General features: G+C 43.8%; 7 protein-coding genes across 9 annotated transcripts in view; 5 read left to right on the top strand and 2 right to left on the bottom strand.

Annotated features, from left to right (window-relative positions):
- The window catches only part of F7 (coagulation factor VII), a 17,310-nt gene extending 8,697 nt beyond the window's left edge, over window positions 1-8,613 (top strand). Inside the window, exons 5-8 of the mRNA XM_006138946.5 lie at window positions 1,488-1,628; window positions 4,478-4,584; window positions 5,929-6,049; window positions 7,624-8,613. Coding sequence (XP_006139008.2) covers window positions 1,488-1,628; window positions 4,478-4,584; window positions 5,929-6,049; window positions 7,624-8,165 — 911 coding nt within the window. The 3' untranslated portion in view covers window positions 8,166-8,613. The remainder of the gene's footprint in view (window positions 1-1,487; window positions 1,629-4,477; window positions 4,585-5,928; window positions 6,050-7,623) is intronic.
- Window positions 8,614-15,166: 6,553 nt separating this feature from the next.
- F10 (coagulation factor X) lies at window positions 15,167-33,775 on the top strand. Its single transcript, XM_006138945.5, has 8 exons — window positions 15,167-15,341; window positions 19,844-20,004; window positions 22,836-22,860; window positions 23,608-23,721; window positions 24,510-24,641; window positions 25,715-26,004; window positions 27,244-27,361; window positions 32,382-33,775. The coding sequence occupies exons 1-8, from the start codon at window positions 15,263-15,265 to the stop codon at window positions 32,927-32,929; spliced, it is 1,467 nt and encodes a 488-aa protein (XP_006139007.3). The 5' UTR covers window positions 15,167-15,262; the 3' UTR covers window positions 32,930-33,775.
- Window positions 33,776-49,412: 15,637 nt separating this feature from the next.
- Window positions 49,413-64,245, top strand: PROZ (protein Z, vitamin K dependent plasma glycoprotein). Its single transcript, XM_006138944.5, has 8 exons — window positions 49,413-49,609; window positions 51,889-52,052; window positions 53,478-53,502; window positions 54,792-54,905; window positions 57,090-57,221; window positions 59,032-59,117; window positions 61,748-61,871; window positions 62,649-64,245. Exons 1-8 carry the CDS (start codon window positions 49,540-49,542, stop codon window positions 63,164-63,166), a joined length of 1,233 nt encoding a protein of 410 aa, XP_006139006.3. The 5' UTR covers window positions 49,413-49,539; the 3' UTR covers window positions 63,167-64,245.
- Window positions 64,246-66,184: 1,939 nt separating this feature from the next.
- On the bottom strand, window positions 66,185-93,556 carry PCID2 (PCI domain containing 2). Its single transcript, XM_075918548.2, has 15 exons — window positions 93,401-93,556; window positions 93,150-93,239; window positions 90,057-90,146; window positions 87,453-87,526; window positions 86,428-86,493; window positions 85,813-85,854; window positions 84,691-84,745; window positions 77,280-77,383; window positions 75,301-75,376; window positions 75,040-75,181; window positions 71,391-71,491; window positions 69,393-69,466; window positions 69,116-69,241; window positions 68,336-68,459; window positions 66,185-67,264 (listed from the first exon to the last, which is right to left on the bottom strand). Exons 2-15 carry the CDS (start codon window positions 93,183-93,185, stop codon window positions 67,175-67,177), a joined length of 1,200 nt encoding a protein of 399 aa, XP_075774663.1. The 5' UTR covers window positions 93,186-93,239; window positions 93,401-93,556; the 3' UTR covers window positions 66,185-67,174.
- Window positions 93,557-98,629: 5,073 nt separating this feature from the next.
- Window positions 98,630-168,623, top strand: CUL4A (cullin 4A). Of its 2 annotated transcripts, XM_075918528.2 has the most exons (20): window positions 98,630-99,351; window positions 102,064-102,179; window positions 115,584-115,687; window positions 117,652-117,721; window positions 120,327-120,400; window positions 120,624-120,786; window positions 128,346-128,435; window positions 129,864-129,946; window positions 133,699-133,766; window positions 135,735-135,853; window positions 141,049-141,241; window positions 142,743-142,847; window positions 149,349-149,459; window positions 150,353-150,438; window positions 151,434-151,541; window positions 158,410-158,523; window positions 160,825-160,930; window positions 166,009-166,181; window positions 166,542-166,694; window positions 167,078-168,623. In XM_075918528.2, exons 1-20 carry the CDS (start codon window positions 99,198-99,200, stop codon window positions 167,171-167,173), a joined length of 2,286 nt encoding a protein of 761 aa, XP_075774643.1. In that variant the 5' UTR covers window positions 98,630-99,197; the 3' UTR covers window positions 167,174-168,623. The 2 variants fall into 2 exon arrangements, 1 of the variants encoding a protein (XP_075774643.1); XR_012900369.2 differs by lacking the exons at window positions 98,630-99,351; window positions 102,064-102,179; window positions 115,584-115,687 and having other exon boundaries at window positions 116,938-117,721; window positions 167,078-167,481; window positions 168,200-168,623.
- An 11,182-nt stretch (window positions 168,624-179,805) lies between these two features.
- Window positions 179,806-214,998, top strand: LAMP1 (lysosome associated membrane protein 1). The gene is made up of 9 exons (XM_075918533.2): window positions 179,806-179,947; window positions 198,494-198,612; window positions 204,016-204,232; window positions 204,376-204,534; window positions 208,904-209,109; window positions 211,640-211,762; window positions 212,821-212,890; window positions 213,062-213,232; window positions 214,054-214,998. Exons 1-9 carry the CDS (start codon window positions 179,902-179,904, stop codon window positions 214,191-214,193), a joined length of 1,251 nt encoding a protein of 416 aa, XP_075774648.1. The 5' UTR covers window positions 179,806-179,901; the 3' UTR covers window positions 214,194-214,998.
- Window positions 214,999-229,705: 14,707 nt separating this feature from the next.
- GRTP1 (growth hormone regulated TBC protein 1) lies at window positions 229,706-282,928 on the bottom strand. Of its 2 annotated transcripts, XM_075918546.2 has the most exons (9): window positions 282,465-282,923; window positions 281,749-281,913; window positions 279,602-279,753; window positions 271,516-271,674; window positions 263,508-263,632; window positions 258,952-259,048; window positions 233,409-233,581; window positions 232,316-232,501; window positions 229,706-230,270 (listed from the first exon to the last, which is right to left on the bottom strand). In XM_075918546.2, exons 2-9 carry the CDS (start codon window positions 281,778-281,780, stop codon window positions 230,166-230,168), a joined length of 1,029 nt encoding a protein of 342 aa, XP_075774661.1. In that variant the 5' UTR covers window positions 281,781-281,913; window positions 282,465-282,923; the 3' UTR covers window positions 229,706-230,165. The 2 variants fall into 2 exon arrangements, with proteins under 2 accessions (XP_075774661.1, XP_075774659.1); XM_075918544.2 differs by lacking the exon at window positions 281,749-281,913 and having other exon boundaries at window positions 282,465-282,928.
- Between the last annotated feature and the right edge of the window lie 5,430 nt (window positions 282,929-288,358).

Below are 288,358 nucleotides of genomic sequence, written 5' to 3'. Positions count from 1 at the left end.
AGACACACTTTGCCCTAGATTTATCATAATATTGTAGAAGGGGTGGCCATGTCTGTATATAAACACATGCAGAAAAGAACAGTCCTTACCTATACCTTCATTAAAAGCACAATGGGACAAATCCAATGTCCAGCGATATCTGTGGGAGTCTTTCCACTGATGACAAGCAGCATTGGTTCTAACTCAATATACTCGGTACATAAGCATAGTGTAGGCCCAAAGGAGGATCAGAAGCTTATCTGGTCTAACATTGTTATCTAACTAGTGGCTCTAACAACAGGTTGAACCTCTCTAGTCCGGCACCCTCAGGATCTGACCTGTGCTGGACCATGGGAAGTCAATGCTGTCTAGCAGCATTACCAACACTTCCACTGCTTATTGGGCTCCTAGAAGAAATGTACAGGTAAATTAGAGCTAAGTAACAGCACTGAACACTGAGAGCCAGGACTGGTGGTTGTAAACAAACTTTATGGGACCATAGGAAACTTTGCCTCACCCATGATAAGTGGACATCCAGCTAACTCAAATCATGCCGGGCCACAGATATTGCCGGACCAGAGAGTGCCAGACTAGAGATGTTCAACCAGTACTGTAACAAGGCTTCTGTGATTTCACAGCTTATATTCCCTCACTTCCTATACCCCTTCCCATTTCCTGTACTCTACTGATGCTTCTTTGCTGATGACTAGCTCTGTCTTCTTTGCACAGACCTATCTTTTTGCCACCTTCTCATGCTGTCCCACACTAGACCAGCCTCTTAGTCAATATTTTCAAATCCCTTCACCACCTCCTTTAAAAATCTTGTGAAAACCTACCTCTTCAGTAGTGTTTCCTATCTGGAGTGTCCACACCATCCCACACGCTTATTCTGTCTCTTGTGTTTTGTCCCACATGTTGCAGTTCATGTTTTCAGGTCAGGTTGAGTTCATAGTATTGGATACGTAATAATGATGATGATAAAGCACCCATACATGCTCGGCTATTCAGATAGCTTGAGTTAATGAACATTCAGACGTGCTTTTTCTCCAGAAGACAGGTCTTCTGCTGCAGTGAATTATCCTCTGGCCTTTCCAGTGAATTACTGCAGGTGAAAGGAATACAATGATTACAGTTGTTAAACAAACATATTGCTAACAGTCTCCATCTGGTTACCGCAAGGATGGTCTATTCCAATTCTTGTAAAGATTGCTATATCTCAAATACCATTTTGTGGTAACTGGAGACAAATGGTCATTATTTTGAATAGCAATCACTGTGTGTGTTTTGGTGCATTTTTTGAACTCTTTAATTTGTGCTGGAGTGTTTAGTTCCCAGCTCTGCCATTAATGTGTGCTTGCATTTGCCCCCCAGGAGCAGCTTTCTTTATCAATATATCAACATTACTGAGTCACAGGTCAAAATGTGGTCAAAATTTCCGAGAATAATTGACTCGAGTTAAACACAAGACACCACATTCTGGAACTGATGTGGTCTTTTCCTGCATTTAGGTCTGAATGACACACTGAAGTGCATTAATGAAAATGGGCACTGTGAACATTATTGCAGAGACAGTCCAACCACAATACGACAGTGCTTTTGTGCAGAGGGTTACATGTTAGCAAGTGATGAAGTGTCCTGTACTCCCCAAGGTAAGGTTCTAAAAACCGAGTTATTACCGTAATGAAACTAATAGGCAGCAGGTTTAAAACAAATAAAAGGAAGCTCTTCACACAGCGCATAGTCAATCTGTGGAATTCCTTGCCTGAGGAGGTTGTGAAGGCTAGGACTATAACAGGGTTTAAAAGAGAACTAGATAAATTCATGGAGGTTAAGTCCATAAATGGCTGTTAGCCAGTATGGGTAAGGAATGGTGTCCCTGGCTTCTGTTTGTCAGATGGTGGAGATGGATGGCAGGAGAGAGATCGCTTGATCATTATCTGTTCAGTTCACTCCCTCTGGGACACCTGGCATTGGACACTGTCGGCAGACAGGGTACTGGGCTGGATGGACCTTTGATCCGACCCAACATGGCCTTTTTATGTTTTTATGTTCTTATAGTAACATATTTTCCTTGGAGGGTGGTGAAGCACTGGAATGGGTTACCTAGGGAGGTGGTGGAATCTCCATCCATGAAGGTTTTTAAGTCCCAGCTTCACAAAGCCCTGGCTGGGATAACTTAGTTGGGGTTGGTCCTGCTTTGGGCAGAAGGTTGGATTTGATGTCCTCCTAAGGTCTCTTCCAACTCTAATCGTCTATGATTCTATGGGTAACATCTTTTTATGGTGCTTCTCTGGGAGCTGTCAATTTGTGTTCAATGAATAGATGCTTCATACCTTTATTTATTTCAATATGAGTTTTCATATACAATAGGCAGTTTATGGTCACAAAAAGACACCACCTCCAGCCTAACCTGGCTTCAAAGATGTTTTGCAAAAGCTGAGAATATGGAGATCAAAAGACACTCATATGTTAAGAGATCCACCCTACAGAAAGGGTTGGTAGAAATGGTTGTCAGCTGCTGCAGCAAGACACAGGCAGCCTGAGATTGAGATCTGTACGGCCATGCTGCAACACGGCCCCCAATATAATGGAGAGCACCATGGCTGGTTCATGCCTAATTATGGGCTGGAGGGGAAGACCGAGTGGAGGTGAGGCAGTTGAGGTGTAGGACTAGTTGTAAATTCACTTCTCTGAATACTATGCACTGATGGGGCAAAATAAAACACTTCCATTGGGAAACTGCTTTTGGGTCCCTACTTACAAGTGCCTAACGGATGTGTGAGGTGTCTGGAGTGGCAGAGGGGTGCCACCTGGAAACCCTGTCAGGGAGTGACTGGATTGTGGTGTCCCACCCCAAAGAGAAGAGTGGGTACAGGCCTGTTATGAAAAAGGGGACCTTGATGGAGCTATTAGCAGAGGGACAGGGGAACAACTGGCTGCCTTAAGGTGTGAGAAGGCACCTTTTCAAGCTTATTACACAGCTGATGAAAAGAAGTGTCTGACCCCACTTTTCATAAGGGGCTGGAGAACAGGCTCATCACACCCTCACCCATTGGCGGCAGCTCCTATGCTGCCAAGTTGAGCCCAGCTCCCTGCTCTGGGCACTACAGTGTGGCACAAAGAGTCACATGGTGTGACCCCATGCAACATGTCACACCGCTGCTCATTCACATTTATCCCGGCCGCCCCATCATCATGACAGAAGGGGGGGTAGGGGCTAAACCTGAATGGCGCTTCGACCCTGTACGCCAGGCTGCAACTCCCATACGGAGGAGCTGAACCCAGCCCTGTGGTTAGGAGCCATCACTGCAGGGTAGGTGCACAGCAGGCTTGCTCTCCTGCTCCCTCCCCCCACGCTCCCTTCTGGCCTCCCTTTTGCTCTAAGCCAAGTTTAGGGTTTCAGTGGAGGGGCAGCGAGAGCAGCAGGCATGCTAACGTGTGACATTAACAACCCATGGGGTATAACTGATGGTGGCACCACCAATGTCCATCACATACACCCCACCTGAGCTGCAAAACCTGGATCTGCCTGTGGAAAGGGGCACATTAAGGGGACTAGAAAAAGGTCTCACCAGGGTCAGCTGACCCAGAGACGGTGACAACATTGATCATTTAGGGCAGGGGTGGGGAACCTTTTTTGGGTCAGGGCCACTTACCTACAGAAAAATCAGTCGGGGGCTGCACACAAGTGAGAAGCAAAAAAAATTCCACCCCTCGCCAACATGGGCTCCCCAATGCTGGGGGGAGCCCCAAGCCTCAGGAGCCGGATCCAGGGGAGCTGGGGGCTGCATCCAGCCCCCGGGCCTTAGGTTTTCCGCCCCTGTTTTAGGAGCAGCACAAATTATATTGAGTTTAATGTCCAAATAAGAGTGTTATTTTTATTCCTCTTCAAATCACTAACAACCTCATTTACCCAGATAAATTACAGAATTTCCTATCTGCTGCTTCAGAGGCTAGAATTTTGCTGCAGAATCCTGCAGATTTTAGATGCCACTTGTCAGAGAGGACATGGGACCTTGCGCCCTCTGTGTGTTCCTCAGACCTGGAGGTTAGCAGTACTGGGAGAACAGGAAGTTTAGAGTAACAGACCTTGGTGTCATAGACGATTCAAAGACAACCCTTTGTCCTGCCTGCTTAAAATGATGATCATGAAAACCCAGAAGGAATTAGAGGCACTAAACACACAGCATCAATGCTTTTCTCAGAGCCTCCAGTGATACCCAAGTGCAACTTCTTATCAAATGGTCTATATTGTAAGGTAACACCACATGTGAGCAGTGTCTACAGAAAAAAAATACATTTACCCACTTGGCAATTAAAAATATTCTGTAATTAGGCACACCACTAGATTACTGGCCAAATTCTCTGCTGATATGACTTCATGGAAGGAATCTTTTTTGGAGTTGCCCTAGCAGAGAATTTGGACCTGTGTGTTTTCCAGTGGATTCATTGTATTTAATCACTCTTCTTACTATGATTTATTGTTTATTTTTCACAGTGGATTACCCATGTGGGCGAATCCCTGTTTTAGCAAAGCAAAGTGCAACTCAGCGGGGGAGAATTGTAGGTGGTTATGTCTGCCCCCCAGGTGAATGTCCATGGCAGGTGAGTTTTCTGTTTCATATTTTGTCGTCTACTGAGTACTTGTTACTACTGAGTAACCAAGCCCTCCATTCAGGCACTGAACAGCTAAAAGCAATGCAAGCTCCCTATGGTCACCGCATCCCTGATATCGTGCCTTGTCCCTCCGCTGGAGTGACTGTGTTGCCAGGCACGAAATGGTAATTCAGCTGTCTCCATGCTCTGCCCATTCAGTCGTTTGCCTTATTGCTGAGGTTGCCCACAAGGGGGTCAGCTGTAGTTAGTGGGATTGTGAACTCTTGGGCAAAACAGGCAAAAACAATAATATATTCTAGCAAAACTGTTCAAGGGAAGACTTTTGTTTGGTTTTATTGTCACATTCGCTTGTGTAAATCCAACATAATGCCTCTCAAGTTACTGGAGCTATTCCACATTTACGTGGGGTGACTCCGCAAACCTTTTTAAAGGTTAAATACAACAAATATCAGTCAATGGATTGACAATACAATGGCCATCTGCTTGCTTATGACAGGAGCAATTAGTGATTACTAAATATCTTTGCATTGTTCCTCAGCCATAGTGTAACAGTCTCACATAACCGATTTCAAGGTTAGGAATGAAGTGACTCATGACTTGATGAATTATCGACGTTGCTAGGGGGAAAGAGAAACTAAAGAGAGGGAGATTAGCGATGCAAAACGCTCCCTAAGCTCTGTATGCAGGGAAGCCAACTTGACAGTTGTCTGCTTTGGGGCCAAATTCAAAGTTTCTTTTTGAGCAAACAGGAAAATAAAACCCTTTATTTCCAACTTGTAATGTTAGTAATTTAGATCCAAATACATTGCTGTGTAAACTTTAAATTCCAAAAAGCACAAGCCATACAATCATTGCCAAGCTCTCAGATGCTGATGGTTTCACTCTTGCTGTCTTACTTTTACTCTCCCTGAGTAGTACATTAAAGTGTTACTTCTGCTTGCAGATGAAGGTGCTACTCAGCATGAGCATTTACAGCCTACTTATCAATGTATTTACATCAAAGGCTGGGATTTTCAAAGGGTCCAAAGTGAGTTAAGTGCTCAACTCTACTGGGTTTCAATGGAAGTTGGATGCCTAGTTCCCATAATCTCCTGAATTACTTATAAATCTGAGTTACTAAAATGATTGGTCTAAAAACCTAGGCCCTGTTGGGTTATGCAGCATAGTCCCTGCCTCAAAGAGTTGATGGTAACTTTACCAATCATCAGTTAGGAAAATGATGAGTAGACATGGTCCTTGCAGGCCAATTACAATGAATTTTTTCTGTAAAGTCTATAGAATTTCACAGCAAATGACTTGGTGTAACATAAAAGTTTCTTGTGCATGTTTCAGGTTCTGCTAATAGAGAATGAGAAACAAAAGTGTGGAGGTTCACTGCTTGCGCCAAGCTGGGTGGTTACTGCTGCTCATTGCTTAGAAAACACACATCCAAAACTGCTCCGAGTAAAACTGGGTATGTCTTTCTCTTGCCTCACTTTTTTAGACTTTGTAGCCTAAAGTTTTTTGGTTACCTTCATCTTGTATAAATCCAGAGTAATACTTCTCAAGTTACAGAAGTTATCCCACTTTTGCCTGCGGTGAACTTGCAGACATTTTTAGGGTTATATCCAAAAAATATCTGTCCAAACTGATTGCAAAGACACAGGCCATCTACTGGACTGGAGCAGTTAGCAGTTCCTAAATGTCCATGCCTTCTTCCTCAGCCATAACGTAATAGTCTTACAAAACAGATGTCAAGGTTGGGATTGAAGAGGCTTAAAACTTGCTGAATTATTGGCCTAGTAACCAGGCTCTGGGACCAGATTTATTACCATGCAGAGGTGTGAATGGTGTCTTGAGAGTTTGGGGGCAGTGGCAGGCAGAGCCAGTTAGCAGCATGACTCCAGCAGGAATGCTGCTGTCAAGAAATGGTAGAAGAGAAGATTTCTCCATGGGTCTGCTGTACAATCTACAAGGTCTCTAAAAGGGTGTCACAAGGAGGAGGGAGAAAACTTGTTCATCTTGGCCTCTGAGGATAGAACAAGAAGCAATGAGCTTAAACTGCAGCAAGGGAGGTTTAGGTTGGACATTAGGAAAAAGTTCCTAACTGTCAGGGTGGTCAAACACTGGAATAAATTGCCCAGAGAGGTTGTGGAATCTCCATCTCTGGGGATATTTAAGAGTGGGTTAGATAAATGTCTAGCATGGATGGTCTAGACAGTATTAGGTCCTGCCATGAGGGCAGGGGACTGGACACGATGACCTCTCGGGGTCCCTTCCAGTCCTATTGTTCTATGATTTAATCAGGGAGAGCATAGTCAGTCCCTCTTGTTCTTGGCCCACTCCCTCCTTGGCCCATGGATCCTCCAGAATGTCTTCCACGTGGGGAGAAAGTGGGGGTGCAAACTATGGAGGTGGCACTCTGACGGGGGGCTGGAACAATTCATAAACTGGGGTGTGCTGAGAGCCACTATATAAACTGTAAATGCTGTCCATGATGGGAGCCACAGGGTGTGGCAGCGCCCCTCGTTCCAGCACCTATGCCCTCTCATTTCTTCTCTCCCGCAGCTGGCAAATGCAGATGCCAGTGGAGTTACACTGGCTCCCAGTGTCTGGTACTTAGCTTCTATATATAACTGTGCCATGGAACCTAGCCTAGTCTTTTCTGTGCTAGAAGTTAGTCAATGAACAGCCAAGCGGGGTAGTTCTAATGCTGTCAAGGGGCCCTACAGAAGCAGTACCTCTGTACTCTGGTTGCTTCTGCTATAAATCTGTTGCTGAGCCCTGTAACACATCTTCTGTCAAGGGAGAAAGCTGGAATGAAGGAAGAGGCTCTAGGAGAGGCCTTTCTGGGGTAACAAATACTGTGTCTGCTGAACCAGAGACAAGAATTAATTGGGCAGGATTCAGTAGTGGCCAAAGAAATGTAGTAATAGTAAGTAAGAAGAGAAGGAATGTCAGTTTAGCGCTTTCCTTCCATAAGAGCTGTGTGGAGTTAAGAAGTTTACTACCAATGTGAACCTGACAAGAATTTATTTCCTTTTTCAGGAGAACACAGAATAGATGAAGATGATGAAGGGGAGCAAGAAAGGAGGGTTTCTGAAATGATCATTCATGAAAATTATATTTTAGGAAAAACTGACCATGATATTGCCCTGCTGCGCCTAGAGGCACCTGTTAATTTCACTGATTACGTGGTACCCATATGTTTGCCTGAGAAACAGTTTGCAATGTATGAGCTGTCCTCCATTAAGTTCTCCACTGTGAGCGGATGGGGGCGTCTAATAGAAGGAGGTGCTACTTCTGCGGTTCTGATGAGAGTTGATCTGCCACGTGTCAAGACACAAGAGTGTGTCCAGGAGACCAAATTAAATATCACAGAGAACATGTTCTGTGCAGGAGACCTTAGTGGGACCAAAGACTCCTGCAGTGGGGACAGCGGTGGGCCTCATGCCACAAAGTACAAGAAAACCTGGTTTCTGACAGGGATTGTCAGCTGGGGGAAGGGGTGTGCTACCGAAGGCACTTACGGAGTTTACACGCGGGTGTCTAAATATATTGAATGGTTAAACAGGCACATGGATTCATAAACTGCCAGGCTACCTCTTGTCAGAACATTTCCACATTGCAGAGGAAATCTTTGAATCCCACCTGGGACATTTCCCTGTTTATTATTCTTTCAGGATCTTAAAAAAGTTACTCACACCTTTACCTAAGGATTAGAAAGCAAGCCCTTTGCAGTTCAGTCACAGTAAACTCATTGTTTGTACATTATGATCTAAGAGGAAATATTTTGCAGCAATGTTTTCAAAGTGGGTAACACTTGTAAATTATATTTCCACAACTTTACCTTACATCACAGTTGCAAATACTAAAGGCAAACCTTGCTACATGTGATCTGTCCTAAGACTCCAGAACCAAGGAAATGGGAAAAAAATTTCATTCCAGGTTTTGTTACTGAAGTCTTAGTTTCATCTTTTCCTACATTAAATACTAATGTAATATTGTGAACAATGATAAAATTGATCCATATTTGTGTCTGGTGCCTCTGACTTTAAGATAACTTAGCTCTGGTATAACATGATTGCATTATGAGAACAAAGAGAATGTCAGTGCTTATTAGGTAGCCCCCTACAGTAACAGTATTCAAACCAAGGTGTTTGCCACTTGTGTGTGTAGAATGCAGGGGAGATGACAACCTCTGTAGGCCCTTGGGCAAGATATGGGGGACCAGCTCTGTGCTCCTCAAGAGGTGGGGCCTAAGGCAGAAGAGCTGGGGCAGACACTGCCCAGAGAGGTGCTCTGAGCCCTACGGAGCACACAGTACACTGGTCCTGTGGTGATCTAAAGAGCCCGGGGCTCTGGCTGCTGTTGCAATAGCAGCAGTGGTGGCTAGGAGCCTCTGGCTCCATTGAATTGCTGGGCCCATGGGCAACTTCTCCCTTTGCTCTCAATGTAGGTGGGCCAGATAAGGACCATTATGTTCTGACCAGCAGCATAGCACAGGCTACTGCTGGTTGCACATACCAATAATTGTTTTCACCTGCAATTGATAGTACAGATAGAACCTCTCTGATCCACAGCTCCCTGGTCTGGCAACATCCGTGGACCAGCAAGCCCAGGACTGGCCATGGAGCCTCAGCAGCCCTACAGGTCAGTGGAGTCTGGTAGCCCAGAATGGCCATGGAGCTAGGATCCTGATGATCTACTATAGACCCCAGGAGAGTCCATCAGCTGAGGGGGCCAGAACTGACCTCCCCTAGGGTTGCCAGATGGTTTCAACAAAAATACCAGACACACTCGACATTACATCACAATCTACATTACATCTTATTTAGAAAATACCGGACATTTATATTTTCTCAATTTGTTTTCCAAACAGAAAGCTCAAATACTGGACTGTCCAGTTCAAAACCGGACACCTGGAAACCCTAACCTCCCCTGGTCTAACAAACTCCCTCCTTCAGGACTGGTCAAGTCCTGAGGATGCTAGACCAGGGAGGTCCAACCTATATATGAAAACCTATGAATGCACAATGAGGGGGTGGACTCCGATCCCTTTGAAAGTGTGTTGCCAATATCATTATGAAGGCAATATAATATACTAATGGAGAAAGGTAGATTAAATTATTTTCTAAAATTCAGATCTATTTTCTCTTCAAATTAATTCAAATCAGTTGGAAGAGCAGCACAGTCACTAGGACTGGCTGAAGAACAGTAAACTAATGATACACAATAATTCACTGAGATGGGAAGACATTTAGGAGAGTTGTGCAGAGATTCATATTGGGCCTTATTTTATTTAACTATTTGATGGGGCGGACAGGCCCCGCACTGAAGGATAGGGGGTAGCCCAGACCCAGCTGGCTGAGAAGGCCCCGCCCCTCCAGCAGAGCCTGAGTATAAAAGCAGAGAGCCCTGCAGCCAGGAATGCTGCAGGGGGAAAGAATAGCCCAGGCCGTGCCGGTGTTTCTGCAGCAGCTGAAACGGGAGTCACCGCCAGTGCCTGACCCGGAGGCAGAGCCAGCAGCCGCCAACCCCAGGTAGGCAGGGCCGCACCCGCAACTCCAACAGCGGCCCCCGCAGGTACTGACTCTGAGGCAGAAGGGCCACGGGGGAGCCAGGGCGTGGCAAGAAGCAGCCCAGGGTAAAGGAATGGGAGAGCGGCTCGGCGCGTATCAGCCGGATTCCCTGCTGAGCAGGCAGGAGCCATAGTCCCTGCCCACAGGTCCTGGGCTGGGACCTGGTGGAGAGGGAGGGCCCGGGTCCCCCTACCACCAATTTTCCCTTCCCTGGACAATCAACCCCTGGTCCAGGAGCGGCGTATTTACCCCGATAGAGGGGCGCTGACTTTTGAACCAGGTTGATAGAGCCGGATTTACCCCGATAGAGGGGCCCGGATTTTGCATTGGAACTGCGGGTACCGTAGCTGTCCTGCTAGAGGGGCCTGGACATTGTAGTGAGACTGGGGGAGTACCGTGAATGCCCTGGTCGAGGGGCCCAAATGGTGGCAAAGAGACCTTGGGGGGGCGTACCCATGCCGGGGCGTACCCCTTGACAAACATCTTCATTGATGATACAAGGGTGGCAGTGTATGAATCATATTCAAAACCACAAATGCCATTGAACTGGGAAGAACAGCAAATTCCAGAGAGGACAAATGTAAAGGGACAGATAGCTTCTTTTTTTTAATAGGAAAAAATAATGAAGTTAGGAAATGGGGGTGCGGGGAAATAATCCAGATCAGTGGTAGAGGACAAATCTGGAAAGCAATAATGTGGAATTAGCCTACAGATAATAGTGACCAGCAAACAAAGCATAACTTTGCAATGAGGCAATTAAAAAAGATAATCCAGTTCATTTTGGGATTCTTGAGGCAGGACATCATGGAGCAGAGAGTTAATTGTGCCTCTGTATAGGGCTCCAGTGTGAATGTTGTTTAACTTCTGCCCTGCTCATTTACAGAAAGGTACTGACAAACTGGAGGGCATTCAGGAAAAAAAAGATGAGTTGTCTGGTCAGATCTATAAAGGATGTTTTAACTACAGGTTTAATATGTGTATCTTGGTTAAATAAATGAAATAAGCTGATGGTGAAAGTGAGCTCCTAAGATATCAAAGGTGTGAACTCCACAGAAGCAATTGTTTAATGGGGGGGCGGGGGACAGAGCTCTATCTAGGTGCCATGGGGTGAAAATATAAAAAGGAGGCTTGAGGCAAAATATCCTGACCAGTTTCCTGACAGTAAGATTTGTTCAATTAAAGTCCCTAAGGGTATGTCTACACTACAGCACTAATTCGAACTAACTTAATTCGAATTAGTTAATTCGAACTAAGCTAATTCGAACTAGTGCATCTAGACCTAAAAATTAGTTCAAATTAGCATTTTGCTAATTTGAACTAGCATGTCCACATTGAGTGGACCCTGAACCGAGGTTAAGGATGGCCGGGAGTAGTGCTGGCAGGGCATCAGATTAGGACTTAGAGCGTGGAGCTGCTGCCTCAGGTTAGCCGAGGGCTGTGCTTAAAGGAACCCGACCCCCACCCCGGACAGACAGTTCTCAGGGGTTCCCCGCTCACTTGTCTAACTTGATGAGGGACAGCAAAGCAGTCCTGGCTTGGAGTGCCCACACTCGGCACATCACAGCACTCGGCCATCAGCCCGGCTGTACTTGCCGCAGGCTGCCATCTGGGCCGAGTGTCAATCGGGGGGGCTGCAGGAGAGCTTCCACCCCGAGGAGCCTGCAGAGCCACCCCAGTCCTCCCCATCGAGGGCTCGTACCCCATTCCTCCCTCACCTCCTTCCACTTACCCCTTCCTAGCCCCCCTTCCTGATGTACAAAATAAAGGACACGTGTGTTCAAAAATAGAAACTCTCTTTATTGAACAAAACTCGGGGAGACTGGGAAAAGGAGGTGGGAGAGGGGAAGAGAGAGGCTGGGAGAGGGGAGGGCAACTAAAATGATCAGGGGTTGGGAACAGGTCCTATATGAAGAGAGGCTAAAGAGACTGAGACTTTTCTGCTTAGAAAAGAGGAGACCAAGGGGGGATATGATAGAGGTCTATAAAAGCATGAGTGGTGTGGAGAGGGTACATAAAGAAAAGTTCTTCATTAGTTCCCATAATAGAAGGACTAGAGGACACCAAATGAAATGAATGGGTAGCAGGCTTCAAACTAATAACAGAAAGTTCTTCTTCACAAAGCAAATAGTCAACCTGTGGAACTCCTTGCTGCATGAGGCTGTGAAGGCTAGAACTATAACTGAGTTTAAAGACAAGTTAGATAAATTCATGGAGGTTGGGTCCATGAAATGGTATTAGCCAGGGGGCAGAAATGGTGTCCCTGGCCTCTGTTTGTGGAAGGCTGGAGATGGATGGCACAAGACAAATGGCTTGGTCATTGTCTTCAGTCCATCCCCTCCGGGGTACCTAGTATGGGCTGCTGTCAGCAGACAGGCTACTGGGCTAGATGGACCTTTGGTCTGACCTAGTACGGCCATTCTTATGTTTTTATGTTCTAAGCTCAGGGTCGGGGGTCTCACTGGACCACCCTGATTTTCATGCAAACCTGCTCCTGGGTGGCCAGGCTGGCAGCTATCCTGCCCCAGACGGCCACTTTCCTGTGCCTAGTGCGGAGGTAATGGACATTGGAGGCTTCCCCCCAAACCTGGATAAGGTCCACGATCTCTGCACTAAACCAGGCGGGTGCCCACCTCTTGCAGTCCCGGGAAGAGGCAGAGGGCTGGGTGGCAGCAGGTGGCTGGCTCATGCCGTGCCAGGTGCAGGGTCTGCTGGCTGGGTGCTGGCAGGCTTGCACCTGGCATGAGCACCGTAGCCAGACCGTGCCCCTTTAAGGGCTCCAGGGCTGGGAGGGGGGGGCACACAAATTTCCCTGGTGGTGCCCAGAGTGGCCACCAGGGCAAGCTGGGGAGGGCTAGCCTCCCACTAGTTCGAATTAAGTGGTTACACAGCCCTTAATTTGAACTACTTAATTCGAACTAGGCATTAGTCCTCGTAGAATGAGGTTTACCTCATTCGAATTAAGCGCTCCGCTAGTTCGAATTAACTAGCAGTTTGTATGTGTACCACCTATTGAAGTTAATTTGAACGAACGTCTGTTAGTTCAAATTAACTTTGTAGTGTAGACATACCCTAAGGCCTGCAGTGGAAACCCCATTCCTTGTGATATTTAAAGCTTGGCTAGACAAAAGTCTATATAATTAAGTAAGTGTAAAACAATCTTGCACAGCTAAGTGCTGGGATTTCCTGGAGGGTTAACATGATCTGGAGGGGGTCTTAGCATTAATAAGTGGCTGCAGTACTCCCACTCCTGGTGCTGGAGAACAGAAGGAAGGGCTCAGCCTTAAAAAAAAATCCTTGTCTGGATTGAAAGATAGGGCAATAGATCTGCCTGCCACTCTCCTGGCCCCAAATACTGAAGTTGTTGAAAATGGATCATCTGGTTCCAGTCCTTCACCCTGAAGATGTCAGAAGACAAGGGAGCAGAAAGCAACTGAAAACTACTAAAGGTAACTGGGAGAACACCTGAGTGTGTTTCAGAAGCAGGTCAATTTCTAGACTTTACAGGAGTCAAGGAATTGAGATCTTCAGCCTTCCTCCCCACTGGACCAAGAGATGAGGGGGCACTTTTACCTCTACTGCATGGCCCAGGCAGTGGGAGCATTGGATCCAACATAGACATACCTACCTCTGTACACCTCTTGCAACTAGCATGGATAACAGTGGCCTGTTAAACAAAACCATCCAACTGTGGATTAGCTGTAAATATTTATCCTTTTTCAGATAGCTGCATATGTCCTATACTGTTGCTATCCTGGTAATTTTTATTCAGTTTGCTTAGTAATCGGTCCTTTCCTTCTCTAGCTTATTTATAATCTGTCAATAAAAGCTTTGTCTTATGTGGAAGGGTCAGTCTCACTCCTGGGTCCCAAACTCCTGGTCATTCCCCTATCACACAATCTAGGTCTTGTGGACACCTATCCTTGTTGGGATTGGGCTTCAATTCTCCTGCTAAAAGAGTGTGGGGCAAATGCCCCATGGTCAGTCTGGGCTGGGCTACCAGCTGGAATTTCAGGCTACTGGGGGAAGGGAACCCAAACACTTCCTGTCAGAACCCTTCACCTTCCGCCTGTGGTCTCTGGCAATGCTGCTGTTGACTTTCTCAGCTTCTCTGATGCTCCTTATCAGTTACAAGTTCCTCTCTACCTCCACTCTCTCTCCCTTTTAAAAAGGCTTCCTGTGGCTGCCTGAAGTCAAATCACCTGGCCCTTGATTGATTTATAGCAGCTCTATTCCAGCTGCTTCCATTCTGCCCTTAATAGCCTCAGGGTAGCTGCTCCTGGCTTCCCTGAAGTAACCCTCTTTCTCATCTAGTCCTCTAACTTGCCCTGTCACTCTTCTTATACTGAAAAATCACCAAGCACCCAATTAGCTTTCTTTCCAAAATATTAAGCTTTTATTAAATATAGAAAGGTTTTACAAGTTGCCTGAGTGAAATAGCTTTCAAAACCTTCACTTTCTAGCAACCCTAGCTCTTCCTCTGCATAACTTGCTCCAGAGCATTTAATTAAGCAGAAGTGCAGATTAGAGCATTAGTTGCAACAGTGATTCATCTGACCCTGTCTGACCAAGAGAAATGCAACATCTCAGATCCTAGGCTTTGTGTATGAACTTTGGAATAGTTAACATGCTAATTAGTGAACGAACACCCTGCAATGCACGCTATTAAGACCCGGCAGGACTTGCTTTCAATTTAGTTTGAAAATGCAATATTTCCTATAAAAATTCTTCAGGGAAGATTTCCTTCCCTTTCGTATTCCTAAATTCTGGCATGGAAATCTATCTGTGCTTATTGCCATAAATACAGTCAGTTTTCCTGCTTCCTGTATGTCAGGGCCAGAGGTAAACAGAAAGAGAACATTTAATTTTTCCTGGGATTGGGCCTCCAGATTCTTTAATTCATTTCTGGCTGTGACATATTCAAGAAAGGCCCAGCCATCCAATCAGCACGTTGAGTTGGACAAACCCATTTCCGAAGATGCACGATCACTATTTGTTGTGATAAGAAGTACAGCACAGCGAAGCACATAACAGGAAGTCTGCTATTGAGTAAACCTTGGTCAGTGACAGCCCTGCAGTGTGGGGAGAGAGAGTGAAAACTCTTCCAGATGCGTGTTATGGCTGACCAGATGTTCCTCATACTGCTTTCCACTTCCCTAGCAGGTCTCCTGCGAGCTGAAGGAAATGGTAAGAGAATCTTGATTTATTTATTTTTCCCCTGTCAAGCTTGTTTGGGGTTTTATGTGAGAAATAATCTCTTACGTGGCAGAAAAGGAGCAGAGTAAGACAAAAGGAGTCCCCCGCGCTTGAGTATCTCAAGCACACATGCAGTATGTGTGTCACTGGTCTCTGTGAACTGGTTTGCCTGGGGTTTTAATGTCATGTCCATACTTTCAATTTTCCCAGTCAAAGTGTGAAAATAAGGGTGGGGCATGAGCAGTACCTGGAGATACAACCTGCCTCTGTGGAGGAAAAAGAGAGGAAATGTCTTCACACAGAGATGAGGAAGACTGAAAACAACCCCTCCCACCTTGGAGAAAAACTACCCTTCACCCAGAAGCTAGTGGGGGGTGGGGAAGCCCCCTTCATCATAAGTCCTTAGGAAGGGGGAATGGAGACATAAAAGGGAATGAGAAAATCCCCTCCAGTCTGGGTGTGGAGGGTTGTGCATGGGAAAGTGGAGAAGGAAACCAAAGAATTAGAAGAAATGAAATGTAGCTCTAGTCAGTAGGAAGGGAAGTCTCCCCCTACCCTCCACAGCCCCTTTCTTCAAAGCCTGTGAAAAGGAATCTGAAGAGAGGCAGATAAGCTTGTCAGAGAGAACAATACAGGGAAAGGAGAGACAAAAACCAAAATGGAGAGTGAGGGGAGGAGAGAAGGAAAGGGACTAAAGAGCTGTATGAGAGTAGGGGAGAGCAAGAAGAGACAGACATTTCAGGGTTTTGTGTTTGCTGTCATAGATATTTTAATTTAAAAAGGGGCTCGTGCCAAACTGCTCATATCCCCAAATTTACCGGATCATCTTGTAAGTAATGTACATTCTCTGCAGAATCCTTGGAACAAGATGTCCGGTAGGTGGACAGTTTCATAAAGAAAATTAAGCCAGAGGGAGCTAGTCTGGGGGTCCAGAAGCCACGGATTCCATTCCCTTCCTTGTCATAGGCTCCATGTGTGAGCTTGTGTAAGTCATTCAGTCACTTTGTGCCTTAGTTCCTGGACTGTAAAGTGGACAAAATAACACTGCCACACAGGGCAAATACCTTAACAACGGAGATGCTCAGATCCTGTGGACAGGAGGCCATCCTGTGAATCTTAGAGACCCAGCAGTTTGTTTTTTTCTTTATCCATTCTTCATGCCCTCTGTGACTTTGTGTTTTGGCTTGTTAGAGACAGCAATTATGCTTAAACAACTACCCAACATTTCCAAGTGCAAAATCATCCTCCAAAGATTCTCCCCTGGAGCAATTTCTTTGCAAGCCCATTAGTCTCAAAAATAAATTCTTCACGTGTTTCTCTACTGTTCCGATTTACCAGGCAAGCATCCTATAGCTTGCTGCATTTTGAGCCAGGAATATTTAGGGAAGCAAGAGATCAGCCTGACAGACAGATCAGGCTAAGTCATGTATACTCCCTTCCTAGCCATAATACTAATGGCAAGGCAAAGATATTGAGAGATTAAAACCACATCTGCATCCTGTCACTTCTTTGCAATGACAGAGCAGGAAAATGTAAGGACAAGCAAGATAGTGAGTAAACTATGAGCTGTAAATCATTTAGCCAGTCACTCGCAGTTAACATTTACAAAGAGTTAGACCTCATCCTGATTGTTGGCCCGTTGAAATCAGTGGGAAGTAAGGGACTACTCAATGTGAGTAATGCTGGCAGAATTTGGCCCTTGGGGCTGATCCAGCCATTTCCACTGAAAACAAAACAGTGTGTCAAATCAAATTCATAGAATTGTAGAAGTGGAAGGGACCTCAAGAGGTCATATAGTTCACATCCCTGCAATAACACAGCAGCAGTTCACCATGATTAGCCTCTGGAGGGTCGCCACCACTATATTTACCTGCACCTCCTCAAGTACTGGCAATCACAGCGCACTGATCGGAACACTACTTCCCACAGCTCCCATTGGTTGGGAATGGCAATCTGCAGCCAATGGGAGCTGCAGTTGCCAGTAGCTGTGGCTGTGCAGGTAAATATAGCAGTGGGAACCCATCAGGAACAAACTCTGGTGGACTGGATGTGGCCCACAGGCCGGTATTTTCCCACCCCTATTCTAGACCATCCCTGACAGGTGTTTGTTAACCTGCTCTTTGAAATCTTCAGTGATGGAAATTCTACAACCTCCCTGGACAAGTGCTTAACCACCCTGACAGTTAGGAAGTTTTTCTAATGTTCAACTTAAACCTTCCTTGCTACAATTTAAGCCCATGGCTTCTTGTCCTATCCTCAGAAGTTAGAGAGAACAATTTTTCTCCTGCCTTTTAACAATCTTTATGAGCACTAGTGGGCTCTGCTCACTATGCTCAACAATCCCCCTGTGTCTAGGGGTAGGTCAGCCCAGCTCTCCTGCTAGCCACCAGGCAGAGGAGGGACAGGGCCATGGTAAGCCCAGCTTCTAGGCCCCCATCCCTAGCTGCAGCCAGCCCAGGCCTCTCAGCACCCCACCCCGACCCTGCCGCAGGCCACAGTCTCTTGGCCAGAGGAGGACCAGGACAAGGCGGCACAGGCTGCCATCTCTCAGCTGCCGGAGGAAGGCCAGGGCTGAGCCGGCTACAGCAGCTAAGGCTCTTCCCCAGCTGCTGGGGAGGGCAAGGGAGGACCAGCCGGGCCAGGGCCGCCGCGCCCAGGCTGGGAGTGGGTGGGGCTTGTTCCTGTAGATGCAGAGTGATGTGATGATGTCACTCTGTTGTCCCACAAGAAAAAGTTTTTTTTTTTTGATAGAGAAGGCGAGACTAAGGGAAATTAAAGCACATAGTTAATAGGAATCACCAGTACATTTATAAGAATCAGATGTACAACAAAACAGTCCAGGAACTGCATGTTCTATGCCAAGGAAGGCTGAATGGCCCACTGCATAGGGTGTCAGGCTTTTCGATGTGGGTTCTAGCTTCAGATCTGTCATTGACTTGGGGTATGTCTACACTACCACCCTAGTTCGAACTAGGGTGGTTAATGTAGTCATACGAACTTGCAAATGAAGCCCGGGATTTGGATTTCCCGGGCTTCATTTGCATGTTGCCGGGCACCACCATTTTTAAATGTCCGCTAGTGCAGACTCCATGCCCACGGCTACATGCAGCACGAACTAGATAGATAGTTCGGATTAGGCTTCCTATTCCGAACTATCTAGTTCGTGCCGCATGTAGCCGCGGGCACGGAGTCCGCACAAGTGGACATTTAAAAATGGCGGCGCCCGGCAACATGCAAATGAAGCCCGGGAAATTCAAATCCCGGGCTTCATTTGCAAGTTTGTATGACTACATTAACCACCCTAGTTCGAACGGGGGTGGTAGTGTAGACATACCCTGGCTGTGTGATGAACACTGAGTTCAATATGGTTATTGAAACCCACCAGCATGCCAGTGTTTACAGCCCGGTAACTGGTGACAACTAGTATCCTCAGTATTTATTCCTGCATGGTGGGATTTTTGACACTGGTAATATATATATTGAAGTATGTGTATGTATCGCTGCCCCCTGCTGGAAGTAATGATACCGCACATGCATGGAAATGTCTGAGCTGGACCTGCTGGAATTGCTCCTCCAATGCAATTCAATACCAGCCAGCCTTTCAACCCATGGGGCTGCAGTGCTCAAGTTTTTAATCATCATTAATCATCACTATTCTTATTAAAGCAAATGAGCTGCCACTGGCCCAATATTTCTGTGTAGCCGCTGTTAATTAAATACTAGGCTGCAATTACAATCATCTTGCCTGGACCTGTTTCAATGAGAGAAGCCAGAGCGGGGGGAGTGTTATTGAGGCTGAAAGGAAAACTAGGGGCAGCACAAGACATTTTGAAAGTTGGGGGGAATGGGAGCCTAGAAATGTTGGGGGAAAGGCGTGGCTCCTGGAATAGTCTTACCCATGATCTCCTTGAATCCCTGTCTTACAACTTTGTTCCCCCTTGAGTCCCTTTCCCTTCCACTTGCTGGTCAATGAGCCCTTGAAGCAGCCTCTGCTGCTACCTGCTCACTGGGTTTCAGAGCAGAGCAGTCCAACATGATCTACCTGCCTGTCCATGCCATAGCAGTCCATGGCAACCAGGAGGAATCACTGCGTGGGAAACCTAGCTTGGGTCTTGCAGTCCCGGTGGGAGTTTGAGATACATTATTTGGAGTTAGCGCAGGGAATTAAGAGGCAAAACCTGAGCAGCAATTTGCATTTTCTTATTTTCAAGACCAAGTGAAGCAAGACAGAATTTCAGGGTCCAGGGACACACTGTCAAGGGATTACCATTTGAACAGACTATTCTGAGGAATACTGGGATGTACTTTTCAGCAGCAGGAGTTGATACATAGATATGGGCCAGAATCTTTTATTCTGCTTGGGGTAATGGTGCCTAGAAATAGATTAGGGTTGTTTGTTGTGATTTTTTTTTTAGTGCACTTATCGAATTCTATCGTATGAAGTTCTTTGACATCAGTTTTAAAATGACACATGCCATTTCCTTTCCATTTAGTGTTTTTACAGGAAGAAAATGCGAACAAGTTTTTGGGAAGAATAAAGCGTGCTAATTCCTTTCTTGAGGAGCTAAAGAAAGGGGATATTGAAAGAGAATGTTGGGAGGAACGCTGCTCAAAAGAGGAAGCCAGAGAAGCATTTGAAGACACACAGAAAACCGTAAGGACAAATCAGCATAAAATAACTAGGCCTTCATCATCCACAGTTGAAAGCCCTTGTGAGGTGTTTCAGGTTTTGCCCCCAAAAAATAACTAACCACTTTTGAACATGAACCCCACAGAGAGATTCCAAGTGCTTTCTGTTTTAACTGTTAGAAGTGGGCGGGATGGCAAAATTTGCTTTTGTCACACTGGAGGAGCCCAGGGAAATATACAACATCTGAAAAAGCATCCAGTCCCAGTACAGGCCCTGTCTGATCAGACCATGCTAAATCCTCCTGTTCGGTTTACCTGGTTCTGATCTGTTTAGTTGACGCAGTTACGTGACTTGGAGCATTTCTAACGCTGTTCAGGTGAAATAACTAAAGGACAGAATCTCAACTGCTCCTGAGCGCCGCTTGGGTTCAATCACACTCCTTTCTGTATAAGAAAGTATAGGCGGGGTGATTACATATGTTTTCAGATGACACTGGAAATGAGATGGAGAGAGAGCACAAGGAGGCTGATTGCAATGGCAACCACTGCCCAGGGTAAAGTTCTTGAGACATTAATCCAACTTAGCTCAAGGTGCCTGTTTTTTCTGGTATATTTAAGGACCGGATTCATTAGTTCACTTGGAGTTTGTGTCTGTGGTGTAAGTTAAAGCTGCCGCTGTGTAGCTCTAACTTATTTTGATGGCTAACTATGGACCGATTATTCTGGGTGACGGCCCCCTTTCAATGTCCTTAGGTGATACCCTGACACTCATGCTGGCTTTCCGCTTGTACAAAAGCAAAGCATCCCCTTAGGTCTTGAAGAAGAGTGGGTGGGAAAGAGGTGGTCTATTAACTTTGAAGGGCTTTGAAGAATGTACTCCTATTTATCTACCCATAGGGTTGCCAACTCTTCTGGGCTTGGCAAGGGGTAGGATGGAATCAGGCTGGATCTACTGGAGGCTATTGAAGCCAATCTGGGAGATTTTAGGCCACTGAAATTCTGGCAGCACAGTGGGGTTAACACCGGCTCCTTGCCTTAGCCCTGACTCCGCACCATTCCTGAAAGTGGCAGGCATGTCTGGCTCCTATGCACAGGAGGCCAGGAACCACAGCCAATGGCAGCTGCAGGGATGGTGCCTGCAAACAAGGGCAATGCACATTTCTGTCATGCCACCTCTGAGCCTCAGAGCCAGACATTCCAGTCACTCCCTGGGAACCACCTGAGGTAAGCTCCTCGCAGTTGAAGCCCACACCCTTCACTCCCCTCATGCATCTTGACCCTCTGTCCCAAGTTCAGCCCAGAGCCCTCTCTGACACTCCAAACCCCTTGGCCCCACCCTTAGCCTAGAGTTCACGCTCCCCTGTGCTCCAGCTTAGTGAAAGTGAGTGAAGGTGGGGGATAGCCAGTAGGGGGCAGTGCCTCAGAGGAGGAGTGGGGCAGAGGCAAGGCTTCAAGAGAGGGGCATGGCTGTGGGCATGTGTGTTTGGGTTTGTGCTGTTAGACCGTCCGCAACCCTATCTACTTGTCTGGCCTTGAAGAGTTCATATCACCTTCCTCATCAGAGAGGAAGTGTGGCCCAATGCTCATTTTAGAGTCAGTGGACACAGAGTCCCAGGGTATATCTAGACTACAGAGCTTTTCTGGGATACTCTGGAAAAGCTCTGCTGCATCCAGGAAACACATCTGCTTTTCTGAAATTTTTTTTGGAAAAGCAGATGTGGTATTTTGGCATCCCTATAAACCCCGTTTTACGAGGCACAAGGAATGTTCAGAAAGAGGGTTTTTTCCAACACTTGGTCCCATGTAGACAGACCAAATGTTGGAAAACCCTCTTTTGGAAGAAAAGTGGAAAAAGATAGGCAAATTGAGGTTAGCAATTTGCATATCTTTTTCCACCTTTTCTTTGTACTATAGACACAGCTCCAGCCTTGGCCTGTGTCTTGGCATCAGGAAGAAGACTGAGCCAACCAAAGGAGAAGTAGGAGGCCAGGAGTGAGAGAGGCAAAGGAGCAGGAAAGAGATGTGGGCATTAAGGAGAGGGACGAAGAGATGAAAACCAGGAGACTTCAGGGGTTTGGGTTATCTAGAGAAGGGAACACAACATGTTTGGAAGGCAAAGTGTGATATGCTTTGGGTTATGGACTGAGAATGGGGTGTAGAATCTTCAGGTTAAATGCGCAACCTGAGTATGAATTGTTTCTTTGTAATTTGAGCATCAGAGCCCTGTTCTTCTACAACAGTATTCAAATAACTTCCATGAAGTCACATACGTTCACTTCTTATAACCATTGTTCTTCTAAGGCAGCAAGGTCTGTTAAAGTATTGTTAGGATCACACTGTTAAATTCTCAAAATATTAGTAAGTGGATTAATTAAGACTCCAACAGAAATGTTAGCTCAGCTGTGATGCATAGCTACAAAATGCAGTAGGTGATCATAGCTATATAGTTAACCAAGAAAATTGGCCGAGAGAGAGAAAGAGAGAGGAAAAACAGTACTTTGTCTTCTTTCAGGTTTAGCTTAATATAGGAACATAGCTGTTTGAGAGACAAACCATCACAAGGGCCCTATTCTCACACCATAGATTGCAGCATTGCTAATCTTACTATATCTGGTGGTTTTTTCCTTAAAGCCAAGGGATCAGGTTATTAGCTGATAGCTCAACTTTCATTGATACAAAAATGTCTAGTCTTCGTGGTGGTTTAACACTGCACTGTAAAGGCCTGTATTTACATCTAATTTAAGAAGTTCTACTTAAACTGCGTCTTTCAACAAAACTATCTTTAGTATATGGATATGACAGCTTCTGCTTTGGAGTTTGATTCATTAATCTCTACCTATTGTTCTTCCCCATTAGGAAGAATTCTGGAATAAATATGTAGGTAAGCAATACTTTGAATTATATTTTGTTCTTAACCTTCAGAGAATATATATTGCAACATAATGTGGCAACTGAGAGAAACACACTTCATAAAAACAAATTGTTGGCTGATAAGTAAACAGCACAGCTATGTGACCTCTAGAGGTTTTGGTTTGCAATAGTATTTGCACGATGAGCATTACTGATTTAGTGATTTATTAAACCGGGACCATGGAGTCCAGTACACAGGAATTCAGCAGCAAATCAACCCTTTTGCTTAGGTCTGGAATTTCAGGTTCTCCAAACTACTTACCATTGCTTCAGAAAGGAGCCCTGTGGCATCCTTCATCAGCTGCCAGGAGTATCCCATCACTTCTCTCCTTGCTTCACTCAGTCAGACCTCCCCTGGCCAATTCTAAGGGTCTACTACATGAGTCCAAAGAAGCACCTGACCTTCCTTATCCCTAAAATAGGGTTACCACCCAGCCAGAATTTTTTTATTGTATTTGACAGTTGCCAGGAAAATCATGTAATGGCAATGAGGCTAGTGCATGATGTTAAACGGTATGTATTCTGCATGTCATTTTTTTCTGTTGATCTAGGGCCCTTTGGGAAATGCAGAATTATATTTCATGGGGTTATATTGAGCTAACATTTTAAATACAAATAGCAAAAAAAGATAGACACAAAATTCACCATCCAGGAATACTTCAAATCTCAGTGAAAATGTGTAATGTGTTTTAAAAGCTGCCACTGCTTCTTTTTGTAGATGGGGACCAGTGCAAGCCCAACCCTTGTCGTTATGGTGGAACATGTAAAGATGGAATTGGCATGTACACTTGCTTATGCTTGGAAGGATACCAGGGCAAAAACTGTGACACTGGTAAGTGTTTGTGGAGTAGACAATAGTTTTCGAGTTCCTAAAAGTTAAGGGATAAAAAGTTAGAATTTTGGGATGGAGCGTTTTGACATGTCTGAAACCAACAATATCCGCCACCAGTGCAGTAAGCCTTTAAGCCACCAGGTCTTTGCAAAGGGATAAGGGAGAAGTTCTCCTGTCAACATAGTACTGTGCACATGAATGCTTATGTCAGTGTAACTTATGTCATTCATGGGTGGAATATTCATACCTATGGCAACGTAAGTTTTGCCATCATAGGATATAGTGTAGACATAGCCTAATGGAGAAAGCTATTTATTTATCTTGTGAGTGAATGGCTAATTTTCATCAAATGCTGGGAGAGAAGGGTGAAAGCTATTGGAATTGAGGTCAGGAATTGGTTTAGCGACAACAATGAGGGTTTATGAATTACATAGAAAGCAAGGGAGAGAAGGACAAAATGCCTGTCTACCATCACCCAATCTCATTGTTTATATGTTATACTACTTTCCCCACTATTTGTTTGCCTTTCCCTTTTTAAACTATCCACTCTTTGGAGCAGGGACTTCTGTTTTCATCTGTGTTTTTTTAAAGTGTCTAGTATATTTTGAGCACTCTCCCAACATGAGGAATAAATAAGTTAATGATGCATTTGCCAGAAGCATGTTTGAAACATTGCAAACAAAAAGATGAAGGCTCTAGCCCAGGTTTACAAGCATTATCAGCTGCATGTGCCTTTATAACATTGCCATTTCTTTTGTCATTTTCACACAAATGTGCCTCTTGTGCAGTTATACCCAAATACTGCAAGCTGACTAATGGCGATTGTGACCATTTCTGCAAACCTGTCAAAAATGGTGTTGTGTGCTCCTGTGCCACTGGCTATGTTCTGGGAGCGGACGAGAAATCGTGTATTCCAACAGGTATGAAGCAATACGTTGATAATGGGTTCCCTCAGTGCTTTGACCAATGAGAGTTCAGCTAGTACTGACCTGAGTTCTGGGTTGGTTTGCTTTTATTGCTTCTCATGTGGGAAAACAAGGCCAATCAAGGAATTGAAAATACAGTTGCATGTCTTGCAAGGGTAGTTGTCAGTAAGGGGAAGGCTTGTGGGGCTGGCTTTACAACATGCTCTCTTCTACAGAGATCACCTCACACACCACTACTCAAAATACTCAAGGATGGCATTCCCCAAGTGTTATGAATCTTAAGTTAAAAAATAATGTATTTAATCAGTATAAATAATTGCCATTGTTAAAAGTTTGAAGGAGTCGCATGAGTTATAAACTCTAACACTTCACTCAGAGACTCATTTTTGTAACCGTGAAAACATTTTGTTTTAAATATTTTGAAAATATTGTTTCAGTGATATTGCTTGCTCAGCATTCTCTCTCTACAAATTGAGCCCTATGCATAAAAGCGAGTACTTTTGGACAATCCTTAGGACTGCAGACATGTTGGTTTTGGTCTTTTCTGGTCTTAGGCTTTGTAGTGTCTGTCAAGCCTCTGGTTTGTCTGAAAACATTTCTTGGAACCTGCTATTGTGAAGATAACTGGGTAAATAATTCAGCTGTAAATGGACATTGTTACATTATTTTTTGTTATTTGTACAGGATGTTTTCTCTTCTATTATTTATACAAACATTTGAAACACTTGAAAGTGACATCTATTTCCGTGCAAATTATTTTCCACTGTTCTAGGCACACGTTTGTTTTGTGGCGGGTTTCTTATGAATACTGAGCTTCTGAAAAGTTAAAAAAGGTGCACTGAAATTGTATGTTCAGGTTTGAAAAACAAACATCAGTAAAAGTACTTGAACTTTTCTTTTTTCTTATAAAGAAAACAACATTTGAACATTTGCAAAGTCACTTAGTCACCATGAAAATCTGACTCAGCTTAGTTGTCATGAGGGAACTAATTAATGAATATTTAAATGTCTACAGTTACCGTATTGTTACTACATCAAAAATTAACTTTTCTTTGTTGTTCTTGCAGAGCCATTCCCATGTGGGAAAGTTTATTTGAAAAGAAAAAAGAGGTCAGTGATTTCATTTGGTAACCACAGCAGTGTTACCAATGAGCAAGATGGCAAACCCAATGAACTATCTAAGAATAAAGAGACAAGCCACAAGGACATCGCCAATACTACAGCCAGCCCAGATGTTCACCTTCAGAATGAAATAAAAGCTCCCAACAAAACAGAAAATGATCCTAAAATATCTCCAAATCCTAATGTGAGGATAGTAGGTGGTAAAGACTGTTTGCCTGGTGAATGTCCATGGCAGGTAACTATGTAAATTTTATATCTTGCATTGGAAAGATGAGCTTTGTTGGTCCCAGAGTATCAGAAAACAAGGTGGCTGAGGTCATATTTTTTTACTGTGTCAATTTCTTTTGGTGAGAGAGACAAGCTTTCAAACTTAGACAGAGCTCTTGTTCAGGAAACATACTCCAAGAGTCACCATGAAAAATGCCAAACATTTTGTTCCACCTTTTAAGCACTTAACACACATTTCAAGGTCACGTCTATACTTACCTGCATATCGACGCTTTGGAGATTGATCTTCTGGTGTTGGATTCAGCGGGTCTAGTAATGACCCAATAAATCGAATGCCATTGGTGCCAGTACTCCTACTCCTTGCAAGGAGGAATGGAAGTTGATGGGAGCATTTCTCCCATCAACCTCCCGCTATGGGGATGGCACCAAAGTTTCAATCAAGGTATGTTCATTCCAGCTACACAATTAATGTAGATGGATTTGCTTATCTTGATTCAAACTTCTGGGTAATTAGAGATGCGGCCAGAGGAGGAAAAGAACAAAAACATTTGGGATGAAAGCAGAAAATTGGTGGTTAGTGGGTTATGGATTATTATAACAAACCATAAATCTGCTCAGTCCATGATTTTTAGAGTCTAGGAGAGTTTAAAATTTCAGCTCTCAGGCTCATCTTTTAAAAGTGTCATGCAGCTTTCTTTTGAGCATGAGGACTGATAGGTGCAATACAGAGTGACTGCCTTATGAAAAGTGCTCACTCACAGGTGAGATGGTGTTTTTATCTTTTATCCTTTTACTGTGGGAGTTCATTCAGGAGAGCAATGATTGTCTGATTTCCTCCACACTGTTGTTGCATTTAGCGTATTCAGTGGGGTAATGCTACATGTTGTGATAGGCACGTGGAGGGCTCTTGCAATTTGAAAGATAGGCTGCTGTGGGGCAGGGAGGGGGTGGGAATATTGTTCTGGCAGGGTCTGGTGCCAGTTTGAGTTGATATGTCCTGGTCTGTCGGGAGCTTGCTTCTGATGGTGGCCTGGAGAAGATGGAAGCATGGTTTGAAGGCTAGCAGGGGTATATATACTGGTACGGGACAGATACAACTGCATATACACACACTGGGAGGTACTATAGTTATATGTATATATGTACAGTATGTAAAAAGCTATTCCTGGTTAAGGAAACGTTGCTTAATTTTAACCCGCTATTTCTGAACTCTTATTTTTGTGAGATCCATTTTCTCTCATTACAGGCTCTTCTACTAAATGAAAAGGAGGAAGGGTTTTGTGGAGGGACAATTCTGAACCAGTTTTTTATACTTACTGCAGCTCACTGCATAAACCAATCTAAAATAATTAAAGTTATTGTTGGTAAGTAGCTATTATTATTTTATCCTTTTTTCCATAGGAACCGCTATTAATTACAATCTGACCTCTAATCTCCATATGTGAGATGCCTTCTGTCTCATTCCTCAGCTTTTAAAATAGTCTTGTCAGCTATCCTGACTGCATCAATTTCTCTCTGGACTGGTACTGAAATGAATGATTCATTTTGTAGCTGGCATCAGTGTTTTTGCAATTGATGAACTATGTGGAAATGATAAAGAGCATTAGTTCTAGCAATATTGCCTTTCCTTTCTCTCCACACGATACAAAGAATATTGCCTTTTCAGAAACCTCACCCTCTTTACCAGCCAGAGGCTCTGAAATATTCTCAGCTGTACCTTCACCAATCGTTTTACAGAAATTTAATGTTCTGATGATTTCAGTTACCCTATATAGATGATAAATTTGAGGCAGGATCTAATTGCTTTGTACTGGGACAATAGGGCCCATAGTCCTTTGACTACAATATGTCAATCCTTGGGAAAAGAATGCTTCACATTCTTCCCCAGTGTCACCCTTAAGGAAGTAAGGATACTATTCTCAGCTGGAAATGAAGTTGGCTTTACCTAAGCTGGAGAGCAAGTTGTCTGGTGGTAACCAGAAGAAAACGAATGAAATAAAACCTACTTTTTAGGGGGCTTATCCCTTTGCCCTCCCACTTCCCTGGTGGTTCTTGTGTGAACAGAGAACAGCAATACCTGAAGTCTGAAGATGCAAACAATCTGATGTCGAATGGGATTAGCTTGCAGCAAGCATGGATTCAGTTTTTCTTCCCCCCCACCTTTTTTCCTAACTTTCTTCCTGTTTCTTTTATTATGTGATAATATTCTCATCTGTACCTTCACCAATCATTTTACAGAAATTTAACTAACCAATCCTAACATATTATATCATGATTATCTAATCAACTATATCCCCTGGCCTTAATTGTTTTACAATCTGCAAAATTACTTATACAGCAGACTAAAACAATCGAAGAACCAGACAAAGACCATACGGATAAACAATAGAGATGTGAGGACCATACTACCAAAACAATAAAAAAATGAAAATTTCACAACCCCAAGTGGGTTCTTGCTAGTCATAAAGCTGTCATCCTAAGTTTTCTTTAAATCTTCAAAGTTTGTCCCTTAATGTGGAGGTGATAGATTGAATCGCCTTCCTAACAGCCCAAAATTGCCCTATTTCAATGTGACTGGTTTGGGATCTGTGAGGATGTGACTATACATTTCCCATCTTATGGCTGCCTCTGATGCTTAGCCAAAGGCCTTAGCTTAAGAACAAGGGTTCAGACTATATACAGATAGGCTACGTCTAGACTGGCCCCAAATTCTGGAAAAGGGATGCAAAGCAGGTAAATCAGCATAGGGAAATCCGCGGGGGATTTAAATATCCCCCGCGGATTTAAATAAACATGTCCGCCGCTTTTTTCCGGCTGGGGGAAAAGCCGGAAAAAAAGCATCTAGACTGGCGCGATCCTCCGGAATAAAGCCCTTTTCCGGAGGATCTCTTATTCCTACTTGAATAAGAGAATAAGTAGGAATAAGAGATCCTCCGGAAAAGGGCTTTATTCCGGAGGATCGCGCCAGTCTAGATGCTTTTTTTCCGGCTTTTCCCCCAGCCGGAAAAGAAGCGGCGGACATGTTTATTTAAATCCGCGGGGGATATTTAAATCCCCCGCGGATTTCCCTATGCTGACTTACCTGCTTTGCATCCCTTTTCCGGAATTTGGGGCCAGTCTAGACGTAGCCATAGGGTATGTCTAGATTTCATGCTTCTGCCGACAGAGGCATGTAAAATAGGCTACCTGACATAGTCAATAAAGCTGGGATTTAAATATCAAGGTTTACAGGAGCAGTCAACGAAGGCTTCCCCTGTCGACCAATCAGCGTCTTGACTCGCATGCTGTGCCGACGATCAGCTGAGCTGGCACAGCGCGGCAGCCATTTTTATTTTAATGAAGCCGAGGATATTTAAATCCCAGCTTCCTTGACTATGGTGGGTAGTCTATTTTACAGGCCTGTGTCGGCAGAGGGATGTAATCTAGACATACCCATAGATTGCAACTTTGATTCTTTGGTTTTATATTTTTATCCTTCTTTAACTAGGTAAATGATAAAAATACCTAAATTCTTAACATATTGGCCTTTACACGCAGGCCAGAATATCTGTTTGTCTGGGGGTAACTAGAAGAAATTGAATTAAATAAAACTTGTCACATAGATTAATGTCACTCCTAACTTGTCAAAGCCAACAGGGAATATCTTGGTCTACTGCAAACCAAAATAGCCAGTGCTTTTCTCTCTCACACAGCTCTGTGTCTCATGGAGCAGGTAATCTACTAAATTACTCTGCAAAACCAAACATTTAATATTAATGCCCCTGCCCTGAGGAATGTGCAGAATCAAACCTCTCCATCCTTGTCAAGACTAATGCAAAGACTGGCGAGAAATCAGCTCTCTCTTGCTGGCATCCTGTCAGTGTGGCATCAGTGTGGCCATGTCCCTGAACTGCACTGGTGAGACTGACAGGTGATCTCCACATAGTGATGGAGAGAAGCCAAATTACTATAATGATTCTATTCTATCATCCACGCTTGGCCCCCTTTTCTCCAGGCTATTAAGGTCAATTCCTCATGGATAATGACCAGGGCTCAGTAGTTCATGTGTGTCTAACCTCTGGGCTGAAGCGCTGTGATTCACCCTTCCTGAGTTGAAATAAAGAAATTCATTATTCAATATGTGCAGAAATCATAATCCAAAATGCAGCTCTGCAACCAGCACTGGCTTTCCATTCATCAACAGATCCGGTCCTGATGTACAGAGCTTTGACTTACAGGACCCAAAACTCGAGAGAGTACATCATTACAGTAGTTATCCTTGTGTATCTCAAAAAGCCAGCCCAGAAGTGTCTAATCTTCTATTCACATGCACAATCCATCTCCAAGACCTTAGAACTCTCCAAGTATCCTCCCCTTGCCATTTTTTGATCAAACTGAAAAACTTTGTACTGATTCGTCTATACAAAAGTCTTCAAAGGACCAAAGAAAAAGCAGAAGTTCATTCCAAAACAGCAGTTAGAAATTAAACCAAAGCCAGAATGGAGGCCTTGTCTCTCCCATCTAAATAGACTGCCTTTTCCTGTAAACCATATAGGGCATGTATACAGTGCAGAGGTTTTTTTTTTTGGAAAATCAACAATTTTTCCGAAAAAACTTCACTTACGTCCACACTGCAATCGCATTCTTTTGAAAAAAATCAAAAGAACGCAAGGGTTTTCCCAACATTGGTAAACCTCTTTCTACTAGGAAGAAGACTTTTTCCCAAAAAGCTCTTTCAGAAAAAGGCATGTGTGGATGGGGAAGAGGGAGAGAGGAGCGGAAAAAGCACATGTGCCCTGCTGGCCATTCTGCCCAGAGTAATCACAGCTTAAATGCGAGATACCGTCCACACTGAATGGACGCTATCTTTTGAAAAAGCAGATTGCTTTTTCGATGCGCTTTGGCAGTGTGGCCGCTCTCTTTCGTAAGAAGTTTTTTCGGAAGGGATCTCTTCCAGAGAAGCTTCTTCTGAAAGAAACCTGAAGTCTAGACATAGCCTTACAGTACTTAGCTGGTAGAATGCTTTCAAAGACTCTCATCCCTTATGAACTTCTGCCTCATCTGTAATCAGTGGAGAGGTAAGATCCCCAATATCACAGGGCATATCTACATAGCAACTGGGAGGTAGTTCAGCTCAGGCTAGGGAGAACTAGACCTCCCAATATTAGTGACTTAGTTTTATATGGGCAACCTTACACCCCCAAAAGAAAGGTGTCCTGATTTTTCACGCGTGCTATTTGGTCACCCTGAAATCAGCACAGTAGAATAGCAGTGTAGCTGTGGCTGCCTGGGGTGATGTCATGAGCACAGATCCAAGTGGTTGGGGTAGGATTGCACTTAGGTAGGTAACCCATGCTGAGGCAGTTGCGATATTACTTTTAGCTAATGTGTCTGTTTCTATCCAAACTGGGCGTCTCACCTCCCAGCCACTGTGCCCTGAAAGGGATGGGCACTGGGCGTTCTCAGTAGAGACCTCAGCTATGGAATTCATGCCTGACGGTGATGCAGCACACACAGGGCTCTTTTGGGAACCTTGCTTCAACTTGTAACTCTGGGTTCCCCTCTGGTGACTAACTCCTATTTGGTCTATATTAGCCATCCACTGCCCTTAGAGATGGGCCCTGAGCAGTTCTGGGGTTCTCAACTTCATTGCACCATGACCACCTTCTGACAACAAATATTACTACACAACCATGGTCCCTAAAATGTCTTCCACCTGGAGATGGAAAAAATTAGATGTGCAGCAAGGCATATGTAGTAGTGCACCACCAGTAGAAACACATGTTGCTGGCTGTGGACACTGTGGGTGCTCTGCTAATCAGCTGGGCAGCCTTTGAATCTCTCCTGGGTGGCCCCTCAAGCACTCATCTTACAGGGAATACTAAAGCCTGAACCTGCCACCTGCAGTGGGGGTGGAAAGGGCAAAGTTCCAACCCATCCCATTCCCCAGGAAATGTGATGCCTACTCACCAACACTGAAATATGTGGAACAATGTTCTTTTTAGCTATGATAGCAAAAACATCAAAGAATTGTGAAACTCAAAAAAACTATGTTTCCAGATTATTTTTGCATGCTGTAGCTAATAAAGGGCCAAATTCTGTTTACACTTCTGAGAATTGCTTTTCTGTATGGCCCGAGTTGTAGGGAATTGAGCACAAAACATTGCATTCAACTCCCAAATCACCATTCTAACATGATGGTCCTAACTTGCCATCTATCCCTTCCAAAGTGCATGTAACATGCTCAAAGATGAGGATGGGAGCATTGTTAATCTACATTGCACATTAGAAAAGACTACACAAGGTGCAAGGCAGTGGAGTATTGGCCCCTTAGTTTTTCAAGGAAGTGTTTAGATTTGTTGTACTGTGTCTCATAATGATTATATTTTTAATGATCTTTCACAGGGGAAGTGGACAGAGAAAAGGAAGAAAACACTGAAATGATATACGCAGCGGAAAAAGTAATGGTGCATGGTAGATTTGTTTCTGCAACTTATGATTATGACATAGCCCTTATAAAATTAAGGGAACCTATAAAGTTTTCAAAGTATGTTATTCCAGCATGCCTTCCTGATGTGGACTTTGCTAATGAAATTCTGATGACTCAAAAATCCGGAAGAGTTAGTGGTTTTGGGCGCCTCTTTGAACAAGGACGCATGTCCAACAAACTTCAAGTGCTTGAAGTCCCCTATATTGACAGAAATTCATGCAAGCAATCTAGTACCTTTATGATCACAGAAAATATGTTCTGTGCTGGCTATGACAATGTAACTAAAGATGCATGTCAGGGAGACAGTGGAGGTCCCCACGTAACTAAATACAAGGACACTTATTTTGTTACTGGTATAGTCAGCTGGGGTGAAGGATGTGCAAGGAAAGGCAAATATGGAGTATATACAAAAGTGTCAAAGTTAGAAGGTTGGGTCAGAAAGAGATTGAAAGAAAACTCTTAAATTTATTTAGCATTATGTTTTGTACACTCAGCTGATTCATAAATAAGCATTCAGTCTTTCTTGTATTTCTGCTGAAATTCTTTTTCTGACAGCTTACTATTTCCTTTGAGAGTTACAGTACTGCTTCTTAAAGAGTATATTCATGGTTTTAGCATGCACGCATTGCTCTGTTTGGTTTAGGAGATTTCATGAAACCAGACTGATATTTAGATTCCATTTGGGTCCCTGATTTACAATTTGCCAAATGTCTATAGGAAAGTTGGTGGTGGTTTGTGTGGTGTTTTTTTTTTTTTTTTTTTTTTTTTTTTTAACCTTCTCCAGTTATAATGAAATTCTGAACTGGCAGTACTTGAGTTGGAAAGGCAAGACAAATGTATATAAAAGTAAGGATGGGACATTACTGAAATTCAACAGAGCATTTCCAGAGCCTTATGGCCTCAGGGCAAACTCTAATCTTCTAAATGAGTCTTACACACATACATATAGACACATTAAAAAGCTCAGAGCAGAAAGATTAGTCTTTGTGAAAACTACACTGCAAATAAATCTTTACCATTTGATACTAAATAACCAGGTGTTTCATGGAAACAATATGTCTGGTTGGTTTTAGTAACTTAAATTGGTGTATCTGTACAGTCAATAGAAAAAAAATGTATAAAGAAATCATATATATTCAACATATATCTGTTTCTCTTTTGAAAATAATGTTAACACTTGTTTGTTTTATGGACAATAATCAATGAATTTAGTATTAATATGTTAGGTACTTCTATAGAAATCCAATGTTGTTGTACATCAGCATTTACCCACCAAATAAAGTGTTATCTATATTTATTCAGTAAATAAGTGTTTCCAAGTATATATGAGCAAAATCTTTTTATAAACTAGACAAAGCCTGTGTCTTCCCAAACAACAGTCTGACGTACTGCAGCTGCTTTATGCCAAGTTGGAGAATAAATATGGGCCTTTCCCCTCAGGTTAAAAATGAGTAATTGCATAACAAGATGATGGAGTCCCTATGTAAAGAGGGAAAACTGTTACGGCCTTTGATGTGTTTGTTTTTTCATTAGTAATCCCATAGCCATGGATGTTCAATGTTTTTTTCATTCCCCGTCTTTAAAATGGCATTTTGTTCAGAAAATATTTTGAGCTTTGTGTTGTCCCATTTGAGATTAAAACCTGCAGCAGAGGCCTTCATGGAGTTCCCATGAAATTGTTCTACCTAGGATGGGGTTGGACACACACGCTCATTATGAGCCATGGGATCCACCCCCTACTTGACAAATGCTGGGATCCACAGGAGCATTAAAGTCTCTGAGCCAGGTCTTTGCCCCATTAGCCTGCCCTCTGCTTCTTCTCAGTGTGGCTCTAAAGAATGTCTCTGGCTGCCCTGAGGATCTCACTTGAAAGGATCTGCATAGGAGACTTCATGAGAAAGGTGGTACTCTAGGTAAAGCCCTAAACTGTATAAACTACTTGCTGTAACTTCAGTGGGAGTAGTGTGCAGACAGTTCCACCCAGCCATGTCCCCACTGAATGTGGGGTGCTAGTAATACAGTCCCCACCATAGGAACAGACTCCATAGATGCTCCAGGGCTCAAAAAAAAATCCAGATTAATCACAGTGCTCTGCCCCAAAGGCCCACTGCTCAGCCTCTTCCCCCTGAGGCTCCACCCACCCCTCCACTACAAGACCTGGCCCCTGCTTGGTGTCTCCCCCACCAACACCTGCCCACCATTTTTTGGGAGGGAAGGGGCTGGAGAAGAGCACCCACTGGCAAAAACAAAAGTTAGCACTTCTTGTGACCGACCAGGCTGGGTCTGGGCACCACTGAGGGCATCAGCTCAGGGTGAGTTGCTCAAAACCAGGGCTACTTACAGCCCTTGACTGGAGACCTTTCCCAAATAGGCCATAGACCAGCCACACAGAGCACTTCAGTTGCCAACATGGCCAGCAGGAAGCCTCATGAGCAAAACCCCTCAGACTTCCCAGCTTTCTCTGGGCCATAATCAGCCCCGGACCTTACACACAGGTTATAAAACCCAATCTCATCAACTACAACAGATCCTCCCAGTCCCAAAGAACCAGCCGAAGTCCCAGGTCAATTTACACTTTAGATCTTACCTACAAGAGCATTCTGGGCCAATTCTTTAGCATCTAAAATCTAAAGGTTTATTAATAAAAGAAAGAAAAGGTTGAGAGTAAGATTAAGGAGCATACATTACATACATCAATCCCCAAGTTCTTGATGCAGGCTCTTAGCTGAGATGTTGCAAACTGCTAGCTTAGAAGTGTCTGGTGTACATCCTGTATCAGGATGGGTCAGCAATCCTTCCAAGCTCTCTGTCCCTAGCAAGGATGCATCTGGAATCAGGAGCAAGAATGAAGACAAGATGGAGACGGCCTCATGGGATTTTTATATTCCTGGTGTCTCCCAAACTGAAGCTGGTCACATGATCAAGTGACCTGTCCGTGTTTCACATGCAAGTAGCCATTATGCACTGGCTGGTCTGCAGGCTTCCAGACGCATTCCTCAGGTGTGTATTGGCCACTGCCAAGAGCCATTGTCCATGGAGTAGTGCTAATTAGCACAGCCATTCACTAAGCTATCATTCCTCACAATCGGCAGTCCAGGCCCATTGCTCCCTATCACAGAGAACATTTACAATCCAAGAACAGGGTCCATAGTCATAACTTCACATACAACATTATACAAGTACATGAGCAGCATACATAGGCTCAGCAGAGCATAAGCTTTCATTTGATACTTCACATGGCCCACTTGGTATAGAATTTGGGGCCAACACCACCCGTGGGTGCAACGGTGATCTGTCTGCTCACTTTAAAATCCAATAAAATGACACTTGTCCCCACCACTTCTGCATAGATCCCAACACTTCAGTGAGCCCTGGTGGTAAAATGGGAATAATTCTTTAGAGTGCCGATCCCTAAGGCTTGGTCTACGCTAGGCGTTTAGGTCAAACTTAGCTGCCTTAGGTCAATTTTCTAAACAATGAGGCCATACTGCCAAGCCCATTCCATCAACTGTAAGGGCTGTTAAAGTCGTTTTTGGTGCTCCTGCTTTCACGAAGAGTAAAGTTCAACGGTGCTTGGTCGACTATGGTAGTGCGGGTGCAGTGCTGTGAAAGTCAACGTTCTTGGCCTCTGGGAGGTGTCCCACTGTGACCACTCTGGTCAACTCTACTGCTCTACATGTGACTTTGAATTTCATTTCTTGTGTGGCCAACATGACAAGCAAACTTCAGAGCAGCGAGCACACCTAAGTAGCACGTCTGTCTATGAGTTCCATGAGTTCTCAGGGCTGCAGACAAACATTATGGAGCGTGCAGGAGACTGGACCTCATTGCTGTGTAGACGAGAAATCTGTTCTCTCAGAACTATGAACCAGAAAAAAAATTCAGGTATCTGTCAAGATAGCAAGTGCATGGAGGAGAAAGGATACGCCAGGGATACCCAGCAGTGCTGAATGAAAATAAAGACGCTAAGACAATCATATCAAAAGATAAATGAGGCAAATGGATGGTCTAGATCATCACACAAACATGCTGCTTCTATGAGCAGCTGTGTGTGATCTTTGGGGGGAGATCCAACCAGCTTCTTTAGCCAATTCATGGATTCTCCCCAAGACACTCCCCTTGCAGCGTCAGGCACCAGCATAGCGGACAGCCTGAATGAGGAAAGGAGAAGGTGGAGAATGTTCAGCAGGTGAGCAGGGCAAGCAATGACACCAAGAGCCAACAACTTCTTGCAGTCGGGCACTGATCCCGGGGGCAGGCACCTCAGGTGAATTCACATTTTTTATCTTGCTAAAAGTGGGTTTAGGCAATTGAGTGTGATCTGTGGTGTCCACTGTGCTTACACAGTGCGGGAATCCTCCCTTTACATCTCCATGAAGCTCTCATAGAGGAATTCTTTCATTCTTCTTACAAAGTTGCTGCGGAGGCCTGCCTTATTCCATCCTTCTTTGTGCCATGCTAAGCATGCAGTAAGTGGTCTGGTGCCATTGCAGCACAAAGCAATGCAGCATAAAGTACAGGTTTCTGGCCAGTCAGCATCTGCTCCCAATCACTCTGTGCGATTTGGAGAAGACAGATAATGTGCATGGCAACCTGGATGGAGCAGGGGAAGCTATTAGCTAATGCCTCTGCAGAAAGCCTCTATTTGCTCATCCCCAATAAAGCATGGCTTGAGCCCCTGCCCTGCTCTGCCGCCATGCCTGGAACCCCTCCTGCCCCCATGCTCCAGTGAGAGGGGAAAGCTGCACTCTCCTAGCAAATGGGGATACCGAACACACAGGTGCCACACAAACCTCGGCCCTGCTGCCACATCTGAACCCCCTCCCTCCTGCAGGCTTGTACCCCAGCCTGTCCCTTACCATGCCTGCCACCTAATCAAGTCCAGCTGCCTCCCTAAGAACTCTGTGCTATACCTGCTATATAGTGGCCTCATAAAAGCACAATTGTGGCCTGGTACGGAACACATTCCTATTGTCTTTAGACAGACCTTCATTTTATTCTAACAGATTAGGTTTTAAACTCAACAATGTATCTCTTGAAAAGTCTGCCCTTCGCTTTTCGTTACAGTGGGAACTGCAGTGAGCCTGCTGCACACTCCCCGAGCTCCCCCCAGCTGTCCAGCTGGCACAAATCTGTAGGCGAGAATAGAATAGGGATGGAAAGGAAAGGAAAGGAAAGGAAAGGAAAGGAAAGGAAACCCTCCTTTCGAGGCCAAGACCCTCAGTGGTGTGGTCAGTGAGAAAATAACATGAGCAAGGGTCTCAAGTTATCAGAGAATGGGAGATAAGGAGAAAGGAGCAGGCCACTGTAATGGGTTTGGTCTTTGGGACCCCCTTTGGAACTGTCACTTGATGTGCTGAAATACCACTGAGCCTGCCTACCTGTCCACCTGGGCACCTCTCAGCTCTGTCCAGCTGAGCCAGACTCTCCAGTCTCCTCCAGCACAGACACAGAGATAGGGTCACAGCCCTTTGCAGTATAATACAGCCCCTGTGCTCGGCTCATCTTGGGGAAGGCTCAGCCAAAAGGACATAACTTAATGTTTTGTACAATCCTGTTAGCAAAGTTTAAGCAGTTCAAGGTAAAGCCAGTCAATACGGTACAAACTAGGTACATAAGCTGGCAGATTTTAAAATGCTGACAATGATCAAGGTGAACAAATGTTCATGATCTGAGAACTAACATTAAGCAAACACTGGATGGTTTTGAAAATCCAATCATGTGCCTACCGAAGCAAAACTCCTCTGACTTTAATGGGGGTGCTGGATTATTTAACGTTGCTTTTAAATGTAGGCAGCAGAACTGAATGCAGTATTCTGGTATCTGTCCCACCAATGCCACGTACAGGGGTGCAATCACCATCCTATTAATAGAAATCTGGAATCCTAGGACTGGAAGGGACTGCAAGAGGTCAAGTGCCATTCCCCTGCCCTCATGGCAGGAACCAAGTACCATCTAGACCATCCCTGTCAGACGTCTGACTAACCTGCTCTTAAATATCTCCAATGATGGAAATTCCACAACCTCCCTAGGCAATTTATTTTAGTGTCTAACCACCCTAACAGTTACGAAGTTTTTCCTAATGTCCAACCTAAACATTCCTTGCTGCAATCTAAGACCATTAAGCCTATTCTTACTGCATTTCTGTTTAGACAGTCAAGGATTACACTGATCTTTTTTCCACAGCACCACACTGGGAGCTGATGATTAGTTGTTTGGCCACTACCACCTTTATATTCTTTTCATAAACAAAATACAGGACTATTCTTTTCATAGTGACTGTTTCTCAGGATATGATTTTCCACCCCCAATCCCCTTCTATAGATAGGACCTGATGTCCTTAGTCCTATATGTATAACGTGGCATTTGGCTGTTTAAATAGGCCCAGTTTACCAGAACAACCAGATTGCTCTGTTTGACTCCCCTGCTTTCATCACTATTTAGTGCTCTGCCAGTCTTGGTGTCATCTGCAAACATGGACAAGAGTCACTGTGCACTTATTTCCAGATCACTGAAGAAAATATTGAACAGAAGCAGGTTAGTACCAATCCCTACAGTATCCCACTAGAAATACCCCATTCAGTGATGATTACCCACTGATGCCTATTTTTTAGATCTGAGAGTGAGCTAGTTTTTATTCCGTTTAACGTGATCAATTGATACTTCATACTGATAAATGCCTTACAAAAGCTTAAGTACATTGTATGTATGCAGCTACCTTTTTCTCATTATTTTTAAAATGTGAGGGGTTTTAATTTTAATGACAAATCCTACACCTACCTCACCTGCCACTGGTAGGGCCACAGTGTGGTTTCATTTTGTAGGCGGGGGAAAGGATTTGGGGAACTTGTACACAGAGTTTGCCATGAGACAGAACCCAGCTTGCATGGATACCAAGATTTAGAAGGATATGAGAGGCTGTGGTGGGCAATTAGCTGCCTTTGGGTAAGTAAATCTATTGTGAAACAGTTCTGTTTTCTAACTGGTGCAGCAAGGTCTGTTATGTTCACAACGCATGACAGCTGCTCTATTTTCTGAGCTGGATTCCTTCCATCCAAGGGTTGCTGATCAGACCCTGGTGCACAAGGGAGGAGAAACTGTTCCAGGTATATAGACGAGAATGAAAAAATACATTGTCATGAGTGCAAGGACCCAGAGAAAATGAGAAGGTGACCAAAGCATCCACAGCTTCTCATGACAAATCTGGGATAGGTTATTTACAGGTGTCTCTATGTAATTTGTTCTACACTTCAGACCAGGGACACCGGGCAAATTTCCACGGCATTGCCCAACCTTAGATCAAACAGACTTTGCCAGCAAATAGAATGTTGTGGGCTTGAATCAATGATCTTTGCTTATGCACACAAACTGATGTTCACCTGTGTTGAAATATACTACGGTGCACAGGGCCTGTTCAAGACACTATGTACCCCTGAAGCCTCACGTGGGCCCTCTTCCCACTTTCTGTACAGTTTCTTATAATAGAAATAATGGTTGTGCTTCCCTGTCTACAGAATAGCTAAATGGGGGAACCTTAGAGTAGTGCAGTTGTGGCATTGACTCCTACTTAGGTAGACATAGCCTAAATAACTAAATGATTGAGGACTATGTCATTTGAATGGTCTTGTTAGAATGAGCCCCAGGACATTAAGCACACTAAGGTCTGTTATTAAGGAAATACGATTATAATAACCAAATTGTTTTTCATCTCCCTGCCAGCTAATCAATGCTAATTGATTAATCAGTGCTGGAGCTCTGCTGTGTTAATTTCCCCAGATGGAAAAGTAGCACCATGCCCAGCAATGAGTCCTACATATCTGCATAAAATGTGTGTATGTATGTGCCCCTTCTAAATTAACTATGCAAATAAGCAGGGTACATTTCCCTAAAGCAGGGGTAGGCAATGATTTATGGGGGGGCACTTAATGAATTTTGCTATGTGGTCACGGGCCAGCTCCAGCCCTGGAATGGAAGGGGTGGGGCTGGGGACTAGCTTACACCCAGGATTGTCTGGGGCTGGAGGCTTTGAATTAATAACACAGCAAAGAGCTCTGAGGCTCCTGGCCTTGCTGCTCGTGCATTATCTAGCAGCTGCCTAGGGTTGCTGTGGCTATTTAAAGGGCTCACAGCCCCAGTCCCTGCCACCACCAGGAAATTCAATGGTATGGGCAGCAGGATATAAGTAGAAAGCAGCCAGATGCAGTCCATGGGCCGGATCAAAGTGTGAGGTGGGCCGGATCTGGTCTCCATCTTGCCTACCCCTGCCCTCAAGGAAACATTCACTCTTAACAGAGGAAGATGGTAGCAACATACCTACAGATCATGTCTGCTAATGGTAGGGTTTGCACAGGGCTGGCCCACAACATTTTGGCACGTGAGGCGGGGAGCTCAAATGAAGCCCCCATACGCCCTCGCTTGGGCCAAAACTTGGAAAGGTTGTAATTCTGCCTTCTTCCTGTTCTTCTCCTCTCATGGTACTGCTCTGCTACCTACCCCAATAAAGGAGAACTAACAACTTAAAATGCCTTGTTCACCAGCAGCAGACACAATTATCCATACTCTGGGTCCTAGTGGTGCCCTCTTCTACCCCAGTCTGGCACCTGAGGTGGCTGCTCAGTTCACCTCATGGTAAGGCCAGTTCTGGGTTTGCATTTACAGTGCATGGGTATAGCTCAAGTTCAGTGATCACAGCACATCTAAAAGGTTTTGCTGAAAATACACAGCAGATTGTTGCATTTTGTAGATGGCTATTACTGCAAAGACAGTGTTATATGTGAGTGGACCCATTTTCATTGATGTTCAGGGAAATAAGGCATAGGACATCTACACAGTAGATTTAGTTTTCCTTTAAAAAAAAGTGTAAGAAAAAGAGTAACATGCAACCTAAACTGCTAATAATGTAACTTCAGACTCCGTTTTCTTATTAACTTGCTTTGATTCACTATCTTTGTATCCAGAGGAGAGTCTTCATTGACCTTAATGTGCAAAAATAAACACTTTGGCTGCATCTAGACTGGCAAGTTTTTCCAGTATGAGTTTATGAAGAGATCATTCCAGTTAGAATTATGGTATTTAACAGAGACTCTCAGGATGCGTCTAGATAATGTGCTTTTGCGGAAAAACTTGCCAGCTGTCTACACTGGCCGCTTGAATTTCCGCAAGAACACTGACGATCTCATGTAAGATTGTCAGTGTTCTTGCGGAAATACTATGCTGCTCCTGTTCGGGCAAAATACCTCTTGCGCAAATGTTTTTGTGCATGAAGGTCAGTGTAGACAATGCAGTATTGTTTTGCTCAAAAAAGCCCCGATCGCAAAAATGGCAATCGGGACTTTCTTGCGCAAAACGGTGTCTAGATTGGCATGGACGCTTTTCCACAAAAGGGGAAGTTACTCACCAGGTGTAGTAACGATCGTTCTTCGAGATGTGTCCCCGTGGGTGCTCCACTCTAGGTGTCGGGCTCGTCCCGGCGCCGCTGATCGGAGGCTTTTCGTAGCCGTAACTGGCCGGACCGCGCATGCGCGGCAGGCTTCGCGCGGTTTCTTCAGTCACGCGGTCCGGCCCCCCCGCCAGTTCCTGTCACCGTCCGGAATCTGCAAAGAGACAAAAACAGACCCGGAGCGGGGAGGAGGGCGGGACGTGGAGCACCCACGGGGACACATCTCGAAGAACGATTGTTACTACACCTGGTGAGTAACTTCCCCTTCTTCTTCGAGTGGTCCCCGTGGGTGCTCCACTCTAGGTGAGTACCAAGCAGTAACCCCCATGCGCACCGGGTCAGTGTTCCTCCGTAGAGGCTAGAACTGCGGACGCCACTGCTGCGTCCGAGGACCAACGTCGCACAATTGCATAATGATGAACAAAGGAGGTGCTAGAGGACCAGGTGGCTGCTCGGCAGATGTCGCTGAGAGGCACACCTCTAGCAAATGCCGTGGAGGTGGCCATTGCCCTAGTGGAATGCGCAGTAGGCTGAGAAGCGAGAGGTTTTCCCTTCAATGAATGACAGGTTGTAATGCAAGCGGTAATCAACCTAGCTATGCGTTGACTGGAAAGAGGGTTGCCTTTAGAGCGCTGTGCTATGGACACAAGTAGTCTGTCCGTGCGTCTCCATGAGCGTGTTCTGTCTATATAAAAAGCGAGTGCTCGTCGCACATCGAGCATGTGCAGCAAAGTCTCTGACGAAGAAGCATGCGGTCTAGGGTAGAAGGCAGTTAAAACTATGGGTTCATTAATATGAAAGGAAGTGTTGACCTTGCGGATGAACGCTGGGTGTAGACGTAAGGTCACTGTGGTCTTTGAAAAGGAAGTGTAGGGTGGACTCGCCATCAACGCCCCTAACTCGCTCACTCTTCGTGCGGAAGTGATAGCCAATAGGAATACTACTTTCATCGTTAACATTCGAAGTGGTACTGATGCCAACGGTTCGAAGGGGGGATGCATAATTGCCCGTAGGACCAAATCGAGGTTCCAGGTTGGTGGAGGGGGCCTGTGGGGCGGATGCAGGTTCACTAGGCCTTTTAGAAACCTTTTAGTAATTTGGTGGGAAAAAATCGAAGCACCCTGCAGAGGTTCGTGAAAGGCACTGATCGCTGCTAAATGAACTCTCAATGTAGCCATGGCTAGACCCGAGTCGTGGAGGTGGAGGATATAGTCCAGGATGTGTTGTAGAGGGGAAGTAGTAGGTTGTACATTTATAGCTTGACACCATTGCTGGAACCTGTGCCATTTTGCCAGGTAAGATCTCCGAGTAGAAGTTTTTCTGCTACTCATAAGAATTGTTTTAACTCGCTGTGAACAAAGGTGCTCGTCTTGTTTGAGCCAGCTATGAACCACGCTGTGAGGTGAAGCGACTCGAGTCTGGGGTGTAAGAGGGCTCCCTTCTGCTGGGACAACAAGTCTGGGTGAAGGGGGAGTGTCCACGGTGGGCATATCGACAGCCTGTGTAACAACGGGTACCACGGCTGTCTCGGCCATGCCGGAGCTATTAAGATGACTGTCGCTCGCTCGAGCATTATCTTCTCGAGAGCTCGCGGTATTAGGACCGTCGGGGGAAATGCGTAGAGGAGCGGTCCCGTCCAAGTCATTAGAAGAGCATCGCCCAGAGACCCTCTTCCGATCCCCGCTCTGGAACAGAACTGGGGACACTTGGCGTTCTGCCTCGTGGCAAACAGGTCTAGTTTCGGAGTTCCCCATTTGCGAAAGATGTGTCAAAGAACGTCTGCTCTCATTTCCCACTCGTGATCTACTGGGAATTGTCTGCTTAACGAGTCCGCAATAACATTGCTGATGCCAGGTAAGTACGATGCCATGATGGTTACATCGTTCCTTATGCACCAGTTCCACAAGCGCACTGCCTCCGCACAAAGGGAACGAGATTTGGCACCCCCTTGCCGGTTTATGTAGTACATCGCCGCTACATTGTCTGTGAGTATCCTGACAGCGGCATGCCTTATGCGTGGAAGAAAATGCTTGCATGCCAGGAAAATGGCACGCAACTCTAGGAGATTGATGTGGTATGTGCTCTCTATGGTGGACCATTTGCCCTGAATGCGGTCGCTGTCCATGTGCGCTCCCCAGCCTATAAGAGATGCATCTGTTGTTATGAGCATAGAAGGCTGAGGACGATGGAACGGAACTCCGGAAAGGAGCGTCTCCGTGCGTTTCCACCAGCGCAGAGAGTCGTGAACGTGAGGCGGTGGAATAACTGCCTTGCGGATGCTGTCTTTCTGAGGCAAGTATACCTTCCGTAACCAGTGCTGAAGGTCTCTGAAGTGGAGTCTGGCGTGAGGAACCACGAAAGTGGTGGAAGCCATGTGGCCCAGGAGGCGGAGGCATGTATGCACGGACACAGTCGGAGCGATATCGAGGACTCTTATCAGATTCTGTATTGCCTGAAATCTGTCTAAAGGTAAGTATGCCCTTTCCGTGACCGAGTCTAGTACTGCGCCTATGAACTTTATAGTTTGTGTCAGGACAGTGGTCGACTTCTGCTCGTTTAATATCAGGCCGAGCGAATCGAACGTGTTTCTGGCCAACGAAACCATTTGTACGGTCTCTTGGTGCGTTGAGGCCTTTATGAGGCAGTCGTCCAAGTAGGGGAATATAAGGACGTGCTGCCGTCGTAGGTATGCTGCAACTACCGCCAGCGTTTTCGAGAAGACTCTGGGAGCTGCCGCGAGACCGAAGGGGAGAACTCTGTATTGGAAATGGTCGTTGAGTATTGCAAAGCGTAGAAAGCGTCTGTGTGCCGGGTGAATTGTAATGTGAAAATATGCGTCCTGCAAGTCGAGGGCCGCAAACCAATCGCCGCGAGTCAGAGACGGAATTATTGTTGCTAATGTCACCATCTTGAAACGCATTTTTCTCAGATAACGATTGAGAAGTCGCAAGTCGAGAATCGGTCTCCATCCTCCTGACTTCTTTTCTGTCAGAAAGTAACGGGAATAAAACCCTTTCCCCCAGAACTCTTTCGGGACTCTTTCTATGGCTCCTATGGCGAGCAAGCATAGGACCTCCTGTCGCAAAAGAGTTTCGTGAGAGGGGTCCCTGAAAAGGGACGGGGTTGGTGGGTGGGAAGGGGGGATTGAAGTAAAGGGGATGGTGAAACCCGATTTCACTATGTCCAATACCCATTTGTCGGTGGTTATTGCGGCCCAACGATGATAATAGGGCCGAAGACGATGATGGAAGATGGGAGAGGTATTGGTAGGAATTGCGGTCGCGACTGGTACGATTGCGCCCTCGACAGACCCGTCAAACCTGTTGTTTGGTCTGCGGATGATTGTTCGCCCTGGAAGGTTGCGGGCGCCGGCGTTGTGGCCTCTGTTTGGATCGGGTGTGATCAAACGGACGAGGTTGTTGCCTCTGAAATTGGAAATCATATCGCCTCTGGTATGGGAAGAATCTCCGACGGCGGAACGGTGGGACGTACATGCCCAGCATACGAAGGGTCGTCCGGGAGTCCTTCCCGGTGTGAAGTAGTTCATCCGTTTTGTCCGCAAACAATTTTAATTTGTCGAACGGGAGGTCCTCAACTTTTGCCTGAAGGTCTCTTGGAGCACCCGCCGCCGCCAGCCATGAAGCTCTACGCATGGATATCGCGGTGGCTATTGATCTCGCAGCCGTGTCCGCAACATCCATGGCTATCTGGAGACTGGCACGAGAGCAAGCGTATCCTTCCTGCACCACCGCGCGCAGAATGGCTTTATCCTCCTCGGAGGCATTCTGAGCCAGACCTGATAGCTTGGCTATGTTGTCAAATCCATGATTGGACAGTAGCGCTGCATAATTGGCAATGCGAAGAAGAAGGGTAGAGGATGAGTAGACCTTTCTACCAAATATGTCCAATTTCTTCGCTTCTTTCTCCGCTGTCGCATTCCTCGCCTGCGGATTCTTAGCTCGATTCAGGGCTGCGTCTACTATCAGTGAGTTCGGTTGGGGATGAGTAAAAAGAAACTCTAAGCCCTTAGAAGGTACAAAATACCTCTTCTCTACCCGCTTAGATGTGGGCGGGACAGAGGCCGGGGTGTGCCATATCTCTGAGGCTGGTTCAAGGATCGCCTCGTCAATCGGGAGCGCTGCTCTGGACTGTTGTTTGGGATGCAGGTTTTTAAGCAATTTGTAGTGCTTCATCTGAACGTCAGCCGCATGAACGTTCTGCGTGTCAGCTACCCGCTTAAACAGATCTTGGAACTCTCGACTGTTGTCCGGGGGTGAATCGTTCCCTTGAAACACCGCTTCGTCCGGAGAGGATGAGGCAACGTCCTGTGGAGATATCGCGTGCGAGGGGGCATCCTCATCTGAAATCTGTCCCTCCTCAGGATCCGATATTTGAGGAGGAGGCGAGGGAGCAGCCGCCCGAATTTTTGGGGTTTGAACCGAGCGTTGCGGGGAACCCACTGGTGACTGGTGCTCATGCTGCGAGGTACGGCAGCGACAGGAATGAGGTGACCGGGACCTTGAGTAAGCATATGGGGAATAGTCCGGCTCTCGATGACGATAAGAGTAATCGGGAGATGGTCTCCTAGATGAATAGGGAACGCTGTACCTGCTTCCATATGACCTCGAAGGTGAGCGGGATGGTGAGCGAGATATAGGAGATCGCATCCCGAAGTGTGGAATGGGATGTCTGTAAACATGCGTGTAGTGCGGCCTCGAGTAGTGGTATGGAGAACGCGAGGCGCGATAGTACCGCGATTCCCTTGGCACATGATATCGCGGGGGGGAGGGAGACGGTGCCGGCGAGAACTTTGGAGATGGCAAAGGAGACGATCTTCGAGGGAGCGACTTTCTTTGAGCCTTCGTCGGTACCGGACCTTTAACAGGAGAGCGTCTGGAGACGCGATCGTCATCGTCTGAAAGTAGTATCGGAGAATGCGGTACCGACACTGATGGGGAGGGAAGCTGACTCTCCGGTGCCTTAGGCGGAACCGGGGTACTACGGTCCGCCGGTTCCGTAACCCGTTTCTTAAGCGCATGCGGTGCCGCCCCCGACACCGAGGCATGCCTGTCGCTCGGCACCGCGTCAGGTGCCGCAGGAGCTAGGCACGTCGGTGCCGTCTGGTTTGTCGGTGCCGATGGTTGAGCCGGTGCCGACTGCGGCGCCGTGGTATGTTTCCGCACCGGTGGTGCCGACATCTTATGGTCGGACGGATCTATAGGGTGCCGTTCTCGACTCATCGGTGCCGATTGCTGCCTGGTAGAGCTGGCGGCAGTGGACGGTGCCGGCGCTGAAGACGACCGCTCCACCGATTTACCTCTGCCTCGCTTGTGCTTTGCGGGTTTATACCCCATTCCAGAGGTACCCGGTTGGTCACCCTCGCTGATTCTAGACCGAGGGACCGCAGCCAGAGAGCGCGCTGGGGAGACTCGCTTAGATTTCTTTTGAGTCGACCCCGTGCACGGTGGAGACGTCTTCTCATGAGTTCGGGAAGACTCCCGATGAGGCGCTTCAGAGGGCTGTAAAGCCTTGCCAAACAAGATAAGCTTCAGCCTCATGTCCCTGTCTTTACGTGCCCTGGCCGTTAACTTCGAGCAATGGGCACATTTTCCCGGCACATGGGACTCTCCCAAGCAGCGTATGCACGCGTCGTGGCCATCTGACGCTGGCATGGGGTCCTTGCATCGAACACATTTCTTAAACCCCGGAGAGCCGGGCATGATATATATATATATTCTTATAACAATAACGAATAATAGAGCAAAAACCGTAACTTAACTATCTACTGAACTTCAAAAATTTTTTTTTTTTTTTTTTATAAACGAACAAACGACTAACTAACTAACTAATTAACAATAAACTGTGGAAAACTTATGATAATTTTAACGTTTATCTCTTAAGGATCTGTCTCTGAGGAGAGAATCCGATGTCCATCAGCAACCTAGGACGGTTGAAAGGAACTGGCGGGGGGGCCGGACCGCGTGACTGAAGAAACCGCGCGAAGCCTGCCGCGCATGCGCGGTCCGGCCAGTTACGGCTACGAAAAGCCTCCGATCAGCGGCGCCGGGACGAGCCCGACACCTAGAGTGGAGCACCCACGGGGACCACTCGAAGAAGAATGTGCTTTTGCGGAAAAACGTCCGTGCCAATCTAGACGCTCTTTTCCGGAAATGCTTTTAATGGAAAAACTTTTCCGTTAAAAGCATTTGCGGAAAATCATGCCAGTCTAGACGTAGCTCTTGTGCCTATTTCCCTTTAACTTCAGAGGTGAGTCCTAGGAATTTGGTGACATGTTGTTTAAGCTAACTCCATGTACACAAGGAAAATTGCTACTGTATTACTAATGACACACATACAGTACCCAGTGAGATAGTTACAAAATCAAATGCTGAATCCTCTTAACATTTTTATTGAAATAAAATAAAATACTATGTAGGTTTTTAACAGAAAATTCAGATAAGTTTAAAACAGTTTAGATCACTTAAGAAAAGTTTGTTAGAGTATAGTAATTGGGAATGCAGTACACCAAAAAAACTATGAAATATGGTAGAGTTCTACCAACACAAAAGCTTGATTCTTTCTTTTCTGTTCACATTCTTTTTTATGTTGATTATTAAGGTGTCTGTCTAATCTGGAAGCCAACATTTCTCTATCGGCCAGTTCTCAAATGGAGTGAACTTAATGGACGTAGGTAGGTGGGAATCAGAGGCCCTAAACTAGCTTTATGCATCTCTTGATCCTGGACTAGGCACGGGCCAAACTTGCCCTTGTAGGTATAAGAGAAGGGACAAGGATCTTTAGCTTGTGCCAACTAATTGTTTAATGTACTAGTATTTGTACAGCTATGTATGTGTGTTTGTGTACGTCTGAGAGCTAGTGAAGAAGCTACTGTAGATTATACAAAGATACCCATGTCCCAGTTCCCATTCTGCATGAAACAGAAAGCAGAGCTGCTAAAATGGTTCTTTCTCTGTCTCTTCTGGGAGCACAGTACCGCCACTGGCAGCAAAAAGCAAGAATGGAGGTGTCATGAAAATACAGCCCTCTCGAACAAATTCTGCCCCTGGTTATTCAGTGCAATCCCAAACGTCAATGGAGTTATACTGGTACAATAGAGTTTAAACATTTTCAGAGATTCTGAAAGACGATGTAAGGATTTTCCTTACCCTGTTACTGCACTGCTAAATGGTTTATTGGAGCAGCCTTTTTACTAAAGCCTAAAACAGTCTTACTGCACACTCTTCTCCTTCTGAGTTATCTTCCAACTTGGACCTGTACTGCCCTTAACATGTGGCACTAGCTGTCAGCTTGTTAGCAGCTCTACTTTTTGTGTCGTGCAAAGTGAGGACTGGATTCTGGGATGGATGTTCAAAATGTGAAGCCCTTGAGCAGTTTTCAGGATAGCTGGCAAGCCTGCTCCACCAAGATAAGGGTTTGCCTCTTTCCTCGAATGGGAGGATAGTTGTACCACGAAACTTTATTTCTCTTTTTAAGTTGTCATTTGTTGACACTGAGTCCAGGCATTGCCCTTAGTGCTACTGAACTTTAAACTTTAACATTGGTCATTTAGTGACTTTCCTGAGAGCTCTGCAGGAATGCAGGAAAGCTACAGTTAATTTTCAAAGTGGATTACAATGGCAACTTGCTTTTGGACAATATGCTTTCTTCTTTTTGTCCTCCTTGTCTTTCAGACGGAACAGACAGGTATGACATTTGTTTTGTTGTTCTTTTAATTTGGTTTTGTGTCAATCTTCCTAAAACATAAGAGAATACAAGATTATTACGTACCTGGTATTATTTTAAATTTGTAGTACAGGCTTTCATTGAAGCTGGTAGTTCTTCATTTTCAACCACATTTCTTTTGTTTTTCTGATGCACTTTAGCAGAAACCACAGTTCAATTACTGAAGCAAAAACCTTGTTGTATATCACAGTATGTCATTTTTTTAACATCAGCACAATACTTTCTCTCTACTCTGTACTTACCATCCATAAAAAGTGCCCATACATATGATAAAATGACTTCTTACTTGCTAATCATTGTTGCGATGAAAATGGAATTTATGGTAGGAGGCCAAAAGAGACTTTTGCATGATTTGCGTAGATGTACTTTTCTGCATTAATGCTCTAGAGCATTGCAGATGGGTGAGGAAAGGATGGGATAAGCAGGAAGAAGCTCTGCATTTAGGCTCACAGTGATAACAGTAATGATTTTCACCAAAGTTCCTCAATCCTGTACCACGATATGATTTTTAAAAGGTTCTTTAGCTCACCCAAAATCACGCTAATGATAAAAATGCACTATTAATGATTCAAGAAAAATATGACACGCACTTTTAAAAAAATATATTGTCACTAGATAGGTTTTTTTTTTTTTTATAACAAATATGGCAAAAAAGTGATTTTTTTTTTAAACAGCATCAATAGCGCTAGAACTAGTCTGCTCCCTGGCACTTTTTTTTTTAAGGTTTAACTAAGAAATCACATACTATTTCACAATATTTTTCTATTACAAAGTAGAGCCCCCATTTCCTTGATCCCTCATCACAGCCACATGGTTCTAGTCTCCTCCACCCAAGAAGCTGGTCTTTTTTCCTTCTGTCCATTGTAACTTGTATTTGATTTCCCTAAACACATAGATTAAAAACCAGATGTGGTCATCTTTATTCAGCCAAGACTCCCGGGAGAGTCAGTCCAAGTAAGGAGTGGAGGAATGGGTTCTGAAATAATAACTGAGGCACAAGTCACTCCCTCCACCTCTGCAGAAGGATTTAAAAATCCCTTGGATCTTCTCCAAAGGACTCTAATGTCCAGAGTGTTGCCTCTATGGTAACATTTCTCCGCCCCAACCCAGGTCCTGCAGAAGCCCCTTTCACAGGTTTGTGAATTGTTTTGGAGGGGTGGCATGAAGTCAGGGTGGGAAAGGGTAGTTCTAGCCACACATGCCTAATTCTCCCTCCACGACAAATTCTCCAAGCAACTACATACTGAATCAACACGAGCTTGGCAGTTCATAACCTCAGCACTAGTGGGCTTGTTGCATCAGTTATGAAAGTATAAAAAATTCCAGCACCTCTCTCATTATAAATTAAGCAGTGGCCAAAACTCCATGACTTTCCAGCCCAGTCTGGGTTTAAAGACAAGTGTTAATGTAAAAGTTGAACTGGCCAATATGCAGGCATGGTGTGAAAGGACCCACCACCCCATCTTTCCTCAAGTAAGCATGCTCCGACCAGCCAGGGGAAGGCCTGAGCAGTGCGCTGCCCGAGCCTCTCTCCTCCATGCTCTGGCCAGCCAGGCCTATTTCCCTGCTTACTTGGGGGACCAGGGAGGTGCATTCACACCCTTGCTTTCCCCATTTACAAAAAAAGCCCCCCCCCCCCCCAGAAATTCCTGTATACGGGCCTGTGAACTTGTACAACAGTGGTCCCCAACCATTTGAGGTTGTTGGGCGCCAGGGGGCATGGCCGTTCGCCCGCCGGGCGCCAGGGGGCAGGGACACTTGTGCGCCCGGGGGCGGGGACGCTTGCACGCCCGGGGGCGGCCCCCCCCATAGCCGCATGCCCGGGGGCGGCCCCCCCCATAGCCATGCGCCCGGGGCCGGGGCCCCCTCCAAGCGCTGCGCGCCCGGGGCTGGCGCTTCCCCTCCCCCCCCCAAGCGCCGCGCGCCTGGGGCCGGCGCTCCCCCCCCCCCGCAAGCGCCGTGTGCCCGGGGCCGGCGCTCACCGTGCGCCATGTGCCCGGGGCCAGGCCAGCCCCGAGCACCTGGCGGGCGCATGCAAATGCCCCCGCAGGTGCCATGGCGCCCGCGGGCACCGTGTTGTGGACCACGGTTATACAACTTTGATGTTGATGCAATTCCTTAATATTTCTCTTCACATTAAAAATTGCCAACTTCCTGACCTATGTTAAGAGGAGATAGAAGTAGATAAGGAAGGCCCTCTGTATATGCATATTAGTGCCTCTTCTTATCCAACTTTTCAGTCTTTCTATCCGCCAACAATGCAAACCAAGTTATCTCAAGACATAAGCGTGGGACCTTCCTAATTATTGAGGAGTTCTTTCAAGGCAACTTGGAAAGAGAATGCCTAGAAGAAAGATGCACGTATGAAGAGGCAAGAGAAGTATATGAAGACAAAGAAAAGACTGTAGGTATTTATTGTTTCTTTTTCTAAGAACTACAACGCTTGCTGCTTCTTAGCTGAACAGCAAGAGTCTACACTGCAACCATGTTTGATGCCTTGCATAACTGTGTTGCCTAGATTTCTCTGCACTGTGAAATCATCTGGCACCAAATAAATAAATCATGGAATTGGTCTAAATATCATGAGCTGTTTTTAAAATCATATTTCCTTATCTAACATTTCAAAAATCAGATGCCTGTTGTCATGTTCCTTACACTCAACACATAATCCTTCGTCCCTTGTATTTTTTCATAAGAAATATGTATTTTGAAGTAAAACAATGGATTCTGATCCTGTACTCCAGATGCAAGGAAAACCCTCATTGCAATTAGTGGGAAGTTTGCCTGAGCAAAGAGTACAGGCAGTCCCCAACTTACTCGGATCCGACTTATGTCGGATCCGCACTTACGAATGGGGCTTTCTCGCCCCGGAGGTCGAGGTGGCGGATTGCTACCTGCGAGCTCCGGAGCGAGAAAGCCCCGTTCGTAAGCTGCTCCGGTGCCCCTAGTCTGCTGGAGACCGTCCCCAGCAGACCACAGGCACCGGGACTGAAGCGGCAGCAGCGGCGGTTCCCCGCGCCTCAGAGGCTTTGCTCTGGCAAACCCTCAGAGGCGCGGGACCCCCCCGTGGCTGCGGCTTCAGTCCGGGTGCCTGTGGTCTGCTGGGGACCGTCCCCAGCAGACCACAGGCACCGGGACTGAAGCTGCAGCCGCGGTGGGGTCCCGCGCCTCTGTGACTTTGCCAGAGCAAAGCCTCAGAGGCGCGGCACCCCGCTGCCGCTGCGGCTCTGCTCCCCGTGTCCCTGGTCTGCTGGGGGGGGGGGGGCGCAGCTAGTGTGCCCCCCCCCAGCAGACCAGGCTTTTGTTTTGGACCCTGGGGCAGAGCAGATGGGGTGCTGCTGGGTTGGTCCAGTAGCACCGAGGAGCGGCGCTACTGGAGCAACCCAGCAGCACCCCAGCTGCTCTGCCCCAGGCGTCCCCAAGTCAGCTTCTGCTGAAACTGACCAGCGCTGACTACAGGAAGCCCCAGGCAGAGTTGCTCTGCCCCGGGCTTCCTGGAATCAGCTGCTGATCAGTTTCAGCAGCAGCTGACTTGGGGACGCCTGGGGTTCTTAAGTTGATTCTGTATGTAAGTCAGAACTGGCGGTCAGTTTCAGCAGCGGCTGAATCTGGATGCCAGTTCCGACTTACATACAGATTCAACTTAAGAACAAACCTACAGTCCCTATCTTGTACGTAACCCAGGGACTGCCTGTATAGAACTAGGACCAGATTGTGTTTAACTTCTTAAGTATAGAATGTAAGATTTGTTCACTTGTACATTCTTATGACAAAGTAATTGTGGGAAAAGGTATTAGACAAGAGTTGTAACAAGGTTTTTTTTTTTCAGGACACGTTTTGGGCTGGCTATTTCAGTAAGTTGACTGTTCAATCTCTCTTTCCAGAATGAGTTTATGAAGAGAGCATTCCAGTTAGAATTATGGTATTTAACAGAGACTCTCAGGATGCGTCTAGACTGGCAAGTTTTTCCGCAAAAGCGTGTGCTTTTGCGGAAAAACTTGCCAGCTGTCTACACTGGCTGCTTGAATTTCCGCAAGAACACTGACTTCCTACTGTCTGAAATCAGTGCTTCTTGCGGAAATACTATGCTGCTCCCGTTCGGGCAAAAGTCCTTTTGCGCAAAAGCTTTGCGCAAAAGGGCCAGTGTAGACAGCTCAGATTTGTTTTGCGCAAAAAAGCCCCGATCGCGAAAATGGCGATCGGGGCTTTTTTGCGGAAAAGCGCGTCTAGAATGGCACGGACGCTTTTCCGCAAAAAGTGCTTTTGCGGAAAAGCGTCCATGCCAATCTAGACGCTCTTTTCCGTAAATGCTTTTAATGGAAAATTTTTCCGTTAAAAGCATTTGCGGAAAATCAAGCCAGTCTAGACGTAGCCTCATAGTTTATTCCACTTGCTCATTATTTTAATTAGCCTACTGCTGTTTATCAAGCATGTGGTCAAGTGGAAGGAGAGGTTAGGAATAAAAAATGCAGGTGTGGAATCCTTAAAAGCATGCCATCTGAGAAACAATTAGTAGTCAGAACTGTAAATAAAAGTGTTAGAATACTTGGCTAGATGCAATGACATTAAATGATGTTTTTCTTGTATTGCTCTCTCTCATGCAAATCTGGACTAAGGTAATCTGGGGCTCTGGGCACTTCACAACATTGGAGTCTTGCGTGTCTCCATTCATCCAGCACTCTCTCACTTGTCCTGTTCCCTACTTGCAATAGGAGTGGCAAGGAGCTGCTTCTTTCCTCCAGGAGCAACAGTAAGAATCCTTATTCTCTCAAGAGGAGCCAGAGTTGTACTAGGGGTCCACCCCAACCCCGCAGATGTAGGTGTTGCTGCCAAGGGGGAGCAGGCAGTACTCGGAACAGCACCCACACTGTATCTCCATGGGTGGGAACTTGAACCAGTTCTGTTTGCTCGTTCTCTCACACACACACACACACACACACACACTCCAGAGTGCTGATGGCAGGGCACTCCCAGAGCATACCTGGGAGCACACTTGGGCCCATCCGAGGAGTGAGGAGGGATGATTTGTGACCAGCACAGATGTGCCGGTAAGAGTTTGTTGCTGGGAAGAAACTCCGTTATTAATAGGCATTTGTCCCTGTTGACGTCTCCTATTACTCTTACTGATGTAACATTTGTTCAGATGGCAGACAGTGCTCCTCAAACCCATGCCAGCACAATGGGGCGTGTCAGGACAGCATTCGCAGCTACACATGCACCTGCACGGATGGCTATGAAGGCGAGAACTGTAATTTTGGTAAGACATTTCCTCTAGTGGATATAGTGGAAATTATATGGGTCTCATGCAGATGGTTTATATTGTTTTATGTTAAAACATATGATTCCTTGTGTAGGAGGCATGACAGTGACACATGGGAAGAGGGGATATGATTTTTTCATCTCAACAACCTGGGGTAAATCTGTGAAAATGTTAATAGATTGTGAGGCTGCATTAACTGCTGTGCCCCCTGCTACCTTCATTCTACTCCAGGGAGATTGCAGATGCAGTAAAGGGCACAAGAAACCCTGGCAACATGGCACCAATGAAGCCATGTTGGAAGCAGAATTGAGAGCCTGAAACCAAGACAAACAGGGCCTCTGTGTGGTTGGCCCTCTGCTCATCATCTACAGGTTCTCAAAGCATGGCCTGCAGATTACTTGTTAGCTGGTCACCCGGTACACACTCTGCTCCTGTTTCCAAGATGCTAAATTGCATTAAAGAATATGAAATGATCTTAAATATGTTCCTAGTATTACTTCTCCATGTATACAATTGCTGTAGCTGCAAGAGGGAAACTATGATTGTAAGGAACCATAGGAAGTAAGGCCTCTTCCAGTGTGAACAGGCTAATAATTTACAAAAATTTGATGCTTTAAGAAAATGTTTTGTTGAATCCCCATTTTCCACGTATGATGCATTGCTGTTGGATGCATAAAGAGAATATAAATAGTACTTGTGCTCTTCTTAAGTCTTCTCTGCATTTTATAAAATGTTCTTGAGCAAATTGCTCAGAACACGAATACATCCTTGATAAGTCACATGTTACTATTTACCTTTTTATTGACATCACAATTTGGGGGACACAAGCAATCTCATTCACATGGACCTGACTATTTTTTAACAATTCTCTGTATAGAAAGTCCTTTACACTTACAAACTGACCACAAAGCTTACCCCTTTTTTGATCTGCTTTAGAATGTGAATGGATATAAATCTAACTGGAAAAGCATAGCAAAACGCAACGCATTTAAAGACACATTGGGCCAGGTCCTTGAATCCGCTGCTTAGTGCTACTCCACCAGTTTTAAAACCATTTTAACTGATTATCTGGGGGATTTCCCTGCTATGGAGGAATCCCTGGGTGTGGTGTGCCAATGTAGCCCTTCTGGCATAAGTGGTATAGCAGGGAAAAGGAGCAGTGGGTACAGTGGAATAGCTCTTTGGGGACCAATGGCATTGACACAACTTAGCTTATAGGGAATACTGGGACTGAGTGCTAGATGGGGGAGGGGCACTACCCATGAGAAATTCAAATGCTGCCCAGCTGATTAGCAGAGTGCCTACAGCACTCTGTTTCTACTGGTGGTGCACATTTGTGCATGTGCGGTGCACACAAAAATGTGTTTCGCCCATGGATGGAAAAAAAATAGAGGGAACATTGCTTAGCATAGCTCTTGGAGCTGGACTTGCACAGCCCCAAGCCTCTCAGAACCATAAAAATGGCTTTAAGCCAGCTTTGGTACCACCTCATAGCTGTGTCAGGTACCAAATGTCCCATTCTGGAGCTCTGCCCATTAGTTTTAACATTGCAAACCAAAGTAAATCTCAAGTGTTGCCCCAGCTATGGTAAGCTGGAGAGACTGGCACTGTTTCAGAGGCAATAAGTGCCTTTGGGTTTCTTGTTCTCTTTTATATTCATTATTAAAAAATTTCAACTTAAGTGGGGGAGGAGTTCTTACAAACTATACAACTTTAGTGGGGGAGGAGTTCCTACAAACTATACAACTTTAGTCCTTTGTCTGTTAAGCAATTCTTGCCTCCATAAAATGTACAATTATTCTCTTCTTTCAAAGACACCTGGCAGTGCACATACATGCAAATGTGTCATGGCATTTTCCATGTGGAGAAGAGCTAGTGTAACTTGGCTAAGTACACCCTACAAATGCAATCCTGAAATATATCCAACCTAATCTGGAGGCATATGGAGCAACTTACTTTACATTGACTTGCCAGGAGTTGCCAGAGCTCAGTACATCTCGTAATCAGACCTACAAGTTAAAGAGGAAGTAGCAAAAATTGCTTAAAAGATGAGCTTAGAAGAGCATGAAAAACAAGCAAATGTCCATTGCTTAGCAAAACAGACCCCATGCTGTGCAAGAAAATTTCAATTCATTGCTCAATTATTGTTTCTTAGTGCTTTGCTTTTATTATTCTCTTTAGCTAAAAATGAGTGTCAGTACAAAACTAGAGAGGGGTGTCAACACTTCTGCTATCCAGGATCTGAGTCCTACCACTGCTCATGTGCAAAAGGCTATGAATTGGGAGAAGATAAAAAATCATGCATTCCAAGAGGTAAGTATAGCAAGTCAGAAGAGAACATGCTGAGTCCCAGAGTAGTCTGGCTGGGGGAACCAAACCAATAGGTGCTAGCATGACTGCACTGACACCCCTGGAATGAGCAAAGAGGAGGTGTCCTGAGAGCTTTAGTAATGACATTCTAGGAGTAAAACAAACACAAGTTTGAGCTAACACAGCTTCAGAGCAATGCAAATCCTAAAATTCATTCACTGGCTCCAGTTTTCCAAGTATTTCCACTGTAAATAGTGGTTCCTCCAAAGTCAATTGAGTTACACCTTTAGCACAGGTGGTGGAAGAGAATCAGGCCCATTCTTTTTATTTTGCCTCTTTTTTTGGGGGAGGGGGAGGTTGCTGCCAGGAGTGTCAACAGAAAACTAGAGTGGGATACCAACACTTCTTCTACCAGGCAAGCAGCTCTCCCTCCTACAGCCAGGGTAGCACATGCCTATGCATTGATTAGCTGTGAGAGCAGCATGGATCCTTCTACATCACTAGAGATACGTCTACACAGCAACGTTATTTTGAAATAACTGGCGTTGTTTTGAAATAATTTAATCCGTGTCTACGCAGCAGGTAGTTATTTCAAAATAACGTCGAAATACTGTCAAGCTGGAGGACTTCTTACTCCAACTCCTGTAACCCTCGTTGTACGAGGAGTAAAGGAAGTTGGAGGAAGTGTGTTGTGTAGACGCTCCCAATTTGAGGTTGCTCAATTTGCTCAGCTTATTTTGAGTTAAGCCCTGCTGGGTAGACACACCCTAGATCAGTGCTCTAACCTCTGACTTCTGTGCACAGACTGACCATCTTCACACTCAGAGTAGGAAGGCCAGGTATCAAGGGGGAAAAGTCCTACCACTCTGTTCCCCACTACAGTAGGGAGAAGACTCTGGCCTACTCAAAGAGGGCTTTGCTGGGCCCAGCGTGGGGGGAAGAGACAGTGTCACAAAGGCAGTTGAGCACCATAGGCAGTGGCTTCCCTAGTGCAGCTGCAGACAGTGGATGCTGGTTTCAAGGTTTGCATGGGGAAGGTTTTGCTTATTATGATGCCCAATGAAGGTTCCAGGGTGGCTGAGGAAGTGGTTTGTGCTATTCAGATTCCTGAGTTTGTTAGTAATCTCCCTGGAACTCAGAGGGCAGACCAGGGAGATTACTAAGGAACCCAGGAAGCTGAGTAGCACATCCTGCCCCCTCAGATGCCCTGGAACCTGCATGGGGCATATAGAAAACTCAGGTTCTTTGGGAAGTGAAAAGCTTTTCCCACGTCTGGTTTGGGGTCTCAGGAGGAGAGGTGCAGCGTGGCTGAGGAGACACCAGCCATTACGGGGTAAGGCTCCAGCCACAGGGGAGCTTGAGGCTTCTGTAGGGGTAACTTAGGGCTGCTGCAGGGGGACAGGGCTCTGACATCAAGAGGTGGGGGGGTGCCTCAGGCAGAAGGTTTGGGGGCAAGCGTCTTATTTTGTCCAGCAAGAACAGACCCTTATTCCCAAGAGCTCAAAAACTGAAAAGTTTCAGACCAAGGACTGGGTTTTGTTTAATGTAAACATCAAGCACTTGTTTGCAATGGAAATTTATGAAAGAAGCAAACCATGAATAAACCATTGGTCTTCCAAAGCCATTAGCAAGCTACTAGATACTGATGATCTAGCCCTTCATTTTGGGGGATTAGTGAGGGAAGCAAAGAACCACTGATCATGAGCTGTTAATGTGGACTACCACAATATTTGCTAGGTAGTGGTTATTTTCAAACATCACCACAAAAACCTTGTGTATGACATAACTGTCTTTTTCTTGTAACCATTGCTAGATCAGTGTGCATGTGGCAGACGTGATGATGGTAAAATACTGAAGATGAAGGAAGTTATGACTTTCCAAAGAGGATTCCCTTGGCAGGTAAATACAGAGATCTTGGAAATACTGTTGTTATAAAGAAAATCTATGGTAAAACAGTGTACTCAGATGCAACATATCTGAGTACTTAGAACCTTTTTTATTTAACTAAACAAGAGGTCAGATAACAAACAGCAAAAAAGTGATGATAGAAAATAGCAACACCATCAAAACCTCCTTGAAAAATAAAAACATTTAAATGTTACAATTTATAAAATTACTTTTGGCAGCATCTCATTCCTTGCACCACTGCTTCAACAGCCCCACTCGTTAGCACAGGAGTCTCCAACCTTTTTCAGTATGAGATCACTTTTTGAACTTAAGTGCATTCTGAGATCTACCACATATATAAATATCTTTGCCCCTTCTCTGAGACCTTGCACCTGCTAACTTCAACCTCTCTCTCTTGCCCATCCTCACTCACTTTCACCAGGCTGGGGCAGAGATTTGGGGTGCAGGCTCTGGTCTTGGATTAAGAGATCTGGAGTGTGAGAGGGGCTCTGAGCTGAGCTTGGAGCAGGCAGTTGGGATGCATGGGTGCTAGGGATAGGACTTGGGGACCAGGAAAGGGGTCTTGATTGGGATAGGGTTTCAGGATGTGGGCTCTGACGGGGCACTGCTTACCTCAGGTGGCTCCTGGTTGGTGGTGCAGTGGGGCTAAGGCAGACTCACCCCTGTCCTGGCCCTGCACCAGTCCCAAAAGCAGCCAGCAATCTCCATCCCAAGTCCTGTTGTGCCCCTCTGCGCTTTGTGGAGAAAGGATACAGAATGGGAGGAGGCACCTTGATATCAGCACCACCTCCTTTCTCTCCTTGCCCTGCCCAGAAAGCAGGAGGCTTCCCAGGAGGAGGGGCAGCTCCAAGGCAAAGGGCAGGAGATGTCCGGGAGGGGGGCAGGGGGGAGACAGGAGCTGAAGTGCTGGCACTTGATAGCCTTTTGGCTAAACCAGTCACGATCACCTGTCAGAGGCTCCAAGATCAGTAGAACCCGATCTACTGGTTGGTGGCCACTGCTTTAGCAGGACCAGATTTCCAGTTAGGCATAGTAGGCACATGACATGGGCAGCAGAATTCTAATGGCACCTTACCTCTCTAAAACTATGCACAACACCTAGGTCACTTGTAAGCAGGGGAGACACTGAAAATGCTGTGCTTAGGGGTACGTAAGGTATGTGGAAATTATTCTCACTGGAATAAACTTTCTAGTTCATTTATTAACATAGAAGGATTTTACCACATTTTCTAATATAATTTGCAAGTCCTATAACTCAGTGCTTGATGTAATGGGAGCCCCTTCTGAAGTGTTATATGGTACAGGTTGAACTTCTCTAATCCAGAACTCGCTCATCCAGAAACATCTGTCATCCGGAATGATTTTAATTAGTTGGATGCCACTTTCCATGGAAAAACAATGAATAGCCTGGCAGCAACCTTAAAGACTAGCAAAACATGTAGACAGTATCATGAGCTTTCGTGGGTACAACCCACTTCTTCAAATGAAAGCTCATGATACCGTCTACATGTTTCGTTAGTCTTTAAGGTGCTGCTAGACTATTTGTTGTTTTTTAAGTTTTTCCAGTTACAGACTAACTCGGCTACCCCTCTGAAGCTTCTGAACACTTTTCATGGGTGTGGCCAAGTTTCCCACAGTCTCAGTTTGTTTATAGCCATCAGTCCTGGCTCTCTGTGTTCTGTGCTGTTATTTAGCTCTAATTTATCCCTAACTGTCCTCGAACAGCCCAGTAAGCAGTGGAATTGTTAGCAATATTAATCAATATTGCCCTCCTGTGGTCCAAAAAATTCTCTTGTTCAGAACTAATGATGTTAAATATTGGTTATTTCAGGTCGATTAACCTAATGAATTCTTATCAGTTACTTGACTATTCTATAGTCCCCAGGGGTGAGGCCAAACAGCCAGTGCACTCCAGCCCCACTCCCGAGGAGTCCCTTGTCACTCTGCTGCTGCCTCCATATCAGAGGCAGCAGTGCAGGGTGCCAGGCGAGAGCTGGCCCACAAAGGGAGCCAGTTTAAAAACCAGCCCCCTACCTGGGGCAGAGAAGGGGGGCATTGAACTCCTGGACCTAGCACGAGCCAGAACTGAGCTCGGATGTCTGTCCGCCAGGCTTCTAATAAACTTTGAATGTAAAGCCACAATGGGGATAGGTCCTGGACCCAACACAAGCCAGAACTGAGCTGGGTTGCTGGCCAGCCTGCTAAAAAATGTACTTTTGGCGGAAAGGGGGAAATGTGTGTAGTCTGTAGCATTAACCTATAAGAGCTTTTGCTTATCTATTAATTGACTACACTATTACATCCCTATTCAGAACTGATCAAGTTCCGTGGGTTCCGGACTAGAGAGATTCAACCTGTATAATAATAGATATTTAGTGCTAAGTACTCCCTTCACTATTACAACCCTATAGATTTCTTTGCAAATACAACAATTAATAGGCTCTATCCAACTCCCATTTAAATCACTGGGAGGTTTAGGAATAGGATCAGGACAGAATGGGAACATTTCATTTTAAAAATAATTACAAATTTCGCTGCTTGTAATAGTTCAATATTTTGCTATCCCCTCATGCTACAAAGTTGTAAGACAGCAGTAGAATTTACTGGCTTTTGTTTTAAAGGTTCTGTTGCTAGATGCAGAAGGAAAGGGATTCTGTGGAGGCGTTCTGATGAAGAGTAACTTTGTGTTGACTACAGCTGAGTGCGCCCTTGTGCACAATCATTCTGATATCAGGGTTAGGACGGGTAGGTGATCAAGCTTTTTTCCCCAGTTTGAAAGTATGTTTTGACAACACAAAAAAATTGACAAAAAAATTAACAAAGAGTTTACACATAAAAATTGCCATGTCATAACATTCTGTCTATCCTAGGAATCAGTCTGTATTTAAAATATTTTACTTAAAGGGAACAATGTGACAATGTCCATTCACGATCATTCACTCCCATTTTTGTTGTATATTTTACTTTGTCATCCTGAAATTATAGTTTCTTCCTATTCGTGCACCTATAGGCTTCCAAAAAGTTAAAAAGCCCCTTCAACATATTAATTTGTATAATAATCCAATTTGCTTACTTGCTATAAAATCAGTATCTTCTATTGGTGTCTCTGGCTTTATCCCAAACCATATTTGACCATAATGCTTTTTGTCAACAGATACTGTCGACAAAGCCACTGTCGAAAAAGAGCATCTAGACTACAACCAGTTCTGTCAAAAAAAGCAAGCCGCGTAGACACACTCTCGAAAAAGCAGTGTGGATGCAACAGCACCTTTTGTCGACAGAACTGTCTTTCCTCATAGAATAAGGTTTACCGCCGTCGACAAAACTGCTGCGTTCTGTCAACTTATTGTCGACAGAACGTGGTGGTAGTGTAGACGCAGATATAGTTTTGTCAACAAAAGTCCACTTTTGTCGACAAAACCCTGTAGTCTAGACACACCCTTAGCAGTTAACCTGTGTTCAACTTTGGTGACAGATGCTAAAACTGTTTCAGAGAGCAGTGAACATGTCATAATTTCACAGGGAATAACAGGATGCATGGAGCTGGACAGGTAATGGATGTGAATGAGAAACACATACATATGCGGTATGACGAAGCTACTGGCGAGAATAACCTTGCATTATTACAACTGCGAGAGCACATTGAGTGCAACAACTACCAGCGTCCTATATGTCTTCCTGACAAAGACTTTGCAGAACATGTTTTGATTCCGCATTTGGCAGGCACTGTCTGTGGCTGGAAACTGGAACAAAGTGAGGTGAGAGATTCACTAGTGGAGTTGGAAGTCTCCTACCTTCCTGAAGGGGAATGTGAACAAGTATTCAATACAAGTCTCACAAACAGACAGTATTGTGGACGTCGTCCTGAGCCTGTGGATATGCAACTGGCAGGAGGAAACTTTATTGCCAATGATTACAAAGGCACTTGGTTTCTGACAGGTATTTTTGGAGGTTGGCCAACTGATGTAAGTAACTGGGAAACATTTCTCTTTACAAAGACTTCAAGATATAGAATGTGGTTCAAACAAAAAACTGACTAAAAGAAAGTCCCCACAGTATCAAATCCATAACCTCAATTACAAAGATGCAACAACTGGACCAGTTTCAGCAAGTGTATTTACTAGAGTTACAATGTTAATACTGTAAAATATTTAACTGTAGTTCATCCTTCAAAAACAACCCATTATTTTCCAGTCTGTTTTTCTCTCCCTCTCCACAACAATCATCAATGGTGTCTTTAATGTAGTAGATATGTGGCTACTTCGATTTGAAAATTATGAGCTGTATTTGTACAGTACTGTTCATCTACATTTTTACTGAAGATGTATTAAAAGTAAGTGAATCATTTTCCTCATGCTGTCAGAGCCTTCTAGAGTCAGTGGCAGGGAAAGCCTGTGGAAGTAGGGACCCCACATTGCTTTGTGTGTAGAGGCAGTGCTAGGGGAAAATGAAGCTATTATTTCAGGAAACAGTGACATTCACTGTGACATAATGGTAAAATCCTGGACAACTTTATTCATGTAAGTACTTATAAAGCATCCCCTGCCAGGTCTTTACTCAATTAATCCTAGTAAAGCTAAAGATTTTGGCTGCATCTAGATTGGCATGATTTTCGGGAAATGCACTTTTTGTGGAAAAGCGTCCGTGCCAATCTAGACGCACTTTTCCGCAAAAAAGCCCTGATCGCCATTTTCGCGATAGGGGCTTTTTTGCGGAAAACAAATCTGAGCTGTCTACACTGGCCCTTTTGCGCAAAAACTTTGCGCAAAAGGGACTTTTGTCTGAATGGGAGCAGAATAGTATTTCCACAAAAAGCACTGATTTCTTACAGTAGGAAGTCAGTGCTTTTGCAGAAATTCAAGTGGCCAGTGTAGACAGCTGGCAAGTTTTTCCGGAAAAGCAGTTGATTTTCTGGAAAAACTGGCCAGTTTAGACACAGCCTTCCTGTTCTAGGGTCTCATTTAGCAAGAGTGTAAAACAGGCATAAGTGAAATGAGTCCCTACATTAGTCTCTCAGGTAGGGATAGAAACAGACTGGCTCAGGTTCTGGCCTAGATTGCCAACTAGTGACCTTGCCCCCATTGAGCAAAAGCAAAATAAAAAGTTAATGCATAACTACCATCTACTTTGTTCATATTATATGTGTAATTTAGTTTTCATTATTTATGGTGCTTTATGAAAGTATGAAATTTTTCTAAGAAGAGTTCACAGGCATGCTCGGCTTCTACCTCTTTGATGTTGAACAACACCAATTGAGTTGGAATTACGCAGAACCAAGACAGATGGAACTAAATATTCCATTTTGATTCAAATCTTTCTGAAACTTAACATCTTTGTGAAATGTGACTAAACTGGATATAATCACAGGTCATGATTTTGAGGAGAAAGCATTTTCTAATACACATCTATATTTTTTACTACTATTTACATTGTGGTACAATCTTCAGCCCCTCGTCCCCCATAAGAAACAAATAGTAAATGATTATTATGTCTTTAATTTGTAAGCTCTCTGGGACAGGGATTGACACATAGCTGAGCCAAGTGGGCTGAGGGGAAGGCCAGGAGAAATGGGGTTACAGAAGGAATAGGCCGTGCACTACTACTCTTTGCCAAGCAAGAGCAATGATCACAAAACAGCACCCTGCTTCAGTTTTCTATATGCACTACAAAAAAAGGAGCATTTTGAACAGACCACACTGATTTTCCTCACTGACCCTGTATCACTGAAGTAAATGGGAAGAGGATTAAAAAAAATAAAGTAGCTTGTATCCTTTTCCCAGTACTGCATGTTTTAATTATCCACTCTCAAACATTATAAGTTCTTCATAGTTGTACAACCTGCACTGACACTTAACACTCTGACAGGACACTTTCAAAAAGGTGGATCTGTGAACCCACTCTACTATAAGAATGACGCTCAGTGGCCTGTAGAGTACAGATACACCTAGCCCTAGAACAGAAAACAGTGCAGATGAGGCAAATAGAAAAGAGGCAAGCCTGAACCCTTGGGCATACATATCCTGTGCGCCCCTCTACACATCAAAGCAGCGTAGAGTCCCCACTTTCAGAGCCTTTCCCTGTCAATTACACTAGAAGCAGTGGAAGGCTCTGACAGCAAGGAGTGACTTCATTTTTAAATTGATAACTCTAATGAAATCTCACTGCTCATTTTTAAACTATGCAAAATCATTTTCAGCAAAAACAAAATAAAGTACGTGACCTTTTCACATGTCAAAACTAATTACTTGAATATTATTAGAAGCAAATTGCACAGAAATCAGAAGCACTGTTCTATTCTCAAGCACTACTGAAGTACAGGCAGTCCCCGGGTTACGTACAAGATAGGGACTATAGGTTTGTTCTTAAGTTGAATTTGTATGTAAGTCAGAACTGGCTCCAGTTTCAGCCGCTGCTGCTGAAACTGACCAGGGGCTGACTACAGGAAGCTGGAGGCAGAATTGCTCTGCCCCCAGCTTCCTGGAATCAGCCACTGATCAGTTTCAACAGCGGCTGAATCTCGAGCCTGGGACAGAACAACTGGGCTGCCAGGTAGGTCCCTGCAGGACCAACCCGGCTGCACCCCAGCTGCTCTACCCCAGGGTCCACAACAAAAGCCTGGTCTGCTGGGGGAGGGGAGCACTAGCTGCGCGCCCCCCTCCCCAGCAGACCAAAGACACGGGGAGCAAAGCGGCGGCGGGGTGCCGCGCCTCCCCGGCTTTGCTCCGGGTGTCCCTGGTCTGCTGGAGACGGTCCCCAGCAGACCAGGGGCACCTGGAGCAGCTTTTCTCGCCCCGGATGTCAAGGTGGCAGGACCGCTGCGGTCTGGGCGGTCCCGCTGCCTGCGAGCTCCGGGGCGAGAAAGCCCCGTTCGTAAGTGCGGATCCGACATAAGTCGGATCCGCGTAACTCAGGGACTGCCTGTATGTTGTATGAAAGTTGCAAAACAACCTGGGTTTGTAACTTTTAGATTTTCTACTGTACAGAATAAGTCAAAACTAAACAGAACAATGAAAGCAGCCTGAATATACCCTTAAAATAAAATCAAGCTAGGAAATAACTTACCTCACAGGTATTTTAATTTTTAACTTTCAACAAATTTATTCACATTTTCTTTATGAAGACTGCCAAATGTCTTAGATGTTACAGGTTGGTGCTAAAACAGTTCAGAATAAAATTATCATTCTCTCCCCATCCAGAGAAAAATATCACATTTGTTTTTTTACTTTATAAAACCACCTGCAGGAGGAACAGTTAGAAATGATTGCACATTTAGGAGAATGGACCCACTGGCAGAATTTTCAACAAAACCAGAACTGAAACCGTGTTGGACTAGGTCACCTAACTAGTGTCATATGCCTCAGGGGAAACTCCAAGTATTAAGTACAGTTACCAAAGGCCCAATTCTGAGTAGCAATAGATAACCACATCTCATGCTGCACACTCAAACCCTACTGAAATTGCTGTGAAGTGCCAAGTGTTCAGCACCTATTGAGGCATTTGCCCTGAATTTTGAGAAAGAATTTGAAAAAAAGTGTCATATCCAATCAAAACAATTAAAAAAAGCACAAAGCTTCAAATAAATGGGAGTCAGGTCGAGGACAGGTGAAAAAAAGCATTGCTTCTCCTCATGAAGAATGATTAAATGCACTGATGGGCCCATGCCTTTGATAGGAAAGGTCAGAAATAGTTACAGGAAAATAAAGGGGTATCAGCACATACTGCATTTGAGAAAGTGAGTCAGTCTTTTTAAAGATTGTAGCTGAAATTCTGCAAATGTTTCAACATGTTAGGAATGTTCTTGTTTCTTTTCCTGCCACGATACTTCCAGGTTTGTAGAAACTAACTTTTAAAAGGGAGCATTTTGTTCTTTGTGTTTGCTTAAGCTGGCATGCCCTATCCCAATGGGAAAGGAGCCATGAACAGTTTTTTTGTATTCCAGTACTGAACATAACCAGGTCATTAACAGTTTCCACGGAGTGATCTGAGAAATAGTTCCATTGATATGTAGAGTCTTTTATAAGTTCTCTTCTATCTAAGGTGCAGTAAACTCAACACACTGTAGAAAGTGGAGGGAATGGGTTTTGCTTACTGACCACGAGCTTCTGATGTTGATGAGATATATATCCTTTAATATGACCCTGACAGAGTTAAAAAGAAAGAAGTTTTAGTATTGGAAACCAACAGTAAGTTTCTTTTTGCTACCTACAGTCTTGATCCTGCAAAGCACAGGTTTAGAGTGCTGCATGGATACAAAATGTGTATCCACATCTGTACTGGCAAAAATGAGCTGCAGATACCCACACTGACATCAGTAGATGCAGATACCTGTGGATATCCTCAAATTTATGGGGTCCTAGACACAAAATTTGTATCAGCATCCATATCTGTATAACTAAGTAGCAGATATCTGTGGATTTGCAGGGCTCTCTGTGTGAGAGCTTAGCTTTATTTAATTCATGAGTAGAGTCCATTGACTTCAAAGAATACAAATAAAAGATATTTTAAGTCAAAGAGACTACTCAAATACTTAAATACACAAATAAGTGCTCTGCTTGATGGGAACCTTTAATATGAAAATGAACTATGAATTTGCTGTTACTGACAAGCCTTCCAAGTAGTCACCCATTTATATTTTGAGCTCTATTGTTACAAGGGACTATAAATTTCACATCCATTCCTGTATTACCCAGTTTTAAGACCAAAGTCTTAATAACCTTTAAACACGGAGTTTAATTAACACAAATTCATGCACTAAACCACTACTAGAGTCCAGTAAACTAATTTGTGTGTGTCTAATTTTTTTCCCATATAATGTGAAAACAATTAATTCAAACTCTTAGGAGTGCTTCTATTTTTACGATGTCAAATCAGGAATCCCATGTACAGCTGAACTCAGAATTTAGTATAAATATACTACCTTAGCCCCAATCATAACTGACAATTTTTTTAAACTGCATTTATGGATTTTAGCAAAAGAGCCATGCTTGGCTTTATAATGGAAATTCAACTGCAGTCCTCACTGTTTTACCTATGTAAAGCAACAATTAGACCATAAAAATCTTCACTGTATTAAGGTACTAATTTGTCCCTCACACATATCACAAAAACCAAAACCCAGTACACTTCCTATTATTAACCGTTCTGCAATTAACCTTCCTGCTGTGTGTAGTCACTTCTACCAATTACAGCTTGCCACGGTGAACACCTACCATGTATATAAGATTAGCCAAAATACACTGCACTTCATCAATATCAACATCTTCCACTTGCATGAATTTCAGGGCAACCAGAAAGGCATCTAGTGATAGCTGATGAGTTTTAAGTAGCAAATATCTGAAAGATTCAAACAAATATATTTCAGTTATTTCAGCACAATCACCTCAAATTCTGCTTCTCTGAGCAAAAGGGCTCTTCTACTATAATTCACTTTGTTTAAACTCTGGTCTCTAAGGGTGTGTCTAAACTACATGCCTCCGTCGACGGAGGCATGTAGATTAGCCAGATCGGCAGAGGGAAATGAAGCCGTGATTAAAATAATCGCGGCTTCATTTAAATTTAAATGGCTGCCCTGCTCTGCGATCAGCTGTTTGTCGGCAGATCGGGGCAGTCTGGACGCGCCGCGCCGACAAAGAAGCCTTTCTTGATCGGCACAGGTAAACCTGGTTTCACAAGGCATACCTGTGCCGATCAAGAAAGGCTTCTTTGTCGGCGCGGCGCATCCAGACTGCCCCGATCTGCTGACAAACAGCTGATCGGCAGAGCGGGGCAGCCATTAAAATTTAAATGAAGCCGCGATTATTTTAATCACGGCTTCATTTCCCTCTGCCGATCTGGCTAATCTACACGCCTCCGTCGACGGAGGCATGTAGTTTAGACGTACCCTAAGGGACAGAAAGGAAACAAAGGACCTTAGATGTTTTAAATTCAGTTCTACGGTGAAACCAAATGAAAATCACCCTCACATACAACAGGATTTCTACTTTACTTACACTTTCTTAAACAGGTTTCTGTAGGTGATGATTTTCAGTTTTTCAAGGATCAGAAAGATACCACAACGAATGAAGAAGGTCTCATGTTTTGTCAGAGCATCATTCAATAGCAGAAGATTTCCTTCACTAAAATGTCAGAAAACATGGAAGTATTATGAGAAAGTTCAACTCTGGGGAGATGAAATCTCAACTCAATGGATATATTTCACATACTATAAAAATGTTTCACTTAATACTATTTTAAACAAAAACACGTGATGCAATAAATACACTATACCTCACAGCCTTAGTTACTTCAGCAAACTGCATAAGGTCATACTTTTTCAAAAGCTGAATTGTTGGCATATGGCCCTGAAAAGTAAGCAGAGTTAAAAATTTCAAGAATAAATTTAAATATATATCCAATCATCTATAAAAAACAAGTATCAAAAGAACAAATGCAATTTTTTTTAATAAAAGGTGGTGACTGAAGGTATTTTTAGAATCCCAGTATACTACATCATTAATCATATCAAGAAACAATTATCTGTCATAGATACAGGAGCTTGAGTTTTAAAAACTTTAATAAAAACTTGTATAACAGAGCCGTTACACTTCACATGACCTAGACTGTTAAAAGTTTTTATAAAACTTTTATAAAAGTAGTTTGCACTCTACTCTGCAAACAGAAAACTGTTTTAACACACACCATTAGTTATAGCAGGTATGCATCAGCACAGTTAAACTTATTGACTATCTGACCACATATATTTTCCTTAATGTCCCTTCATGAATTTTAATGTCTTTTTTTTTTAAAGAAAATTTGAAAAGACAAAACTCATTCTCATTATATCAAGTATGATGGGACTTTGAACCATATACACTACGAAAAAGGAAATAGCAAGTTTTAATTTACACAGCGGAAATTAAATTGCACATCAGTCCAGTCAGACCTGAAATATAGTTACTTGGCTGCTATCACTGGTAGCCCCTTTACTAGCTGGAGAATCAGCAAGATGCGAAACAAAACTCTGTGTTCTGTTTGTAGCTAGCTCTCAGTGAACAAAGAGCCACTTGTGCTATTTTAGTACATTGTTAAGTAAGTGTAAAGTTTTTGAAGCTCAGAATGATCTTGCCAAGATGGGCTTTTTGTTTGGCAAAACTGTTCTAGAAAAGAGAGGATAGTAATTTAAGATACTAAAGGATCTGATCATCAGAAGCCTTAGATCTCTCTTTCTGGCCACTAATAATGGGTTTAGCATTCCCATCCCAGTCCCCATTTCACACATTACAAGATTACCTCTTGCAATGTAATTAATCATGACTGGTCAAAAGAGCACAAGACTGGGGGAGGGGGAAGTCTGAATTAATCAAACATCAGGATTGAGGTTCTATACCTGTCAATTCCTCCAGCACCTACCTACAGAGGGGATATATACACAATGGCTGCGTCTAGACTGGCATGATTTTGCGGAAATACTTTTAACAGAAAAGTTTTTCCGTTAAAAGTATTTCCGCAAAAGAGCGTCTAGGTTGGCACGGATGCTTTTGCGCAAAAGCATCTGTGGCCGGTATAAACGTGGCCATTTTAGCCATCGGGCTTTCTTGCGCAAAAAATTAAGGTGCCTATCTACACTGGCCCTCTTGTGCAAGTATTCTTGCACAAGAGGGCTTATCCCTGAGCGGGAGCATCAAAGTATTTACGCAAGAAGCACTGAATTCTTACATTAGAACGTCAGTGCTCTTGCGCAAATTCAAGTGGCCAGTGTAGACCAGTCTAGATGCACCCAACAGGTATAGGAGGGGTATGAAGGAAGGAATCCTTCCCTTTAGGCTGCTGACCTGCTCAAGTAAGCTATGCAGGCCTTTACATACACTCTTCTTAGAGATGCCATAGCAGATCTGCCCCCACCCCCAACACAGGAGACTGCTATGAAGCTATAATCCTGAACACCTCTTATGCACTGAAATGTCACCATTTACACTTCTATAGGTACCTTTATTGCTAGGAACAGAATTTGGAATGAGGAGCTGTGTGGGGAATCATACTTTTTTATTATTTAAGGAGTTAATTTGTAAGTTCAAATATTTTTTTCCCTTTTCCATAGTTAAACAATTCAACGGGGACCATATTCTTAGTCGTTGACGTACAAGATCTGTGTGCGCTGATTCCTGTGTCTGGACAGGGCACCAGACAGCTTCTGAATATAAATCAGGGGAAGTCATGCCATAGTGTGTCAGCTTGGTCATTTGTCACACACTGACTGATTTGGAAGTAGAAAACCACACCACTCACCAATAACATTTTTACTGGCAAAAGGTAAATCAAAATCATCCTTTTGTTTTTCTGACTGGAGCGGTGGCAGTGCTCAAAGGCAAATGACAGATACTCCTCAGCTGCAGACACAGAAAAAGGATCAGCACTGCTGCTGGTAACAGAAACCAACAGCAAAAATCATAATATGTAACAACAAATAATAATATGTTTAACTCTAGTGTTACCCTATGGTTTGAGCCTATCAAAACATTTTCTCTCATATTTACAATAACCTAGAAGTATTCACCCAGGAACTAAGTCAATCTCTATTGCCCACTAACTGAAAGGCTGTGTCTAGACTGGCAAGTTTTTCTGCAAAATCATCTGCTTTTGCGGAAAAACTTGCCAGCTGTCTACACTGGCCACTTGAATTTCCGGAAAAGCACTGACACTCTCATGCAAAATCATCAGTGCTTTTCCAGAAAAACTATGCTGCTCCCGTTCGGGCAAAAGTCTTTTTCCGAAATACTTTTGCACAGAAGAGCCAGTGTAGACAGCATAGTACTGTTTTCTGCAAAAAAAGCCCCAATTGTGAAAAAGACGATCGAGGCTTTTTTTTGCGGAAAACCGCGTCTAGATTGGCCATGGACGCTTTTCCGCAAAAAGTGCTTTTGCGGAAAAGCATCCTGCCAATCTAGACGCACTTTTCCGAAAATGCTTTTAACGGAAAACTTTTCCGTTAAAAGCATTTTCGGAAATTCATGCCAGTGTAGACGTAGCCAAAGGGTAATAGAAACATAAATGCCTTAAGAATTGTTGGTTTCACTGAAGATGGGGTATTCCCATAAAAACTGGTTCCCTTTTAAAAAGGTCCCTGAAAAGATATGCTGATGCTCTAAGTTTCAGATGTATCAGTTACACAATCAAACCTTTAAATCAGCTTCCGTACTTAATGACTGGAAAGGAGCTAAAGTGACACCAATATTAAAAAAGGGCACCAGAGACAATCCTGGCAATTACAGACAGGTAAGTTTAACTTCAGTACCGGGCAAATTAGTCGAAACAATAGTAAAGAATAAAATTGTCAGGCACGTAGAAGAACATAATTTGTTGGACAAAAGTCAACATGGTTTCTGTAAAGGGAAATCATGTCTTACTAATAGAGTTCTTTGAAGGGGTTAACAAACGTGTGGACAAGGGGGATTCACTAGATATAGTATACTTAAATTTTTAGAAAACCTTTGACAAGGTCCCTCACCAAAGGCTCTTGTGTAAATTACATTGTCATGGGATAAGAGGGAAGGTCCTTTCTTGGATTGAGAACTGGTTAAAAGACAGGAAACAAAGGGTAGGAATAAATGGTAAATTTTCAGAATGGAGAGGGGTAACTAGTGGTGTCTCCCAAGTCCTAGGATCAATCCTATTCAACTTATTCATAAATGATCTGGAGAAGGGGGTTAGCAGTGAGATAGTAAAGTTTGCGGATGATACTAAGCTGTTTAAGAGTCAAGAGAGAAGCAGACTGTGAAGAACTTCAAAAAGATCTCACCAAACTGAGTGATTGGGCAACAAAATGGCAAATGAAATTTAATGTGGATAAGTGTAAATTAATGCACATTGGAAAAAATAACCTCAACTATATGTACAACATGATGGGGGCTAATTTGGCTACGACAAATCAGGAAAGAGATCTTGGAGTTATTGTGGATAGTTCTCTGAAAACTTCCACACAGTGTGCAGCGGCAGTCAAAAAGGCAAATAGGATGCTAGGAATTATTAAGAAAGGGATAGAAAATAAGACACAGAGTATCTTACTGCCCCGGTATAAAACTATGGTACGTCCACATCTTGAATACTGTGTACAGATGTGGTCTCCTCACCTCAAAAAAGATATTTTGGCCTTAGAAAGGGTTCAGAAAAGGGCAACTAAAATGATTAGGGGTTTGGAGCGGGTCCCATAAAAGGAGAGGTTAAAGCGACTGGGACTTTTCAGTTTAGAAAAGAGGAGACTGAGGGGGGAATGATAGAGATATATAAAATCATGAATGGTGTGGAGAGGGTGAATAAAGAACAGTTATTTATTAGTTCCCATAATAAAAGAACTAGAGGACACCAAATGAAGTTAATGGGTAGCAGGTTTAAAACTAATAAAACAAAGTTCTTCTTCACACAGTGCGTAGTCAACCTGTGGAACTCCTTGCCAGAAGAGGCTGTGAAGGCTAGGACTATAACAGAGTTTAAAGAGAAGCTAGACAATTTCATGGAGGTTAGGTCCATAAAAGGCTATTAGCCAAGGGATAGAAATGGTGTCCCTGGCCTCTGTTTGTCAGAGGCTGGAGAGGGATGGCAGGAGACAAATCACTTGATCATTGTCTTCGGTCCACCCCTCTGGAGCACCTGGTGTTGACCACTGTCAGCAGACAGGCTACTGGGCTGGATGGACCTTTGGTCTGATCTAATACAGCCATTCTTATGTTCTAAACCACATTATGAAAATAAATCCAGCTCAATATAGCCAGGTTATTGTGTTACTGTTATAAAGAAGGGAGAATTTCAGGATATTTATGTTTCTACATGATATGACATTTTCCAAAATTATGTGATCACGCTCTTCTTCAGGGGATTCAAACAATATATAAACATATGCCCAAATTGTGCAAGTGACTATAAAAAGACCGACAAGCAAAAGATTGGAAGTGTCCTTCCTTGCAAAGGGGTAAACGTGTATACTGTGTAATCTTATTAATGGGGTACTTAAGCAAGTAACCCCAGCAATCACCAACATGGAGCAAAGGCTGCACAGGCTAGCGTTAAAGCAGGAATTCTCAACCAGGAATACATGTTCCTCTAGGGGTTCTCAGACTTCCAAGGATTTATCAACTCATTCAGATATTTGCCTAGTTTTACAACAAGCTACATAAAAAGCACTAGCAAAGTCAGTACAAATTAAAATTTTATATACACAATCACTTGTGTATATTGCTCTATATGCTATAAACTAAAATGCAAATACAACATTTATATTGATTTATTTTAATATGATAAAAATGAGAAAATAAGCCACTTTTCAATAACAGTGTGCTGAGACACTTCTGTAATTTTATTGCTGATTTTGTAAGTAAGTAGATTTAAGAAAGGTGAAACTTGGGAGTACGCAAGACAAATCAGATTCCTGAAAGGGGAACAGCAGTGTGGAAAGATTGAGAGCAATAGTCCTGAAGCATCATCATAATTAATAAAGCTACAACTAATATGTCTTTCAAAATCAATGCAACAAGAAGTTAAACTGTATAGTAGCTTGCTCAAAGTCTGCCGTGTAAGTGAAAGCTGTGAAGTTCTACAAACATCTCTCAAACATACATCAGAAAATACATTGCTGGACATTCATCCAGAAAAGGTTAGTAATGTGTATTCCAAACATATATAGTGTACACTAAAGAAGAGTTTGGAGATGTAAATAGTTTAAGACTGACTACATGTTGCAATTAGAACTGTAATGTAAACCATAGTCTAATCTGGTTGAGCCTGTAGTAAATCCCTTTGGATCTTGTCTTTGCACTGATGGAATGAAAGTCATGCTTCACAACAACTGTGCTTTCCACAACAGGTTTTGAGTCACACCCAAAAAAACATCAGCTCGTCTTCATTTCCAGTGAGAGTGTAAATCTGTTCTACTAACATACAGTACCTTGCTTAAAATCACTGTCAAACATCGCCTTGCGTCCAACATAGTATTTGTATGTAACTCTCTGTGCCATGCTGTATTCATCTTTCAGATTTGAACTGTCAATGGCTCTAATTAATGGTTTACACAGATGAAGTTTGTTAATCTGAGGAAAAAAAGTCAGATGATTGAAAACTATATTGAAGTAGCACCAAGTAAGAAACAGGGAAATTGATTTAGAAGATGAAATACAACGAATACAAGCTTGCTAAACTTGGATCATACCTTAAAATAGATTTTAAACAGCTGATTCACCAGAAACAACATGCCCCACTTTTTGGAGTCATCAATGCCAGCTCGACTGTTACAAAAGATAAAACATTAAAAATTACTGTTTTAGGAAAACTCATATTTTGCTTTTTAGAATGAATTCCCTTTACAGGCCTTTGATCCATATTTTTAAACAAATGTTCTTACATTACAACTAAACAAAAACAGGCCAAAAATTCCTTGTAAATTTTATATAATTCAAATCTTCATCAAAATAGAGTGGTCAATCCTATTTCCATCCTTGATAAATCAGGATTGCTCAACTGTGTTCCCCATCAATGCAATCACTACATATCAAGAAAGTTACCTGATGATATAAGGTATCCACCTCAAACTCAAGTCACCTGTCTTACCATTCACACACTTCCAATATATAACCACCACCAATGTACATATCTACCTCCTCAAAATTTCACTGAATGAACAAACTTATCTTTCATCTTATTGTGATTGAGGTATCTTAGAGGCAGACATGATTTGACTCTGAAATTCTACAAAGTGTTGTTTATTTCTTCTCAAATAATCACATAGGAGTTAAGTTTGTGTACTTGGATGAAATTTTGAAGAACATTTGTGAATTGTGCATTTGTGAATGGTTGCACACTGAAACTGAAAGGGAAATTGTTGTAGAGGAAAGATACCTAATTGTGCTTTGGTATTATATCTGGAAGGTATTAAGAGTGATTTTAGACTTTTGCGGATGCTAATGCTACTTAGCTGGAGATTTCCTTGGTTTCTAGTGATTATGTTGATAGGAAATATCCCTGGATTTTAAGGTAATGACAGAAGATTAAATAATTTTGGTGCATAAAATCTGGTGGAGAACAACCTAGAGATGAAAGAGTAGTCGACTACTTAAATATCCGATAAGCATATGCTTATTGGGTAGTCAAATTGACTAGTTGTTTCCCTCCATACTTGCTGTGTCAGAGGCAGCAAGGGTGGGGGGAGAGAAAAACAGGAGCTGGTGCTGGGGGGGGGGGGCTTAAAAGCTGGTTCTCCCCAGCATCATTTCCATAGTACTGGGGGGAGGGGGAAGGGAGGAGCAGAACTGGCTGGTCCTGGAAGCTAACCTCACTGCAGCTCTGGATTTTAAATGTAGTGAAAGCCTGCCAGCCTCTTACAACATTTCAACTTCAGAGCTGCAGGGGGGTTAGCTCTTGGGGCTGGTGTGAACAGTGACTGCTCATGTCACCCTTGGGAGCTAACTCTGCAGCAGCTCTGTAGTTGAAATGTACTAAGAGCCGGGCTGCTCCGCGCCCAGCTCTCGGTGAATTTAAACTGTAGAGTCACAGTGGGGATAGTGAGCACCCGTCTCCTATCGAAGTCAATGGAAATTTCATCAACTATGCAATTAGCTGATTAACCACAATTTAACATCTCTAAAACAGCCTTGTTATGATAGAGGTTACAAGACATATTGTAATAGTGATAGACTGGAGTGTGTTACAGTAAAATTCCCCTTTTGTGGCCTTCTGCACACCTGAGAATTGCAGCTGTTTACAATACTAGAAGGGGAGAGTGAATAAACCTTTTCTCCATGTTGAGAGCATTAAACATATTAAGAATGGAAAACTGATGACTGAAATAAAACGCTCTCTTTCCGGTCCCAATGTAACGTTATGTAAAACTCTACCCTGGAACAGGACAGAAAGAGTTCATTGTTTGCCTGAGGAGACTGGGACATAAATTAGTCTCTTCTGCAACACCTGCTAGAAATATCAAGCTTAAAGAAAGCCTCCCCTGTTGTAACTGATATTCAGGAGAGAACACTAAACCAAGGGAAGGAGGCAAGAAAGAAAAGGGACTGTCCTGACTAAGATATGGTCTTGGTTAGTGGAGAGAATTAGTTCTTATACTTTAACAAATGGGTACAGCTATTTACATTTCTTAATAATTCAAAACACAAGATCAATAAAAGATCTCTCACTCACGTGTCACTAGCACAAACGCGAAAACAGCTCATTAGCAATTCTGCTGCTTTTTCCAACATGTCACCAACTTTGCTTTTCCCTTTCTTCACTAGTTGTTGATCAGCCTAGAAAATCAGGGCAAAAGACACAGTATGTATTCCTATGTCCAGTCTCATCTTTTTAAAAGCAGTGAAGTCGATTATTTTACTTTACAAGATACTGTTTAAATAACTAAGGTGTAAGCTCCTAAGGCTGTATGTATTAAAATATATCTTGGGAGGTTCTGAACACCCATCCGCTCACTAACTGAAGTAAATGAGAAGGGGAGATGGGGTGTTCAATGTTTGCAGAGGCTGAGCTCTATTACGGCATTCAAACATTTAAAATTTGGGCAGCATCTCAATATGAAACTGAATCCAGCTCCCTCAAGTTCTACTATGGTGCTGGTATGATCCCATTGGAGTTGAGGTCATTGTGAAGGTAAACATTTTCTTAATCTTAACATGAATATCATGTTTAAAATATCATTACAGTTTAGACCAAACTATGTAAAAACAAAATAAATTAAAAATTAAGATTATTTTTGAATGCTGAATGCACTGTCTGCAGTATTGCCCACCACAAAGATTCAAAAAATGACTCGGGTCACCCCTATTCTAGCCACCAAAAAAGAGTTATTAAAAAAAATTAACATAGGCTCTTTAAATTTGCCTGCTGTTTTATGAATTTTCAGGGTTTGCCATTTCAAGTTCTCTCTCTAACTATGAATTCTTGTAAATGAAAGCTGAGATTCTTAGATAGACAATTACAGGACCCCATGTGCTGGGGCTTTAAGAAAAAACATCAAATATTGTGAAGCGCACAATAAAATTATGAGCTGGCACCACAGCGTGCAAGACTGGAGAGGTAAAAAAGGTTGATTAAAGAATGAACTTCTTGTTTGAGTAAGAATGAGGAGACAATCCAATGTCCTTAATATTATCTGGAGTTTGTAAACAAAGAGTCAAAATTAAAACACAAATGTACAAGGCATTCTTCTTCACTTTTAACTACCCTAAAAACAAATGCAAACAGGCCAAAAAAAGAAATGAAGACTCATCGTTGTTACTGAAAATGTATATATTCTAATACCTCATCGGCTCTCACAATGCCAATCTAGTTAGTGTATAAAACTCTCCAATCCAAGAAACCAAAATCTCCCATACAGACACTTCAATTCAGGTTTTTCACAGGTAATTATGGGCCCAAACACACAAATGGCCTTATCAAGATTGGATCCTCAGGTTGGATGAGTTCATAAATGTATATGAACTGATTGCAACCCTGTTCAGACCATTTTCTTCTTCAGGCAGAAATAGTTTTTCTCCACTGCAACGCAAACTATCACCATGGTCCAACTCTGGGGAACTATTAAATCCTATCAATTTCAAAAGTATTTTGGAGAAAATTTTACCCAGTCAAGAAGCCAGGGAGTAAAAGTATTACTGGGGCAACTAATGCCTGCTCCAGAAAGCTTTTCTGCATCATAAATCACTTCAGAAACCTAGACTGACTTTAGGTTCCTTGATTTCCAGGTTCTCAGCACCAAAAATAAGAAAAAGTTAAGAGTAATAGACTTACATTATTGCAGGCATAAGATAAACGTAATGTGTGAAATTGAGTATGTGTCATTTTAGAGCAAACGACTGCAGTTAATGGACATTACTCATTTAAAAAATTGATTTTAGTTACAACAATAAAAAAATGTAGTGCTCAATTTTTTAATTACAAATATTTACACTGTAAAAATGATAGGAAAGTATTTTTCAACTCATCTTATACAGAGACTGCAATGCAATCTTTTCATCATGAAAATGTACCTTACATAACAAAATCAATATTTGTAACTGCACACAATAACAAAACATTGTAAAAAACTTTAGCACCTACAGGTCCACTCAGGCCTACAATTTGTTCAGCTAATTGCTAAGACAAAGGTGATCTCTCAAAAGGTGTTTGGAGCATGAAGGGAAATATGAATCTATAGCACATCTAGCATATAAATATCATGTAATGCTGGGTACAACAGTGTCCTGTGAATGCCTGTTCTCACTTTCAGGTGACATCATAAGCCAGGGATGGACAATAAAATGGCAGTGGTTCACCAGAGTTAGCCCCAGGTGGGCTGCTGCTATGATAGCTACCTGCACCTCCACAGGTACAGGCAATCACAGCTTCCATTGGTTGGGAACAGCAATCCATGGCCAAAAGGAGCTGCAATTCCTGCATACCTGCGGAGATGCAGGTAAATACAATGCTGTGGGGGCCTGCCAGAGGCTACCCTAGGCAGACCAGATCTGGCCCGTGAGGGGGTATTTTCCCACCTACTGTAAACAAAACAGGAGTATTATGTCTTGCAAAGGTAAATAAACTTGTCTGTTTCAGTGTTTGGCTGCAAGAGAAACTGGACTGAGTGGACTTATGGGCTCTAAATTTGCACACTGCACTCAAAAATAAAATAAGGTTTTTAATACATAATTCTACATTTACTCCTGAAGGAATTCAGTGCCACTGTATAATGCAGAAATTTTGTAGAAATTAGTGTTGTATGCACAGAATTGTCTTTCCCTTCCCCCTACCCCCAGAAACGAACTCCAGTTTGGACCCAGCAGAACCCAACTCTGAAGGGAGGGGGCAGAAAAACAGGAACTGGGTTGTTATAGGGGTTTCTTTATCTTGCTACTCCTGGGGAAATTTGTGTGTCTCTCTCTCTCTATATTGTTACAAGTCTCAGAGGGGTAGCCTGTATTTTCAAAAATGAGGAGTTCTTTGGCACCTTACAGATGAACAGATTTATTTGGGCATATGCTTTTGTGGGTAAAAAATATTTTGTCAGCTGTACATATCTCTACACGCATCTGATTAAGTGGTTTTTACCCATGAAAGCCTATGCCCAGAACAGGCCCTCTGAGAGAATGACAGAATCCCGGGCCACTTCAAATTTAAAGTCCCTAACTGAGCCCCCCAACATAGCTAACTTGTCATCCATAGACTCAAACTAAAACCAAAAGAATATATGAAAATGAACACAAGACATTTATTTATTTAACAATTAAGTAATTATACCAATAGCATGTATATTAAAAATGTAACTTTAATTGTGAGTTTCAACTGTAAGCAACACTCTTCATTTTAGGAATGCTTTTCTGGCTTTAGTGGGCAAATTCATTTATAATAGAAAAGTCAAATTTACATGCAACATTACTGTTAATGTTAAGCATCGTGAGCCCATTCAAATACTTTTATTCCATTGTAGAATGATGATAGTTCTTTACTTGTTTGAATATGATGAATGTGCATTCACCTGAAGCCACTGATGCTGGGAGACTGACAAAAATACGTAATGCAATTGTGATATTAGGCGATACAGTTGAAAGACCAAAATCAAATATTTCTTGAAGAAATTCTTTTGGTTTCCAGTCTAATTTAAAGTTGGTGGAATATAGACATTTCAGGAAGATGATCTCGTGACAGATCTCTTGAAATATTGTTCTACTGTTGAAGCTTTTCAGCTCCTGAATATAGATCCATGGTCCCCAACATTGTGCCCGCGGGTGCCATGGCGCCTGCGGGGGCATTTTTGTGCGCCCGCCAAGGGCTCAGGGCTGGCTCAGCCCCGGGCACATGGTGCATGCATGGTGCCGGAGCCGGCCCCGGGCACATGGCGCATGGTGAGCGCTGGCCCCAGGAGCGCCGCGGATTGGCCGCCTGTGCTCTGGGCGTGCGGCGCTTGCAGGGGGCGCCGGCCCCGGGCGCACGGCGCTTGCGGGGTGGGGGGAGAGTGCCGGCCCCGGGCGCGTGGCGCTTGCGGGGTGGGGGGAGAGCGCCGGCCCCGGGCGCGCGGCGCTTGGGGAGAGAGCGCCGGCCCCGAGCGCGCGGCGCTTGGGGGGAGAGCGCCGGCCCCGGGCGCGCGGCGCTTGCGGGGTGGGGGGAGAGCGCTGGCCCCGGGCGCGCGGCTATGGGGGGGGGGCTGCCCCCTGGCGCCCGGCGGGCTAACGGCCACGCCCCCGGTGCCTGGCGGGCTCAAATGGTTGGGGACCACTGATATAGATCTTCATCACTGAGGTGTCCGCACTCTCAAAGGAATCCAAAAAGGGTACACATTTGTCTGTGACTCAAAATTGACAGGTAAGACCAGATCTGATGGAGTCAATAACAAAACAAAACAAAACAAAAAACAACACACACAAAAAAGCCACCCTGACTCGAAAGTGCCTTTCTGCATGAGATTGAAATGTTAGGCTGCGACCGGTGGAAAACTCAGATGAAATGTCAATACCCTGTGCTACTGATTTGGAATCTGAAAAGACTGCGTCCCACTGATCATGAATCTTTTTAATATCTTTAAGAAGTCATTCAACGTTATCCCTCTCAACATTTAATGTAGCATTGTGTGCTTTAATTACAAGATTAGTTTAGTGGATCATTTTTAGCAGTTTCATTCACATGGATGACATTAAAATGAATTCAAATTCACTGAATTCTGAAATTACTTAAGCTCAGTGCGAGCCTGTGCTGAAAAAGTAAGAGATTCCAGCTTTCTTAAAGCCTCTCTCTGAGTCCAGATGCTGTGCAACTGGTTTAATGCCATCAATTCATGCCGACAATCTTGTTGTCAACATGCCATGAAGGGAAACGGGCAGATGCTGCTTCAAATTTCCCACTTTTGAGGACTGCTACTGAAGAGGTTCTACAATTGTGGAACTTTTCCCAAGTATGTGATTGCTTCCTTGCATGATTCAGCGCAATAATCGCTGATAAGATTTAATGAATGGGTGCCATAACTGGAGAAAATACAGTCTGGATTTTGCTTAAGGATTGCTTGTACTCTGTTGTACTTCCCAACCATATTGTATCCACTGTCATAGGCTTGGGTCAATGCAGACTTGAAAATTTAATTTGAAGCCTTCCAGAATTTCTAATATTGCCACTTGCGTTTCTTTTCCATTTTTTTCCATGAAATTATTCAACAAAATGAATCATTCTTTAAAGAAATCTTTGAACTTCCTGCAATTTTAACTTATTTAACAACCAAAATTATCTGTTCTTTTGGAGAACAGTCTGGAGTTGCATCAATAATCATTTGAAAAGTACTACACGTGTCGTATCTTTTCAAGAATTGTTGTTTGCACACAGCTCAGTAAACTCGTTTTGTACTCTGGTAGACTAGCATTCACAAACACGCTTAATATAGCCTGATAAAAGTGAATCATGCTTGCTAAGACGCTCAAGCATACCAAGAAAGTTTCCATTTGTAGGGTCACTGATATGTTGTCTGGAACCAAACAAAACCAATCCCCTTTCAGAAAGAAAAAGAATGACATTCAATATGCACTCAAGGAGTTTTTTCCACTTTTCAGTTTCCGTGTTTATTTCACTCTGGACTCCTGCATCTATTACTACTGTTGGCACTTGTGTCTTGATTAATGACCACCTCATTTTGAAGCAGCAGCACTGAAATGTCATTTGTGGGTACAAAGTTTTCATCATCAGAACTGGAAGTGTCATTGTCAGTACAGTCACTGTAACAGCTGAGATCTTTTCTACAAGAAATGATGTTATTGTCTTTAAACTTAACTGCTGCTTCACTGTGTTGCTTTCACCATCTCTTGCACTACTTTCAAATCTTTGCTTCATTTTTATAAAGGGATTCTTTTAGAACATAGCAATACAAAACAAATTCATTCGCTAAAGGCTATTAGCTATACAGGCGACCCCCGACTTACAACCGGCAGACCTACAACCCCTTGCATTTATAGCCACCCTGCTCTGGGAGCCGCCTACCAGCCAGCACAGCCCCCAGCTGGCACAGGGCGTTCTTCACGCTGCAGGGCCACCTACTGCCCGACATAGCCCCCGGCCGGCTCAGAGCACCATTCACGCCGCTAGCTCCAGGAGACAACTCCCCGGAGGCAAAGTGGGCCAGGAACGGAACCCCCATTCATAACATTGCCCCTATGGGCAATAAGGGTTTGATTTACGACAGTTCTTCAGGAACCAATTAGGACATAAGTGCAGGGGTCGCCTGTACAAAATGTTAACTGTATATACTTAGCAACGATTATATTATATTATAACAGTGTGGGGCTGTTATTTACTATGGCTCTTACAGCCTCATTTCAAAGTTTTGAAATTTCATCTGCTAACATCTTCTCATTATAAAATTCCTCTAATAACTGGAGCGTTATTATGAATATGAACATGGGACAACTGCCAGATTAGATATAAAGATTATTAAACAATTCAAATTAAACTTTATCATCACAAAAAAAAGCCTTTATCGTGAATCTAAAACTGGACGAAGAGGTAGCTGAGCCTGATATGGTTATTGTATACGAAGACCATAAGAAAAAACAGGAATACAAAAATCTCCTATGTAGAGATAAACATATAATTTAAAGGTTAAACTCACCCTCAGACTAAGAAAAATCACTTTACAGTAACAGAATTAATTACAACTTTCAAAACCTCTAAACTATGCAAAGACTGCAAACAGCGTTTCATAACGTAGAATCACTAGCCACAGAAGCTACTCTAGACTCGTGTCACACAGATAAAAACTCAGATATGACTGAAAAATTGGCAAAGGCCCAAAGTCCCCCCATGATTTAAATCCATTTCTGCATATATATATAGCTTTTGTTGTCTCTGTAATTATTGCAAGGTATCATAAAATGGCAAGTGGTAGAAAAATGTCAAAATTTGAGGTCCCCCCTTTGTCTCCTGAAACCTGGGCCAAACTGCCCTCCTGGCCCACCCCCTCTGATAGGGCCTGTTCCCAAATTAATCGGTTGGTATTTAAGGTGTCACAGGATTCCTTGTTCTATTGTTACAGACATACTTGTTGAGGTATTTTGAAATAAATTACTAATAATAGCAACTGGCATGATTATGCATCAAAATCACATTGTATAAAATTTAAGAGTTTTGCAAAATTGTATACAGAATTTAATTGTTTAGAGCAGAATTCCTCCAGAGTAACATTTGTAAATTCCACTTTTATCATCAAGAGATTGCACTACAGTATTTGTATTAGGTGAACTGGAAAACATTTTTAGTGAAAATATTTGTAATAAAAATATAACGTGAGCAGTGTTCGCTTTGTATTTTGTTGTAATTGAAATCAATATATTTGAAAATGTAGAAAATGTCCAAAAAATATTTAGTTTTCTACTATTGTTTAACAGTGTGATTAATTTTTAATTGTGCCATTAATGCAATTAATTTTTAATCACTTGACAGTCCCAATAATTTTGTAATACCTCCTTACATAAAAGGGAGAATGAAGATAAGTTTAAGCAAAGGTTAAAATATTAAGAAGACACTTTAGTCAAATAAATTCCTTATTGACGCAGTACATGAAATTGTTAAATTCAAGTTCCTGTCTACTTACATTATTAGCAAAAACTCGAAGGTCAAGTGCTACAGCATACATAATAGGCAAAGCCCTACAGAAGCAAAAAAACAATATTTTGTCTGAGTAACAAAACCAATACTGTAGGTAAAGGTACAAGTTATTTTTAGTCCATATAAGGGTAAGCATTCCTACATATCCTTTCCTTCAATCTTTAAAAAAAAAAGAATCACATTTTGGTAGGAAAATGTCTTTTAAAGGTCAGCGTTCCGTACATCTTTACTTGCAGTAAATAAATAATGCATGTAATTAATATCTAGATGACAAACTGTCAGAAAGAACATCATTTTGCAATCAATGCTCTAAAGCAGAGGTGGGCAAAAGGACTTCCACAGGCTGGGTCCGGCCCGCCAAGCAGGTTGATCCAGCCCGCAGAGGCCCCCCACAAACCTTCCTCCTGCCCTGCCAGGAGCACGTAGCGCTTTGAAGAGCCATGTGCTGTGCCCAGAGCAGAAAGAAACATCATGCGCTCCCCCACCCTCAAGCCCTGATTGCCCTGGGGGTGGGGGAGTTCATGAAGTTTCCTCCACCCTCCTCCCCACCCTGCAAGGAGCGCCCAGCACATCAAAGTGCCGTATGATCACGCAGGGCAGGGCAAAGAATGCTTTGTGTAGCTCCCCTGCCCCCAGGCCCTGATAGGGTGGGAAGAAACTTCGCATACTCCCCCCCCCAGCCAGGGGCATGGGTGCCTAGTGGGGGGGGGGGGGGGGAGAGGGGGAGAGAGGCACAAAGGGACTTCCCCACCTGCAGACCAATCATGGTCCCCACCTGGTCCCACCCCTTCTGGAGCCCTATTTTGAAGTGGCCCCCGGCCAAAAATTATTGCCCACCCCCGCTCTAAAGGGAAAGAAAATAAGTTTACTAAACAATTGGAGTATGTAAACTACTGAACAAATAGACAAAATGAACAGATTTTTGGCTTAAGTCCCTAATACAAATCTAAAAGAAAATAACTGGTGTTTATAACTGAAACATATCATGACAGATGAGTTATTTTATGGTGGTGTCTTAATTGAACTATCATTAGATCTAGATGATTACATTCATCCCAAAATGTATTCACCTGCCTAATTACTAATATATCAGTTATAAAATACTTACCAATTTTCTTCTTTATGGGCTTGAAATGCTCGCAGGAATGATGTGTTATATTTAAGAAAACACAACACACAATTTACAAAGTGACTCATATAAGTATAATGAGATAGGTGTAAGACCTCACAGTACGCTCTATTTGAATGCAGAAGACTGCAAAAGAGGCAACAAATCTGGTCTCAGGGAATGTAGAGGCACGTAAGGGACAAATCCAGATCTATTGAATGCCGCTCCCTTTGCTCTAACTGAGGAAGCATGGAGCCCAGCACATGAGAATGGAAGAGGCCCAAGGAAGGGGACAGGACAGTGGGTCTTTGCAATGTCTCCCTCCTTCCTATATTATGTGTGAAATTCCTGTAGGAGACTAATTTGCTGGGCTGGGGGCAAGTAATACTTTTTTTCTGACCCTTGTGTAGTGAAGGGGGAAAATGTTTTTAGGGCTTCATTGGTCACAAGTCTAAATAGCTGAATTTTATTCATATACTGTATAAATGAGAGCGCGTGTGCGCAATATTTAGATTTCGTAATTCTATCACGTGTAAGAATTTTGCCCTCCTCAAACACAAAGATATCCCTGATGCATGCATTTATGAGCTCTCAAATGACCTGACAAAAGGATATTGCACTATAACTGTTTGGCATTTGTAAGCTTCGATAAAGTCATGGTTTCCAACAGCATAAGTACATCTGTCAAAAGAAAAAGCATGAAGAAGGACACTCAAAAAGTATTTTATATTTAAAAGTTTGGCTTAATATATTAGCCTTTTTCTTGATAGCTAAATTACAGCTTTGCAGTTTATTTCAGTAACAGGATTTTTAGGCGTATTCAAACTGCAAATAATATTTGAAATGAATATTGAGTGATAATATCAATAAACTGGCAATACATTACACAGCAATAGGTCTGAACTCATCAGTATTAAATAAATTAAATAACCTCTTTACAAATGTTATTCAATATAACTGAGATAGATACATTTGAAAGGTTATTAAAACAATGGAAAATTAAAACGTCAACTTGACCTCTATTCAATTTTTTAAAAGAAATATTCTGGACAACGAAGAGGCACAAGAGAGCCCAACAAGTTTACAATCACCTTTTCCTATTCAAGAAATGTATCTTTCCCCTATTACTGTTTGTTCACTTTCACGTCTGCTATTGCTATGTAAAGTAAGCGTGCTTTTGCAGGGCTTGGAAAAGGGCATGCATGATCAATAAGACAGCGTCAACACACACACACACACACACACACACACACACACACACCCACCCCCCCGACTAAAAAAGATAAATCTGTAAATATTTTCCATATCCTTAAAATTGCTGTAAATTAATGATAACTTATTACCAGGGCTCAAAGATTGCAGCAAAAACCACTCACCAGCCCCGCACCATACATGCACAATATCCGCACTGCGCATGCGCAGACTGCCGGTGAATGGGGCAACCGGCTGAAATCTACTCACCATGGGGGAGTAGATAAGCATATTTGTTCAGCCCTGCTTATAACAGTACGAGGTACAAAATTTTCAGATGGAGTTGAAGTTACCAGTGCCCTTTCCAATCAATGAGAACAATTCAGAGAGAGTCCATTCCTGTTCCCTAGGTGAATACATAATAATTAAAAACCTAATTCTATCTTTACCTTAAGTGAGCAGCAAACATTTCATCATATGGTGGTTCCAGAAGTTGTTGACATTTTTCTTCTGGAGATGGAAGCTAATTAAAGAAGAAATAAATGGAGCATTAAATGTACAAAGCTGCACTAAAAAAATAGAAAAAAACCACAGATATTTTATCAAGCTAGTATTTTCATACATAAAAGCCTTGAATATATACGAGAATATTAACAGGATACTCGCTATAGGGGAAAAAAGGAAAATTAAGGAGAGTCATTACAGTAAACTTCCGATAATCCGGCACCTTTGGGACCCAAGGGGTGCCGGATTATCAGATATGCCGGACTATCAGAAGGGGGGGGGCTATGAGGGGTGCCACCCCAGACCCCTCATAGCCCCCCCTTCCGATAGTCCGGCTCTGCCCCAGGTGTCCCTGATTCAGCTGCTGCTGAAACTGACCAGCAGCGGCTGAATCGGAGATGGCTGGGGCAGAGCAGCTGGGGTGCTGCTGGGTTGGTCCCGCAGCGCCGCTCCTTGGCACTACTGGATCAACCCGGCAGCACTCCAGCTGCTCTGCCTCAGGCGTCCCCAAGTCAGACGTTGCTGATACTGATCAGCAGCTGACTCCAGGAAGCCCGAAGCAGAGATGCTCTGCCCCGGGCTTCCCTGAGTCAACCACTGGTCAATTTCAGCAGCGGCTGACTTGGGGACGCCTGGGGCAGAGCAGCTGGGGTGCTGCCGGGTTGATCCAGTAGCGTCGAGGAGCGGCGGTGCAGGACCAACCCAGCAGCACCCCAGCTGCTCTGCCCCAGGCGTCCCCAAGTCAGCTGCTGCTGAAATTGACCAAGAGCTGACTCCAGGAAGCCTGAGGCAGAGCAGCTCTGCCTCGGGCTTCCAGGAATCAGCCGCTGGTCAATTTCAGCAGCGGCTGAATCAGGACACCTGGGGTGCTGCTGGGTTGGTCCCGCAGCCCCCAGGGGCAGCGCTAGGGGAACTACCCGGCAGCGCCCCAGCTGCTCTGCCTCCGGCTTCCCCGATGCAGCCGCTGGTCAGTTTTAGCAGCGGCTGAATAGGGGAAGCTGGGGGCAGAGCAGCTCCAATGGTCCGGCTGTGGAGCACTTCCGGGTTCCTGATGGTGCCGGACCATCAGGAGTGCCGGACCGTCAGATGCCGAACCAATGGAGTTTTACTGTATTAAGAAAATGAAGAAAGAAAGGAAAGAGAATGCTATGGAACACAATCAAGAGGTAAACAAGGGGAAAGAGGGAAACCAAACCAGAAACGTGTGCTGCTGTGGCTTGTTAAGCAACATTTTAAATAAAATGAGACAGAGCAAAGTGAGAAAATACAGACAAAAAGGGAAAGAACAAGAGACATTTAGATTAGTGACAACTAGGGGCTGATCCCCCTGCTCCTTATGCTCACCAAACCCCCTCTCTCTGGAGATAGGCAGCCCCAGCTCTCCCCTCAGCCACTGGAGAGGGCCGGGCCGAGGCATGGCAGCCCTGGCCTGTCCCATCCCCTGGGCCTAAACCAGCCCAACCCTGGTTCCCTCCCCCCCACCCGAGGCTGGGACAGCCTCAGTTTTGCCCCTCACCCAGCTACCAAGGCAGGGGAGCTGAGGCTGAGCTAGCCACAGTTCTACCCACTTCAACTTCCCTCCACCCCCAGCCACACCAGCCCTGGCCACAGGCTTTCCTCCTGCCCTGGCCATAAGGCAAAGCCAGGCCACACAGCCCCAGCTCTCTTCCCACTGGCTGCCGGGAGGGGGGGCAAGGCCAAGGCCTCTCCAGGCATTGTGCTCTCCCCCTGGCCACTGGGGGTGGGAGGGCAAGGCCACAACCCAGCAGCCCTGATTCCTTCCCCCTACCCATTCTACCCCCGGAGCACTGGGTAGTGGGGAGGAGGGAGGCTGTGACACAGGAGCCCTGGCTCCTGAGCACTGGAAAAAAGGAGAGGGGTGAAGGAAGAGGCCAGGAGGGACACAAAGTGGTGTGATGACTATTCTCCTGCAGGAAATTTTTTTTTGAGAGAGAGACAGAGAGAGAGAGAGAGAGAGAGAGAGAGCGCGAGCGAGCGCTCACTTCTCAGATACTACAGTGAAAAGAATAGAACATCCATGTTTCTTTGTATTTTTCTGGAAAGGATCTTACAATTATGTTAAGTTGTACTGTGAAGGTAAAGAGGACAAATGGATGCTAAGCATGTCATTTTCTGTTGGAAGTCTACAGCTTGTTTAAATAATCTATAGACAGAATGTTATCAAGTTATATTGAAATACTGTGATGAGTTACTTTTACAGAACTGTTGCTCACTTACATTTTGTAGGATTTTTTTCTTTATAAAAGCAGTGGCAAAAAATTGTTTTTCCTTAAGCAGGTTCTCCTTTCTGGAGCAAGGTTTGTGTTTTGTAGGGATTTTTGCCTATATGCTTGTTATGTACACTATTCTCTTCTGTGTTATTTTCTTCAGAACTTCTTGAATTTTTCCATCTAAGCCCCTAAAAATGTCATGCAAATGAGTAATATCCTAGACTCTTTCCCAGCCTCTCGGAAATTAACAGAGGTCAGCCTGTGCACCTCACCTTGCAGGATTGGGGCTTTGGTTTGTTAGTGTAACTGGATCTTTACCTGAAGCCTGGGATTTGCTACATGAGGATGCTTAAATGACACCAATTCTGCACAAAACAATCCATCTCTGGAATCAATGGCTTCTTGGACCTACATAAGAAAATTCAAGAAAACAATTATATACTTTAAGGAACAAGATTTAGTCTTAACCATGTAATACATATTGCCACATTGCTAATAAAAACATGCTTTTGTGATGACATTCTCATTCTTGTTAATGACTCTGCAAATATTAATTTCACACGTTATTTTCACTGGCTAAATTTGGAAGACACATTAAAATTCGTCAACCAGGAAAAAATCAGACATCTTTATTTTTCCTATACAAAGTAGCTCAGATCAGTGACCTCCCAAGACAACTATATGGGTTTGCTGGCTGTAGAATTTTAAAACTTTGTATATCTGTAGACAGATTTCTATAAATTAAAAGGAAAATTGTGGGCATAAATCAAGTTATATTTTATTGTTGGAGTTGCTGAAAGGAAGGATAGTTTGGGTTTAATTAATAAGGACTCAAACGTATTTCACATGCATATTAGTATTTAATAACACAAACTAATAAAAAAACTAATCCTGCCTTCCCTACTCAAAACATCTTCCCTTTCACATCAATGGGCAGTTTTTCTTAAGTAGGAGCTACATGACTGGACCTGAGTATCTTTGTGAACTCATTTAAGTCAATTAGGCTTGGTCTACACTGCAGCACTATTATGGGATACCCTGGGTATCCCAAAATAGGTATTCCGCATCTTTGGAGCACGCCTGTTATTTTGAAATATAATGAGCTCACTATTCCAATGTCCCTGTAAACCTTATTCCACAAGGAGTAAGGGACATTTTGGAATAACAATTTATTTCAAAATAAGTGCTGTGTAGACAGCGCCAAAAATCAAAATAAGCTATTTCAAAACTGACTTGCAATAAGCTACCCAATTATTTCAAGCTATGAGTGCAGTGTAGACACACCCTTTAGAGTTTTGGGTATGGATGGGATATAGGATTGCGTACATAGCATTACAGGCAGTCCCCGACTTACGCGGATCCGACTTATGTCGGATCCGCACTTACGAACGGGGCTCTCTCGCCCCGGAGGTCGAGGTGGCGGATTGCTACCTGCGAGCTCCGGGGCGAGAAAGCCCCGTTCGTAAGCTGCTCCGGTGCCCCTGGTCTGCTGGAGACCGTCTCCAGCAGACCAGGGGCACCGGGCGGGTTCCCGTGCTTCTGAGGCTTTGCCAGAGAAAAGCCTCAGAAGCGCGGGGAACCGCCGCGGCTGCCGCTTCAGTCCCGGTGCCTGTGGTCTGCTGGGGACCGTCCCCAGCAGACCACAGGCACCGGGACTGAAGCTGCAGCCGCGGCGGGTTCCCGCGCCTCTGAGACTTTGCCAGAGCAAAGCCTCAGAGGCGCGGCACCCCGCTGCCGCTGCGGCTCTGCTCCCCGTGTCCCTGGTCTGCTGGGGAGGGGGGGCGCAGCTAGTGTGCCCCCCCCAGCAGACCAGGCTTTTGTTTTGGACCCTGAGGAAGAGCAGCTGGGGCGCTGCCGATTGGTCCTGCAGCGCACGCTCTGGGCACTACTGGACCAATCTGGCAGCACCCCAGCTGCTCTGCCCCAGGCGTCCCCAAGTCAGCTTCTGCTGAAACTGACCAGCGCTGACTACAGGAAGCCCGAGGCAGAGTTGCTCTGCCCCAGGCTTCCTGGAATCAGCTGCTGATCAGTTTCAGCAGCAGCTGACGTGGGGACGCCTGGGGTTCTTAAGTTGATTCTGTATGCAAGTCAGAACTGGCGGTCAGTTTCAGCAGCGGCTGAATCTGGACGCCAGTTCCGACTTACATACAGATTCAACTTAAGAACAAACCTACAGTCCCTATCTTGTACGTAACCCGGGGACTGTCTGTATTCTTGTCTACACTATTCAGGGAAATATATTCCCACTTCCATATCATTAGCAGAAACCAATTTAGTCCTAAAGTCAATAAAGAATATTAGCAATGATATAAAGCATTATTAAACAGTTAAGTATAGTGCACATGCAATCAATGAGTTCAGCTCTATATTGACTTCATCTTTTTTAAAGAAAGCATTCTCTGAAAATATTTAAAGCAAAATGCTCAATAGCAAAATCTAAAACTATGAAAATATGATAGAGAATGTGACAGTAATCTAGCACGGCTGTTATTACAGTTAAGAAGCCTGACAACAGAGCCTGAGATTTAAATTTCAATGACTATTTAAAGGGATATGATCAATTTTTAAAATGTCACACAATGTTTTCCCTCGTATTACTTTAAATGACATTTTAAGTAACAGATTAAATGCTTCCTTTTTACAATTTTACTTCATGCATTTGCCAACATATTGATTCATTTATTTATATTAAATTTTCTATAGTAGTATGGATCTGTCACTCAGAAACACAGAGAAAACCCTTTCCTAAAGACAGAAAAACATGACTGAAACCACAGCAACTGGGAAAAGGACTTGAACAATTAATATTTAACTTTTGGCTCCTTTTATGGAACTGATCAAGTTGACATGTCTCATGAAGGTGCTTAAATAAGCGTGTGTTACATCTGATAAAAAAGGAATCTTTATATCAAGCCTCTCAGCCTGGGGCAACAGAGTAATGCTAGCAGGGATTCAGGTAACAGTAAACACAGCAGTATGGAAATTGTGGGCTAAATGGAGACTTGGGCTTATCTCCACCTAACTCGGTGGCAGGGGTGGGGAAACAGGAGAGCCTGAGTTACCCCCTGTGCTGCACTAGCCGTGATATTGGATTTAGCGCTTGAACTGGGCTAGTGCAACGCTGTCTATCTGGGCTGGCAAAGCCCACTGAAGTCACAAGAGGACTTGGTAAAGATGCCAGAGCCCGCGCTAACAGATCTTATCACAGGACTGGGGGGCTACGTCGTTATCTCGGCCTCCGCACATTGAAGCGCCACATGAAACAAATGCTGCTCTGCTTTCATCCCTGCCCTAGAAGAAGCTTCCCTAGTTATCCCCTCCCATAGCCTCGCTTGCCTTTTCAGCAGCAGGGCAACGTGCCTGTAGCAAGAGCAAGGGAACGGGGGTGGGGGGGGGGACAAAGCCGCTTACCTGCTGCAAATACTGGTTGATGGTGATGTGCGCCATGGGCAGACCCGGGCCGATGCTGGGGATCAGGAGGGGGGGGGGGCGTGTGCTTCGCTGCAGAGGAAACAGAAGCGTCACCGCGAAACGAGCAGCTCTAAAGACCCTCCCCGCCCCATCCCACCCGCGGGGCCAGCGTGGCAGCGCCAGACGCAGGAACAGTGGCGGGGGGGGGGGTCCCAGGACGCGCTCTACCCGCCTCCCGCGCGCGCACTCACTGGCCTCGCGCCGCCGCCGCTCGCGCCTCACTCCAGCGCACCCCGCAGGCGGGGCAAGAGCTCCGCGCTTCCGCCTCCCTCACGGCGCGCCCGCTTCGCACGTGACACCAGGCCCCAGCAAGGCGCTCACGTGACTCGTCGCACCCCTCCCCTCCTTGTTGTTCTTGTTCGCGCTGGAGGGCAAAGGGGGCGGTGCCTCCCGCCTCTTGGAGACTGTCCCGCCCTGTGCGAGCAAAAGGGGCTGTAACTCTAGGCAAAAGCGGCGTGAAACCCACAAGTGCTACACCGCAAGATGCCTGGAAAATGGCCTGCTTTCCCACTTTAACCGTACAAGACACATCCAGTGGAACATATTACTTACACTGTATAAAAGTAATAGATTGGTAGCCGTGTTAGTCTGATCGTGGTAAAACAAAAGAAAAAAATAGGTAGCATTTTAAAGACTAACATACCATCTGCATATTTTGTTAGTCTATAAAGCGCTACCAGACCATTTTTTTTCTGTAACAACTAACTAGGCTACCCCCTGAAGCTAATAAACTATCTCGTTAATCTTTAAAGTGCTATGAATTTTTTCCTTTTGTTTTACAATGTATAGTATAAACTGGGGATGTGAAAGATTAACCAATAACTGGTGGGGGCTGGAGCAGCTGCTCGCCTGCCATAGGCAGGTGGCTACTCCAGTCCCACAGGGGGCCGGCTGTGGACAGGAGCTGCTCTCGGGCAGAACATCCCCCCATCCATGGCAAGCCTGGGCACCTCACAGGCAGGGACTGCACCAATGTCTGGAGCAGCCACTGTGCGCGGGGAACCCTGTCCATCCTCAACAGGGGCTGGCGGGGCTTAGGGGCCAAGAGCTGGGAGCCAGTAAAAGCCCCAGCCCCTACCCAGATACTGCTTAATTAGTTAACCAGTTAAATGTTAGATTAACCTAATGTTTAACCGTCTACTTAACTGGGATTTTACATCCCTAAAATAGTTGTATGAAGGTTGAGTTTATACTGACTTTGCTAGCATTTTTTATGTAGCCTGTTGTAAAACTAGGTGAATAACTAGATATGTTGATGCACCCTCTGAGAGATTATTCCATACCTTCAGGATTACGTATACATCTGGTTCAGAACCAGTGGGTAAATCAGGCCCAGCCTTAGGGCAAGGTGGGCAAGGCAGTTGCCTTGAGCCATGTGCCTTCAGGGCCCTGCACTACCCAGTGCCCGCCCACCCGCTCACTGCCCTGGCTGGGTGCTGCCCAGCCACGGAGTGCAGCCAACCACAGCATGCTGCCTTGGACCCTGCAAACTCTTTTGCCAGGCCTGCGTTAAGTAATATCACTTATTGGATCCATCTCTTACTGGGTGATACACAAGCTTTTAAATTACAGAGCTTTTCTTCTGGTCTGGGAAATGTATTCAGTGCCTCAGCTATATACAAGTTGAAACAGATTGTTCAGCACAAGTAGTTAGTACATATTTCAAGGGACCATTCAAGGTGAAGTGGCCTATTAACTCGGGATGTAAATATTAGTTTAAAAAGTTAACCATTTAAACAATTAAAATTATATCATTTAACTAGTGAACTGAGATTGCTTCGGTGAGCTGGCTAAGAGTAGCCAGGACTGGCGTTCCAGGGTACGTCTAGACTACAGGCTTTTGTCAACAAAAGTTTTGTCAACAGATACTGTCGACAAAGCTTCTGTCGACAAAGAGCGTCTAGACTACATCCAGTTCTGTCGACAAAGCAAGCCACTTTGTCGACATGACAGTGTGGACGCAAAGGACAGTGTAGATGCAATAATGCCTTCTGTCGACAAAACTCTGTCGACAAAAGGTGTTATTCCTCGTAGAATGAGGTTTACAGCTGTCGACAGAACTCAGTGGCAGTGCGGACGCAGGTATAGTTTTGTCGACAAAAGTGGACTTTTGTCGACAAACCACTGTAGTCTAGACACACCCCCAGTGGGGCTGGCCAGATACAGCCCACAGCTGTTCTAGGCTGGCTGGCACTCTGTGGATAGGGCTGGGGTCTCACCTGCAAGCCATGGACAGGAGTGAGGCTACTCCTGCCCACTGCAGCTGGGACTGCAGACATGTTTGAGGTCCTGCCTATTACCTACGGATGGGGCTGGGCTGGGGCTGCTCCAACATGGCTGTGACCAGGATCCTGCCTGCCTGTTCCATGGCAGAGGTTCTGCTAGCAGGCCTGACCATTGTCTCTTGGGTCCTGGCTGGCCACTGTGGTTGGGGCAGAAGCCCCATGAGTTATATTACCCACTGCAGCCAGGGCCCTACCTACATGCTTGAAGTGGCCAGGGCTAGGGTCTCTGGCTGGCCAGCCTGATGTGGCCAAGGTTAAGGGGTAAGATCTGGTTAACAGTAAGCCTAGTATCAGTTAACCATTTAAACTTTTACATCCTAGTATTAACACCCTTCATGGTACATTAAGGTAAAAAATTTCACAAATGACCATAAACATAAAAAATGTCCAGTTCTCTACTATTGTTATTATTGATACAGCTTCTTCTATGGTAAGAGTGCTGATTTTAAACAGTGTGCTGTCTACATCTGCTCTGAGTAGATTTAGATGACATGATGGTTAAAACATGGGTTGGTCTATACCTGTGCTCGTATATTCACTATTTTTAAGCTGCTACAACCATAGCAAGAGTGGGAAATTAAAACAACAACAACAACAAACAGCTAGTGAAGCCCTGGGCCCTTCTTGTCAGAGACACCATTTCATTTAGTGGGTGTTCATCACTCTGAAAATTAAGATGTGTTTCAGGCTGAGAAGAGGAAACTAGAACTCCAAGAAATGTTGGACTTTGTCTTTAATAGGATGAATAGTATGAACTTTTTTTATCTTGGCCAGTTTTATTCACAAGATGCATGGTGTTACATAACCACCTCAGGTACCTATATAAGAACAGTCATACTGGGTCAGACAAAGGTCCATCTAGCCCAGTATCCTGTCTTCCGCTAGTGGCCAAAGAGAGGTGTCCCAGAGGAAGTGAACAAAACTAAGGATGTTACATTTTGATTAATTAATTGAATAGTTGATGGGATTTCCATCGACTATTCGATTAGTCGATAAGAACTTCCACGTTCCTCCTTTGAAATGTACAAGAACCCCAGTGGGAGCTCTTGTGCTTTTCAAAGTGGAAGCCCTGGGGTCAACGGGGGACCCCTGCTAGCGACTCTTGTACATTTCAAAGCTGGAATGCCACTTGGAGCCCAGGGCTAGCAGGGCCTCCCCACTGGTCCCAGGCTCTATGCAGCATTCCAACTTTAAAATGCACAAGAACCCCAGTGGGGGCTCTTGTGCATTTCAAAGCGGAAGCGACCATGTGGAGCCTGGGGCCAGTGCGGGATTCTGAGTCCCCCACTTACCCCAGGCTCCATGTGGCACTTCCACTTTGAAATGTACAAGAGCCCCATCAGGGACTCTTGTACTTTTCAAAGTTAGCTGCACTCCTGCCCCCTCCCTCGGAGCTAGAGGGAACCAGCTTTTAAGCCGGCTCCCTCCAGCACCCGCATTCTCTTCCCTTCCCTTGCTGCCTCTTTGTGATAAAGGCAGTAAGCCGGGGGGGGGGGGGGGGAGGGAGGAGAGTGACTGGTTGACTATTTGATAGGCTTTTGCTTATCGAATAGTCAACTGGTTGATTAGTCACTTACAACCCTAAACAGAACAGGATCACCAAGTGATCCATTCTGTTGCTCATTCCCAACGCTCTGACAAACAGAGGTTAGAGACACCATTCCTGTCCATGCTGGCTAGTAGTCATTGATGAACCTATCCTCCATGAATTTTATCTAGTTTTCGAACCCCTTTAAAGTCTGGTCTTCACAACATCCTCTGGAAAGGAATTCCATGTGCTGTGTGAAGAAATACTTCCTTTTGCTTGTCTTAAACCTGCTACCTATTTCATTTGATGACCCCTAATTCTTGTGTTATAAGAACAAGTACAGTAAACTTCCGATAATCCGGCACCTTTAGGACCCAGGGGGTACTGGATTATCAAATATACCAGACTATCGGAGGGGGGGGGGGCTATGAGGGGTCTGGGGTGGGGGGGATGCCACCCCAGACCCCTCATAGCCCCCCCTTCGGATAGTCCGGCTCTGCCCCAGGGATCCCCGATTCAGACGCTGCTGGTCAGTTTCAGCAGCAGCTGAATCGGGGACGTCTGGGCCAGAGCAGCTGGGGTGCTGCCAGGTTGGTCCCGCAGCACCGAGGGGCCACGCTATGGGACCAACCCGGCAGCACCCCAGCTGCTCTGTCCCCGGCTTCCCCGATTCAGTTGTTGGTCAGTTTCAGCAGCGGCTGAATTGGGGAAGCCCGGCACAGAGCAGCTCCAATTGTCCGGCTGCCCGGAGCACTTCTGGGTTCCTGATGGTGCCGGACCATCAGGAGTGCCGGAGCTTTGGATGCTGGACCAATGGAGTTTTACTGTACATATATTTCCTTATTTACTTTCTCCATGTCAGTCATGATTTTATAGACCACTATCATATAAGAACATAAGAACGGCCATACTGGGTCAGACCAATAGTCCATCCAGCCCAGTATCCTGTCTCCCGACAGTGGCCAATACCAGATGTCATGGGGTAGAGGGGAACACAACAGGTAATCCTGATGTGATTCCTTCCTTGTTCCTGTCACCCACCTCCAGGGAAACAGAGACTAGGAACACCATTCCTACCCATCCTGGCTAATAGCCATCCATGGACCTAACCTCCATGAATCTATCTAGCTCTTTTTTGAATCCTGTTAAAATTCTAGCCTTCACGACATCCTCTGGCAAGGAGTTCCATAGGTTGACTGTGTGCTGAGTGAAGAAAAAACTTCCTTTTGTTTGATTTATACCTGCTGCCTATTAATTTCACTTGGTGACCACTAGTTCTTATATTGTTTGTTGACTAAAGATTTAATACACCTGTGTTTAATGATTTTCAAAATTTGAATGTATATTCTAATACAAATAGCAAATTATTAAGTGTGACTTAGTAGTTTGCTTATTTTTGAGTCAATTATGATTTTTTTTTAGGCCCTAAATTTTTCATAGGCTCTAGGCACTGTGCCTACTGGCTAATCTGAACAGAATAGCAAAAGAATGACAGCTACGCTGAAACTTGCCAACCCTCCCTGATTTGCCTGGGGTCTCCCAAGAATTAAAGACTAAGCTTGAATGAAAGATTACAGGTCATGTGATGAAGTCTCCAGAAATCCGGCCAACCTAAACTGACAACCCGGTGCCTCGGTCAACTAAGGCCGCTTGAAAAACATGGGGCGCCTCAGTCATGCTCCTTCACCGGGCTGAAGTAACGCGGCTGGAAACCGCTCCCAGCGGGGTCCGCGGAGAAGGGCCGGGAGGAAAGACGCCGAGCGGGGCGCTCCCCGCTGCTCGCCCTGGGCCCCGTGCTCCCAGCCTGCGCCAGCCTCGAGGCCCCTTCGCTTTCTCCTGGGCCTCCAGGGGGAGCCCAGCGACGCCTCCTCTCACTGTGTCCCCGGGCCGGAACCGCTCTCCCGCCCGCCCCGCCGCGGAAGGGTCCGAGTCCGGCCAGGGGCCGCCCCGCAGGCGCCTCCGCTCCCCCGCGAATCCCCTGCCCGGCCGCCTCGGGGGCCATCTTGTGCGCGGAGCCGGCTGCAGCCGCGGCCTGTCGCCCTCCCCCTCGCCAGCGGGGCGGGGTTGATGGGGCCCCCGGAGCCGGGGCGCCGCGGGGGGAGGCCGGGCTGGCGGTGACTCTCCGCAGCCGCTGCCAGCAGGCGGCCGAGGCCGGGCAGCGCGCAGGGGGCGGCCATGGCCGGCGAGCCGCAGAGGAAGCCGCACCTGCCGGCGCTGGGGGAACACACCAACGGGCTCACCAAGCCCGCCGCGCTGGCGGCAGCCCGGGCCGGGGGCGCTGCTGCCGCCGCCGCCGCCTCCAAGAAACTCGTGATCAAGAACTTCAGAGGTGGGCCTGGGCCGGGGAGCGGGCGGCGGCTCGAGGCGTCCCGTGTCCAGCCCCCCTCCCGGCCGGGCCCCCGGTGGACCCCGCGGCCCTGACCTCGGCCCCCTGCTGCCCCCGCCCCTTCCCCGCTGAGGGGGCCGCCGGGCCCGGCTGGGAGGGGCCCTGGCTGCGGGCTGCTGCGCACACTGACAGGCGGGGGAGCCAGCCCAGGTGCCCGGCCCACCCTGTGGTTTGGGGGCGCTGTGCAGCCTCCAGCTCGAGCCCCGGGAGCCCGTGCAGCCTGCACCCTCTGAGAGCAGCGCCGCTCCCGAGGTGGGGTGGTGTCGGGGCTGCTCTAGTTCCTTCCTCCCCAAGAAATAGGTGCCAGGCTGGGTTTGCTCTGGAAAGTGACTGTGAAAAGGCCTTAACTCCGCTAACTTTTGTCTCAACAGCTACAAGGGCTCTTACTCAGCCTGCTCCTATGTATAGGCAGTGACTTTTTTTGGCAGACAAGGGCCTGATCCTGTAGCCCCAAGGAAGTTAATTCAGCTGACTTACATATGCGAGGTTCTGAGCCTAGGGGCCCTAGCATTGCCAGATGGTTTCAACAAAAATACTGGACACACTTGACATTACATCACAATCTACATTACATCTTATTTAGAAAATACCGGACATTTATACTTTCTCATTTGTATTTTCTCAATTTGTTTCCTTAACAGAAAGCTCAAATACTGGACTGTCCGGTTCAAAACCAGACACCTGGCAATCCTAAGGGACCCTCATCTGTTGCTCCCAAAGACAGGCTAATCTTACCCAAGGGGCTGGAACAATTTTTTGTAGTTAGGAATGTGTATGATGGAAGCCCTGTATTTGGTGTTTGTTGTTAATAGTCATAGCCTGGGATGCCAGAGCACTTCCATCACTTCTGGTTCCAGCATCACTGCTACTGTCTTACAGATAGGAGATATGATAAGGATGTTAAATATCGGTTAATTGAGCAGTTGATTAACCTCATGAGTTCTTTTCGATTACTTGACTATTTTATAGTCCCCAGGAGCCGGGCCAGCAACCAGCGTGCTTTAGCCCCACTCCTGAGGAGCCCCTTGGCAGCAGCGTGGGGTGCCAGGCGGGGGCTGGTCCATGAGGGAGGCCAGTTTAAAAACCATCTCCCCTCACTGACTGGCTGCCTGTCACCCTGTGCTGCTGCTTCTCACACAGAGACAGCAGCGCGGGATGGCAGCAGCCCCTGACTGTGCGTGTGTGTGTGTGTGTCTGAACTCCCAGACCCAGTATGAGCCGGAACTGGGCCAGTCTGCCTGCCCGCCTGGCTCCTAATACACTTTAAATTCAGAGCCACAGAGGGGGTTGGTTCCAGACTAGTGAAAGCCTGGACTGAGCTGGGCTGCCTGCCCACCCGGCTACTAATACACTTCAAATGCAGAGCTGTAGCAGGGGTTGGTCCTGGACCCAGCACAAGCCAGGACTGAGCTGAGCTGCTAAAAAATTTACTGTCGGGGTTGGGGTGGGGAATGCACATAGTCTATAGCAATTATCTATAAGCTTTTGCTTATCGATTATTGACTATACTATTACACTCCTAGGAAATGAGGCATAAAAAAGTGAAGTGATTTGTTGATGGTCACACAGCACATCAGTGATGTAGATGGCAACAGAACCCAACCATTCTGTCAGACAAGTCCAGTGTCTGGCTACTGTACTGTCTTAGTATTGCCTTTTCAGCTAAGTGATGCAGTTTCTGTATAACAGTTTGTGTTGCAGTCTTTCTAACGTTTCAGTTAAGAGCAAGTTCTGAAATCAAATATATGTTATGTGTAGAAAGTTCTATTACATGCAGTGTAGTTAGAGATAACGTATAGCAATGGTTTGGCGGTCAGATACTTTTTAAAGAAAATATATTGAAATAAAACTAGTATAGACAGTGTTAAAGCTAATTAAGAATGGTGTCGAAGATGTTGCAGTAGACCAAACTAATTTGCTAGAATTTGGAATGCTAAATTAAGCTTTATTAAATAAAAAAATCTTAAATTGTAATACTTAATTAGTCATTAGTGCATTCTGAAATAGTATTCTTGGACATGTTTAACAAATGTTGTCCAGGATCATGCAGGCTCTTCTATCTGTGCAGATGTATTTTATTGGGGATCTGTGTATGTGAAGAGGAGCAGCCCATGTAAAACAACTTGTGGCAGCTGGGCCTTTGTATGCACCATTCTGAGATAAAAACAGCCCTTAGTGGCTTTTGCCAATGTTATATGGTATTGCAAATATTCCTTTTTTTTTTTTAAATCAAGCTTAAAGTGTGAAGTGAAACCCAATGTGTCTGTCACCTTATTAAATAGTATTTAAAAAGACATAACTCGTATTGGTTATAGGGATGTAGACAGGTAACCGGTTACTGGTAAGCATCACCCAGTGAGGTGATGCTTACTGAGTGGCTAGTTAACTGGTGTACAGCCTGGTTGGAGCAACCCCACCAGCAGTGCGCCACGGACAAGGGGCTGCTCTAGCCTGGCCAGGTCGCTGCACAGCGGACGGGGAGCAGTCCAGCATGCTGGAGCAGTATCCTGCCTGTGGTGCAGTGTGGCAAGCCCTGCCCGGCTTGGCTGGAGCAACCCCTGATGTTATATGTTTATCTTGTTAACATTTTAAATGGGATTTTTGCTTCCCTAACTGATGGTTCAGTTTTCCACTTACCTCTAACTGGTTTTACAGAAAGACCTAAATTGCCTGATAATTACACTCAGGACACTTGGCAGAAGCTTGATGAAGCAGTGAGAGCTATACAAAGTAGCACCTCTATTAAATACAATCTTGAAGATCTTTACCAGGTAAGAGACAAGTTTTTGTGTTGTATTTTTTAGAAAAACTAGGAAAATGGTAGAATATAATACTGATTTCTTTAGAATTTTCATGGTCCTAAACAGTGGAAATGTAAATGGGATTTTTATGTTTACAGTGCATATTGTTCTGACTACGGATCAGTTCAATGTTCTGTTCCTAACATGTTTATCATATTCCAGATCAGTGACTTCCCAAATGTTCTCCTTGGAATTTTCTGGAATAATGGAGCACTAGCAGGATTAGGGTTCATCTAACTAATGCTAGTCATATTGAAGGCTATGGAAGCATGTATTTTGGCAGGAGTCAGAATGAGGGACAAAGGGCAGAGACTATAAGTTGTAGTACTCTTCCAATCTCTGCTGATTCTGTATGCTGAAATGAGATGTTATGCTCATTAGAGTATGCAGGTACTCAGAGTCCTAGTAATAACTGGTTCTCTTATTTGCATGCTGTGACCTGCCATGCAGGGCTGGTCTTACCTTGAGGTGAACTGAGGGGCGGGGGGCACCACTAGGACCCAGAGTGTAGAAAATTGTCTGCTGCTGGTGCATACGTATTTTCTCTGCTCTAAATGCACAGAGATGGTGGAGTGCTGTTCTGGAGGAAGGAGGGCACAAGAGACCTAACAGGCAGGCAGAAGAAAAGGTGGCATGGGGATGTCATTTGAGCTCCCTGCCTCAGGTGCCAAAATGTTGTGGGCCGGCCCTGCTTCCATGAAAAAGGATAACAATGTTACAATATTCATTGTCACAATTAATTTTCAGAGTCTCAACACTCTTAGTACTGACTGAGTGGGCAACAAAGTATCATTTCACATTTAGAAGAAAACTTAAAAAACAGCGAATGGTCCTGCAGCACCTTAGGGTATGTCTACACTACCCCGCTAATTCGAACTAGCGGGGTAATGTAGGCATACCGCAATTGCAAATGAAGCCCGGGATTTGAATTTCCCGGGCTTCATTTGCATAAGCCGGGCGCCGCCATTTTTAAATCCCGGCTGGTTCGAACCCCGTGCCGCGCGGCTACACGCGGCACGAACTAGGTAGTTCGAACTAGGCTTCCTAGTTCGAACTACCGTTACTCCTCGTGGAATGAGGAGTAACGGTAGTTCGAACTAGGAAGCCTAGTTCGAACTACCTAGTTCGTGCCGCGTGTAGCCGCGCGGCACGGGGTTCGAACCAGCCGGGATTTAAAAATGGCGGCGCCCGGCTTATGCAAATGAAGCTTGGGAAATTCAAATCCCAGGCTTCATTTGCAATTGCGGTATGCCTACATTACCCCGCTAGTTCGAATTAGCGGGGTAGTGTAGACATACCCTTAGAGACTAACAAAAATATAAATAGTATCATGAACTTTTGTGGGCACGACCCACTTCTTGAGATGAAATGGATTGTGCCTGAGAGAGCTCATGATACTGTGCAACTGAAATGAATGAGTTTCTACTTGGACATGTGTTAAACATTGCTATAGCCCTCTAGGGATACAAAACTTGTATCTGCATCCAGTCTACAAATATGGTCTGCAGACATCTGCATCCACATCTGTGGATATAAGGTGGACATTCACATTTTTGCTGGGCTGTACTCTTTGCAGTATCATGGTCTCAGAAATTGCATATCACTGGAAGTGGTCTACAGCTTTCATTGGAGTTCTGTAGAGTTATTAGCAGGGAGCATGCTGAGAACCTAGCAGTGTGCATTAGGTGTGAATGTCAAAGACCTAAAAATAATAATTATGGGTAAAGATTGCCCTTTACTCCCTAATCTCATGGGGATATTTAACATATTGTTCTAAACATAGTTTATTTAATCCATTACTATATTTAAAATAAAATAATGTAGTTAATTCTTTAAATAAGACAATTTAACTGTGCATTATTTAAATACTGGGCTTTGTAAGCGCACATTCCAGTTGAATAACATAGGTCCATATTTAAAAGTTTTATGATCATGTTTTTATGCATTATTTGACACAAGTCCAGGCGTTTGTAATTTCATTGGACTTGTTTTCAAATGTTAGGAGGAGATTATAGTTGCATTGGCATGAAATCATCAAGGCCTGGACAAGAATTTTGATGTGTGGGAAGAAAGGGGCAGGATGGATTTTTGTATACATCATAAAATAAGAAGCAAGGAAACTGTAGTTTCACCTGTTTGTGCACTAATGTGCAAAACTTAATTCATAATGGCAGTTCATAACAGATCTTCTAGTCATCAGTGCTAATTAGCAAGTTTCCACTGTATGTTTCTGTGCACGCTTGTTTATTTATTTAGGGAAGGAAAGAGAGGATAATTTAGCTCTGACTAGAAATGTGGTTACGGATCATTTTAATTGCCTGATGGAACTTGTACATATAGGGTCTTTTTCCCCTGGATCTTTGTGGTCTTTACTCATTATGAACGGAAGCCAGTAGGTCTACAGAAACCCAATATGTTAAATAGGTTGGTCTGCCACGTAACCAAAAGTTATAATCATCTTTTATATTTTAGGTTTGTTATTGATTAGTGTAGATAATTCCTGATAAGAGAAATCTAATTAAAACCAGTCATTATGTGTTAAAACATGGAAAGAACTTGCAATAATGATGCCTAAACCTATGGTGTTTGTTAAAATATTTAGCTGGAAATTTTTTTAAAAAGTGATATGTAGAAATTAGAGTTGTCAATGTGTAGTTGACTATACCATTAACTAGGCTTATCAGTTAATCTTGTCAGCTGCACACATTTACCCTCCTTCCTCTGCTGCCTCTGTATCAAGGGCAGCAGGAGTGGAAGAAACCATTGTTTGTGGGGAGCTTGGATCCCCCGCAGACTGGGGCTTCTGCCACCCTCTATATCAGAGGCAGCAGTGTGGGGCAGCAAGCAGTTGGTCTGTGCGTGGAGCTGGTTTTTAAACTGGCTCCCCTCGGGGACCAGTTCCCGCCTGGCACCCAGCGCTGCTGCCTCTAATACAGAGGCAGTAGCATGAAGTAGCAGGGGCTTCCTGGGAGTGGGACCAGAGCGCACTGACTGCCAGCCCCACCCACTGGGGACTATAGAATAGACGAGTAACTGATAAGAATTCATGCAGTTACTCGACTACTCAATTAACACATATCTAACATCTCTAGTAGATATAATAGTTGTGCTATATCTGAAGTTTCAGTCTTCATCATGTATCTGAGCCTTCAGTTAAGCTAAAAATAAAAATAAACAGAAGTGCTTTTCAGATGTTTTGTAGTTCCTTCACTGTAGAGCTGGTGATTTTCTAATATAGAGTCATGGACAGGTGAGGCTGGAGGGGACCTTGAGAGTCATTTGCTCTCCTCTCACCTCTCCTCCCTACCCCCGTATCCTGAGGCACAATCAACGTGTATGGCAGGGCTCGGCAACCTTTTCAAACCAAAGAGCCAAACTACATCAAAATTCAGAACAAGTGGTCAACAAAAAGCTCATTTGCGTGACTGAAAATATCCAACTTAATATTATTGATAATTGACGTGATGATTAATAATAGCATAAATGAAACCGTAGTCACAGACTTTATTTAATGGGACTTCTGCTGCTGCTGGAAGTGCAGTTTGTGTATATGGTGTGCAGGAATCAGGGTTGGAGTGTAGGAGGGGCTCAGGGCAGGGGGTTGAGGTGTGTGGGAGGAGAAGAAGGCAGGACAGGACACTGGGGGTGGGAAGTAGAGTATGTGTGTGTGTGGTGGGGGGGTGTCCTGCAACCAGATTACATCTTAACTGGCTGGGGCTGGACTTCTTCACCCAAGCAGCAGTGGCTGGATAAAGGGCCGGGCCAGGATCACTGCAGTCCGATCGAGGCCTTCATCCTACCCCTGTCGCAGCAGGAGGGGGGCCATCACCTGCCCTTTCTGCTGCCAGATGGAGGCTGGACCATGGGGCATGCCATATGATCTGGGCTGGGAACAGGACCTTGTGTCCAGATGTGGGCTGGGCCCCGATTGGGGCCTTGTTGGCCAGGCTGCTGTGGCTGGAGCCCAAGCCAGGCCGCTGTGGCGGTGCTGTTGCAGAAGTTGCAGGGCTGTTGGGGCTGGGATGAAGGATCTGCACCAGGAGCGCGGTGGCTGGGGACACACTGTGGCAGTCAGAGGGGGCTGGAGCTGGGCTACTGCAGCCAGATGGAGGCATTGGCTTCCACCAGCCCCTCTCACTCTCCTGGCTGGGAGTGCACGTGTGTCCCCTACAGCGTGCCCTCAGCTGGCCCTTTAAACGAGCAGTCTCCCCAGCTGGCTCTTGCCACAAAGCAGCCGGTTCTTATGTGGTGTACCAGAGAGCTGCCCCAGGACCCCACCTGCCTCCATCCGGCAGCACAGGGACCCCACACAGAGCCAGGACAACCTGCCCACCCTTGCAGGATTGAGGCCCCGCCCCTGCATGTGTGCCGCTTCTGCCCACTTGGACCTTCCAGCATGCAGAGGGCTGGGAGAGAAGGAAGCAGTGGTGTGGAGAAGTCTGCCTCCAGTGCCCCTGAGAGCCGCTCCGGCTCCCCACTGGCTTCCACCGGGAGGTACAGGGACCCTGCACAGAGCCAGGAGCCCCGTATGGGAGGGGTGGAGGAGGGGGGGCCCAGGAGTGGGGGAAGCAGGGGCCTGGGTGAGGAGGTAATGGGGGAATTGGGGACTGAGATTTGATGGGGTCGGGCTCAGAGGGTTGGAGGTGTTTAGAGTAGTTTTTCTGCTTCTCACTTGTGTGGTCCCCAACTGATAGTTCCCAACGCCTGCCATAAATAAAGAAAACATTGAAACTTTTGTGTTGGACATAAAATAATATTTTTATTTATTTAAAATGAAGTTTGATAAACTAACATGAGAAAGTTAAAACACTTAATCTGTTTAATAATTTAAAGTAAACCGTTCTCTCTAGCTGTAGCACTAGCAAAATGGCTCGGGTGTAATTATGTAGATAACGGTGAGTTTCCATTAGCAACTGGTGGTCCATGGAAAGGTTTACATTGAGCCAGGTGGTTCACAGACCAAAAAGACTGAGAATCACTGTGCTAAATGGTGAGTGCTGCTCGGGCTGCAGCTCTGGGGCTGGGAGGGGGCAGCTAAGGGGAGAGGAAAATGCATAGTGGGGGTCCCCCTGCCCTAAAGCCGCGTCGGCCCTGGGCATGTGGGTCCCTGGGAGGAAGGCAAGGGCATCATGGACTGGACCCCCACAGGACTCTGCCCCCAGCAGGGCTGGACACCCTGCAGTCACCCACAGGTCTCCACCTTACCCATCTCCCACGTGGGGGAGAGAGCCCCTCCCTCTCTCCTGGGAGAGTGGCACAGTCCAGGGCAGGAGGGTTAAATCTTGGCATACCACTTCGGAATGGTTGCTGACCCTGGTGTAGTCAATGTCAATGGGAGGGATTCTCTTTTCAGCATATGTAATCCACCTCCTTGACAGATGATAGCTAGATTGATGGAAGAAGTTCTTCTGTTCACCTAGTGCTACCTGCTTGGGTTAGTTCAATTCAATTATGTTCATCAAGTGTGTGGATTTTTCACACCCCTGAGCAACATGGCTGGATTGGCCTAACTTTCTAGTGTAGACCAGCCCTAAATTTTCTATCTGAAAAAGGTAGTTTACTTTAGTAAAACCAATCTTGTCTAGATGGGGGCACTTTGAAAAGTAAATGTTTAATTCAGACCTTAAATTAATTCAAGGTGGGTTTGTTAAACTGCATTAATCCCGAGCTGGTCACTCTTAGAATTTAAAGTAACCTTAACTCAGAACCTAACTCCGAGAGAGTTTGTAGCTGAGAATCTCAAGTGGAGAGAGGAGCCTCATTGCTACCTAGAATTAGGTTCCAGATTTCCCGAGGAATGTAGAATACATCCCATTCTTTCACATCTCCCATTGGCTAGTTTACAAGGGAAGATACCTAGTGTACTTGTTTCTGGGAATCCCATTCTGAGATGTCTGTCTCTCCCCATTCACTGTAAAGGGAGTCTAGGCTCTTAGCCCAGGTTTTTGAATTCCAATGATTTTTCTAGGCATCTACAAGTTAGGCATCAGCATGTGTGTGTTCCCTTGAGAATTTAGCCCATAATATCCATGCTGATCCTTTGAAATCTATTGACTGCATTTAATACTATTGACTATGAGGGACTGCTGACAGGTGGCATTGCTCCTGAGACCCCAATTCTCTCATCTTTTCTCTTGGAAGATTCTACATATAATATTTGTTTCACTGTTCTAATCTGTCTTCCTTCTCCATACAGTAGAACTTTTATCTGCCCCTCCCATAACCAGCTCTCTGCATTTACCAAACAACCAAGACTCCAGGGTCAGACATGGGTGGCCTCTACTTGGCCACTAGATGGCACCACAGTATAATTTTTTTCAGTTCTCTGGTTTCTGCAGGGTGGGAACCTCAGGCCTGGGGGCTGGATGGGGCCCCTGGCTTGCCTGGATCTGGCCCCCCGAGGATCAGCATTGGGGACCCCGCACTGGTGCTCCAGCCACCCATCAACAGGACTGGAGCATGCAGAATATACTAACCTGGGCCCTCCGGGCTGTAGTCTATGAGGGAAATGTGGAGAGTGTCTTTTTGCTTCTCAGTCGGGGGTTTCTCACTTGTGTGCAGCCCCCCGACTGAGTTTTCTGTGAGTCAGCAGTCCCCAACCCCAAAAAGGTTCCCCAGCCCTGCTCTAGGGTTTTCATTATCTGACCTGGCCCTGGTCCTAATTAAAATGGATTAACAGGGTTTTACTGTATATCTGTGAGGCAATGACATCTACTTATAGATCTGTTTAATCATTTTTGTAGGATAACTAAGTAGCTTTATGTCTTGAGAATGTCCAATGAAGAAAATATATTTGTTGGAGGGACTTGGTTGAAGGAAATAAAAGTAATTCCTTTTTCTTCCGATGGAAATAATTAGTGTGGCATTTGTCACTCATACTTGGTGCTCGTGTTGGGCCTTTGGTTGTTTCTGAATGTTCCAGATATCAGCAATGACCCAACATATTTGTCCTTGAATTCATGCTTGGCAAGGAGATTGTGATCATTCTTGTTGAATATGAACCTCCATTTGGTTTAAAGATGTCAAATGTTAACTGGTTATGTATTTCAGTTAATGATTAAGCTCTCCTGGGACCCCAGCCTAAAACTTTGGGGTGCTGCAGTATCTCTCCCCCGCCCACACACACACTCTTAGTTCCCTGCCTATGTGTGAACTCCTTAATGGTTAATCTTTTAACCAGTAGAATTTTAATACATTACATGGTTACTTTTTTTAATTATTTTTACATTTTTGCTTTGGCTGTCTACCTCAATTTCACCTCCAGATTGGGTCATTGCACAGCACTCTTGTGTCTATAATAGGGCTGCCAAATTGGAGTGCTTCCTTCCTTCCTTGGGGAGCATAATGCACTTGTGATTCACATAATGCTGTAGCAACCCATTTATTTTAGTGAAGTTCTAAGGGGAGTTTTTCTGGGTTCACAAATATGCTCAATTAGCTAAAAGTGGTATTCCACACACAACTTTTTGTTACAGATGTTATTCAGAACTATGATAATGTTCAACTAAGTGTGTAATTCTGCAGCAAGGTTCACATCATTCATTAATGCATGTGTACAATTTCTGTCTGAATAACAGCACCCTTAATTTTTCCTCTTAGACACTGCCCACCAGTATTGCCTTATTTTTTGCCTGCACCTGAGTACAGGCAGTCCCTGAGTTACGCGGATCCAACTTACGTCGGATCCGCAGTTACGAACGGGGATTTTCTCGCCCCGGAGGACGGGAGCAGCGGGACGCCCGGTCCCGCCGCCCCCGTCCTCCGGGGCGAGTAAAGCTGCTCTGCGTCTCCCTGGTCTGCTGGGAGGGAGGGGGGGAGGAGAGGAGCCAGATCAGCGCCGCGGTCCCGCCCGGGTCCTCCTCTGCTTTGTTCAGCGTCTCCCTGGTCTGCAGACCAGGAAGACGCTGAGCAAAGCCACGGGGGACCCGGGTGGGACCGCGGCGCTGATCTGGAAGCGCTGCGATCCCGCCCGGGTCCTCCTCTGCTTTGCTCAGCGTCTCCCTGGTCTGCTGGGGGGGGGGGGATGCAGCTAGTGCGCCTCCCCCCCCCCAGCAGACCAAGGAGACGTGGAGCAAAGCCCCGGGCCTGTGGTAGAGCAGGTGGGGCGCTGCCAGTTGGTCCAGTAGCGCCGAGGAGCGGCGGCGCTACTGGACCAACCCAGCAGCACCCCAGCTGCTCTGCCCCAGGTGTCCCCAAGTCAGCCACTGCTGAAACTGACCAGGGGCTGACTACAGGAAGCCCCTGCCCCGGGCTTCCTGGAATCAGCCGCTGATCAGTTTCAGCAGCAGCTGACTTGGGGATGCCTGGGGTTCTTAAGTTGAATCTGTATGTAAGTCGGAACTGGAGTCCAGATTCAGCCGCTGTTGAAACTGATCAGTTTCAGCAGCGGCTGAATCGAGGCCAGTTCCGACTTATATACAGATTCAACTTAAGAACAAACCTACAGTCCCTATCTTGTACATAACCCGGGGACTGCCTGTACTCTAAATTGTGCAATTAAAGGTTTGCAGGATAAGGCCCATGAATTGAATGATTTGTGTTATGGGATGAAGAACTCTCTCTTTCTCAATTAAAAAAAAATCTCATTTGACGTTTGTAGGTATTTGAAATTATAAATAGCATTATGCTGATACAGTAACTATTCTGGTACTATCTTCCCTTCATTGTATTTACTCTAAGGGGGTTCAGATAGTTTGCAGTGTCTGTAAGATGAAATCTTAAAGTTGAAGAATGGTCTAGAATAGGAGCAGGAAAAATACACCGAATCCAGCCAGCTCAACATTTCTGTCCAGCCCCCCCCCCCCAGTTGATTAGCAGAGTGAGCATACTTATAGCCTGCAGCGGCAGCCAGCACCTTAACTAAGTATTTTTGCACTGGGGCAAAATGAATTATGCGCCCCCTCTCCTTAGGTCACGCCATTATCTATAACCTTTTACATATTGTTCTCTTCTCAGATTTCTAATTTTAATTTATTTATTTCGTTTTATCCCTGTGTGGTTGAGGTGACTATCTTAAAAGCTGGCTCTCCATGGGCATCGGTTCCTAATATAGAGGCAGCAGAGGTAGTGGTATGTGTAGAGATTAGGATTAACTGATAAAACCATGTTTACTGGTTAACTGTGTAAACAACTACAGTAAAACTCCAGTTGTCTGGCATCCAGTGGTCTGGCACTCCTGATAGTCCGGCACCACCTGGAATCCGGAAGTGTCCAGGCAGCTGGACAATTGGAGCTGCTCTGCCCCGGGCTTCCCCGAGTCAGCCGCTGGTCATTTTCAGCAGCGGCTGACTTGGGGACGCCTGGGGCAGAGCAGCTGGGGTGCTGCCGGGTTGGTCTCACAGCGCCGCCCCCCCCCCATAACCGCCCCCCCACCCCAGACCCCTCATAGCCCCCCCTTCCGATAGTCCGGCATATCTGATAATCCAGCACCCCCTGGGTCCTAAAGGTGCCGGATTATCGGAAGCTTACTGTATACACTAACATCCCTGCCCTAAACACCTCCAGTAAAAAGAAGTAAATAAATCTGTATTTAAAAAGGGGGGAAGGGGGAGAAAGGACTGCACGGTAAAAAGCAGTGTCAGAGAGACAACAGAAAGTATATGGATAATGGTTTCAGTGGCTGCTGAAAGACGTGATAATAAAAACAATTTTTTTATTTGGCTCAACATGGTCCTAACTGGTAAATTTACACCAGCAGGAAGGCCTGTCAAGGATAAACAAGGAAAGAAAAAGGGGAAAAAAGCAAGTGAAGTGGCAGTTCTCTTTCAAGAGGTGCTAAGCAAATCAAGAGCACAAGAAAACTATTGACTTTGACAAAGAACCCCAAAAACCCACAACTAACACTATAACATGTTTAATTTCAAAGTGAATGACAGTAAAGAAAGAAAGGCCAGGTGAGTGATCCATCTTTTATTGGATCAGTTTTTGTTGATGAAGAAGAGAAGCATATACAGCCATGGTGTCCAACATGCTGGCCACTAGTCACATGTGGCTATTAGCCAGTTGAGTGTGGCTAGTTCGCTATAGCAATAGCTGTTATAGTGGCTACTGCTTCAGAACTGGTTGGACACTATGGAAATAAAGCTTCTCTTTCACCAACAATGTTGGTGGGAAAAAAATATACTACCTCACCCAGTTTATCTCTTTAATATCCTGGGACCAACACAGCAGCTACAACACTGAAAACAGAAATTAAAGCTTTGGAAAGCTGCAGGTCACCAGGGAAATGTTGAAAGCCAGAGATGAATCCACTGATAAAGTCACCAAATTTGCCTTCAAAGCATAGGACCAGGAAAAGCCTCCCGAACAATGGAAAATGGCATTATAGTCAAATTAGTAAGGGAGGGTAACCTGAGTAATTGCAGTAGTTGGCAAGGAGTCACACTCCTTTCAATGACTGGTAAAGTCTTCTGCAATATAGCCCCAAGGAGGTTTCGCCTCAGCCATTTTATTTATTCTAAGGGAGGAGCAAGCTGGTGTTTGATCCAAAAGATTGTTAACCAGATTTTCACCTTCAGAATAATCACTGAAGATAGCACCAAATGGTTTAAACAACTCAGAGTTCATAGATTTCAAAAAGTACTTTACACCCTCCATCACGATTCACTCTGGAGCGTTATGAAGTATTATGGCATGCCAGTAAAAAATATTATCCTCAGCACTAAGGATGGTAAGGATCAAGTATCCGAGTAATTCTGTACATGCTACAATTTGTGTTAAGTACATGAGTAGTTAAGGGGCCACAGCGGCTCTGCAGGTTAAAGGTAGTAGGAACCGGGCATGCAGGCTGCCCAGCTCTTATTACATTTAAAAAGCAGCGCCGCAGTGCTACTGCACTTCTGCCTCTCCTGCACCCCAACCCCACAACATGAAGATGCTGCTGCAGGGACTGGCTTTTAAGCCGGCTCCCCCCAGCACCAGCTCCTACTCTTCCATGCTGCCTCTGATATAGAGGCAACAAGGGTGGGGGGAATGCGAGTTGTTGACTTGACTACCTGGCAAGCCCAGGCCTATTGAACAGTCGACTATTCAACTACTCTTGTAAATCCCTACTCAACGCTTTCTATAAAAATCCAGCACTAACAATGTAAATGCAGGCTTGAGTGAATGGTTCAGAATAGACAGCGCGGCCGGCTGTGGGGCCCTGGTACCGAGGAGGTGGCTCTCGGGTTCGGGGCGCAGGTGGGCAAGTGGCGCTGCAGAGTGTCGCTGGCGAGGCAGGGAGCCCGGCCACCCCGCTCCGCCTGTGAGCAGCTCTGCTTCACTGCCACCAGAGCCACCCTGGGGTGGCCGGCAGTGGGGGTACGCAGGCGGGGGGGAGGCCCACGGGTGGGGAGGGAGAGATGCGGGGGGGCGCACGGGAGGGGGATGGCCGGCCTGAGGGGGCACATGGGCATGGGAGGCACACTCACCCAAAGGCAAAGAAGAGGCCGCCCAGTACAAGCCCTTCGGGTTCTCAGGCAGCCCTCTTGCGGTACGTGTGCCATGGAGTGCTTCTTGTCCGGGGCCCTGGCTCCCTCCGGCCTCCTGCATCCTCCGCCAGCCTCACGGTGGCGTGCTCTGCCCTCTTTCTCAGCTGTGCTGCCCCGGCTTTTGAAGTGCCCGCAGGGCCGCCGGAGCATGTGCAGCAGTGCCGAGGCGTGCCAGGTCGTGCAGCTTCTGATGCTGCGGCCGCCGGCATCTTCTTGCGGGGGCGGGGGGATGAGCTTGCCCCGTCATACCCCTCCTCTTCTAGCAGCAGCCTCCAGTTAGCCAGTCTGCCAGTCATACCCCGTGCACACGCCTATGCTGGGAGGGACGCTCCGGGGCCAGGGATATGGGGTCTGGGAGGAGGACGCACAGGGCCGGCAAGTGGGGGCCGGGGTCCACTCCAGGGGGAGAGACCCAGCTCCAAATATTGGTGGAGCATGGGCACCATGAGCCCATATAGCTCACCGCCTATGTCCCGATCCCTATTTATTTTGGAACTGGACTTTTAATAACTCCATTCATCTGAAGAAGTGGGTTGTACCCACGAAAGCTCATGATACCATCTACATGTTTTGTTAGCCTTTAAGGTGCTGCTAAACTATTCATTTTTTTAAAGTTTTTCCAGTTACAGACTAACTCAGCTACTCCTCTGAAGCTTTTGAATATTTTAGAATTATTAAATGCCTCAGTTCCTGAGGTGCTCATAACTCTAAGGTTCTACCTTCACAGTAATGTGCAAGCCAGAGGGCATATCCAAAAGGAAATCATGTCACAAACCGGCAATGTGGTAGATGCATTCACCATCTTAAACCATATTTGGTCTCTGCACATCTAGAACTTAAACACTTGACTAAAAATCTTCATATCCATATGTTTAGACAGAAATTGTATTTGGAGATGAAAGACAGAAATCCATCAAAGGCGCACACAGATGTTTTTATGCTTTTGAAAGCAAATGTCTCAGGATTATCTAATACAGGTTGGACCTCCCTGGTCCAGCATCCTCAGAACCTGACTCGTCCTGGATGAGGGATTTTGCCAGACCAAGGGAGGTCATTTTGGACCCCTGCCGCTGGCCCCCATGGCTCAGCCGCTGGCCTCCCAGCTGGCTCCCCACCTCCTGCTGGCCCCACTGTCTTGCCAACGTGTTGGGCAGCCATTGCTGCACTGGCTCCGCTGCTACACACTGGGCAGCCCTGCCGTCAGCTCCCAGTGGACAACCCACTGCCCTGCTAGACCCTCAGGGATCCTTACTGCTGGCTGTCCACTGGGACTCTCTGGTCCTGCAACATTGATGTTGGCCCATGGATGTTGCTGGACCAGAGAATTCCAGTTAAGAGAGTTTCAGCCTGTACTAGCTATTAAATTCAATTAATTTGTAACAAATGCTGAAATTTTGTCAGAGTTGGAAAAAACCTTGTTTCTAAAGCTACCTGGAAGAGTTAAAGGATATATCTGAAGCATGTTAAGAACGAAGGCAGAGTATTGGATCATGGCAGCCGTGTCATTGGGCAGCTGAAGGAACATAAACAAGAATTCAACAAAATTCCTCTGAATACTCCCAAGTCAGAGAGAACTTATGGGACACAAATACTTGGAAGGTGTTCAGATTGTGGTTCAGGATAGATTGGTGGCAGAAACTGGTTTGTGCCCTAAGGGCCTGAGAGAGACTCAGATTTAAAAATAATTTAAAACAAAGTCCATGAACATTGATTTTTCCCTCTTTGTGATTTTGACTAAAAACACATTTTAACTTATTCTTTTTTTAATTTAGATGGATAAATGTGATTCTTTTTCTGTGATTTTTTTTCCTTTTCATCATTCATTATGTTAATTATGCTGGAACAGGCACTTTACACAGGATATCCTTTTTTATATTTATTTGTAATGTTCTTTGTTTTTTAGGCTGTCGAAAACCTCTGTTCTTATAAAGTGTCTCCTACACTGTACAAACAGCTCCGGCAAGTCTGTGAAGATCATGTAAAAGCACAGATCCTTCAGTTCAGAGAATATCCTTTTCTTGTGCACAGAAATACACTCCTTAATACCTTCTAAAGGTAATACAACAACAATTGATAAAACAAATATGTGGATCTTCTATATTGAATGGTTTATCTTAAAAGCAATCTTACAAAATTTTAGTTACCTGCTTACTTTAATTGAATAATTTCTGTGGACCAACAAAATATCAATAACATTTTCATTGTCATGGCAAGAGTGCATGAGTAATTTTATACCTGGTCTCAAAATTTTAATGACTGTCAGCAATGCTTTGTTAACCTCTGAAGAAACAGCTACAGGTTGAACCTCTCTAGTCCAGCACTTTCTCGTCCAGAAACATCCATGGTCTGGCATGATTTTAATTAGCCAGATGTCCACTTATCATGGGTGTAGCCAAGTTTCCTGTGGTCCCTTAAAGTTTGTTTACAGTCACCAATCCTGGCTTTCAATGTTCTGTGCTGTTGTTTAGCTCTAATTTAGATCTAAATGCATTCTAAGACCCTACTAAGCAGTGGAAGTGTTAGTAATGCTGCTAGACAATATTGACCTCCTGAAGTCCAGCAAATTTTCTGGTTTGACACTGGTCAGGTCCCAAGGGTGTCAGACTAGAAAGGTTCAACCTGTATTATGTATGCAGGAGAGTGGCTGCAGGTAGAATGTTGTACAGCAGTCCTGCTTCCTGGGTTTGAGATAGGGTGTTCAATATTTTTCCTTCCAAACTCTCTCTCTGCCACTTAGTTCTGGTCTACCCTACAAAGTTATTGAGGTAAGCCACTTTGCGTTATTGAGGTAAGCCACTTTGCGTTGACCTTGACATACCAGTGTTGTTCTGGTGTCCCTTCACTGGGGGGTCTGAGCAAACTGGGTGCCTCCAAAATTACTACAGGTATTTCTCATTATTTTAATGACAGTCAAATAGTGCTCATTTCTTGGGCTCAAAAGTGATGCTGCACCATCTGCAACTGCTCTGAGCGTGCTACCAACAACCTTGAATTGGTTCTTGCTGTGGTCTCATAGCAGTTTGTCCTCCCATGAAGTTGTCACATTCCTCACTGATTTTGTTCTCTTGTGGCTCTGCAAATACTGGAAGAGTTAGTGTCCTATGCTTGAAACAGATCTTGTGGATGTGGGTTTTTTAAATGTAGTTAAAAGAAATCGATCTTCAATTAGAATGATATAAATCCCTCTTTCTTTTTTTTTTTTTTTTAATACTCCTAAACTTCATATAATCTTCTGAATTAAGTGCTTTTAAATTTAAGATTTTTTCTGTCTTGTGAGAAATGATTTTCAGAGATGTGAAATTTCCATATTTTACAAGTGACGTTAGTCATCAACATTTGGCTTAGGAAGATGTGTTGATCTTGCATGTGAAGGAAGCCACATTTGGATTTCTTCATAAAAGGCTTAATGGAACTCAGAAAGCGTGAATCACAACCAAAGTCTGCTGTTCTATGAAGTAGCCTCCACAGTAAATTCATGAAGATCTGTGACTTTAGGTGAACAGAGTCATGTGTGGGTTTAGTGACGATTATTTAAGCCCTTGAAAGATTTTTAAAAGAATACAGCAGTTTGAACTTTTGTCTGATATAAACCAGTTCAATGAACACAATTGTTCTTACTTCCTGCCATCTCTCCTCAATGGGAAGGAGAGTTGCTTTTGATATGTGGGACTCCTTCTTTTAACCTGTCAAAGTTACATATTGAATCTGCCAGATGGAGACACAGGAGAACAATGTAAGGTATTCACTCAAAAACTGAGTCATGATTTTAGAGCGTTCCCAGCCCTCTCCTAGTCTTCCACTTTTAGCAACTGAACTTTGATCTCTAACTTCCAGCACAATTCCATTTGCGTATCCACTGAGCATCTTTACTGAATAACTTGATGAATAAAAATTTACTGGATAAAGATAATCATTAGTATCTGTCCTCAAAAGGGTGTTGATGAACTAGTTTTCCTTAGCAGGTGCTGTACAGATTCTCTGGACAGTCTTTTATTTTTAAAGAAGGTAAATAAATGCTGGCAAGATCATTGCAGACAAATGGTAAGTTGATTATTTGTTCAAAATGCAAATCCATGAGATATCAAAAAAATGTGGTAAATAAATGGTGAGGTTATTGCAAAAATCAGAAGTGGAGAGGGAGTTCAGTCATTCATCATAGACTGACAGGAATTTTCTTAAGTCAAAACAAAAAAAACCCAAAATGTTTTCTTATTCATCTATATAAATTATAAATTTTTCGGCAAGGAAAATCTCATTTCATTCCAAAGAATAAGGAGGTATGCACTTATTCTCCACCTGCAGTTTTCTTGCAGAGCACTCCCTGGTTGCATATAAGCAGCATTCATCAATTTTTGGGTGCTTCCCCAACCTATAAAGTCAGAAAAGTTCAAAGTTAATTTTAAACTCACAAACACATAGATAATTTCCATACATTTTTTTTTCATATCTTCACAGGCAAAAATATGATGGAGGACATCGGGGCATGAATCACACATTTAATAAAATATTCTTAATTCTCCATATCACTTGTAACGTTTAAAAGATAAGATAATGGCACTTTCCATGGATGGCAGAGTGGCAGTTAAGATTAAGGAACAAACTCGTTGGAAAATCAAATCTCTGCATTCCTGCCCTTTGCCGCAATTAAAAAGGTTGACGCAAAAATTTTCCTGGGGATTTTCTAATTTAGTTTTTACATAGTATTCTGAATGAAGATTTTAATTTCAACTTAACATTTTATTTTGCTTTGGTTTATGCAAACTAAAAATGTTCAGTTTTTTTTTTCATTTGAAGAATTTATCCTCCTTTCTCTCCTCACTTTTTCCATTTTCCCACGGGTTTCAAAAAAGAAAAGGTAGGATGAAGGAAGACCCCCCCCCAACTTATTTTCCACTTTCCTCTTCGAAAATAATAAGAAAGCATGTTTCTATTCAACACAATATAAAAAAAATCCAGTCAGAAAATAGAAACATTTTGGCATTTTCTCGTAGAACAGGGGTGGCCAACCTTTGGCTCCATAATGTGGCTCTTCAGAAGTTAATATGTGGCTCTTTACATAGGTACCAAATCCAGGGCTGGAGCTACAGGTGCCAACTTTCCACTGGGCTGGAGGGTGCTCACTGTTCAATCCCTAGCTCTGCCCTAGGTGCTGTCCCCCTCCACTTTTTCCTCCTAGGATCCTGCCACTTCCTACCCTCTCCACTGAACCTGTCACATCCATACTCCCCCGCTTCCAGTGTCTCCCACTGAGAAAGAGCTGATTGCAGTGGGCAGGAGGAAAAAGAGGAGGAGGCACTGACTGGTGTGGCTGCCATTGGGCAGGATGTGCTGAGAGTGGTGGTAGGGATATGATCAGGGTTGGTGACATAGAACTGTTGCTCTTTGGCAAAGTCCATTGGTAAGTTCTGGCTCCTCCTCAGGTTTAGGTTGGCCACTCTTGTTGTAAAAAGATATTTAGACTAAGTCACATTTTCCAGGAGAGAGATTTTTCAGTCAAAACAAATTAACCATTGGTATAAGAAAGTGAAAAGAGATGAAAGTGGTAGTATTAAACTCGACTCTTTCTTCCTCCCCCTCAGAAGTGCCAAGTTGCAGAATGTGGCTTCTTTAGCCACTTCTAACGTGTGTTCTAGCATGAAATCAAAGCTGTGAAGAAATCAATTTTCCATATTTAATTTTTTATAAAATTAAGTGGACGGCTGAATATGAAACTTTTGCTCAGCTAATGATGTGGTAGGGAAGTGGAAGGGCTCAAAATAACCTAGGATACGTCTACACAGCAAGGCTAAAGTCGAATTAAGCTACGCAACTTTGGCTACGCCAATTGTGTAGCTTAAGTCAAAATAACTTAACTCGGCTTTAGGCACTGTCTACACAGCAGGAAGTTGAAGTAAGAACACTCTTCCTTTAACTTCCCTTACTCTTCATGAAATGAGGGTTACCATGAGTCGGAGTAACAAGTCCTCCAGCTCAACATTATTTTGAAATAATGGTTTGTAGTGTAAACATGCTCTTTGTTATTTCGGAATAATGTCAGTTATTCCAAAATAACGCTGCTGTGTAGACATACCTCTAGAGACTCTCTTCTCTTTTTAAAGAAGATAGATCTGGAAAAATTAAGATATTGGATATATTTTCATTGGTAATGGGAAGTATTTATAACCTTCCCCTATTTTCTCATTTAACTGGGAACTGATTTTCATAGGCAAATAATATGTTGTGTAACCCCATTTCTTCCCAACATATAACTGCTTTTTAAAAATACGTTTCTAAAATCAAATTTATAACAGTATAGCACTGCATCATGTACAATGGAAGTATATTAGTGCAGTTCTTGGGTGGTCAAAGAATAGAACTAGTGCATGATATCATACCATCTTAAATGTCTTAAAATTAATAACTGGGTGTAGAATTATTTGGGATACCTCTTAGAATACAGTTTGTGCTTAGACAGTATTGGTATCAAGATCCACAATTTAAAAAAATGATTACCCTTATAAAACATCTGATTTAATATGTGCAAAAATTAGAATGCATAATTAAGATACCTAACAAGTCAATTAACTATCACAAATCCTAATATAAAATACAATTATGTGTGGTTATAAATAGGCAAATTGGGTTAGTCATTGTTTTATATTTGCAGATCATGATTAGAAGCATTTTCTTATTTTTGGATCGTACATACGTGCTTCAGAACTCAATGCTTCCTTCTATATGGTAGGTATTTGTGTAAGTATGGTGCTAGCATAATTGTTAAACTTGAATTTGTTGTTGTTTTGTAAAGAATAAACATTGTTTTTCCCCTGATTACATTTTGTGTATGTAATACATGTAACATCTCTCATTTCTGAAAATTTCATGTAAATGCATGGAGTTAGTGTGTGAATGTTCTATAAATTAAGTTATATTTCTGAATTTTATATTTTTAATATTTATACAGGGATATGGGGCTAGAGCTTTTTAGAAAGCACATTATTAGTGATAAATTTGTTCAAAACAAGACCATTGATGGAATCCTCTTGCTGATTGAACGGGAACGGAATGGTGAAACTGTGGACAGAAGCCTGTTGCGAAGTCTGTTAAGCATGCTGTCTGATCTACAGGTAACTATATCAAACCTTACTAATAGCTGTCATGCTTAAAGGCAGACCTTTCTGATTGTTCCGTGTCCTACAAGAGTAACTTTTTTCTAATTTCTGTGCTTTGAACTAAAAACATACTTTAGGATTGTCATGGCTCCTTCCCCACTCTGGTACGATAAATGCAGAAGAGGGGGCCAGCAAAAGTACCCCAAAACTTTATCTACCAGGCTTTGATATAAAACTCCCCCCCCCCCAAATCTTAACAACCTAGATTTTGGGAATAAAATCTCTGCTGCTACCACCCAAGTATTGATGTGAAAAATCAGGGGAGAGATCACTTAGGAAATCCCAGCCCTAAAGTACAAACCTGAACACAAAAATTAACCAATACCAGGTAAATAAAAATAAACTTTTAATTAACTTATTGAACTTTTATTATCACCATAATATTCCTGTTGCAAGCATAATGACTAGATGGAACAGTAACAAAATAATATACTCATGGAGGAGAAATTTACTATGTGCCAGGAACTTAGTTACAAAGGAGAGCAAAACCCATTTTTAAATGCACAGACACAAGATCCTATTTTCCAAACCATAAAACAATAAAATAGATTTATCTAAACTTTATCCTACTTACAGACTGTGAAGAGTATTTTCTTAGAGGGAGACATCCTGTCCCCTTCAATAGCTGGAAAGACTCTACTGCCCAGGACAACAGAGGGAAAAACCAAAATTTCCTTTGTCCCAGTTTGAAATTCCTACCAGCATTCCTATTGGCTAAATCTACCTAGTTAAGTAAGGGACATAGTTAACCCCTTAGTCCCCAGGCTGCTGGCTAACCCTCATGATCATGACAAGGATCACGATTAAATTTAGTAGCTGTACCTATAACTGTTCGGTGGCTCTCTATACCATAATTCATTTTCCATTAAAACTGTATTGGAGTAAAACTATATTGCCGAGTAATGCTCAGCGCGGAGTGTCATACGGGCCATCGCCTTGTGCGCTGTAAACTGTCTCCATTTCAAAGCCAAGCCAAAGAGGGGAAGGAAGAAGTTCCATGTTGGAAAACTCCAATCAATTGAAGTGAAAGGTAACTTCCAGGCGAATCTTCAGTCGAGGCTTAAGGATCCCAGCTGTCCCACAAACCCCTCTTCAGAAGCTCTTTGGAAACACCTCAAAACCACCATCTTGCAGACCTCTGAAGATGTCCTAGGGTTTTCCTCTAAGAAGAACAAAGACTGGTTTGATGAAAACAATCAGGAAATTCAAGAATTGCTGATGAGGAAGAGATCCACCCATCAAGCGCATCTTGCTCAGCCGTCCTGTCCTGATAAGAAGGCATCCTTCCGCCTTGTATGCAGCAATCTCCAGTGCAAGCTTCGAGAGATTCAAAACGAATGGTGGACCAAACTTGCAGAGAGAACTCAGCTTTGCGTGGATACCGGTGACTACAGAGGGTTTTATGAAGCCCTGAAGGCGGTGTACGGCCCTTCGCATTACATCAAGAGTCCCTTGCGCTCTGCAGATGGCCAAGTGCTCCTCACAGACAAGGTGTCTGTCCTGAACCGGTGGTCGGAACATTTCCAGACTCTCTTCAGCGCCAACCGCATGGTCCAAGACTCAGCAATCCATCGTATCCCACAACTGCCAGAGAAAATAGACCTGGATGAGATTCCTACTCTAGAGGAGACTGTCAAGGCCATTAAACAGCTGAAAAGTGGCAAGGCAGCAGGAGTCAGTGGAATTCCACCAGAGGCTTGGAAGCATGGGGGGCCAGCGCTGCACACCAAACTCCACGAGCTCTTTGTCTGTTGCTGGGAACAAGGCAAGCTACCACAGGACCTCCGTGACTCAGTCATCGTCACTCTGTACAAAAACAAGGGGGATAACTGTTCCAGCTACCGGGGGATAACTCTGCTCTCTCTCGCGGGAGTACTTCTTGCAAGAGTTCTTCTCAACAGATTGGTGCCCACCATTGTAGAAGAACTCCTTCCAGAGAGCCAATGTGGCTTGAGAGATAATAGGAGCACCATCAATATGGTATTCATTCTTAGACAGCTACAAGAGAAGTTTAAGGAACAGAACAAGGGATTGTACGTGACTTTTGTCGATCTTACCAAAGCGTTCGACACTGTGAACAGAAAAAGTCTGTGGCTAATCATGTAGCGACTAGGGTGTCCCCCAAAGTTCCTCAACATGATCATCCAGCTACATGAAGACCAGCGTGGCCAAGTCAGACATGACATTGACCTCTCAGAGCCCTTCCTAATATGCAACGGTGTAAAGCAAGGCTGCGTCCTCATGCCGACTCTCTTCATGATCTTCTTCAGTATGATGCTCCAAAGAGCTGCAGTAGAACTTGATGATGAAGACAGTGTCTATATCCGATACTGTACTGATGGCAGTCTGTTCAACCTGAAGCGACTAAAGGCCCATACTAAGACAGTGCGGCAACTCATCCAAGAATTACTCTCCGCTGACGATGCTGCCCTTGTTTCTCACACGGTGACAGCGCTGCAGTGCATAACATCCTGCTTTGCAGAGGCTGCTGAACTCTTTGGACTAGAAGTCAGCTTGAAGAAAATGGAAGTTCTCTATCAGCCCGCACCTTGGGAAGATTACCGCCCTCCCTGCATCACCATTGGTGAGTCAGAGCTGAAGACAGTTCATCAGTTCAGCTACTTGGGGTGTGTTATTTCCTCAGATGCCGAGGTCGATAAAGAGATTGATAACAGACTGGCAAAGGCAAACTGTGCATTCAGAAGGCTGTATAAAAGAGTCTGGAACAACAAGCATTCAAAGAAAGGCACAAAGATTGGTGTGTACAGAGCCGTTATACTGAGTACCCTCTTGTACGGTTCCAAGTCATGGGTTACCTACCGGCATCACTTGCCTCTCCTTGAGCGCGTCCATCAATGCTGCCTCCGCACCATCCTTAACATCCACTGGAATTACTTCATCACCAACATTGAAGTCCTCAAACAGGCAGAGGTTACCAGCATCGAGGCATCCTATTGAAGACACAGCTGCGTTAGGCAGGGCACATCTCCAGGATGGAGGATCATCGCCTGCCCAAGATTGTGCTGTATGGCGAACTCGCCACTGGCCACCGCGACAGAGGAGCACCGAAGAAGAGGTACAAGGACTCTCTGAAGAAATCCCTTGGCGTCTGTCATATTGACCACCGCCATTGGTCTGCTTTAGCCTCGGAACGAGAGGCCTGGAGATGCACCATTCAGCAGGCTGTCTCCTCCTTCAAGAATACACGTAGGGCTGGTATTGAGGACAAAAGGACATGGAGGAAGAATTGTAACACCGCAGTACTAAACTCAGAACAGAATTTCCCTTGCTGCCACTGCGGCCGAATCTGCCTGTCGTGCATTGGACTCGTCAGTCACCAGTGAGCTTGCATCAGATGTGGACAAACCCCTTCCTAAATCTTCATTCGCGAAATCAAGCCATGAATATTGTAGTAAATTATTCAGTAAAATAAAACTGAGCATATAATTTTTTAAATAAGTGGATAGATTGGAGTTTTAGTTTAGAGAGATTTCTTTTTTATTGCTGTCAAGTGATTAAAATTAATTGCAATATATCATACTATTAAGTAATAATAGAACACCATTTATTTAAATGTTTCAGGATGTTGTCTACATTTGTAAATATATTGATTTCAGTTATACCAGAGAATACAAACTGTACAGGGCTCACTTTATATTTATTTTTTATTACTGTGACGTAGTGGGGGTACCTTGCTGATTGCTATGCTGGGGCTGTGGTAACCCCCACTGGCTGCTGTCTGTACCACGGCCCAGCAGGACAGGGGATGAGTCATTATGCAAAGAGGGTCTCTCAACCTGTCTGACCAGCTACCCCCCAGGGAGAGAAACAAAGGAAGATGGAATGCTGTCCCTGGCTGGGGGGCAGGGCTGGAAGAGAGTTAGTTAGTTTCGGTCTGGGAAGCAGAGGAGAAGGAACTGGGGAGAGGGTCTTGGATTGTAGGGCCCAGCCACCCCCCATCTCAAGGGGGGCACTGAGGCCTCTTAGCCCCAGTTCCTGTAACCAGATGACATCTGTGCTGTGCTGTATCCTGGAGAAGCAATAAACTCCCTCTATTCTACTGGCTGGGGGAGTCTGTTCGTGCCATTTCGGGGGTGGAGAAGACGGGAAAACCCCAACGTGCCGTCACAATTACAAATACTTGTACAGGCAGTCCCCGACTTACGCGGATCCGACTTATGTCGGATCCGCACTTACAAACGGGGCTTTCTCGCCCCGGAAGTCGGGGCGAGAAAGCCCCGTTCGTAAGCTGCTCCGGTGCCCCTGGTCTGCTGGAGACCGTCTCCAGCAGACCAGGGGCACCGGGCGGGTTCCCGCGCTTCTGAGGCTTTGCCAGAGCAAAGCCTCAGAGGCGCGGGGAACCGCCGCTGCTGCCACTTCAATCTGGGTGCCTGTGGTCTGCTGGGGACCGTCCCCAGCAGACCACAGGCTCCCGGACTGAAGCCGCAGCCGCGGGGGGGTCCCGCGCCAAAGCCTCAGAGGCGCGGGACCCCCCCGCGGCTGCGGCTTCAGTCCGGGAGCCTGTGGTCTGCTGGGGACGGTCCCCAGCAGACCACAGGCACCCAGATTGAAGCGGCAGCAGTGGCGGTTCCCCGCGCCTCTGAGGCTTTGCTCTGGCAAAGCCTCAGAGGCGCGGGACCCCACCGCGGCTGCAGCTTCAGTCCGTGAGCCTGTGGTCTGCTGGGGACCGTCCCCAGCAGACCACAGGCTCCCGGACTGAAGCCGCAGCCGCGGTGGGGTCCCTCCCTCTGAGGCTTTGCCAGAGCAAAGCCTCAGAGGCCCTGCTCCCCGTGTCCCTGGTCTGCTGGGGAGGGGGGAGGCACAGCTAGTGTGCTCCCCCCCCCCCTCCCCCAGCAGACCAGGCTTTTGTTTTGGACTCTGGGGCAGAGCAGCTGGGGCGCTGCCGATTGGTCCTGCAGCGCCCGCTCTGGGCACTACTGGACCAACCCGGCAGCACCCCAGCTGCTCTGCCCCAGGTCCTGATTCAGCCGCTGCTGGTCAGTTTCAGCAGCGGCTGAATCAGGACGCCTGGGGCAGAGCAGATGGGGTGCTGCTAGGTTGGTCCAGTAGCACCCAGGAGCGGCGCTACTGGAGCAACCCAGCAGCACCCCAGCTGCTCTGCCCCAGGCGTCCCCAAGTCAGCTTCTGCTGAAACTGACCAGCGCTGACTACAGGAAGCCCCAGGCAGAGTTGCTCTGCCCCGGGCTTCCTGGAATCAGATGCTGATCAGTTTCAGCAGCAGCTGACTTGGGGACGCCTGGGGTTCTTAAGTTGATTCTGTATGTATGTAAGTCAGAACTGGCGGTCAGTTTCAGCAGTGTCTGAATCTGGACGCCAGTTCCGACTTACATACAGATTCAACTTAAGAACAAACCTACAGTCCCTATCTTGTACGTAACCCGGGGACTGCCTGTACTTTAAAAAGGAAAAAAAATGGTATGAACCTTTCTTGTCTGGCACTGTCTGGTCCAGCATGGTTTTAGTTAGTGGGATGTCCTCTTATCACAGGTGTGCCCAAGTTTCCCACGGTCCCATAAAGTTGGTTTATAGCCACAAGTCCTGGCTCTCGGTGTTCTGTGCTCAAATGTACCCCTAAATGTCTCCTAAGAGCCCAATAAGTGGAAGTGTTGGTAATGCTGTGGTTCAGCAAATTATCTGGTTCATCGCTGATTAGGTCCCTAGGGTGCTGGACTAGAGAGATTCAATCTGTAGTGTAGTACAATCTGATTATCTTGAAACATAACTTACAAATGTAGAATTATGCCCTCCTCCCCCCCCAAAAACCCCTTGCATTCAAAAATAAAAGTGTAGAACGTACGAGTCCACTCATGCCTACTTGTTCAGAAATCGCTCAGGAAAGCAAGTTTGATTATAGTTTGCAGGGCATAATGTTGCCTGCTCCTTATTTACAATGTTATCTGAAAGTGAGAACAGGTGTTCAAATGGTACTAGTGTAGTCAGTGTCACAAGATATTTATATTCCAGATGTGCTAAAAATTCATGTGTCCTTTCATGCTTCAACCACCATCCAAGAGGACATGCATCCATGCTTATACAGGTTGGAACTCTCTGGTCTGGCACCCTTGGAACCTGAGTGGTCCCGAACAAGGGAATTTGCCAGACCAGAGGAGGCCCCCTGCTACTCGCTTCCCAGACCACCTTCCCCTCCCACTGCTGGCTCCAGGTCCCCCCTTCCCCACCACTGGGCTACTGTGCTGCTGCGATCCTGGCAATCTGGAATGCCCTGGTCCCATCCCTACTATCAGCTGCCGCGGCCGTGATTCCAATCCTGCTATCGGGGCTGCCACAACTGCCATGTCCCTGGCTCTGTTACTAGTGCTGCCCCTGCCCCTGCCCCTGCTGCACTACCGACACTCTGGTGCTGGTCCCAGCACCAGCCCCGCTGGTCTCTGAGCCACCAGTCCTTTTGACACTGGTACTCCCAGTCAAGACTCCCTGATCTAGGAACACCCATAGTCCTGCCAGACTACAGATGTTACCAGACGAGGGAGTCCCAGTTTTGGGAGGTCCAGCCTGTACTAGATTCTGCTTGATAATGATCCAAACAGAGCAGACCAACACACATGGTTCATTTTCATCATTTGAGTTGGATGCCATCAGCAGAGCTTTGCTCTTTTAAGACTTCTGAAAGCGTGTGCCACATCTCGCTCGTCTCAGATTTTGGATGGCATTTCAGATTCTTAAGCTTTGGGTTTAGTGCTGTAGCTATTTTTAGAAATCTCACATTGTGTTTTATGAAATCTGCTGACACAGTGCTCTTAAAATAAACGTGCTGGGTCATCATCTGAGACTGCTATAACTTGAAATATATGTCAGTATGTGTATAAAACAGAACCGGAGACATACAATTCTCCCACAAGGAGTTCAGTTATAAATTTAATTAATGCATTATTTTTTAACAAGCATCAGCATGGAAATAGCTGGTTCGCAAGGGTTCATTGCTCTTGATTGTTCCTGTTAGTTTTAGTTTAGTTCATTTACACCTCACTTATTTCAGTGAGCTAAAGCAAGATGACAGACCCTAGATTTCTTGGACGACGATTATTTTGGAGATTGTTGTTCTTGATTAGTTCTAGCATTTCAACAAATTTGTTTTACCAGTTGTGTCCTATTATTTCACTAATTTGGGACTATTGCATTCTCTGTAGGAATGTAAGCAGGATTGGGGTCCCATAATTGTGTTTATATTGGCTTCTGATGTCTGTGTGATTGAAACAGAAGTGCATTGATTTACATAAATCAGATGCCGAATCCCTGATTGAAGCACACTAATGATATGATGTGGGAAAGCTCCCATTGCAGTTGCTCATTCAGTACCTGTTATGTGAATAAACTAAGAACTTTATTATCCAGTATTGTTAACCTGGCACTTTTCTTGTGGACAAACAATTTGTGTTGTGTTGTGTATTTTCTTTCGTCTTGCCAACTACAAGAAATAAAGCCAGCTGTAAGCATGATGTTAATAAGTAACTAATAATTTAATTTTTTGCTAGGTTTACAAGGAATCATTTGAACAGAAGTTTTTGGAAGAGACAAATTGTTTATATGCAGCAGAGGGCCAAAGGCTAATGCAAGAAAGAGAGGTAAATAAACAGTGTTAGTGAGCACTAGGAATTTTGTATAGTGCAAATGTTATAATCTGTAAGAAGTCCAAATCTATATTAAAATTAAAGAAAAGACCATGGGATCCTAGATCTGCATTTAGTTGCACATGTACTGCTCCATGAACTTCAGTGTGAGCTGCATTGGTGTAACTGAGAGGGAGAATTTGAATCCACAATGTTGAATTTTCTTTAAGTCTGTGGTTTTGAATAGTCTGTGAATGTCTAAGATTTCCAAAAGGGTCCACACCTCGTTTGAAATTTTGTAGGGGTCTACAAATTTAAAATGATTGAAAAACCACTGCTTTAACTATATGACTAGAAATGAGAGAGAACCCAGTGAAATTTAATCAAAATCATGCTGCTGGAGAGCACAATAATAAGAGCTATGAAAGTATCATCAACATCATTTCTGTCTTTCTTAGATTAATATCTAACTAAGCAGTTTTTTAAAAAAAGTCTTGTTTATTCAATAGACCAAGACAGTTTTGTATTTTCTTGGGTTAAAGTGATACTGTCCTGTTGATAGGCCAGAAATTTAGATATTTCCCAAAATGTCCAACAAACAAATGTCCCTTTGTTAATATAAATGTATGGCTCTCCCAAATGAGGGTTGTGAAATTTAACTGACTCTACACAAATATTCTGCAAAAAGTGTATGTGATTGATATAAATTACCATGTCACAACCATGTTTCTTAGGATTAGTCCATCCTTAATTTCTTCTCTATTGGTCTCTTGTCAGTACAGATTGAATCTCTCTAGTCCAGCACTCTCTGATCTAGCAACATCCATAGTCGGGTGTGATTTTAGTTAGCCAGATGTCCACTTATCATATAGATGTGGCCAAGTTTCTGGCAGTCCCATAAAGTTTGTTTACAGCCACCAGTCCTGGTTTTCAGTGTTCTGTGCTGTTATTTAGCTCTGATTTAAACCTTAGGGTATGTTTAGACTACAGGACTTTTTTTAAAAAAGTAGCCTTTTTTCGTAAAAACTTCACCTGTGCCTAGACTGCAGCCGCGTTCTTTTGAAAGTAAATTGAAAGAATGCGGCAGTTTTTTCGATCATGGTAAACCTCATTTTACGAGGAATAACCCCTTTTTTTGAAAGAGCATCTAGACTCGCTTTCGAAAAAGCAAATCTGCTTGTAGTCTAGATGCTCTTTTTTGAAAGAGGCTTGTAGTCTAGACGTACTCTTAATGTCTTCTAAGAGTCCAATAAGCAGTGGAAGTGTTGGTAATGCTGCAAGACAATATTGACCTTCTGTGTTTGGCAAATTCTCTGGGTTCGGCACTGGTCAGGTCCTGAGAGTGCTGCACTAGAGAAGTTTAATCTGTACTTTGCTAATATATAGGTAACATAATTGTAATGATAAAAAGGTTATACATGTTATATACTTTTCTTTTGTTAGGTCCCAGAATATCTTCACCATGTAAACAAACGTTTAGAAGAAGAAGGAGACCGAGTAATAACATATTTAGACCACAGCACACAGTGAGTACAACTTTTCTTCCATTTTCAGAATAGGCCAAACTTTGTTATCCATTCATAAAGCAATGTGATTATCCATTGTTTGAAAGAGGACAGGATTATTCAATTGTACATATAAGGGTAATGTTGAGTTAACTATAAAAACTTTGTTTTATGACGGCTACATATTTTGATTAAAATACAACAGGAAAAAGAAAAAAGTTGGAGAGAAAACATCTGGAAAGATCTAGCAACATGAGTTGAAGTTTTTGAGATCTTTGAATTGTTATTACATAATACATCATTTGGACAATTAAAATAGTAGTAGGGTTAACCATTCATGCACTGATAAGGACATTTAGCCCAGATTGCCTCAGGGAAGGTGCTTGTTGCTCAGTGAAACTGTTGTGTATTATCACTCTTGAGCACTATTGAAAATATCAATCCACTTTTATTACCTGTTCTAGGCTATCTGACTCGGCTATTTGATCATGTGTTATAATGGTGAATTTTATTTAAATATTATCTGTTGATTCTTATTACTTAAAATCATCTATCATGAGCTATACTGTAATATTTGTATTATGCACACTAATATTTTTTAAACAACTTCTATATATTATAAAATTCTAACTTGGGCCCTAATCTTGCAAATTCTTACTTCCAGATTGATTTTATTTCACAGTTAGTTCTAATGATTTTCATGAGACTACTCTCAAGAATGAATTTAAAAACATGCATAAATATTTGCAGAATCATGGCTTTAAAGTACAATTTAAAAAGAGTAGACTCGAACACTAATGAAACCAAAATTCTGGACCTACTGAGGGCCAGAGTCTTCTGTGAAAAAATGAGAGAGCCTGGCATAAATCATCATTGTTTTCCTTTGATCCATTTAAGAAGTTGTATTTACAGTAGGTGAAGTTTGTCTCCTTTAGTGATCCTCATGCCTCAGGTGTTTCCCATCCTTTTAGAACATTAAAGAAAGTAAAAAAATGATATGTATTTGATTCAGGGCTGTCAAGCAATTAAAAAAATTAATCACACAATTTAACATATCATGATTAATCATGCTGTTAATAATAAAATACTATTTATATAAATATTTTTGGATGTTGTCCACACTTTCAAGTTTAGTGATTTCAATTGCAACACAGAACATGGATTGATTGAATAGTGCTCACTTTATATTTATTTTTATTACAAATACTTGCACTGTAAAAAAGAAATATTTTAATTTATCTAAAACAAGTAGCGTAGTACATCTCTTTATTATGAAAGTTGAACTGAAAAATGTAGAATTATGAACAAAGAAAACTACACTCAAAAATAAAACAATGTAAAACTTTAGAACCTACAAGTCCTCTCAGTTCTACTTCTTGTTCAGTCACTCAAAACAAGTTTGTTTACATTTATAGGTGATAATGTTGCCTGCTTCATGTTCACAATATCACCTGAAAGTGAAAACATCAGGCGTTCGCATGGCACTGTTTTAGCTGGCATCATAAGATACTTACATGTTAGCTGTTGTAAAGATTTATTTGTTCTTTCATGCGTCACCTGCCATTCCAGAGGACATACGTTCATGCTGATGATGGATTCTGCTCAATAACAATCCAAAGCAGTGCAGACATTTCATCATCTGAGTCAGATTCCACTTGGGAGCTCAATTTCTCTAATTTCCACGCCAATGTTGCTCTCTTAAGACTTTTGAAAACTTACTCTATACCTCATCCCTCTCAGATTTTGGAAGCCTCTTCAGATTCTTAAACCTTATACTGAGTGCAGTAGCTATCTTTAGAAATCTCACATTGGTACTTCCTTTGTGTTTTATCAAATTTGCAGAGAAAATTTTCTGAAATCGAACATGTCCTGGGTCATCTACAGTGACCATATTTTCTCAAAGGTAAATGAGACACTGCACAAGGATGGTCCCTGTGGGTAGAACTGGCCCAAGCCCTCCATGCAGCCCACCCATGTAGGGCCAGTCCAAGGCCCACCTCTACTCCTTGCTTGTGAGGCTGCACGAGACCTTCTGCTGTCTGCTTGCATGGGACTGGCTTTGCCCTAGTCACTGTCCTGAACCTTCCTCGCACAGGGCTAGCATTGCTACTCCTCCCGTCTCCTCCCCCCCCCCCCCCGAACATTGCTCCATGCACTACTAGGGGTCACATCCTAGTTTTGTACCAAAAACTGTGCATTTGTTCAGTTCACTCTTGCCAGCTGGTGACCAATTGGCAATAGCAAGTGGGACAAATGCCCCAGTTTTGTTACCAAAAAAACAATAAAAAAGCCTGGATGGCAATTATGTAACAAAAATCTATATTTGTAAGTTGCACTTCAGTGATAAAGAGATGGCAGTACAGTACTTGTATAAGGAGGATTGAAAAATACTATTTTTCATCATTTTACAGTGCAAATAAATAATATAAAGTTATTAAAACTGCACTTAATCTGTTTTTTAAATCACAATTTTGAATTAATCGTTTGAGTTAACAGTGATTATTTGGCAGCCCTAATTAGATTTCTACTTGGGATAGATATGATCTTTCAGGGACAAAAATAACATCAGAAATAATGGAGGACACATTGGGTAAAGTACTGATAGAGTACACTCTATCAGGAATACACTCTTTCACTTTGGGGATACCTCTCGTATCCCGAAATAGCTATTCCATGCCTTAAGAGTAAGCTCGTTATATTGAAATATAATAGTCTCGCTATTCCGACATCCCTGTAAGCCTCATTGCACAAAGGATAAGGGACATTTCAGAATAGTACTTTATTTTGAAATTTGGCGCTGTGTAGACAGCATCAGATTTTGAAATAAGCTATTTCAAAATAAGATCGAAATAAACTATGCAATTTGCATAGCGCAAATTGCTTAGCTTATTTTAAGGTAAAGGTGCTGTGTAGATGCACCTTCTGGGACCAACATGAGTATGACACTGTATATCAGGAATAAATGTCAGGTCAATTTAAACTATTAAATTAGGTTTTATAAATCTTAAGACCAATACAATTATTCTGTGATTTATGAGCTTGCAATATATTAGAATAAAGCTAGCATTTTTGTTTGGTTGGTTTGCTTTATGGTACGTTGAAAAATTGCTGACAATGTTCAGCAGTATTTGCAACCTAAATATTGCACCACTTCAGTAATACATAAAACCCAGAAAAGGAAACCGACCAGTCTCCGTCAAATGCAGCAAGTAAGTAATCTGCATTATGGGTGGAAAGTAGAGATGAGCCTACATTGCAAAATTCAGAACCAAGTTTAATATCTTCCTCCAGAATTTGGTGGTCTGATACTGGATTTCCGTTCAGCTCATAAGTATGCTGCTTTAACTACGAAATCTTAGTTCAGAATTTGAGTTTCAATTTTGAACCATGCTAATGTGGGTTGTTGGGTTTTGAGGTTCTAGCTTAGAACCATTTACTTTTTCTTTTTATAGAAAAAAGATAAGAAATATTAAAAATTAGAACAGTTTTAAAGATTAAGTGTTATGAATAATAGTAAGAGCTTTTACTTTTTAAATTAATATAAATAAAACTATCATTTCTTAAATGCATATATTTTTGCAGCATTTTATGTTGAGTTTATCTATAAGAATGTTTTGTTTATGTAAAATACAGACTGCAAAATTAAAATAAACTGTAATTTTTTGATGTTTTGTCATTTAATGATGGGAGTTATTCACATAGGTATCCTGATAAGAGAGTAATCTCCTTAAACTGTGCAGTATTTCTTACTTGCTCTTTATTGCCTTATATAGGAAACTACTAATTGCTTGTGTGGAGAAGCAATTACTAGGAGAACACTTAACAGCTATTTTGCAAAAAGGTATATCTTTCTTAACTCTTGTAATCTACACTGAAGGACAGATTCTCATACTCTACAGTTATGACCAGGAACACAGGATTGGGGTCCAGGGTATGGAAGGGGGTTTGGGAACAGAGTATTTTGACCTGGGGAAGCAGTGTAGGAGGGGTGCAGAAAGTTTGGGTTGCGACCAGGGGTAGGAGGGTGTTGTGACCTGGGCAGCAATGCAGGAGGGAGTGCAGAGGGTTTGGGTTGTGACCTGGGCCAGGAGTTTGAGGGACAGAAAGGAGGTTGTGACCAGGGCAGGAGGGGGTGACAACTGCAGGCTCTGTCCAGGAGATGCTTAGTGTAGGTCGGTTCTCAGCCAGTAGTCTAGTGGAACACTCAGGCAGGCTCACCACCTGCTGTACCGCCACATGCCACGCAAAATGGCCAGCTGCTGGGTCCACTGTGTGCATCTTTGTATGGCACACCCTTTGGGGAGAAGAGGGCCTCTGGATTGTGCTGGGGGCAGAGGCAGCACGTGCAGGCCTTCTTCCGATGTGCATACTCTGCGCAGACACACCCATGCTGGCTTGAGCAGCTGGCCACTTGGAGCAGCATCTGGGGGCACAGCAGGTGGGAAATCTGTCCGAGGGTCCCGCTGTGCCTCAGGACAATGGTGGCCCAGAATATTGTGGTGAGCCAGATTTGAATGTTTGGTGGGACGGATCCAGCCTGCAGACTGTATTTTATATACTCCTGCCTTATCGGCTCTGACACTATTGATTTCCCTTTGCTGTCTTTGTCTGAGCTAGTCAGCTTAGGGTCTTGTGCTCCTGTAGTATCTATCTGGGACCTGCAATGTCTTGGCATGGTTGGTAGTGATGGGGGTCTGCCGAGTCGGTAAATGAGCTTCTAAGTTTGGAGTCCGCTTTTTTTATTGCCTTCTTGGCGGAGTACTTTTTTGCCTGTGAGAGTGGAGGAGAACCTTTGTCAGAGGCTGCCATAAGATACCAGTGTCCTGAGGGTCCATGATTTGAGCTGAGAAGCCAGGAAGAGAGATTTCTCCATAATGAGGCACTTCAGTTGCAAGAAAAGCTGTATTTCAAGTGGTCAGAGAGGTAGCAAACAGAACAAAACAGATTACTAAGAAAATAATACATACCATGCAATCTAAGTAGATTCACTAAAGAAGATGGCTACTATTAATACTTTCTTACTTACTTTACCCCACCCTTTTAGTTACAGTTCTTTTTGTTCCCAGATGTTTGCAAGTATCTTTTGGGGTGGGGAAGCAAAGTTGAAGCAAGCTAAAGACAATTGTTGTTTTCCTTTCCCGCCTTAAGTAGAATTTCCATAAGGTGGGAAACCTTTGTTTGAATACTTCTGTGGAACATTTTATCAGACGAAGGAATTGGTTAGTTTCAGGTGACCAAATCACCTGACTCTGTCATCAGCCATGAGTCAGTAGCATTATGGAAGGCAAAGCCTTTTCAGAGTCCATTGTACTAGCTGTTGAGCCATCAAGTTTTATCTGGCTTTTCCATTGTAGTCCCTGAAGTATCAGCAGTGGGATTGAGCCAAAACCAAAGGAATGGAGTCAGTATTCCTAACTTCATCTACAAAATGATACATGGATATGAATGGGATAATCATGTTTACTAGATCAAAACCTTTTTTGTGATACCCGACATGAACCATTTTGCATTAAGCATATCTGTTAAGTCAGATACATTTTCATAAAGCCTATGGAATATTATGTTACACTGAGGATCTACATTTTGGACTTTACTGCCTAAAGTGGCATTTAGGTGACTAAATCCCTTTGGATCTAGTCCAGAGACACTTTTCAGTACTGATCATAACTCCTTTTTACAAAAGAAATCTTCTGTAATGTTATAATTGTATTGATTATATCACAGAGCCCACATACCCTCTATTCTGTCTTTAATTTAGTGATATGCCTGCAGTTAAAGATAAGATTAAATTATTAAAATTTTATTTTAGGACTTGATAATCTGCTTGATGAAAACAGAATATCAGATCTCACCCAGACATACCAGCTATTCAGCCGGGTAAAAGGTGGGCAGCAGATCCTGTTGCAAAACTGGAGTGAATACATCAAGGTATTTCAAACATTATTGCATCTTACTGTCCACGTATATATGCTGTGCACAGTGGAGTGACTGCTTGGTTTCTAAAAATTAAGTAATGAGAAGCAAAAAACACTCAACTGTGTTCATGAAAATTATATTTTAAGCAGAAACGTGGATTTTTTATTTGGTTTGTTAATGCACACATTTTGTTCAACAATATTCTGAAAACTCATGTTTAGAAATGACAGTGTATACGCATTTTGATTTTAAAAATCATGTTTGGGAACTCTTTTCCCAAAAAGGACAAAAATACAAACAGGATTTTAAAAATAGATCTACTTATGATTTGAGAAAACATTGGGCTGGAAAGTTGGCTATGTTTGGTTCAAAATAAATAGTTCTCTGTTCCTCCAGACACTCTAATCACAGTGCTGTGAAACTACTGGAACATCAGAACTTGACCAATACATCTATCAGTGTTGCAGATTTGTTGTGCTATAACTGCTGCTTGTTATAAGGGTTATTAACAGGCTAAACAGTTTTTTAAGTTATGTTGAACATGAGATGAACATAACTTAGAGGCCTCACCTTCATTGTACAACTAGGTATTGTGCTAGTCATGTATTTATCCTGAAGAACATGCAGTCTAGCACACATGGAGATGCTTTTTAATTGTAGCCTTAAGCTAGGGCTGACTATATTATAAGAAAATGTTGCAGTGAAACTCCTGGAATCACATGTCTTATATTGTGAGGTAGGATTAGGGAAGGCACATTAGAAACATTATGCACTTGGTTTCCCAAATGCTAACCACTCGATTATGGCCTCCAAGGTAGGAGAGGGGCTGATGGACATTTGAGACAGTGAGAAAATCCCATGTGACTAGGATGATCTGATGCCCCTGAAAAGTTGATTATATCCCAGATGTTAGGACTAGACCAAAAGAGAGTGGTGGGGTGGGAGGGGTTGAGTTTTAATTAATGTGTATATTTTGAGGTAGAGTACAAGAAACCAAGAACACACAAGGAAACTGATCAGAGGTGCAGGTGAATAGATGGGGGGAGGGGTCAGGTTACTGGGAGGAAGGTTTGACAGTTTTAGAGAAGGTGAGTCCTGGGTTTCTGAGGGTATGTCTACACAGCAAAGTTATTTTGAAATAACTTTCCTAGTGTCTACACAGCCAAACGGCTATTTCAAAATAAATTTGAAATAGCGGAGTGCTTATTTCGAATTTAGTAAACCTCATTCCACGAGGAATAATGCCAAATTTGAAATAGCTATTTGGAAATAAGTGCTGTGTAGACACTTATACCGAAAGAGGGGGCCTCCAGCTTCCCCAGGATGCCCTGGTGGCCACTCCAGCCTCAACTAAGAGCATTCCTCTCCCTCCCCCCTCCCTGGAGCCCTTGAAGGGTGACTCTGGCCACAGTGTCTGTGCCAGGTCCAAGCCTGCCAACCCAGAGCCAGCAGGCACTGTCCCTGACCCAGTGGCCCCAAAACATGAGCCAGCAAACCACTGGCAGCCAGCCCTCCACTGCTCCCCAGGAGCAGTCTGCCAGCTCCCAGGAGCCTGCCAGGGCCCGGAGAAGGAGGGCACCTTCCTGGTCCAGGGTGGAGATCATGGACCTTATTCAGGTTTGGGAGGGATGCCTCCAACGTCCATGATCTCCGCACTAGACGGAGGAATGCAGCCGTCTATGGCAGGATAGCTGCCAGCCTGACCAACAAAGGCCACATGTGAACCCAGGAGCAGGTTTGCATTAAAATCAAGTTGGTCCGGTGAGACTCCCAACCCTGAGCTTCCCCTACCCTTCTTCCCCTTGCTTCCCCCTTCCAGCTCCCTCCTCCCAGGTTTCCCCCTCCCCTCACCCACTCTCTCTTCTCCCCCTCCCGCCTCCTTTCCCCAGTCTCACCAGCGTTTCGTTTCCCTCCTCCTTCCCCCAGTCTTGTTAAATAAAGAGAGTTTGTGTTCATGAAAATATGTGTACAGGCAGTCCCCGGGTTACGTACGAGATAGGGACTGTAGGTTTCTTCTTAAGTTGAATTTGTACATAAGTCGGAACTGGCATCCAGATTCAGCCGCTGCTGAAACTGACCAGTGGCTGACTACAGGAAGCCCGGGGCAGAGCAACTCTGCCTCGGGCTTCCTGGAATCAGCCGCTGATCAGTTTCAGCAGCGGCTGACTTGGGGACGCCTGGGGCAGAGCAGCTGGGGTGCTGCTGGGTTGGTCCAGTAGCGCCGCTCTTCGGCGCTACTGGACCAACCCGGCAGCACCCCAGCTGCTCTGCCCCAGATGTCCTGATTCAGTCGCTGCTGAAACTGACCAGCAGCGGCTGAATCAGGACGCCTGGGGCAGAGTAGCTGGGGTGCTGCCGGGTTGGTCCAGTAGCGCTGAGGAGCGGCGCTGCGGGACCAACTGGCAGCGCTGCAGCTGCTCTACCTCAGTCGTCTGTGAGAAAAGCCTGGTCTGCGGGGGGGGGGAAAGGCGCACTAGCTGCGCCCCCCCCCCCCCCAGCAGACCAGGGAGACACGGGCGGCGGGACCCCCGGACGTGCCGCGGTCCCGCCGCCCAGGTCCTCTGCGGCTTTGCTCTGCATTTCCCTGGTCTGCTGGCCCCCCCCCTCCTCCCAGCAGACCAGGGAGATGCGGAGCAAAGCCATGGAGGACCCAGGTGGCGGGACCGTGGCGCGTCTGGGGGTCCCGCCTCCCGCGTCCTCTGGGGCGAGAAAAGCCCCGTTCGTAAGTAGGGATCCGACGTAAGTCGGCTCTGCGTAACCCGGGGACTGCCTGTATTTTAGTTGGAAGGGGGGTTAGGGAGGGGTAAGTGGAAGGATGTGAGGGAGGAATGAGGCACAAGCCCCCAGTGGGGCAGACCAGGGAGGCAAGTTCAGGGTGGAAGCTCTCCCGCAGGGCCTCCTGGACACTGACAGCCTCCCGAAGGACCTCCTGGATGGCAGCCTGCAGAAAGTGCAGCCAGGCTCACAGCAACATGTCCAAGAGAAGCACCCGAGTGCCCAGGGGCAGCTCCGGCTCCATGTTGCAGAGTGCTGTGGTGTCCCGAGTGAGGGCAACCAGAGCATACAGAGACAAAATGCTTTGCTGTCCCTCATCGAGGTAGGCAAGCAAGCAGAGAAACCTGAGAATCTGCTGTCCGGGGGGTTCCTTTAAGCACAGGCCTCAGGCAGCAGCCGCACACAGTAACTCCTGACCTGATGCCCTGCCGGACCTGGTTCCGGCCGGCCTTAAATGCTATTCAGCATCCACTTAGTGTGGATGCGCTAAATGCATTTTGTGTCTAGACACGTTATTTTGAAATAACTTATTTTGAATTAACTGTTTCGAAATAACGCTGTAGTGTAGACATACCGTGAGAGAGTGTACAGGGTGAATTAAAGCACCTGAGACCAAATCCCTATTCTGCCACAGACTCTCTCTCTCTGATCTTGGGCAAGTCGCTTAGCCTCTTGTCCCTATCTATAAAATGGGAGTGGTATTTCTCCGCCAGTTGGGGTGTTGTCTGGATAAGCACATTAAAGATTATAAATTGTTCAGCTGCTATAGTAATGTGTGCCATGTGAATACCTACCGATAGATAGAGGTATGGAGTGTGTGGACATTATAGCTATGCCTAAACTATGTAGAATTTTTGAAAGGATATGCAAATTCCACGGGAATTTTCATATCTTCTGCCGATCTCACTTCGAAAAAGGATCTTTCGAAAGTGAAAGTAGTCTGGACGCAGTTTTTGGGGGGGGAAAATGCTTTTTCGAAAAAAACCTACTCTTTAAAAAAAAAAAAAAAAAAAAAAGGAGGTTTACATGGAGTTTTTTCAAAAAAAGGGTTTTTTCCCCAAAAAACTGCATCCAGACTACTTTCATTTTCAAAAGATCCTCTTTTGAAAGTGAGATTGGAAGAAGATATGCAAATCCCGTGGAATTTGCATATCCTCTTTTGAAAAACAATAACAACGTAGTTTAGACATGCCCTATGAGGGGTTGGCTTCTGGCAGGATCAAGTCACTGTATCAAGGATCGTAGCTATGAATTATTGCTATGTCTACTTAAATATTAAGAGGGAGGTCTGAGCTGTCTTTTTTCCGCCAGCTGTTACAGTGGCTGAGATAGTAATGAATGGAAAATATGAAACTGCCTTCCTGCTGCCACTGTGCAGTTGTCCCAGTTGTTCACTATGGAAATCTGGTCACTGTACTTGTGACAAATATAAGATGCTAACTTTCTTAAACTGTCTTACATGGAGTTCAATCAAATACTATTATGTAAATTGTCTGATTCAGCAAACAAACAGTGTTATACAGGCAGTCCCCGGGTTACGTACAAGATAGGGACTGTAGGTTTGTTCTTAAGTTGAATTTGTATGTAAGTCAGAACTGGCATCCAGATTCAGCCACTGTTGAAACTGACCAGCGGCTAACTACAGGAAGCCCGAGGCAGAGCTAGCTGCGCTGCCACTCCCCCCCTCCCCCCCCCCCCCCAGCAGACCAGGGAGATGCGGGCAGCGGGACCGCCGAGAAGCGCTGCGGTCCCGCCGCCCCCGTCCTCTGCGGCGAGAAAAGCCCCGTTCGTATGTAGGGATCCAACGTAAGTCGGATCCACGTAACTCGGGGACTGCCTGTAATTCCATTGAAGAGCTGGGTACAGGTAGAAACAAGATAAGATTAAAAATTGATAAAGCAAAAATTTTGTCTTCACATGTCAATAGCTTCCTCCCCCTTTTCCCCATCTAGTGGTGGCTCTGTATCTCCACATTTGTAGCCCTTGTTGACATTAGAATCTTGGAAGTTGCACACAGTTTTTTATTACACTGAACATTCTTTCTACACTTTCCCACATATTTTTTAATATAAATTGTGTATTCAATTGTAAGTGTGTGTGTGTGTGTGTGTGTGTGTGTGTGTGTGTGTGTGTGTGTGTGTGTGTGTGTGTGTGTAACAACGTCAAATATGTAACTTTTGTTTTAAATGTAAGTGAACTCTTAAACACTGCTGTTAGAAATCCATTAATGTGTGTTTGGATTTTTTTTTTTTTTTTTTTTTTAGTTTTGTGTTTAAATGTCAATGCATCTCATCATTTTGAACAGCTTTAAGATGTCAAGTACCTCTATTATAAATTTTTCCAATTGTTGAATTTCATAAGGGTGTATGTGTCTGTGAGGGGAGACAGGTAGCAATGAAGTATCTGATTATCAAAAGTGTTTGTTTTTACAGAACTTTGGGACAACAATAGTGGTTAATCCTGAAAAGGACAAGGATATGGTGCAAGAGCTACTAGATTTTAAGGATAAAGTGGACCATATCATAGAAGCGTGCTTTCAGAAAAATGAGAAATTTGTAAACTTGATGAAGGAATCCTTTGAAACATTTATCAACAAGAGACCAAATAAGCCTGCAGAATTGATAGGTATAATATATTTTTCTGTAAAATATTTATAAAACCTATAGAAACCATAATAAGATAAAGCATACTGAGTATGCTGTTGTAATAGTAATACAATGCATAGTCCACTAGAAGAATTGATTTGGAGATGTTAGGCAAAAATTAATCTGGCTATGTTGTGGAGTTCAGGTAAAAGTCTGGATATTCTATGTCAGGTGTTTGCTTGCAAGACATCACATGAAGAGGCATGTTAACTCTTGCTATTGCTGCACCCCTACTTGCCTGCACTGTGTATAGTGCTGACAGATGCTTAGAAACCTGTATGGCTAACTTTCTAAAGTAGGGTGAGTTGCTAAGGGGAAGGAGGAGCTATTATAAAAGAAATGTAACTACTTCAGAATAGAATAGTGGTATGTCTTTTGGATAAGGCTCATACTGATGTTAAAACATCATTTTCCCATACAGACTGACAGTCGATAAGAAAAATATGCCCAGGAAGGAAGGAGTAGTGGGATTTGAGTGGCTGGTTGTTTTTCCCTCCTGAGCTAAACTCAGGAGAACATCAGTTTAAAAGCATTAAGTTACAGGAAGACTGAGTTGTAAAGAAGAAAATTGTTCAGGACTTCTAATCAGAAAAGGGAAGCGTAATCATTTGGTGTACATTAGAAGAAAAATATTTAAAATGTTCAGAATAAGTAATATGAGGACAGATCCACTGGTGGTGTAAATTGTGATAGCTCTGACTTTGAAGTCAGTGGAGCTACAGTTTACATTAGCTGAGGATCTGCACGTTTCTGTCTATACCATATTCTTTTGCTTTTTCTTGCTAACCTGAAAAATGGCTTTCTAAGTAATACCCTTATGTAGGGGAGATGACTGAATACTATTTGAATGTGCGAGCAGTGATATGGGCTTATTGCCACTTGTGGAAACTATATCCTCAGCTGTTACAATGGCTTCCTTCTCATCCCACTGACACGTAACCTAGAGACTCAGAGTAGGGCTATTTGTATGGCTTTCTATACCTTCAATTACAATTTATCGTGTAATCTTGTTTCTCTCTGCCATTATCAAGCTACTAACTTGAAAGCATCACTTCTGTTTAAGTTTTGGTGAGAGCCAAAGGACATGGTAAAGGCCTACAAAAATAGTCGTCTTTGTGTTGTTTATTTTTGTTTCTCATGTTATACATTCTTATGCATTGTATAATTCCAAATATTGTCTATCAACAAGTAATGTTCTTGTAGTGAACATAACATGAAAATTCTAGTGTTTTAGTACATTAATTTTAAAGCTAATTTGTTGTCTTTATCATTGTCGGTTCCTTTGTGACATCATTTTTCACTAAAAATGTAATACCTGAATATAATTACTCTGACTTTTGAGGAGGGATAACCGATTACAAAATAGGATATTTGGCATTTCACCAGTGCTTTAATATCTAGTAATATTAGAAGTGGAAACATTACAATAATTTTAGAGGCATTTTTATTTTAAGCTCCTCAACTTTTTTATTTATTTATAGCAAAACATGTGGATTCAAAGTTAAGAGCTGGAAATAAGGAAGCAACTGATGAAGAGCTAGAAAGAATCCTTGACAAAATCATGATAATATTCAGATTCATTCATGGTAAGAAATGTTTAAGTGTAAGAAGGGTTTAAAACAGATGTGATTAAGATGATCTTTAGTGCTACTGCTAGAACTGTTAACTGATTTAGTGCAGCAATAACTAACTTGTTGCATGTTTAAGAGTCTATAGGCTGGGACTACAAAATTAGAGAGGCTGATGTTAGTTGCATAAAGACCAAAGGTTAAAACTGTTCTCTGACCAGAAACTGTGCGTGTCACTGATATTATTTTTCCCCTCATTGTTTCCCTCCCCTGGCCACTCAGATAAGATTATGTGGGAGCCCTGCACACAGTAGCTCATCCTTTTCATCACCATCCTTCTTTTACATAAGGATGCAAACAATAAATCAAGGTATAGAGAAGAGAGAGTGGCACTGTAGTGCTTGACATCTTAATGCCATGCACTTTCCAAAAATGAACTCTACCAATCAGTATAAGGATAAGCACATGATCTGGACATTTATACTAAAATGAACAGCAGAAAAAGCATATCACCATATCTAATTAAACTATCTGTTGGCTGTTTTAGGGGAAAATGGGGTCTAAATCTTAAATATCTGAGTTAGAGGAAAAGCTGTTTTTGTCTAACTAGAGCAGTTTCTAATATTGGGCATTTTATATAAGAGATATAGGCAGGCCTGCTTTTTTTTTTAAACCCCTCTTTGCTCTTGCTATGGAAATATTTTTCCAGAATTATTTGAATATAGCAGTCTGGACAGCAAACGTGTGGAGACTGATTATTGTTTGTCAAACCCTAAGAAAATCCCAACAGAAGCGATGAAGGAAGTATATATTTCTTGAGGCTAAGAGATTAACCTTTCTAAATTTGAAGTGCTAAATATGAAACCATGACATTTTCCATTTATTATTTTTATTTTAATATTATGCATATCTGTATTTTAAAGTTTTTAAATGAACTGAAAGAGTAGGTCAGAATAATAATTTCTTTTTTTTTTTACTAACTAATACATATGTCATAGCAGGACATGGCTGGCTCTTTAAGGGTAGGTCTTACTGAGCATTTAAGTTTCTAGGCCTTGGTCCTTTAAGGACAGATATTCTGAGACCTGTAGTTACCAGCTGTTCCCCATCTTATCTTCCAGGCACTCCCTGCTCTCTCCTGAGCTTTTCACCCACAATATATTCTATATAACCAAACCACTTTATCAGTGAGAGCAAAGCTCAGAGAGTTCTTGGTAGTCTGTGTGCTGGGAGATCTGAAGTAGAACTGCTGCAGCAATGTTGAGTTCCTCTTGGCGGATCCCAGTGATAGTCTACCAAGATTTGGGGTAATAATACTTTGAAGGAGCCATGTTTTGCGTGGAGGAAAAGAGAACACTGAATCTGAATCATATTCCTAGTACCTCTGCTCCAAGGAGTGGTAGATCTAAGGAGCGGATCTGGAGAAGCCCCAATGGAAGGGGTGAAGATCTGTGGATATTCATATATGTCTTAAGTTTCAAAAGACTATTTGCAGAGCCTACTGAGAAGTATACGAAAAGCCTGAGGAGGTGATGTGTACAGAAGGGGTTTTCTGAAATGCATAAGGGCCCATTTTGTGTATTAATAGACAAGACTCCAGGAGGGACAATGATAGTATTTTTGGCAAATACAATTTTGTGTCAGTAATTGCAGCTGACCAAGGGCAGGAAGGGGCAATAAGTCAACAGCCACACTTGGACACTGAAGAGGGAAACAACCATATCACAATAAATTAAGAAGAAAATCCAAACCACAAAATTGTTGTGATGTTAAGGCTCCATTGGCACAACTGGCACCTATCTTGATGTCCCAGCTGTCTTACCCATTGCCATCTACTTCTTCAGAGGCTGCTTCTGTGTCAGTGCCATCGGGGAGACCCACCAAACGCTGACAGAGACTGCTTCTCCATTTACTACGGAGAGTTGCATCTCTTCAGACTCAACCATCCAACACCAAGATCTCCTTCAACATCTTTTAGATCATTTTTACAGAACTTGTTCCAGAGATACTAAATCTGCAAGTCAGGACTGACACTCTTACAAGGAACATCTCCAGTGACCTTATGGGACATCTTGAACTGTTATGAGGAGGTCTAAACCTCCATCTGAGTTCTAGTCTACAAGATCACCTTAATCTACACCATCAACGTATAGGGAAGCCCCTTCTGTGATCCCTTAGCCTCTTCCTTTGTTGGAACTTAGATAAGAAGGGAAAATAATGGGGAAATCTTTTCATGTCTTCCCACCCCTAATATTTCATTTTTTCTGAGGCTGTCACCCTGGAATCAACATCTTTTCTGGAAGATTTTAAAATTCCAGGGCTTTATGAGAAGGGTGGCCATGTCTTTAGGAGTACAGGTGATGCTTGCACAAGATAACCATACAAGCTCCTATATATCTTACAGATCCCTGCTCTGAAAACAATCATCCTTCCCATTAATGAAGCCTTTGCTGGCATCAGTCAGATCTCTCTGTCAGATGCCAGCTTCTATACCACCCACAGTCAACGGTGCTAAAGTTCCACTGCAAGAATTTGATTATTTCTTTACCAACTAACTCTTGACTCCCTTGAGATTATGGATACTGCTAAGTGTACCAGGCAGTCTCAATTCAGGGACACTAACAACAAGGAGTTTAAAAACTGGACTTATATATGGACCATGCTACTACCAGCCTTCAGATATGTGTCAAATTATCAGGTACTGTTTTTTAAATACACTTTTCTTAATTGGCCAGCCTAAGTTGTCTGAGGAGTACAGAGAAAAATTATTGGCTATAGTTTTTGAAGGATCTCTCACTTCTTGTGGTATGCATCAAGCCTGCAAGACGTTTATATCCACCATCAGGAACCACTTGGTTTAAGTTCTGATGAACAATACCATTACCATGTTTTATCTGAACAAGCAAGGGGATTGCAGGGTCATCTCAGCTGCTCTAAAAAACAATCTGTCCATGGAATCTCTATAAGAAGCAATGTCTTACTAAAAGCTTTATATTCCAGAAGTGAGGAACATTATTGCAGATTCTCTCCATAGGAACTTGTCCAACACAAGTGGTCAGTCAGGAAGGATATTCTATTCCAGGTCTTTCAACACTGGGGGTAACCAGCAATGTTCCCTCTAATTTATTTTTTTCAGTCCATGCATGGAATAAATTTTATGTGCAGAGAGTCATGTGGAGATGTGTTTCTACTGGTGGTGCACATGCTGCTGGCTGTGGGTGCTCTGCTAATCAGGCGGCATTTGAATCTCTCCTGGGTAGTCACCTAAGCACTTAGCTTAAAAGGAATACCGGTACCCAGTAATACGTTTATTTGTGACATACTTCAACAACAGGTGCAGGGATTTTGCTTCAGAGTGGCTGCAGCACAAGTTCCATGCTGGATGTCTTTCTTCTTCCCTGGTCTATTCATCTGCTTTATGCATCCTCCTCTCTGCCTCTCCCCCTCCTCCCCCCCAAATTTCTCACATTCGAAGAGTGCTCCAGGAAGATGAAAAGAGACAAAGCAACATAAATCCTGGTGGCACAAGCTTGGCCATGACAACAGTATTGGTTCATGGATCTACATCAGCTTTATCAGACCCCTGATAATTTTATCCTGGACAAAAATCTCCTATGTCCTAATGTTATCAGGACAAGTCTCTGAATGCCAACCGTCAATCTCTCCACCTCACCGTGTGAATAATTTCTGGTTAAATATGTGTGAGAGATTATGGTCCTGAGAAGTTTGTCATCTTGGCAAGCAGCACCAAGGACTCACTAGGGCCACATTTTCTCAACCTTCAAGTGGGCCACGGGGCAGTGTTCCCTCTTATGGGAACACAGAATACATGTTGTTAGGTGGACCGAGGCATGCGTAGGTGTGCATCACCAATAGAAACACATGTGGCAAGCTGTGGGCACTTTGCTAATCAGCTGGGTGGCATTTGAATCTCTCCTGGATGGCTGCCCAAGTGTCCAGCTTACAGGAAACACTATTGTGAGGTCACAAAGGCCAAAACCCAGACTCCAAACCCCAGCACCCCCTGTGGAGCTGAAGTCAGGAACTGAGGTTGAAACCTTGATCCTTGAGGCTGTCCACAGGGTTGAAGTCCTGATCCCTGCCTCCCCCAATAGATTGAAGCTAGGAGCAGCTAGGATGAATCTCAGGGCCCAAGCTCTGGTGCCTCCTGGAAGCCCTAAGCACCTGAGCAGAGTTGGAGGGCATAAAGGGCATTGCCTCCCCAAAATGGTAGCAGGGCAGTCCCTGGAGCAACTTCTCCCCTTCTCCTTCTCTCCCCATCTCCAGCCTGGTCGGAGGTGGGAAGCTAGAGCCAAGGAGTGTGGGTCAGCTACTGCTCTAGTTGGCTCCATGGAGCAGGTAGCTGAAGTGTTCCCTCTGCTGGTGCTCAGGGGTAAAGCTGTTCCTGAGCTCCTAGTCCCCCTTGTCCCCACAGAAGCAGACGTAACATCCACCTTTGGATGGTGGAGAGTCCAGGAACCAGGACAGCAGAGGAGCCCTCCTGGCACACAACCTCTAGAACTCCTCTCCCTACATCCTGAACTGCCCCTTCCCTGCACCCTGAGTTATGCCACCTGGCTACACCCAACTTCTAGCTGCACCCTGAGCTACCCTTTGCTTGCACACAGCCCTTAGCTACCCCCACCCTCCACCTTATGCTGTTCTCAAGCTTTTGGAGCTGAGCCCCCAACTTTTGAGTTTATAAATGTTGGTCCCCCCCCCCTCAACTCAGGCTGGGTGGGCTCCTGAGGTGAGTTGGGGGTGGAGGTGTTACTCCCTCCCTGGACCACACCATGTGGAGTGGGTTTGAGCCCTGCTTGGACCTCCCCTGTCCCCAAATAGAAGTCAAATTATACCTGTGCCCAAGGTCCCTGCCCCAGTACCCCCTCCCCCCAAAAAATGAAAGAGGTTTTTGATCGGGATAAGCAGCGAGGAGTCCTGTGGCACCTTATAGACTAACAGAAGTATTGGAGCATAAGCTTTCGTGGGCAAAAGCCCACTTCGTCAGATGCATGTCACATTTGATGCATGCATCAGACGAAGTGGGTCTTTGCCCACGAAAGCTTATGCTCCAACACTTCTGTTAGTCTATAAGGTGCCACAGGACTCCTCGCCGCTTTTGCAGATTCAGACTAACACGGCTACCCCTCTGATATTTGATCTGGATGTAATCCCACCGTTATTTCATTCTCCATACAGAAATCGTACACATGCTGGACTGCATCTGAAATCATCCACCCTTTCAGTTAGTTTAGTAAGAATCCACTTCACTTCTCAGCAATACAGAATGACCTCTCTATCTTTTCTTTCTTTTTGATTAAACCCTTAAGAAATCTGGAAACCTGTTCCTATCTTCCTGTGAGCATTTCAGTACCTTCATAGGATCTTCAGTCTAGTCCTAGCCAAATTAAAAGATTCTCCCTTTTAACCTCTGATTTTCCTACGGCTACCTATGATGATTGTTTTTGGTTGCAATCCTCTCTGCAATGAGATTTCCAAAACTTTCAGCATTGTCTTTCGTTTATCGTTATCCATAAAGGCAGCATTTCTCCTAGGCTATACCCTAAATGTATACCAAAGTTGGTGTCAGCTTTTTCTGCCTTCAAATCCTACGCTTCCAAAGCTGATCAGAGTCTCTACCTCTTCAATGTTTGCAGAGCTTTGGCATTCTATCTGGATTGTACAGTCATTCAGATCTTCCCCTAGGCTCTTTGTGGCCAATTCTGAAAGAGGTATAAGTCACCCTGGAACAACTCTACAGAGCTCTTATTGGATTTGGGACTGCATTATGCTTTCCTATGACCTTACTAAAGTCTCCTCCTCCATCAACATTAGAATCCCGTTCTACGAGGGCTCAGGCTGTTTCATCAACCTTCCTGAGCAATATTTCTAGACATATGCAAGGCAACAATGTGGTCATCTTTACATATTTTCTTCAGAAACAACACTATTTCTCAAGCTTCATGAAATAACGTCAACTTTGGTAAGTCAGTGTTGTGATCTTTGGATTATTTGGTGGGGAAAAAAAAAAGTCCCATCACTTGTAGGGGAAATTGCTGATGAGTCACCTACAGTGGAATGCTATGCATGCAATCACTCCAAGGACAAAAACAATGCTTATTTTACCTCTGTGGTAATTGTTATTCTTTGAGATATGCTGAGCACATATATTTTCCATAATCTCTCCCACTTTCCCCACTGCTTCGGATGTTGGACAGTGGTATGAAGGAACAGAGAGTGAGATGGCAATGGCCCTCAGATTGGTGTACAAGAAGAGTAGGGCCATGTGTGCAGCCAAAAATCTACAACTCAAGTACATTGGGAGCAAGTACAAATTTTTAGTGAAACATATGTGTACAGCATATCTCAAAGAATAACACCAGTCAATGTACAGATATATCCACCTTTCAGCAAGTCAAGAGGAAGGACACTTCTGTATAATTGAAGATGAATAAATATGTAACTTTTCATTTCTCAGGCTTTTTTTCTTGTTGTTGTTGCTGTTGTTTATCTATACAGGTAAAGATGTGTTTGAGGCATTTTATAAGAAAGATTTGGCCAAAAGATTGCTGGTTGGAAAAAGTGCTTCGGTAGATGCTGAGAAGTCGATGTTGTCAAAGCTTAAACATGGTGAGCAGCTGCAAACATTGAATTTTTTTACTTCCTTTGGTTTTTAAATATGAATCTTTATTTATGTTAAAGGGACTGGACCAGATTGTCAAATAAAAGATGAGCATGCTACAGCTCCCACTGTTCAGAATGGGTACTGCTGATTGCTCTGGGCTCAAGGAAATATGGAAATTTAATTTAGATGCCTAAATGGTAGTGGAGTTATTTTGGAAATCTGAATCTGTGACATTAAGCTGTAACTGTGGTATGCTTTTAGGACTTTTGAGAACAGGCTTACAGTTTTCTGATGTGTCCAGGAGCACATAGTTCTAGGGGTATTTGGAACAGGTGGAGTGTGGGGGTCTCACATTCAAGTGTTGTAACCAAGGCTAGTGGAATCCAATGTGGGGCTACAGGTGGGCGGCTAGAATCAGAACTACTGAATCAGCTGTCTTAGCACACACTCAGGGTGTGATAGGCTAGATGTGAGTGTCCCAGGTTGGGAGCTACAACAACAACAGCATTGGGAGCTCTCAGGCTTGTAGGGTGAGGAGTGACACAACCCCTTCTGTGGTCTGGGTTTGCAGTTGAAGTAGTAGTAATGCAGGATTTACACACAGCTTGCTATTTTAACTGAGGTTTACACTTCGAACTGTGGTAAAATGGTTTGAAGTGATTCTCAAGTGAAAAAGCTGCAAACAATTAAAGGTTAATTTTATTTTTTTCCTGTTTACTTTGAGTAAGGGAAATAGAACAATTGAAAGTGTAAAGATGAGTAAGAAGCAGAACGAGCAGGAGTAAATTTATCTAGATTTGCATCTCAAGGCCCGTCATGCTGGCTCAACATTAAGCTTAAACCTTTATTATTTGTTTTATGTTTATTGCAATCATGGAAACTTTAATTTGTGTGGCAGAATGTGGTGCTGCTTTCACCAGCAAATTGGAGGGAATGTTCAAGGATATGGAACTTTCAAAAGATGTCATGATTCAATTTAAGCAGGTAAATTTAACTTCACTTATGCGTAGTATATTTATACTAGTTAGATGAGGTCACATAATTGTATTGAATTAAACCACAACAAAACAGATTTTCCACAGATTGTTTATAGTGTAGTGTATCTGCTGGGATGTTATCTAGCCCTAGTTTCATTTGATTTTGTTTTGTCTCTTAATAATAAAGTCTGAATGCAATGTTGTCTCTAAATGTATTATTGGATCCATCTCTAAAATTAATAAGATGCCATTTTTTCATGTGAGAATTATTGCCAGGCTCTTACTAGTTCAGTATGAACGACCTACATTTAGTGATGAACGTTCTTATGCCATTCAGAGTGGATTGTCGTTATGTTCTCTGGATGCTCAGCCCAGGCACTATCTAGACTGCATTTCTTTCAAAATGTACCAATATCTATCTATCTTAATATCCTATAATTATTTTTGTATGGATTCTTTTCATTTCTTTTGACTTTGAAGTCCTTTAGAACAGATCTAATAGACCTAATTGATAGTCATCTTGTCCATTTTGTTCCCAACATTCACTATGTTCTGAACTGCGTAGGTATGTAGTGTACTTTGCATGACTGCAAAACAGTAAGAAGAAAAGCATTTTCTATCTGAGGACATTGCCTCAAGAAAACTTCCTATTGGTGTACATAATTTCCAATTGCAATCAGTATTTTAAGAAACTTAAGGCTGTCTATGTTTACTGTAGGAATAACTTGGTTTTGATCAGATTTTTATATTGCATAGTGCTTCAAGACATTTTCAATGAGAAATGCTTCATAAATTCAACTTTTGGTTTATAGTCAGCTCTATGAGTGTTTTAATGACTTGCCAGAATTAATTCAGTATGTCAAAATTAATTTACAGTTAAAAAAGATTAATACTATAGATAGTAATTAACAGATGCCATATACTTTTCCAAGTTTATTTTTAATTTATTGTGTTAGCAGGATTTTTAACGGGTTTGGGTTTTTTAATTTAATTTTATTTCAGTATATGCAGAACCAAAGTGATCCAGGTAATATAGACCTGACGGTAAATATACTTACTATGGGATATTGGCCAACCTATACACCCATGGAAGTCCACTTACCTCCAGAGGTGAGTCTTTGAACAAGAATTTCTGTCGATTGTGGTGGAGTGATGGAATTCTCAATATTAATGTTGCCTAACACATTAAATTAGAACTGTTTCAATTACTTATAACTAGATATTCATGAGGGAATTCTGCGCTAAAAAATTTCGGCAGACAATATTTTAAAATTCTGCAAATCTTGTCAGTAAATAAATGCGGAGGCTCCAGCATGGCAGTGGAAAGCACAGGTCACTGTGAGATCACCCTGCAGCCCTTCCCCCCACCACCACAGGACACAGACTCAGTGGGGAGGATGCACCTGACTGACACAACACAAGGGCCAGGCCTATACCCAAAAAACCCTGAGGCCCTGCCCCTCCATGTCAAGCATGCAAGATGTAGGCAGGCAGGTTCAGCCCAGCAGGATCCAGGTGTGGAAGGGCTTTGTGTGGGATGACAAAGTTGTTTGTGGCCCAGTCTGGGTGCAGACTGCTTGCTGGGGGGTAGGAGGGTGGACTCTAGATAAACAGGAGCTCATTGGAGATGGGTTCTAGATGCAGAGGAATGGAACTCTCCAGTAGGGTCCATGTGAAAGTGGTTGTAGGTTAGCGGGGGATTGGGATGTGGAGGGCTCTGCAGAAGGGGAGTGTAGGTGCTGACTGGGTAAGGGGCTAGTTATGATGGTGCAGGTGGGGTGGGGATTGTGGAGTAGGGATCTATCCCTCTTGGTTAGAGTGTAATGTTAAATCTTGAGTCCAGTGAGAGTGACTCTTTTTGTACATCAGTCTGACCTCTGATGTTGCTGGCACACATTAAAAGGTATGTCGTTCAAATAGAATGAACGAGGTATTTTTTAGTATGCACGCAGGGCTATTCCTAGAATTTATGGGACTCTATGTGCACTTCCTATATGGCCCCCCATGTGACTTGTTCCTGTCCCCAGTCCAGGGCTCCCCCCCGGGCCGGCCCACAACATTTTGGCACCTGAGGCAGGGAGCTCAAATGATGCCCCCATGCCCCTTGCTTGGGCCAAAATTTTGAAAGGTCTTAATTCTGTCTTTTTCCTGTTCTACTCCTCTCATGGTACTGCTCTGCTACCTACATATGCCCAGCAGCAGACACAATTTTCTACACTCTGGGTTCTAGTGGCGCCTCCCCCCACCTCCAATCTGGCCCCTGAGGTGGCTGCCTCAGTTGGCCTCATGGTAGGGCCAGCCCTGGCCCTCCCCCTTACTCCTCCCCTCGCCATAGGACACTACGTGGGAGAGTGCAGCAAGGAGAGGGTCAAATGCCTCACCTGCCTGCTGCAGAGGCTGTCATTCAGCTTTTGGGCTTCTTGGGAATTGGAGCATTCCAGCCTCCAGTGCCTGGAAGCCCAGCTCAGGAACAGCAGCGGACAAGGGGTTGAGGGATTGGGGGGAAAGGGCAGCTGCCTTGGGGCATGGCAGTTTGAAAGGGTCCTGGACTTCTGGCTGATGTCACTGTTGCAATAGCAATCAGAGTCCTGGGCTCTTTAAGTCACTCATGGAGCCCTGGGCAGCATGAGCACAGTGCTGAAGGAATGGCTGGGGAAGAGCCTTCTGCAGCCCTGCCCTTTTTGGGTCTCAGAGCCGGTCCCTCCACACTTTGCCCAAGGGCTCTGCAGTTCCGTCTGTAGCCCTGGACTCAGGTGGCAATCAGGTAACCATCCCCCCCCCCGCCCCTTTCAGTACATTTCACCATAATTTGGGGCACCACAGACCCAGTGAGAATGGCTCAGCTCCTGCACATGGACATGAGGGAGCCGATCCACTCTTACCTGCTGTCCCAGTGGTGCCCCAAATTTTCATGTGCCCTATGCAGCTGCATATTCTGCATATGCATAGGGAAGGGCTTGTTTGCACCTTTACTTCTGCACTCTGTTGACAGCAGTTCTGCCTTCAGAGCTGGGCAGCTAGAGAGGGACAGCTGCTGGCTAGCAGCCCCGCTTTGAAGGAAGCATCACCACCAACATCAGCACAGAAGTAAAGATGGCATGGTATGGTATTGCCACCCTTATTTATGCACTGCTGCTGGAGAGGCACTGCCTTCAGAGCTGGGCAACCAGGCAACAACTGCTAATCTCTGGCCATCCAGCTCTGAAGACAGCACAAGAAGGAAGGGAGACGATATGGTAACCCTGCCCCCGCTAAAGTAACAGTGTACTCCCCCTGCAACTTCCTCTAGGGCCAGAAATGCTGGCTTCTCCTTTGAAATCTGTATGGGTATGTTTACAGCGCTATTTCAAATTAACTTAATTCGAAATAGTTAATTTGAATTAAGCTAATTTGAAATAACGCATCTATACACAAAAACTGTTTCGAAATAGCGTTTTGCTATTTCGAAATACCACATCCACACTGAGTGGACCCTGAACCGAAGTTAAGGATGGCCGGAACCAGTGCCGGCAGGGCATCAGGTTAGGACTTAGTGTGGGGGGCTGCTGCCTGAGACTAACTGAGCTCTGTGCTTAAAGGAACCCTACCCCCACCTCGGACAGACAGTTCTCAGGGTTCCCCGCTTGCTTATCTACCTTGATGAGGGACAGCAAAGCAGTCCTGTCTTGGAGTGCCCTGAGTGCCTGAACTCGGGACACCACAGCACTCAGCCATATGGAGCTAGAGTTGCCCCTGGGCACGCCGGTGCTTCCTGTGGGGTCATTGCCATCAGCCCAGCTGCACTTGCTGCAGGCTGCCACCCGGGGGGGTCCATCGGGAGGGCTGTCAGGATCCAGGAGCCCCTGAGGGAGAGTGTCCACCCCAAGGAGCCCTCAGAGCCTCCCCAATCCTCCCCACCAGGGGCTCGTGCCCCATTCCTCCCTCAAAACCTTCCACTTATCCCTCCCTAGCCCCCCTTCCTGATGTCAAATAAAAGACATGTATGTTCAAAAATAGAAACTGGGGAGGGGAATGAATCTCTGGGGAGACTGGGAAAAGGATGTGGGAGGGGGAAGACAGAGGGTGGGAGAAGGAAGGGGGAAACCTGGATCCTGGGAGCTGGCAAATTGCTCCTGGGGGGCGGTGAAGGGCTGGCTGCCATTGGCTTGCTGGCTCATGTTTTGGGGCCACTGGTCAGGGGCCCCGGTGGCCACTGCTGGCTCTGGGTTGGCAGGCTTGAAGCTGGCACAGGCACTGTGGCCAGGGTCTACTCCTTTAATGGCTCCTGGGCTGGGGGAGAGGAGAGTAAGTTTTCCTGGTTGTGCCCAGAGTAGTCACCAGGGCTCCCCGGGAAGGGCTGGAGGCCCCCTATTTTGAATTAAGTGTCTACACAGCACTTAATTCGAAATAGCTATTTTGAATTTGGCATTACTCCTCATAGAATGAGGTTTACCAAATTCGAATTAAGGGTTAGCATGTATAGATGCTATTAAAGTTAATTCGAAATAACGGCTGTTATTTCTAATTAACTTTGCAGTGTAGACATACTATGGTATAGGGCAGAACTACTCACCACGTGGGCCGCATGAGGCCCATTTGTTTGCAGCCTGCAGTGCAGTTTGGGATTTTGTGGGGCTCATCAGGCAGCCCATGGGTTGGAGCCAAAACAAAAAAGTAGTCAATAGAATGGTCTTCTATTGATATGTTTTAGTAGTTAAATTCCTGGACTGTCATTGCTCATTAAAAGTGCTGTCATAGGGAGGAAGTCGGGTAAATATTGCATTTTATTAGTATCCGCAGAACTGACTTACATGGGGCCTGTGTGTTGTGTAGTCTTGCCTTAAGCTTTATATTCATGCCTGTCAATGTGAAAGAAGCTATTTGCATATATATATTGCACATATATGCAACCACACTTAAGTTGCGACCTTCGGCAGGTGCTGAGAGTATCATTGTGGTCCCCAGAGCTTCCAAAGTTGAGTAGCCCTGATATAGGGTAAAAGCGGACAAAAGACCAGATTTCATGGGGGAAGCTTTCAAAGTCTGTGACGTGTTTTTTCATGTCTGTGAATTTAGTAGTACCCTATTCATGACCCATGTAAGGGAATTTCATTTTAAATTACATCTTTTCTTGTGTCTCTGTTTAAAAGGAAACTAAGAAATTACAGTAATTCCTCATTTAACACGGTAGATATGTTTCAGAGAATGATCGTGCTAAGTGAAAACGTGTTATGCGGAGCCAATTTTCCCATTGAAAATAATGGAAAAGGTGGGGGTTGCGTTTCAAGAGCATGCGTGCTTGCGGCTCCAGTCTGCATTTGTTAGCAGCTGGGACTGGGACATATAGTTGGGGGAGAAAGGGAACTGGGTTATAGCAGGGAGGGGAGGTGTTTGGCTCTAGGAAAGAGAAGGGAAGGACAGGGGAGGGGGCTTGCAGCTGGTGGCTGGGTTTCCTCAGCTGGCCGGTCACCAGCAGCTGCGTGGGGCTTCGTCTGCCTCCTTACAGAGTGGCGGAGATTTGCCGCTCGCCGCGCAGTTCCCCGGTGACCCCCTGTGGCCAGATGCAAGGCATCTGGCCAGAGGGAGTCACCGGGGAACTGAACGGTGAGCGGACAACCTCTGCAGCTTTGTAAGGAGACAGACGAAGCCCTGTGAAGCTGCCGCTGACCGGCGAGCTTGGAAAACCAAGCCGCCAGCTGCAAGAGGGGGGCAGAGAAGAGGGAGCGAGGCATCCAGCCAAAGGGGGTCGCCGGGGAATGGTGCAGCGAGCGGAGAACCTCCAGAGGCAGGGTAAGCCCCGCGCAGCTGCCAGTGACCGGCCAGCTGGGGAAACCAAGCCGCCAGCTGCAAGCGGGGGGCAGAGGAGAAGGGAGCGAAGCATCCAGCCAGAGGGGGTCGCCGGGGAACAGCACGGTGAGTGGCGAACCTCTGCCACTTTGCAGGGAAAGCCTCATGCAGCTGCCGGCCACCAGCCGGCCCTAGGGGACATCCTGTTATTGCAGGGATGGGTCGTGTTGTTCGAAAAATGTTGCCCCAAAAAAATAGTGCTATCGCGAAAACGTGTTAAGCGGGCACGTGTTAAGCGAAGATTTACTGTACAGGCGTCTATCACTCCTCACCCTCCCCTGATTTTTCACACTGGTTATCTAGTCACCTGGGCCCAGTGTCTAAGTCCATAGGACCCTTCTGCTTTCAAAAAAACACCCTTTATTTACATTAAATTATCCTGTAAAGAGATAACTTCAGTTACCAGATATTGCAAAGCCTATTTTAATAGTAATTAAATTAATTGAGTGGTTCTGTCAAATATACACATTTTTCTTAACCCCACCCTTACCTCGCTGAAAAGGCAGGCTGAGTGTTGAGATCCAACAATGGTTGTAGCCGTGACCCTGGATTTACAGGCAGAAGAAGCTTTTGCCCTTTTAGTCCCCTAGGTTCAGGCAGACAGTTGATGGAGTCCTTAAACTCAGTGGACTGCTGCTAATGGTGGGGTTGAATAGGATAGTGAGAAATGGGACATAAAATGCTGGAAGCAGCCTTGGCTGCAGTTAGGAGGGCAAACCAATCGCAGGAGTCACAAAGAGTTATTTTTCAGGCATCTGGTTTGTGGATTTTGCCAACATGCTCTGGTTTCAAGTGATCACCATATTTGGAATTGAGAAGGAATTTTCCCTCAGGTCAGATTGGCAGAATCCTGGGGCAGTTTTAGTACTGCTCTGCAGAATGGGACATGGGTGATTTGCAAATAATGTGGACTCTGTGTAAACTTCGACATCTATAAATCATGATTTGAGGACTTGAGTAATTCATCCAGAGCTTATGAGTCTATTAGAGGAAGGAGTAAATGATGTTCTGTGTCCTGCAGTGTGTGAGTAGTCAGATTAGATCCAGGGTTCTCAAACTTCATTGCAGTTGTGACCCCCTTCTGACAACAAAAATTACTACATGGCCCCAGAAGTGGGGGCCTGAGCCTGTGCGAACCCCATTGCCAAAGCTTAAGCCTCATCACCATTAGCAGGGTGGAAGAAAAAAGCTGAAGCCCAAGGGCACCAGACCCCAGTAGAGGGCCTATAACATGAGCCCCACTGCCCAGGTCTGAAGCTCATGGGGCTTCAGCTTCAGGTAGTAAGGCTCAGGCTTTAGCCCCAGACCCCAGCAAGTCTAAGACAGTCCTGGCAAGCCCCCCTAAAATAGGGTTATGACCTACTTTTGGATCACAACCCACCGATTGAGAACCGTTGAAGTATGATCACTATGGGTGCATCTATACAGCAGGGCTAAACTCAAAATAAGCTACACAAATTGAGCTACGTCAGTTGTGTAGCATATTTTGAAATAGCTTATTTCGAGTTTTGGTGCTGTCTATGCAGCACTTATTTGGAAATAGAGCACTCTTCCTCCAACTTCTGTTACTCATAAAATGAGGGTTACAGGTGTCAGAGTAAAAAGTCCTCCAGCTTGACATTTTCGATATTATGTTGAAATAACTGCTGGCTGTGGAGATACGGACTATATTATTTTGAAATAATGTTGCTATGTAGACAGCCTACGAGCCCTCCTGGTCTTAAAATCTATGGGGACTTGGGAACAGAATTCAGTATGGGAGTGGGGCTTTTAAAAACCTTCTCTCCTCTCTTCCTCCTCCAATTTCATCATATGTGGGGAACAGATGATGGTAGGTCCAGGATGAAAACACCACTTTGGTATATATTCTTTTTTTTCAATGGGAAGTTGGGTTTATCTTAACTAATATTTATTTCATTTCACGGAAATTATATGAATGATGAGCAGCAACTTTTGGCATCAGTTTTTGCTCTGTTTAGTCTGGCACAAATGAGGGAAGATTTGGCCCCTGAACTTTACTTTTGTGTAAACTTCCATTTAAAATATTAAGATGAGCCTAACACACTACTTCTGTGAATATCATCTGTGAGAATATGTTTGGTCAAGATATGCTAACTTTTTTTCCTCTTCTTTTTTTTTTTTTTTCTTTCAGATGGTTAAGCTTCAAGAGGTATTTAAGACCTTTTATCTTGGAAAACACAGTGGTCGAAAGCTTCAGTGGCAGACCACTTTAGGGCATGCTGTCTTGAAAGCAGAATTTAAGGAAGTATGTTTGTTTATTTAATGCTTAACTATCTGCTTTAAATAAAATAACTTATTTGGCACCTCTTGCCTTTTTAGCATTACATTACTTAATAAAACTTTTTGCAGAGAAGACTAGAATCTAACAAAATTCTATATTCACTATTTAGAAAAGTGTTACAGATTTTATAACCATTATATAAATACATTTATATAGAATGTGGTATTTTAATTAAGCACGTGAAAACTCCTGAATGAAACATCTTTTAGCAATGACTTAGCAATAAGAAGACTCATTTGTTAGTGAAGAGAAACCTGTAAAAGGAAAGAAACTTTAAAAAAAAAAAAAAAGGGGGAAATTTTAATAGTATTTTGAAGGAACTAGTGATTGACTATTAATCTTCGCTATTATAAAGCTATGCTGAAAAGGATCAGTGGTACAGGAAACCCTTGCCTATCATTAGGGCTCGCCAAGTGGCGGCAAGCCCCACTCGTCAGCTGCGCAGTTCAACATGCTGCGCATGCGCAGACTGCGCTGCGCGGCTGTGCCGGCTTGTAATCTACTCACCATGGACGAGTAGATTACATTACGTGTCGAGCCCTGCCTATCACAAATACTGGGAGCCACAGCTTCACAACTTCCAAACTCACCACAGGGTCCAGGTGCCACAAGACACTCACCATGGCTCTTGGCAGCTGCGGGGAATTCACCACAGGGGCCATGTTGAGTTCCCCATGGCTCCTAGCCCCTGCTGCACCTCCCTCCAAGCCTGGACAGGAGACCCATGAATACATGGAACTGCAAATAGTGATTTTTGTAAACACAAGAGTCTCCTGTATAATGTAATGAATGTAGTTAAATTTACATGCTTGTTAAAGTATTAAATAACTGAAATGTTTCTTAATATAGCTTTTGTTCTGTCTCATAGCTTAATCAGTGTAACAACGTCATTGTACTGGAGCACAGACAAAAATCATTTTACTCTGATGTTGACAATGACTAGTTATAAATACAAAATTTTACAGCCGTGAGATTATGTAAAGTTACAATGACCGAGAACTTTGTAATTCACAACCAATTTAAAATCTTGTTTGTGCATGGGGATCTGGAATTATTAATCTCCTTCCCATTGCCTAATTTTGCATACAAGACACTTCTGTTAATGTGGTTGCTGCAGAACTGCATGAATTAAAAAGAATGTGTTGGTGTTCTGTCAAGTTTTGTATGACTGATACCTTTCATGTTAGTTTTCTTACCTTTATGAAACAACACATTAGGTGACATTCTGGGCCATATAAATCCGTGAGGCTATGTCTACACTGCCCCCTCTTGCGCAAAAAACATGCAAATGAGGCGAAGTGTGGAATATCGCCATGCCTCATTTGCATAATTAATGAGGCTCTGTTTTTGTGCAACAGGCTTTTCCACAAGAGCCATTCTTCCTGAAAAAAAGAGGAAGAACAGCTCTTGCGCAAAAGCCTCGTCCGCAAAACCAGAGCCTAATTAATTATGCAAACGAGGCATGGCGATATTCCACGCTTTGCCTCATTTGCATGTTTTTTGCGCAAGAGAAGGCAGTGTAGACATAGCCTGAGAGTTTTGCAATTGACTTCAGTGGAGACAGGGTTTTACCCATTGTGTGTACCTAGAAGAAAATGCTATTAGGTGACTAACCGGTAACCTTCTTGGTTCATTACACTACCAATGGAATGTCCAGGGTTGTTTGGGTTTTTGGATGGTTGGTTTTGGGAGGAGGGGGTTTGGCAATTGTCTTTCTACTGTTATATTTCCTTGGCACTATATGTAGTATACATAATCAAACAATAGAATCTTTTAAAATATGCATTTTTTTTTCATCTAGAACAGGTGGGCAATAAAAAAAAAGGGGGGGGGGGCCACAAGAGTTAGTTCCTGGTAGGCCACCACTGCTATATTTCCTGTGCCTCTGCAAGTATCGAGTGATCACAGCTCTTGTTGGCCGCGGACTGTGATACCACTTCCTGCCGCTCCCATTGGCCATGAATGGCAATCCGTGGCCAACCAGAGCTGCGATCGCCCAATACCTGTAGAGGTGCAAGTAAATAAAGAGGTGGGGGCCTGCCAGGGACTAACCCTTTAGACTGGATCTGACCTGCAGACTGAAATTTGCTTACCCCGATCTAGAAGCTATTTGTTAAATAATCTATAGATTATACAACCTGTCATCAGAGTTCTTTTTTGAAGTTTGGAACTGTATAGGATACAGTTGATACTCTAATGATTTCTGGAGTTGAGTATAACATTTATAGTTACTTATGGGTTGTTTTTTTTTTGTTCCCTTTGTAGGGAAAGAAGGAGTTTCATGTGTCACTCTTCCAGACATTAGTGCTGCTTATGTTTAATGAAGGAGATGAATTTATTTTTGAAGAAATTAAAATGGCCACTGGTGTAGGTATGAAAAATTGCTTCATGCATTCATAATTTTATTTTATTTAAATAGCTTCTAAATATGAGTTGGGATGTAAAAGCTTGATGGTAAGTACAGCACAATTTTGCTAATTTCAATAACTTGCAATGACTATTTGGACACCTTTGTGAATCAGAGAGTAAGGAAATAGGGGAAAAAAAGTACTACTACTACTTTATAGATAACAGTGGTATTTTGTAAATGTATTAGTAAATTATCTGTTGTACATTTTGTAAAAATGATACGTTCTCAGTAACAAGACTTCAGTACAGCTTTTTCATTTCTTTGAGAAGTAGAGAGAGACTGTATTTTTTTCTGTGCAGTTTATTAAGGTTCTATTGTAGTTTCAAGAATCCGTCTTTTAAAATGACCATTTTAGAACAGTTGGATTTGTTTTTATTGGGGGGTTGAATTAATATAGTCCTTGTGTGATTGTCCATGTGTATTCCACTTCTCATGTGCATGAATCCCATAGGCACAAGATCATTTTTTTAAAAATCAGCTAGCCTGTTGAGACCGAAAAAAGATAAATATATCAAGTATTTATTTTGCACAAAATGGACATACAAAGAAAGGGAATCCTGTCAAAAACATGCTCTTTGAGAGAAATGCAAGAGCATTATCTAAGCCTGAGGAGAAGACAACAACCAAACTAGATCAGTCTCTGTGAGTGGTCCAGTAAGCCCTGGGTCTACCTTGAACTCCGGGACTCACTTTTTGATTAGAGTCAGTGGGAGCTTCTAAACCAGGAATGGAGAACCTTTTTTGGGTTCCGGGTCACTGACCTGCAGAAAAATCAGTCAGGGGCCTCACACAAGCAAGAAGAAAAAAACAAACAAGCCCTCATTGACGTGGCCTCTGACTGAGAAAGAGAAAGACACTCATCCCATTCCCCTCACACAGCAGAGCCCAGGAGGGTCCAGGCTTGTAGGTTTTGTGTGCTCAGCCCTGCGGTGTGGCAGCAGGGGGCTGAAGTGCCAGCACAGGCTCCCCAATGCTGGGGTAGGGGGGAGACCTCTGAGTCTTGGGGGCCAGATCCAGGCAAGCTGGGGGCCACATCCAGACCCCGGGCCTTAGGTTCCCCACCCCTGTTCTAAACCATATTCAGTTCAATCTTCTGATGAGACATTGAAGACATTCACTCAACAGCTCTGAGTAGGTCCAAACCAGGGGCAATTCAAGGCTCATTTTAAATCCTGCTGATATCTCTGCACCATTTTGTCACCAGATGACTTCAGCAGTGCTTTTGAAGCCTGTTCCTGCCTCTACCAGTACTGATGCCGTGACAGTGTCAGAGCAGAAGGCTATAAAAAAGTAGAGGAGGGGAGACGTATAAGCCAATTTTGGCAAAAGATACCCTTGGGCCTTTTAGAACTTCTGAAAGAAGTTCTCTGCCTATTGAGAAGATATGCTCCCTCTCCTCTACAACTAAGCAAAGTGGAGAGATGTCACCACATACTTGCCACATTCTTCTCTCTGAGCCAAGCTATTCCAGCTGGGACTCCCAAGGACATCTGCCCATTGTTTAAGCAGTAATGGAACCAGAGACTTTCTAAATGGATCTCTAATTGTATCAGACTATGTTACCAAAACTACAATTTGCAAGCTCCCTCTGGACTTCACACATACTCCACTAGAGCTATGTCCATATCCATAGCTTTTCCCAAACATGTATCCATCATTGATATTTGTAAAACAGCTACCTGGGCATCACCCAATACTTTCACCATATTTTATGCCTTGAAACAACAGTCAGCTGCAGTTGCTCGATTTCAACTATGCGTGTTCTCCACCATACAAACATCAACTCTGAAACCCCTCCTCTCCACCAAGAATCACTGCTCTTCCATCATCTTAAGTGGAGCACCCGCAGGGACAGTCTTCAAAGAAGAGGTTATTCACCTTGAGCAGTAACTGAGGTTCTTCGAGATGGTTGACCCTCCTCTGTTTCGGAGAGGGTAGAGAAGGACGTGGGTGACAGTTGGCTGCGCATTCAGGGTAGACACTCAGGCTATGTCTACACTACAGGGGTTTGGTGCAAAAATGGCAGTTTTTGTGCAAAATTGCTGTTTTTGCGGAGCGTCCGCACCTCAAGTGTGTTTTTGTGCAAATCAATTTACAGTAAATCAAAAGAACAGAGGGGTTTTTGCAGTGTAGGTATTCCTCTTTCTACAGGGAATAACTCCTTTTTGCGCAAGAGTTCTTCCACAGAAAGGTGTGTGTGGACAGGCAACTGGGCTTTTGCGCAAAAAGAGCCAATCGAAAAAAGCACAAGTGCTCTGGTGGCTATTCTATGAATAGCAATCAGAGCTTTCTTTCGAGAGAGCATCCATGCAGTCTGGATGCTCTCTTGTGCAAAAGCTCATTGCTTTTGTGATGTGCTTTTGTAGGATGGACTCACTCTTACACAAGAAGTTTTTGTGGAAGACCTCTTCCACAAAAAGCTTCTTGCACAAAAATCCCGTAGTGTAGATGTAGCCTCAGAGCAACATTAGACTGCTGCTGCTGCATGTGTGTAGCCAATAGGGGCACTGCTACCAAAAGTCTCTGACTAGAAGCACATGGTGTGAAAAACATCCGAAGTGGAGCACCCACAAGAACAACCACGTTGAAGAACCTCATTTATTGCACATGGTGAGTAACCTTCTGCATCTGCACTACATTTTAACCCTAGGTCAAGAATTTTCTGACCTGTGCTCTAACCTAATGCCCTGGAGTCCATACTGTAGAGCACAAACCCAAATCAAAATAAACCTATGCCATAGTGCCTATCGCTCTCTACCCCGGTGTTGATATTATCGCCCTCTGTTGCCCACGCTGTTCCCTAGGGTGTTATTGATGGGACTTGGGTGCCCATAAGGAGAACACGAGTACATAAACGGACTGATTTGCTCCTTTGGTGGCTGTCTCAGTAGAACAACTTCAGTTTAAGAAGGCTTTATACTGAACTACCACATAATCTGACAATTGGGCTTTCCAGCTCTGAAATGAGTCATATTGGCAGGAAAATGCTCCTGTGCACTTGTTCTGAGGAGAAGTAGAACATCAGTTTTCATGGCTGTCAAACTATTAAAGTTAAACTTTTCCATTCTTAATTTTAAAGTGGGATGTTCAATGAAGGTGTATCTGTTTGTTCTGAAATTGGACATGAAATGAAGATATCAGAGGAAAACACACACGTATAACACAGCCTGGATGCAGAGTGATGACATTCCTGTCCAGGAATGGGGTGCAGTGTGATCCAGCCCTTGTGGATTCCTTAACCCTGCTCCTGCTGCATTCTGGGAGGCAGGGATAATGAATCCCCAGAGGCTATGGGGATGTTTTGGGGCTGTCTCCCACTCACAGTGCATACTGCCTGGCTGTCCCTGCACACAATGTTCCAGGAAGGGCAGGAAGGATCTAGGAGCAAGGGCCAGAGATCAGAGCAGCGCTAAGTGGCTGCCTTCCAGGGAGAGGAAGCATCAGAGCTCTAGACTCATCACAGTCCACAGAGGAATGACCTGCAACATTCCAGCAGGCAGGAGATGGCTCCTGCCAACTTCATTGCCTGCTCTGGGCAAGATCCACAGAGCAGGAAAGGGGAGAACACGCTTAGCCAGATAGTAGCAACACTTCTGGTCATCATGCTCTCTGTTTGCAGCACTACTCCTCTGATATCAGGAAACTCTGAAATATGTATCTGGAGGACTTCTGGGACTTGAGTCAAGCTGGGGCCACAAACCCACAGAAAACCAGTAGGCCTCAGACTCTGCGTCCCAGTTTAACACAGGCTCACACCTTTCAGACTGGCAGGATCCTGAAATCTTGGGTCTGAGCCCTAAGTTAGCACATTTGCAGTATGAACACACGGTGTGTTTAAGCTTTAGCCTGGGTGCAGATCAGGGCTTACACTGTGTATGTGTAGATAGCAATTTATCCAGGGGACAGCTGTGGCCCCAACAGACACTGCTATTCAAAAACAAACCAATTTTCTGCATCTGAAATACATGCATACCAGAAATGGAATTATATGTGGACGATACATCTTGAAGAACCACAGTTAATGGATAGTAACCATTCTTTATAGTGCTTAAAATAAAGCATATGGGTGCTTATTGTTTAATTATTGCATTCTAATATTTTATAATTGTCCATCTGCTCCTTTACCATACAAGAAGGAGTGAAAAAGATTTTCTTGATGATGATAGTGTTGCAGGATTGTTGAAAGCTAAACTATTCTCTAATTGGGCTAATTTTAGATCTAATAATGTTAGCATTTTACTCAACTTCTCTAATACACTTCAGCACTAGCTTGCAAAATCTTTGCTATTTCAGTTCATAGGTTCATACACAATGCTATTCTAACATGTTTTATTGTGGTTTTATATTGTGGGTAATGATGTTCTAAAGACTAGGCAGAGAACAACAAAATGTACATTCATTTTTAAATTGGCAGGGCTTTAACAAAAGTCTTTACAAAGTTTAACACTGTATTTAGTGTATTAATGTTTGTTTTGCCTAACACCAAAGTCACTTGATTATGTGCTTTATATATTATAATTCATTATTTCCTTTATTTGTTTCTACTTATTTCATATTGTATTGTTTTTTAGTGCATAAAAGTTTTCCTAGTAGCATAAACATCTTTCCACGTATTCTTTTAACATAATATTCAACTTAGAACATACTTATACCATCCCAGTACCCTAACCCAGTATCCACTGGTGAAGCACAGGGTAACACAGATGACTATTTTTCTTTAAAATCTCTAAGTCTCCAACTACATTCTTGTCTGATCTTTTATCTTTTGGATTGTAAACTCCTTGAGTCTAGGACCACATCTTTGTTCATGACTTGCACAATGTTGAAATATCAATAATCTTTACATGTAAGTAAGATCTATAGGATTGGGCCTTTAAAGTTGTGAATTACATTGCATAGTTAGGAATTAGTTAGAAGAAATTATTAGCAATGTACTTCAGAAAAGAACAAATATTTTAAATTGTATTTATAAATTAACAATTTAATATTTCACATGTCCGTGTTCTAGTCAGTTTTATTGTATTTTAACATGTTTACAGAGAACAGTGAATTACGAAGAACCTTGCAGTCTTTGGCCTGTGGGAAAGCACGAGTATTGATCAAAAATCCCAAAGGCAAGGAAGTAGATGATGGAGACAAATTCATTTTTAATGGTGACTTCAAGCATAAATTGTTTCGAATAAAGATCAACCAAATACAGATGAAAGAAACAGTACGTATTAAAATGGTCTTGTTCTTTGCATCTATTTTGACTAAACTAACGCTGTGATATATATATTTTATATATTTATCTTACTGTTGGTTTTTTATTGTAGTTTGATTTATCCAGCCTACTTTTTAAAAGCATTGTATTAATTTTATTGGTGTATGCTTGATTTGTATCTTTAGTTCTCTTTAACTGCATCAGAACATCCCAGAGCCCTAGTTTTAAATATGCATGCTTATGTCAGAGAAAAATGAGTAAATATTGTTTCATTTTATACATTACTTGTATATTTCACAAAAGCTTAAACAAGCATTCAGAGGAATCACCAATGAAAGATAGCTTTATGTTTGTTGCCTTGTCCTTTAGGTTGAAGAACAGGTTAGCACAACTGAAAGAGTATTTCAAGATAGACAGTATCAGATTGATGCTGCTATTGTACGAATAATGAAGATGAGAAAGATACTCTGTCATAACCTCCTTGTTTCTGAATTGTATAATCAGCTGAAATTTCCAGTAAAGGTAAACGGACATGTGAACTTAATTTCCTTTTCCATCCATTACTGTAATTATTTTAAAATACCTGGTTTCATTAATTTTTCTGCTCTTCATGGCCCTTGTATAAGATGATAAAATAAGTATATAGCATTGATTTTAATTCAACCATTAAATCCTAAAATTGAAATATTCACATATGTTTTGTATAACAGTGAGGAACAAAAAAGTCAGCAGGTTTTACCAGGAGTTTGTTTAAAAATGCATTTTTTAATTTGCTCTGTTATACAGTGTATCATTCTGTTTTTGTTTTTTTAATAAAGATTACTGTCCTCACTTGACGATTATGAGATTGAAAATAATTTATTTTCATATTTCATTTATATTACTAATCTGATCTGTTCTTACAGCCTGGAGACTTGAAAAAAAGGATTGAATCTCTCATAGACAGAGACTATATGGAGAGAGACAAAGACAACCCCAATCAATACCACTATGTTGCATAATGGAGAGAACTGTTTTTTTTCCCCCCCTCAAAAACACCAGAATAATGTATTCAGGACATTGAATACCTATGCTGTCTCCAGACTTTACCTCTAACATGTCTCAAGTTGGTGTATATTATTCAACCAGCTGCATGCCCTGGCGTGGATGAGATGCAAAGGAAAAGTTTCTTGGATGATCTTGTCAAGACTTCGTAGTGATTTTAAATGGCACATTTTTTTCTTTTAGTTCTTCCACTTGTTCTTTTGAGTCCTTCGAGATTTGTTTATTCTACTTTGTTTAAAACTAACTTTTGAAGTTAGATGGGAAGGTAAAATAATTATTTGAAATATTTTTCTGTCACAGATGCAAGTCTGGCTATGTATGTATGTGTTTATGACTGAACATTCATAAAGACCCTTAATGCTGCATTCTTTAGCTATACAAATCACTTGGGTATCTTTTAAAACCCCTTTTAATTGATTAATGCTTATGTACAAACATTCAGTAAATATTTGAAATTGTACACCACAATATTGTTATCATCATGTTTGTTTAATTTTCTTTCAAAATAGCTGTAAACTTCAGTCTGGTTTAGATAAATCAGGTTTTGAAATGAAATCTTTGAAGTGCCAAGAGGACAACTGTGTAAAAAAAAAAAAAAAAATGTCTAGTGAGCTGTCTGATAATTTAGCTAAGGTATTCATTTGTGAATTTTTTTGCTCTTGGGCAATTGATTTGTATCACTGTTCATGTAAAACTTCAGTTAAATTTAGTTTTGCCTTTAGACACAAATATAGGATAACTACTGTACAGTGCACTCAACACAAGAAGAGAAGTTTTCAAAGGCTTTATACAGTCTTGATATTGTGAAAGCATAGATTGTCTTGAGAGACTAAGGATTTTGTGAGTTCCCTGTTACATATTGTATATATGTAAGTTGATTTGAATTAAAGAATGAAGGACATGTAGATCTGTTAGATAATTGTAACTGTATAAGGAAAATACATTTTGTGGTAATATTTACAAGCCTCTCTTTTGTTTTACAGGATTTACATAATGGTGTTTCATTCTGATTAAAAGCTACCAAAGGAGTTTTGATCATGGCCTAATGAGAATTTAACAGAGCAATATTTTCTTGAAAATAACTTACTAAATTTATGTAATGTAATTATTACACATAAATTATAAGTCCACAACCCCTTCTTAAGTATTCCTTGCTAAAAGCTGACATCTTGTGGGTTTCCATATTAAAGTCCTCATTCTGTCATCTGGTGTCATTACTTGTATTGCAGTCTTTGAATTATTTTATTCCATTTCTTCTGTGTTAGAAACCAAAAGCCATATCATATGTTTAGTACAATAAATGTATTTAAAAACTATTTAATATTGTAATTTAATGTAGACTTTTATTTTAACTTGCTTTAATATTTAACTCTTTAGTTAATTCAAATAAAACCTCATTGATATGCATTGAATGCTAATTTTTTTAGCCACCATGTGAATCTGACACTTTTTATCGCAATCTGTCATTAAGTACTAATTAGCAGACCTAATTTTTAACTAATTTTTTTATTGCCTATTCACATCACAACCAGCCAAAGTCAGCTTGCTAAAATATAGTGCTGGTTTTGGTCCTTTAAAATAAAAATATTTATGTAACAGGCAGAAGTTTAATCAGACTACAGGCTTGTGAATGTTGGACAGTAATCCAGTAACCTGTGCAATATGAACAATGCTCTCTACCTTACCTTTCCTGCTGTCCACCCAAAAGAGAGAGACTTCTAAATTTCTGACTAGTGTTGAATAAAAAACAAACAATAATTAACAAAAATTGAAGCTATTACTAAAAGATATTTTCATCCACAAGCAAAATGGTTCTGCCTGTGGAAAGAGGTAAACAACAGACTAGAATTCTGAGCCATGTAATTAAAAAAACAACATACCTAAAGACAGGTACTTGTTAACCAAATTACTCTCACTCATATGGCAATAAAAAGGATTTTTTTTAAATCCTTTTCTATTAGAATTTTTCAAAGTGATATGCATTTTAAAACAAATATGTTGGCATCCAAGTCACTAGTGACTGACATCATCATACCATTTATATGAAATGAGCTGATCAGTTCCTTGAGCTTACGTCACAATGAAAACTTTTATTGCAGTGACAGAGACTAAAGGTTGCACAGTTTCTTCCACTATAATATAAATGGTTTATGGTAATAACTGTACAATAATATTGTAATGTCTGATTATGGTATTAGATATAAATGTCTAATATTAAGAGGCCAAACATTCTTTATTAATCTGTTGATATGATAGTGGAATATCATGTAAATTAAAACCAACCTATGATCTAAATTGCCCATAAATTAGAATAAAGAGTAATTTTGACTCAGTCCCCAAATCCTTTGAGGCTGATTCATATTCAGCCATTACTGAAAGTGTTCCTTAGATGCTTTTTTTTTTTTAAAGTGAATTTTGTCTCTGGTGGATCACAAAAAAAGAAGCGTGCCTTGAGGGCTGCAATGGCAATGATTACCATCGGAGTATTTTAGCTTTTTGCATTGAGGGCTAGGGATAAAGGCAAATCCCAACTCACAATGACTACTTAAATAACTTATGGATTTGGTCTCTGGGTTGTTTGTTTGGAGTGTGGGATCTCTTCGGGCTTTAGGTTTTTTGGAGGGTTGTGTTTTTTGTGGGGAGAGGAGGAAAAATATGTAACCAAATTTCTTCATGTACTAGGAAGAGGTTATGTTGAAGTATGCTGGCTTTATCTACCTAAAAGGTCCTAAGTAAGACAATAGAAAAGTAGTTCAGGACATAAGGTTTCTCTCCCAAGACTAACTTAGTGAGGGCATCTATGATGAGAAGAATGACCAAGTGATACACCTCTCTGATGATAGGTCAGGCAATGGAACTGACACGCCTTAATTCTCTGCAGCATGAAACCCATATGCTCTCATGCCTGATGTGGTAGAACCACCCTACCACAACATATTGAGATACTGATTTATAATATAAGATACAACTAGAAATAGAGTTTTAGTGGTAAAATAAATAGTTCAAAAGCATGAGAGAATATCTTTTAACCAAGCTGACCAGGAGAAAAAATAATATTACAGAGTGATTGAATGTCTTAAACTACATATCTTCTTTTCCACTACAGCATCTTTATGATGACATATTTCTGGTGAGTAAAAGGTATTGCCAAATAATTGACCATACACGCAGTTTGATATTAAGAATTTACATAACTACGCTCAGCCAAATGTATTGTCTAAAGACAACACCCAGTACAGTGCATGAAAAAGTTAATACATCTCTTCCCGGGAACTGAAGTCTAGCAATGAGTTCTGTTCATCTTACACAGAGAATGTACTTCCCAAAGCCACCTTAAACTAGCCATTCGTTTATAGCAAGGCTGTTTATAAGTACAAGAGAACTTAAACTTTAATAAGCCAGCTTTGTCTTCGGTGCCTCCTTGTATTTTCTCATTTTTCATTTGACTATTAAATTCCAAATGTTAAGGGGCATGGAAATACTCCCTAACACAATGTTCATACATCTTTCATTATTTCTTGTACTACATTGTACGTTTGTTTCATAATGCTCATCCATCTAGCTTTTGACTTTTTTGTATTTGCTTAAGCCAAGTTCTGAGCTGTGCCTTCCAGGAGACCACAGGATATATGCCTAAGGACAAACGAACAAAAATAAGCATTGTACAACTTAACATGCTTACCAAGCACACACATAAGTATATGGTATTTATATACTATATAGATATTCATGTGATGTATTATGTAAACATAACCTAAATGCACTGGCTAACATCTTGCTTTTTTGTACTGTGTTAGCTAAAGAAGTCTTCAGAAAATATTCTAGATTTCTTGAAACACATGAATTTTAGAAAAATCTATAAATCCTAAATTATTATACTACTCATAGAATCATAGAACCATAGAGCTGGAAGAGACCTCAGAAGGTCATCAAGTCCAGCCCCCTGCTCTAGGCAGGACCAATCCCAACTAAATCAACCCGGCCAGGGCTTTGTCAAGCTGAGACTTAAACACCCCTAGGTAACTCCTTCCAGTGCTTCACCACCCTCCTACTGAAATAGTTTTTTCTAATATCCAACCTAGACCTCTCCCACCACAACCTGAGACCATTGCTCCTTGTTCTGCCATCTGTCACTACTGAGAACAACCTTTCTCCAGCCTCTTTGAAACCTCGCTTCAGGAAGTTGAAGGCTGCTATCAAATCCCCCCTCACTATTCTCTTCTGCAGACTAAACAGACCCAACTCCCTCAGCCTCTCCTCATAGGTCATATGCTCCAGCCCCCTAATCATTTTGGTTGCCCTCTGCTGGACCCTCTCCAATGCGTCCACATCCTTTTTGTAGTGGGGGGCCCAGAACTGGACACAATACTCCAGATGTGGCCTCACCAGAGCCAAATAAAAGGGAATAATGACATCTCTGGATCTGCTGGCAATGCTCCTCTTAATGCAACCTAATATGCCATTAGCCTTCTTGACTACAAGGGCACACTGTTGACTTTCATCCAGCTTCTCATCTACTGTAACCCCCAGGTCCTCTTCTGCAGAACTACTACTTAGCTGGTTGGTCCCCAGCCTGTAACAATGCTTGGGAATCTTCCGTCCCAAGTGCAGGACGCTGCACTTGTCCTTGTTGAACGTCATCAGATTTCTTGTGGCCCAATCATCCAATTTGTCTAAGTCACTCTGGACCCTATCTTTTCCCTCAAGCGTATCTACCTCTCCCCCTAGCTTAGTGTCATCTGCAAACTTGCTGAGGGTGCAATCCATTCCCTCATCCAGGTCATTAATAAAGATATTGAACAAAACCGGTCCCAGAACCAAACCTTGGGGCACTCCGCTAGAAACCAACCGCCATCCTGACATCGAGCCATTGATCACTACCCGCTGGGCCCGGCTTTCTAGCCATCTTTCTATTCATCTTACTGTCCATTTATCCAATCCACATTCCCTTAACTTGCTGGCAAGAATATTGTGGAAGACCATATCAAAAGCCTTGCTAAATTCAAGGTATATCACATCCACTGACTTTCCCACGTCCACAGAGCCAGTTACCTCATCATAGAAGCTAATCAGATTGGTCAGGCACGACTTTCCCTTTGTGAATCCATGCTGACTATTCCTAATCACTTTCCTCTCTTCCAAGTGCCTCAAAATGGATTCCTTAAGGATCCCTTCCATGATTTTTATCTTATTAATAAACTAGGCAAATATAACTTAGATAGGGCCACGATAAGGTGGGTGCATAATTGGCTGGATAACCGTAGTCAGAGAGTTGTTGTTAACGGTTCTAAATCCTGCTTGAAAGGGATAGCAAGTGGAGTTCCTCAAGGGTCTGTTTTGGGACCCGTACTGTTCAATATCTTCATCAATGATGTAGATATTGGGATAGAGAGTACGCTTATTAAGTTTGCAGATGATACCAAACTGGGTGGGGTTGCAACTTCTTTGGAGGATAGGGACATAATTCAAAATGACCTTAGAAAGTTAGAGAAATGGTCAGAGGTAAACAGGATGAGGTTTAATAAAGAGAAATGCAAAGTGCTCCACTTAGGAAGGAACAATCAGTTCCATACATACAACATGGGAAGCGACTGTCTAGGAAGGAGCATGGCGGAAAGGGATCTAGGGGTCATAGTGGACCACAAGTTGAATATGAGTCAACAGTGTGATGCTGTTGCAAAAAAAGCAAATATGATTCTAGGTTGTATCAACAGGTGTGTTGTAAGCAAAACTCGTGAAGTCATTCTGCCGCTCTACTCTGCACTAGTTAGGCCTCAGCTGGAGTACTGTGTCCAGTTCTGGGCGCCACATTTCAAGAAAGATGTGGAGAAATTGGAAAGGGTACAGAGAAGAGCGACAAGAATGATTAAAGGTTTAGAGAACATGACCTATGAAGCCAGGCTTCATGAACTGGGCTTGTTTAGTTTGGAAAAAAGAAGATTAAGGGGGGACATGATAGCGGTTTTCAAATATCTAAAAGGGTGTCACAAGGAGGAAGGCGAAAATTTGTTCCTCTTGGTTTCTGAGGACAGGACAAGGAGTAATGGGCTTAAAGTGCAGCAGGGGAGGTTTAGATTGGACATTAGGAAAAAATTCCTAACTGTCAGGGTGGTCAAATATTGGAATAAATTGCCAAGGGAGGTGGTGGAATCTCCCTCTCTGGAGATATTTAAGAACAGGTTAGATAGACATCTGTCAGGGATGGTGTAGACGGAGCTTGATCCTGCCTTGAGGGTGGGGGGCTGGACTCGATGACCTCTTGAGGTCCCTTCCAGTCCTATTATTCTATAATTCTATGATTTTTCCAGGAACCGAGGTAAGACTCACTAGCCTATAGTTCCTTGGATCATCCTTCTTCCCTTTTTTGAAGATGGGCACTACATTTGCCTTTCTCCAATCACCTGGAATTTCTCCCAACTTCCATGACTTTTCAAAGATAATGGCCAAAGGCTCCTCAATGACATTTTGCCAACTCCCTCAGTACCCTCAGATGCATTAAGTCCGGACCCAAGGATTTGTGTACGTTTAGCTTTTCTAAATAGTTCCTAAGCTGTTCTTTACCCACCAAGGGCTGTCCATCCTCATCCCATCTTGCGTCACTTAGCACATTAGTCTGGTAGCCCACCTTATCCATGAATACAGAAGCAAAGAAAGCATTGAGTACTTCAGCTTTCCCCACGTCATCTGTCACTAGGTTACCTCCTTCATCCAGTAGGGGCCGCACACCCTCTCTGATCACCTTTTTCTTGTTAACATTCCTGTAGAACCCTTTCTTGTTATCCTTCACACCCTTAGCCAGTCGCAATTCCATTTGTGCTTTCCATTTGATAAATCCCAGGCATTCTCAAGGTATACATTTAAACCCCTCCCATGTCATTTGTCCAAGTTTCCACTCTTTGTAAGCTTCCTTTTTGTGCTTAAGTTCACCAAGGATTTCCCCTGTAAGCCAATCCGGTCTCCTACCATGTTTGCCTCTCTTGCTACTTTGCAACCTCTTTCCTGATTTTATTTTAAAGTTTGTAGAAGTGCAGTTAACTTATCCAAACAACCTCAACTATGTTCCTTTAACCTAGAGGTATGAAGCATATCTCTCCATTATATGGTCATCTCTTCATTGTCTTGTGAAACTTATCATATAATGATTGTGTAGATTTGACCTTCCTTAGGGTTATCCTTTAACAATTTCTGATTAGGCAAAAGCAGACTGAGGCATTTCTCATAGTTCACAAAGATTTCCATGTGGGTAATAGCTTTTATTGCACAAACTTCTGTGGGTAAGAGAGCTTTTGAGCTTTCACAGAAGCTGGTCCAATAAAATGTGCCCCTCATGCAACTTGCATCCCTAAAGCTCTGGGACAAATATGGTTATAACAACATTACACACACAGATTCCCTGAGTGGTACAAAGTGTTAGTGTATCTCTATATCCAAATAGCTAGGTTGTGTGACAAATTATGCTAGGCTTTGGAAAGTTCAAAAGCTATGTCAATGGACTATTTTTTTTAACGGGAACATGCCTGGCTTGCCTGGTTATAAGAGGTGTTTGAGCTGCAGGCTGTCCATTCCCATATCAGATGGACACTCTCTGTGTCTGCTGCTTGGGTGAGAAGCACTCCCCCGCTGTAAAAAAACTCACTTCCAGGACAAGAAAGGCCAGAGAACTCTAGCTAAAAATGATATAACTGGAGAAGACTGCTCAGCCAGCTTCAGATCCAGAGCATACCACCCTGCCCAGGCAACCATCCCCTGGAGTGGCATCGGCAAGAGGGGCTCCCACTAGGTCCAGCCCAAAAGACCATGAAGGAGCTCAAGTGCCCAAAAAGAGGTCCCACTCTTCCTCAGGGACTGAGTCCTCCTCAACGAAGTGCTCTCTCCATAATAAGACTGCCTCGGCACCTACAGTACCTAAGGCACCAGAGAAATAGGCAGCTAACCGCTCCGGCACTGACAAGAGCCAAGACTCCAAGGAGAGAGTCCGCTCCTCCTCCAAGGCACCAACAGAGGTGAAGCAGAAAACCTCCATGTTGGCACCAGCCTAAACACTGTTAGTACGAGCTGCGGCACCAACCAGACCACACTCAGCCTCGGCACTGAGCACTACTATGCTGCCACTGGCAAGTATGTCAACACCAACCAAATACTCCGAACTGATGCTGCACACAAAACAGCCGGCACTGCCCGAAGCCAAGCTGCCAGTAGCAACACTGCAAGCATCATCAGTACCCATGCCGCTTCCTCCTCTGCCAGTACCAAAATTCACTACTGTGGCAGAGCTCACAGTTTCCTCTATGCCAGGAACGCCTTTATTTGGCACCGTAACCCAAAACACATCCAGGTTCAGCCTCTCATCCACCCCAGTTACCTTGGCATCACCCCTACCTAGTGACGATGATGAGCCTCTTCAGACACACATACCTAGGCACTCCTTGCCTAAACCCACTCAGCAGCTGCAGCAGTGGAAACTGCTACAGTGGTTCCCACCACCCATTTCACCCAGCTGGCCATACTGGGACTCTTGGGAAGCCTACAGAATGCAGCAGGCACAGCAGCCGTTTCCAGCTCATATGGCTCAGTCACCTGCCCACTCTAGCTCATGTGATGATGAAGAGGATGTGGACATAAAAGGCGATGACCAGACACCTGACTCACCCCCACCTATGCATATCTCTTCATCATCTCCAGATGATGCAATCATGCCCCTGCCTCCAACTTTGGGGGATGATTTTAAATCATTTCAAGGATTCTTTAAGAGAGTTGCGGACACACTAGATAGTTCCCTCTCCGCTATGCCAGGGACACATAGCATAAGCTGAAGAACATACTGCATGCCTCTCCACATGCCAACTTGCCATCCCCATGAATGGACCCAGCAAAAACCATCTGGCAGACACCTGCCACAATATCGCCAATCTGCAAGAGGTCAGATCGGAAATGCTATGTGGCTCCCAAAGGGGCAGACTTTCTCTTTTCTCACCCTACCCCAAACTCTCTGGTGGTGGATGCTGTAAATCAGAGAGGGAAACAGCAGGATACTGGCACGGTCCCTTATGACAGGGACTGGAAGAGATTAGAGCTGATGGGCAGTAAGACATTTTCATCATCCAGCTTTCAGATTCTTCAACTATTTGGCACTTTTCGCCAAATACACATACCATATATTTGATAAACACATCTTTTATTGAGTTTCTCCCTAACAACAGAAAAAAACAATTTAAATAATCATTAATGAGGGGGTGCTAGTCTCTAGAGCAGTTTTACAGGCCGCACCAGACTCGGCAGACACCGCAGCAAGATCTATCGCCTCTGGAGTTGTCATGAAATGAGCATCATGGCTCCATCTCTCCAGTTTTCCGAGAGAAGTCGAGACCACAGTCACGGATTTGCCTTTCAAGGGAACCACGCTCTTCACCAAATCTACCACTGCCTCACTTCATATACTGAAGACAGTTGGCATTCATGGGCCTGTTACAAAACAAACAGGGAAGGTTATTCACGCAGAGGTTCAGACCCACACCTTTCAACCAGCTCTATGATAACAGGTGTCAACCATGCCAAAGCAGGAACAGACAGGCCCCTGAGCAGACGACAGCTCAGCAGCCATCAACGTTACAACAGGCATTTTGAAGCATTGGTTGAGGGTGTGACACCCCCAGTTTTTTCACAGCAGCAATTCACATCCTCCACAATATCTGGCAGCAGACTAGCTGCATTCTATCCAGTGGGGCGTACCATTACCAATGACAGGTGGATGCTCAATTCATCAAAATTGGTTATTGCATTTCATTTTTCATTAATAAGAACATAAGAATGGTCATACTGGGTCAGACCAATGGTCCATCTAGCTCAATATCCTGTCTTCCGACAGTGGCAATACCAAATTCCCCAAAAGGAGGGAACACAACAGGTAATCCTCGTGATCCCTCCCTTGTCACCCATTTCCAGACAAAATCCTCCCCCACCACCCTTACCCGTCCCTCTTCAGTGACCTCTCTCAGAAATATGTGCTCGTACAAGAAGCAGAACATCTTCGGTTGGGAACCATAGAAGAGTTACCACCAGAGCACAGGGGAAAGGGATTCTACTCCCACTACTTCCTCACCACCAGGACGACAGGAGGATGGAGGCCAATCTTAGACCTCCGCAAATTCAACCGCTTTGTTTGCTCCCAGCGATTCAAGATGGTAACCCTCGCCACTATCATTCCTGCCTTGGAAATGGGAGCTTGACTGTCTACCCTTGACCTCCAGGATGCCTATTGTTGTATCTCGAGACATCTGTCATACAGATGCTTTCTACAATTTATGATAGAGGACCTGCATTTCCAGTATAGCGTGCTACCCTTTGGACTTTCAACAGCCCCACACGTTTTCAAAAAGGCCCTGACAGTGGTGGCAGCCCAATTGTGCAGAATGGGGATCACTATATTCCCATACTTGTACCACTGCCTGCTAAAAGGCACTCCCAACATGCGATACAGAACAGGCGGTCAAAACCACCATGGCCCTATTCGACAGCACTATTCAACAGGGCTCCAGAATAACCTGTCAAAATGCACACTAACTCCTACCCTGACTTCAAGAATTTATAAGCACGCACCTAGACTGCACCTGTACTAGCCTCCCTACCAGAATAGAGGTTCCTGACAATCAGAGACCTCACATCTCTAGGACAGGCCAGCCTCTGCATAACAACCTGACACTCTCTCCAACATCTAGGACACATGGACATATAGCTGTGGCCATGTTTGTGGTACCATATGTCCATCTCCACATGAGGCCACTCCAGGCATGATTGCATATGGTATACAGGCCGCACATCCATCATATAAACAAATGGCTTCATAAAGATAAAGGCCTCACATGGTGGCCCATGCATTACAAGGTGTGCAAGGGGGTGCCCTTGCAACAACTGCCAGCATCACTAACAATGGCCACAGACACTTCACTACAGGCCTGGGGAGTCCACTTAGGCCATCACGTTGTTCAAGCACAATGGGCCCCAGAGGAAGCCAAGCAACATCTCAACCTGTTTCAGCTCAGGGCAGTCCACAACTCTTGCTTACACTTCCACCCTCTGATCCAAAACAAAATAGTACAAATACCTACAGACAATGTCACAATGATGTACTATATTAACTGGTAAGGAGGAACTCGGTCCTATCAGCTTAGCTGGGAGGCAGTTTGCCTGTAGAAATGGTGCATTCTGCAAAACATAAAGTCGGTTGCAGCCTATCTCCCTGGCAAAGACAATGTTCTTGCAGTCAACCTCAGCAAACATTTCCCATAGAATCATGAGTGGAAAATCAATCTGTCAGTGTCGACACACCTTTTCAGGAAGTGGGGGTTTCCCATGGTCAATTTATTTGCAACCCATGCAAACACTTGTTGCCCACGCTATTGCTCCACATGGGGCATAGCCTCCTCCCCCCTCCTCCTGCAGTCATTCGCTAGGGGAAGCATTTAGCATAAAGTGGGAAGCACCTCTGCTATACTGTATACTTCCCACCTCTCCAATGTGTGATTCTGAAAGTGAAACAGGACACAGCCAGGGTAATCCAGCTAGCCCAGACAAAATTGGTATCCATACTGAGGATATTAAAATGTGATTATCAAGCTAATCATATAGTTGATACAATTTGTATGGACTATACAATTAGCCAATAGAATCTCTCTGCAGAGCAGTCGCGGGGGTAGCTCCAGGAGCCGGTTTGAGCTGGGACTAAGCAGTCCTGGGTCCTGCTGGCTCTGGGAGCCACCTGCACTGCAGCTCTGCATTTTAAATGTAGTTAAGTCGCCGGGCTCTTACTACATTTAAAACGCAGAGGTGCATCAATCAGGGAAAGCTGGGACTGCTGAGTCCAGCAGACCCCTGCTGCAGCGAAGGGGCTGGTGCCAGAGCAGCCTTTGTTCGGGGCTGGCTACAGGCAGGAGGTTCTCCAGCGTGCTGATCAGCCTGTTCGCTCTGGCACTGGCCCGTTTGCAGCCGCCAGGGCTAACCGCAGATGGGGCTGCTGCTGGAGATGCCTGCAGACAGGGGCTGCTTGGCAGCAGCCTCCCCTATTTCCCCCCTGCTGCCTCTGACAGTGGCAGCAGGGAGGGAGCAGGCAGGACCCTTGAGACAGTGCTGGGGGTAACCAGCTTTTAAACTGGCTCCCCTCAGAAACGGCTCCTGCCCCCCCCCCCCACTTGCTCCCTTCAATAGAGGCAACAAGTGTGGGGGGGGGGAGGGGCGCCCCAGGGCGGGTGGGTTTTATTCTTTAGGAAGTGGACTCAGTGGTGAAATACACCTCGAGTTGCTTGGGGGGGAGGGGAGCTGCTGCAAAGCGGCGGGGGGAGGGGCGCTCGTGCCGGGCCGGTTCTAACGGCCGCGGGAGTTTCAGGGCCTGGGCGCGAGGGTGGGGGTGGGGGAGGGGGAGCCGTGTCACGCGGCTTCAGCCCCAACCCAGCAGCATCACCTTGCAGGGGTGGGAGAGGAAGGAGGCGGGGCTCCCTCGCCCCGCCCACCTCTCGTATCCTCTCGCGAAACTCTTCCCGCCCTCCCCCTCTCGCCGGCGGCCGGGGTCACGTGACGCCATGGGGGGCGCTGACGCCATCAGTCATATGACTTGAGGAGTGGGGACGGGGGAGTTGCTCGCACCCGGTAACAGCAGCCGCAGCAGCGCGAAAGCCTCCCGCGCGCCTCCCTCATGGCTCGGATCGGCCGCGCGCTACTCCTGGCCCCTGCGCTGCTCGGTAAGAGGGGCCCGACCGCGCCGCTCCCCTCCCCCCACGTAGGGAGGGGCCCGCGCCGACCTGTGCGGGGGGGGGGGCGGTTTGCGGGCGGGGCGACTTGTCCCCGCTTTCCTGGCTGCGCCATCCGGGCTTCGCCTCTGCCCGCGCAGCGAGAGTCGGGGGAGGGGGGTGAAACTCCGCGCTTCGGCCGAACCCGGCCCCCTCCCCGCAGCGGCCTGAGCGAGCGAATCCGCCCGCGAGCGGGGCCAGGCCGGAGCCGTGGGGCTCGACGCGGGGCTTCGCTCCTGCCCGGCGCCGCAAGCCGCCCTTGCTCTTGTCTCGCTTCCCTCTGCCGCTTTCTATTTCCGTGCGGTAACTTTAGGCTCGTCCGGCTCGAGTTTCGTGGGGAGATGCGCAACCGTGCGCGGCGTCCTTGGCCTTGCCGGATAAGCGCGCCCTGAAACCACAGGGGATGGTTATTTCGCGTGGGGCGGGAGTACTCGGTGGGCCCCGTGCATCGGAGAGTCATGAACCCCTGGTCTCCTCCCGCCCCCTTCCTGGGCTGGGAAATGGGAAGCACATTCACCACCTAAAAATGAAGTGTTAATATCCAGCAGAGCTATTCTACATAAGAGTCTCCAGGCTCATGTGGTCAAATTACAGCTTTTTATGTTGTTTGACTCTTAGTTGTCTTAAAATCAGATATCCAGGAGATTTGACTACACTGCAAGGTGGTTCTGCCTGAACATGGCTGTGAACTATTAAGTTAAATGTCATGGGACTGACAACTTGAATCATCCGTCTAGATGGCACAACTCTTGTCAACGTTGTGTTGTGTTTGTAATGTATGTCACCAGTGCATTGATATCTGGCTGATTCCGCAGACAATAGCGTTCAGTTGCAATGATCTTTACTATTTATTTTAGGGGGTTGTTGCTTAATAAAGCTTTCAAAAGGTAACATTACTTCACTGCTAAATACATCCAGCTGTGCAGGACAGAGTGGAATTTAATTTGCATCCATCAGGTGTAGTTGCTGCTGCTGACATATGTAGGGGAAAACTTGCAGGGAAAGTTTAAAGTGAATTCAGTATCACAAAGAACTTTTCTATGCTGGTATTGTAACTTTCTTGCTCAGGGTTGTGAGAAAACACCCCACTTTTGCCAAGTGCAGCAAGTTACAGGGCTGTAAAGTGCTAGTGTAGATAGTGCTACCTTGTTGGGAGCCATGCTGCAGCACTGTTAGGTAGTCTTCCCTTCCCCTCCCCCCCAAGTGTGAATTACATAGTGCAGGGAGAACTCTCTCCCAGTCCTGGGTGCTTTGACCACAAGGATGTGTTAAAGGTTTGCTGAAGTGGTGCTTTAAATTCGGAGTGAAGTAGAAGTAGAAGATTCTCCATTGAACTCTTGGAAGTTGTAAAATGAAGGGGTTTGTGAAGTTAGTGTGGCCTAATTTGGGCATTTCTGCTGCATCTTGGAGGTGCTCCTTTCACCTGATGTTAGTCTAAGGTGTAACATTTAACCAGACCAGTGATGTATTGGCTGTCAGTTCTTACATTGTACATGCTGATTAAATATGGTCATCTAACAATTGCTTGCTGGAAAGCACAAACTCACAAGGGCAATGGAGGGAATTTGCATATTCCAGATTAAGAGGCTAGTAAAAAATTATCAGATAAAAGATGCAAAAACTATGTAGTTATCTACTTGTTTTTCTTTACCATGATCATTGGTGATACTGGGGAATAATACAGGGATTGTTAGGCTAGAAAGCTCATGGGTAATTACAGATGGCTGGATACCAACTCTGTAGCACTCTAGTTGAAAACCCATATTTGAATCTTGCAGCTTTAGTTCTTTTTGAAAAACTAAAGTTGTGGGGAATTTGTATCTGAATGTTTTAGATCATCTTTCTAATGCTGCTGATCTTATCTTCACTTACTGTGTGATTAACCGATAAGTCTGGGCTTATCTGTTAATATTGTTGACTACATGTGGACCCCTCCCCCCCCCCCGCTTGCTACCTCTGTATCAGAGGCAGGGTGGGGATGGGAGCTGGTGCCTGTGAGGAGATGGCTTTAAGGAGGCTCCCCACGAGCACCGGGTCTGCCTGTTCTCTCCCATCCCTGCGCTGCTGCTTCTGATAGAGAGGAAACAGCAAAGGGGGGGGGGGGAGGGAGAAGAGGGTGGTAGTCTGGAGCTGATAAGCAGGGGGAGCTACCTTTCAAGCAGTTTCCCCATATGTGCTGTCTCTGCTTGCTTGCTTTCCTCCCTCCCCCTGCTGAAGGCAGGAGCTGGCTTAAAAGCCAGTTTTCCCCCAGCACCAGCTCTGTGGTGCCATCTGCCTTCCTGCTCCTGTGCTGCTTTCTCCATCAGATGCGCTAGCATGGAGTGGGGGAGCAGGGGAGATTGTCCGCAGCAGGCCCAGGCTCACCGCAGACAGAGGCTGCTTTGTGGCAGAGTGTAGGTCCGAGCTCGTGGCAGAGTGTAGGTCTGAGCTCCCTGCAGATGGGCTGCTGCCATCCCACACTTCCTCCTGTGCAGGAGGCTGGTTTTAAAATTGTCTCCCCTTGTGGACCAGCTCCTTGGGGGTGACATGGGGCTCCCCAGGAGCGAGGCTGGGAGCACACTGGCTGCTGGTCTCATGGCTGGGGACTATCAAATAGTCATGTAATTGCTAAGATTTCATGCGTTTACATGACTGTTCAATTAGATGATATCTAACATCTCTAGTTAAAACATGTTGTTCTTGAGGCAAAATCCTGTATAGCTTTCATTGTACAACATTCTCTAATATATCAAATCCTGATGAGCCATTAAGTAGACTTTTGTAGCTTTTCTTTCCCTTCCTTCCTTCCAAAGAAAAAGAGAGAGATTCTGGGACAATGTACTTGGCAGGTAAACTTACAGGTATAATAAATGTGCAAATGCTGAGTAGATACTATAATCCTCATCTTCTGAGATGGTTTTCCTAGCTTCCTGTTCAAATGCAGCTGAGTTGTGGAGTTAGGGATTTGGCCCTCGAGCAGATGTATTCAATGAAAATTTAGTAAGGCCATTTTATTGGTTACAAGTAGCACTATATAGTCTAAATTAACTGGTTTTAAAAACTTCTGACTGAGTTGCCAATACTAGGAGCTGAAACTGACCATAGAGGGGATATCCACACTGCATATTGGAGCAAGCTGTCCAGCCCAGGTCAACAGATTTGTGGGACTTGGCTTAGCACTCTAAATTACTTGTCTGTCCTGAGTCTTGCTTAGAGAGCTTTTGCTTCAGAGGCCAATACCTGAGCTGTAGTTCCAAAGTACTAGCTATATAGCTGGCTTTAGTGTGCTATTCTGGTCTCTCAACTCAGGTCTGATCTGAGATGCCTTGGGGTAGCCTACACTGAAAATGCCATGGTCAGTGCAGGCTACAAAAAGATCTGATAGTGCCCAAACTAGTAATTAACACTGTAATTAGTCACCAGCCAGTCACAGACTGCTCCTGATCTCTCTCTCTCACTCTCTCTCTCACTCAAAACAAAGAAAACAGAGCCCTTTTCACTGCATTCCTTTTCTCTGGCTCCCAATCAGCAAATAAGAACAGCCATACTAGATGAGACTAAAGGTCCATCTAGCCCAGTATCCTGTCTTCCAACAGTGGCCAGGTGATCAAGTGATCCATATCATCACCCATTCCTAGCTTTTGGCAAACAGAGGCTAGGGACACCATCACTGCCCTTCCTGGCTAATAGCCATTGATGGGATTAGCCTCTGAATGTATCCAGGTCTTTTTTTAAACTGTTATAGCCTTAGCCTTCACAACAGCACCTTACCCAGAAGTCTGTTCTGAAGGTATTTGAAACTCTGCTGTGAGCTGTGCTACCTGCTCGTGTGGTCGCCAACCCCCTGTCACTGCGGAGAGGCAACCGTGGGAGAGGGGGGGAGAAACTGTGGCTGTTCCAGCCAGGGCCCCTCCTCTCCCCCCTCCCCTTCCCCACCAGCCAGGGCCTCTTCTTCCCTCTCTGCCAGCTTGGTACTTTCTCTCCCTACCCTTCCCTTCCCTCCTCCCCTGCATGGATCCCACCACCAGTGCCTCAGTCAGCTATTTTTAAAACAGCAGCCGCTTGCCTCGTGGCAGCTGTTGGAGCTTCAGCCAGTCACTGTGCGGTGGCTCGGGGCTGGGGTGTACCCCAGTCCCAACATCCCCCCCCCCATGGGCCTCATCACCACTTGCCTACTTGCCATGCAGTCCTGTGGCCCCCCCCCCCTCTATAAGCCCAGCAGCAGCTTACCTTCAAGGTGCAAGGAAGGTGAGTGCTGCTGTTGAAGAGTTAGTCGTAGGTTGCTGACACCATGATGGGGCTAGGGAGGGAGGCTGCGAGATGCAGAGTGATATGATGACATCACTCTGTCCTCCCACAGGAAAATCTTTTACGGGTATAGTAAGACTAACTGTACGAAAGGTTCTGATCCCCACTAGGGATGTAAAATCCTTTTAATTGGTTAATTCCTGTTTCTCAAACTGTGGGTCCTAACCCCACTGGGGGGTCAGCAGCAACTTGGAGGCTCATGGTATCACAATGAAGGGGTTCTCAAACTTTAACCATTTAATTTAATTTACCCCAGGGAGGCTGGAGCTAGTGTTCCATCCCCTCCTCCCTTGACCAGGCTGGAATGGCCCCCCTGAGATGGCCACAGACAGGAGCTGCTCCTGCCTGCAGTGGGTGTGGGCCCCACAGGGTTGAAGCAGCCCTATGCTGGGTGGGGAGCTGCTCTAGCCCCCATGGGTTAATCAGAAGCATTAACCTTTCACATCCCTAAACCCACAGGACTAGTCCCATTACTAGATCATTACTTTTTTTGATCTTCCCTAAAACACCATGCTGCCATGTGAACATTTAGCTGGTGGGGGAGCTGAGCAGACCCTGCCCACTTGTCCCATTTAATTGGTTAAACATATTTACCCAGTTAACTAATTAAACGGGATTTTACATCCCTACTGACAGCCAATCTTTTGGTATCTTACATTAATGGTTTCATTGTGAGAGACTTGTTAAATGGTCAGAGCAATCAGATGCATCCATATGATATCAGAATCTGAATATCCAGTTCTTTTCAGTGTTGGTGAATTTGTGGACTTGTAGAGTCCCTCTGGCGCACATCCACGTGGATGGGTCTGTTGGTCCTTTGTTCAAAGCTTCAGCTTGTAGACCAGTTACTCTAGAGGTGAGAAGCAGGATAGATGAAAAGGGAGAAGATGTTGCCACCTCTTGTATCCTTACCATGTAGAAGCACTGAGTTGTATGGGCCAATGGTTTCTAGACTTCCCAATGTCAGGACTGGGTGTCTCCTTCCTTCCTTGTCAGGGTCTGCATGTTGGCCCTGCACACTTCTGTCCCTCCCCTTCCCAGCATCTTCCCTGCGTGTCCTGGCTTGTGCTCTAAGCAGTGGGTGGCTGCCTCTTGCAGCTCTGCCTTGTCTGCACTCCTCCTGTCTCATTGTAAGGGAGCAGCATCGATGGCAGATTGAACTTCTGTATTTGCAGAGAAGAGGACAGAAGGACTCACTCTGGAGTCACATGACAACTTCCCCTCTCTCCCCTCCACACAGGTGACTTTTTTCCTGGGGCTTGGGTGGGTGCAAGACTCATGTCAGGAGGTGGAGAGGGAAGGAGGACTGGAGAGAGTCCTCTTTAGCCCCAGTTCCAGAGCAGTCTGCCTGTTGCACTCCAAAGTTTGAACTGCTCATCCCTGTCTCCAGAGTCTGCACTCCCAGCCAGAATCCTCACCTCTCCCACCTCAGAGTCCATACCCTAATCCTCTGCCCTAGCTTTGAGCCCCCCTTCCTGCATCACAGCCCTTATCTCCTGCACTCCAATCCTCTGTTCTTACAAAGCAGGTTGGGGGGGTGGGAGGGAGGCAGGACTTAGACTGTTCTGAGTATCACCAAAAATTATACATGCCTACTGCCTTTGTTGCCATGTGGTTTGTATATGGTTTTTCCCAAACATAAGCTTACAGCACATAGGCATAGAAAAGGATTGGGCGTCACCTGTCCACAGACATGTCCCTACGTGTCTTGACAACTGTTAAGTGTAACTCCTGCTTTTTCTCATTGGGCTTATTGCACAGCTGATTGCTTAATGGCCCATGAAGAACCAGCTCAATAGTGCTGATGTCAATCTGAGAGAAACCGCATAGGTTTTGATATACAAATATGCCAGACATTGCTAACTCACGATGCGCACACATACATATAAACATGATCATCCTATTAAGCTGATCATAACTTCTCTGTTGATACCTTACATGGCATAGTTTGTAAGATTCTTTGCAATTTTGTGTTTTGGTATCAATAAAATGGTCACCCATTTCCATACAGCATCACACTGGGCTAGGTGGCTTGCTTCAAAATAGTGTATAGATGTACCCTGAAAAGACAATGCAGAAAGTTGTAGAAAAGTTACCTTGTTAGAGAGGCAACTATCTTCCCCCTATTCCCCCTGCCAACCTGCCTATATTCCCACAGTTTGATGGGATTATGGCAGTTTCTGGTACTAAACTGCTGCTGTCAGTTGTATTCTTTTTTTCCAGGTCGAGTATAATCACCTTTAAACAATCAGTAGAATCAGAAAAATTTCAAAAGCAATACTAATCTGTGTTCTTAAGACTGGCAGTGGATACTTTTACATGCTTTAAGCAAAATTGGTTATAGCATTGATCTGAATGTTTCATTGGACCATCTTTACCCTGAACTGTATATGTATTTCAAACTACTCTAGTAGTCACTTGGTGAGACCTTAATGTGCTAAATGTGATATCTCAGTAGTATCATAAATTTTTAATACTTTTGCTTAGAAACTTGGAGGCACATCTATAGTTAAAATAGCCTTGGTTATATATAATAGCTCACGAACTGAGAACTGTGGGGTTTTTCTTTGCTCCTCGTTTTCTATCCTTCATTGGCAATGAATAATGTAGATGTTTAAAAGTCTCAGAGGGGTAGCCGTGTTAATCTGTCATTGAAAAAACTTTAAAAATTAATGGTCCTGATTACTAGCTGTCAGGAACAGTATCCCTGTTAACACCACTGCACACTTACTGGCTGAGCTATGTGACTTAGTCCTCACCCACAACTATATTTCCAGTTTGGGGACAATTTATATCTTCAAGTCAGTGGCACAGGTATGGGCACCCACATGCCAACATCTTTATGGCTGACCTTGACTGTTTCCTCAGCTTTTGTTCCCAGCATCCTTACTCTACTTATACTACGTTGACCATATCTTATTCATTTGGACCTGCAGAAAAGAGACCCTTGAACACCACAGGAATTTCAAGAACTTCCACCGCACCGTCACCCTTACCTGGACCAGTCCACACAAGAGATCCACTTCCTTGACACTACAGTACAATTAAATGGACACATTTCCACCATCTTATACCAGAAACCTACCAACCATTACACTTACCTATGTGCCTCTAGCTTCCCTCCTAGTCACATTTCACAATCAATTGTTTACAACCAGGCCTTAAGATACCACAGACAGAGACAAACACCTACCTATAGGATCTTTATCAGGCATTCTTAAAACTTAAATACCCAACCAGGAAAGTTTAAAAAAAACAAACCCACAACAGATTGACAGAGCCAGATGAGTACCAGGCATCAGCTTCTTCAAGATGGGCCCAACAAAAAAAACAGAGCACCCAACTTAAACCCCTCCAGTGCAGTATTAATAATCTACAATCTATCCTGGAAAATGAGTCCTCATTCTCATGGTCCTTGGGGAACATGCCAATCCTTACCTATAGACAACCACCTAACTTAAAACAAATTCTTTCTAGAAACCATGCAGCATACTCATCCAGGAACCTACCCCTACAATAAACTCTGATGCCAATTCTGTCCACACATCTATACAAGTGACACCATTGCAGGACGTAACCACATAAGCCAGCATATCAGAGGCTTATACAACTGCACATTCACTAATGTGGTTTGTGCCAGCAATAACCCCTGCTATATACATTGGCCAAACTGGACAGCCTTTACAACAAAGGATTAATGGACACACATGAGATTTGAAATAACACAGAAACCTGTTGGGGAACATTTTAACCTTCCTCAGGCACTCCTTAATGGATCCAAAAGTGACTATACTATTTTATTACAAAGCAATTGCAAAAGCCAGCTGGAAAGAGAAGCTGTGGAACTTGTTGTCTTCTGCAAGTTTGACACGTTTTAATTTTAATCAAGGTCTGAACAAAGACCTGTACTGGATAGGTGGGATGCTACGTTCTGCACCTTGTGCTGGTCGCCCCATTGTCCCAGCACCAGGTGCTCCCACCACTAATGACATCAAAAGTATCGGTCACTTACCACCTACTCTATTAGCCTCATTTAGCAGAGACCCTACATTGTTAGTTTCTAAGGTGCTGCAAGATGATTTGTTGTTTAATGAATAATGTAGTACCAGGTAGTACTGGCAGCCTAATTTCTAAAGCAAAATGTAACCAGTGTAATAGTGCTCCTTTCCTTTGATCCTAGAACATTCAGCTGCAAATGTGATGTAACATTACATAATGGATAATTCATCCAAAACCGACTATCTTTGGCATTCAGGCTTGGGCACAGAAACTTGTTTTGATCAAGTAGAGGAAAAATAATGAAGGGTATTAAAATTCCGTTCATTTCTAGTTAGGTCAGAAAATGGCCTCTTCTAAACAATTGTCTTGAAAAGAGCATTTGCAGAAGTGAACTGCTAATATATTCTGCATGGGAAGGCATAATGTCTGGACGAAGACTGAAGGTGCACCTGATTGTTTTATTTAGATTAGAATGGGAGGGTGGCTCACTGAACCGCTTTGGTCGTCACTTCTTCTGTTTCCTGTAGAGAGACTTCTATTTAGTTCTTTGTCAGCCCTGAGTTTGAAGGTATCACCACCCCATCCTGCAGAAGAAATGATTGTGGGCTGTCACCCGCACAAACATTTTTCATTTTTTTTAAAGTGTGAGAACTGTTGAATTGAAACTTCCTGAGTTTGATATTGAATGGAACTTGCTGCATCTTCACAATGACTTGTCAAACCACACATGCAACTGCAAAATGGCCTTTTTCATGTGTGGGGTTTTTTTTTTTAAAGCTGGAAAAGAGTAAAAGCTTCAGGGGGTAGCCAAGTTTGGTCTCTACAGGATAAACTTAAAAAACAACAAATAGTCTGGTAGCACTTTAAAGACTACCAAAACATGCAGATAATATCATGAGCTTTTGTGGCTCACTGGGTTCACTGTAATACCAGTCAGACTAGAATAAGTGTTAGATGCACTGGATGCAGTAGATGTGGTTCTCCTCTTGGCTCTGCGCATTGCTGTTCCCTGATGTCCTTTCTCCCCTCCCCTCCAAAAAAAAAAGTTGGGGAAAAGAAGAAATTCATAACTTCATGGATGCCTGTGTTGATTCTGACTTGCATGTTACAGCGCATTAAACTTACCCAGGGACTGTTCTGTTCTGAGCTCTGCAGAAACAAGAGAGTTAGCAAGTACACATTAAGCACCCACTTAAAATAAATCTCGTTGTTTACTTAATGTCCCATGATTCAGATATTGCTGTTTTTTCACATCCCTCTCTTCTTTCCTCAGTCCTTTAACAAATGGTTTGTACTGGATATACTCCTAGTTCATTGGTCAACAACCTTTTCAAACCAAAGAGCCAAACTACATCAAAATTGAGAACAAGTGGTCAACAAAGAGTCTTATAAGAACGCTCATTTGCATGACTGAAAATATTCAACTTAGTATTATTGATAATTGACATGAATAGCATTAGCTGTGACAACATATTTGAGTTATTCTGACCCACACAATGAAACCTGTGCTAAAGACCTAAGTCCAGTGAAAGCAAGCAATGCAGTCAGAAGTCAATTCAGTTTTTCCAATTTTCTTCAAAGATCACTTCTACCAGGCAATGGGGCTTTTACTGATTGGTCCATTATTTTGAACAGTGATTAAATGTTAACTGGATCTTTTTGGGTAATATCAACAGATTGCTTTGGGCTCAATCCTAGCTTAACATTTAAGTTGGATCAGGCCCTTTGTAAGCAGGTTGGGAAGTGGTCTCATTCAGCAATTATTAGGTGGTATTTACATAAATAGGCATTGTCATGGTGTTGACCTATACATTGCCATCATGGTATTGACACACATTTCTCAACAGATGGAATATAAAATAGCCCAGTCCCATTGATTTCCATGGAAAATGTACCTTTCAAGAAGTAGTAGTGAGGGTTAGCGATATGGTCTTTACCCTGGAATTGTCATGGCCGTTCAGCATTGTCATTCTGGCTTGTGGAAATGGAGACCATTTTGCATTTTCTGAAGTTCCTGCAAAACTACTGCAGCCCCTGTCCACAGGAGGCTGGACGCCCTGCCTTGGGGGGGGAGGGGGGGAGGCTGCTCTGGGCACTGGTGCAGTCCCTGCCTGTGGGGCCCCTCAGTTCTCCACAGACAGGGGCTGCTCCAGACAAAATCAACCCCTGTCTGCAGCCCCCTCTGATTACCAGTTAATTGGAATGGGTAAGCATAATCTTTTAAGAGGACTTAGAAAGCTGTCCCATGAAGTTGTGGGATAGTTCTGGATGATTCCCAGGCCCTGAGTCAAACGGCTGCATCTACACTGCAAGATATTAGGTCTCGGATCCTTGAATTGAGGTTGGGCCCCTAGTGCTGCAGTGTCCTGAGACTCTAGATCTAGGGCCTATAGTTCCCAAACCGATCCCTATTGGTAGAGGACTTCTCAGAGGGGTTGTATCTCACACTTTTCTTTTTGTCATGTGTACATCTTGACCCCAGGAGTACTATCCCCCAGGAGTAGGACTTCTTGTGGCAGGTGGGTGGGGCCTAAGGGGTCAGAGGTATGGCTAATGTGTCCCTATTTTTGGTTCAGAAAATACGGTCACTGTAGCTATGGGGCTCGTGCCAGGTTGTATAGTGGCAAATATTGTGTAGTGCCTTAATTGGCACAGACAGCTTGTGGTTGACATGCTGAAACATTGTAAGGTCATAGCTGGCCATTGCCAGAACACTGCTAGCCTTAAATAATGACACTTCCATAGCATAGAACTGACTCCTATAACTGAACCTTCATAGTGTAGTGAAAGATCACAAGCTGAGATTCGTGTTGAAGTGGATTCTGGTGGTTAGCCCCGCTTCATCCTCTCCTAAAGCATAGAACTACTAGTGGGGAAACCCCACCTGTCCAGACAGTTTGAATCCAACCTAAACAAAACTGTCACCAACAAATATTAATCTGCTAGCTTGATCTCTATGTATAAGGCAGAAATCTAGAATCCTGGAACAGCTTTAATAATGAAATTGCAGCAGCGAAGTAAATCATTAACTCCTGCAGGCAGCAGTCTGGATAGCTTTCTCTGGGAACAGTGTACACCAGTAGAGTCAACAGGTGAACTTTGGATCAAATCCAGAGTCTCATACTTTTAAATTAACCCTGAAATCTTTTTCTTTATTACCATTATTCTGATTTTCTCTGGAGTTTGGACCTTGATAAAAATACTGTCATACGCTGTAACAATTGAAAATGTCATCAAACCTTTCAAAAAGAACTAAATGAGGGATGTTAAATTTAGTTTAATCAACTAAATCGACTAGTAAATAAGTGGGGGAACTGCAGCGAGGTTAGCTTCTGGCCTCGTAGCTAACTCCGCTGCGGCTCAGCCTTTTAAAAATGTATTAAAAGCCTGTTGGCTCTTAATACATTTAAAAGGCTAAAGCACAGCGGGAGGGACCTAGTGAGAACCAGGAATTAGCTGTCCTGGCTCGCACTGGGGTCCCCCCCACTGTGCTTCTCATTCTAAATGTATTAAGAGCCAACAGGCTCTTACTGCATTTTAAAAAGCAGAGGTGCAGCATCTGGGACTGGGCGTGAGCTGGGGGAACCACTACCTCCCCTGCCCCCTGTGGAGATGGTACTGGGGGAACCAGCTTTTAAGCAGCGCTTTCTTCTTTCTCCTCCCTGCCCCCTTCCCTCCCCTCCCTCTCCTCCCCCCCTTTCCCCCCCCCCCCCCCCCCCCCGTGCTGCCTCTTATAGTGGCTTACATCCCTAAGCTAGACACTAGTTTTTTCTTGCTTTAAAAAAATGCTGCTCTGTCACAGGTAAGATATTTAATTTACCTAGAAGGTTAAATCTCATGTTAATTACATCTTTTAAAGGTTGTAATATTAAAAACTTTCTATGAGTATGGATAAAGGGGAAATGCTGACATTCCTCTTTGGGCATCAAGTGAAAGATACTAAGCAATGAGAAGCAAAATAACAAACTTTTTCTGTGTAATTTGTTTGGCCTGTGCCTCTGATTATTTTGCATTTAACAGAGAACTGAAATGGTGATTTATAACGTAATAATCCATCTGTGTATTAACTTGGAGTCCTGGCATAACACAAAAGCTGGCTCCTTGTCCCACTGCTGTGTCTGATACAAAGGCAACGGGGAATCATAGGACTGGAAGGGACCTCGAGAGGTCATAGAGTCCAGCCCCCCGCCCTCAAGGCAGGACCAAGCTCCGTCTACACCATCCCTGACAGATGTCTATCTAACCTGTTCTTAAATATCTCCAGAGAGGGAGATTCCACCACTTCCCGTGGCAATTTATTCCAATATTTGACCACCCTGACGGTTAGGAATTTTTTCCTAATGTCCAATCTAAACCTCCCCTGCTGCACTTTAAGCCCATTACTCCTTGTCCTGTCCTCAGAAACCAAGAGGAACAAATTTTCTCCTTCCTCCTTGTGACACCCTTTTAGATATTTGAAAACCGCTATCATGTCCCCCCTTCATCTTCTTTTTTCCCGAACTAAACAAGCCCAGTTCATGAAGCCTGCTTCATAGGTCATGTTCTCTAGACCTTTAATCATTCTTGTCGCTCTTCTCTGTACCCTAGGAAGAGGAGCTGCATATAGCCATGAGGGTTAACTGAGCCCAGGATCATTGGTTAACTATGTACATGGGTACAGGTCCACATACCTAATGCATATTTACAGTGGAAAAACATTTCCATAAAAAACGTGGGGGCACAATGTCACATTGTATTTATTCAGTGGTGGTGTAAATCGGTCTTTAAAATTAGAATCTGACTGTTTTACATTTCTCAAAGCTGTATCACTGCTGCTGCTCTACAGAACAAGGTAATGAAAATCCTTTCCCATGGAGTTCACTAGTCTTTGCTTTCTGAGATAGTGATAGTTACTTTTAAACACTAATTTCTAAAGCAATTTAATTATATACTTTGACAGTAACTGCCTCACTCTGTGAAATCAATTATCTGTAACACATTGCAGTGGTCATCTTAGGAGGTGTTAATGACTAACAAGCTTGCAGGTCACAACACCAATTGCTTAAAGTAAATGGGGGGGGGGGGGAATAAAGGTCTGCTAAATTTGTCTGTACTGCAGTAAGCACAAGCTGTGTTGCAGTTATGTAGTGTTCTTTAATGAGATACATAAGGAAGGCTGGGTTCTATAATAGCACTGACTCAATACATTGGTGTGGGTATGGGCATATGCTCCCCCCTTCTTTTTTTTTTTTTCATTGTGACAGTTTAGAATTCTCTCGCATCTTGCTTTAAGCTTTATAGTTTTTTGGGAGATAGTTTCAGGAAACAGCTACTCCCTTGCAGAGACCCTAGGATTTGCTCTGCTGCCTCTGAACTTCAGGCTGCTGCCTTTTGACTATTCTTTCCTGACTCCCCTCCTTTCTGACTCATTCTTTTGGTGTGTTCTCTGCTCTCCCTTCCCTTATGTCCCCTCATCACTGGTCATCTCTTAGGCATCACTGTGCCTCTTCAATGACATAATCAGCTTGCATGATTTTGAGCTTATACTGTCTGCCCTCAAGGAACTTCTGACTTCTTCCCCATGTCTGTGCTTGTCTTACTTCCCCTAAATAAAACCCAACAAAAGCAGAACTGTACTTCTCCTCCTAAATGACCTTGTGTTCTCACTTCATCAGTAACAACTGCACTGTTTTCTGTCTGGCTTGCGATGCTGGAGTCACTCTTTCCTCTCAGTAAATCTAGTTGCTTCTTCATACTTCCTATTAGTCCTCACTGGTTAAAATGCTGATTGCTATGGAATCAGCTCTTACAGAAACTGCACTTTTCCTTAAACTTCCTCCTCATACTTTCGCATTCCCAAGCAACTAAAATTTGCAGTTATGCCTTTTCCCTTTGACCTCTCATCTTTGAGGCTCCACTCCTGTCTGCATCTTTCACTTGGTGATCCTGGCCTTGTCCCTTCTGGCTTCATTGCTGTTTCCTTAATCCCCTCCTCTGACACTCATGCCTCTCTTCACATTGCTCTTCTTTGGCCTGGAATGATTTATTTCCAGTGTGCTAAATAAGACTTCTACAATCTCGTTTCAAGCCCTCTTTCTTTAAATTTTTGGCTTCTGTTCCTAGGCCACCTGATCTCTATTCCAATAGCATCCTGTTTGTTTAAAGCAGGGCTGCTCAACTTTGGAAGCCCCGGGGGCCACAGTGATACTCTCAGCAAATGCCAACGGCCACAACCTAAGTGTGAATGCATATACATGCAAACATATGCTCATAGCTTCTTTCACGCTGACAGGCATGAATACAAAGATTAAAGCAAGACTACACAACACGCAGGCCCCATTTAAGTCAGTTCTGCTGATATTAATAAATGAAATATTTACCGGAATTGTACCCATATGACAGCACTTTTAATGAGCAGTGATAGTGCAGGAATTTATCTACTAAAACTCATTATCAATAGAAGGCCATTAAATTGACTACTCTTTTGTTTTGGTTCCCCCCCTGCGGTGCCGTGTTGAGCCCTGTGTAAATCCAAATACCACTGCAGGCCACAAACACACAGGCTGTGGGCCACATGTGACTGGCCATGTGGTTTAAAGGCTAGCAATCCCGCAGTCTGATCTTGTAGCTCCATGGCACGTTACCATTCTGTACCCTGTAACCCTGTCATTCTTGACTCTCTTCATTGGTAGATCTCAAAGCACTTTCCCCAGTGTGGGGAGCCCTTGCTATCCCTGTTTTGCTGCAGATAGGGAGCCTGAGGTATAATCTAAGCCTGAGCTGTTCCACAGCATTCAGTGGAGCCACATACAATTGGTCAACTTTTTCCTCAAAAGGAGTTTAACTAAAACTTTCATGGAAATGCCCTCAATTTGGTCTAATCACTCTGATTTTTATCAAATCAATGTTAACTTTTGGTTAACTCCTGAACTTGTGAAAGCACCAAAAAAGTATTCTCTAGTTATGATTTTCATGGGGGAAAAAGTCTACAGGAAATGTTGGGGGAGAAACAAAATCCTATGGGGGAAAAAATTGGCACTTCTCAACCAGTTCTACAGCTGCTCTGAATTCTGCTAATGATCTGGGTTTAATATTATAAACTGCTGTGCACTCTCTGGCAAGCTGTACCTAAGTCTCATGGCAAGACTTGCACTGTAGCATCAGAAACTGAAATTTCTGACAGTTTCCAAATTCTCTTTAAAAATGATGTTTTAATCCTCGTGTGAAAACAATCCAGTATTCCTGGTTTTCAGTCTGCTTATTTGAAGAATTCCCCCCCTCCCCCAGCTTTTCAATGTATTTCACTATCCCTCTCCACCCCCACAACAAAATCTGGTGCACAAACCTGCATCATGGCAATTGTTAGGATGAGCTGGATTTGGGCTGTTGTCCCTATCAACAGGGAAATTAGGGAAGTATGGGAAAGGAATATAGTTCTTTAGTACGCAGAAAGCTTTTGGTACTGGGGAAGGAATGGATTCCTTCCCAACAGGGTCAGAAGTGACTAAGACTTTGAAGGTGAAATTCATATATCTCAATCTAACTTCTTTCATCTGGCCACACCTCCCAAATTATGGGCAAACCCAGTAGCTGTATGTTTCTGCTTCAGTCAGCTGCTAACTACTTAATAGGTCATTTGGGTTCCTGGATGGAGGCTGCCTCCATTGGCATTTCAGGATGTTGCAATTTTAGGAGTAACATTTGCAACATTGTCTTCAGCTGAACCCAGAGCTCATAAATACAAGATTGCTCAGGAGAGGGAGCTGCAGTTGCTCATATGCAGGGCTCTGCTCGCCAGCCGCGCTGTCCGGCGATCTGCGCATGTGCAGATTGCCCGAACCTGGCTCTTCCACGCCACGGGCGAGTAGATTGTAGTATTTGTTGAGCCCTGCTCATATGTACTGAAGGAGACATTGTGAAGTAAACTTGATACAAACCAAGCAGATATTAAACTTTGATTAATCAGCTAATCAAGTAGTTGATGGAATTTCCATTGACTACTTGACTAGTCAATGGGGGGGGGGGGGCATTCACTACCAGCTGCACTGCTGCCTTTTTAAATGTAATAAGAGCCACAGGCGGCTATTACTGCATTTCAACAGCAGAGGTGCAGCAGGAAACTCACAGGGTTCCTGCTACATTTCAAAGGCAGAGGCACAGCAGTGAGGACCTTGTGCAAGCAATTTTCTCTCTGTACCTCTGCTTCCCCCAGCCCCCCGTGGAGATGGTGCTTGTGTTCCCTCCCCCCCCCCCCCAGCATCTGCTCCTGCTCTCCCCTTCTCCTGCCCCCTCCTCAGCAGCAAGGGGGGAGGTCAAGCAACTAGTTGAGTAGTGACTCAACTACCTGATAAGCCAATGCTTACAAGATAGTAACTAGTCATTTACATCCCTACTCTGGATCCCTGTTCCCTGGAGGTTAGAGAGTGCAGATGTCTGGGCTGGACATTTCACTGGACATGGGGTGCAGGTATCTTGCCCCTCCTCACCTGCTGATTTGAGAGGGAGGGAGCATGGAAACAGGAGTTTCTTTAATTCTCTACTACAGCAATTCTTAACCTGGGGGTAGTTACCCATTGAGAGGTTATTTGGCATATTTCAGGGGACATTAAGTTTTAAAATACAATAGGTGTTGAATTTTGTTCAACATAATGTATGAGAACAAAATACATTACAAATGATTCATTGTAATTTTTCTTTTTGTCTATTGCCATTTAAAGGAAGAGGGGTAATTTTGGTTTATTGGTTAACTTTTGGCAGTGTTACCCCCTTAAGCTTAAGAACCACTGCTTTAATACTAGGGAAATCTTTTTATGTCTGGATTGTTGCAGACATAGTTGCTGGCAGGTATTTTGAAATGATGTAATCATGCCTGTTTCAGTTCTTTTCGTAGTGTTTGACAAAATTGCAGAATTTTAAAATACGGGCAGAATTTTTAATATTTTTTTACATAGAAATCCCTCAGAAGAAAAATGTGAGCCCAATGCTGTCTTCAAGTGCTATAGACTTTTTTTCAAACCAGAGTTTAGGACTACCTCCAGGTGTGTGTGTTGTGCTTGAACCCTAATTGTCAGGATGTCCATTATTTCACATGTAAATGCAGCTTACAAAGCCCTACCAAACTATTAGTATCCAGTGTGATCAAAGGCAACTCAACAGTGTCTTTCACCCTGCTAGTCTTGATTGTGCCAAGTTGATGAAACTTGCAAAAGTCATCCTAGTGAGATGGAATCAGACTGCTGCTGGCAATCTTTCCCTTTCTGCATTAGTATGGGAAGGAGAGTGACAGATTAGCTTTTGTCAGGGACTGCTGGGCTTGGAAACTGAGAATGAGGGGCTCTTCCCCATAGGGATGTGAACGACGAGTCGACTATCCGATAAGGGAATGCTTATTGGATAGTCAACAGACTAGTTGTGCTGCCCCCTCCCCCCCGACTCTATCAGAAAAAGGCAGCAAGGGAGTGTATGGAAGGGGTATTTCAAATCGGCAGTGCTGTGTGGAGCCTGGACTTGAATGCATCGACTATTCAATTAGCCAATTACTTGATATTTAACATCCCTACTTCCTTAGCAGGGTGTGGGAAGGAAGGAGGAGTTCTTATCCTCTTAGTGTAGTAAAATGTATCCCTTACTAAAATCTCATCCATTTTAGCACTCCCTGATACGTGCCTGACATGCATTGGGGGAAACATGTTTCTACTACTAAAGGCAATGAAATAGGACCACTGGTTGCTTATAGGCATTTTGGGCTAAGGTAATGGGAGAGATGACTACCACATGGAAGATTTTAAATGTTTTTTTTTCCCCCCTGAAAGTATAGAAGTGCTAATTAATTGTCCATAGGACATACCCACAGATCTCTGTGGATACAGATAAGTGTTTCCACTGTACTCTCTGTATTTTGTCACGTCAAGACTCTTATCCAAAGTTTTTCTTGCACCACTTGGGGAGTTGTATGTGCCAGTCCTGCAGCACGTGTGGTGAAGGCACTCTGTACTTACAGGAGAGCTCTCTGCTTGGCATAAAAATCACCTCTGCGAGTAGCAGAAGCTATGTTGATGAGCGAAACTTTCCCACCCGTTGTACCACATGAGCACTTATGTCCGTGTAACAGTTTTGCTCCCGAGTTACCTATGCCAGCCGACCTCCAGTGACAGGAGTTTTAGTAGACTGTCTATTCAAAGCTATGTTTCTTCAAGTAACACCTTGAAACTAATTTCTTGCCATTCTTAACAGTGTTTTTACAGATGTCATCTTCAGCATTTGAAGTGAAAGATCAGAGTGGTAAAATCTGCATAATAGCTAATCTGTCAGCATCCTTCTCAGTGAAATACCCGACTAAGAGCCAGTATAAGGTAGGAGTAGCTTGGTGTTTTTCTAATTGTCATTTTAAACGGGAAATTTTTTGCCGGTGGGTTCTGTTAGAAGTTAGAGCAAACATTAAGCCAGAAAAGCTGCTTGCACAAACAGTGCTCTTTAAATCTTTTATTCCTCCTTGTTTCTGGAATAATGGCTCTGACACTTGTTCCAAGATCTAATCTGAAAATCAAACTAATAGTATTTAAGACTGCCAGCTGCTGCGTGAATTTGGGGTCCTAACATCAATACTAGAAGTTGTTTTCCTTGAGGCTGTAGTGAGAAATAATAGTCTGATTCAGTGCAGTTACTTAGGTAGTCTGAAGCCCTGATCTCGCACAGGCTTTTTGCAGGCAAACCCCTGGACTGAAACCCATGGTCAGTGTGGCTTCTTGCAGATGCAGAACATTTTTCCCCTCAATAAATTGCAAGACAGAAGCAATAATGAGTATATGTTGCACAATAAGTATGCCACCACAGTAATGAAGTACATATGATGCTTGTTAATATTGTTATGATACTAAATTGACCTAGTGTGAGGGGCTTTATCTGTTTCCTAATACACCTTTGTGTAAGTGACTTGCCAGGCTAGAAATATTGTCTGGCTTGGGTTGCTCTCTGCTGGCAAATGGGTTCATCTCCTGATCTCGCTGTAACTACCCATTTAGAGTGTGCCTACATCTCTTTTTAAAAAAAGTTAGTGCTGTTTGGCTAGAGAATGTAATGTTCTGCTCTGCTATTGGTGCCTTTTGCTGCTGAAGCTTGTGTGGAGTACTTCAGATTGGAGACCACTGGTCTAGTGTATTATAACTATGGAGAATGCCCTCTAGTGAGTACAGAGGAATGTTCAACAGGGCTTGGGGCAGGGAGACAGCCACCCAACTCTGGTCCTGCTGCTGAGCTGGGCTTCTGGGGGGCATGGACAGGAGTAAGGGAGGAGTGCAATGTGAAAAGTTTGGAGACCACTGCTTAGTTTGTCTCCCCTCAGTACCTATTGGTAATCTCTTGCATCCTGCAGATTTTACTGTCAGCTTAATTTGTGGCCTTCAGTTCAGCAGATAGTGCCCTTCATGCTGATATTCTCCTGCTTAATGTGCTTTTGTGCCAAGCTTAAGGAGAATTTGCTAGATGTCCTCTGCCAGTTGTATAATTGGACTCTACTTGAGTCTATTGTGTGGTTTTTTGAGCACTCCGATGTATTGGGGAAAATTGTTGAAGCCTCTAGGCTTGCCTGTCTAGTTTGTAGTTCAGATATTAGGTCAGCAAATGATGTGTGCTTATTAAATACTCAAATGAGTATTTAAATTGTCCACTGCTCTTAGTGTTCAGTTGTGGTTGTCTTTCTTCAGGGGCAGCATGCAGCCAAGTGTTGTCCTTTCTGATCCATGAAATCTGTTAGTGCTCAGTACATGCTGCAAGGTATCTGTCTCTTGTTCTGAGGAGGCAGCTGTAGGTACAGTCAACAGGGTACTGCATGGGGAGTTCAGACCTGGAGTCTATTGGCTCCTCTCTGCTACTGATTTGCTGGGATCTTCAAATACTTTTTTGCCTCTGTGCCTTAAGTATTTATCATCCCCATTTTATACAGACATTAAGCCCTAATCTCCATGGGCCTCTCAGAGCTTTTTACAGAGGAAGAAACTATACCCAAGCCAATTCTTTCCATATATAAAGTGTCATTTAAAACAGTTTCTTCTGCATTATGCCAGTTTCAATACAACACTGCCAAGTGAATCTGCTTATTTCAGTTGAAATTAAGAGCTCAGCAGAAGAGCTTGCAAACTGTGTTCCTCCCGTAAGACTACTTTTGCTTCCTTTATTCTGAAACTTGGATCAGTCACTTTTGAATGTATGATTGTCTTAGCTGAGATCCTATCTGTCTAATATATTGTTAAAGCGGAGTCATTTTTTTTGAAACTTAAAACCTTTTGTATGGCACAGAAAAATGTCTTTAGCAATCTTAATAGTAAATGAGGGATCAAAGTTAACTACAGGTTCAACCTCTCTGGTCCAGCAACATCTGTCATCTGTTAGCTGAATGTCCACTTACCATGGTGTGGCCAAGTTTCCTATAGTCCAACAAAGTTTATTTACAGCCATCAGTCCTGGCTCTCAGTGTTCTGTGCTGTTGTTTAGCTCTAACTTACCCCTAAATGTCTTCAAAGTAAGCAGTGGAAGTATTGCTAATGCTGCTAGACCATATTGACCTGCTAGGGTTTGGCAAAAGTGCTAGACTAGAGAAGTTCAACCTGTATCTATAGAAATTAACTGTTGTTACTCACTTTTTGCTTTGCTTGTCTTGATCCAGATTTTACACTAGCAGATTTATTATTCCTAAAGTGCTGTCATGATCCTGCTAGATAGTGAGATACAGAAGGTCAGATCTTGAACTATTTAATTTTTATTGAGAACCAGTAATAAAATCTCCGTAGCAATAAATATTCACTGGAACCACTGAGTTAAGTCCATGCTTCTGCATCAAGTTTCAGTGATTATCATCTTGAGGTAGGTGTTTACTGCAAATCAATTAAGAACTGGGATTCATTGCATTTTCTGTCTGGAAAAAATTAGCTTGTAGGTATGCAGCTCTTCAAGTTTCAAGTCCACTGACCTCACTTGTGGTTTTTTTTTAAAACCTTATTTGCATTTAAATTAACCTGTTTAAAAATCACTGCAGTTTAAGTTGTAACTCCTGGAACTAGGGATGTAAACAGTTACTTTCACATGGTTAACTGATGATCCTGGGCTCATCTGTTAACCTACACGATTACATGAAGCCACCTCCCCCCTGCTGCATCTGTATCAGAGACCGCAGTGTGGGGAGGCAGGTGGACACTGATGCTTCTCTCTTCTTTCCCCCTCGTCCCCAAATTTGTAACTGCTGAAACTTTCAGCAGTTCCACATTTATTAAAGTAAATACATTTTACGTCCTGGCTTGGTACTGTTGCTGCAAGTAGTAGGAGAGTATAATGGATACGATTTGTCTGCCCTCCTGGATATCTCTAATTTCACTGCATGTCCTAAGGCAGTGATCTCCAGCCTTTTTAAGCACAAGATCGCTTTTTGAATTTAAGTGTAATCCAAGATCTACCTCAAATATAAATACCCTTCCCCTGCCTCCGTCCCTCCCCTTCTCTGAGGCCCCGGCCCTGCTCACTTAGTCCTTCCTCTTTTGCCATCCTCACTCGCTTTCATCAGGCTGGGGCACAGGCTCTGGTCTTGGGTTAAAGGATTGGGAATGTGAGAGGGGCTTTGAGCTGCTCTCGGAGCAGGCAGTTGGGATGTAGGAGGGGGTTCTAGGTACAGGCTCTGGGACTATGTTTGGATGCAGGGGGGCTGGGGCAGGAGCTTGCGGTGCAGAAGGGTGTTCATGACTAGGGAGGAGTTGAGGATGTGGGCTCCAGCTGGGCACTGCTTACCTCAGGTGGCTCCTGAGTGGTGGTGCAGTGGGGCTAAGGTAGGCTCACCCCTGCCCTGGCCCTGGCCCACGCCCTCTCCCTAAAGTAGCCAGCAAACGCCATCACAAGTCCTGTTGTGCCCCCACTCTGCTTTGAAAGGATACAGAATGGGAGGGGGCATCTTGACATCAGCACACTCCTCTCCCTCCCCTGCCCTGCACAGAAAGCAGGAGGCTGCCCAGGGGGGAGAACTCCAAGGCAAAGGGCAGGAGATAAGGAGCAGTGGGGGGAGGAGCAGCTGAAGCGCTGGCACTTGACAGCCTCTTGGCCAAGCCAGTCAGGATTACCTGTCAGAGGCGCCAAGATCTACAAGTAGATCCTGATCTACTGGTTGGTGACCACTGTCCTAAGGCTAGGAATTGGGGATGTAAAATAGAGGTTCAACAGCTAACTGTTTAGTTAACTGGTTAATCAATTAACCATGGTCCTGCTTGAGCGGGCTGCCCAGCCAGGATCCCGCCCTTACCCAGGCCCCAGGGCTGGGACTTCCCACATGGCTAGGGTTAGTGCTTCTGTTCCATGTGGCCAGGCAAGGGTTCCCCTCCTCCCCCCAGGCGCTGGGCTGGGGCTACTGGCATGGCAAAGGATGGGATCAGAGCTGCAGCTCCACATGGCCTGGACAGGGTCCTCACCCAGCCCGTCCAGTTAACCAGTTTCCTATCCAGTAAGCCTTAGGCTTACCGGGTAACTAGTTAACAGTTTAACTGTTTACATCCCTACTAGGAATCATGCTAAAAATTTCAGTCCTTCAGTTGAATAAGTTGCACCTGGCACAGGTGAAGACAACTGGGAATGATTGTGCACTTCTGCATTGAAAACTAAAAGGAAAACCTTCTGCTGATTGGTAGCATGTCTGTTTGGGCTGCCTTCACAGTAGATAGCATTTGAGCCAGGGCACCTAATTTTTTTAAAAAAACCCTGTTGGTTGCCACTTAATCAGCTTGGAAAGGTGTTAAAAGTTGAAGGTTGATACATCAAAGAGTATGCATAGAGAAGAGGAATGCAAAATGAGATCTCTAATGAGGGGAAGAACAGAATACACTGAACAGGGAAATGAAACCACTCAATGGACAGATTGTGGTGGAGGGAAAATGAGGAGAATGGAAAATAAAAGTGGAGAGGACTTCCTGTTGTAAGACCAAGGAAGAGCATTCATATAAGTTTCACTGTATCCTAGAGAAATGCATAAGCAGAGATGTGGCGCGCTCATATATACTAAATGTGTATAAGTGCCCCTGGGACTTCCCTGTCAATTTAGAATCTTTTGAACTTCATGTCATCTTAGTTGATGACACTTCAGAATGCCAAACTCTGGCCTTGAGAGATTCCTTTTATGGCCTGTGTGAGGAGTGAGCCGTGGAGGGCTCAAACAGTCTGAACTCTAAAAATGGCTCCTTAGTTATGTTGGATGTACACTAACATTCAAAGGGAGCTGCTCTCTTCACTCAAGCTCACTGGCCCTTTATAAAAGATCAGCTTCACTGTTTCTCAGTGACTGGTTCATGGACTGGTGCCAGTCCCCAAGTTTTCCTAGCCAGTTTAAGAAGAAAGCAAGTCAGTCCCTGGTATCAAAAAAGGTTGAGAAACATTAGTACAGCTTGTTAACTTTCCAGTGTTCACTTTTGCCTAGTGCACTGAAGTAAAACTGTCATAGCCCCTTCAGGAAGTTAGGTACAATCTGACATGTGGTGGGGAGAGGAATATAATGTGTATTGCTAGAGAAGCCTGATGGTTTCCTTCTTTATAGAGCAAAATATTCATCAAAATTTAAATCTCAAACACTGAAGTACGTATTTGAGGGTTACTTAAGGCTGAGAATAGTGACCCTGTGGTAATGGAGTTGTGCTGTGAGTGCTGGAATAACTGGCTAGGATATCTGAAAAGTAACAGTTGAGAAGGCATTTATGAATCCTATTTAAGTCTCTTGGTTTTACCCACTTTAGGTGGCAAACTTCACACTTGGACACAATGCTCATGTACTGGAAAAGGGAAGCACTTGTGGTACAGAGAATGCTTCGACTCCTGTACTGGTGATTGGTTTTGGAGAGGGACACTCGTTAAAAATGAATTTCACAAAGACCTCAGAGCAGTATGGTGTTGACACGCTAATGTTCCGTTACAATTTGTCCGATACAGCTACATTCCCCAACTCAACTGGAGGTGAAGTAAAAAAGTCTTGATTTTCTGTTTGTATGTACCTGAATTATTATCCATGTGGAATGCCATTTCACTTTTTTCCCCTCTGTGCAGTGCTATCTGGAGACATCTTAATCTTTGAGCAACTGTACATTTTCTTTTTACAGGAGAAAAGGAGGTTTCGCAAAAAACTGATATTCTGGCAGAAATTGACACAAGATACAGATGTTTTAGTACCAACCAGATTAATATGTTGAATGTGACCATAACACTTAGCAATGTTACTCTTCAAGCATATCTTATGAATCATACCTTAAGTAAAAATGGTAAGTAGCTTTGATTTATTGAGAGAATACACTGAGACAAGCAAACCTTCCTTGTATCCACTAGGTTTATGGAACCCTGTGTGACTAATGAGAAATAGAAATATCCTTTCATCTCAAGATGGCATCTGCTCACTGCCAGGATAGGCCAAACATGAAAGCCACCATCTGATGGTTCTACAATGAACTCGGGGGGCTTCGCTTCAGCTTTTCCAGGATAAGTGTCTACATTACGACAGGCATACATAGGCAGCCTTCGTACAAGCCGAGGATTGAATCAGCATGGACATTCTCAGTATTACAGATGAATCCCCTCATGTCATGAGTGAAACCTATTAGTGGAGCGATGTAGGCGACCGTGACGGCTACTGCTGCTGCCACTGTTCTGCATTTGATAACTAGGGCCAGCCATTGAGACTGGGTGGAACCCTACTTCCATTGCTCTGTCTAGTATGTTCCAGGAACATCAAATCCTTTACATTTAAAAAAAAAAAAAAAAGGTGCTGGCGCTTTCAACAGAAATGTTCCCAATCAGAATATCCTGAGCAAGGTTCAGCATGTTCTGAGGAAAACTGGGAAGGTGGTTGGGGGGGGGGGAGGAGAAATACAGAAGTATAGTTCTCTATTATAGCTCTTTCTAGTGCAGGAAACCAGTCTTCGGTGACAGAGAATGTCTCCAAAGCCCCCTTTGTTCAGTGGGAATTTCTGAAAGGGTGCTGAATGAGGCTTGTCCTTTGTTAAAATACATGTGTAGACTCTGTTCTTCATTGGTTCAGCTACACCTATATACGTTATCAGCAGTGTGTAATTCTGATAGTGTAGTCACAAGGTAGACCTCAGATTCACCCTCCTAAGAGTCTGGGATTTGCTTAGTTATATATTTCTGGCTCTTCCTTCAGATGGGAAGTAGGAGCTACTGCTGCAGAAAGGGAGACCTGACTCTTACCTGCTGATGGCAGATTGCACATCTACCTTCAGGAAAGTAGGCAGGAAGTTCAGTTTTTGCATTGGTCCAATATGATACTGAAAGATCCAAGCTCACATTCAACACTAGCCTCTGGTGACCAGACAACTTGGCATCCTTGCTTTTAAAAGGGTGGTTAAATATTATGGGGAACTGTCTTTATTAAATCAGTGAAAATAAGACTTCTCCATTGTGTTTGGGATTTACTCTCATTTGTAAATGGGGGTTGGTCCTTCTAGGGTGATACATAGGTTATCAGTTTCCCCAAATATACTAATACATGGGGTCTTGTAGCTGCAGTAACTGTGGGAAGATCTTCGTTTGGGACCACATAACCCTATGATTAGCACTCGGACAAGGGGAATGATCTCATTTGTACTTTCTGAGCCAAGTCCCTACCAGGGCTTCCATGTACACCAAGCCCACAATGGACTGGAAAGGCAGGGTGGGCCTGTCTTCCACAGAGATGCAAGTTCCCTTATGCACCCAACCCTGACATGGGCAGGAAACGCCAAAGAATGTATGGGTTCTTATGTAGTTTATGCCATGACATTTAAGTAGCTTAGGTTATGTCTACCTTGCGCTCTGTTGCGCAAGAACACATGCAAATGAGGTGCCACATTCATAAGCCACCATTTTGTGCAGAAACCCCTTCCTTGCGCAGGAGCCATTCTGCTGCTTATTTTCAGGCAGAATGGCTCTTGCGCACGGAGTAGTGTAGACTGCTCCTTCTTGCGCAAAAGCCCCTTGTGCAAAATGGCGGCTCATTAAGTATGTAAATGAAGTGCAGCGATATTCATCGCTGTGCCTCATTTGCATATATTCTTGTGCAAAAAAGCAAGGCTACATCTACATTGCAAAGTTTAAATACAACACTTCTTGCCTGCAACCCACAATAAAACTTGTGGGCTGGTTTAGAAGAGAAGCAACGCAGGGGCTTTGAGTGAAGAGTTGCTGAAGCAAACAGGAACTCCATGTTAGGAGACCCTGTAATCTCTTGGCAAACAGTAGGGCTGGGGAGCCTGTTGGGTTGTTGCTCCCTTATGTCAGGCTTTTCCTTCTCCTTTACCTACCTGGATGCTGGCTGCAAACTGGACAGGAACAGAAGTTATGCTGGTCAACTGAACATGCATAAACCAGAAATGTTCCTTTTTGAGGAGTGGCAGAGGGTGGCTTCTAATGCTAGCAGGCCTGATGTAAGAAGTGACAGAGGGAATGAACCTCACAAGTTGTGTCTATGCTAGGGGGGAAAGGTGTATTTTGGACAATCCCTAGAAGGAGGAATCCAGAGCAGCAGCTTGTGAACTCTCTTAGTAAGAAGCAAGATACCACTAGTACTGCCATGGAAATGCTTGGGAACTGCACTGATGCTGAGCAAGTCCCCAGCTGCCATCCATTCAATAAGGTCCTCAGTCCTGGAACTGATACTTATGCTACAAAATGGCTTTCAAAGGATCTGCTTCAGTGGCTTTCAAAGGCTCTGCTTTCCAGTGGTCTGGCAGCTGACAGACTTAGGTTCATCTTGCAACCCTATTGTGAATGTCAGCAGGGGGAGCTAGTTCCATAAAGAGAGAAAGCAGGGATTAATGTAAATCCATGGTCACCAACCAGTCGATCGCAAGGTGTTCTGGGCCCCCATTCCCTCCACCCCAAGAAACTCTACTACCTACCTCTACCGACAGTGGAGGTAGTGGCGGCTTCCTGCAGCATGGACAGAAGTCCAGCAGCTGTGCGTCCCTTCTGGGGATTCTGGAAATATGCTGGCTGATTCCTTGCTCCAAGTCTGTGGCATGCTGGGAACTTACTGGGTGAATCACCAGAGGTGCACGCTGGGACTTCCCTTCTCTGTGGGAGGGGGGACTCAGGCCTGGAGGGGTTGCGTGCACGAGCTTCCCTGCTCTGCGGGAGGGGGGAGTCGAGGCCTAGAGGAGGTGTGCAACAGGGATTCCCTCCGAGGGGGAGAGAATCCTGGGAGGGAGGCAGGTGCAGGGGCCTCCCTGCCCCCACTGGCACCCTGTCCTCTGCCCCAGCTCCCACTAGCACCCTTCCCCAGTACCATGTCCCCTGCTCCCACCAGCACAGTTGGGGCCACATTAGTGAGGCTTTGGGGGGGGGGGCACATTGGAGGGTTTTTTGCATCTCACTTGTGTGGCCCCAAGTGACTTTTCTGTGGGTCAGTGACCCGTGACTCAAAACAAGTTTCCCCGCCCTTCTCATAAATAAAGATAATGCAGGAACTTTTTTGTTTGACAGGCTTCATTTTTAAATAAAATACTGGCCAACAAACCCCCAGTTGGACCACACCATAACACTCCTACGCTCCCCCAGACCCTAGATCTGAGCCTATCATACACTGGAACCCCTTGCCCTGAGCCCCTCACATACCCCAACCCAAATTCCGGAACCCTCATATCCACAAGCCTGTGGCTTGCTTAGTACCCCAACACTGTCTTGCCTGGAGCCCCCTCCCCGAGCCAGCATCCCCTTCTCCATCTCCTCCTGAATCCAGATTTCCTTCCCACACCCAAATCCCTCATTCCCACCCCAGAGCTTACACATCCTGCCTCAACCCAGCGAGGGTATAGCAAGACTGCAGGAGTTTTTCAGGATTCCGGAGATATCCCAGAAAAACTCTTCCTCATCCAGGTATGCATTTGTTCTTCCACTTTTTTTTAGTGGAAGAGCAAACCTGCTCTTTCAGTCACCTCTATATTCCTTTTTCCACGAGGAATAAGGAGGCTTCCGAAAGAAGGGGTCTTTCTGACATTTGGTCCAGTCTAAACAGGCCAAATGTTGGAAAAACCTCTTCCTACAGAAGAATTGGAGGGGAAAAAAGCAGCAGTATAAGGGTAGGGCATCGCAAGTGATGGAGAGGAGAGTAGAGAGGGCAGGGCTTCAAGGAAGGGGCAGGGTGGTAGATCTTGGCTTGTTCTGTCACTTAAGTGATCTTGGGTGTAAAAAGGTTGGAGACCACTGATGTAAATGTTCTTGATTTGATGAAAATAAGTAAATGCTGACCTGATGAATGAATAGTCTCTATTTAATCTAAATTGCCTAAACTGCTGTTCTGCTAAAGCTAAACAAGCAGGGATGGGGCGTCTTGATAACTGAAATGGAATGGGTTTTGAGAGACCCACAATGCCTTATGGCTAGTGCAAAAGTAAAAGTGTAGCTGACCAGTTCTGTATTGAATCTCACTGTTAAAAAGCAAATTAGACTTTATATATAATTAATTTTTTAGTGGTTAATAGATATTAAGAATAAAACTCCTTGAAATAAGGGGATATTGATAGTCTCCCTCTTCCCCAGAGAGAGATTGATCTTAACATCTTTTTGTTGTCAATGATTTCCTTGTAATTCTGTGCAGTTGTACTTGATGTTCATCACTTGATACTACTTTCTTTCCAGAAACTCTGTGTAAAAAAGATTTGCCACTCTCTACTACTGCAGTCACGACAACCACTAGGCAGGCACCTACGACAAGCCAAGCACCAACATCCCCTCCACAAAACCCAACGATTGGAAAATATAATGTGACTGGTAGAAATGGGACCTGTGTACTTGCTAATATGGGGCTGCAACTTAATGTCACGTATTCAAGAAAAGATGGAAAGGTACATTTTTTTTTAATTACTATTTCTATACTAAAACCTTTCATGGAGAGAGAGTGAAAATATTGCTTCCCTGTGCTTTACAGACTTGACTAATGTTACAGTACTCAGTTATGGTCTTGCAATTAAATTGCTTAACAGTTTTCCTGGATACACTAATTCTGTAGTGGATAGTCATTGTAACCTTGCCATAAATAGTGTGTTCCTGATGTACTGGTAGCTGCTCTAGATCAGTGTTTCTCAACTCCTTTATTTAAAAAAAAAAAAAAAAAAAAAGGACCCCCTTTAACAAAAAGAGTACCCTCAGTACCTACAGTTTTCAGACACACCATTTTTTTCTACCATTGCCACACATTTTTTTTTAAACAACTTAATCGTAGCCAGGTGGGTGGTGAAATTCTTGGGTATAAAAAGTACAAAAATAAAACGCTGTAAAACTTAAAACAAATTTAGTTTTCTCCAAATTTCAGTTGTTGATGTACTCCCCCCCAACCTCTCTCGTACCCCTAAAAGTACTCATAGAAACACTGCTCTAGATAAGTCACTTAACTGTTTCCATTATATACCAGGACTTTACACCTGGAATGTTGAAATCCAGGCTGAAACATTTGTTCAAGATATAGAAACAGTTCAAAACATCAAATGGAGAATCTGGAAAATTAAGATGCTGCTTACATTTGTTTCTTCATTTAGACATGCAAATCAGGGTTTTGTTCATATTTAGATGCTTTTTCAAACCTTTAAATACAGTGCAGACAACTGACAATCCTTTGATATGCTTTTTGGCTACGTCTAGACGGCATGATTTTCCGGAAAATGCTTTTAACGGAAAAGTTTTCCGTTAAAAGCATTTTCTGAAAAGAGCGTCTAGATTGGCACGGACGCTTTTCTGCAAAAGCGCTTTTTGCGGAAAAGCGTCCGGGGCCAATCTAGACGCACTTTTGCGCAAAAAAGCCCTGATTGCCATTTTCGCCATCAGGGCTTTTTTGCGCACAACAAATCTCAGCTGTCTACACTGGCCCTTTTGTGCAAAAGTTTTGCGCAAAAGGGACTTTTGCCCGAACAGGAGCAGCATAGTATTTCCGCAAAAAGCACTGATTTCTTACAGTAGGAAGTCAGTGCTTTTGCAGAAATTCAAGCGGCCAGTGTAGACAGCTGGCAAGCTTTTCTGGGAGAGCGGCTGATTTTCCGGAAAAACCGGCCAGTCAAGACAGTCTTTGAGTTTCACAGTCTTAATTGACTAAAAATGTATGAAACTACATTAAAGCCCAGCACAAGCAAATATTGAGTGAGTGGAATTGGTTTATAGGCAACCTTGCTAGTATTCTGTTACTGTGTGTGTTGTTTTTGTTTTTGGCAACTGAATCTATTAGTTATATTTAGTTTTTCTGCCTACTCTAACTTCCTGGCTCTCTTGGTTCTATACTTTTTTGCTGCCAACCTTAGCTCACCAGCTTTGGTTTCAAGTCTGTACCTGTGTGCATATACGCCATTAGCAGACTTTCTGGAGGAGATACTTTGCAGTTGATTCCTCTTTACCTCTGTGTTGTCTATTTGCCTCTAGTCAAGAAGCAGGTGTTTAATCCTGCTAAAATAATTGTAAGAGTATCTCATCAATTATCAGAAGCTTGTTTGTGAACACTTATACAATCCATCAGGCTTAAAAACCTTTAGCCTGGTGGTCCCCAACGCGGTGCCCGTGGGCACCATGGCATTTGTTTGTGCCCGCCGACAACCTGGGCTGGCCCCGCCCGCCATGCACTGGAGGTGCCGGCCCCAGGCGCGCGACACACTGGCGCCTGGTGCGCGGCGCTCGGGCGGCCCCAGCCCCGGGGCACGTGCGGGCACGCGGCTCAGGCGGCGGCACCGGGCCCATGGCACAAGGCGCTCAGGCGGCCCCGGCTCTGGGGCACATGCCGGCACCAGGTGCAAGGGCTTCCCTGCCCCTGGCGTGACCCCAAGCGCCTGGTGCGTGAGTGGCTCCCGCCCCCGGGAGCCCGGTAGCCTCTATAGGTTGGGGACCACTGCTTTAGCCCATAGTGATCTGCGAACAGGATTGTCTGAAATGCTGAACTGTTACTGTTGTGTAATAAAGCCTTTCAAACTGTCTGCCTTCCAATGAATCAGTAATCTGCAGAACTCCTTATGGCTGTTGTCAGTTCTCCCTCAAGTGAAAGCAGAAGAGTGTTCTTATGGTTGCATCAATCTAATTAAATCTTAATGCATGGTGGTAATGGCTGATGTTTCCTTCATGCTCTTCAATTAAGTATAAGCTTCCTTATCCACAACAATCTTTACCTGGAAAATAGTTTGACTGTAACCAAAGGGTCTGGGCCTCAAGAGTGCCATGAGGCTTGAAGGGGGGGTATAAGCACAAGGAGCCTGTCCCATAATATCAGCACTTGTTCATGGGGGTATCCACATGCAGTTTTTCTTGCATCTGAGTGGAAACCAGGTAGAAAAGAGCTGAAAACTGAGAGAATGTTAACAACTTGCTGAGAGACGTAATAACTAGCCCTTTTCTCATCTGTAGACTGGATTGGTTGTGCTGAATTTTGATCCTGTGAATACATCTTTCTCTGGGAGCTGTGACAATTCTTCTGCCTTTCTGAACCTGATTTTTGGGAAAACTAGACTTGTGTTCCATTTTCTATTGGTAAGGGTGTTTTTTAATGTTACTTGCACAGCTCTGGCATGCTTTTTAGATGTGACTAAATTGTTCCATTAAATTGTTCCATTAAATCCATATTCAAGATAAGATGTGTGAGACAGTCAGTATCAGTTTTATTCCAAAAAAGTTAGATGCATTCCCTACAGAATGCATAATAAACAAGGAGGGAGAGGAATCCAAGTAACAGAAATGGTGGGGGAAATAAAGGGCTAATTTGCAATGAGGGTTTTTAAAATACATTTTACAGTTCTCAGACAAGACTATTGGTAGCTCTGTTTCTTCAAGAAACCTTTAGGGGAGCTGACTGCTGTACGTAGGTGTTCCATCTAATTATATGAAAAGCATGCAAACAGAATTGTATTAAAGTCCTTTCAGGAATATTGTTTATACAGCATGAGTAGTTTTCCTGCTGCTTTCACTGTCTTCTGCAGTGAATTGTTAGGTATTATGTTTTCTTTGTTGAATCAACGGTACATGTGACAGAAGGGTTGATGCCCCTTTATTTCCTTCAAAGGGGCATTATCACTACTTGGCACTTGTTTGGGATGTAGTATGCTTGCTCATTGGGTTGAGTCGTCATGAGAAACCTGAAATCTCTTAATTGTCAGCCATTAAAGGGGCAAACTGACTTTGGCTTGAGTTAGTCATTAATGTAGATCCTGCCTCTCTAAGGCTCCCCCAGTGAGCACTTGTATTATGTCCTTGCCAGGATTTTATAGATCTCATTATCCAGGGTTAACTGAGGATTGTACCTTTCAGGTGGTGTTTTGTGAGTATCTGTCATGTTCATCTTCAAATGCTAACTCTGTAGCTTTTTTAAAAAAGCATCTGAGGGCATTTTCCTCCCTGCTCCCCTCCCATTGGTTTCTTCTCTAAAACTGTACAGTAGTTGGTATCACTTTCTAGGCTTTCAGTGTGTTAAGGCTTTAAATGCCTCAGCACTTCTAATAAGGATGCATTAAACTCTTCTATTGTAAAACCAAGTTGTACTTCAGCTGTTTAAAATGTGATGTATGGGTGCAAATAAATTCTCTTTTTTTAAGAATACAAGTACCGACAAGTTTTTCCTGCAAGGTGTCATTGTGAACACAACTTTGCCTTCTGAAGCTAAAGGTAAGGATTTTTGTTAGTGTCATAAGGCTAGTCAGTAACTATTAAGGAAGCCCAAATATGTGCATGGGGGGGGGGTGTATGTGTTCTGTCTTAACTAATAGAATTTTCTGAAGCCTTAGCAATTGCTATTTCTCACATGTCTGTTACTTTATGCTGCCTTCTGTTGCACAGAACCAAAGTTGGATGCTTTTAACAACAGCATGAGTGAACTGAGAGCTACAGTTGGGAACTCCTACAAGTGCAATAAGGAGGAGAAACTTTGGGTCACCGACCAGGTCTTTGTCAACTTATTCAGTGTTCAGGTTCAGGCTTTCAAGATTGATGGAAACAAATTTGGAACAGGTAAACTGTGTATGCATCTGTAAAACCAGCACACTTTAATGACACTGAAGGTTTTAATGAATGTGCCTATTTTACTGATTTAAGAATACATGAATATTTTTTCAGAAACTAGTCTTCAGAGTTCATGACCAGTTCAGTAAATTCATCTGTCCATATTCACAGCATGCCTCACTACAATTGTGGTTCAGCTATCTGTACTTGTTGCTCTGTTTGAATTAAGGCATGAAGTGTAAACAAATGCTAAGTTTTCTTGAAATAGCACATATACTAAATAAGGCATGTGCACAACTGTAGTGTGCAGAAAAGTTGAGGGCCTGTAGTTAGACTTTCACACCAGTATTCTATTGCAGTTGTATCAAAAGAATAGCGATCTGAGAAGGGGAGTTCACAGCTGGTTATGTGGTGCCTGACAAGTTGCTTGAAAGCTTTTAATCTGGCCATACTTATGGCCTCTGGTAGTGTTGGCCCCTGGGCAAAGGTGGGGGAGAGCCTAATTAATAGAGCCAACATGGGATTCTTGTACACTATAAATTATTTCTTGTACTGTGTGCAGTAAATCATTGTACACAGTAAATACCGTTTTATCAAACCTGTTCATTCATTCTTTCCTGAAATGATCTTAAAAAGCAAGATTACTTAACAGTAGCTTCCATTATTGCTGTCAGGCCAGAAGTTAACTAGTTGAAGATTAGCATTCACCTGTATGCTAGGAGTAGAATATTCCAACATGAAATCATCTGTGGGTGGTGCGTCTCTCTTCTTCCCCCACCCCAAGTTAAGAGACCAATGTTTACTGAATTTTTTTTTCCCCCTCTCTTTAGTGGAAGAATGTCAACAGGATGGAGATAACATGGTGATCCCTATAATAGTTGGTGCTGCCCTTGCTGGACTTGTCCTGATTGTCTTGATTGCTTATTTGATTGGTAGAAAGAGAAGTCATGCTGGATATCAAACAATCTAATGACTTTCACTTAAATGAATCCAGTGGTTAATTAAAAAGCAGTTGCAAGAAGTGGATAAATTTCCCCTAAACTGAGATTCCTTATTATAAGGGAGCACAGTCTCGCAAAATGCTTCTTGTTAAATTGTGCTTTATTAAATGATTCCATCATGCAGCATTTAGCTACGCACAAAGGAATAACTTCTCAAATTCTGGTGTTTAATTTTGCTAACTGGTTAAATATTTACCCACTTAGAAACAAGCTAAAGTTTTAAGAGTGCTTTTCTGAATTGGCATGAATTTCATGTCCGGTAGACCTATTCCAGACTGGTGTGTAGTTAATTCATTCACTCACTTACCTTCAGATTAAAGTCTAACAAAGGGAAGCTTTCACTCTTGGTTCTACTAGGATCCTGTGATGAAGTCAGTAATTCTTCTGATGGTGCATTTAAAGTAATGACTGACAAATCTATGTAAAAAATTAATCCCCCTTATGTGTGTGTTACTAAGCATTAAACCCAGCATGCCAGGCATATGCAGGGTATGAAACATGCAATAGTCAACCTTATAGGAACTCATTTACAATTGGGCAATTCCCTACTTGATATTTTTGATGCTCTGCCAGTTTGTTCAGAGCTGGAACTTTTTTAAATACAAAATGGATGTTTACTTTTTTTTGTAAAGTGAATTTCAGTCTTTTCTGCAGATATGTACAAGATGAATTTAATCTGAGTTTCTTGCTTTAAACTTGGTTGGGGTTGTACACTTTAAGGATCAGTTATGTATGCATTGCCTATAACAATGCTAATAAAGACTTTTTTCTGTACACTGTTTCACAGACCCTTTCTACATAACTTTCATCTTGCTTTACTTCACTATTTGATCAGAAATATTTTAAGTTGTGTACCACTCCTTACTCACTTTAAGAATCAAGAGATTAAGGGTAGGTGTATTCCTTAGATGATTACACCAGGGTTTGGCATGCCAACCACGCTTTGCTTTAGTAGCACTGAAGGTGTGATGGTATAGGCTTCAGTACAAGCTAGTAATATTGGTACATGTCCATTATTGAGAGGCTTTTGATGCTTCATCTTCACCAATGTTCTGCACTAGCTAGAAAAAAACTCTGGTAGGTATTCCTACTTGTGTAGTAGTCCTGCTCTTCACTGCAGTATACACATACTCCCCAGTCCTGAACCTCTGTGTACCATTACATTTATACTTAACTAGCATGTGTAACTTTTTCATCCTCCTCTGAGGGACATTAAATCCTGTAATTGTCTAGACCAGTGGTTCCCAACCTTTTCCAGGTGGGAACCTATTTTGACAATTCAGGAAGACCTGGTGACTCAGGGCAATTTAAAAAAATGCGTGAATGGCTCCTTGAGACACCTGGTGACCCTTTTGAAATGTAATGGCAACTCGTATTTGGGTCCTGACCCATAGGTTAGGAAACCCTGGTCCAGGCCATCCCTCTTTCAGCAGAATCTGGCCTCAGGAGCAAGGGGAGCCTTGTAACACAATTCACCTTGTGGGTTAATTTTTTGAAGAACTGGAAGCTATTAGTTCTTCCCAGTGCAAGGGTGGGTTGGATCCAATTCATAACTCATTTTATACATTAAAAAGGGGGGGGAGGGATAGCTCAGTGGTTTGAGCATTGGCCTGCTAAACCCAGGGTGGTGAGTTCAATCCTTGTGGAGGCTATTTGGGGGGGAAAAAAAACCCATCAGGGTGGTACTTGGTCCTTCTGTGAAGACAGGGGACTGGACTTGATGACCTTTCAAGCCTTCCAGTTCTAGGAGATAGGCAATCTCCATTAATTTATTTTTATTTAAAATGAAGGCAAAGACACTGTCTGGGTGATTGAAGTTTGTGTAGCCATAGGCTGAACATTCCTCATCAATAGGGCTCAACAAATTATACAATCTACTCCCCTGTGGTGAGTAGACTGGAACCTGGAAGAGCAGGATTCAGGTGATCTGCGCATATGCAGATTGCTGGACAGCATGGCTGGTGAGCAGAGCTCGCTGTGGTTCGGCAAGCCCTGCTCATCAAAGTTGGAAGACAGAGAAATCTGACAACTGCAGTGTCTGTTCTCATGCCCTCCGTGGCCAGTTCCTTGGTGCTACCATCCTGGTCAACTGCCTACCTGCATTAGACTTTCTCACCAGCACTGATGCCAACTTGCCCTCTCCCAAGATGTAAAGCTTCTGCTTTACAGTTTACTACAGTCAGTAAGCCAATAAGATATATTGCACAGAATTCTAAGTATAGGAGCAATGATGATAGTGAGATACCCATAATAAAGCATACTCCAGATAGGGGACCCTTTCCTCAAAGCTTTTAGGGTAGGTTAGATCCAGAAGCGCTTTGTCATACTGTCATTTCATGGTAGCTTTAGAGCAGTCATCGTATGCATAGACCATACAGCTGAGCTTGAAACAATTGAGGCTCCTGTATAGGAAAAGCAATAACTGTAGATGTAAGGAAACTAACCTTAGTGCTTAGTCCCATAATTTAATGATTCATCATAGATGAGGCCTGTGAACCAGCCCTGCTCCATAGCAGCATTTGTCTGAAGGACCACACAACATTACAGCAGCTAGGACAAGTACCATGACTAATTGGATCTGGCTTCACAAAAATCAAAATCAGCAACTGAAGTAATAGCTCGCTTATGCTTACCTGAAAGACAGCAATACTGCCAGACAACTGGTGAACACTATTCCCTTTCATGTCAAATGAGCAATATTGCTAATTTGGTGTTGGGTTACAATGACAAGTGACATTGACATCAATCAACCTGAAACAGGCCCAACATTTCCAGAAACATCCTGTGGTGTTCAGAGCAAAGGAATCACTGGGTAACACTACCATCTAGCTCTAGGAGCAAGGACAAGCTTGTATGAAAAGTGGAAGCACTCCAAGGGAAAATAAGGTCAGGTGATGGCATCAAAAGGAAAAGTTTAGGCTAAAGTATCAGGAAAACCTGTGATTTTTGCAGCTCTGGCAGATTCAAGGGCAGTAGAGAGGCCTGTTTAGGAAATACACATTTAAGTCTAGACCGAAAGTACTATCCCAGCACTAAGTTTGCAGATGATACCAAACTGGGTGGGGTTGCGACTTCTTTGCAGGATAGGGACATAATTCAAAATGACCTTAGCAAGTTAGAGAAATGGTCAGAGGTAAACAGGATGAGGTTTAATAAAGAGAAATGCAAAGTGCTCCACTTAGGAAGGAACAATCAGTTCCATACATACAAGATGGGAAGCGACTGTCTAGGAAGGAGCATGGCGGAAAGGGATCTAGGGGTCATAGTGGACCACAAGTTGAATATGAGTCAACAGTGTGATGCTGTTGCAAAAAAAGCAAATATGATTCTAGGTTGTATCAACAGGTGTGTTGTAAGCAAAACTCGTGAAGTCATTCTGCCGCTCTATTCTGCACTAGTTAGGCCTCAGCTGGAGTACTGTGTCCAGTTCTGGGCGCCACATTTCAAGAAAGATGTGGAGAAATTGGAAAGGGTACAGAGAAGAGCGACAAGAATGATTAAAGGTTTAGAGGACATGTCCTATGAAGCCAGGCTTCATGAACTGGGCTTGTTTAGTTTGGAAAAAAGAAGATTAAGGGGGGACATGATAGCGGTTTTCAAATATCTAAAAGGGTGTCACAAGGAGGAAGGCGAAAATTTGTTCCTCTTGGTTTCTGAGGACAGGACAAGGAGTAATGGGCTTAAAGTGCAGCAGGGGAGGTTTAGATTGGACATTAGGAAAAAATTCCTAACTGTCAGGGTGGTCAAATATTGGAATAAATTGCCAAGGGAGGTGGTGGAATCTCCCTCTCTGGAGATATTTAAGAACAGGTTAGATAGACATCTGTCAGGGATGGTGTAGACGGAGCTTGATCCTGCCTTGAGGGCGGGGGGCTGGACTCGATGACCTCTCGAGGTCCCTTCCAGTCCTATTATTCTATGATTGATTCTATGAAAGGTTTAGAGAACATGACCTATGAAGCCAGGCTTCATGAACTGGGCTTGGTTAGTTTGGAAAAAAGAAGATTAAGGGGGGACATGATAGCGGTTTTCAAATATCTAAAAGGGTGTCACAAGGAGGAAGGAGAAAAATTGTTCCTCTTGGTTTCTGAGGACAGGACAAGGAGTAATGGGCTTAAAGTGCAGCAAGGGAGGTTTAGATTGGACATTAGGAAAAAATTCCTAACTGTCAGGGTGGTCAAATATTGGAATAAATTGCCAAGGGAGGTGGTGGAATCTCCCTCTCTGGAGATATTTAAGAACAGGTTGGATAGACATCTGTCAGGGATGGTGTGGACGGAGCTTGGTCCTGCCTTGAGGGCGGGGGGCTGGACTCGATGACCTCTTGAGGTCCCTTCCAGTCCTATTATTCTATGATTCTTAGGTAGAAAAGCTTGTCATTTAACACCTGTTAGCTGCAGGAGCAGAACACAAAGCATGTAGTCCAATGAGCCAGTCACTTGCTGAGTACAATAGGATCTGGATTCGATACAAGAGTGAGCCTCTGTTGCTAAATCAGTAGAGTCCCTGATGCCAAGCTTACAGCAGCCCACATTTTGCTCCTTCATATTATTCCATATGAAACCAGAGGTTCAATTTCAGTGTTACACTGGCCACAGTCAATTCAAGTACTTACACCTTCTATATGGTAATGAAGCTGCTTGTACCATATGAGATGTAGGGAAGGGTAGGAGAGACTGTCCTGGAGGCCAAATTTAGGTTGCTAGGAAAGACTGAAATCCAGGACCTCTGTGGTGGCATTCTTGGAAATGCTTCCAGTTCCACACACACGGCCATACATGGATGAGATGGTGTAGGAAGGAGGGGTTTAGATTTATTAGGAACTGGGGACACTTTTGGGAGAGGGGGAGCTGCTACAGGAAGGATGGGCCCCATCTAAACCAGGGTAGAACCAGACTTCTGGCACTAAACATTAAAAAGGCCGTAGAGCAGTTTCTAAATGAAGGGGGGGGGGGGGGAGGAAGAGCCAAATGATTTATGTGCTTTTCCACACCAGACAGACTTCTCTTAGAAGAGAATCCATTGAGATAGAGATTCTCTAGGCCGTAGTCAGAAAGAGGAGGGGAGAGGACAAACCCTGGGCCAGAGCAGACAAATAACCACATATAAAGGAATCCAATGCATCAGGGAAGGGCAGACAAACAGCAGCCATTTAAGTGCTTTTACACAAATGCTAGGAGTCTGACTAATAAGCTGGGTGAACAGGAGTACCTCATATTAAAGGAGATTGACATAATAGACATCACTGAAACCTGGCGGAATGAGGGAAATCTGTGGGACACAATCATACCAGGATATAAAATATATCTGAAGGCTAGAGCAGGTCATGCGGGTGGCAGAGTGGCACTGTACATGAAATAATGTAGAATCAAATGAAATCTTAAATGAATCAATATATTCAATAGAATCACTATGGATAGTAATTTCATACTCCAATAATAAGAATTTAGCAGTAGAGATATTATCAACCACCTGACCAGGACAGTGATACTGATATTGAAATGCTGAGGGAAATTAGAGAGGCTACCAAAATAAAAACCTCTAGACTAATGGGGGATTTTAATTATCCCCATATTGGCTGGGTACATGTTACCTCAGGAAGGGACGCAGAGATAAAATTTCTCAATGACTTAAATGAGTGCTTCTTGGAGCAGCTGGTACAAGAACCCCCAAGGGGAAGAGGCAATTCTTAATTTAGTCCTGAGTGGAGCACAGGATCAGGTCCAGGAGATAACCATTACAGGACTGCTTAGGAATAGTGACCATAATATAACAACATTTAACATTCCTGTGGTGGGAAGAACACCTCAGCAGTCCAGCATTTAATTTCAAAAAGGGGAATTACACAAAAATGAGGAGGTTAGTTTTAAAAGGCATAGTGGCTGGAGCCAAATCCCTGCAAGCTGCATGGAAATTTTTTAAAGACACCCTAATAGAGGCCCAACTTAAATGTATACCCCAAATTAAAACAAATAGGCTATGTTTACACTCCCTGCTTCTTGCACAAGTATGGCCATTCTTGCACAAGAATCCGCAGAGCATCCACACTGCCTGCCTGCTCTTGCACAAGGAAATTTACAGTATGGCATGGTAAGGGAGGGCTTCCTGTGCAAGAGCTACACTCTTTAACAGGTCTGGAGGTGTGCCTAACGTAGTGAATACAAGCATTGAGAGGGTAAGTTTAGAAGATAGGATACACAAAGAACAAGTTAAAAATCACTTAGGAAAGTTAGATGTCAGCAAGTCACCAGGTCTTGAGTATCCTGGGATGCATTTCATCAGGGAGCTGATAGAGGAGGTATCTGAGCCTTTAGCTATGATCTTTGAAAAATCATGGAAGACAGGGGAGATTCCAGAAGACTGGAAAAGGGCAAATATTGTGCCCATCTATAAAAAGGGGAATAAGAACAACCCAGGAAACTACAGACCGGTCAGTTTAACGTCTGTCCCAGAGAAGATAATGGAGCAGGTAATTAAGGAAATCATATGCAAACACTTGGAAGGTAATAAAGTGATAGGGAATAGTCAGCATGGGTTTGTGAAGAAAAAGTCATGCCAAACTAATCTGATAGCTTTCTTTGATAGGATAACGAGTCTTGTGGATAAGGGAGAAGCGGTGGATGTCATATACCTAGACTTTAGTAAGGCATTTGATACGGTCTTGCGTGATATACTTATTGATAAACTAGGCAAATATAACTTAGATAGGGCCACAATAAGGTGGGTGCATAATTGGCTGGATAACCGTAGTCAGAGAGTTGTTGTTAACGGTGCTAAATCCTGCTGGAAAGGGATAACAAGTGGAGTTCCGCAAGGGTCTGTTTTGGGACCTGTACTGTTCAATATCTTCATCAATGATGTAGATATTGGGATAGAAAGTACGCTTATTAAGTTTGCAGATGATACCAAACTGGGTGGGGTTGCAACTTCTTTGGAGGATAGGGACATAATTCAAAATGACCTTAGCAAGTTAGAGAAATGGTCAGAGGTAAACAGGATGAAGTTTAATAAAGAGAAATGCAAAGTGCTCCACTTAGGAAGGAACAATCAGTTCCATACATACAAGATGGGAAGCGACTGTCTACGAAGGAGCATGGCGGAAAGGGATCTAGGGGTCATAGTGGACCACAAGTTGAATATGAGTCAACAGTGTGATGCTGTTGTAAAAAAAGCAAATATGATTCTAGGTTGTATCAACAGGTGTGTTGTAAGCAAAACTCGTGAAGTCATTCTGCCGCTCTACTCTGCACTATAGTTAGGCCTCAGCTGGAGTACTGTGTCCAGTTCTGGACGCCACATTTCAAGAAAGATGTGGAGAAATTGGAAAGGGTACAGAGAAGAGTGACAAGAATGATTAAAGGTCTAGAGAACATGACCTATGAAGCCAGGCTTCATGAACTGGGCTTGTTTAGTTTGGAAAAAAGAAGATTAAGGGGGGACATGATAGCGGTTTTCAATATCTAAAAGGGTGTCACAAGGAGAAAGGAGAAAATTTGTTCCTCTTGGTTTCTGAGGACAGGACAAGGAGTAATGGGCTTAAAGTGCAGCAGGGGAGGTTTAGATTGGACATTAGGAAAAAATTCCTAACTGTCAGGGTGGTCAAATATTGGAATAAATTGCCAAGGGAGGTGGTGGAATCTCCCTCTCTGGAGATATTTAAGAACAGGTTAGATAGACATCTGTCAGGGATGGTGTAGACGGAGCTTGGTCCTGCCTTGAGGGTGGGGGGCTGGACTCGGTGACCTCTCAAGGTCCCTTCCAGTCCTATGATTCTAGGTGTAAGCCCTCTTGTGCAGGAGCTCTTGCGCAAGAGGGCAGTGTGGATGCGCGGCAGGGATTTCTTGCACAAGAAAGCCCTATGGCTAAAATGGCCATCAGAGCTTTCTTGCGCAAGGGAGCGTCCACACTGCCATGGGTGCTCTTGCGCAAAAGCGCAGCTTGCATATGGCAGTGTGAACGTTTTCTTGCGCAAGAACCCGCCAGTGTAGACATAGCCATAGAGACCTAAAAAGAGTCATTGTGGCCTAACCACCATGTAAAAGAAGCAGCGAGGGACAAAAAAGCATCTTTCAAGAAGTGGAAGTCCAATCCTAGTGAGATAAATAGAAAGGAACATAAACACTGTCAAATCAAGGGTAAAAATGTAATAAGAAAAGCAAAAAAAGACTTTGAGGAACAGCTAGCCAAAAATTGAAAAAGAAATAGCAATTTTTTTTTTAAAGTACATTAAAAGCAAGAAGACTGCTAAAAAACCAGTGGGTCCCCTAGATGATCGAGATATAAAAGGAGCAATCAAGGACGATAAAGCCATTGCGGAGAAACTAAATGATTTCTTTGCTTCAGTCTTCACAGCTGAGGATGTTCCTAAATCTGTGCACCGTCCTTTGTGGGTGATGAATCTGAGGAGCTGTCCTGGATTGAAGTGTCATTAAAGGAGGTTTTGGAACAAGTTGAAAAACTTAACGTTAACAAATCACCGGGACCGGATGGCATTCATCCAAGGGTTCTAAAAGAACTCAAATGGGAAATTACAGAACTATTATCTGTGGTTTGTAATCTATCCTTTAAATCGGCTTCCATACCTAATGACTGGAAGGTAGCTAATGTGACACCAATATTTAAAAAGGGCTCTAGAGGCAATCCTGGCAATTATAGACCGGTAAGTCTAACTTCAGTACCGGGCAAATTACTCGAAACAATAGTAAAGAATAAAATTGTGAGGCACGTAGAAGAACATAATTTGTTGGACAAAAGTCAACATGGTTTCTGTAAAGGGAAATCATGTTTTACTAATCTATTAGAGTTCTTTGAAGGAGTTAAACATGCAGACAAGGAGGATTCAGTAGATATAGTATACTTAGATTTTCAGAAAGCTTTTGACAAGGTCCCTCACCAAAGGCTCTTGTGTAAATTACATTGTCACGGGATAAGAGGGAAGGTCCTTTCATGGATTGAGAACTGGTTAAAAGACAGGAAACAAAGGGTAGGAATAAATGGTAACTTTTCAGAATGGAGAGGGGTAACTAGTGGTGTCCCCCAAGGGTCAGTCCTGGGACTAATCCTGTTTAACTTATTCATAAACGATCTGGAGAAGGGAGTAAGCAGTGAGGTGGTAAAGTTTGCGGATGATACTAAGCTGTTTAAGATAGTCAAGAGAGAAGCAGACTGTAAAGAACTTCAAAAAGATCTCACCAAACTGAGTGACTGGGCAACAAAATGGCAAATGAAATTTAATGTGGATAAGTGTAAAGTAATGCACATTGGAAAAAATAACCCCAACTATACGTACAATATGATGGGGGCTAATTTGGCTACGACAAATCAGGAAAGAGATCTTGGAGTTATCGTGGACAGTTCTCTGAAAACTTCCACACAATGTGCAGCGGTGGTCGAAAAGGCAAATAGAATGTTAGGAATTATTAAGAAAGGGATAGAAAATAAGACACAGAATATCTTACTGCCCCTGTATAAAAATTTGGTTCGCTCACATCTTGAATACTGTGTACAGATGTGGTCTCCTCACCTCAAAAAAGATATTTTGGCCTTAGAAAGGGTTCAGAAAAGGGCAACTAAAATGATTAGGGGTTTGGAATGGGTCCCATATGAAGAGAGGCTAAAACAACTGGGACTTTTCAGTTTAGAAAAGAGGAGACTGAGGGGGATATGATAGAAGTATATAAAATCATGAGTGGTATGGAGAGGGTGAATAAAGAACAGTTATTTATTAGTTCCCATAATAGAAGAAATAGAGGACACCAAATGAAATTAATTGGTAGAAGGTTTAAAACTAATAAAAAAAAGTTCTTCACACAGTGCATAGTCAACCTGTGGAACTCCTTGCCAGAAGAGGCTGTGAAGGCTAGGACTATAACAGAGTTTAAAAAGAAGCTAGATAAATTCATGGAGGATAGGTCCATAAAAGGCTATTAGCCAGGAGATAGAATTGGTGTCCCTGGCCTCTGTTTGTCAGAGGCTGGAGATGGATGGCATGAGACAAATCGCTTGATCATTTACTTCAGTCCACCCCCTCTGGGGCACCTGGTACTGGCTGCTGTCGGCAGACAGGCTACTGGGCTAGATGGACCTTTGGTCTGACCCACTACAGCCGTTCTTATGTAAGTGACTGTCCCTATTTGTATTCCAATTGTAGGTGCAGGAAGGTTTCCCAGGCAGTGTCCCATTTACCCACCTGTGGCACTCAGTTGAAGTTATAGTAGGCCAGGGATCTCCAACCTTTTTAAGCACAAGCTCACTTTTTGAATTTGTCAGTCCAGGATCTACCTCAAACTCAAATACCCCTGCCCTGCCCCACACCGAAGCCCCACCCTCCTCACTCTGGGAAGATGGAGTACAGAGTGCCTCCATCTCTCCTATCCTGCACAACAAACAGGAGGCTACCAGGGGGACAGCTCTGGGCAGGAGCAGTAGGGCAGTGCGGAAAGGGGTATGCTAAAGTGCCAGCACTTGATAGCCTCCCAGCCAAACCAGTCAGGTTCACCTGTCAGAGGCCTGAAGATCTACTGGTAGATTCTGATCTACTGGTTGGTGACCACCACTGTAGTAGGCCATGCACATTGACAACTTCAGGTCCCCCATTCCTGTGTTGTCATGCTCTTGGCCCTTTTACTAAGGGCATGATTATACAACATGTTAGGTTGTTTTTACCAACATAAGGAGAGCCAAGCTCCACACCCAGCCTCCAGTGAGGAGCCCAGTAGCCTCACTGCAGCCAGGGTCTCAGAAGGAAACAGCCTGGCTCAGATCAGAGAGCCCAGGAGTAGGAATGTTAAATATCAGTTAACTGAATAGTCATTAACCTCATTCTTAAAGGTTACTTGACTAGTCTATGCCCCCTGGGGGCAGGGTTGGCAGCCAGTGTGCTCCAGCCCCACTCCCAAAGAGCCCCCTGCCACTCTGCACTGCTGCCTCTGTTTCAGAGGCAGCAGCAAGGGGTGCCAGGTTGAAGCTGGTCCACAAGAGGAGCTAGTTTAACCCGCTGTCTGTGGCCCCATGCTGCTGCCTCTAATATAGAGACAGCAGCACAGGGTAGCAGTAGCCCCTGTCTGGGATGGGGGATGAGCACCCAGCACGAGTCAGAACTGATCCAGGCTGCCTGCCCACCTGGCTCCTAATACACTTTAAATGCAGAGCCACAGCAGGGGTAGGTCCCAGACCCAGGGCAAGCTGGGCTGTTGGCCAGCCGACTAAAAATTTACTGGTGGTGGGTAAGGGGGGGATGTACATGGCCTACAGCATTAACCTATAAGCTTTTGCTTATTGGTTACTTGACTATACTATTGCATCCCTACCCTGAAGCAGCTGAGCTCTAGGTGGAGCCTAACACCTTCCTAGGGTGATGGCTTGAGCTGACATGGACAAGAATGACAGCCAGCAGCCAATGTAAGCAACAGCAATGTTCACATGACAACATGTCATCAGAACTACACCAGCATAAGCCCTACGCCTCTTGTGGATATGGAGTTACTGTGGCAATGTAGTAGGGCACTTCCATCAGTAAGTGCAGGCTTGACATCAGTTGCCTTATGTCAATCTGACTCAATTTTGTTGACTCAGCCTAAGAGTGGTCTAGTTTCTTGTTTGTGATTTGTCAGTATTGTGGGAGGGAGCAGAGTGGCACAGCAGAAGCATCCTGGGCCCACAACTCAGAGGTCTATAGATCAAAACCATGGATACTTTTTTAGCCTTTGGCAGAAGCTAGTAATGGGTGCCAGGAGAAGGATCACTTGAGTACCTGTTCTGTCCACTTGCTCTGGGAGCCAATGCTAGAAGAGAGGCTACTGGGCTAGATGGACCTTTGATCTTGTGGAAGCAAGGGATTTGTATGCAGCCATTTTTAGGTTTGTTAGCCTATCTCTTGTTCTGTCACTAATTCTGAGGCCTGACAATGCGATAGTTGTAGAGACGTGTTGTCTCCGCTTCGCTTTAGGATGAAATGCTGACTCCAGCAGGGACCTTGGGATAGGGTAGCATCTGGGAGGAACTAAGATAACTGTTAGCCTTCTTATATGTAATGCTTGTATTTCAAAGATCTGCCCCCATCCGAATCAGGCTTCCCTTGCACTATTGCTCGAATAAACTGCCTCTGGCTACTTGTTGCTTACAAACACAGAGTGAAGGCTTGTTTTCTTCCACAATCTGACCCAGTATGGCCATTCTTATGTTCTTACATGTATACATGGAGTTATTTGCTAGTCAGAGTTTACCCCAGTTAGGATACACTGCCTCCCCAGGGACTCTCCCCTACATTCTAAGGTTTAAACAACTCTCATGCCTGTATGCTGTCTCTGAGCAAGCCCCAGAGCCATCTGCATTTCTGCTTCAAGAGCAAAGCAAAATTCAAAAGGATCTTCTGGCACCACCCCCTCTAACCCACTACCTGTCTATGTGAAGCCACCCCCTGCAAAAATGCGCCACTTGTCCCATTGCCATCTCGGTGCCCTTTGATAGAACCCTGTGCAGACATGGATGCAGATATGCACAGATAGATATTGGTATCTGTTGATCTGCAGGGCTCTACTGCCAAAAGGCCCAGCAGCCAATAGAGAGGAGTGTAGTCCCATCAATCCTGGCAGCCTGCATCCACAGCTCCTCCCACCAGTGCAGCTGTATTTCCCCCAGCCCTGGCGTCCGTCTGGTGCACAGGCATAAGGAGCTGCTGCTGCCACCAGGTGCTGGTTCCCAGCAGTGACAGGACCACACGCCTCTCCATTTACCACAGTATCTTTTGGGAGTAGAGCCGCGGGGATCAGTGGATATCCATGTCTAGCTGCAGCTACCCACACCTGTATGGAGACATCTGTATCTTCACGGGGCTCTACCCTTCTGTTCATCCAGCCCACAGACTCCATCTCAAGTCACCCTTCATGTTCTCCTGTCCTTTCTGGGTAACTGCATCAATAAAGAGAAGTTAGTGTTTGTGCTACACAGGTGATCAGCTTCTTCTAGGCTCAACTCAATTGCAGCACCAGCCTTCTTTACAGTTGCCCAGTTTGCAACACTAAGAGGCATAGAGTTGGGCCTAAGCCACAACCCTCACACCAAGGTCTGTTGTTGCCTCACCTGCCTCCAGTGTGTGGCAGCCTGTAGCTACGCAACACCGCACATATATCTCCATATGCACTGCCTCCAGCTCTGGCTCCTCTCCCTTTACAGACTCACATGGACCATCTGGAGGAGAGTCACTGTCCCACCCGAATAATTCTGGCTTCCATCACCTAGAGAGCTGACCCCTCCAAGGCTATGATCAGTGCTCCCTTTACCTCTGCTGTCCTGCAGGCCATTACACAAACACTTCCCATGGGGGAGAGGGGTTAGCGCCACCCAGAGCATTACACAGTAAAGGGCATCTGGACACTGCAAGAAGCTGAAATTCACAAATGTCTTAAAACAGTGGGCAGTTTGTTTAACATGGCAGGCATTTCCTCCTCGGATCCAACCAGTCAGCTCGTCTCAGACAGCATCGCGGCACTCATCCACATCAACGAACAAGGTGATAAGTCTCCATCCCTCTGTCCTGCTTCCATCTGCCTTTGGATCTGGTGCAAATGCCACATGACGCTCCAAGCCACAACTCCTGAGCACTCAAAATTCCCTGGCTTATGCACTCAGTGGGGCTCCCTCCTTTCCTCAACCATGAGTGGGAACTCCATGAAGTCACTCTCCCCTACCTCTTCTGCTCAGGGGGCAGCCCATGTTGGGACCTCTTCACCACTCACAAGAACCACCAGTTGCCTCTTTATTGTTCCAGAGGAGCCATGGGAGAGCCTTTACAGGGCTTCTCCTAACCTGGATGGGCACCTCCCCAATGCCTTTCCCTCTGTTCCAGCCCTCCCTCAAGATTCATTGGGCCTGAGCTGCCATAATACTCATAGCCATTCTGGTGCACTGTCAGTTGTGAGTCACAAACCTCCCTGGGACTCTGCCTACACACCACTCCACCTCAGAACACTCCCAGAGCTTCTCAGGCAAGATTGGGGCAGATTCAATTTCATAATCAAGAGCCTCTTCACCTCTCAGCGTGGTTCTTGGCTGCGGCTCGAGGGGAGGCAAAGCATGCTTCCACCTCAGAGCCACACATCCTTACACAAAGCAGGAGGGGATCCACCAGGGCCTGCTACCAAGCTAAGTGGAAACATTTCACCACTTGGGCTCATTGCCACCACTATCACTGAAGTGAGGTGTCCAGACCTATCATCCTCAATTACCTCCTTGAGCTCAAAATGTTGGGCTTTTTCCTCAGCTTTATACAGCTCAATCTGGCAGTAGGTAGGCCCCTTCTCCCGCTTCAGTGTTTCTACACCCTACCACCACCCATTTTATTAAAGGTTTCCTCAATACCTTTCCCAGTGCGTTAGCCCACACCCTTGCGGACCTTTATTCTTGTTCTACCCACCTCTATGAAGCCACCCTTTCAAGCCCCTCGCAACATGCTCCCTCTCTCTTCTCTCCATGAAGATAATATTGTTGTTAGCAATTACCTTGGCTGGACAGGCCAGCAAACTAGCCACCATGGGTTGAGTGCAGGCTGCTTGCTATACCTTCCCTCGGTCTTATTCTTGATTTGAGACTTTCAATCTCTATTCCTGCCTATGTGCTCCTGTCCTTCACTCCCACCTTCTCCTCTTATCTGTTCAGCTCCCTACTCACTCGTCCCCTCAGCTCCCCTCCTGCTTTGCTGAATTACACAGAAACATATTATAATAAGAGAACATGCTACAAATTCCCAGTAACTGCAAGCTGAGCCTCCTAAATCCGGGACTCCCTGGTCCAGCAACATCCGTGGTCTAGCAGGATCACGGATGTTGCAGGACCAGAGAGCCCTGGTGCCTGGGAGTGAGAGCCAGTCAGGAGTCCAGCATCCGAGAACTCCACCATCAGGACTGGTGAGTCCCATCCTGGGGAGCCCCAGCTGGGTGTGGCAGCAGTGGAGCAGCCACGGAACCCTGTCCGCGACAGAAGCAGGGCAGCGGGTAGGGTGCTACGTCCCGGAGAGCCCCAGCCAGCTGGCAGAAGCAGGCCAGAGCCAAGCCCAAGCCCTGTAGCAGCAGGGCTGGAGCAGAGCCTGGTGGAGGGAGGGGCAGTGTCCTTGGAGGCTGGTGGCAGGGGACCTCCCCTGATCTGGCAAACTCCCTCATTCACAAGGGTGCTGGACCAGGGAGATCCAACCTCTACACTGTTTTATAGCCACAACCCTTATATCCCCTCCCTCCCTTTCCTTCAGTTTTTTAGAGTAGAGGGCAGGCTGATGTGTCTAACACCTACAAAACTACTGAGACCTATATAAAGAATGGTAATGTCTGGTGAAAACATCAGGCCATCACTCCATGGATACCTATTAATGCTAGGCTATTGCAGTTTTTAAAATGCTTTTGGGAAACAGCCAACATATTGCAGGCCAATTGCAGAGAGTGGCAAGTACAGGGAAGAGAAGCCGTTAAGGGTCGTTCACGGCAAGGGAGGATTAAGAGAATGAGGCTGTTTATTTTCTGAAAAGGCCTGTTATTGCCAGAGCCTGAGAGACAGATACCAGGTTACAGGGTAACAACGGTGAATTATATTAAACAGATTTTGACAAATAAATAGAATTTATTTTGTACAAATGGCTGTGGTTTCATGATTAATGTATAGAATGGTATTTATTGCTCTATACATCTATTTACTCCAACATTACAAAATACCCTGAAGAAAAACAAGGCTAGTGACATTTTAAAGGAGTTTCCCACATTGGTCACATTTGATTCTGATAATATTCTAAATCACAGATTACTGACAGAATATAAAATGTTTACAACACTTACTTGAAAGGCAGGAAAAATTGGTCGAGTGCCAAGTGACACTCATGGAAAGTTTAGAAATTATGCTTCCGTCAGTGCAATTAAATTACAGGAATGTGTCAATTTCTGTAGTAACTGACCATCTGTTTAAATATTATTGGTTGATCCCTGAGCAACCAGCTTTGCTCTACATGTCTCTCGAAGTTTGTTAATTGTTGCCATCGACAAGCTTCCAGGTTCTGTAAATATTTTCTAAAACAAATAATTGTTAGTTAAAAACACGATTCCCAGACAATATAGGAGCTGCAAGCAGCTATGCCTTTAGACTCTCAAGTAAACAAGCTGTCTGGCAGCCTGTAGGCCCCATGCCAGAGGTTCCCTCCCCTTGTTTTATATACCATGCTCCTGAATGGTATTACCCTTTGACAACTGTAGTAAATTATTGACTCAGATCAAATTGTGATCTACAGTAACTCCCAGGTTCTCTACAGCAGTGCTACCGCCTAAGCAATTATTTCCCATTTGGTAGCTATGCATTTGATTTTAGAAAATGTATCTAAATTCAACAAAGTCAAACTGAAAACACCTACAAATTCAATTTAAGTGAAAATAAATGGCAATCTGGGCTCCATAGTTCTATTTAGATCTTTTCACTATGTCACTTCTACCCCATTTTTACTATAAAATACCTGTACATTTACTCTTCCCCTAAGGCTAAGCTATATTTTTAGGGAAGTGTTATGCAAAGACAGTGCTAGAAAGGAGCATAACATGATTCTAGACTGAAATAATATTGCCGATGCTAGCAAACATATATGATAGTTGTTGCTTCAACTGCATTGTGAGCACTAAAGAGTCAAATATGACATGGCTTAAACAAACATGACAATCATTTCAGATAAAAAAATGTTGTCTCATAGCCCATATCAGCCTTCTAACTGTGCAAACAGGTCATTTATAAGCTTGCCACAAATTTGGCTTTGTATTCCTTTAGGAACAGTACCGATTCTGAATAGGGAGAAGGAAAAATGAAAGTTCCACAGAATTGAGCTGTGATCTCTGAGTATACTTTAAAAATTATGCTGCAAGTCTTGTTCAGTACCATGATGAGGAAGTTTGCATGGAGTTTAAACCTCAAAATAAAACACTCTCCTGCAGTAACTGTTGTTCTTCAAGATGTGTTCAACTTTAAGTGTGCACCTAAAACACTTAAGTCAGAAACTTTCACCAGCAGTACCAGTAGGTGGCACGTGTGCTCCTCTTGTCCTCATCACCCAGCCAAAAGTATAAAAGAGGGGTCTCCTACTTCCTCCTTTGTACCTTCCCACTACCTGTGAAACACTGTCCAAAATTTTAGTAAAAAAGGGGGAGCTGTGGAAAGTAAATATGCACAATACATCTCAAAGAACAACAATCACTGTACAGTTAAGTAACAACTTTTGATGTATTGTGCACATGAACATTCACTTTGCGGCTTTCCAAAGTCACCTGCGTAGGTGGTGGGATTTCACATCATCTGAGAGATTGCAGCACTAACTTGCAAAGCTGGCATTGTCTTCAAAGGCTTGTGTGATGGCATACCATCTTGAAAAAAAAAGAGTCCAAAGACAACCAGGTTGCTGCTATGCAAATGCCTGTGATTGGTACATTACTCAGGAAGGCTGAAGAAGCACACTGAGCTCTGGTAGAATAATCCATTATTCTTGGTGAAGAATAGACTTTCACAGGATCATGACAAAGTTTAATAAAGTTTAATAAAATCAGACATCCAGAGTGAGATGTGCAGAGCTGACCCTGATTGTCTCTGGATTCTGGAACCAGGCTCTGAATGGATTTCATGTGGTTGATGTAGAACACTAAAGCTCTAATCACATCTAAGGGTTAGTTTCTCCTTGGCTTTAGATGTGTGGTTTTCGAAAGAAGAACAGAAACGGAATAGATTGGTTCATGTGGAAAGCTGACATCACCTTTGGCAGGAATGCAGGATGTGGCTGGAGACAAACGTGATTCTTAGAAAAGGCTGCACAGGAAGGATCAATTAGAATCTCATTTAGTAGAATGCAGGTGATGTACATGAACGGTTGGTTTAATAAGTAATTTCTTTGAAACATCATCTTCAACTTTAAGACAAGTCACATTGCAAAATACAAAGTTGTTTTATACCAGAACTTCTTTTCAGTCTTTTGAAAATTCACATGGATGCAACTCATAAAATTGTAGTCACCTTTCAGGCCCTTCAAAGTCTATTTGATTCCATAGCTTTTAACTGTTCTGCACTGTAAACTAGAAACACTTACCTGCATAAAGGTGTGACACTCTGTTACAAATGTCCCTCTGGTGATCTGCTTAAACTTATCACAAATGTCAGGGAAATTTGTGGCTTCCAAAATAAAAGCTTGATGTTGCTTAATTAATGTTAAGGCCACACGAAAGATAATTTTTGATCCCTCGTAGAATAAACAGTCCCAAATTCGGAGAACAGTCTGCAGAATAAGAAAACTGTCAGAAAGGTTACCTTGTTGCTTTGCAATCAGTAATTATTACTAAGGCATGATCAGTGGGATAATGAATGTATATCCATTACCAGGCAAGCCACACCTTAAACCCCTTTTTGTCCCTCTTCCAGTGCACCTCTCAGGTCACAGGCTTGTTATACCTTACTGTGGGTAGAAACCAAGTCTAACCACTTCTAGATTCCCCACTTTATTAGCCCATCAGGCCCAACTTAGTTTGGCACCTGTGATTCCTCCAGGAACCTGTAACAGTGGCGGATTAGTAACTCAAAACCAGCTTCTTCAAAACCAAGCATTATTTATTCATTCACCCAAAGGTATGTAGTGTACAGAATAATGGGTACATATATACTCTTAACTAATCCTAAATCTTTTCTTACAGTTTCTTTAAATTCCCTTCAGCTGGGAGAAGCAAACTGCCCTGTTCACAGCGTGCTTGGTCTGTCTCTCCTTGCCAGCCAGTCAGCTTTCCTTTATGTACCCTGGGCAACCCCACTTCTTAGCCAGCATCTTGAAGATTTTAATATTCCCATTTAGCCTAGGTTTTTGGTCCGGGAAGAATAAACCCTGGCACAATAGTAGAGTCAGGCAAGGGTATTCCCTGAATTAACTGAATCTCTATTGTTTCCTGGGGACTCTTGGGAAACCTTTTCATAATCCCTTATCTTTATTGTTTCATTTCCTGTTGGTTTCTCTCTTGCAGAATTCTATATATTCAGGCAGGAAAATACCACACAAGTAACCTGAGATGAATATATTTATAAAAAATACTGCATGCAACTTCTCTGTTCTCCACCTCCAGTCAGAGCTCATCCTGGAGTACTGGCACCTTTTTTTTTTTTAAAAGCACTATATAATACCTTCCAGTTATACTTACCTCTACTGGAAGAATGTCAATAAATAAGCATATAAACCAGCGTGACACTACCAATGTCCACATGACACCATGTCTATCCATTAACTCTGCCACTGCTGGAACTTTCATTCTCACAAGTTCTCCAAGGACCTCCTGATCAGTCTTCAACCCCATCATGGCTGGACTATAATAATCTTTGGAGGAAAAAAACAAAAATTTGTCACTAGCTAGTGTGAAATCTCCATAACTGAGAATTTCCTGTAAATTTTAAATTATTGAAGTTATAAATCACTTTAACCAGGTGAGCCCACAGCAAACGACTGAAGTTACACTAAGGAACAAAGGATATTTATTGGCATCCTCAGCTCACCAACTCTTCTACCTCAGCAACCACTGATCTCTCAACACAAAAAATTACTTCCCCCAAGTCTGCCACAACCACCTCCCTAACAGTTCATTCCTCAGCTTTGCTAAATGTTTTTGTAACTCTCAGACACATCTTACTGTTCCCAGTTCAAACAAAAAGAGCACTTAAAAAATCTTAAGCCAATTTAGAGGTTGGTAGTTACTACTAGAACCCTGCAGATGTGAATGTGGATATCTGCACTCATTTTTGTAGATACGGATGCAAATACAAATTTTGTATTTAGAACCCTGCAAATGTGCAGATATCGGCTTTATATCCATGGGTATCTGCATCCATGGATGTGAATATCATGCATGGATTATTTTTGCAGATGTGGATACAAATTCTGTATCCACGCAGGGCTCTAGTTACCATCATCTAAACTGGAAACCCTGAAAATGACTTGTGCATGCACACCTGCCAACGCATATGTGCGTATGTGCATTATATTTAAGAGAGGTGCAGAAGTAACCTCTGTTATTAGTATTATTTAAAACAAGTGCACCAACTGGTAATGCAAGCATCTCTGTGTGTTTTCGCTTACAACTTCAGGAGGGTAAAAGGTTAGTTACGTTTTCATGTCATTTTTGATGGTCTCTGCCAAGACACTCTCTCACTCACACACACACACACACACACACACACACACACACACACACACACACACACACACACACACACACACTAAGAACAGAGGAGGCTTAAGTGAAAATAAAACAATAAAAGGGAGGAAAAAAAACTCACTGGCCTAAATAATTTTATAACCCTTCAGTCCATAACACAGTGGATTTCTAATATTCATGAGAAGCTCAGAGACAGAAGAGGGCTTAAGGACCACACAAATTTCCACTTACAGAAATCTGAATTCAAGAACAGTAAATTATAATGGAGATTTTATTATTCTTATTATCACAGTTTAAAATGTATGGTAGGCACTTTACAAAGATGTACACAAAAAACCTCCTCCTCTCCTGTTGACTACAGAATATTTATCCCTACGTATCTCATAGTCTACTTCCAGAACCACTTTCATAGCACTACAAAGCACAGCACATAACTTTTAGGATTCTAGCCCATTATTTATAATCCATAGTCTCTTCCTTCCCTCTCCAGATTCACCTTCTTCTGCAGGAAGTTTTATCCGTGTGTATTACTGCTACTATACTGACATTCCTTCAGTCTCCACTAATCAATCATAAGAAAGCTCTGAGTAACAAACAAAGCAGTCAGCAAGATGTGCATGTGTGTATTATACAGGCCACCTGAAAAATTCCAGCTGCTAGGATGGAGGAAAAAAGAATGCAAGAAGCAGTAAGTCTTACCACAGACAATTAGCCAATACAACAATTCTCTTTGTTTATGTTCTATGCACTTCTGACTCATTTGCAATATTCACGACTTGGAACATAGGAAAGAAAATAAATCAAAATGCTCAAATTTACAGATGTGTTAGTTTTTTGTAAAGCAGGAATTTTAAAAATGTTACTTAAAAAATATATATATATGCATCAGCAATGGGAGAAGCAAGCAGGAAAACAAGACACCTGCCTCAAAGCAATTAAACACAAAGTAACTTCTCTCTTGAGCATGTTTGAGATACAGGAGCATTACTCAAACCACTGGCAAGTGTATTGATACTGAAGTTTCCACATGCTCTTTCCCATGTACTGCTGTGATCATCTGATATGCTGGAATCAACAGCTGCTATTTTCAATCTTTATAGTACTGCAGCAAAATGAATGTCAGGATATCAGTGTCAGGACACCAACCGCACTGGTTAGAAATGCCAGAGTAAAGTTAGATAAGTCATTCCTCAGCTACTGAGTCTTCTGAATTATGAACTGCTGGTTCAACAGCTGTAGGAAAGCCTTATTTAGATTAAAATATGTTGTAAACGCTAATAACTAAAACATTATGTAACAGTACTACACGGCTGAGCAATGTCTTCCTTTTGTAACTAGGATAGCCTTGTTGTTCCTAATGTAACCGTTTCCATGCTGGCCTTCATTTTACATTTAACATTCCATTTCTGCTTATGAAGAGAGTTGTAAGACAAATGAAAAAATAAAGATTCATAATTTTAAACAGACAACTCATAGATTACAAAGCCTTCTCCAGGATGTTATAGCTGGCACAGAAAAGAAAAAGCTTGTGCTAGAAGTGTCAGAGACTAAGATATTTATTTTTTAATATAAAAAAAGCCACTGAGTGCACAATATTCATGTACAATCCAGGAGAGTTTCTGAAAGTCCCTTATGTTACAACTACCTATAGGTTTTCAGTCATTTACAGTGATTTTAATAACAAGTATAATAGGTTGGTGACAGTATAAGCTTTGATGTTAACTTTCTAACTCTAAAAAAAGGCATTAAAAGAATCAGCAGCCTCTCACAGTAAAGCCTAAAGTCTGTAACTGAACTTTAGCTTCTCTCTATTACTGTACTTACTGCAGGTATCTCATTACTAATTTAGGTCACTTTTATTGACTGTTTCACTTGCAATCACCATCCAGAGTGGATATAGATGTAGGATAACGCTCCCAACAGTAAAGAGAGCACTCGGGTTCACAGTGACAGAACACAGAGCCCTCCACTTCACACAACGTCTGTTCTTAATCAAAGATCTGAAGTACGGAGCCTGATTGCTAAGTACCCATCACTCCATTGAGTCCATGAATGTTATGCGGCTCATCAATTTTCAGGATAAAGGTTTTTATGAGTAATAAAAAAAATGCTGAAAGCATATTCACAAACTTCCCAGGCATTTTACCATTACTACAAGGCAGTGGTGCCCAACCACCAGTCCATGGACAGGCACCAGGCTGTGAACCACTAGCTGCCGGGTCACGGCAACTCTGAGGGCCAGGGCTCGGGTACGCTGCCTAGTGCCTCCCCTCCCACTGCAGCTGTTGCGGGAGGCATGTCCAGTCCTATCTCTCAACCAACCAGTGACAGGCAGGGGTGGGGTCTCCCAGCTGTGGAAGAGCGGTTTGCTGTACAGTTGTTCGGCCACGCAGAGCCCAGCCCAGCAGCCTTAGAGCAGCTGTGACCCAGGCAGCAGCACTTAACTGGCGGCTGGGAGGCAATGCAGGGCTAGGTGAGGGGGTCAAGACAAGCACTGGGGGCAGACACTGAGGACTAGTGCTGAGGGGTTCTGGGGGCGAAGGTAATACTGGGGGTCTCTGGAGGCGGGGCTAGTTCTGGGGAGCTCTAAAGGGTGGGGCTGATACAGGGGGCACTGGGTTGAGCAACTGGCACTACAGGGCAGGGCTAGTAGTGAGGGGACTATGGGGACAGGGCTGGCACTGGGGATGGAGCTAATATTGGGAACTGGGGGCTGGCACGGGGGGGGGGGGGGGGGGGGAGACCCAGAGAGGTTGGGTGCAGTGGGGCTCTGGAAACAGGAAGTTGGCACTAGGGTAAAGGGGCTTTAAGGGATGAGGGGCTGGCGGCTGGGATGGGGGGCTGACAATGGTGAACTCAGAGTGGGAGGCTGGTGTTGGGGGTCCTGGAGGGGGGCTCTAGCGGTTAGGGCTGGCACTCAAGGTCTCTAGGGACTGAGGCTTTTTGTACCATGGACCGGCAAACCCAGTCAAACTTTTGGTGGAACGTTAACATTTTGTTTGCATATTTTAATATTCATTATTTACCTAATGAATATACAAATATGTAAATACAATAATATTGGTCCGCCAAAGTTTGTGTATGGATTTGCCGGTCCATGTTATAAACAAGTCTGGAAACTACTGGTAAGGCACTGGTATATATATTTAAACATACATTTGAGAGAAACCACTAGTCAAGAGATGGTCCCAAGCTATTTATGTGGTTGCGCTAATCCTGGGGTTTGGTGAGCTATCAAAATATTTGAATTGCAAAATATTCTAGTTCAGTAAAGGATTTATAAGATGGTGGAAACCGGCTTTTAATTGCACTTCAACTCTCCTTAATATAATCATTCGTGTGTGCTTGAATCCTACAAATAATATGTCCAATACAAAGTTGCCAAAGATTACCTGCTAGTGCTATAGAGCAGTAACGAGATTTGCAGAAAATAAGAATACAGATTGTAAGGACCATATGACCTTATGCTCAGTTACAAATGAGATTAAGAAGATCCAAAAATAAAAAGCATCACATCTTAAAACTTTTACATCCTTATACTAACTTTGTGTGAGAGTTAATACAAATGCTACTCTAAAAAAGTAACTTAATATGAATTCAAATTGCCATGAATATGGTTCCAAAGAATATAAAGTTTCCACACAAAAACTATATAGGTTTTTAAACTAGATGTACACTTCATAGGCACTCTGAGGCATCATAGATGCTCAGAATTTAAGACAAAACACCTGTGACAGTACTGTAGTTCTGTTGCATACCCTACATACTTTCTGATCATTATTTCAGATGTTTCTATCACTCCCAAGACTGGGCAAAGATGCACATAGTAATTAAGAAAGTAAAATCAGGAGACATGTTTACAGATCTTAAAAAAAGGTAGTAAAAATATTCTTGTGAACTATGTTCATGACAAAGGAGGAAAAAAGGCTACCACATTTTGGGATTCAGAGATCTTTGAAAACGATCCTTTAAGCAGGATTAGCAGATATAAAGTGCTCAAAACAGTATTTTAAGAGCGTATGTCATATATAAGAGAGTCACAAACTAGAGAGGGTATGAACATGAGCCTGATTTTTACTCCTTGAACTAGGACTTAGCATATTTGTTTAGTTTTATGTAGCAATACACCACACTCGACCACCTCTAGTTCCAAACCTTTGCTATGGGTATGACAGTGAAAGACACTTTGAAAAAATACTAATTACAAACTACTAGATTCAGAGAGTGATTAGTAAAGCATTACCAATTACTTCTATTTTATTACCAATAAATTATTATCAGAATGATACAAATGAAAAGACAAATATAAGTCATTCAAGTCACTTTGTAATGTTTATTCTGGACTATATGTTAATTAGTAGCGGACTTCTAAAATCTACCTCATATTTAGAATTTTTCTGTCATAACAAAATTAAGAAACCTATTCAATTACCTCTGTGTTAAATGTAACAAAACAAACTTTTCAATTCACACATCAGCTAGCAGGCTTCTCAAAGATGTTAGGGTATGTCTACACTACAAAGTTAATTCGAACTAACGGACGTTAGTTCGAATTACCTTTCATAGGCGCTACACTAGCGCTCCGCTAGTTCCAACTTAATTCGAACTAGCGGAGCGCTTAGTTCGAACTAGGTAAACCTCATTGCACGAGGACTAAGCCTAGTTCGAATTTACTAGTTCGAATTAAGGGCTGTATAGCCCCTTAATTGGAACTAGTGGGAGGCTAGCCCTCCCCAGGTTTCCCTGGTGGCCACTCTGGGCACCACCAGGGAAACTCGTATGCCCCCCTCCCGGCCCCGGAGCCCTTAAAGGGGCACGGGCTGGCTACGGTGCCCATGCCAGGTGCAAGCCTGCCAGCACCCAGCCAGCAGACCCTGCACCTGGCACGCCATGAGCCAGCCACCCAATGCCCCCCAGCCCTCCGCCTCTTCCCGGGACCAGGCTGGCGGCTCCCGGGAGCCTGGCCAGGACCGCAAGAGGTGGGCACCCGCCTGGTCTAGTGCAGACATCGTGGACCTCGTCCACGAACTCTGCACTAGGCACAGGAAAGTGGCCGTCTAGGGCAGGAGAGCTGCCACCCTGGCCACCCAGGAGAAGGTTTCCATGAAAATCAACGTGGTCCACTGAGACCCCCGACCCTGAGCCCTGAGCTTAGAATGGCTGTACTGGGTCAGACCAAAGGTCCATCTAGCCCAGTAGCCTGTCTGCCGACAGTGGCCAACACTAGGGACCCTGGAGGGGATGGACCAAAGACAGTGACCAAGCCATTTGTCTCGTGCCATCCATCTCCAGCCTTCCACAAACTTCGGGCAAGGACACCACTCCTACCCCCTGGCTAATACCACTCCATGGACCCAACCTCCATGACTTGATCTAACTTCTCTTTAAACTCTGTTCTAGTTCTAGCCTTCACAGCCTCCTGCAGCAAGGCGTTCCACAGGTTGACTCTTTGCTTTGTGAAGAACAACTTTCTCTTACTAGTTTGAAGCCTGCTACCCATTCCTTTCCTTTGGTGTCCTCTAGTCCTTCTATTATGGGAACTAATGGAGAACTTTTCTTTATGCACCCTCGCCACACCACTTTTGCTTTTATAGACCTCTATCATATCCCCCCTCCGTCTCCTCTTCTCTAAGCTGAAAAGTCCCAGTCTCTTTAGCCTCTCTTCATATGGGACCTGTTCCAAACCCCTGATCATTTTAGTTGCCCTCCCCTCTCCCAGCCTCTCTCTTCCCCTCTCCCACCTCTTTTTCCCAGTCTCCCCCAGTTTTGTTCAATAAAGAGAGATTCTATTTTTGAACACACGTTTTATTTTGTACATCAGGAAGGGGGGCTAGGAAGGGTAAGTGGAAGGAGGTGAGGGAGGAATGGGGTACGCGCCCCCGATGGGGAGGACTGGGCTGGCTCTGCGGGCTTCTCGGGGTGGAAGTTCTCCTGCAGCCCCCCGATGCCCCCTCCCCCCGGATGGCAGTCTGTGGCAAGTGCAGCCGGGGTGATGGCCGAGTGCTGTGATGTTCCGCGTGTGGGCACTCAGGGCACTCCAAGCCAGGACTGCTTTGCAAGCAGGGGAACCCTGAGAACTGTTTGTCCGGGGTGGGGGTCGGGTCCCTTTAAGCACAGCCCTCGGCTAGCCTGAGACAGCAGCTCCACGCTCTAAGTCCTCATCTGATGCCCTGCCGGCACTGCTTCCGGCCATCCTTAACCTCTGTTCAGGGTCCACTCTGTGTGGACATGCTAGTTCGAATTAGCAAAGTGCTAATTCGAACTAGTTTTTAAGTCTAGCTGCGCTAATTCGAATTAGCTTAGTTCGAATTAACTAATTCGAACTAACTTAGTTCGAATTATCGCTGTAGTGCAGACATACCCTTACAGAACCCTAGCCTAACCACAAGGGTTAAACAGGGGAAGGTAGAGAACTGTTGCAAGCAATAACAATTGAAGAAATAAGGAAGGTTCTTGCCCTTCTCCTCTGACACTAAATGTTTCTCTACAGTTTCCATTACTAAAATTCATTGTCATGATTGTCCAATGGTGTATCCACAGGGCCAGTCCTAACCAATTGGTGGCTACTGGCAACCACCCAGCTCACCTGTAGGAATGCCAGATGGTTTAAAAAATATATATATCAGACAAAAAATTGTAAAAGCTGGGGAAAATCTGTCAAGCTAAAAAAAGGGGGGGGGGAGGGTTGCGGAGTAACCAGGGAAACCTGAGGGAAGGATTCGGGAGGTCAGGCCGAAATGCGGTCACAGCCCGCCCCTAAGACCAGCTTTGTCAGCGGCCCCTTGAAAATGGCGGCCCAGAGCTACTACCCAGCTCGCCCACCACTAACACCGGCTGTGTATCCACACTCTCCAGCCCAGGTTTCAGTGTGTCAGGTTGTAACTAATGTTGTGGTTGGCACATGCTAGACTCGCCACTCATCACAAAATGAAAAAGTTTTGTCTATCATACTCAAACTTTGGGTAAGTCTGCATATAGTCCCCACCTTCCTCCCTTTTTATTTTTTTAAATAAACACTGTCCCTGCCTGTCTTACCAGCACAGATGAGATTGGAGCTGGTCTGCAATACTGAAACATGGCTCCTTGGCGCAGGGCAGGAGCTACTGTTGAAACATTGGGTATTGGAGTGAATTAGCAGGAGGCAGTAGTTGGTAGAAGTAGTGGATAAAGAAGCACCAGTATGGGATGGCAGCAGCTCCTATCTAGGAGGGTTCTGAGCTCCTGAACCCGGCATGAGCCAGAACTGAGCCAGCCAGGCAGCCTGTCTGCCTCCCCCTCCCCCCAACTCCTAATACACTTTAAATGCAGAGCCACAGCAGGGGTAGATCCCAGACCCAGTGGGGCTGCTGTCCAGCCTGCTAAAAAATGCACTAGCTAGGGGCGGAGGGAAATGCATGTAGTTTATAACATTAACCTATAAGCTTTTGCTATCAGTTAATCGACTACACTATTACATCCCTAGTCCTTTTTGACATAAAAATCTATTGATCCTGCTCATGCAACTCCTACACTGGCTAGCTCATTCACTGCAGCTGTCTGGTTGGAAATCCATGACTTGCTTGGCTCAATATGGCAGAGCAGCACTCTAGTTTCTGATCAGATGCATGGGAACTGCACAAGTAATGCTTCGACATCGTGTTTGGGGGAAACTGGGAAAATCACAACAGGGAGTAGAGGACAAAAACTTAAAATTTGCCAACTCCTGTAGCAATATTTGGGGGCTTATATAAAGCCTCAGTTCTTGAAGACATGTGATTAAAAACAAATCACTGCTGAGATTCTCCTGTAAATTAAGTTTCTAATCCTCTGGGCTATGCAGACAAAAAAGACCTGAATGCACGTGAAAGGCTCAAAATGTAGAAGGCAGATAAAAAGAACCCAAAGTTTGTTATATTTAAACAGTCTTGTGATTTTTAAGCCAATTTCATTTGGAGACAAGGACCCAACTCCTTTTGAACATTTGGAGCTGACAGGTCTATGACTACAGGCAGTCCCTGAGTTACGCGGATCCGACTTATGTCGGATCCGCAGTTACGAACGGGGTTTGCTCCCCATCTCCCTGGTCTGCTGGAGGGAGACAGGGAGCAAAGCCAGGGAGACGGGGAGCAAAGCCTCTGAGGACGCCGTCAGTGGGACAGCCGCGGCGCGTCTGGGCTGTTCCGCTGCCAGCGTGCTCCGAGACCAGCAGACCAGGGAGACGGGGAGCAAAGCCGCGGAGGACCCGGGCGGCGGGACCACGGTGCGTCTCGGTACGCTGTCCGCGTCTCCCTGGTCTGCTGGGGGGGGGGAGGGGAGGGCGCAGCTAGTACGCCCCCCCCCCCAGCAGACCAGGCTTTTCTCCGGACGCCTGTGGCAGAGCAGCTGGGGTGCTGCCAGTTGGTCCCGCAGCGCCGCTCTGGGCGCTACTGGACCAACCCGGCAGCACCCCAGCTGCTCTGCCCCAGGCATCCTGATTCAGCCGCTGCTGGTCAGTTTCAGCAGCGGCTGAATCAGGACGCCTGGGGCAGAGCAGCTGGGGTGCTGCTGGGTTGGTCCAGTAGCACCAAGGAGCGGCGCTACTGGAACAACCCAGCAGCACCCCAGCTGCTCTGGCCCAGGCACCCCCAAGTCAGCCGCTGCTGAAACTGACCAGCGCTGACTACAGGAAGCCCGAGGCAGAGTTGCTCTGCCCCGGGCTTCCTGGAATCAGCCGCTGATCAGTTTCAGCAGCAGCTGACTTGGGGACACCTGGGGTTCTTAAGTTGAATCTGTATGTAAGTCGGAACTGGCGGTCAGTTTCAGCAGCGGCTGAATCTGGACGCCAGTTCCGACTTACATACAGATTCAACTTAAGAACAAACCTACAGTCCCTATCTTGTATGTAACCCGGGGTCTGTCTGTATAGAGACCCAGTGAGTACTTTCCCCCTATACAGCACAACAGAGGTAGAAACCTTCTATCTTTACAGAATTACGTTGCGTATGCACCTAAAAACCACAGTAAAAGTCGGTCATAAAAAATGAAAAAAGCTAGGAAATTGGATTGCCTCTACATTCTCAGTAGTGCAGCACACAGAGCCTGGTACGTGGACATAAAAAATAAAACCACCACACATTTTACTATGTTCCTGATTAAGGATGTGCCAAGTTACTATACTTAGGCAAAGAATGTTGTAAGGACTAAAGAATAGAAAGTAATTTTCTACTCATTCTGAAATAAAGAGACTGACATTTTATTGATCCATGCTGTAAGTGACCATCCTCCTAAAATGTTACACAAAAATATTAATCTAGTCTCTCAGTAAGGGCAAGTTTTTCATTATGAATACTTTGAGGGAAGGTTAACTTTCAACTCATTTTTAACAATCATGTCCTACTGGGAGAGGAGCGGTAGAGAAGATTATTTATAATAAAGATAGAGGAAAAAAAGAAAGGTAAGATATTATAACAAGTTTTACTGCATTTTTGTTTGCTGTAATAATCATGCCAAGACTTAATTCTAAAGTCACCCTGTGCAGACATACAGAGTCAGAACAAAACTAATTTTATGTAGTAATGGTATCTGCAAGCGTTCCACATACCAGAGAATGTAACCTGCTGCTTTGACAAAGTTTACCTAGGATAATTCTAACCAGATTCTTCTTCTTCGCCCTTACTTCCTATGGGAGCGTACGCCATCAACAATTTCTTTCTAACCAGATTAACAAACCCATTTTTCAAATAATTAATTAAAAGGTCTGAATTAAAAATTACTGAATTAAAATACACCATATATCAGATACTCATGTCACTGGTATGTCCAAGCACTTGATAAAAGTTTTAGCTACCTAAGCACTTTCAAACAGGCTCTACAACGTTTAGGAAGAAAAGAGAGAAAGCAGATGGTCAGTGTTTCCTCCTCCATAAATGGCATGAATAGCTCCTTTTATAAACACAATGCTTTTCATAATACTAAGAAGGTAACAGATGCAAGGTTACACAGATTAGTCATCAGCGGGATGTTTCCAAATAGTCTGGCACATATCTCCAGCCACTGACCCTGTGTCACTCATACAGTATAAATGAGTAAACACTTCACAGTAAGAAAGTTCAGGGTCACCCAATTGCTAACTTCTGAAATGATGTTTAAGTAATTCATTCATAAATTATTTTAGTCTCATCCAGCATTCCAGTCACTGGAGTTATTCAAAATCAGTAACATTTAACAAAAACTTCTTTATACACTTATAAAAGAGAGGCAATTGCCCTTTTATGACTTCACAACTGTACGATTAAGTCTTAAGTCCTGGTGCCTTCTGCTAATCAAGTATTTCTGGTTTTCTACGTTTGTTTATGGGAGACAGCTGTATTGTCAGTTAAATATCAAATTCAATCAGATTACCTGTTCTTAACATAGCTAAGGGTATGTCTATATTGAAACACTATTTCAAAACAACTAGCGCTATTCTTATAACTTGGTCCGTGTCCACACAGCAGGCAGTTATTTCAAAATAGAGTCAAGCTGGAGGACTTCTTACTCCGACTCCTGTAAACCTCATTGCACGAGGAATAACAGAAGTTGGAGAAAGAGTGCTCTATTTCGAAATAAGTACTGTGTAGACACTCCCTATTTTGAAATAAGGTATTTCCAAATAAGATACACAATTGATGTAGCTCAATTTGCATAGTTTATTTCGAGTTAAAATCTACAATGTGGGCACACCCTAAATGAAAGATGCTTTGCTTCTAATCAGATTATTTTGTACTTAAAACTTACAAAGCTAAATTTTCTTTATAAGAATGCTATTGTCATACCACCAGACTTACACAGCATGCAGTGTTTCATAAAAGCTATGGATAGATGGATGGATGTCATTTAGAAAAGAAAGTTCAACACACACTCAATCAACTCTAGTTTAATATTTAGGGAAGGAAACCAAACCAGCTCTTCATATTCTTACTATATAGCAAAGTAACACAATCCACTTATTTGAAGATTGAAGAAGCAAACCAACAGAACTAATTTTAATCTTAAAATACCAATTCCCAAATATAGCAGACACAAGTGAGATTTCATTACCAGCAGCAAGATAGTCTTTTGTATATTAAAGACATTTAGCAAAATCAAATAAAAAAATCCATAAAATGATGAATAAAGTTCCTACATGATTCTAGATTATCCTAGTTTCTATTTGGCAGTAAATAACCAATAATTTCTAATACATGTAAGTGGACAAAAGTTACATTACATAATATATAACAAGTTCCTCATATTCTTCCATATATAGGGCACAAATAGGTCATTTAAGTATAAACTATATTTACATCAATTAAGTAACATTTATTGCTAAGAATTTAAGTTTATATAAAATAGTAACTGATCCAACTACATTGTGAAACAGTAAAGCAATTTTGAAAAATTTTAAATTGCAAATATAATGAATCCTGAGTAAGCCCAACCAGTAGCCCAGCATTTTGCCAATTTTCGAAAATTAATCCCTCCCTCAGAAAAATAAAATAATTACTTTACCCACCCCACAGCCTCAAATTTCATCTCAGCATTTGAGTTAGCAGTTTCTACATGCCAAAGTAGTTGTTTCAGTCTCTCTGCAAATTCTGGCACACAAAAATTTGTTAGTTACACTTAGGTCATGTTACCAAGCTTTCCTCAAACTCCTAACAACAAACTTTTTAAAAATTAAGACAGTCTGGAAAAAATGGAAAAGCCCATTCATTCCCTGACACTCCTCAAATCCCAAGGAGATATGGCACATTCCATTGCTGGGACGCACTGATGTGGTACATCCCAGAGGCAAGAGCACCAGAACCTTTGTAGAAGTAGGGGGGCGAAGGCCAAAGTGCCCCCTCCCTCTCCAGAGCTGGCTGTTCCAAGGGTGAGCCTGCTGACCTCTCTTCTGCTGCTACAGCAGCCCCTGGTGGGCAAAAGATGTAATTGCCGCTGCTATCAAGCAGACTATTATTTTGCAGGAGGGGAGAAATCAGCGAGGGACTTCACCAATCCTCGCCTACAGACAACCCCCTACCCTCAAACTATTTTTTTCTAATAACTACGCAGCACACCTCAGTCATAATCATCCTGGAACCCACCCCTGCAATCAGCTCCAGTTCCAACTCTGTCCACACATCTACACAAGTGATTACATCACTGGACCTAACCATATAAGCCTCTATATCAGGGGCTCGTTTAACTGACCTCCACTAATGTGATCTATGCCATCAAATGTCAACAATGCCCCTCTGCCATGTATACTGGCCAAACTGGACAGTCTCTATGGGAAAGGATTAAAGCACACAAATCAGATATCTGAAAAGGCAACACTCAGAAACCTGTTGGAGAACACTTTAACCTGCCCCGGCACTCATTAATGGATTCAAAGTCACTGTGTTGTTTCAGGCCAATTCCACAAGCCAAATACACAGGGAAGTGTTGGAACTTAACTTCATTTACAAGTTTGGGACCCATCACAAAGGTATAAAGAAAGACATTACCTGGCTAGCACACTACCTTACACATCCTAATGACTTAACCAACCAAACAATGGCTACTTAAGAACAATTTGCACCTTCTCTATCAGCTTCATGCAACATGAACACCCTAAATCACTATTTTTTCCCTTCCTTCTCTTCCCACCACCCATTCCCTATTTATTTTGGAATTAGACTTTTAATACTCCATTCATCTGAAGAAGTGGGTTGTACCCATGAAAGCTCATGATACCATCTACAAGTTTTGTTAGTCTTTAAGGTGCTGCTAGACTGTTCGTTTGTTTTTAAGTTTTGTCCAGTTACAGACTAACTCAACTACTCCTCTGAATCTTCCAATTCTGCAGTTATATTTCTTTAATTAAAAAGTGGGTTGTGAGGCACCTCCCCCCTCCCCATCTGCCCTTAGTGTAAGGAAGTCTTACCAGTGCCTGCTGTAGATCAGCTCCCTGACTACCAACCAAAGGCAACACAAGCACTACTATTCAGGCCTCTGCAAGCCCCATACTCTCTGTACAGGCTTGCAACAGGTACACAATAATTCCGGAGTTCTCCAAGAGTCCCTCTGGAGTGCTCAGCCTTTATTACTGAGCATTCAAGGAATTCTTAGAGCCACTATTCCCACACAAACAGTACATACCAAATTCAACTCAGGATCACCACTTTATATGTATATACACACACACACGTCAATGTGTACATATGAGAACAAAGAATGTAGGCTATATTTCAGATTCCAGGATGCACAAGCAACAGAATCTTTAGCAGAAAGGTTTTTAACTTCTATATTTAGCAATGTTGTAACAATGCTGACATACTGTGCCAAGTTCTGGTGTCTACAATTCAAGAAGGAAGCTGACAAACCGGAGACAGCTCAGAGAAGAGCCAGGAGAATGATTAAAGAACTTGATTTTGAAAGTTTGTCTCCCTGACCAGCACAAGTTGGTACAATAAAAGATATGTCACCAATCTTGTTTCCCTAAAGGGTTAGGAAACATGCCCTATAGTGAGACTCAAAGAGCTCAACATATTTAGCTTGAGAGAATTAAGAGATGACTTCATTACAATTTATAAGTAGCTACATGGAGAGCCAATATTTACTAATGGTCTCTTTAATCTGGCAGAGGAAATTATAACATGACCCACTAGCTGGAAGTTAAAGTTAGACAAATTCAAACTGGAATTAAGATATGAGTGATTAATCACTGGAATAAATTTATCAAGAGTCATGGTGGATTCTTCATCTCAATGATAATTTTTAAAATCAATATTGGAAAGGTCTGCTCTAGGAATTGTCTTTGGGGACATTCCCCCGCTAGAGAAAGTCAGACTAGATAATCAGAATGCTCTGAAATCTATGAATCTATAAATGATATTAATACAAACCCTCAACAAGGAGACAGGTGTGACAAGCCATTAGGGAGGGAATAAGCCATTTAGATTTTGCCTGCAGTATAAACACAACCCTTCCAAGGAATCTGACTCAACACAGCAGTACTCAAGTTACTAACATGATTCCAGTTTGTAGTGTGAACAAAGGATGTTAAGTAACAGTTAATTTACTAGTTGAGTAGCCGATGGAATTTCCCAGTGGGGTTTTTGTACATTTCAAAAGAAGAAATAAAGAACTCTGCATGCAGCCCGCGGTCAGCTGGAAGTCCCACTGACTCCAGGCTGCACACAGCATGCCAGGTTTGAAATGTACAAGAGTCCCCAGTGGGGGCTCTTGTGCATTTCAAAGTGGCAGCGTTGCATGGAGCCTGGGGTCAGTAGAGGACTCAGAGTCCCCCGCTGATCCTGGGCTCCATGCTGCGCTGCCGCTTTGAAATGCCATGCAGAGTTGGGGTAAGCTAGGGGCTCCCCAGCTGATCCCGGGCTCCATGCTGCATTTCAGCGGAACCAGGGATCAACTGGGGATTCCCCAGCTGACCATGGGTTCCACAGAAATGCTGTGTGGAGCCCGGAATCAGCTGGGGAGTCCCCAGCTGACCCCAGGCTCCATGCACGGCAGCACCACACAGCTGATCCCGGGCTCAGCTATGTGGCGCTGTCACTTTGAAACGCCGAGGTGGTGTTTTAAAGGGACAGCACCGCACAGCTGAACCAGGGATCAGCTGTGCAGCGCCGCCCCTTTGAAGTATCCCCTTTTCCCCCCCTTTGCTGCCTCAATCGGATAGAGGCTAGTTGCTTACCCCCCTTGCTGCCTCTATTAGATAGAGGCAGCAAGGGGGGCAGAGGGAGAGGGGAGTACTTCTAAGCGGCAGCACCGCACGAAGCCCAGGGTCAGCTGCTCCATGCAGCGCTGTCACATTGAAATGCCGCTGCAGCCTTTAAAATGGACAGTGCCGCCCTATCGACTAATCAAATAGTCGATGCAAAATTGCACCGACTATTCAATTAGTCAATTACACCATACTTAACAACCTTAACGTGGACTAGATCTTAATTATATTCCACAACCAGGCTTTAAAAAAAAAAAAAAAAAAAAAAATCAAGAATTTTTTCATTCTAGACTCCTCAGGTCCATAGGAAACTGTTTTAGGCACAAGAACAGCCGTACTGAGTCACAACAATGGCCTATCTAGCCCAGAATTCTGATAGTGGCCAATGTCAGGCACTCTGAGGGAATAAAACTAACAGGTAATCATCAAGTGAGCCATCCCGTCACCCATTCCCAGCTTCTGGCAAACAGAGACTAGGAAAGCTTTAGAGCATGGTTTTTGCATTCCTGTTGAGAATTATATTTCCCTGTGCTGAGTACTGGACATATGGTAAAATTATTCATATTTAAGCAAGTTCAATGGCAGTCAATCATACAAACATTCAAATTAACATCAAGTTGACTGAGCAGCTTAAAAGGAATACAGCATATTTGACTCTATCTTATGTTTAAGGCTTTTGACTGCATACAGGGAAGGCGACACAAATATTCTTAGCCCACCCATACACACAGAAAGGGGAACACACACACACACACACACACCCACCCACCCTACCTCTCACATGAGGAAGAGGAGAGAGGGTGATCAACTGAGCTAACTGTCACTGCCTGGCACTCTCCGCTCTGCATGCCTGGCTTAGAGATGTCAACATGTAGTCAACTACTGTACTCGATTAACTAATAAGTCTACACTTCATGGTTAATCCTATCGACTACACAAGCTCCCTCCCCACTTGCTGCCTCTGTATCAGAAGCAGCAAGTGCAGGGGAGGGGGAGCGGAAGCCAGTGCCCATGAGGTGAAGGCTTTAAGCAGGCTCCCCACGAGCATCTGATCCACCTTGTTTCCATTTCATTTGCTAAAGACTACTAGTCAAATAAGTATGGCACCTTGCAAGTCCAGATAATCTGTTCTATAAACCACGTATGCCTGTCTCCTTGTTATGGGCATTAAGTTGTTTCACAGACAGCCACATATGGTGAGTGTCTCACTACTGATGAAACAGCCACTCTCGAAAGAGAAAAATGAAGCAACTTTGCCAGAAGACAATCTTGTAGCTGACTGCAGCTGACCCAGCAGGTTCAACCAGCAGCACAGAATAAATCAAGATATGCAGATTCTCTGTTTTGTGGGGATATAGCCACAAAGTAAAAGCTTTTGATGTTTGCCTTCTTTTCCAGGTCGTTCTACCAGAGGTGGATAGCCTGCTTGACATTAATTGATTTTTGTAAACCTAGCATCATAGCCTCACAAAGATCTTCCTGTATCACAAACTCCATTTCTGGTTCTGAAACCTTGTCTTAGTATGACCACATTCCTTCAACACACTATACTTTCCTGCATGCCACCCAGCTGCTTGTGAATTCTGTCTAGAACTTTTGTTATTTAAGGTTTTTTCCTACCCTGCTGAATGAAATGTTCCATGTCACTGAATATTCTACTTCTCCTTTGGGAAAGATATTTTAAACGCACAACTGCTTACTCAATTAGCTCTGTGTTTAAGGATTTCACAGGGCTCTGTCCAAATTTGCTAAAAGAAAGAAATGTGTAACTGATTTTAGTTCAATAAGGCACTGAATAAACATTGGGGATATTATTTTATACCACCTGAAGCACTTAGCATTCTTGTAGAAGTGACCTTGCTCCGAATTATTCATAACTATGATGATGGACTTGAGAAGTGAGGATGTTATGACACTTGGAAGGCAAGAGGTAAGGAAGTTGCAGGATATAAACATGCAATTATGCAGTTACTCAGTTTAGTGTTTAATATATCAATAAGAAAACAGAGTAACTGCATAATTGCACACTTCCAATCGGAAATTTCCTTGCCTCTGGCCTTCCTAGTGTCATAACATAGTATCCATCACTTCCGCTGTAGATACGTTCAGCAGAAACAGATAATAAAAAATAGAAAGACTGCTTCTTTACGAGAAAAAACCCCACATTAGCTATTTTGATATTTCAGATACTTGCCTTTACTCAACAGACCTTCCTCTCACTCTAAATTGTCTCATGCCACATTATCTGCCGCAGCAGATAACACAGGCTAACCTCACACCTCTCATCTACCAACTGTGTGATCATTCCATAGTTTGAAACATCTGTTCACAGGGCATAGTAGATCTTCAAGTCTCTCTAAATATTTTTTTCCTCAATGCATGAGCACAGAAAAAGAAAACCAGCCAAATGATACACATCACTTTGTATTTAACATCAACTACTAAGGTTAGCAAACTTAACAACTATCTGATGGTTTCTAAAAGTGAAGACTCCAATGTTTCTCAACAGCAAGAGTAGGCATAAAAGGATATGCAAAATACTAAATTCAAACTGTGAGGTACATATGTTTGTCAACCAGCAGTCATTCCTTGAAGCATTTAGTCCACTTTCGGTCATCAACTGCTCTAGGTATATGCTTGCATACAAATATTGGAGAGTGAATTTTCTGATAAAGAATTGTCCTGGCCACACAATACTTCAGGCTGCAGGAAACAATTCTGGTGCCCCTCTCTCACTGCTTTTAAGGAGTTTTATTCCTAGCCTCTGAACTTTTAGAATTTACTTAACTGTTCTACAAGACTGTGGCCTTGTCTTCAGTAGAAGCTTTAATTATTTATGCTTCATTTGATAGTATTGAACAATATTGTATTCATTTGTGTGAATAAACCATGCACAAGTCAATGCATTCAAAACAGCAACCACAGACAAGATTTCTCCTGTCTCTTCACTGAGGGCACCCTAAATCAATTCAAGTGTGATGTGCTGTTATTTTTCACATTTGTCTCAGCCCACAAAACTTCATAGAATCATAGGACTGGAAGGGACCTCGAGAGGTCATCGAGTCCAGCCCCCCGCCCTCAAGGCAGGACCAAGCTCCATCTACACCAGGCATGTCCAAAGTCCGGCCCGCGGGCCAATTGCAGTCCGTGTTCCAGTTTAATTACCCACAGGTAATTTGGCAATATCTATCTTTTATGGCCCCCAACGAATCCATATGTATTGAGATGAATACATTGTAAAATCTCAGTTAATGTCAGTTGGTCTAAATCAGTTATAAATATATTTGGACACAACATGTATACTTGGTGTCATGTTCCTGTTCATATTTTTTTAACTTAAAAGTTGACAGACAACCTTTATTACCAATAATATGTAACGTACTTTACAATTTTCCTGACATATATTTCAGCTTCCTGGATTTTTTTCATCTGGCCTTCAGATATGAAAGGCAGAGTGATTAAACACCTGTTTAGATTTGTCATCCATGTGACGAAATGAAAAGTATGCCATTTGCAATAAACTTTGCATAAAATAGTTAATTTGCATTTAATTTTAATGGTTCAAAGAATGTCAGGCAAAATGGTCGGCCCTCACGCATGTTCACTTCATCAAATCTGGCCCTCTTTGAAAAAAGTTTGGACACCCCTGATCTACACCATACCTGGCAGATGTCTATCTAACCTGTTCTTAAATATCTCCAGAGAGGGAGATTCCACCACCTCCCTTGGCAATTTATTCCAAGATTTGACCACCCTGACAGTTAGGAATTTTTTCCTAATGTCTAATCTAAACCTCCCTTGCTGCACTTTAAGCCCATTACTCCTTGTCCTGTCCTCAGAAATCAAGAGGAACAAATTTTCTCCTTCCTCCTTGTGACACCCTTTTAGATATTTGAAAACCGCTATCATGTCCCCCCTTCATCTTCTTTTTTCCAAACTAAACAAGCCCAGTTCTTGAAGCCTGGCTTCATAGGTCATGTTCTCTAGACCTTAAATCATTCTTGTCGCTCTTCTCTGTACCCTTTCCAATTTCTCCACATCTTTCTTGAAACGTGGCGCCCAGAACTGGACACAGTACTCCAGCTGAGGCCTAACTAGTGCAGAGTAGAGCGGCAGAATGACTTCACGAGTTTTGCTTACAACACACCTGTTGATACAACCTAGAATCATATTTGCTTTTTTTGCAACAGCGTCACACTGTTGACTCATATTCAGCTTGTGGTCCACTATGACCCCTAGATCCCTTTCCGCCATGCTCCTTCCTAGACAGTCGCTTCCCATCTTGTATGTATGGAACTGATTGTTCCTTCCTAAGTGGAGCACTTTGCATTTCTCTTTATTAAACTTCATCCTGTTTACCTCTGACCATTTCTCTAACTTGCTAAGGTCATTTTGAATTATGTCCCTATCCTCCAAAGAAGTTGCAACCCCACCCAGTTTGGTATCATCTGCAAACTTAATAAGCCTACTCTCTATCCCAATATCTACATCATTGATGAAGATATTGAACAGTACGGGTCCCAAAACAGACCCTTGCGGAACTCCACTTGTTATCCCTTTCCAGCAAGATTTAGCACCGTTAATATAACAACTCTCTGACTACAGTTATCCAGCCAATTATGCACCCACCTTCTCGTGGCCCTATCTAAGTTATATTTGCCTCGTTTATCAATAAGAATATCATGCTAGACCGTATCAAATGCCTTACTAAAGTCTAGGTATATGACATTCACCGCTTCTCCCTTATCCACAAGACTCATTATCCTATCAAAGAAAGCTATCAGATTAGTTTGGCATGACTTGTGCTTCACAAACCCATGCTGGCTATTCCCTATCACTTTATTACCTTCCAAGTGTTTGCAAATTATTTCCTTAATTACCTGCTCCATTATCTTCCCTGGGACAGACGTTAAACTGACCGGTCTGTAGTTTCCTTGGTTGTTCTTATTCCCCTTTTTATAGATGGGCACAATATTTGCCCTTTTCCAGTCTCCTGGTATCTCTCCTGTCTTCCATGATTTTTCAAAGATCATAGCTAAAGGCTCAGATACCTCCTCTATCAGCTCCTTGAGTATCCTGGGATGCATTTCATCAGGACCTGGTGACTTGCTGACATCTAACTTTCCTAAGTGATTTTTAACTTGTTCTTTGTGTATCCTATCTTCTAAACTTACCCTCTCTCTGCTTGTATTCACTACGTTAGGCACACCTCCAGACTTCTCAGTGAAGACCGAAACAAAGAAGTCTTTGAGCATCTCCGCCATTTCCAAGTTTCCTGTTACTGATTCTCCCTCCTCACTGAGCAGTGGGCCTACCCTGTCCCTGGTCTTCCTCTTGCTTTTAATGTATTTATAAAAGGTCTTCTTGTTTCCCTTTATGCCTGTAGCTAGTTTGATCTCATTTTCTGCCTTTGCCTTTTTAATCTTGCCCCTGCATTCCTGTGTTGCTTGCCTATATTCATCCTTTGTTATTTGTCCTAGTTTCCATTTTTTATAGGACTCCTTTTTTATTTTGAGATCATGCAAGATCTCCTTGTTAAGCCAAGCTGGTCTTTTGCCATATTTTCTATCTTTCCTACACAGCTAATTGTTTGCTTTTGGGCCCTTAACAACGTCTCTTTGAAATACTTCCAACTCTCCTCAGTTGTTTTTCCCTTCAGTCTTGCTTCCCATGGGACCTTACCTACAACTTCTCTGAGCTTATCAAAATCTGCCTTCCTGAAATCCATTACCTCAATTGTGCTTCATTTCCCCCACCACACCACACGCCCAGTGTCCTTTTGTTCCCTCTGCCATGCACCCTCCAACCGAGCAGATTTAACAAAGTAGCAGCGGAACACAGAAACGCAACTGGAAAGAGGTGTGTGAAGCCATCTGCCAGCCAAATCAACCACAGATCAAGACCTACAAATTTCACCCAGTGATCGTCAAAACAGTACTCATGACCAGCAATTCACAGTTGGGTCAACTGCTTATGACAGTCAGAGCCAGAGCTGGGAGCATTAGTCAGGTGAAGGAGGACATTCAGGGAGTTTTTGCAAATGGCAGAACAGGAATTTTTCCTTATGATTAAGGTGAAGATTTTGTCATGGTTATTTTTAGTATCACGCACAGACAGGTTATGGGCAATAAAAAAAAACTTCATAGGAGCCTGTGATCTGTCTCCAAATTTACTAAAAATAACAGGGGCGGGGGGACTGGATAGGGCGGAATGGAGTTCCATAGTGGAAAGGATTGACAGTCTGAGCCCCCACCATGGTAGGGATTACAGACTTGATTCCAATGGCCAGAGCTCAGGGTGCAGTGACACAGAGTGTAAAGCCCCAACTCCAGAGCTGGGGGGGAGAGGGAGGGAAGAGCACACAGCCCTGGGAAGCTGCGAGGGGGTACACAGCTCTGGATGCAGCCCCTGACAGATCCCGCAGGGTAGGGGCAGCATGGTCCTGGTTCTAGCCCCAGTTGCAGGGCAGAGGTGCACAGCTCTGCCTTCAGCCCCTGCCAATTGAAGCTGAAGAAGTCACAGAGGTCAAGTAAAGTCATGGACTCCGTGACCTCTGAGACTAAATAGTTGGCTTACTTATTTATCCACAGTTAACTCAACTGCTTAGGATATCGGGGGATGCTAGTAGAAGGACTGCAGGGGAGGGCACAATCTGGAAGCATTTCTAGTGTGATGCGGGGGGGAACACAGGTAGATTATATGGCATGGAGGTGGTACAGCAGAGGGAAGAACAAAGAGTGAATTCTTAGCTAAAAATCTAAAGGAGATTTGCCAGATGTTACAGCTGTCAGAATTAACAGCCCATCATCTGTGTCAGTAAGATGCATCCACACTGGTACTCAATCAATTTGATCTGTACAGTTAGTGTGAAACAGTTATTGCATACCCCTACTAAGTTCTGCAGTAAATGCCATGGTATTTGTTTACCTCACAGTCAGCTGAAGCACTTTTGCTTGACATATGCATTGCTTTAAACACCCAATTGAGGCAGAGCAATCACTTATGAAGGTAAATTTCTCCAGCATGTACAAGACCTAAAACACTCATTACATTTCTGTGCAATTACTCCAATTATTTAACCTTTTATGCTCTGAGCTTCAGAAACAGAGCAATTCAACTTCTGGTAAATGCTCCCTCCCCCCATATGGGACCGCCACCAGTGGTAATATCAAAGAACTGTCTTGGAAATATGCAACAAAGCTGTTAATCACTGACAAAAAAATTTAAGAAAGTTTTGCATTACCCAATAAATGATATTTTTAAAAGGTAAAGTCTGTAGCTAGTCCCCAGACACAGTATTTAAACAGAGCATAAATGTGTCTTTTTTAATGTGTCCTGTCCCATTGCCACTCTCCCTATGAGTCTGTACTAATCAATACCACTACAACAATAGGGGAAAGGCCAGAAAAACAAATAGGAAAATGAAACAAGAGTGCCTTTTCTCATTAATGTATTTGTCAAGTTTAGGAGCAAGGTGTTGAAAAGCTTCAGGCTTCACGGTGTCCTATCAAAACAAATTCTCTAAAAGGGCTGATGAATAGAGTCCTGAATCTCAGAGACCTATGAATCCACTTCTTTATCCCAGACAAAAATAAATGAAATGGCAAATGATTAAAAATAAAATCATGGAAGCACTAAACTTCACAATACAATCACACTGCCTTTCGTTAAGTGCCAGATCCAATGTCTACTGAGATCAGTGAAAAGACTCGCAATGGATCAGATCCTATATAATAACTTCAATCTTCTACATATTCCAAGAGTGGGCTTGCTATATTCAGTATAAACTATAATAAAATAACAGTCAATTTCACTGTACTCTAGTAACTGTTCTATAATTACAAAAAAAGGTAACAAACCTAATAATTATTTTAGTCTCAGATTTCTTAAGTTGATTTGGCCTGGCTTCTACGTTTTCCACCTTTGTTTCAGAAGAAGTTTATATCTGCAGTGTCTTAAAATAGGCATTTTATGGACTGAACAATTCTGATGACTACATGCAAGTAAAAATTGGTTTAGTATGTTACATGACTTAGCTTAGAGCAGTGGTCCCCAACGTGGTGCCCGCTGGTTCCATGGCGCCCACCGGGCCATTTATGTGCGCCTGCGGAGCAATCTGGGCTGGCCCTGCCCGCACAGCGCCTGGGCAGCCCCTGCCCGGGATCGCAGCACATGCCGGTGCTGGCCCCGGGCACACGGCACCTGGGTGGCCCCTGGCCGGTGCCGTCCCCAGGCACGCAGCACATGCTTGGCCCCGCCCCCGGGCCCGTGAGCAGTCCCACCCCTGGACGCGCAGCGCGTGAGCGGCCCCGCCCCCAGGCGCCCGGCAGCCCCAAAACGTTGGGGACCACTGGCTTAGAGCATTATTTTTTGCTGTTACTCGATGCCATCAAACAGTTACACCAGTTCCTCTTTCTTTCCTTCTCAAAAAAAATTTTCCCTTTAGAGCAAAGATAATAATTTTATTTCTTAACAAATTAAATAAGACTATCTCTAGAAATCCAATGCTCTGGCGAAAACTCAAGGACAGTCCTGTATGTTACTGCCAGGGAACAATTTGAGATTTTAATAAGTAGTTCAGCCTTTGGCCTTTCAGGATAGCAGCTCACAAAAGCTCTTCAGCAGCAAAAATAGGCCAGATAAGGGAATGTCATAACTTACCATTGATAAACCACTGTACTAAGTTTTAGGCACAATGTACACCTGAATAAAAGTGTAGGACTCAAGTAGCACTGTGCTTATGAGGATTCATGGGGCAGCCATTCTTCTTTCGTAGGCTTTAGCGTTAAATCCTTAGCTTGAGTGCTCATGTAATCTACTAAAAATTTTTTGGGGGGAGGAATGTCCATTTTGTCATATCTGAATAATTTAAACTCATGGTTTCTAAACTGTGGGGTCATTACCTCTAGGAAGGTCACAGCCACCAGCCTTTTCTTTATAGCCTGATGGGTGAGGGATCCCAATTTTCTGTTGCTGCAATGTGGTCATGGTGTGAAAAAGCTTATAAACACTGACTTAACAGGTCCTAAACATTAAGCTGCCTCTTTTCAGCAGCATCATAAACTGCTACTCTAGGTAAGTGTTTCTCACCCTTTCTTTTATAAAGTACTCCTTTAAAAAAAATGTATAAGTACCCCCAGTACCTACAGTTTTCAGACACACACAAAAAATTTTCTACCATTGCGACATATTTGTTTAAACAACTTAATCGTAGTCGGGCGGGCGATGTACTTTTTACACCCAAAAATTTCAAAAATAATAAAGCGCAGTAACAAAAATTCAGTTTTCTCCAAATTTCAGTTGCATTGACGTATCCCCCAAACTTCTCTCAAGTACACCTGAGGGGACTCATATCACTGGCTGAGAAACACTGCTCTAGGTAAATGACCATCGCAAGATATTTGTACTACGAGACCCATACTCTACCTTTAGTTGAGACTAATTGCTTCATCTTTCAATCATATTTTTCCCACAGGCCAAAGAAAATTACTAAAGTCCCAGGCATGCTCATAAGCCCTGTCCTTTTGCCTAGCATTGAGTCACTGGAACTACAAGCCATATTAATGGTGGTGGTGGGTGAAAAGCAAGATATGAGTTACAAATTAAAAGAATTCTACACTAGCAGATCAGTTTTAAGTTTCTTACTGCTTTGTTGTCTAAAGACCAGCGTTTTAGTTTCAAACTGTCTCAATTTATCATCCTGTAACCCTCTATTGAAATCAAGGCAGAATTAGACTCCTGCAAACTAAGCAGACCATTGAAGTTAAACAGTAAGGCTGATATTGCCACAGAGGACTTCTATAAATAAAATTCAAGCTCTAATGTACAAAAAAATAAGAACTACTAGCGTACCAGGCAATATTCGTCCAATCAGAGCATCTAATAACCAAAATGATTCCTCTTCATTCTTTGTAATAAGAATCAGGTATCCAGCTAGGAAATTCATGCCCTGAAATAAAAATAAAGTTTTTTTATAATGTCTCTGCTTACTTCAAAAGTTTAACTTCACAATACCAAACATGAACTTCAAAGTACTGATTAACTGAAATAAAAGGGAAAACATTGTACCTGCATGTTCCTAGAAAGATACAAGAAATAGAATAATTCACAAAATGGGCAGGATACAGGAAATTTACTAACAAAGTCTACCAACTAATTAAGCTCCTATACCTGGCCAATAAAAGCTGAGGGAAACTGGGGAAGAAAAGAAAAAACAAAGCACTAAAAAATAATGTATGGACTACTTTTCTTTTTTTTTAAATCCCAAAGCCCTTCCCAAACAATGGAACAGGTGATACTTTGACCAACATTGAAATGTAGCTACCTCTGGAGTGGAGCTAACAGTGCTCAGTAATACTGCCTAGCAGTTCCAGGTGGAGTATGTCCTATCCCAGGGGTGGGCAAAAGCCTCTCAATGGGCCGGATCCGGCCCGCCTTGGGCTTTAATCCAGCCATTCCAGGCACCGCCCCCAGTGCAGGGGGTCAGCAACCTACGGCACGGCACGTGTGCCACCTATGGCATGCAAGCCGATTTTCAGCAGCACGCAGGAAGGAACTCATCCCTGCCCCTCCTGCCCCACACAGCCTCTTAAGAGTGCTCCCTCCTCCCTGCAGCAGGTTAGGCTCTGATGGCAGGAGGCAGTTCTGGGGCTGAGGCTCCTCAGCAGCGCCTTGGGAGACAGCAGGGAGACAGGAGCAAAGCCGCAGAGGCGGCGGGACCTCTGCGCCTCCGTGGCTTTGCTCGGGTCTCCCTGGTCTGCTGGGGGGGGGGGGGGGGGGGGGCGCAGCTAGTGCCCCCCCCCCCCCGCAGACCAGGTTTTTGTTGCTGGACGCCTGGGGTAGAGCAGCTGGGGTGCTGCCGGGTTGGTCTTGTGGGGACCTACCCGGCGGTGCCCCAGCTGTTCTTCCCAGGAGTCCAGATTCAGCCGCTGTTGAAACTGATCAGCAGCTGATTCCAGGAGCAACTCTGCCTAGGGCTTCCTGTAGTCAGCCACTGATCAGTTTCAGCAGTGGCTGAATCTGGAGTCAGTTCCGACTTACATACAAATTCAACTTAAGAACAAACCTATAGTCCTATCTTGTACGTACCCGGGGACTGCCTGTAGTGGCAGCACGGCCTCCGGGGCCAGGCCCAAACCACATACGTTAAGTATTAATTGGTCCCTTCCTGATAGTGCAGTGTATTGAGCTTTTGATGATGGATTTCAGAGGAAGGACAATATATAAAATATACAGACCTTGGTTCAGGAATAGAATGTGTTTAAAATTAAGCATATGCTTAAGTAATTTCCTTAGAGACCATCTTTAAATAATCCATAATATTAGATCAATCACACAATTAATTTTAGCAACATTATTAGGAGGATTTACCTTATACATTTTATAAACTTTTGGCATTTAGACTGAGAGGTTTTTTTTAAAAGTGTCTTTCTTCTGATATAAGGAAGATAGCATCTAAAACTCTGCAGCACAAGAGCACATAAGAATAGCCTCTGGTGTTTAAATTCCTCAAAACATTTTTAAGAAGCCAATGTAAAATTGTCATTCAATATTTACAGGCTATGGAGGCTCATGTCAAATTTATACTTGTTTATTGTGAATCTTAGAAATCCTCTCAAATTTCATCCTTTTGTATTCTCCATGGCCTCCTTCCCCTTTAACTCTCCTCCACCAGTGTTGTCTATGGCGACAGGAGATAAAATTGTCTCACTGTACACAAACAAACAATGCCAGCTACAGCTCAAGAAAGAAGAGAGCAGAGCCAAAACTGAAACACTCAAAGGATTTTGGAAACCAAAAATTCTTGTCTGGACTGAAATCCAATTTCTTGAATTCAAATGGCTTTGCTCACTTGTCTTTTGATACACAATGCCAAAACAGCTCTGCAATTTGAATTTTAAAATATTCACTCTGTTCTCTAGACACTCATTTTCAATCTTGAAGCCTTAATATTAGTTGTTGAATTTTTACAAAATGCTGAAGTTGCCTGGGTATATGTTGCATCTGTGTTGCTTGGCCTTCTGCTTGGAAGACAGTTCCCAGGTTGACAGATAGTTTGATAACTACATTCATGGTGATAAGATACTTACTATTTGGCACTTAACATAGCAGACACAAAGCCTACTTTAAAAAATATATTCAAAAAGCAAAGAATTTCACTAGCTGTGCACACATTGATAAGAACTTCATAGGACTACAGCAGGGGTGGACAACCCATTACAGGCGAAGAGCCAAAATAGTGGTGGATGCAGCGCAAAGAGCTAAGGGAAAAAAGTTGTTACGGGGAGGGGAAAGAAAAAAAAAAAAGCCCCAGCCGCCATTTGATTGAGAGAAAAAAAAAAAAAAAAAAAAAGGAGGGGCCTTTGAGAGCATTTCTCTTTTAATGGCGGCCATTTTGACATCTGCACCAGTGTCCCATGCAAACAGAAACATGCTGCCCCTTTCTGAATTGCAGGTGCGGGTGCAGGAGCTGCAAATTTTTCTTCCAAGAGCAGGCTGGCCATCCATGGACTACAGTGCAGAATGGCAACTTAACTCCCTGGTTGGGCACTTCTCAGTGGTGACTGTAAACTACAGTAGCATTATCAAAACATTTTTCTGGAGGATCTATAGCTAATATAGGTTGGACCTCCCTGATCCAGCACCCTCAAGATCTGACTGGTCCCATATGAGGGATTTCGTTTGAACAGGAAACACCATTTCTGCCTCGCCCTGCCACTGAGCTGCCTCACCACTAGCCCTCCATGTGGATTCTCTGGTTCGGCAACATCAGAGGTCCTGTTGGAGTTATGAGGCTGAATTTTACGCAGACAAATTTTCTTCTTATGTGTCTGTCAGGAGTTTGAGTTAAAGAGATGTTACAACCAAATCTACTAAAACTAGATTTAGACAATATGTCTAGAATAATGGTCACCAACCAGTAGATCAGGATTTACTGGAAGATCTTGGAGCCTCTGACAAGTGATCCTAACAGCTTCAGTGAGGAGGCTATCAAGTCCCAGCACTTCATCTGCCCCTTTCAGCACTGCCGTGCTGCTCCTGCCCTCTGCCTTGGAGGTGCCCCCCACTCACAGGAGTCTCCTGGTTGCTGTGCAGGGCACGGCAAAAAGAGATGGGAGGGGATGTGATGTCAGGGTGTCCCTCCTTCCACCCTGTACCCCATCGCCACAGAGCAGAGGGGCAAGGATGGAGAGAGTTTTCTGGGTGCTTTTGGGAGTGGTGCAGGGCCAGGGTAGGGGTGAGCCTGCCTGAGCCCCCAGCATCACACCCAGAAGTCACCTGTGGTAAGCAGTGCCCAGTTGGAGCCTGTATTCCAAACCCTGGCCCCAATCCTGAGTCCCTGTGCACTCAAACTCCCTCTCAAAGCCTGCACTCTGAACCCCCTCTTGCACCTCAACTCCCTGCCCCTGGCTCAGCTCAGAACCCCTCCCATACTCCAAATCCTCTAGCCCAAGATCAGTGTCTGTATTCCTCTACCCCACCCCAACCCTCTGACCCCAGACTGATAAAAGTTAAGTGAGGATTGGGGAGGGAGGATGGAGTGAGCAGGGCAGGGCTTCGGGGAAGGGGCAGGTAGAATACAGGACAAGGGTGTTTGGGTTTGAGGTAGATCCTGGATTGCACTTAAATTCAGAAAGTGATTTTATGCTTATAAAAGTTGGAGACCATTGGTCAAGAATGTCATATGGCCACTAGTAATCCACTACTCAAAAAACTTCTCCAGGAAGATAATGGAAATCAAGACCTGATTTGTAAGAGCTCTTGTAAAGGGGCCATTTTTAATAAATAAGAAATTTTCCATGTCTCTCTAGTACACCAAGTAGCAAAACAAGTCAGGGGGCCACACACAAGTGAGAAGCAAAACAAAAAGGAGGCGGGAGGAGAGAGAGAGAGAGAGAGAGAGAGAGAGAGACTGAGACTCACCCACTCACCCTCAGTTTGGAGCACTGGAGAGCTGCTCGCATTACAGCCTGGTGGAGGGGTGCTGAAGTTCAAAGACATGCAGCCGGGCTGGAGTGCAAGTGCCAGCTCAGCCCACTGCTAGGGAACGGGGGGGGGGGGGGGGGGGGGGGGGGGGGGGGGAGAGAAGACCCAAGCCTCACCACAGATCGGTTCCAAATAGGCCAGAGCTGGATCCAGCCCAAGAGCTGTAGGTTCCCTACCCGTTTTAGTTTATGTTCACTTGAAAAGGAAGGAAATTGGGTGAGCACACATTGCTAGTTGATCTTGCTTAAAATGATTAATTTAAAATGACTCAAGCGTGAGACTGGAAGGGTAGTAACAACAACTGTTTCTAGGATTATGTTTAGCCTTCCCCACAACCTTGCCCATCACCCAAAAATGTAGTTTCAAATTAGCAACAACAATATTGCAAATGTCTTTTTAAATATCTATCAAAAGTTACATACCTGGCAGTATCCCACTGTTTTATTATGGTGCCCATATGCTACTAATACATTGTAGAGTGTCTGCTGTAAACAGGGATCAGCAGTTTTGCGGAATTGTACATTATCTGGAAATGTTCTGTTCATGTCTAGAAAAAAAATGAAAGGACCAAATTTAAGCCCTGTTGCCATGTTCCCCAATATTACCACTGTAAGATGTACAACTGAAATCTGACCATGGACTCACAGAAAAGGAGATGAAGTTAGTAAAGCACAACCTGAAACCTTTATATCAGCTCACTGACTTATAGTTAAGAGAGATCCATTCCTAGAAAGAGTTCTCTCTGCCGGCTTACAGTGGGTGGCTTACAGTCTCAAGCCGGACTCAAGGCAGAGACTGATCTACTGGCAAAACCAGGAAATGGTTATATTTCATCTCTTCAGCAATTTAAACGATGTACAAAAGTTATCTAGTGCAGTAGTAAGATATTAGCTGAGGTGCTAGAAAGACATTCTAACAATAGATCAGTTTTGTTTTCAAATAATCAGAATTGTCTTTTGCTGCATTTATCTATCTGGATTAGCACTAAACAGTTCAGTTCCAAAAGATTCAGATCTCATAACTGATCATGTGTGTTTGATTCTAACCTAAAATAAAAAAAAAATACACATTGTCACACCCTGGAAAAAAATCTGCTTCTTAACTCACGCATGGTCATACAGGAGATGCCAACCACTGTACTTCAAGATTAGTTTTACCTAAGATATGTGATTAAACCATTTCAAAACTGTCATTCCTTAAAAGGGGACTGTCAGGTTAAATTTGGTCCAAAATTTAATTCTGTGAAAATATGCTCATACTGAAGGAAATAGAATTAAAATTTTAAAAAGCATGGAAATATTTTTAACAGAAAAACTTAACCTATCTGCTGCAGTGTTTGCGATACACATAAAATAGTGAAAGTGCCTAGAAGTGGGCTAGTTTAGAGAGAAAAGCAAGACCTTAACAAGCTACATGAATAGTGAAAAATAAATTTAACTTTTAAACTTTTCAGGGGTATTTAAACATCTAAGGAAAGTTATATAAATTAAATTAATATATAATTACACATGGGTGTATGTACACGTAATTGCACATACCTGTCATCAACTTGTTACATGACCTTTATTGCTCTCTGGAGCACAGAGCACACTCATACATACAAATTTTTACAGTAACATTGCCCCTTTAATCAATTTAATTAGCACCTACTCAGCTTTAAGGACCTCTAACGTACATTTGCAAAAAAGGCATAATATTTTCTGAAAAATCAGGGCACTTTAAGAGGTTTCAAGTTCACTCAAAAAAAGAGGCCACTATGCAAAAATAGGTCAATATACTGGCAGTAGGCTTTAATTTAAAAGGACAACAGAGCAACTTCACTTTGATGCTGTTTAATACCCAAGGCCACACTAAATTATTTAAATATAACCAAAATGTATGAGTCAAATATAAGCAACAAAATTGAAGTCTAACTTCCCATGCAGATATATGCCTAACCTCCTTACAGTCTAGGAAATATTTCCTATCTTATCTGCTTTTCCTGCTTAAAGAAAACAATTTGTTATGAAAAAGACTTCTATGATAAAAGCTTAAACTGGGAACAGCCATGAGAAGAAAACCCCTAAAAAACCATGGCTTGTGCTACAAAATTCACAGCCAAGATAAACTGATTGCTCTAATCACCACTTTTCCATTTAAAGTCAGTCAGTTATGGAGTGGTAGGACAGGGAAACATTTATAAATCACTTCCCGTGTACATTTTTTTAAAAGGAAAACCAACAGTCATTAACAGGTGTCTGTGACAATCTGGTAGTCACAGGCTACAGAAAACTTGCTTTGTCTCTGTTGGTAGAAATAACAGGATGATATCTACGTAAGCAGAAAATTAAAAAAACCTTCTACAAAAATAAAGTTACAATAAAATGTGTACACACTACATTCTACATTAATGACTACTAATTTAGGATCAGGTTAATATCCAAAGAACCAAGGTAAAGATTCTGGCTTGCTGACTTATGAGCACTCTTCCTCTGTCTATGCTAAGAAGGGTGACCACATTTCTCAATACCTATTCTCTTAGGGTATGTCTACACAAAGTTAATTCGAAATAACAGCCGTTATTTCAAATTAACTTTTCTAGAGTCTACACAGCCAAACTGGTATTTCGAAATTAATTTGAAATAGCAGCATGCTTATTTCGAATTTGGTAAACCTCATTCCACAAGGAATAATGCCAAATTCGAAATAGCTAAATCAAAATAAGCACTGTGTAGACGCTTATTTCAAAATAGGGGGCCTCCAGCCCCTTCCAGGGTGCCCTGGTGGCCACTCTGGGCACACAGGAAAACTCTTCTGCTTCCTGCCCCAGCCCCGGAGCCCTTAAAGGGGTAGACTCTGACCACAGTGCCTGTGCCAGCTGCAAGCCTGCCATTACAGAGCCAGCAGTCCATGCACCTGGCACAGCATGAGCCAGCAGCCCAGTGGCACCCAGCCCTCCACCGCTCCCCAGGAGCAGGCTAGCAGCTCCCAGGAGCCTGCCAGGGGCCGCAAAAGGCGGGCGCCTTCCTGGTCTAGTGCGGAGATTGTGGACCTCACTGAGGTTTGGGGGGAGGCCTCCAATGTTCACGATCTCCGCACTAGACACAGGAACACGGCCGTCTACAGGCAGATGGCTGACAGCCTGGTCACCAAAGGCCACATGCACACCCAGGAGCAGATGTGCCTGAAAATAAAAGAGCTGCGACAGGCCTATGCCAGGGCCTCAGGGGGAAGCTCCCAATCAGGGGCTGACCCAGACCCCTGCCCGTATTACGATGCCCTAGACCGCATCCTGGGGGGGGGGGGGTCAGACGGTCCGGGCCCCCCAGGTGGTCATCGACCCTGGGGCAGAGGGCCCTGCCCATGACACCCGGGAGGAGGACGGCGGCGGCCAGGAGCCGCAGGAGCCTGGAGCGAGCGTACCCCGCACCAAGCCATCCCAGCAAGCCTGTTGCCAGTGTCATCTGAGGCCAGGGAAGCCTCGACATGTGAGTGCCAGCACTGTCCCCTTATGCAGGGCGGGGGAGACCAGGGACCGCGCCCGTGGGCCTTGCTGACTACGGAGCACGCAGCAACCTGTGCATGTGCCGTGCCACCCTGGGCATGTGGCCCCAGCTGGCTGTCACACAGGGGCCCTGGCCTATTACCCACATGCATGTATGTATGTATGAAGGCACATGACATGCTCCTAACCCTGGGGAGGGACACTGCACGATGCTCTCCCTCCACAAGCCCCCTCTACGCAGAGGCAGGGCACATCTCCCCTTTCCCCCTGCACACGCACACACTATATACAGCAGAGGGGCCAGCTCACACTCCGGAGATAACAGGACATGATGGTGCTGACACCTGCTGTCCTCGCCTTGCATAGGGGGGCTGGGCTTCACCCACTGTGTCCATAGGGAGAACTGACCACTTCTCGTGTTTGTCCACAGCTGCAGCAGCTGCGAATGCAGGGCGTACCACCCCGCCCAGGACATCCGCCCGCATCCGGGCCCTTAGCAGGCTGACCCAGAACCTGAAGTACCACCAGCGGCAGCACCTGGAGCTCCTGCAAAGGCAGGTCCGCTGCCAGGAGCACTGGGTGCAAGAAGACCTGCAGCTGCGGTGGGAGAGCTTGCGGGAGCTGCTTGACCAGGGGCGTGCCATCCGCGACCACCTGTAGACCCTGGTGCAGAGATTACTGCCTGCTGTTGCTCCAGCCCCTTTGACCGCCCAAGCTATCACTCCTCCTCCCACTCCTGCTCCTGCTCCCCTCCTGCTTCTTCCTTCCCCTCCACCCCACCTTCGAAATAATACCCTTAGTTGGCACATCTCTTGTGAAAATACTTAGTGTGAAAGCTTTTCCACCACACAGATAATCCATATTTTACTAAATCACAATTCCATAGAAGAAATCACATTTTTCTAATCAAGTGCAATATAAAATCTTGCTGCTAACGATACAAAAAATGAATTTGTTGTTCTATTTAAATGTTGATCATTTACTGGGGCATTAAGCAATCAAGTTAAGAAATCTATAGGATGCTGGAGTTTAATAAGGAGTAATGGGCTTAAAGTGCAGCAGAGGAGGTTTAGATTGGACATTAGGAAAAAATTCCTAACTGTCAGGGTGGTCTAATCTTGGAATAAATTGCCAAGGGAGGTGGTGGAATCTCCCTCTCTGGAGATATTTAAGAACAGGTTAGATAGACATCTGTCAGGGATGGTGTAGACGGAGGTTGGTCCTGCCTTGAGGGCGGGGGGCTGGACTCGATGACCTCTCGAGGTCCCTTCCAGTCTTATTATTCTATGATTCTATGAATAAATGAATTATGATTAGATGACAAAAGTACTCTTTGGAAGTTGTTAGAGCTGACATTTCAGATATGGTATTTCCCCTTTAGTTATGTAAAAAAAAAAATTTTTCAGAAGCTGATCCAAACAAATGTATTTCTTGTACAACTCGAAGAAGGGCCCTTCCCCAAGGTTAAAGTGTCAACTCAAATTTATTTTTCATTGCTATAGCAGATTTTACAACAGAGGTAGGGGAAATTTGCCTGATTTTATGTAGGATTTTAACACATCACATTATATTTAGCAACAACTATATTAGTAGTTCTCAAACTGTAGGTGGGGATCCCAAAGTGAGTTGTAATCCCCTTTGAGTGGGGTTTGCCAGGGCTGGCTTAGACTTGCTGGGGCTCAGGGCAAACACTCAAGCCCCACTACCCAGGGCTGAAGACAAAGTCTGAGGGCTTCAGCTCTCGGAAGTGGGGTTATTATAGCTCTTGCCTGGGTCTGAAGCCCTTGAGCTTCAGCTTTAGCACCCTCACCCAGGCATGCAGGCTCCTGGGGTCATGTAATTTTTATTGGCAGAAGGAGGTCACAATGCAGTGAACTTTGAGAACCCCTGAACAACCTCCTCCTGATGGCTAAGGCCTTTTAGAGTATTATAGAATATTATACGATGGTTTAAAAAGGAACCAAGGTTGAATAGCTAAAGTATCAGTGAGAGTACAGAATGTACCTGCCTTTTCTTGACAGGTTTATACCAATAATAAAGACTGTAAGTTTTCCAGAAGGATGTATAAAAACTTCATATCCAAGACAGAATTAAAAAAAAAAAAATCAGCTAATTTAGTTTTTTCCTGCATTCACATGGGAAGGCAACATTTAACCCTTTTAAAAAAGACCTACAATTTGAAAATAAGAACTGGAATACATTTGACAAGGCAGTAAAGATAAAGAACCCAGTATGAAAATAGACAGTTAAGCCCCGATCCTGCAATGAGCTCCACAGAGTCAGATGCTGCCCAAAGGGCTGAGGGTCAAAAAGCTGAGGGGGAGGGGCGTATGTTGGGAAGAGGCTAGGAGCCCTCTGTAATCTGTTTCTAGTAAATGTTCTAAGGCACATTTTTAAAAATTAAATACTTATGCTTTAATAATATAAGATGGTAAATCAATGCGGATATCAAATGTAGGATGCAAATCAGCTAATTCCTTCCTCGATTTACTTCTTTGCTGAAATCCTGATGAGAAAATTTCTCTGTTGTTCTCTCATCATTATAGCATTTTGACACCTCACTCAGATATAAGCATTTCTTCCTCCACTGCAGTACTACCAATCACATGCATTCAAAAATCATTAGTTCAGCCCTTAAAATCAGGAGCTTTTAAATATAAGTTTGAGGTTCTTTGTTTCCTAAATTTTGTTATTTTAATAACTGAAATGGCATTTAGCTGAAGCCAAATATGAATCTGCAAAATTGACAGGAATACAAAGTTTCATTAAATTTAAAGTTGTGTATAATCTTAATTCTTCTCTATTTTCTCCTGCGTTATCACATATGGCCTTGTAATTATTTCCTTTCTAGACACTTTTTCCTATGGTCTTTGGCTTATTCTCTTCTCTCCTTTTTACATCTCCACGGGGATAAGAGACCACATAGCATGGCTACCACTGGCCTGGATCAGTTGACTTGGGCTTGGGCTATGGCCCTAAATATTGTTGTACAGGCGGTCAGACTCAGCCTGGCAAAGCACTCGATCCTGTTTTTTCAGTTCCTCATTCTCTTATTCACTATTAATTTTAAATCCCAAGATCTCCAGTTCTCCCTGTCGGTCTTTTCCTCCCTCTAGTGGGTCTTCCAAATCCTTATTTCTTCCTATAACTCACTTGTATTCCCTTTCCCCTCATTCCAGCACAGCACTGTGTTTCACAGACTGACTTAGCCAGTCACCTGCTGTCCTGGTGAGATCCTGGTTTTATTGCCTAGTATTGCAGAGAGTTTGTGCTCACTGCCTTTGTTCTCTAGGCCAGTGGTTTTCACACTATGGATTGTGAGCCAGTACTGAGTCATGGAATGCCAAGCACTAGGTCTCATTTCTGCAGGGTGATCAGGTGACCAGTGGGGGTGTTAAGGCAAAGTACCTGCCTGTCCTGGAACCACAAACTGGGCTGTGCACTGGAGATGGCTGACAACAGGCCTGACTCCTAAGTGGTGGTGGGGGGAGCACACAGGGCTCCTGCGCACTACCCCTACCCCGAACACTAGCTCTGCACTCCCATTGCCTGGAAATGTGCTGCTTTCTGCTTCTGGGTCATATTTTGTAGCACCAGGAGAGGCAGGAAGCCGGCCTTAGCACCCCTGCTCATCAGGAGCCACTCAAGGTTAGCCCCTGCTGCCATAGCCCTGATGCCCCCAAAGTCAGAGCCCCCTGCTTCACCCCAAAGCTCTCATCTGCCCCATCCCAGAGCCCACACTCCAGTCAAATTATGTTGGCTTGTAGGCATCAGCAATTTTTTTTCAACTGGGTCACGAGGGGAAAAAAAAGTTTGAAAAATCACTGTTCTAGGCCACGAGTGAAGCAGACTTTCGACAATCATTTTAGTTGCTCCCTCTTCACAACCCTAAACTGCAGCTCACATTTCAGCATAGGTATACAGAAGCCTGATGATTTCTAGTCAGGACATTCTTCCTGCAGGAGTCTGGAGATGCACCTTCCAAAATGCCTTACTCAGGTATGTAATTCCAAACTCCCACAAAATGCAGCTACTATTCAGTTTTTAAAAAAAAAAATCAATAGTTGGGGAGGGGGGGAGGCTATTTGGCTAAGAACACAGTTAAGTCAGGTACCCATTTCTAAGATAAAATTTGGTACAACCCCAACTTAAATCACCCAATACTTTCAAGAGTCATGAAAAAGAATTCCTAATGTATCAGTCATCCTAACAAAACAACTCTACAGCTGTGATGACACTGTGGATGGCAGTGCACAGCAATCACAAAACTGTGTCTATTTGTGTCAGCTTCTTCATAAAAATGTCATCATTACAGTTGGATCATTCTGCACATTAAGGCTATGTCTAAACTACATTCCTTTTTCGAAAGAGGAATGTAAATGAGCCCAATCGAAAATTCAAATGAAGCGCGGATTTACAAATCTCGCACTTCATTTGCATATCATGTGAGTGCTTTTTCGAAAAAGAGTTTTTCGAAAAAGAAACCGTCGTCTAGACAAGGTTCTTTATAAAAAAAAAAAAAAAAAAAACACAGAACCTTTTTCGAAAGAACCCATACACCTCATTTTTTCAAAAAAGCACTCTCATGTGATTATGCAAATGAAGTGTGAGATTTGTAAATCTGCACTTCATTTGAATTTTTGATTGGGCTCATTTACATTCCTCTTTCGAAAAAGGAATGTAGTTTAGACGTGCCCTAAGTAACCACAATCTACTTAATTACACTCACTGCCACCCATTCATTTTAAATTTAGGAGCACTGTTGAGTCTGAAGAGTGCTACTATTACAGAGTTTGTGGCTATTCTAGTTTGCACATTAATCATCATTTAATCACTACTCAACATTTACAGAAACACAGCTGTATTGCGACACATACATAATTTAATCTGTCACTCTTGCTTTATAACACAGTTACTGACTGTATGTATAAACATTAAAACATAACCTGTCTTGATTGCTTCCACCAGCATGTCATTTTTCTCTCCCTCAAGTAGTTTATTATAGTATCCAGCGTTTTGTTCCATGTTGGCCTGGGCTCCACTTACAATCATCCAGATCAGTGCACGATGCTCATTGGGAATGCCTTTCCTGATATATCTCTTCACTGCAATGCAACAAAACAAAACATTATTTTTCTTCTGGAAATAAATAGGAAGTTGAGAGGTTCTAGGAGAACTCTTGACAAGCATTCATTGATCATCCTGCTCCCTCCTTCCTCCTCCATGCAAGAGGCCAAAAGTGAAGTCAAACATTTAGAATTACTTATTGAGCAGATTTCAGTGACCAAAATACACTGTACCCAGTGTCAAAGTACAGTACAAAGTACAAACGTACACACCCAAAACTTCAATCTCTACTCCCACAAAACACACAATTAAGCAGGTGGTTTCTAGTGACTCCACAGATTCCTCAGAGCCGTCCTTTTCTACAAGCTTAATGTATTCATACTACAAGAGGAGTAAATTACTAGGAGTTGAACACTATCCCATACATTAGGATTTTAATTTTTACCACTCCTCTTTTATTGTGATGTCCTCTTGCATACAGATTTGAAAATAAAATGGATTTTCCTATTGATTTATTTTTTCCGTTTGCAAATATTGATTTTTCTTCTTTCCCTGCACTTCTAACAGAGCTTGACATTGTGTGTTTTTTTGTTTACTTGATTACATATTAGCATCACTGAAGATGTTAGCATGACACTAGGATTAGGATCTGGCAATTGACTAGTAGTGGTGCAAAACTCTGCAGTAGAAACACTAGATACCCCCCAGTGCACTTTTTGGTCATTCAGAGCTACTGGCTACTGTCTGAATGACCCTGCTGGAGTGTCAGAAGGATTGAGAGAAAAACAATTGATTTTTTTCACATACTAGCTGGAGAGGTTTTTTGCTTTTTAATCCAGATCAATTCCCCCACCCCACCTTCTGCTATCAGATACTTACCACATTAATGGATAGGGTAGGTTTAAACTACATGCCCATGCCAGTATCCTTTTAATATATCTTCACTGTGTTAACACACACACATAAGCATAAGCAATATAGATACAAGCTTGAAGGAAAATTCATTACTTTAGCTGTTCCTGTGTTAATTACCCCCTAGGAAAGGCATGTGAATACCCACAAACACCTACTGCTTGAAAGTGGTATTCGTAAAATACTGACTATATCATTTAAAAAAAAACACTGAATTGTGAAGCTCAGGAAACACTGCCAATACATAGATTGTACTACCTGGTTTCTAATGATTACCCCTGCCTAAGCCAAGTGGTATGTATATGTATATTCATGCCCTAAAAGTGTACTCACTTGTTAGGTTGAGGATTATTTGGTTTTATCATAATGAATATGATGCCTTTTTCTTTAAAGGATTATTCCAAAAATGTACTTCCCCTTGTAACTGGACCCCTCCTGGCATAACTATTTACTCTGAAAGCATTGCCAGCATCAGACATGAATCTAAGTCAAATGTAAGAAGCAGGAACAAGCCTTTGACTTTGGTTTCCAGTACAAGGGAACAGCAGCCCTGCAGCTTAACATACACTCATTACTCCGCAGTGTCATTGTCCTCGTGACAAGAGATGTCCTTGGGCTTTCAATAAGAAAGCAAAGATATTAAGCAAAGTCATATGGGAATAAAGGATACACTGTTGACCACATCCCCCAAAATCAGTTATAAAGAGGCCAAATCTCCTGTAAACACCAAAACCTTTTTATAGCATTGACTCCCTCCCTCATTATAATGCCTAACAATGGATTTTAAAACAACAAACTGCCCACTATCATCTGAGAGAAAGCTAGCCTACAGAAGTGACACAGGAGCTCCAAAAAGGAAAATTAGTTATAATTTTCCAAAATATAGTTCAGTTTTCTACAGCAGGTTGGCTGGATTGCTAGCCAGTTGGCCAGCCACTCTTTCCTCAAAATAAGAAAAACAAGAACATTTCACTGCATGATTTCTCTTTCCTCACCCAACTCAGGCCACGTCTCCTCTTGTGGGAAGATCAACACTGCAGCAATCAATCTTCCCACATTCGATTTAGCACCTGTAGTAAAGACCCACTAAATGGAATACTGACAGCACCCCTGTCAGCAATGGTATCCCACTCCTTCCGAGGACTAAGGTAAGTCAATGGGAGCATTTCTCCCGTTGAACTCCTGCTGTGAGGACAGCGCCGAAGGTCAGCTTAAGGTATGTCGTCTCCAGCTACGTTTTTTATGTAGCTTGAATTGCCTACCTTAAGCTGACCTTTTGGGCCTGGCCTCTGACTACCTACTAACCCAAAGTTCTGTTCCCACAAATTATTCCAGATGAGCAGGCTCCCACAAACTTTCACGTTTAGTGACACACATGGTGTCACTTGTGTGAATAGCAGTACATATATCCGTTTTAAAGTGAGCCTATCCATGGTATAATAAAGGAAAAATCCTTTAATCAAACTATGTTGTCTGTATAACACACTAGTGAAAGGAAGCTGCCAATCCAGTCTGTTTTTTTAAAAATGAGTGTAAAGTAGTTCCAGTACCGCACTTGCCTCTGGATTCCCATGCCAGTTTTTGTGGCTTTACATTTATGAATATATTTTCCCCTCAGTAACAGGATAAAGGGTCCACACAAAAGCCAAGGAAACAGAGTAAGTACTGCCCAATGCCCAAAGTAAGTGCAATGAAAAAAAAAAATACAGTATTTCTCCAGCATTGGGCAGTACTTATAACAACAACCTATAAGAGAACTAGGTCAGAAATGCACTTTTTAAGTTGACAGCATTCCCTTCATGGTATAATTTTCACATTCACTCAGAAAACTCCTATTTCCTTGGTCTATAGACAGACGTGTTTTTGTATAGCGTGACAAATTATGTCCCTCTATGGTGTGATATTAAGCAAAGTCATGTGGGAATGAAGTAATTAAAAACAAAAAAAAGACTTGTTTCATCCAAAAATATTATCTAAGTTCCAATATGAAGTATTTCATATTTGGAGCACATTTCTGCATGTAAAAAAAAAATTAAATTTAAGTGTTGAGGAATTAGCACATACATTAGAGAGAAATATACCCTAAAACACAGCTACGGTCAGGAGATCAAGATATGGAATTTTAAGTTTTTCTTATTTTATTATCAAAATATCACACACAAAAAAAGTGGATTGTGTGTACATTTGGCAGTCAAGTGATAGGCAAGCCAGAGATGGGAAACAGTTTATATATTCTTTGTGTCATCTTTATTTCTCTCTCGCCACATAAACTCTCACCACTCCCCATGATTTATACTCAAAATAAATATGTTCCTGTTGTTTGATTTTCCAGTACCTTCTCTAAGTACTATGATTTATTTGGTTTGTTACCCTGCAAAGAAGACTGAAGGGTTTAAAGCTGTATTTAGGTCAGTGTTTCTCAAAGTGGTCCACGGACCCACTCTAAGAAAGCTGCTAACTAGCCACTTCCGTTTGTTTATTTACCGGGTCCCATTGGCTGCAGTTTGCTGTTTGCAGTCAAGGGGAGCCATGAGAAACAGTAGCCCCGTCCTGTCAATGGAGCTTCATGGCTGTGGAGCTGGTAAATAAACAAACAGAAGGAGCCAGTTAGCAGCTCTCTTGGAGTGGGTCCACAGACCACTTTGAGAAACAATGATTTAGGTCAGGGGCGGGGAACCAAAGGCCCAGGGGCCAGACGTAATCCCCGGCTTGCCTGGATCCAGCTCTTGCGGCTCGGGACTCCCTGCCTCGCACTGGGGTCTGAGCAAACAAAATCTTCCTGCCTGGGCCCCCCTTCCCTCGAGAGACAGACACACAGACACAGAGACACAGACAAAGACAAAGAGAGAGAGTCAGTCTCTCTCTCTGTTTTGTTTTGTTTTGTGCTTCTCACTTGTTCACTTGTGTGTGGCCCTTGACCGATTTTTCTGTGAGACAGTGGTCCCTGAGCCAAAAAAAGATTCCCCACCTTAAAGTTACAAACTAACATGGCTATCCCTTTGAGGCTTTTTAGGTATATAGAGACAGTGAAAGTGAAATTAACAAAGGTTAAACAGGAACAAAATAAAAAATGGCAGAAATGAAGACAACTGAAGGAATTTCTTCATGCAAAGTAAAAAGAAAAAAACTTTCAGAACTGACAACCAAACACAGGAATTGAAGCAGCAATTGTTTTGACAATCAGACAAGCACTTAGGTCACATACACATAAAGGACACAAACAACAGAACACTTGGTGTCTTTTCAAGTTGTAATGAAACTATCACTTTATATAATTTCCTCATTTAGTTCTTGAAAAATAATGGGTACAACAGCACAACTAAGTGGAACAATAAACAACAGCCCATGCCTTTTATAGAGGACATTTTAAAAGTTACTCTACCTCACTTGAAAATTATTAGAAGAAAAATTGAAACTGTGTCCAAACACCTCACATCTGATCATACTATATCTAGTCTGGACAACAAGCTACAAAGAGGAAATATAACACTGATGGGTGGAACCAAACCTGAGACACTCTGGAGCTTAGTGCATCAGCCTCTACTGCTTGAGCTGAAAGCTAGCTGGCTCTCAGCAAAGGCAGCAGAGCAGTGGTCACCAACCAGTAGCTTGGGCTCTACTGGTAGATTTGGAGTCTGACAGGTGATCTTCACTAGTTTGGCCAAGAGGCTATCAAGTGCCAGCACTTCAGCTCCCTCTCCCCCCATGGTTGCTCATCTACTGCCCTTTGCCTTGGAGCTGCCCCTCCCCTTGCAAGCCTCCTGCTTTCTGTTCAGGGTAGGGGAGGAAGAAGAAGGGTGCTGATGTCAAGGTGCCCCCTCCCACTTTATCCTTTCTCCACAGAGAAGAGAGGGGGCACAACAGGACTTTGGATGGAGTTTGCTGGCTGCTTTAGGGAGTGGGCCAGGGCCAGGGCCAGGGCCGGGGTGAGCCTGCCTTAGCCCCACTACATCACCGACCAGGAGCCACCTGGGGTATGCAGTGCCCAGCTGGAGCCCACATCCCAAACTCCTATGTTAGTCGTGAACCCCCTCCTGCATTCCAAGCCCCTTCCTGGCCCTGAGCACCCCTGTATCCAGAGCCTGCACCTAGAACCCCTCCTACATCCCAACTGCCTGCCCCAAGCTCAGCTCAGAGCCCCACACACACTCCAGATCCCTTAATCCAAGACCAGAGCCCACACCCCAACCCTCTGCCCCAGCCTGATGAAAGTGAGTGAGGATGGGCAAGAGAGGCAGAATGGCGTGAGCAGGGGTGGGGCCTTGGGAGAAGAGGCACAAAGGAGATGGGGCAAGAGTATTTATATTTGAGGTAGATCTTGGATTGCACTTAAATTCAAAAAGTGATCTCGTGCTCAAAAAAGGTTGGAGAACACTGCAGTAGAGAAATCTCATTCTCTCTCTCTCTCTCCAAGTGGTCTAAGTGCCACTACATGGGATAGCACACCACACTAAGAAGGCATGTGGGTTACATAATAATTGTTTCTGTATGTCTACCAAACTGCAGAACCTTTTCCAGCCCACAGCAGCTCAGTGGCATTTATATCAGAAGGCTGATGAAGTACTTATTGGAAAATTTCTGCCACCAGATGTTTCCAGCAGCAAGTAGATTATTTCAATTTCCTACACGGGCACATTGTAGGTGGGAATTAAAGTAACTTTCCATGGTCGTGTAAGACTCTAGTATTGCACCTCCGGTGCTTGTTGATCACAGGACTTGAGACAATATAAATCACAGCAGCTGAAGAGATTACAGCAGAAATCAGAGCACATGGCAGAGAAATGGGGGCAGGGAGGAATTTGTCAAGTAATGGAGTGTGAATGAAAGAGAAAAAAGAAGAGCACGAAGTGAAACAAGGTGTGAAGCAAGAAGTGAAAGAGGAAAAGCAAGAAGACAGCAAGACTGAAATAGTTAGGACAAGGTGAGGAGCAAGGTAAAGGGAGGGATAGCAAATAATGGATGAAGAAAGCAAATGGAATGATGACCAACATTCATGACCCATCTTTCTGGAGCTCTGATCAAGGATAACAGGATATACAGCATAACTGTTGTTAAAACACCCTAATTAGTTGTCTTTTAAGCAGAACAGAACTTTGCATGTATACATCATGTCAGACACAAGGCATCTACATGCAACAAATCAGCACACAGATATGCTGTATTTCCAAATTAGGGAATTAGCACCACAAAGTCATCCTTTCTTCCTGTTAGTATGATAGTAATTATGAGCACTTCTGAGGACATATGGGTGTAAACTGCTAAGATGATATACATTCAATGGTCCTTTGAGATCCAATAGATCTACACTATGCATTCTGAAAGAAAGGGTTTCAAATCTTCCCTGGGGAAGTAGAAAATGAGGGTGTGGATTGTGAAAGTTCTCAGAGGGTCTGTACAGAAGAGCTGCAAGTTAAACATTCCTCAGTCTGTTTGATATTATGATCAGTTTGTGCTTGGAATAGACATTATTAGTAATCAGCAATTCTGACTCCTAAAGCATCAGAGCAATGAAGCCAAAAGATGGGAGGGATGAAGGAATCAGAGATTTAATAGACTAACTTGCTACTGTTGCAATGGGATAAGTGACCCTACAGGATAAGAACATCCTCACAAACTGGCAACTACCCACATCTTTGTGTCCAGTAGGGGAATATACCTGACATGATAGGTCCTAGTATCAACACCTTGGGGCAAGTATTTATATTAATATTTTTACAGATTAAAAGTAATCTGCCACTTTCCTCTTCTAGAATTTTTAACGTTAGTAATTTGAGTGTTGCTCCAAACAGAGTATGGAAGATCTGTTATTAACTCCAAATGTATACTGTCTCAGCTCTATTGTACTCCTTTTTATTGGTCACATTTTTTCTAAAGGTGTATAAGAAAGTGCACTGTAAGCAATTCTGATTATCTTTAGTAAAAAGTTCATAACAGAAAATTTGACACAATAGACATCCAGGATCTTAAATCTCTGCTGTCATCATATTTCATGTCTTTCATCCACAAATCAGATGTAATTGAATTCTTGATATCAAAAACAGTGGCAGAGATTTTACAAAGCATGATGTAATGCGCCTTAGAAAAAGCAAACACTGTAGGAAGAGCTATCATTCCTGTAGCTGCATTGCAATAACGTCCCAAAATGCGAAAGCACACCTCTAAGGATTCAGGTACCATCCAAAGTCTTGTTTTACATAGGGACACTCAGGAAAATTATTCCAAATTAGTATTTGAAGTGGTTTAGTTGATTAGCAGATTAAGGCTGCTTTAATGTTTCTGCTGGGCACCATTATAAGAATTCCAAACAGAATCTCCAGAGGACAAAATGGACACATTAAGTGCAAAGGGAAAATTAAGAAGTTTACAAAGAAATTTCTCTGATTCTTTTACCTCCATTTAATTACATTTCCCAGCCCCCTCCAATTTCACATCATAGGCTTTCCTACATGGGTTATCCTGAGAGGTTTTCCTGCTTCTTGAACCGGCAATTAAGAGTTCTATCAACATCTTTTCAAATATTTGCACCTAAGCTCCTGTGTTAATTTTACTTTCTCTGTTTTTAACATTTTAATTGTGTCTTATCACATAGGTAGTGCTTTTTAACCATAAAACAACCCATGTTTCATAAGTGGGGAAAAGTGAAGAACACAAAGCTAAAGCAATTTGCAAAACGTCAGAGAACAAGTCATGGCTCAGCAAACTTTAGAGAAGAAACTCAGAACTCTTTATCTTAACATGTTCTGTTGCACCATACAACTATCCTTTAATGAGGTCACTTGAATACACAAACATGTAAAATATTATAAGCAATAGTAAGTTATTAAGCTGCATATAAAATAAGATTGCTCCCTTGTGAACTTTAAATCAAATTGATTACTCCTAGAACAGCAGCAAAGTTGTTTATGTATTATTACTGATTTCAGTCCTATTACTTAGAGCAGAAAAGACATTTAGTTTTGTGTTCTAAAGAATAAGTCAATTTAAATTTAAGTTGCATTCCCAATGTGGATCCATCTTCAGACCCAACAAAAAAACCACAAATATTTAACTCACCTTTTACACTTTTCTGTACACCATTATTCCGCTTAAGAAGCTTTGACCATTTTATTGCTCTTCTAGTGAGTACCACCATATATCTGGAAAAGAATTCTTCATATGACATATAATCAAAGTCTTCTGGCCTTTCAAATCCATATGGATCAACCCTACAATATAAAATAAGTTGTTGTATACCAATAAAATTTTTCCATACATATATTTTAAAATATGTAAGTATGATTTTGTAAATGAAATGGTGGTGGTATTTCTGAGAAGTAGTTATGGAAAAAAGCAAAATATTTCCCTGCCTTGTCCCCGCAAATAGACACTTCCGCATCTTTTAGAACAATGAACTGGAATGTATATAAATTATGGTCAATGCCAGAGTTCCCTGCTTTTGGCAATAGAGAGATTTAGAGCTGAAGATCTATTCTATAGATAGTTGGCTTAACCTCTGACTAATTGAAAAGAGGTTTTTCAGAAAACAGGAAAAAAAGGCTATAACAAATGCAAAGAATATACATTGCAAAGGTAAGAGTCTGTGATTCAAAGTTGAAAAAATATTTCCATTTATTCTGTGCTAATAAAAACAGATCTTAAAATTTTCTATTTTTGTAACCTTTGGTAATACCCTATTTAAAGAAAAACATTATTTCAAAAGTGACTATATAAAAATGGCCTGTCTGCCCCTTCATCAGATCTATTCCATGCAAGTGCGTTGTGTACTTATTTTATTTACAGTTAGGGATTTTTGCCTTTACAATGTTTTATGCCCATTAGCACCGAAGAACCAATGTGGCTACCAAAGAGTGAGTTGGATATAATTCTAACTATCTGAAATAGTGATAGACCCCACCGATGCAAAATGTTTTATGTGGGAGGACTGGTACATTTGTCCCATGAATGTCCATGAGTCTTTTCCACCTATGCAGAGTAGTGATGTTAAAATCCGTTTATTTAGGTAAATATGTAACTGCTGAAAATTTTCAACAGTTTCATGGTTACACACGGTGGGGAGACGGCTTCCCAGGAAGCAAGATTTTAAGTGGGGGGGAGAGGGAGAGCAGGCGTCTCTGCAGGAGCCGGTACACGCAGGGAGCCGACTTAAAAGCTGTGCATACTGGCTCCTACCTGCCCCCGTGCAGCTGCCTATGATACAGAGGCAACAGGGTGAGACAGGGGGGCCTGGTGTAACCATGAAGGTTAACCAATGAGCCCAGGCTCACTGGTTAACTGTCTACACATTTACACTTTGACATCCGTAATGCAGAGCAGCTCGCAGGATGTTAAGGCCTAAATTCCAACTGTAAGGGCAAATTCAGTTACACAAGTGCAAATTCCAACAATGGAATTCCACAGGTGTAACCATGGGAAGAATTTGATCCACTGAATCTTTTAGTGGTGGTGATGCATGAGTCAGAAGCAGCACTACTGGATGTTCAGGCCCACTGAGTTTACAGGGCTGGCAGAAATAAGTCACCTTTCACACTCATACACACAGCATTAAAACAATGCCAGGAAACACTTCAACTCACACATGTCAAGTTTAGGATTCTGATGGTGAAGGTGGAGAACACATTTCATAATTCAGTATGATTGTTAGGAAGCAGAAAAGAGACCAGCTGAAAAAATTACTCTGATATTCTCCTCAACAGTTAGGTAATCCAATATCTACACGCAGTGTGGCTTATCCAAAGTCCTGGGTAGTCTCCTGATTTTATAAAAGAGTATTGTTCGTTTTTAATAGAAGCTTGTATGTATGTCAAAGCCATTAATCTATTATTTTAAGAGATTCTTCGTTCCAGTGCATCACTCATGGGGTTTTTTGGAAATGGAAAGAATGACACTGACAAACCTTCCTTCTACATTTCTATTACAAACCTTCCTTCGTGTCTCTTCAATCCTCATGTACAAAGCAAACGTGATTATTGGGAAACCATCAGCATTTGTTGTTAGCCCGTAACTTCCCTTCAGAATGTGTTCAGCCTTACCAACTCCCCTCAGAATGGCATCCTTCCAAATGCTGATTTACAGCAGTTAATTTCATATTTCCAAATGTATTATCTCTAACCTTTCTAGCAACAGTTATGATCTATTAATACTATTATATAAAAGTGTTTTATTCTCCATAAAGAGATATATCTTGTAAGATAGATATTTACCCTTTATTCATTTCTTCCAAACATTCTTCCATAGGATTTGTTTTGTCCCATAAGAAACTGGAAGAAAAGATACCCCTTTGCCCAGAAAAAGTCTCTCTTTACAAGGCCTGCAGGTTGGGTGTCACGGATCCTGGGTTATTTCCTTCTTCCAACTGAGGAAATAGTCTACATATAAAAAATAGCAACCTATTTAAAAATATTTCAAATTGCTGCACCTCCTTTAAATTTTAGGGGCATTCAAGATTTTCTACGGAGAGAAAATCTCAACAGAACGCATGAGAAAGAGGCTTTTGAGTGTTCATTCTCAGTTTTGGTTTGGTCTGTTTGGGACGCTTGAGCCATTTAACCCAGGGAGCTGCAGTACTGTATAGCGCACAATATACGTTTATAGCCCTTCCTGAGTGAGAACACGGGCTCAGCCAAGCCAGTGAAAATGTTTTTGCCGAGTATTAAGGGAAATCTCCCCGGGGCTGTGGCAATGGGAACCGGGGCAATGTTGATCAGTAAGTAAAATTGCCATTTCTTTGGAAAACACCCACCACAGCCGCTCTTCGGCACAGAACCGGCCAGCGTCCTCAGCTCGAACCGGGACGTACCCTGCTCTGCCCGCGCCTACCCCCAACCCAGCGGGCAGAGCAGGGTAGCGCCAGGGAGTGAGAATTAACAAGGAAACGAGACCCCCCCCCCCCCCCCCCGCTCCCGCCAGCCATGCGTACCTGGCAATGCCGGCCCCCGCCTCCCGCGCGCCTCCTCCGCCCTGATCCATGGCCCGGCGGCGCTCGGGGCTTCTCCCGCCGCAGCGACTGTCCCGCGCCGCGCTGGCCCGGCGGCCCTGGCACTAGCGGCGCGTGCGGAGCGGAGCCTCCCTCAGCGCGAGCAGCGGCCGCGCCGCCTCCTCGGGACCGGCCCCATCCTGCGCAGAAGGCTCCGAAGTTCAGTCCCGGGGCGCCGAGAGCCCGCGCGTGGCTCCCCTGCCAGAGGCTCCGCGCAGTGGCCAGGCGGCACCGTCCCTCCTGCCCGCCTGGGCTGCTGCTGCTGCTGCTGCTGCTGCTGCTCCCCGGGGCAGCCCGGGTCTCCGGTGACTCCGCCTCACCTGCTCCCGCTCCCTCCCCGCCAGCGGCGGCGGCTGCTGCTTTTTCCCTCTTACTCCTGAGCCTCTGAGAGAAAGAGGCGGGGTCCGGACTCCGCCCCGCTGACTCCTGTGCAGCCGGCCAGGAGCACAGCGGGCGCAGCAGCCTCTTCCCGCCACCCCGCCCGCACTCGGGGCCCAGCCTCCCTTGGCAGGGTCGAGCTCACACCCTGGGCAAGAGGGATCCTGGGGCCACTTCAGTGGCCTAGAAAGGTGTTATAAGGCAGAGGGAGACATTATTCACCTTAACCTCTAAGGACATGAGGAGAAGCAATGAGCCTACATTGCAGCCAAAGGACTTAGGTTGGGTGTTTGGGGGGAAAAAAGTCCTGTCAGAGGTTAAGCACTGGAATAAATTGCCTAGGGAGATTGTGGAATCTTCATTATTGGACATTTTTAAGAGCAGATGAGACAAACACCTGTCAGGGAGGATCTAGATAGTGCGTGATGTTGTCATGAGTAAGGGGCCTGCACTAGATGACCTCTGAAGGTCTCTTCTAGACCTGTGATTCCATGATGGGGATTAGAGCTGAGCCCAAGTGACAAGGGATTGTCCGGCAAAGGGAGGGAATTCTGTAGTAGGCCTTACGCCACTAGAGAGAAAAACAAAACTCTCACCACTAAGCACCTGATCACTTTATGCCATTTCCCTAAGGACTTTATGTTAAACACTCTCATTTTTGACCCCTGGTTTCCCCTTACTTCAGACCCACTACTGCTGCTCCAGCCTATCAGTGGCCAATTTCCAACATATAGGATTGGGCCCTTCAGGAGATGCTTGAGTTCAGGATCACATCTAAGGGGCTTATGTATTTTTCCCTGGTCACAGACAGAGATGAACTCTACCTAACCACCTTTTATTGATGCTAAAAGCAGAAACTCCTAAGCTGTCAGGGCAGTTTTAGGCCCTGTGTTGCAATGGCCAACCCACACAGCAATTTGCAGGATTGGGATCATTATGTATAGAGGTGTCAAAGACAGACTGGAAGTGTATCCTGTATCTCAGAAATACCAGTTGCATTTTACAAAGCAGCCAAAATAGGTCTCTGATTTTTCAGGTTTTTTTAATTTAAAAAAATATCTCTATATTTTTTTTATTCTGTTTAAAACATATTCTGCAATTTTTGAAATTTTATTTGGGTTTATTAGTTACAAATTCTACTCCTCCCTTTGAACTTTCTCCTTTTTTAGAAATAATTTTGATAATATTTCAGATATATTTTGAATGTTAAAAACTATTGATACATCCTCTAAAATTGTTTTAAAAGATATTTCTTCTTTAAGAGACGTATAATTGAAATACACAAAAAGGGAGAGATTTCTAATGCTGTCTTAAATTCCATTCTAATGGAAGGAATTTGCCTCCAAACCCAGTGAGATTTGGCAGCTGTAATAGTTTTGAAAGTTGTTAGGTTTTAGTGTGCTCTGCTTTTGCAGCTTGTGTTTTATTTTTCCTCTGAAGAGCTTATTGCATTAAAGTCAATGATTTATTATTGTTAGCTTATGTTTTACTTAGTTTTACCATTAGGTAACATACAAAAGGCCAGATTGACAATTACAACATGGAATAATAACAGCATCCAGTAAATTTTCTGTTTCCCCCCCTCATTGAAAATCTGCAGCATACTGTTTCTTTAAAAAGGTGCTCCTCTTACTTTTGTAACTTTGAGCAAACCAAAAACATACCCACTGCAATAGCTAGTTACCTGAAACATACATCTTAAGAAACTGCACAAGAGAATGGTAGCAGTGAAATTACATTCCTGCCTGAGCATTTTTAATCATATCCTGACTTTGGAAAATTACAATTACTGCCAGAGAAACATCATCTAGTGGAATCAGCAAGCCAATGGTTGCTGAAGAGACTGGCTGATAGGATTTCACAAAGGAGATAAACAGTTGATCCTTCCCAGCATGACCCTCAAGGAGGCTGCCTTCTATATGTGATCAAAGACAACGTATTATACAGAATATGGATGTGGTTCAGTAGCAAGGGCATAAAAAGAAAGGGTGGGCGGAGATGGTGTTATTCCTCCTAACTGCTTGCATGAAAGTTTGCTGCTAGTCATTGACTTTGTGAACTCTGAAAACCTAGGAAATAGCAAGGTTGTGCATAGGCATGTGTGCAACTTTACTCATTTCGGAGTTGTCCCATTCAAGTTAATTGAGTAACTGAGATTTGTGACTTTGAAATAATTTAGGGACAAAGGGTAAAATGTTCAAAAGTGCCTAAATCCCATTTTCAGTTGTCAAAGAGTATGTCTACAGTACAGCTGCCTCCCAACCTAGATAGCCAGACACATGCTAACTCTACTTGAAATAATAATAGAGAGGTAGTCGTGTTAGTCTGATCTTGCTAGAACAAAAGGAAAAACTATGTAGCACTTTAAAGATTAACAAGATGGTTTAATAGGTGATGAGCTTTCGTGGGTCAGAGCATGCTAAAAATAGCAGTGTGGACTTTTCAGTACAGGCAAGCCACCTGAAGTCAATCCAAAGGGGTCAGACAGCCTTGTACTCTGAAGGCGCCTGGCTAATGACGTCCCCTGTGCTGCAATGTTCAAACTGCTATTTTTAGCTCACTAGCTTGGGCAGTATTAGCATGTCTGTGTACCTGTGCTCAGAGGCATGTTTCCAGCTGCAGTGTAGACACACTGTTAGGCACTTAGCAGCATAAAGATTGAAATTCCTAAATAACAGATGCTTCAAAGGTATTTAACCACCTTCAGACATACATAGGCACCAAGTGGAATTTTCAATCATCAGTTTTACTTTCTCATTTGTGTACACAGGTAGAATGTTGTCATCATTTTGTTCACAGTAAGGAAGTGTTAAAATCCAAACTTGTTTCTCTTGAAGTAAAAACAAAAATGTTTCTATTATGTTATACACCCTCCTGCATACTGTTTATTGAAGAGAAAGAATATTTCTCTGGCATTTATAGGTAAGCAAGCAGGATCTGAAGGAATACTTCCCTTACAGCTAGCTAGAAGGGGGGAGAGACCATAGGTGTGTCTATGTAAATACAGTTTGCTCTTGCTATGCTTAGATTTGTAAGTCAGCAGACGGAGTGGTGTTTTGTTCATTGTAATCAACTTACTTGATGACCCAACACTAGCTATGTTTGTATTAAATCCAGGGTTAGCTGAAAAATGGTTTCCAATGTTTGTAATTTTTGTGGAAATACAGAAAAACAGGATTGTGCTCAATCTGTTCAAATGAAAGAGCTCACAGTTAGCAAAAAGAACATTGCTAAGCAGGGACTCAGCTTTCTGTGATCTATGAGAATAAGAGGAGGTGAAGAAAAGTGTTGGAAGGTTTTGTGTTTGGACTAATGCGATCTAGTCTCTCTTCAAAGAACAGAGCTCAAAAGGCATAATTATGAGCTTTTTTCTTATGTTAATTATTTTGGAGCTGTGTTTTTTCTACCCTGCTTGCTAAGAGTTGAAATCACTGGGAGCTGAAATCTTTTGAGATGTGATGAGCAGAAGTCATAACCAAGAGGTGGACAGTAATGAGCAGGCGGGAGTGAATAAGATGCCTCTTTATCTCCTCCCCCAGGATGGGAGGTGAACTCTGCAGGTTCACCTCTGAACTTCGGGTCTGCAATGATCAAAGGCAGCAACAGTGAGTAGGGTACAGAGAAGAGCTGGGCATGTGAAAAGGATATTTAGATTGCTGGACTAGAGGAAAAGGGACACTACCCAACCTACTTGGGTGGGACTGTTACTCATGGTTTATGTTTATGAACTCTGTGGTGTTTTCCCAAATTAATACCAAGTTACTTCCCTCTGTTTTATTAAAAGTTTATTTTCTACACTCAGACTCCGTGCTTGTGAATGCGGAAGTAGTGCCTCCCAGAGGCACCCATGGGTGGTATATGAATTTCCCAGGTTACTGTATGGGGGCTTGAGTCAGTTCAGTGTAGGATTATTGGAAAGTAACCCTTAGATATTTAACCTGGCCCTGGAAAAAGCATTACAGGTATTTTTATGGAACTTGTCATAAACTATCTAAGCCCATCTCGCACATAAAAAAAACCAAAAACCCTATCCTCACAACCCTGTCCTTGAAGTGGGGAAGCATTGTTTTCCTCATTTTACAGATGGGGAAATTGAGGAACAAATACCATCGCGCCAATTATGTGAACTATTCAGATGTTAATTTTAAGCACATGTGTTTTCAAGATTAGAATCACAGGCAGAAGGGACTTTGAGCAGTCCTCTAGCCACCTGTGATGAGGCAGGACCACGTAAATTTAGACCATCCCTGAAATATATCTAAGTCTTTTCTCGAAACTAAACATGCCCAGTTTTTCTAACCCTTACTGATAGTTTAAACCTTTTATCATTGTAGTTGCTTTTCCATTTCAAAGGAGGTTATATTGGGCAGGATGGGCTAAGGCTCTAATGTGGCATTGAATAGCCTCTCTCTGAGGTGCTTTGCTGAAACACATAGGCTCTAACTGATCACCAAATGTGGAATCAGGAAGGAATCTTGCCCCAGGTCAGATTGGTTTTCACCTTTCTCTGTGGTGTGTGGGTGCAGGTCACTTGCTAGGATTATCTGGGTATATCTAACTTAATAATTTTTCTGCCATTGAGGGGCCTTGCGTACATCTTGGTCCCTCCTATTCTCTGTCTGTGATACATAATAGTTTAGTCTCCTGTAGGTTGTAATACTTTAGTATTATTTCAGCTGCTGAGTTTAGTTCTACCATTATTTTTGTGCAAGACAGCAAGCAAGAAAGAGGCATTATTTGTCTATGCAGTTATGAGATCATTCAAATGAACATGTTCTGTGACTGCTGTATGCAAGCAATCTCTGCATTTGGCATCTGGGTGGAAGAAGGGAGGGACAAAAAGGCCATCCAACCTGCTGGGTATTTTTCAATTCCATCTCAAACACATGGGACAGCAGGTATAAAAGGCAAGGAAAATGCCAGTCTTGGAGCCCAAGTCTTCACCTCTTCATATCCCTGTTTTGATCCTTCCTGCAGGCCCCCACAGTAGGCTGTTGCAGCCTGATAAATCTTCCTCCAGAGGGCATCTAATAAACAGTGAAAGTCTGCCACAGCTAGCAGCACAACACTGAAAATGTTAAAAATCCATAAAAGTGGTAATGGAGCATTTAACCGGCATTTACTAAATCCCAGGTATATACTGTCAGTTTCTGAATTTACTGGTAAAAACAATTGTGCATTACTGTAACACAGATCTGGCCCCCAGGGCTCAGGGGTCTTTCTCCTTAGTCGGAGGCCACGTCAGTAAGGTTTTTTTTGTTTTGTTTTGTTTTGCTTCTTTCTTGTGTGTGGCCCTCAAATCCCCAAATCATTTTTCTGTGGGTCACTGGCCCCTGACCCAAAAAAGGTTCCCTATCCCTGCTGTAACGTTGACTCAGAACATGTTAGTCTACAGGACTGTAATTTAAAATGTGCTTTATAAATATTTCATTAGTTTTGTTTCTGAAGATTATAACATC

This window comes from Pelodiscus sinensis, chromosome 1, assembly GCF_052426305.1.
Source record: "Pelodiscus sinensis isolate ZL-2025 chromosome 1, ASM5242630v1, whole genome shotgun sequence".
Classification (NCBI taxonomy): domain Eukaryota; kingdom Metazoa; phylum Chordata; order Testudines; family Trionychidae; genus Pelodiscus; species Pelodiscus sinensis.
This window is presented reverse-complemented; position numbering and strand designations above follow the sequence as displayed.

What these genes read in the sequence shown, in the direction of transcription:
- PROZ (XM_006138944.5), top strand. Translation starts at nt 49,540, where the DNA reads ATGGCAACTTGCTTTTGGACAATATGCTTTCTTCTTTTTGTCCTCCTT. An exon ending in CTTTCAGACGGAACAGACAG is followed by an intron (nt 49,610 to 51,888) that starts GTATGACATTTG and finishes CCAACTTTTCAG; the next exon opens with TCTTTCTATCCGCCAACAAT. An exon ending in AAAATCATGCATTCCAAGAG is followed by an intron (nt 57,222 to 59,031) that starts GTAAGTATAGCA and finishes AACCATTGCTAG; the next exon opens with ATCAGTGTGCATGTGGCAGA.
- LAMP1 (XM_075918533.2), top strand. Translation starts at nt 179,902, where the DNA reads ATGGCTCGGATCGGCCGCGCGCTACTCCTGGCCCCTGCGCTGCTCG. An exon ending in ATTCAAGAAAAGATGGAAAG is followed by an intron (nt 209,110 to 211,639) that starts GTACATTTTTTT and finishes TCTCATCTGTAG; the next exon opens with ACTGGATTGGTTGTGCTGAA. An exon ending in TGGAAACAAATTTGGAACAG is followed by an intron (nt 213,233 to 214,053) that starts GTAAACTGTGTA and finishes CCCTCTCTTTAG; the next exon opens with TGGAAGAATGTCAACAGGAT.
- CUL4A (XM_075918528.2), top strand. Translation starts at nt 99,198, where the DNA reads ATGGCCGGCGAGCCGCAGAGGAAGCCGCACCTGCCGGCGCTGGGGGAA. An exon ending in AAGATCATTGCAGACAAATG is followed by an intron (nt 117,722 to 120,326) that starts GTAAGTTGATTA and finishes TTATATTTGCAG; the next exon opens with ATCATGATTAGAAGCATTTT. An exon ending in TATTTAGACCACAGCACACA is followed by an intron (nt 129,947 to 133,698) that starts GTGAGTACAACT and finishes TGCCTTATATAG; the next exon opens with GAAACTACTAATTGCTTGTG.
- PCID2 (XM_075918548.2), bottom strand. Translation starts at nt 93,185, where the DNA reads ATGGCGCACATCACCATCAACCAGTATTTGCAGCAG. An exon ending in TTCGAGTTTTTGCTAATAAT is followed by an intron (nt 77,384 to 84,690) that starts GTAAGTAGACAG and finishes CTGATTTTCTAG; the next exon opens with GCTGATCAACAACTAGTGAA. An exon ending in AGAAACCTGTTTAAGAAAGT is followed by an intron (nt 68,460 to 69,115) that starts GTAAGTAAAGTA and finishes TGAATCTTTCAG; the next exon opens with ATATTTGCTACTTAAAACTC.
- F10 (XM_006138945.5), top strand. Translation starts at nt 15,263, where the DNA reads ATGCGTGTTATGGCTGACCAGATGTTCCTCATACTGCTTTCCACTTCC. An exon ending in ATTCTGGAATAAATATGTAG is followed by an intron (nt 22,861 to 23,607) that starts GTAAGCAATACT and finishes TTCTTTTTGTAG; the next exon opens with ATGGGGACCAGTGCAAGCCC. An exon ending in GGGCAAAAACTGTGACACTG is followed by an intron (nt 23,722 to 24,509) that starts GTAAGTGTTTGT and finishes CCTCTTGTGCAG; the next exon opens with TTATACCCAAATACTGCAAG.
- GRTP1 (XM_075918544.2), bottom strand. Translation starts at nt 282,514, where the DNA reads ATGGATCAGGGCGGAGGAGGCGCGCGGGAGGCGGGGGCCGGCATTGCC. An exon ending in GGTGGAAGCAATCAAGACAG is followed by an intron (nt 263,633 to 271,515) that starts GTTATGTTTTAA and finishes TTTTTTTTCTAG; the next exon opens with ACATGAACAGAACATTTCCA. An exon ending in TTGACATTCTTCCAGTAGAG is followed by an intron (nt 232,502 to 233,408) that starts GTAAGTATAACT and finishes CTTATTCTGCAG; the next exon opens with ACTGTTCTCCGAATTTGGGA.